Raw genomic sequence first — 207,721 nt, forward strand, 5'->3', positions numbered from 1 at the left:
GCGCCATGAAAAGTACGCTGACATGAGCCACTGCAGTTCATATCCTCGTGTATTTACAAAGTGAAATTTATTTTTTATTTTTACATTTTACTTTCATTTCTGCATGTCTGAATGTTCCCAGCCATTAAAACAGAAGTGCTATATTTATCAAGATTCATACGCGCACTGTTTACAATTGCATCGCGTTCATGAGGAAAAGGTTATCATTACAATGTGTAAAGATAGCAACTGCAATAACATTTGAAATCTAAATATAATGCAATATGTTGTTGGTGAAGAGGACATATTAGATCAATGAACCCTCACTGCTACGGCCGTAAGCGCTAAGCTTAGGTCTAAATCTGTGGTACTTCACCTACAACAACTGGTAACGGCCGTAAGCGCTAAGGCTAGGTCTAAATCTGTGGTACTACAACTGGTGGTGTCTCAGTATGAGTGAAAAATTCTCGACAGGACGCAGAACAAACAAACCAACAACGAATAAGAGAATGTATATTAGATCCAATACAACCTGTCATTAGATTGAATGCTTTCTAACGTGTTTCACACCGATTGTTAGGCTGTTTATTACACATTGATTTGACTACGGATTACTACGTTTACCCGATCAAGTTATAGAACTCAGAGCGTCGACAGGGGATGCTTACTCCTCCTGATCTCATCTCTGGTGTGCCCATGGGTCCGTGTTTGCCCTACTCTTAATTTCGTAGTTTTTGTGGTATTGATGAGATTAATCACTGTTAGTTATCTTCACTCTTAATTTCGTAGTTTTTGTGGTATTGATGAGATTAATCACTGTTAGTTATCTTCACTCTTAATTTCGTAGTTTTTGTGGTATTTATGAGATTAATCACTGTTAGTTATCTTCACTCTTAATTTCGTAGTTTTTGTGGTATTGATGAGATTAATCACTGTTAGTTATCTTCACTTCTTTCTTCTTCTTTTTCTATTTCTAAATTTATGCTAAGGAATGACTAAAACTTTTATTCTTTTTTTTCTTTTTCTTTTTGCTCTTTTTCATTAAGTTTCATAGGCTTGTTGATGATTTTTCATTCTATTCTTGTCATGCTTGTGTCTTGTTGTGTAGATTATACCCAATACTTACAAAACTGACCTATGTTGTAACGTATCGATCGTTTTAGTATTATGATCCTTTCTCCTCTTATAATGAAGCACAGATCGATCTCTAGCTGAAGAAACTTAATGTGCTTTGCGGTGAACGTAATACCCGGTTTTATAAAGCTATAACGAGCTGTCATGATTGTAGAATCTTTTAGAAGAAAATAAAGTTTTAATCAATATATACAAAAAATCTGAGCAGTTACCTGAAAAGATTCCTTCATAATAAGTCTGAGCTCGGAATAGCAATGATGTACCTCCACAAAACTGTATTACCCGGAGGTTTCGTTAGTAACGAACAGTGATCAATCTCATAACTCCCACAAGCAATACAAAGTAGATAGTTGCGCAAACACGGACCCCTGGACACACCAGAGGTGGGGTCAGGTGCCTAGGAGGAGTAAACATCCCCTGTCAACCGGTCATTTTATTTTAAGTTAGTTACACCCCTGTCAATGACTTCCTCATGCAGTTATCTAACTTGTAAATTTTGGTTGTTAATCGTCGTAAAAAAAAATTTTTTTAATTAAGTTTAAAACACTGAATTGCAAGTATGATTAACTATAACTACTGAATGTGAATTTGTCAGTGAAAGTGAAATATCCTACAAGTTTACATTTGTTGATTATTAAGCGCTGTTTTTCCTGTTCTTACCTGAGGTTTCTTTGTTTTTCCTGTTCTTACCTGTGGTTTCTTTGTTTTTCCTGTTCTTACCTGTAGTTTCTTTGTTTTTCCTGTTCTTACTGTGGTTTCTTTGTTTTTCCTGTTCTTACCTGTGGTTTCTTTGTTTTTCCTGTTCTTATTGTGGTTTCTTTGTTTTTCACAGCAGTATTGGTTAACCCAATCGTATCACGCGCTCGTCCTTTTCCGTAACCGTTTGCGGTTACGGAAATAGTCGAGTAGTTACGATTGTTGGTTAACCCTGCCTCCACAACATCCAGCAGAACAGTAGATGTATGACGTCATATGTCACGTGTAAACAAAAGAGTTCGTACGTTCGAAAACTTTTGAACACTCGACAGGGCCGTAAGTAGGGTTCTAAATCAGGGGAGGCAGGGGATTGGGGGCCGCCGATTGACTTTACGACTGAAAATGACACTTTTTAAATCCCAATTTATCATGTTTGTGTTTCATTTGTACTATGTAAAGAATCGTAATATGGTGTCAAAGACAAAGGTGCTTGTCTTCATTTTAAACATATATCCTATAATATAACATTTATATAATTTTATTTTCTTTTTTGCCAAAAAATCAGACGAGGCAGTTGCCTCGTCTGCCTCATCGGCAGTTACGGCCCTGCTCGACCCCCTGAGAGCTGGCTTCTGCGACAGAACTTAAGAAACAAGAGATGAAAGAGAATCAGTGCACGACGGCATTCGTTAGTACCAGGGGTATTGCATTATTGCTTGCAATTTCCATATTCTATTGTGCAAATATTTCGAGATTGTGCAGTCATTTCCAGAAATGTGGAGGATAACTGTCCATTTATATATGAAATGACTCTCTTTATCTATAACTCCCCTTTCTCTCTATCCCCTCTCTCACTTCTCTCTCTCATCGCTACCCCCTCTCTCTTCCATTTCTTTCTCTTCTCTCTCCCCCCTCTCTCTCTCTCTCTCTCTCTCTCTCTCTCTCTCTCTCTCTCTCTCTCTCTCTCTAAACATTATTGACAGGTGCCTGACAAGTAAAACTACAATTATAGCTGCAGCACTTTTCGTCACTTCCACATTCGCCATCATGTTTACAATCATCGGGACAGATCCCCGTCATGTTTGACGACAGATTTAAACAGGTGCTTGTTCCTCTGAGTGATCTGCCTGTAAAATGACATAGTGAGATAGGAATTTCATTTTGTCGGATATTGATTTTTAAGGCATTGGTCTAAGATTTCAGCCTATTATGTATGTATAATGAGGTCACGTTATCTTAATGCATAATGTGGTCTTAGTATTTTTTTCCTTACTGAAAAATAATTTTGGTTTCCAAATGTGTCTTTTTTTCTTTTCTTTTTCCCTGCTCCTACGTGCATTGTTGACGTAGAACGTGAATTTATTATTATTCATTATTAGTGTCGACCTTTACGGACTAAAACTAATTATATATTACTAAATTCACTGTGATACACATGGGGGGGGGGGCATAGCTTATATTATATGTACATACCTTGATACTTGATAGCTAGTGTAAGAGATCGATACATTGCATTGTTTATTTGGGTCAGTGACGGCACAATGCATTAGAACTGCAGTGTTGTAGATTTATAAAAGTATATATCTCAATGCCTTCATTTAAAGAGATTGATTTTCATTCATTTTCGCTTTAAAAGCTAGATATTGTTTTGAAAAAGAGAGTTGTCATTTTTCTATACTATAAAATATAGACGAGGAATTAGCTGTCAATTGAAAAATGTAAAAACTTTTTAATTCTGAACCGTGATTGACATCCTGGAATAGGTTTAATATGAAGAAAAGAAACCTGCAATCCAATTTTATGAACATTATGTAACAGTTAGATATAAACAGTATATACTTCAATACAATAATGTTTCGGTCACTGTTTCTATATAAACAAAAGAAATTTTAATGTCAAAAACTCAAAATCACAACAAAAAATAGCAAAATGTATTAGAATTTCAATATGTCCGTGTTTATTTTTTTAATGTACTGTATGTACTGTAAAGTTGTTTTAGTCATTTTGTTAACAATCGACATGACTGGCAGCTAATGCCCCGTTAAGAAATTATTCCTCAGCTATTCTATGAATTACTATACACATACCTCCACAGCGGGTCCAGAAGCCAGAGAAAGCTCGTCTCCATCAAATTCATAGTCTTCAAAATACTTTTGTATGAATTTTGTAGATATAGAAACACTACCGACATCGCGTCACGTGATACCTATCATATATATATATATATATATATATATATATATATATATATATATATATATATATATATTGAAAATCAGAATGACACATTCCATAAAAAACAATCATTTACTGCAGTAAATGATTGTTTTTTATGGAATGTGTCATTCTGATTTTCAATATTTATTTACAACTGTGCCGAATCAACTTCTAATATAAATATATATATTTATTATATAGTTAATAAATAGTCTAATATAAAATCTGCGTAAAATCTAGAGAATGTTAGCGTTCAATATCCTGAGAATTTATTGAACGCTAACATTGCATTGCGTAAATTGTATGCTCCCGAAACATTCCGAGTATGAGCGTTCAATATTGACGTTACCGTAACGACGTAAACAAGCCAAAATGGCAGACGACGGTCCTCCGAATCTGACAGAGCTGGTATTTGATATTTACTTAAAGCAAAACGTTTCACTGTACATAAATTATGTCCCCATTTACAAAATCAGTTTCCTTCATGCATTAATGACGGGTTAAATATTGAACAGTTAAGAAATGCATGCTGTTATTGCACACTGCCAATATTGATGAATTCTCGTCTATTTTGGAGTAGTTTGAGTGAAAAGGGATATAATTTAACAACTAAATACTTTAGCTATATAATAAAAGGGTTATTGAACTTATATAGGTGAATATTGGCACTCGTTGACTGTCAAAATGCACTCGCAAGGTCGTGCATTTTGACAGCCAACGAGTGCCAATATTCACCAATATAAGTTCAATAACCCTATAATATATATATATATATATATATATATATATATATATATATATGATACTCTGAGAGTCTAGTTTCCTTCCTCAGCATTGTATTCACGTAATTGTATATTGTGTAAAGTATATTGTGTTCGAATCTTGTTGCAGGTAAAAACTGCATTCTCGTACACATTATTATTGTATTTACTTATATTGACACTTGATGGAGAACGAGAAAATAGAGAGAGAAGAGATGATCATGAATGATGTACACACCATAAAATAGAATATAAATGTTTTTGTTGCATTTGGAATAAATTGGTCGAGTACTATTTTCTGGTTAAAAAGTTATAGTACTCTAATGGTATACGGGTCTTCTTTTTTATTCAGAGTTTGAATTAAAAAAAATTCATAGGAGACATTACATTACATGTACAGTAAAGGCGGTGTTTTAAGGTAGCTCCATCCTCATGTGACTTATCAATATTAATGGTTAAAAGTGAAAAAACTTTATTAATTTCCACTCAATATAGTTTAATTTAATTAATAACCAAAGAAAATGTATATGTTGCCATCTTTTTAAAGATGTCAGACATACTAAAACAGAAGTATACATCTACATCAGAAAATCACACATTTTCGTTAAACAGAATAATAAAAATAGATAAAAACTTGTTGAAATGACAAAATTTAAATATCAACAGTTTAAAAAAAACTGCTAATTCATAAATATGTATAGATTAATTGTGGATATTAGGGAAACCAATGTATAATAGACATCCAGTAGAGGAAATTCTAGCATAGGAGTTATTGCCCTTGTCAACATTTTTAAAATCATTAATAATTGATTATCTATGGAAAATATAAACTTTTTCAGTATCAATAGTTTACCAGATTTTTTATTATATCCAGTGAATAAAATTCTGCTATATTGACGTTGAAGGCAATGTTTTACGTTGATCTGCTATAATGACGTTGAAGGTGGTGTTTTACAGTGATCCGCTATATTGACGTTGAAGATGGTGTTTTACAGTGATCCGCTATATTGACGTTGAAGGTGGTGTTTTACATTGATCTGCTATATTGACGTTGAAGGCGGTGTTTAACGTTGATCTGCTTAACTAAGTCCCATTCCAGAAATGGCCAGCTTCGGGTGACCACGAATTTTTACCGATGTGTGGCGCTCACAGTCGTAGCAGTGAGGATTCTTTATCTTACCAATGCCTACTGTGACACGGAACCTCTGTTTTTAAGGTCATAAATGAAAGACCCGTGACGTTGTATGCCCCCCCCCCCACCCCCACCCCCACCCCGTGTTCCTGCCGCGTGTTAGTCCGTACTACTGCAGTGTCGCTATCTACAGCTGAGTCGTGTCGTTGCCATTTTAGTAGTAATTGGTTTTAGTCGTAAAAGACCTATTACTGCGGAGAATTACACTTAAACATTTGCTAGTTAATGGAAGCCTTGTTATTCATGTCCCCGACTGATTATTCCTTATACTGTGTTCGTAAGACTGCTGCATTTAAAGAGACGTCATCCAACTGAAAATCATAAAGTCATAACAGGGAGTGTTTTTGAACTTTTAGACTTTACCAGGCTGAGTTAATGAATTGTTTTTTATTTGCATACTCTGAAAATAGTGTAAATGATAAGAATGATAATATCTCCCCATGGCGTGATTAAATAAAATCAACGAAAGAAGAAGAAAGCACGCGGACATGCAGTAGGATGTTGGCTGACTAACAGAGTGGGGTTTGTTTGTATAGCCTGGTTTGTTTGTATATTGTTTTACGCTAGTTACAGAACTGTAGCTCTCTGAAAAAAATATTGTGACGGAACAGAGAGCTACAGATCCACCCCTTATAAAAACGGTCAACAAACGAAATCATTTGAAGCTGTGAGTTTTCGGGTTGTATGGGGCTTTAATGAATATTTCAAAGTATGTTTGGATACAAGTATAGTAGGAAAATATGTTAAAGAATTTTTTTATATCAAATTTAGGAGACAACAGCACAAGAAAACAACGATATCAGGCCTCAACCGTGCGCAGCTTTTTTGTGCGCCGTAAATCGAAGGTTTTTATAAGGGGTGGATCTGTAGCTCTCTGTGTCGTAAATCGAAGGTTTTTATAAGGGGTGGATCTGTAGCTCTCTGTTCCGTCACAATATTTTTTCAGAGAGCTACAGTTCTGCAGCTAGTTTTACGCCAAAGCGTTATACATGTATTAGCGCTTTGTGAAAAGTATGCCGACGTGAGGTGTTAATGTTCATCCCCTCGTGTATTTACAAACTCTATTTCTTATATTTACATTCTATTTTCATTTCTATCGAAGAATTCCCAGTCGAACTATATTTATCAAGATTCATACGCAATGTTAAACCTGTAGGTCTGTATGTAAGGGGAGTGGCATCAAGTGGACATCGTGTACAGATAGCTCTGTCTTTAATCTCTTTAAGAGAGACCTAACCTCTCTCCCTTTTTTTTTTTTTTTTTTTTTTTTTTTTTTTTGACTTACCACACACACAGGTCCGACAGAATTAAAGACGATATTGCACATTACTGAAGTGAAGTCATGTTTCGAAGCTTGATACATGAGAAATCAAGTTTCATGATCATTCAACGAACTGGTGAATTTTTTTTAGAAGAAGCTGAAATTGTTTTCAAATAAAATAAAGAAAGCACGCTCCTCCACGTTAGTTTCTCTTCAGAGGATGATTGGTCGTTACGATTTCATTTTCTCTTCAGAGGATGATTGGTCGTTACGATTTCATTACCAGAATTCCATACTTTTTAAGAGTCCAATCTTGTACATGAAACTTCAACCACCTTTAATTTCCAAAGTATTCCGATGCATTGTGGCGGAGTGGTTAGAGCATCGCGCTCAAAATCACACGGCCTCTCACCTCTGCCGCGCCGGTTTGAATCCCGCTCGCGCCGGAAAGTGAGAAAGTTTCCCAGTTTACTTTCCGAAGGTCGGTGGAGAGTCTCTTCCCAGGTAAATTGAATCTGGTTTCAATAAAAACTGAACGCCACCAAATACATGTAACTGAAAAATTGTTGAGTGTGGCGGAAAACATCAATCAATCCAAAGTATTCCTGGTGTCCAATCTAAATTGAACATAAATCTTCAAGGAGGATTATTAATTCGTAAATGAATTAAATGTATCTCCGATTATTGTGATAAAAAAGAATAAAATAGAAACACATACTAAAATTTCATATTCACTTTAAGACATGAGAAGAACTTAAATTGATTTATTGATAACACAATAATGTTGTAAACACTGGGTTATTAATCAAAGTACCACAACCACTAATGATAATTACAGTCATTAACAGTTCAAGGTCATCCGAGTTCAATACCTAGTGTCCCCCATAATGATAATTATAATCACTAGCAGTCATGTTTCATTTTAAACTGTATTTATTTCAAAAACAAGAACATGATTAAATACATATCATTGGAATTGTTGAAATTGGGAAACAAGTGCTTGTATCAATCCCTCTCTCATTATACGTTAACAAAATTACATCATGTGATGATTTCTGCTGTCGTGTTTTACGCCTATATTTATCTAGCTATGTGTACCTTTAAAAATATAATGAATAGCATGTGATATTATTACATTTTTTTCCCTCATATTCAATTCTTTTGAAACTTTAACATCTTATTCTAAGGAACAAAGCCTCTTTTAGCCTCACAGTGTAGAGAAATCTATCTTATCTTCTTTTGTTGGTCCATATCCTAACATTGAGGAAGTAAAGTGAATTACCTTTAATGATCATGTTAATCATTGATTTTTGCCCTTGAAGATCACGTTATTAAATATTCCTAAGTATACATCTACTTGTTATAGTATGGTTAATCTCTCTCTCTCTCTCTCTCTCTCTCTCTAAATATAAAGCCGTGATAAATTATATATAGAAATATCTCAGTAACCCTCTCTCTCTCTCTCTCTCTCTCTCTCTCTCTCTCTCTCTCTCTCTCTGTACAATACCTTTATTCAATGATGTTTACTGCATGTATGTTGATTGAACCGTTGAAAAAAGAATAAAAATTTAAATACCCCACACTGTATTTGCACAAGAGTTGTTAAAACCATTGATGGGAACTTTCTCTAGTCGTAAAATGAATACATAATTTAATTCATGAAAATATAAACCCAAGTGAACAACAATGTAAAGCAAACTGATTTAAAAAATATAAATACTGTAATAAGATATAATTTGATCTCCGGTTTTGAAAGTGAGTAATTGTAGGTATGTTATCACGTTCTGGACGTGAACACCTTTCCACTGTTCCTGGTGTACCTAACGGAAGTGTAAGGTGGCGCTGAAGCCGCATGTTCGTACGCTGGCGGTGGTGACATCGTTCGGTTTTCCAGATCCTGAACTACAATTGATTAAACCCAGTATTAATGTATTTTTATATTGTTCATAAGACGTATAATTTCAAATAAATGACTGAATTGTGTACATAATAATATATTTCAAGCACATACTCCAAAGTATATATATATTATAGGATTAAACATTCTTTTTGAAGAATTTATCGATGTGTAAACTCCGGACATTTTACTCACAAACTGAATAAAAGTGCGAAGCACTTTTATGTTAAGTTTGTGAGTAAAATGGCCGGAGTTTACATTTGATTCTTATAATTCCAATTCATTCACTTCATTAACAATTGCAAAAATTTGAATAGTTCCCCCGCACTATGTTGTTTGTTTTCAGGCGTGTATGAATACATCGCATTTTCGGATTTATTGATGTGTAAACTCTTGTTCAGCTTTATTTTTGTCCAATCAAAACACTTGTAATAAATAACATTGGAATTATATATATATATATATATATATATATATATATATTACATTTGACATGATTCATTGATGATTAGTTCATTGTTTGGTGGGTTTCTTTCTATCATTTCATCATTACTGAATACATTTTGATGATTTTTGTTGTCCTATCACAGACGGCGTTTGCGTGGATAGCGTTCAAGAAAGGGTACCAAGTTTACGCCATTTCCCGATCCAAATCAGTAGGTTGTGTGTCCACCCTTGGCTTCAGTCGCTGCTCTCACTCTCCTTAACATTGACCCCATAAAGGTATGTATTGTCCTTTAAGGGATATTATTCCACTTCTGAATAAGGGCCTGTGTGAGTTCAGCAACGATATTTGGGACGTTGACGCGCTACCTAACCCTCCTGCCCAGCTCGTCCCACAAATGCTCGATTTGGGACAAATCTGGACTGTATGGTGGCCAATGAAGAATTGGGACGTTGTTTTGAGCCAGAGAGTCACGACAAACCCTGGCAACATGGGGCCTTGTATTGTCCTACTGCAGTGTAATATTACGTTGATGGATAAGAGTAAGGACTTGTGGTCTCAAGACCTGATCCCGATATGTCACTGCTGTAAGACTGCCATGGATAACCACGAGATGTGTTTTCACGCCTTGAGATATCCCTGTCCAAACCATAACAGCCCCCTCCCCCCGAATCTGTCGATTTCCGTTACGCAAGCGTCAGAATATAGCTCACCACGGTCCATCTGACCTGTAAAGCGTGAAGCGAGACTCCTCAGTGAACAACACGCTTCTATAGGCCAAACGGAACCGATATTAAAGGTGCGTGTGCAAGGAGCCACTGCATTCGACATTTACGTCGCCTCTGAGTAAGTGGCGGATCAACATAGCGACGTCGTAGCCTTAAATGAAACTCTCACAATAGATTCCTAACCGTTCTTGGACACACTGTCCGACCATGAGTGCCGAAAACTTGGCGCGTCGTCTCTGTCACCGTCTGAAATCGGTTACGGAGGTGCGCGAGACGCATGCCTCTATCTTGACGTAACGCACGGGCATCCTCTACTGGGACGGTCACCCAATCTCCCTGTGGCTCCGAGACGCCAACTAAACGTAATATTGTTGTCTGTACACGATATTGCTGGGCTACATGACAGTGCGATGGTCCCTGCATTATCAGAGCAATGGCTCTACCCCAATCGACTTCATTCAATCGCGGCATTTCGCTCTACAATCGACTTCATTCAATCGCGGTAATCGACTTCATTCAATCGCGGTATTTCGCTCTACAATCGACTTCATTCACTCGCGGTATTTCGCTCTACAATCGACTTCATTCGATCGCGGTATTTCGCTCTACAATCGCTTCGAAAAGAAACGTAGTGTAGCTGATCTATACTGTTCCAATGTTCGATTTGTAATGAATCAACAGAATATATGCACATTTTCTTGAAAAATCTGCTTAAGGCTTGCGGCGTTGAGTGACCTAGAGTGGGGTCATAGTCGGCTGAATTTTAATTCTGATTTTAACTAAAGAACATTTTCACAATGCGCGGACGTTACTCAGTGTCAAATTTAATGAAATTTCGTCCACGTGTCTACTAAAAGTTATATTTCAAAAACCGAACTTGCGTTTCTTTTCCCACTAGTAGAGAGAGAGAGAGAGAGAAAGAGAGAGAGAGATGGGAGGGAGAGAGATATATCATGAACTGTATGCAAGAGACAAAAGTCAGTGGCGGATCCAGAAAATTTTCCAAAGGGGGGAGGGTGCTTCCCAAGTAAAACATGTCAGAAAATGACTTGTTTTCAAGAAGATGGGAGGAGGTTACAACCCCGGTAACACCGCACCCAGCCTCTTTTAGATCTGCCACTGGAGCTCAAGTTTCTTAATGTGTGGGCGGACAAAATACACTACAAGCTTTCAAAGGTAACAAACTAAGTCCATTCACACAAAGGTTTAGTACCTGTTAAAACACGGGGTCGGGGTACATCCACCCGGCTTGGATCCGCTCCTACTGTGACGTTCTTCTTATTGTACTTACTGAGGACGCAGCACGTGATGGAGATAATACACACGATCGCCACAATGGTCCCAGATATCACTCCGAGGTACAAACTCACACTAAAATTGGAATTGAGGAATTTGTTTTCTACCTGGCGTTGATTTCCCATTTACTATAACATTGTAGCATTTAATCCGAGATTCCTCTGACTCTTACCCCCGCTTTTATATTTGACATGTCCCCCGCACATGTCAAATATAAAAGCGGGGGTAAGAGTCAGAGGAATCTCGGATTATGTAGCATTAAGTGTCTGTGATATCACTTGTAGAATTTTAAAAGTAATTATCAATATTACCTATTCGTGTACGTGATACGACTTAATTAAGGTGATATCACTTTAACAATTAAGCTATCTGTGGGGATCCGGGTTAGAGTAGGTCCTCAGTACCCCTTGCTTGTCGTAGAAGGCGACTAAATGGGTCGGTTCGTCGGATGAGACCGCAAAAACCGAGGTCCCGTGTCGCAATAGGTGTGGCACAATAAAGATCCCTCCCTGCTCAAAGGCCATAAGCGCCGAGCATAGGCTAAAATTTTGCAGCCCTTCACCGGCAGTGGTGACGTCTCCATATGAGTGAAATATTCTCGAGAGGGACGTTAAACAATATTTAATCAATCAATCAACAATTAAGCAGGGTGGATCCAGGAATGGTTGAAGGGGGGGGGGGGGGGGGGTCCACCCTCAAAATGCGCTATTTTGACTTTTTAAAGCAAAATTTTCTAACCAAAAAAAGGGGGCGACCCCTGGAACCCCCTGGATCCGCTACTGTTCAGTGATATCACTTAATGTCACTTAAAACGCTGAAACGCTCGGCAGAATAGGTGATGCCACCCCATCGTATAAGTCACAGGCACTTACATCATGTGGAGGCCTATCATTACTGTATAAGAGACGTAGGCCTGTGGATTAAGTAGCACTAGTATTAAACAACTGCTGACTTTTGTTGAGGCTGACCTATAAAATTGCTGACTTTCGTTGAGGATCGGTGACATATAGAATTGCTGACTTTTGTTGAGGATGACATATAGAATTATCAATTCAAGAAATTAACACGATATTGACCAAGATGAAGTAAATTATCCAGTTATAACTACAATATTTTATTTTCCAATCAAGGGCCCTCAAGGGGCAGCATGAAAATACATACAAATACTGTACATATACATATGCAAGTAAAGAAAGAAGTGATTACGTAACACATAACGTATTCATTCATTTTACAACATGAAATATCTAATTATTCCTGTAATACATGTATGTCCTAGTTACGGTAGTGACATTCCGTATCAAGAGAACTCCGCGAGCGAGGTTTCATGAGTTTTCCGACCATATATAACTCTGAGAGCTTGACCTTTCGACCTCAAACATTAGAGATCATCTTTTTATTTATGTGAAGTTTCAGTGCTCCCCCTCTCCTCCCTCTCCCCTAAATAGTGATAAATTGCAATTTTCATTTGGGTACTGAAGCGCATTGCATGCCAGTTTACTGCCCATATGGACTGCAACAGTTATCAGGCTTACACGATATTGCAAATGTATTCTTTATTTTCTGTATTTGTAAATTGTTTCTTCTGTCTGTTAAAACACAAAGGGAACGGCATCGAATACGTATATCCGGTGCGATCAGTTTGATGCAGATTATTGGTGAAAAAGGAAAAACGAAAGGAATTTTAAAAAGAAGTATAAGAACTTCCCCCGCTAAACCTCCCCCTCCTCCCCCTCACCCTGTCCGCCCCCTCATTCCAGGCTTCGTACGAGAACGATCGACTCGCACTGACGGGTAAACAGGGATTTTTTAGGGTCTGTAAGGGGCTGAAATAAGGCCCCATTCCCAATGCCAAAAAACAGGTATTTTCCCCAATTTTTTGCTTTGAAATTCCCAAACAATGAAAACAAATCAAGCAGGGTAGCCAAATCATTCATAAATCTTTTTCACAGGCCCACAAATTACAATGTTTGCTTCATGATTTTGAAGTAAACCTAATTTTTTTGCCTCAGCTTATTTGAATGAGGTAAGCTTTGACCAAATTGACAGTCAGAGGAGCCTGATTATACCGTACATCACTCTGAATTGGGTTTTTCGCTATTTCTTTGTATGAAGCATTTTCTCCCAATTTCAAGCAAATGTCGCTATCTTTCCCAATTGGAAAGGCCCTGGCCCTTGAAATCAAGACCTTAAAAAAATCTAAATCTATATTCTAATACACAGGCACTCGACGTTTTAAATATATTATATGATTTAAAAATAATAATAATAAACTTCCTGTTTACTGTACTAGATTCTAAATACTCTGTAGCCAGTAATAGCTGGTGCCCGGCCCTTACTTGTCATTGTAGGTAGGCTTCTCCGTGGTAGTTACATGTAAAGGGGGCGTACAACAGTAGTCTCCCCTGGACCCACAGCAGCCGTGCTCACAATGGATATAGGTCCTCACTTTGTAAATAAATCCGTAGTTACTTTGTTTGTAGGTCACCCGGGGGCACTCGTATCCGCCATCAGCAGCTAGCGAGGAAGAACAGAATAGACCTTATTTCTAAATCTCAGGACCCCAATGGAAATGTAATTTGCATGATATTCAAAATTCGTTGGCAGTCGAATAAAAAAAATAATAAATCTACATTTTACGCCAGTTTTTTCTTCCTCTATAATTACGTGAGGGGAGGCGATGAAAAATAAACAAAACACAAGACTCGTGTGTATCCAACACACAAACCAGCACGATCCCACAGGAAATTTACACTAATTATATTTCTGTACAATTACACGAAAATCAAATTTACTATATGTCTGGGGTTTGTTTTCTTCAATAAATCTATGCACGCTGTTGACACAAAACACAGCATAACTTTTCATCCGCTCATGGTACATATAAACAGACTAAGCACACACGTACAACGGAAATGTAGAATACAAACACAATGGAAATATGAGTATACACCTGTATCTTTTTCTACCACAACAAATTCTGTACTTTAAAAACACCTGTTAAATTATGCATTTAAACCAGCTTCACAGTTATTGATTGATCTGGATAATTCCGATAGATATTAAAGTTACGGATGGAAATATAGAACCTCGTTTGTCTTGGTTATTAACTAAGCTGAAATTGTAAGGCTTCAGATTTAATTAACACAACTGCTTTTATTTTAAGAAGTCGTGATGTAATCCGGTTGTATTTTGAATTGTCCATTTCATTTTAGATTGAAACGAAAATGTATAAAATAATTTAGCATTGGGCTTTGTAACTTAAAAAAAAAAAATTAAATAATAATGATTGTCCACATTCAAAATTGTCATATACAGGAACAAACTTCGAGCGTGCTTTGTCGTCAATGTATAAAAAAAAAAAACAATACAAAAATGTTGCTAAGTTATCTTACCTGTGTCCAAAGCTAGGGTCAGCAACATCCATACAAAGGTCAAACTCTCCATAGTTTCACAAACCCGCTAGTGTTTATCTGACGTGTCCGTGTCTCATTTGTTTCATCATTTTACGCCATTGCTGTGGACGGATGTCGCCAGCAATGTGCATTATTGATCGCTTGATGGTGGCAGCAACCACTCGGCGTGAAATGACGCTGATTTTGGAAAAGTTTCAAGTTTTAAAGCAATAAAATCCATGGATTTTAAATGATAAAAATCTAACTTTCAAGCATCATTGGGATGTATAAACCAAAAATTCTAAAAGGAAATCAACTACACAAAACCTCGTACTTACAAAACACACTGTGAAAATAATCCCAAACTGAACAGTCTTACCCTGTTTAATTAAATGCCCAATCTTGTTCATTTCATCATTGTAGTTTATGTAACAAAAGTGTGGTGTTTGTTGCAGTAAGGGATTCTAATCGTCGGTGGAAGAAGAAAAAATATATTGATATCTGTTTTGAAGGAGATATCTCGATCTTTTCGTGTTAGAGGTTTCTCATGCGATGCATCTTCCAAACAATTAAATATATATATATATTTTTAAAAAAATTGTGGTAAGCGATCTCTCCTGAGGTTTTCTGAAATCGGATATTATCAAAATGAAGACATTTCTCTGTGGGTTTTCTGAAGCAGAATATCATAAACATGAAGTGATTTCTCTGTGGGTTTTCTGAAGCAGAATATCAAAATGAAGACATTTTTGGTGGGTTTTCTGAAGAAGAATATTATCAAACTGAAGAGATTTCTCTGTGGGTTTTCTGAAGCAGAATATTATTAAAATGAAGAGATTTCCCTGTGGGTTTTCTGAAGCAGAATATTATTAAAATGAAAAGATTTCTCTGTGGGTTTTCTGAAGCAGAATATTATTAAAATGAAGAGATTTCTCTGTGGGTTTTCTGAAGCAGAATATTATTAAACTGAAAAGATTTCTCTGTGGGGTTTTTTTAAAAGCAGAATATTATTAAAATGAAGAGATTTCTCTGTGGGTTTTCTGAAGCAGAATATTATTAAAATGAAAAGATTTCTCTGTGGGTTTTCTGAAGCAGAATATTATTAAAATGAAGAGATTTCTCTGTGGGTTTTCTGAAGCAGAATATTATTAAAATGAAGAGATTTCTCTGTGGGTTTTCTGAAGCAGAATATTATTAAAATGAAGAGATTTCTCTGTGTGTTTTATTGTTATCTCATCTGAAGCTCATTCTCTTCTCATATTGGTGAAAAATCACGTTATCTATATATATATATTTTACGAGAAAAGCTCCTTCTCCTACCAGTTTTGAAAGCAATCAAAACCGATCCCTGATTTTGTAAAGATGGACAGTGATCAAAAGCTTATATGGCTGATGACCAATGAAGATGAAAATATCCTCATCCAAATTAGTAAGATGATTTTAAACAGTGGGATATAATACTACAAATGTTACATTTCATTGCATTATGCACATTTTCTTTCTTCATCATATTCTACACCTGTAGGCTGTCTTGGCTACTGGGAGTACAAGACCAACAGTCTGGTACAACAATTTACTACCAGATTGTTAACAGGCACTGTCCCTTGGTACTCCCTGTAGTCAGGTCAACATATTGTGTTTTTATTCTCTCATATAACGCTATTCTCTTTTATATAAGTATTCTAACCTTCCTGCTTTAGACATAAAACATTCAGAACAACTGGATCCTGCGTGTAAATGTGTAATATACTAGCATGCTGTATTCAGTAAGATGATTTTGAACAGTGTAATGTGATACTGCAAATACATGTCTTTGCATTCTACACATTTCCTTTACTTTACAATTGTAAGCTGTCTTGGTTACTGGGAGTACAAGATCAACGGTCTGGTACAATAAATTTATTACCAGACTGTTAACAGGCACTGTCCCTTGGTACTCCCTGTAATCAGGTCAACATATTGTGGGTTTTTTTTGGTTTTTTTTATATATATATATATATATTCTTTCATATAATGCTATTATTCTCTTTTATATAAGTATTCACACGACACTATCATTATCTGCTATCCCAGAAACTGATGTGTGAGGCAGTTGGGTTATTTTATTTATCATGTTGTTAATTTAAATCTTGTCTGTAATCAGTATTTCATATATAATTATATAGATATGTGCAGTGCAGAAGTGTGAACTCTGTCAGTATTACCGGTAGTACTTCTAAATGATTGTTATTTATTTTCATTGTTATAATTAATTGCCTGTTAACATGTACATACCCCCCGAGGGCCCTTGATTGGTGAATAAACTATATACGTGACACAACGATAAGATTCCGACCAATCCCATCCTGTACAAGATTTCATCCAATCCCGTCCTGTACAAGATTTCATCCAATCAATCACGTCCTGTACAAGATTTCCTCCAATCACGTCCTGTACAAAATCTCATCCAATCACGTCCTGTACAAAATCTCATCCAATCACGTCCTGTACAAAATCTCATCCATTCACGTCCGGTACAAAATCTCATCCAATCACGTCCTGTACAAAATTTATCTTTTATACAGCAGTATATCTTCTTTTCGTCACTAAAACTCGGACATGCTCATCCTTATTTGATGCTGCAGAAATAACACACTAAATCCGGACGAGTTGAACGAACTCTCTTCATAATTAGAACATCTTTGAAAGTAAAGGAAAGAAGTCAATCCAAGAACACACACACAAAAGTGTCATTCATCAAATTTACGTCACAATGCAAAATATGCGACATTTTCCATGTCTCTATTTTCACAGGCACCCCTACATCCTTCCATAAGATAGTTTTACTCATCAGATTTCCAATACAATTTCTATAACATTCGAAGTCTTACATTCCCATAATCAATGAAGTTGTTACTAGTATGAAATTTAGAAACGCTGAATGTTACATGGAGATTATTGGGATATTCCATCAAAGTAAAATCACAGTGGTAGCAGGTACACATATTGTAACAGGAAATGTTATTATGGCTGGACCGCTAATCGAACCCGGGACCCCTGCAATAGTAGTCCAGTGCTCTAACCACCAAGCTATCCATATAGCCCAAACCACTACATCCCTCCCTCTTGATACTGCCTTCACCTTGGATGGCACACAACTCAGATTCTTTTAATGCCATTGGCGGTCAACGGCACAAAATGCAAAAGGAAAGGAGAAAATTAATTGCTGGACTGTCACCCTGCGTTATTAGTAAGATGTTCTAACCATCACAGACATAGGCGTAGCTTGGGTTCGAATATTACCGAGGCAGGGGGTCTGGGGGGCTGCGTCTTCCAGAAGCTATCGACATTTTAACAACATAGCAGCTGCCTCGGTTGCCTCAATGGAAGCTACGCCACTGACAGATGAACCCTGCATTACTAGTCAGATGTTCTAACCATTACAGATGAACCCTGCATTACTAGTCAGATGTTCTAACCATCACAGATGAACCCTGCATTACTAGTCAGATGTTCTAACCATTACAGATGATCCCTGCATTACTAGTCAGATGTTCTAACCATTACAGATGAACCCTGCATTACTAGTCAGATGTTCTAACCATTACAGATGAACCCTGCATTACTAGTCAGATGTTCTAACCATCACAGATGATCCCTGCATTACTAGTCAGATGTTCTAACCATTACAGATGAACTCTGCATTACTAGTCAGGTGTTCTAACCATTACAGATGAACCCTGTATTACCAGTCAGATATTCTAACCATTACAGGTGAACCCTGCATTACTAGTCAGGTGTTCTAACCATTACAGATGAACCCTGCATTACTAGTCAGATGTTCTAACCATTACAGATGAACCCTGCATTACTAGTCAGATGTTCTAACCATTACAGATGAACCCTGCATTACTAGTCAGGTGTTCTAACCATTACAGATGAACCCTGCATTACTAGTCAGATGTTCTAACCATCACAGATGAACCCTGCATTACTAGTCAGGTGTTCTAACCATTACAGATGAACCCTGCATTACTAGTCAGATGTTTTAACCATTACAGGTTACTAGTCAGATGTTCTAACCATCACAAATGAACCCTGCATTACTAGTCAGATGTTCTAACCATTACAGATGAACCCTGCATTACTAGTCAGATGTTCTAACCATTACAGATGAACCCTGCATTACTAGTCAGATGTTCTAACCATCACAGATGATCCCTGCATTACTAGTCAGATGTTCTAACCATTACAGATGAACTCTGCATTACTAGTCAGGTGTTCTAACCATTACAGATGAACCCTGTATTACTAGTCAGATATTCAAACCATTACAGATGAACCCTGCATTACTAGTCAGGTGCTCTAACCATTACAGATGAACCCTGCATTACTAGTCAGATGTTCTAACCATTAAAGGTGGACCGTGCATTACTAGTCAGGTGTTTTAACCATTACAGATGAACCCTGTATTACTAGTCAGATGTTCTAACCATCACAGATGAACCCTGCATTACTAGTCAGATGTTCTAACCATTACAGATGAACCCCGCATTACTAGTCAGATGTTCTAACCATTACAGATGAACCCTGCATTACTAGTCAGATGTTCTAACCATTACAGATGAACCCTGCATTACTAGTCAGATGTTCTAACCATTACAGATGATCCCTGTATTCCTAGTCAGGTGTTTTAACCATTACAGATGAACCCTGCATTACTAGTCAGGTGTTCTAACCATCACAGATGATCCCTGCATTACTAGTCAGATGTTCTAACCATTAAAGATGAACCCTGCATTACTAGTCAGGTGTTTTAACCATTACAGATGAACCCTGTATTCCTAGTCAGGTGTTCTAACCATCACAGATGAACCCTGCATTACTAGTCAGATGTTCTAACCATTACAGATGAACCCTGCATTACTAGTCAGATGTTCTAACCGTCACAGATGAACCCTGCATTACTAGTCAGATGTTCTAACCATTACAGATGAACCCTGCATTACTAGTCAGGTGTTCTAACCATTACAGATGAACCCTGCATTACTAGTCAGATGTTCTAACCATTAAAGGTGAACCGTGCATTACTAGTCAGGTGTTTTAACCATTACAGATGAACCCTGTATTACTTGTCAGATGTTCTAACCATTACAGATGAACTCTTCATTACTAATCAAATGTTCTAACCATCACAGATGAACCCTGCATTACTAGTCAGATATTCTAACCATTACAGATGAACCCTGCATTACTAGTCAGGTGTTCTAACCATTACAGATGAACCCTGCATTACTAGTCAGATGTTCTAACCATTACAGATTAACCCTGCATTACTAGTCAGGTGTTCTAACCATTACAGATGAACCCTTCATTACTAATCAAATGTTCTAACCATCACAGATGAACCCTGCATTACTAGTCAGATGTTCTAACCATTACAGATGAACCCTGCATTACTAGTCAGGTGTTCTAACCATTACAGATGAACCCTGCATTACTAGTCAGATGTTCTAACCATTACAGATGAACCCTGCATTACTAGTCAGATGTTTTAACCATTACAGGTTACTAGTCAGATGTTCTAACCATCACAAATGAACCCTGCATTACTAGTCAGATGTTCTAACCATCACAGATGAACCCTGCATTACTAGTCAGGTGTTCTAACCATTACAGATGAACCCTGCATTACTAGTCAGATGTTCTAACCATTACAGATGAACCCTGCATTACTAGTCAGATGTTTTAACCATTACAGGTTACTAGTCAGATGTTCTAACCATCACAAATGAATCCTGCATTACTAGTCAGATGTTCTAACCATTACAGATGAACCCTGCATTACTAGTCAGATGTTCTAACCATCACAGATGATCCCTGCATTACTAGTCAGATGTTCTAACCATTACATATGAACTCTGCATTACTAGTCAGGTGTTCTAACCATTACAGATGAACCCTGTATTACTAGTCAGATATTCAAACCATTACAGATGAACCCTGCATTACTAGTCAGGTGTTCTAACCATTACAGATGAACCCTTCATTACTAATCAAATGTTCTAACCATCACAGATGAACCCTGCATTACTAGTCAGATGTTCTAACCATTACAGATGAACCCTGCATTACTAGTCAGGTGTTCTAACCATTACAGATGAACCCTGCATTACTAGTCAGATGTTCTAACCATTACAGATGAACCCTGCATTACTAGTCAGGTGTTCTAACCATTACAGATGAACCCTGCATTACTAGTCAGATGTTCTAACCATTACAGATTAACCCTGCATTACTAGTCAGGTGTTCTAACCATTACAGATGAACCCTGTATTACTTGTCAGATGTTCTAACCATTACAGATGAACTCTTCATTACTAATCAAATGTTCTAACCATCACAGATGAACCCTGCATTACTAGTCAGATATTCTAACCATTACAGATGAACCCTGCATTACTAGTCAGGTGTTCTAACCATTACAGATGAACCCTGCATTACTAGTCAGATGTTCTAACCATTACAGATTAACCCTGCATTACTAGTCAGGTGTTCTAACCATTACAGATGAACCCTTCATTACTAATCAAATGTTCTAACCATCACAGATGAACCCTGCATTACTAGTCAGATGTTCTAACCATTACAGATGAACCCTGCATTACTAGTCAGGTGTTCTAACCATTACAGATGAACCCTGCATTACTAGTCAGATGTTCTAACCATTACAGATGAACCCTGCATTACTAGTCAGATGTTTTAACCATTACAGGTTACTAGTCAGATGTTCTAACCATCACAAATGAACCCTGCATTACTAGTCAGATGTTCTAACCATCACAGATGAACCCTGCATTACTAGTCAGGTGTTCTAACCATTACAGATGAACCCTGCATTACTAGTCAGATGTTCTAACCATTACAGATGAACCCTGCATTACTAGTCAGATGTTTTAACCATTACAGGTTACTAGTCAGATGTTCTAACCATCACAAATGAATCCTGCATTACTAGTCAGATGTTCTAACCATTACAGATGAACCCTGCATTACTAGTCAGATGTTCTAACCATCACAGATGATCCCTGCATTACTAGTCAGATGTTCTAACCATTACATATGAACTCTGCATTACTAGTCAGGTGTTCTAACCATTACAGATGAACCCTGTATTACTAGTCAGATATTCAAACCATTACAGATGAACCCTGCATTACTAGTCAGGTGTTCTAACCATTACAGATGAACCCTTCATTACTAATCAAATGTTCTAACCATCACAGATGAACCCTGCATTACTAGTCAGATGTTCTAACCATTACAGATGAACCCTGCATTACTAGTCAGGTGTTCTAACCATTACAGATGAACCCTGCATTACTAGTCAGATGTTCTAACCATTACAGATGAACCCTGCATTACTAGTCAGATGTTTTAACCATTACAGGTTACTAGTCAGATGTTCTAACCATCACAAATGAACCCTGCATTACTAGTCAGATGTTCTAACCATCACAGATGAACCCTGCATTACTAGTCAGATGTTCTAACCATTACAGATGAACCCTGCATTACTAGTCAGGTGTTCTAACCATTACAGATGAACCCTGCATTACTAGTCAGATGTTCTAACCATTACAGATGAACCCTGCATTACTAGTCAGATGTTTTAACCATTACAGGTTACTAGTCAGATGTTCTAACCATCACAAATGAATCCTGCATTACTAGTCAGATGTTCTAACCATTACAGATGAACCCTGCATTACTAGTCAGATGTTCTAACCATCACAGATGATCCCTGCATTACTAGTCAGATGTTCTAACCATTACATATGAACTCTGCATTACTAGTCAGGTGTTCTAACCATTACAGATGAACCCTGTATTACTAGTCAGATATTCAAACCATTACAGATGAACCCTGCATTACTAGTCAGGTGCTCTAACCATTACAGATGAACCCTGCATTACTAGTCAGATGTTCTAACCATTAAAGGTGGACCGTGCATTACTAGTCAGGTGTTTTAACCATTACAGATGAACCCTGTATTACTAGTAAGATGTTCTAACCATCACAGATGAACCCTGCATTACTAGTCAGATATTCTAACCATTACAGATGAACCCTGCATTACTAGTCAGGTGTTCTAACCATCACAGATGAACCCTGCATTACTAGTCAGATGTTCTAACCATTACAGATGAACCCTGCATTACTAGTCAGATGTTCTAACCATTACAGATGAACCCTGCATTACTAGTCAGGTGTTCTAACCATTACAGATGAACCCTGCATTACTAGTCAGATGTTCTAACCATTAAAGGTGAACCGTGCATTACTAGTCAGGTGTTTTAACCATTACAGATGAACCCTGTATTACTAGTCAGATGTTCTAACCATTACAGATGAACTCTTTATTACTAATCAAATGTTCTAACCATCACAGATGAACCCTGCATTACTAGTCAGATATTCTAACCATTACAGATGAACCCTGCATTACTAGTCAGGTGTTCTAACCATTACAGATGAACCCTGCATTACCAGTCAGATGTTCTAACCATTACAGATTAACCCTGCATTACTAGTCAGGTGTTCTAACCATTACAGATGAACCCTTCATTACTAATCAAATGTTCTAACCATCACAGATGAACCCTGCATTACTAGTCAGATGTTCTAACCATTACAGATGATCCCTGCAGTACTAGTCAGATGTTCTAACCATTACAGATGAACCCTGCATTACTAGTCAGATGTTTTAACCATTACAGGTTACTAGTCAGATGTTCTAACCATCACAAATGAACCCTGCATTACTAGTCAGATGTTCTAACCATCACAGATGAACCCTGCATTACTAGTCAGATGTTCTAACCATTACAGATGAACCCTGCATTACTAGTCAGATGTTCTAACCATTAAAGGTGAACCGTGCATTACTAGTCAGGTGTTTTAACCATTACAGATGAACCCTGTATTACTAGTCAGATGTTCTAACCATCACAGATGAACCCTGCATTACTAGTCAGATATTCTAACCATTACAGATGAACCCTGCATTACTAGTCAGGTGTTCTAACCATCACAGATGAACCCTGCATTACTAGTCAGATGTTCTAACCATTACAGATGAACCCTGCATTACTAGTCAGATGTTCTAACCATTACAGATGAAACCTACATTACTAGTCAGGTGTTCTAACCATTACAGATGAACCCTGCATTACTAGTCAGATGTTCTAACCATTACAGATTAACCCTGCATTACTAGTCAGATGTTTTAACCATTACAGGTTACTAGTCAGATGTTCTAACCATCACAAATGAACCCTGCATTACTAGTCAGATGTTCTAACCATCACAGATGAACCCTGCATTACTAGTCAGATGTTCTAACCATTACAGATTAACCCTGCATTACTAGTCAGATGTTCTAACCATTACAGATGAACTCTGCATTACTAGTCAGGTGTTCTAACCATTACAGATGAACCCTGTATTACTAGTCAGATATTCAAACCATTACAGATGAACCCTGCATTACTAGTCAGGTGCTCTAACCATTACAGATGAACCCTGCATTACTAGTCAGATGTTCTAACCATTAAAGGTGGACCGTGCATTACTATTCAGATGTTTTAACCATTACAGATGAACCCTGTATTACTAGTAAGATGTTCTAACCATCACAGATGAACCCTGCATTACTAGTCAGATATTCTAACCATTACAGATGAACCCTGCATTACTAGTCAGGTGTTCTAACCATCACAGATGAACCCTGCATTACTAGTCAGATGTTCTAACCATTACAGATGAACCCTGCATTACTAGTCAGATGTTCTAACCATTACAGATGAACCCTGCATTACTAGTCAGGTGTTCTAACCATTACAGATGAACCCTGCATTACTAGTCAGATGTTCTAACCATTAAAGGTGAACCGTGCATTACTAGTCAGGTGTTTTAACCATTACAGATGAACCCTGTATTACTAGTCAGATGTTCTAACCATTACAGATGAACTCTTCATTACTAATCAAATGTTCTAACCATCACAGATGAACCCTGCATTACTAGTCAGATATTCTAACCATTACAGATGAACCCTGCATTACTAGTCAGGTGTTCTAACCATTACAGATGAACCCTGCATTACTAGTCAGATGTTCTAACCATTACAGATTAACCCTGCATTACTAGTCAGGTGTTCTAACCATTACAGATGAACCCTTCATTACTAATCAAATGTTCTAACCATCACAGATGAACCCTGCATTACTAGTCAGATGTTCTAACCATTACAGATGAACCCTGCATTACTAGTCAGGTGTTCTAACCATTACAGATGAACCCTGCATTACTAGTCAGATGTTCTAACCATTACAGATGAACCCTGCATTACTAGTCAGATGTTCTAACCATTACAGATGAACCCTGCATTACTAGTCAGATGTTCTAACCATTACAGATGAACCCTGCATTACTAGTCAGATGTTCTAACCATTACAGACGTTTCACGAAGTATGCTACCGTGAAGCGTTGCAGTTCACACCCTCGTGTGTTTTCAAAATCGAAATTATTTCTTTTAAAAAAAGAAGAATTATAGATATGGCATTTACTGTACACAATCACAGCCGTTGGCTCTTGTAGATCAATTAACTACATGGATGGATGACAGTTACCTCCCATTAGGACACAACAATTGACAAATTCCTAATGATGGACTGCTCAATAAATTAAACAAATAATGCAGTCTAACCACAAATCTGGAACACTTTATAACATTTCATGTAATATATAGAATACATGTGTCTTATAATCCCAAAGTAAACAGAACCAGAAATGTTTAATCTGGTTCCCTCTACTCAGAAATAATCCTGAAGTAAACAGAACCAGTACACAGAAATCTGGTTCCCTCTACTCAGAAATAATCCCAAAGTAAACAGAACCAGTACACAGAAATCTGGTTCCCTATACTCAGAAATAATCCCAAAGTAAACAGAACAGAACCAGTACACAGACATGTTTAATCTGGTTCCCTCTACTCACAAATAATCCCAAAGTAAACAGAACCAGAACACATAAATGTTTAATCTGGTTCCCTATACTCAGAAATAATCACAAAGTAAACAAAACCAGTACACAGAGATATTTAATCTGGTTCCCTCAGAACTACAGTGTTATTAACCCAACACTATGTAAATATTTTTTTTAATTCTTTAATTGCATTTCTATGGAATATTTGAACAAAAATTGCACTGGCATACACCAAAGAAACCTGCATGAATATGCAGAACAAAGGCAAATTGTCAAACTCTGAAACATTGCTTCTGCACAATGAAGAACTACACACTTTAAAAGGATTCTAATAGTATTAAGCCACAAAACATTGTATACAAATTAAAACAAGAAATCTCCATCACTGAAAATGTATTCATTTGTCTGATAGTGTTGCAATATACAGCTTAATTTTAGTCAACAGAAATAATTTACCAGATCAATTATAAACATGATGAGTACATACACATAATCTTACCATTTGACTTGCTACATTCAAAATCCCATCTCTTCATCAGATTCATTCTACTTGAACATGTATCCCATAGATGATGTAATGTCACTTTTTTGAAAATAATAAATTAAGTACAAGTATACACAAGCATGAAAAGCCCAACAACATCCAATTTTTCACATGCCATACAATTTTATAATTGTCCAACGTATTCCACCATATTTCCACATTAAACAAAAAGAATGTGGCATCCGTGCAAATTCACAAGCAAAATAAATCTGTGATTTGTGAAGAAAGAAATACAATCCGATTTAACGCATTTACGGTCCTATCATGTAAATTTCAAATTTTAAGGTGTTTGGAAAAACTTGTCACAACAAAAAAAAAATTCTAAATCATGTTAATCACAAGTCTGAGGAGGAAACTTAAAACCAACATAGGCTTGTTCTTCATCTGAGTTTAGCTATCAACACATCATAGATCATACATGTGCACTGTACTAAAACTAAACAAGTTAAAAATAAACATGGAATTCTTGTGACCTTGACCTCTCCAGTCATTCATTGAATGCCAATACAGACAGACTCGTGTCCACAGAAATTCTAAGGCATCCCCTAGCTTACAACAGCTTTAAAATCTTACAACAACATTGAAAAATTCACTATTCTAAATTACAAATGTTAAGTCAACAAATTTTTTGGATGCGTTCTATTTAAAAAGAAATGAGCACTTTGAGCCTAGTCGGAAAAATTTATGCTAACTTGAATTAACCTTGCAACAAAACAAAGAAAATGTATAATTTGAGCAGTTCCTTGCAAAATTACAAAGACGAAATAGTAAGTAAAAATGCAATGAATCAGATATCCCTTAGGTCAATAAATAAATATTCAGGATATCTTCTTAAATTCTTTAAGGTTACATGGAATGTTCATTAAAATTCAAGTATAATACAAGTATAATACAAGTATAACACAAGTATAACACAAGTATAACACAAGTATAATACAAGTATAATACAAGTGGAACATTGTAAAAATAATTGTAAATATACATCATAAAATAGTTGCGGAAATGCCACTAAATTAAAATACCACAACAGTAATAAAATCATACACATGTTCAGTTTGTAAACTGGACGGCAATTTAAGTTCCAAATTAAAAGACTAACAGGAATGTATAATAAAATAAAAATTGTAAATAAACTGAAAGGAATGGATTTCTGTTGCACTGGACGGCTGTTTGAAAACATCTGTATATCATATCATTTTATATCACAATTCAACACCAATTCTTAACATTGCTGTCTTATCATTTTCTTTATGAAGAAAGTGCCAAACAAATACTTGTGTTAAATCTTGGCAAAAAGGAGTTTTTGAAGGCTGTTAAATTCCCCGACCACAACATCCTTAAAATGAAGAAACTCTTGGAGTTCTGAAGTGAAGGTAACATAGCGTGGAATGTTTAATGCTTTTACATCCTTTCACTGGGGACACATACATATATCGAGGCATTAAACATTGGCACCATAATACTGTCAGTTATAAATAAATGAACAACTGTCGTAGACTCTTCTCATCTCCATATTCTGCAAGTATTATCTTTGCTACCTGGAAAAGAATATTTCTTTACATTGTAAAATTTGCGGACAAAAATAATACCAGTATACGCTTCCCAGAAGTGTCTCATGTAAAATCACTTTCTCCTGGGGGTATATTTAAAAAAAACTACAGTATGCTTTGAGTGGTGGGGATGGGGTCATCTGTCATGGTTGGGGAATCATCATGTCATGGTTGGAGAATCATCATGTCATGGTTGGGGAATCATCATGTCATGGTTGGAGAATCATCATGTCATGGTTGGAGAATCATCATGTCATGGTTGGGGAATCGTCATGTCATGGTTGGGGAATCGTCATGTCATGGTTGGGGAATCATCATGTCATGGTTGGAGAATTGTCATGTCATGGTTGGGGAATCATCATGTCATGTTTGGGGAATCGTCATGTCATGGTTGGAGAATCGTCATGTCATGGTTGGAGAATCGTCATGTCATGGTTGGGGAATCATCATGTCATGTTTGGGGAATCATCATGTCATGGTTGGAGAATCGTCATGTCATGGTTGGGGAATCATCATGTCATGTTTGGGGAATCATCATGTCATGGTTGGAGAATCGTCATGTCATGGTTGGGGAATCATCATGTCATGTTTGGGGAATCATCATGTCATGTTTGGGGAATCATGTCATGATTAGGGGCGATCACTTCATGGTTGGAGAGTTCACTTCTTGTGAAAGATTTGGATTTGCTTGTACATCAAATACCATGAATACATCACATTACTTAGATTCCAGCTAAACAATCTAACACATTTACCAGACAACATTTATTTTCTAAACTAACAAGATGTGTTTGTGAAACACAAATGCCCCCGATAATGGTCAATTCCAAAGATGGCCAAGGTCAGAAGGAAAAATATCTTGGTACCAGTAGAAAGATCTTGTCACAAGAAATGCTCATGTGAAATATGAAAGCTCTAATATTTACCATTTAGAAGTTATGACCAATGTCAATTTTTTAAAAGTAGGTCAAACGTCAAGGTCAAAAGCTTTAGTACCCATGGAAAGGTCTTGTCACAAGGAATGCTCATGTGAAATATCAAAGCTCTAGCACTTACTGTTCAAAAGTTATTAGCAAGGTTAAAATTTCAGACAGGATGACAGAATTACAGGACAAAAACAATATGCCCCCCGATCTTTGATCTCGGGGGGCATAAAAAGTGATGTTCTACTGTTAAGCTGATGTTATCTAAGTGCATGACATTAGACAATTAAGAGATGTGACCCAGTGTATGACTGAACAATTACAATAAATGTTGAACTTCCCATCTGCTTGTATCTTAGCAGGTGAAGTATTTCTAATTAAAGAAGCTAACGACTTTACCAGTAATGATGGTGTTGCCTTCATAATTAAACGCGCAGCTGAAGATTTCGTCTGTGTGGCCCTCCAAGATCTGCTTGCATCGCCCCGTTTCTGGATCCCAAAGACGAGCTGTCTTGTCAGAACTGGCCGTTAGTACTGAGGTTCCTTGTGGGTTAAAGGTTATCTGAAATAAGATAATAAAATTGGTGTAAAACTTGTTCAGATAAAAGTACAATACAATTAAACGTGGTTATAGTGAACCTCCAGAACCAGCGAAAAACAGTTCATTATAACCAAACTTCATTATACAGTAAAACATGGTTATAGGGAACCTCCAGGACCAGCGAAAAACAGTTCATTATAACCAAACTTCATTATACAGTAAAACACAGTTATAGCGAACCCCCAAGACCAGTTCATTATAACCAAACTTCATTATACAGTAAAACATGGTTATAGTGAACCCCCAGGACCAGCAAAGAACAGTTCATTATAACCAAACTTTATTATACAGTAAAACATGGTTAGAGCGAACCCCCTGGACCAGCGAAAAACAGTTAATTAAAATCAAGCTTTGCTATATCCGATAAAATTTTCATCCTTTTCCTCTCATAGAGGAATAAATATTTTCTTTGTGAAGAAGTGATATTTTTTTATATAACAATTATTAGTCAATCTCCATTTGAAATCACTTTATATTACAGCCATATTTCCATTAATGGTTTGGATTATAAGATATTCAGTACTCTTTTGGAGGACTTAAAAATCAGCAGAAATCCTTTGTTTATAAACATGACGTGAAACAAAGTACACCATTTCACTGTTGACAGCAATTAGCAGTTCATTTAAAAAAGCATAATGCTGGTACCACCTTACGTTCAAAATTTTCAATAACCACCTTCACATTAGTTGAATATAACAAAGTGTACACATTTTGATATTTTTTTCTAAATAATTTTATAGCAGTCTTCACGAAAACTCAGTGGTCCGAAGACTGAGGCCAGTGAATTTAAGGGTCGGGTCAGTGAAATTAAAAAATCAGGAAGTCCGATGGGCTTGTAGACTTTTTGTAAGTCACATTAAATATTATGTTAGATTTAGATATTCTAAACGTGTTATTTACTTAAATTACCATCAAAATAAAAATAAATCAATGGCGCATAAAATAAGTGTTTTGACATCGTGGTTTGTTTATTTCTTTATAATAAAGAACGATAACTATGTCTATACTTGTAATTGTCAAGATAACTTGTATGTTGATCATGTGAATATTCAACGAACAACTTACTGAAACAACAAAAATGGCCGCGTCCTGTATCGCACTGCACACCAGTAACTGCTGCTTTATTGCATTGTCAAATTAAAATGAACTTTGACAATTTCAGTTATCTCTGATTTTATGCAATTTCTACAGTTTATAGAATAAATCAATCGTTTACATTTGATGTTGGTAGAGAAGGGTACTTCCTAAGGTGCACTCAGGCTGTTTTCAGGTTTGTGAAAAATATGTGAATTTGTAGTCTTGTTGTTTGCAGGCAAAGAGAAAGAGCAAATACCATGTACGGTGTTGTTTTTCTGGTATCGACAGAAAGGATGTCTTAGGGTGGATATGAATATTATTAATAATCATAGTTTCAGTAAATTAATTGTACAGTTTTACAATGCATTCCATAATGTATGTGATAAACATGTACTATGAAAATTTTGGGGGCCAGTAAATTTCACTGTGGGCCAGTAAATTCAGACAGTTCACTGGTCCGACTGGCCAGCAAGTTTTAAATGTTTTTGTGAAGACTGCTATAGTGACTACCCAGGCCTTAAAAACCACACTGTAAATCCCATGGGACTACTTTTAATTAAAACATCACATTTGACAACAAAACTTGACGACTGTGACATCACATCAGTTCAGGATTTAAATGTTTCATCTATCGAAAATGTGAACAATTCATTGTAGGTTTGTAAAATTAGAACTACATAAAATTTTGAAATATATGTAATGAAAAGATTATGGATTGAATCATCCAACTCACCTTAGAAATCTCCCCTTCATGTCCCTCAAACTTGGAGAGGAGATTATGAGAGACAGCATTGTAGCACCGGGCTGTTCCATCAGCTGAGGCAGTCAGTAACATCTGTCCTGTGTAGTCAAATGCCACGTCTAGTACCTCATCATCATGTCCCCTCAGAGTACCGATACAGCGCCCTGTACAGAAAGTTCAGGATACATTAAAGTGTGTGTGTGTTAGGGAGGGGAGGGGAGGGGAGGGGAGGGGGGGGGGATTTACATCTTGGCTTTCCAAAAACTTTAATCATCCTTTCGTACAGTTTGTTTTGTAAATACATTGTATTTGAAGGTAAAACTATGATCAGATTTGAATCTCATTCTGCACTCAGCAGTTTTTTTTTTACACAAAACAAACAAAAAAAACTGTTCACCTGAGGGTGGGTCCCAGATTTTACAGGTTTTGTCCATAGAGCCAGTTGCTATCAGTGAACAGTCCCAGTTAAACTGAGCACTGCTGATCTCCGCCTTGTGTCCAATTAGTGAATGTATCCGCCTAAAAACATAGTCATACATATCATGTGACCTTTCAATTCACAAATCATGAAGGCTCTATTTTGTCTATGCTAATTCAAGGTTGATGTCGCAGATATACATCCTGATGGACAAAAAATATATAATATAATGTCTCTAATCTTTGATCTCGGAAGGGGGGGGGGGGAGAGAGAGAGAGAGATAGAGAGAGAGAGAGAGAGAGAGAGAGAGAGAGAGAGAGAGAGAGAGAGGGGGGGGAAGTTGACCGTGGATAAATTCCCTGAGGGTGAATATGTACTGGGAAAATAACCTGGGGTTAATTCCTGTATTCCACAACCTGTCAATTTCCTTCTTACACCACGACCCGTGGTATACTCCCATATACCCCTTATGAGACGCAGATGATGAATTCATTTCTACATATCCTACATACAATTCTGCTTCCCATATGTAACACATTTCCCTGATGTAATGTAACATTTGTGTAGGGAAATTTTTAGTCTTTTGTGAAATCAAAATTCAAATATTTGCATATGGTAAAACCATTATGACAACACACATCATTTTTATGTCCTGATTAATGGGGGGGGGGTTCCTTATGATTATATGGGAAATGAAATGACTTACTTTCCTGAATTGATGTCCCAGACTGACACAGTATGGTCAAAGGATCCAGTGATCAGCTGTGTTCCAGTCGAGTTAAAAGAAAGGGAGATAATCTCAGCAGAATGACCCTGTAATGAAATGAGATACACCTAAGACTAATTACTCGTATGTCTACTTTCTAACAACAAGATACACCATAGACTAATTACTCACATATCTACTTACTATCAAGAAGACAATTTAAAATTTTAAATGAATATTGCTTTTTTTTAAAAATAAAATAAAGTACTAGTACACGTGTGAAGTAAAACTCAGTAAATCTGTGGGTACCAGCTTTCAAATCTGTAGGTACCAGCTTTCATAGTCAAATATTGTTTTTAAATGGATGAGCATTTTGCAGATTGGTACTTCAGATGTGAGGTGTTAATTAAACACACGAAAGTGAAGACACAAAGCTGATCAAATTTAGATTTTCAACTCTCTGAATTCTAATCTGTGACAAATTCGAGATTAATCTGTGTCACACAATTTTACCAACCTTAGGCTAAAATCAAAAGATATGAAAATATGAAACTTTAGATATACTAGTCTCACTAATGAAACTTAATGTTCTTCCATTATCGTACTCGGAGATTACAATGCGTGTTGTTTACCGATAAGGAGACTAGTTCCTGTCCCGTTTGGACGTCCCATAATTTGGCCGAAGTGTCCATACTCCCGGTTGCCACGACAGAACTCTGAGGATTAAAGCTCAGGCAAACCTACAAAACAAATATTGCAAAGAAACAAATTTCATTGATTAACAAAACATAAATACAGAAGTAGATTCTCAATTAGAAATTTATCAATGTCATATTTGCCGATTGGCTGAAAATCATACCCTGGATAAAGCTTGGAGTTTTTAATACCAATATAGCGGATTTTTTCTGCGGGTCTAAAATTTGGCTCAAAAGTTTGCTAATAATTATAGCGGAATAAATTTTGGCAGACAAGGAAGAGTTATCACTCTTGCAAATATTGAAGTCACAATTGGGTGCATATTTGGCGAGAGAAATTTGGTGGAAACCTATCTAACCGCTAAAATAAGCTAATTTTAAAATCTCGTGAAAAAAAAAAACCACCTGGTATATGGTAATAAAAATCTTATAAAGTTGATTATTTTCAAATAATGTGATTAATATCTGCAAGTATTGTTGATGAACTTACAATTTCAGCAGAATGCCCTCTAAAAGTATGGTAGCATTTTCCAGTTTCTGAATTCCACAGTTTGCAAGTTTTGTCAAAGGAACCAGTAGCAATCTTGTCTCTAAAATCAAAATTGAATTTGAAGTATAGAATATCTATCAAACACAACAATCTTGGGTACTTTATGTCTCCTATTAAACTGAAAAAGAGGAAAGTCATCACTCTCTCTGTTTCTATGTCTGTCTGCAACTTTAACCTTGGTCATAACTTTTAAAATTACATGTATATAAGACAGACATTCTATTTTGGATAAAGAGAAACCTCAAGATCAAATTTATGTGACTGATAAAGTTCAATGTCATTTGTCAAGGTCAAATTTACCAAGGTCAAACATGGCCATTATCTGGGACATAGCGTTTCACAATCACATCCTACTCTTTTTGAAAATCGTCATTTCCTGATGTGATTGTATGCTTCACAGAACTCAGACACTGTTTGAGCTGCTCCCTGACCACTTACCCATAAGGATTGTTGAATGCAATGGCGTAAACAACATTGCGGTGTCCCTCTAAGGTGTGTAGCTCCTCCCCTGATGCGGTGTCCCACACCTTACAGGTCCTGTCATAGCTCCCCGTGATAAAACTGCAAGAGAAAGCCATACCGACCGTCAAAATCAATGTGACTCAACAAAAGCAGTGCAAAGGGGAACAAGAGCTCTGCAACGCAGGGCATGTTCCCTCGCAATGAATGTCTACAAAGTCTTCCTTTGAAGTTTCCCAGTCACCTTGACTTTTGATCCCCAAATTTAACAGGGTTCTTCCTCTCTTGATAACAAAGCTACTTGTGAAATATCAAATCAATCGAGCAAAAAATGTGGCCTGTAGAGTGACTACAAACTTTTTCAATGACGTCTCACAGTGACCTTGACCTTTGGACCCCAAAATCAATAGGTTTCTTCCTCTTGATAACAAAGCTACATGTGAAATATCAAATCAATCAAGCAAAAAAAGGTGGCCTGTAGAGTGACTACAACTCAGTGTTACACAAAAAAACATTGACACACTCACCCATACAAACAGTCCAATTTAATACTATATCCACCCTCACAATGATTTTAACACGGTGAGCTATGATTTCATCACTGTGTGCTCTGATTTCATCACTGAGCTTAAATTTATCACGATGAGCTAAGACATTATTAAGATGAGCTATAGCTTTTATCAAAGTAAGCTATACCTTTGTTAAGGTAATCTACGACTTCATCACTGTGACCTATGACTTCATTACTGTGACCTATGACTTTACATTGTGACCTATGACTTTACATTGTGACCTATGACTTTACATTGTGACCTATGACATCACATTGTGATCATAAGAATTTGATTGCTACTTTTCCTACCTGGATCCTGACTTGTTAAATGCAACATTTGTTAACGGTAAGATATGGGCTCTTAGCACCTACAACAGAGGGAAAATATTTCAAAATGCAATACAGTTAATCTCATTGAAAAAGTATGTCTCATGTATAAAATCACCATAGTTAGAATAATGATTCAGGCTGTTTACCTTGAATAAGTAAAAGTGATGATCATAATATCAAAATGCAATACAGTTAATCTCATTGACAAAGTATGTCTCATGTATAAAATTACCATAGTTAGAATAATGATTCAGGCTGTTTACCTTGAATAAGTAAAAGTGATGATCATAATATCAAAATGCAATACAGTTAATCTCATTGACAAAGTATGTCTCATGTATAAAATCACCCTAGTTAGAATAATGATTCAGGCTGTTTACCTTGAATAAGTAAAAGTGATGATCATCTTTCTGGGCTAGTTTTTCTTGTAATCCTGTAATACCAAACAATTAAACATCAAATGGGTAGTAACATCTAAAAGCTGGATAAAACCCAGGCTTACCAAGAGTCTTATTCCCATCAAATAAGAGATACTCATGAAATGTTAAAGACAGGTCACAGGGAGGTGGTACCTAAACTTTTCTACAAAACTCTGGTCGGAAAGGACAAACTTGTGAGTAGTTTCACAGTTAATTCTGTAAGATTACAGCTTGTTTAAAACACATTATCCAGATCAAGCGTGGAGCTACAGCAGAGGTGATGTCTCAAGTTTGGAAGAGGATTCATTTTTTACTTCTTCAAATACATTTCCATAGAGACCGAGTGTATCTGAATGACATAAACACCCTGCCCCCTTCTCTCCCCCCCCCCAAATAAAATTACCCATTACTATGTTTGGCCTAAGTTTCACTTAATCCCTGACTAACAATGCATTTTCAGTTTAGAATACAAAACATCCCAAAAACAAAGCCTTCTCAAAATAGAGTTTGGAAATCAAATTTCTATTTTCAATACTAGTGGCCCCCATCAACTCCCAGACCCATACAAAAATCCCAAGTAAGCTCTTCATCGTGTACCAACCCATGGTGCATTATATAAACATCATACCACGAAGTGTTTTCAAGAAAGGTCGGAAACTAACCCAGACAGCCAAAAGGATGACACACTCAGTTATACTCCCCCCCCCCCCCCACACACACACACTGGTCGGAAACTAACCCAGACAGCTAAAAGGGTGACATACTCAGTTATATATCCCCCCCCCCCCCCCCCCCCCCCCCCCGATCGGAAACTAACCCAGACAGCCAAAAGGGTGACATACTCATTTATACCTTACCTCCATCCTCCCCAATTTCAATAATGGGACCATAAAAATCTTTACAAAACTATCTCTCAAAGAAACAGCTACAATAATTTTATTGGACACCTTAATACAAGTTGTAATTACAGTAGAAATTTGTTCAAAAGAATGGGCATTGGTTTATTGCATGGTAAGTGAGTAAAGTTTTCTGACTTCTCAATAAGACAGTATGTACATGGGTCACTGACAGATACACATACTTTGTACAAGTTTTCCGACTTCTCAATAAGACAGTATGTACATGGGTTACTGACAGATACACATACTTTGTACAAGTTTTCGGACTTGTTCTGCTTTGGATGCCGTAATCAATGGTTCCTTTCGAGATATCTCGTCCACAACAGCATCAACATCAGTTCTGTTAAAAAAAAACAACAACATAAAAGTCAACAGATAAATTTTAACAAGATTACTAAGCATAGCCATGTCCCCTACCACCGCAAACAACTCGATCCTGTAAAATTTGTAGAATCAAAATTGCAGTGGAATATGATCAACTATATATTGTGACTAACAATCCTACAAAATTTTAATGAAATCTGTTGAGCGGTTCAGAGGAGTTGCACCCAGTGTTCCTATAGTGCGGCAAGCACAAATTCAATGAAGTCCCATGACTCCTGTGAAATTGGTCAAATCAAATTGGCTGCACAATATGATCAACTGTATATATGGTGGTCAGAGGCAGATGTACAAGCTCGCATTTCTAAAGTCACAGGAGCGTATGCTGCTCTGTGGAACATCTGGAGGTCAATAAAGTTTAGCACCAACACCAAAATTAAGATCTTCAAGAGCAACGTGCTTGGGGTCCTACTATATGGTGCTGAATCTTGGAAAGTAACCAAGTCTATTTCCAACAAGCTGGATGTATTTCAGACCCGATGTCTCCACAGAATATTGCGCATCTTCTGGCCTAATACCATCTCAAATGACGAACTGTACAAAAGGACAAACACCACTCCTCTATCCCAGATGATCAGAAAGAAAAATGGCTGTGGATAGGACATGTATGCAGAATGTACCCAAATTCCATCCCAAGGGTTGCTTTGAAATGGTCACCAACTGGCAAGAGAAAGAGAGGAAGACCAAGAGAGACCTGGAGAAGATCGGTGGAGAAAGAAATGAAAAATAACAACTGGAGTTGGGGACAGGTCCAGAAATGGGCGAAACAGACCAACATGGAAGTCTCTGGTGACGGCCTTATGTGCTGACAAGCACGAAGAGGACTAAGTAAGTAAGTAAGTATATATGGTGACTAACAATCCTACAAAATTTGAACAAAATCCAACGAGCAGTTTCAGAGGTGAAGTGGGAAGGACACCGGTATTTCTATGTCCCCTACCCCGTTGCAGTGAGGAACAAAAATACATTTGATTTTTATCCTGCTTCTGACATAGCTCAAACTGGTGAAACCCACATCAGAAACATCTTGAACAAATCCCTTCTATCAGGTGCTCAATTTTCAATTCCATGTCATGCATAACTTCATAGTAAAAAATTCTCCTAAAAAAAATCAGTGATTCCACAAAATGTTCACTTTATATAGTAAACCTTTCATTTTGATAGATAGATGAATGTAAATACCACTTACTCTACTTTTAAGTCTAGGAGATCTATTGATTTGGTTTTCAGGTTTCCTCCTTGCTCATACTCCAATATGATCCCTTAAATAAAAAGAAAACAAAACTCAATCATTTGTGAAAGGAAAGGCTTATAATTCTAACAGGGCTTAATTTACCCCTTTTTGGTATAGGGTCCAGTACCTTTTCAATTGGGAATTTTACATCGAAAAACTGTTATTTTGGGAAAAGTACTTAATAGACTAAAAATAATGCATTATTGGTAGAATTTTTTTTCCTGTCATTTATATATTGTGATTAAAGGTACACAGGCTCCATTTTTTATGTTGGATATAAATACTACGATATTCTGTAAATAAAATGAAGCAAAAACTATCATCAAGTGTTTGTTGCGTGCGTATATTTCATTTAAATAAGCGAACTTTACACATCTTATTAGACAACTCATTCCCAAGATATAATAGATTTTATGCAACAACACACAGATCCCATTTTTTACTATGCCCGCGAGCTGATAATTTAGAATTTTCTGTCAGAATTTGGAAAAAAGTCAATTTTAAATTGGGAACAGCTCCTTTTTTTTTCTTCTTTTTTTTTTACAGGACTCGCATGTAAGGACATTAAGCCCCGTTTTACCTATAGTGTACAATTCACTAGAAGTTGATTTTTATATATATACTGAGCGAGGCTCGGACGGGCCTTCAGCCCGTCCGCGAAGCAAGGCTCTAAAGGTAACACGTATGTAAAAGAAAAAAGTCAAAATCAGCAAAAGAAAAAGAGATAATCTCTATATACGTTCACAGAAATTTTTGTGATCCATATGGGCGCCGCCTTTTATTTTTTCATTACTTGCTTCAACAGTTATTCGTGTTTTATTTTGAATGTCAATAATAGAAGACTCTGACGTGCAATTCGTAATTTAAACACTCAGTTTGTTTAAAGTGAATAGTATAATTATCATTATAACAGGTTTGAGCAAATAATTACATATAAAACCGTAATACGACTAAATAGATGAACGAGTTCATGAGTTTCTTTGAATGAGAATATACGATAAAATTACGGTTACTTTTTTACCATTTTGAATTTATTGGTTAATTTTGTTTAGTTTTATAACGGCCTTTTTCATTGCATACGGAATGTATTATTGTTGTTTATAATTGTTTGCTTTGAAAAAGAGAAAAAAAGTCGACGCTAAATATGACGTCACAATGCACAGTTGACGTCGCCTTGCGTTTTATTTCCCGTGTTCAATGAATAGGCGGATCCTGTAAAACTGTTCTCCCCATATAAACCCCTTGAATATTGAGATCTTACTGGGTTTTAGCGCAAGGAAAATTTCATTAAAAATATATATTTTTAAATGAATCATAATCTACCGTACTTAATGGAATTATGATTACCACTTGGGACACTCTAATAACCATTACATGATTCGCTCGGTCCAACGGTCACACCGTATACATATTAATTATATCTGCATTTCCATTAAAAGCCGAAGAAGGGATTTAAGGTGCTCAACACTCCAAATAGTTTCTTTACGAAAATTTAATTTTTTTATGAATTCTCTGAACATAATAAATCTTCAAAATAGATTGATTGATTAATGTTTTCTGCCACACTCAACAATTTTTCAGTTATCTGGTGTCACCCAGTTTTTTATTGGTGGAAGAGAGAACCCAGATACAATGTACCTGGGAAGAGACCACCACACTTCCGCAAGTAAACTGGGAAACTCTCATTTACCGGCGCGAGCAGGATTCGAACCCGTGCCGACCAGAGGTGAGAGGCCGTGTGATTTTGATTTTCATTAAAGAGGGATGTTTTAGTGAGATCTCACTGGGCTATATGGAAAGTGTTCCCAACCTATTTATAGTTGGACCCATCATTTTAAAACTGAATGAGTTCCAATTCTCTGTTTATGTCTTGATTTTTATTTTATTTTATTTTTGTCATTTCAGTAATTGTAGTACCACAAGGATAATCTGTTTAGATATTATATACTGATTGATATGTTGGGAATTTAGGACCAAAGGCAAATAGTCGGTAGTAGGATCAGAGTCGAAAATACGTTGTTAATATATACACGATTTTACAGCGAGTCCTAAAAATTCAGCAATCTAAGACTGAAAACTATCTGAAGGAACCGACAATGTGCTCTTGCAGCCATGATGAATCAACATACTTAGCGATGGTAGCGTTCATCGCGACCAAAATTTACTTTGTTTCTTTGGGAAGATCCAAGAAATTTTTACTCTGAATACATCGAATTTTAAATTATTGCAGCTTTATTCTTGCATTCTACTCACCAGGAGGGTAATACCGTAGCAAAAAGCGCTTTAACTTCATATTCAAGGTGCTTGGTTTCTAACAGCTAAAAATATCTTAATTTTTGTTGCATGTTGGGATATGAATTCAAAGGGAGTGTACTCTTCAAAAAAAAAAAAAAGTAAGAGAGAGTTGTACGATGAATGTTTCGTGTTCCGATTGATTTTGCAAGACTTTCCCAATATTCCTGCTAAAATTCGGTACCATCATTAAGGACATATGCTACATCGGAGAAATTTGATATGAATGAAAAGTAGAGGACATGTACAACAATATTTTGAAACTGAAAACTTTCAAAACTTTATTTAGTCAAAAAATGCAGTTTTAGTAGAAACCAATTTGATAAAAATTTAAAACCCGCGATATACAGTTCAGCAGTCGACGTGCTAACCTACTGAGCTACTCAGCTAGGCGATAAATTTAGAAATGAATAGACAAATATTGCTGATATCTATATTTTCATCCATGTTTTAAAAGGAAGTCAGCCATTATGACGATGTAGAGTAACTCCTTAATTTGCAAATATTTCATAATGCCACTTGAAACCACAGGATGATTTAAAAGATAACAGAATATTCAGCTTAAAGCCATTTTGCCTCATATACATGTACCTCTAAATTTGAATTAATATCAACAATTGAACTCATCTCTAGTGAAATAAATCATTTTATTTGCTAAGAATCATTAACATTAAAATTGGAAATATATAAAGTAATTAGTAAAACAGACATAATGAATTCTTGTGTGGAAATATATAATATGAAATGTCAAAATATTCTATTGCACCTTTTAATATATACTTTTAATATTGTAAAAAAAAATAAAGACAATAAATCAACCCCACAAAAGTTCGATTCAAGCATTCATCATTTTGTAGATCATAACACAATTCAATTCAAAAAATTCAGTTTGTCATTATTTCTTGAAAATAATACTTCTTCATTTTCTTCTTCTTATTTTTTTGTTGTTGGCTTCTTCCTCTTTCTTCTTTGGTATGTTCTATAAACACTCTTATATAGAGTTTTCAAAGTAAATTTCATGCTATGTACATGAATCATAATTAATATGCAGCAATCATATACATTGTATCACACACAAAGACTTTCCTAGAACCTGTCTCACTGGAGGGTGGTTTATTGTGAATTGGGAGTCGACTCAGACAGACAGACAAAGTTATTGTGAATTGGGAGTCCACTCAGACAGACAGACTAAGCATCGACTCCATCGGGAGACAGCAAAAAACAGTTACAACACCACGATCCTTCACAGAAGAGAAAATGCCGAATTCCTCAAGTGGTTAGTATAAATGCTAATAGGAAAACTAACAATGGAAGATCCTAAATATAAAAAAATTCTGAAAATAATGCAAAACTATACTATATAAAATATTGTAATACATGTAACCAAGTTTCTTTTTTATATCATCTGTAAATACAAAGGAATTCTCATAAAAAATATGTGAATAACAATATTTATAGGCAAATAGATTCTAAATAGCACAATTCTTTGATATATTTATAAGACGACTGCATGTGACCGACATCTGTATTTGTTGTGTATAAAGCTCCTCTTAATAAACTAAATAACACTGTATTTTAAAATTGCTCTATACATGTGAATATATTCATAACTGTTCATCTTTCAAACAATCAATTAGTATAATCACAAAAAAGAAAAAAAAAGAAGAAAAACCAAGGTGTAACAAGCCTGGATAGAAATGATGAGCTTGGTCCAACATCACATTCCCATAGGAAGTACAATTAATTCTCGATAAACCGCCGCCTTTCGTAAATTGGAAAATGTAGCAGTATAACGAATGAGAGTAGTATAATGAGAGCATATCAATAGGTTAACCCTCCCGTGTACTTGTCCATTTTTAATATTTGTTTGCCATTCATTTATTGAACACCTCAACATACATTTGATATGCTTAATTATCATATTACGTAAAATATTTTATTTTACAAAATACATCCACACTACTGAATAAAAAACATCACCTTTGTGATTTATGTAGACCCTTATTTTGATTATTTCATTTTTTCTTTCAATGGTCTTTAAAATGATAAAATTTCAGACTTGTAAATAAAAGTCTCATTACTTCGTGAACCCCTCATTATTTCTAACGTTCAGAGCAGTCAATGCAATTTCCAAACCTATTTGGCACAATCCAAAGGATATACCCCCATTTAACTGTTTTGTCTGAAATTCAAATGATCCATTTTTGTGAGGATGCGTAACTGAAATTGAGAATTTCTTATGAACAGAAAACAAATTAATCCTTATCAAATAACTCTCTTCTATTTAAGTCTTTAGAATAGCCTGGGTGCTGTATGGCATTTCACCGCTATCTATTTAACTGCTTCTCCCATTAGACACCTTTGGTAGAATATCAATTTATCACCCTACCATGGACGCTTAGGAAATATGTTCCTGATAAAAATGTGGCAGTACAGTGAAAATGGCAATGATCTGAGTATAGCGATAACTTCAGAATTAACTATACAAATACTCATAAAAATGGCTTCTATAACTCATCATGGTGTAAAAATAATCAAAACAAGGATAGCAACATGCTACAGGAGATCAATCCTGTGATATTTATGCTGTGACAGGGAGCAAAGGCAACAGACCAGACCAGGATTCGAACCCAGGCCCCATGAATCTCCAGTCAGGTGCTCTACCAACTGAGCTATCTGGTGGCCAGCGATCGAACCCGGCTGACTACCACATTTCTCCTTCCTTAAATATTTTCACACTTGAAGACACCAACCCAGGATCTTTATCCCCTGACAGGTATTTTCACCTGTCAGTTCCAGGGGCTGGTCTACGGCACCAAATGTAACAGGATGGGAGAAAAAGCAATAGACCAGACTTGGATTCGAACCCAGGCCCCCTGAATCTTCAGTCAGGTGCTCTACCAACGGAAAACAACAATTGAACCACCATGTTGCAAAGGTTGAACACCAGTCAATGTCAAATAAACTAATTTTACATATATTGAAAATCTCAGTTTTTAAGTACTTGTGTATCACAATAAAAAATAGATATGTGCACGTGGTATTGGTCAAATGGCAAACAAGCAGAATAAATATATATAGTGGTATTGAGTGCTCAAGCAATCCAATGTATATACATATAAATATATCTACATATAAATAAAAGTCAGTATCTAGGAAAAAGTGAAAAACTTGTGGTACAGAGAAATCGCTCAAGCAATCCTGTGTGTGTATATATATATATATATATATAAATATATCTACATATAAATAAAAGTTAATATCTAGGACAAAGTGAAAAAAAGTGTGGAATTCTGGGGCAGCAGTTCGACAGATGATTTTGTAGTAACCAACTGAGGTAGATGAGAATTTTAAACAATAAACAAAGTTAAATAACTTTCACTGAATCAACAACCAAACAAAACATTATTTTTTCTATGAAAAATACCATGAAAATTCCTTAAAATTTATAAAGTGCTGTGTAGTTATATTTGAATACCAATAAGTTTTTGATCTGTACAATAACCGGGTGTTAGAGAAAAAAATATTACTTCTTTAAAAAAAAAACAACTAATACAACAATTTATAAAATTTAATGCCTTTAGGCTACTTCTGAGTCACCGCTGAAGCGCGACCTCTACTTGGCATTGGACGACTCCGTCTCGGTGTTCTCGGGGCTGTCGTCGTCCAAAATCTGCGTGAACTGGCGAGGTGTTGGGGCATACAAATTTGGAATGATGCTGTGAGTTCTCTCCAGGCGCTTTCGGCGATCCTCTTGGGAATCCTCGCTCATTTCTCGAGTTCGCGGTGCCAAACCAACAGCTTCGGTCTCCAGTATATCTTCATGGTCCACTGTAGACTCATGGGGCATCTAGATAAAGGTTTGATAAGGTTTTAAATCTTAATACTGATCAAGAAACAAATACAAAATCATAGGTACTCTAAAACCTTTCATTTTTGGGGGGTGGGGAGTAATTTCTATAGTTTTTGTGGTATGGCTTGATTGATTGTGTATTGTTTAACATCTAACTCGAGAATCGTTCACTCATAGGGAGACGTCACCATTGCCGGTGAAGGGCTGCAAAATTCAGGCCTATGTTCGACGCTTACGGCCTTTGAGCAGGGAGAGATCTTTATCTCGCCACACCTGCTGTGACACGGGGCCTCAGTTTTGCAGTCTCATCTGAAGGACACCCCCCCCCCCACCCCATTTAGTTGCCTCTTACGACAAGCAAGGGGTACTGAGGACCTATTCTAACCCAAAATTTCACGGGAATTGAAATTCTCTAGAGACACTAGAAATCGACAAAAATAAAAAATAAGAACTCTTCAAACATGAAATCATTTCCTACAAATCATGAAACCAAGACCCCACGGACATGCTTATTTTGTCCAAACCGTGATAGATTTGTCTCCAAAAAATCCCCCCCAAAACATAAGACTTTACAAAGTACACATTTCAACAAGTATGAATCAGGAATGTATTCCAATTTAAAGGGAGAATGAACTGTAGTCATGTTTGAATTTAAAGACAGAGTAAATCATAAATATGTTCTATTTACAATACCATATGTTTTAATTTAAAGACAGAATAAATCATAAATATGTTCTATTTACAATTACATATATTTTAATTTAAAGACAGAATAAATCATAAATATATGTTATATTTACAATACCAAACCTGTAACGTTTTAATTTAAAGACAGAATAAATCATAAATATGTTCTATTTACAATACCATACGTTTTATTTCAAAGACAGAATAAATCATAAATGTGTTCTATTTACAATACCATATGTTTTAATTTAAAGACAGAATAAATCATTACCCTTTTCTAATCTACCGACCAAATATATCATAGATGTGTTCTATTTCATAGACAAAAGGAATCAATTACTATGATTGTATTGATTGATTGTATATTGTTTAACGTTACTCTCGAGAATATTGCACTCAGATGGAGACGTCAATTACACGTACTATGATCTTTCAGTACATTTTTTAAAATAAAAAAACCCAACATAATTTTGTACCAGCATATTCGGTGCCCTGAAGACGTAGTAAAACGGATAATGAAGGAGATTATCCACGGAGGCAGCGTACAAATCGGCAAACCTCAGGATCTGGCTGGCAAAGAAGGTGTGTCTGGAACCTTACAACAAACATTAAATCAGTACAAAAATACACACTGCTTCTGATGATTCAGAAAAAGATCATTTTCTCGAGAATGTGGTGATTAATTCCATGTGACCAAATTATAAAACAAAAAAGTTCATTGTATCACTGAAACCTGAAGATGACTACAATCACAAAGATACGATGTAATATTTTACACAGCTAATTATACCTAATGTAAAAAAATAAACGAACTTTAACATGAAATCAACGTTAGGCATGATTAGTGGTGCGATGTTCTAGATATTGCAGAAACAATTGATAACAGTTGATCTGGATCAGTACTTCTAATGAGATAGAACTTCTCACCACTCCGGAAGACGCTTCCCAAGATTCCGTATGCCATGTCCATCTCATGTGTTGTTTCCTGTCAAAAATGTAGGAATATAATTCAAGAGGCTCAAGGGCAACATTACTCACCTGAACAGTTGCATACAAAAACTTCATCCCCAACCCCCAACAGTAGCCCCACCATTGCCCTAACGCTAGTCTACACATCATACAGCTAAGCGGATACTTGCATCAAACTGACAAATTTTCAGTTTACAGTTCTTGAGAAAGAAATTTTAACGACTTTTACATTACAAATTAGGGAAGTCTTTAAACCCCTATTTTGGCCCTGATTGGTCATGTTTTGAACAAATCACAAAGGCATGCTTGTATATTAATCTGACAAGTTTATTGTGTGGTAATTATAGTTCCACTAAAGTGAAACTAGTCTGGTTTCTTTCATGTGTTATAAGTCCAGTTTCCAATTTTTTCTATATATTCTAGCCCACTTCCAACCTTCTTCTGCAAACATTTCCAGGAAATTGATTTTTTGAAATGCTTAAAATATCAATGAAATGTGTCCTCGGGTTGTTTACTTTTTCTACATGAAGAGATATAAATGCTTATTGAAGGAATAATATGATACCATAATACAATATGACTGGTTTTCTTTTCTGTGAGGGAATTTTCTTGAAATTTGTATCCAAAATAATTTCAATTCTCCTCCCATTTCTGGGGGTGCATGAAGCTCTTCATTTCAGGGAGTGTAGCCCTTCATTTCAGGGGGTGTTAAAAAAAGAACTTTTTGTGGCAAGCTTCGTTGAAATTGGGTCTGTGGTTCTACAAATGCTGACAAAAGGACCAGTCTTGATCAGAAAACCACACTGTAACAATATAGCTAAAGTGAATGGCTAATACGAAATAAATGAGTTCTAAAGTTTTAAAATGGAAAATGTTGTGGTAATATCAATTTACCTTAATCAATCTGTTGATGTTGCCTATATTTGGTTTATTGTCACATCCACTATCAAGATGCCTGCAAGAAAATCTCACAATATATTTCAAATTCACCACTTTAAACCCCATCATTTAAAATACATATGTCCATATTTGTATAAAGAAACCTATCAACTTCATTACTGATATACTATGTAGCAATAGAATAAAGTTAATTTGTTTTTTAATACATGTACACTTTATGAGTCAAACAAACAAATCAGAGAATTTATTACTGAAATCAGGAAAGTCTTTAACTCATCACCAACCCCAGTATCACCAGAACAACCTCCTCCGTTTACCTATAAAGTTCACCAATCTGCACATCTAGGTCTTCCAGCTTTTCGAACAGGGTCTTTTTCTTGGTCCAGACCAGAAGTTCCTGAGCCAGCTCGGGCACCACTAGGAACGTACGCCAACCTCGCACTTTTTTGGTCTTCAAGATGTCCCCGAAGATGTGGTCTCCCACATATAGCACTTCCTGGTCGTAAATCTTCATCAGTTCGTGGAACACGCTAATGGAACCTGAAAGTCATCTTCCTGTTTAAAACTTACACGATTTACATTTCATGTTTTTTTTAAACTTACGTGTCTATTCCTAGATTATGCAATATTTAGTACGTAAGTCATAAACTACAATATTTGGCTCATCCTTAAATACTGTAAAAGTTTATGCGCTTATTACATGACCATGTAATTTAGTGTAAATTTCCCTATGCATAAATAACCAATTTTACAGTAATCTGTTATTGATACTGAATAATATTTAGAATTTGGCATTGTTAATGTGAGTGTAAGAAGCTAATGCAATTACAGTGCTCCCTAAATATATCCCCCCCCCCCCCCCCCCCCCCCCCCACGTTATAATGCCTTCCCCATTTATTACCTGAAAATCATCATCCCATGTTAACACCTGTTATAATGACAACCTCGCATAATGCCATATGCCACTGATTTTCACAAATAAACGATCAAATTTTATAGAGTTTACCCTCAATATTAATGCCAATTACCCATCAATAATCACACCAGTACTTTGAGAGCAGTGTGGTGAAGTGTGACAGCTGGAAAAGGTATTCAGGTGGTGAGTTTAATTACAAATAATTCCTGAATTAAACTCAAGATTATCTAAAAAAAAAAAATTATACAGAATGGAGCCCAAATGAATTTACAGAATTGAATTTCTTTTGACTGCTCAGTGAATTGTCAGTATTAGTACATTCGTTATATTGCCACCTCCACTTTATCATCTAAATTGGTCTTGAACAAAAGCTGGCAATATATTGTGGGAGTACTGTACATCCGAATCTGATAAATATAAACGGTATATGTATCCACAAAGCAAGACATCCTCCCAGGCATTTTTTAATTTCCCCTCCAGGACCTTGAATTTTTACATTCAACCTTGAAAATAAGATGTACCTAGACCTTTATCTGAGCTCTGTAAGATTTCAAAATTCCTGTAAGAAATGTGGCTTCAATCTTATAGACTAACCTAAAGATGAAAAGTACAAATTTCCAGTTCACTGACCGAGTTCTTTTATATATAACCTTGAAAATTTATAAGAATTAAGAAAGGTAGCAATCCTATATGTATAATAAAAAATGTTAATTCATGATATGTTTTAAAATTACAGGAATGGTGAAAATCATTTTGTGTGAATTCATTATACATGTGTTTTACTGTAAGTGTAAATTCATTATAAGTGTGTTCACTATAACCATGTTTTACTGTATGTGTGAATTCATTACAAGTGTGTTCACTGTAACTGTGTTTTACTGTAAGTGTGAATTCATTATAAGTGTGTTCACTGTAACTGTGTTTTACTGTAAGCATGAATTCATTACAAGTGTGTTCACTGTAACTGTGTTTTACTGTAAGTGTGAATTCATTACAAGTGTGTTCACTGTAACTGTGTTTTACTGTAAGTGTGAATTCATTATAAGTGTGTTCACTGTAACTGTGTTTTACTGTAAGTGTGAATTCATTATAAGTGTGTTCACTGTAACACTTATAATGAATTCACATTATCATGTAATTTTGTGGAAAGCATCACTTGTGAAATAAAACTACACTAACCACCATGAATAAGTATACATTCACCAAAATAAGTTACTTGTGCATATAGCATACGGGTTACATCACTGATATAGATTTTTCGATGCAAAATACATAGCTCTTACATATAAATAGATGATGTTAGGCTTTTAACTTTTTATATCCTTATTTTTTATTAAAATACTTCATTTTCTGAATTTCTGAATTTTCTAAAAAGAGCTATTATGCAAATTTTCAACTTGAAACCATTTCAAATTAATTACTAATACATATTATTGTGTATTTGATGTGTACTTTTACAAGACCCAGCGATTTTTTTCCTTATATAACTGGTACCGATAAACGGTACCATTCTCAATGCCAAAAACCATTGATTTTTCCCAATTTTGAGACTAAAAATTCCCAATTACTTGCCGAAAAATGGACCGCTGACATCGTAACTTACTTAGTCTGAAACATTGTACAAGTTAACTAAAATGTTCACTTCCAGTATTAACTCGAAAGTACAGATCATGGCAGTGCGTGTGTTTTTTAGAGGTACAACGATTCTAAAATGAGGCTACGATGATTCCTTATGTACCACAACAGCAAATATTAGCGTAGAAAAGTTTTTAAAGGGATGACTACTTCTTGTTTTGTTCTCTTTTTTTCTTTTCTTTTAGTTGAAATCATTTGCCGATACATTGGTAGAAAATTCCCAATTTGTTTGATTTTGGCACTATTTTTCCCAATTGAATGGGTACCAGTACCAGTGGGTAGAAAAAAATCGCTGAGACCCTTTGATTTTTCACAGTAAATAAACCAATATCACAGTTTAACAGACTTCACCAAAAAACATTGAATGTCCATTATCATTTCACATAATACATGTATTGAAGTTGTACCCTTAACTGATTACTGAGATAAATAGAAAGTTGTACACTGTAAATTCAGCTCTCTTTCATTATATTGAATATATTTCATGCTAAAATGTGTGAAAAGCTTATGTGTATACTTATTTATGGTGGGTAGTGTATTCACTTTTATTTTTCTGTTGTTAAAATATATGTAAGAACTCTTGATCAACAAACCACATGCAAATTCATGCTCACTCGAATCAATTCATATTAAGTACTCGCGTAAAATAAGGAACCTACAGTATTTCATGATTAAATTTCAAGCTGTCCAGGGTCGACTATTGTATTCTGTTACCTCCAGAGTAGATCTGTCCTGATTGAATCGGTCCAGTGTGTGCCCCCAGCTTTAAGGCCCCCGTCTCCTACAGAAAAGGGGTGTAAAAAATAATCTTTCCATATTTTAAAAGCTGATGAACACAAATTAATGCACATTTTAATAAATGGAAAACCGCTAATATCACAAACCTTGTCGACTTGTCGTAAAATTGTTCCTTCTTCGAAGAATAAAGGCTTTTTGGCATCCACAACAATGTAGTCAAAATAGGATGTCCAGTCTCGCTGGAATATGCAAGCAAAAGTTCGGTAAGTAAATTAGAACAAGATTTCAAAGGCTACTCTGTGCAGTGTTATTTTTGTTCTTATTCTAGATTCTCCTCGGTTGTAATGCATTGTATAAGAAATCTGTGCACATAAAGCTTGTTTCTTCTACTCTTATAAGCTGGATTTATAAAGTTCTTATAAGCTGGATTTATAAAGTTCCCGTATTCAGAATAATTCATATACCTGGTCATCATTCAACATGTAGGACATCACTCTCTGAAAAAAAAAAATAAATAAAAAAGATTACTATACATTCAACACAGCATACATATACCATACAGAAAGAAATGCGATTTTTTTTTCATGTAAAACCATTTTGAGTAAATTCCAATTTAGTGTCTTTTATCTTCTTGAGTATCACATTTCGTGGATAGAAATCCTATTTCTGTTTACCGAGGTCGGAGACTTCCATTCGTGTACTGATAGTCACTGTTTGTTTACAGAGGTCGGAGGTCAGAGGTCGGAGACTTACATTCGTGTACTGATAGCCACTGTTTGTTTACAGAGGTCGGAGGCTTACATTCGTGTACTGATAGCCACTGTTTGTTTACAGAGGTCAGAGGTCAAGACTTACATTCGTGTACTGATAGCCATCGTTTGTTTACAGAGGTCAGAGACTTACATTCGTGTACTGATAGCCACTGTTTGTCGCCAGAAAAACTTTAGATCCATGTGCTCTCATTCTAAAATTATAAAATCATAATATGTATTAAAATTCATATATTTTAATATTTACAATTAATATTTGATCAGTAAATAAACTTAGGAAGATTGTTTAAATTTCTCATTATAAATTGTAACATGCAAACGACCTTTCACCTAACAAAAACCTATAAGAAAATAAACAATTTAAATCCAAAATTCATTTACACACAGAATAAATTTGTAAGTTGCTTGTATAATTGGGGGGATATAAAAATATAATTATAAAAATTACTCCACACCACAACATACATTAAAGTTCCCTTAATCATGTCTTATCCGGTGTAAACTTGATGCTTGTTTACCTGTCCAGGAGGATAGGCAGCCTCTCATCTTTTATGACATATTTCTCCAGGCTCTTCACAGTTTCACCTTTTAATGGCCCCTATAAACAGTCAATAAAACTGTTTGAACAAGACATAATAAATCCAACACAAAACTTTATCACAGCTTAGTTATCAAATCATTTACATTGAAGTACTACAATATTCTTCAGCAAGAGTTATCTTTCTTTTCTCTGTAGAACACCTACATTTTTATCATGGACAATGCCAACAGCTGACATAACGTCCTGGTAGATGGAGTGCCATGTCATCGTAATGTCTCCACTTCTTACTCCGTTGTCCATACTACAAAATCAGGAAGCAAATTGAAATCAGGCTCTCTCTCTCTTTCATCTCTCTACCTTTCTTTCATCTCTCCCTCTCTCTCGTCTCTCCCTCCCTCTCTTTCATCTCTCTCTCTCTCTCTCATCTCTCCCCCTCTCTCTCTCTATCTTTCATCTCTCTCTTTCTCTCTCTCATCTCTCCCTCTCTCTCTCTGCTTCAAGTTATACAGTTTCTAAATCAATAGAACTACTTTGTTAAGTTATATAAAAGACTTCCTCTTTAAATTAGAAATCCCAGCACACATCACAGCTTTAGATTTACTGTTATTTCAACAGTTTCTTGTCTAAGAATAAACCAATTTTCACACAATTTTTATGTCAATTCTAAAATAGTTCTATTCACTGCAGTTTAATTTCATTATGTTTCCCTCCAGTGAAAATAGGAAAAATTAGAATGAAGCAAAAATAAGGCTGTGTATAGAATTCAACTTCAGTCATGTTAGCATCTCATTTTTCTTTTAACCCAAATCTTTACAATATAATTTTCTGTATAATTCATATAATTTTCACCAAATGATATTAAAAATACTGCATAAATAATTTTACATGCATAAATTTTATGCAGGTACCTATTGAACATAGACAAAGCTAAGCTTTATAGGAAAATGGGTTCAGTCCAATTATACATGTACTTGTAGAAGAAATTATTCTTACAAAATTTAATTTAAAATCTGCAATATACCGTACATCACATTCAATGTTACTTTGGTTATATAAAGCAAGCATGTTTGCTAAACAAACGAAGCCTTTCATTTCACAGATTTTATGCTTCTCTACACAAATTTCTAATTTTTCAAGTTTTAACTTCAATTTTGACATTTCAGTCCAATTATCTTCTTCGGTTAGGCAATAAACAATTTATCAACTTAATGCCACCAAGGAAAGGTGACCTTCAAAGTTGCAAACATTTATTATGACACAATGCAAAAGGAATGAGCATAAACAATGCATTATAAGGACAATGTCCTATCTCAGAATAACAAGCCACGGAGTTACTAATTACCCAGAAAGAGCAAACTATAAAACCCAGCCTGGCCACAAAGTTGGCCTAGCCTCAAAGTTGCCCTGGCCCCAATTTTGGCCTTAAATTTGGTTCCATCCCTTATTTTGGCCTGGCTTCAAAAATTGGCCTGGCCTCAAATTTTAAGGCCTAAAAAAAATTGGTCTCTTTCAAAAAATTGAAATTGTGAATGAGTGGAAAAATTGAAGCCACATTATATCTCTGTGTGTGCTGCTTTTAAATTCAGAGTCAGTATGATTATGACAGATTTATTTAAATGTGTAATACTTTTATCATTATTTATCTGGATGTGTAATATCACTTTTATCATTATTCATTTGTTATTTCTTTGAGTGTGTAATACTTTTATCATTATTTATCTGGATGTGTAATATCACTTTTATCATTATTCATTTGTTATTTATTTGAGTGTGTAATACTTTTATCATTTCTGGATTGAGATATCAGTGTAATTGATAAACTTGTGCAAAAACATAAAACAGTGATAAAACAATCATTTATTTCATCAGTACTGTAGTATACCACTTAGGAAGCTATATAGTATATAATTTAGGAAGGGAAAATAAATAAAATTTGATTAATAAACTGATCAATAGATAATCCATAAAATCAGCCAGATTGGTGGTAGTACATAATTTCAATGTGTACATTTACAAACCAACAAAAACATAACAAAATAAATCTTGTATAATTTAGAAAAATTAGAACTTGAATGCTAAAGCAATGAATCACAATTCTAAAAAAAAAAAAAAAATTGTATTTGGTTAATGTTAAAAAATTTTTTAGAGGCCAAAAAGGCCAGGCTAAATTTGGGTTGGAGCCAAATTCAAGACCAAAATTGAGGCCAGGCCAGGCCAGGTCAATGGGGCCAGGCCAGGTTTTATAGTATGCTCATTTCATAGTCACAATCACATTCCACAATTTTTCAGGTGTTTGTTTTAAAATTAATTACTGACCTTGATTGTGCATTGCATACTCTGAAAATGGCAAAATTTCATACACACTTTGTTAAATCACAACTAGGTTACATTTTGGTTTATAAACGAATACACTAAAGCAAATCCTGAATCGATATCAAGGATAACAGAATAGTTTATAGAGCTATCGATATTTCAGTGTACTAGTATTGCTAATTATGAAAAATATTGTATTGCAATATTGGTATATTCACTTTCAAACATTAGCTCATTTTCAGACAAATAAATGATAAAAAATACAAGAATATATATTCATTGTGTTCTTTACATTATAGAGGACTTACAAACAACATTGTATGTACCACGCATAGTGGAAATTTCATCTTTGTTCTCTAATGTTAAAGAGCAGGAAGACTTTCTTATTTTTAAGGTTACTTTGTCATTGTAATTTGTAAATACTGATATATTTTCAGTTATTTTGTCATTGCAATTTGTAATACTGATATATTTTCAGTTATTTTGTCATTGTAATTTGTAAATACTGATATATTTTCAGTTATTTTGTCATTGTAATTTGTAAATACTGATATATTTTCAGTTATTTTGTCATTGTGATTTGTAAATACTGATATATTTTCAGTTATTTTGTCCTTGTAATTTGTAAATACTGATATTAATTTTCAGTTATTTTTGTCATTGTGATTTGCAAATACTGATATATTTTCAGTTATTTTGTCATTGTAATTTGTAAATACTGATATATTTTCAGTTATTTTTTCATTGTAATTTGTAAATACTGATATATTTTCAGTTATTTTGTCATTGTAATTTGTAAATACTGATATATTTTCAGTTATTTTGTCATTGTAATTTGTAAATACTGATATACTTTCAGTTATTTTGTCATTGTAATTTGTAAATACTGATATACTTTCAGTTATTTTGTCATTGTAATTTGTAAATACTGATATATTTTCAAACACTGCAGTGAATCACAGTATTTGGGGGGGGGGGGGGGGGGGGGGGGGGGGGGGGGAATTGATGGCAATAGACAACCCTAATAATTTTTTTACATGAACTGTGGAAATGCTCCAGTCAAACTGCTCCCATGGTTGTGCGTTAGGTTGACCTCTTTTAAGTTTATAAATGTTATATAAAATAGAGCAGTCTTAAAATTGCTTAAATTTAAATAAATAAAAGTGGTGGGTTTTTTTTCAAGATATAAATTGCTAATCTTTGTCCAAAATTACTGCTTATCTTTATTCTGAATAAGCTAGTACTTCTTATATTTGTCAAAAATAACTGGTTATCTTTCATATCCTAAATAACTGCTTATTTTTGTCCTAAATAACTTCTTATATTTGTCAAAAATAATTTCTTAATTCTTAATTCTAAATATTTTTATCTTAAATAACTGCTTATTTTTGTTATGGTTATCTGCTTAAAATTCAAATTTTCCATACAACTGTTGATTGTCCCCAGGTTACAATAATAGTTTTGTTTTCATTCTGGAATCTAGGTCAATGGTCATCTCCAACTAAAGGTCAATTGTCAGTCAGGTCTCTTGAATGCTTGTTATTTTAAATCTTCAACAATAGTGGATTTAATGAACATTTTGTAGACAACTATTGTTCTTCCTGCAAACTCAGACAGATCTAAATAACAAAGCCAAACACTGAGAGAGATTTTCTGGCATTTCTGATATTCAGGAAGCACAAGAGTAGAATCACCAGTTTGCTTTCTTGTCCCCCATAAATTCTCCCAATCAATCCATCAAGATGGTTTATTAGGTGTAATCCAAAAACGAGAAAGAAATCAGCTCCATCTATGATGGCCTTTTTATCAGCACCGAGTCCCTATCAGTGTTGTATCACTATGCAGGTATCGTAAAAGGTGCTACTCCTTCTGATTTTGTTCCTCTGTAGTCTTGATAAACCCAAGTCTCAATGATTCAATCTATCATACCAACACAACTTTATCTTCATTTATTGTGAACTCTGTTGGACATTATCTTATCGAATGCATAGGTTTAGTTGTCACTGAAGTTATGTATCCCGAGAGAAAAGAATTCTCACTTAAGATTCTTTTATCCAAAAAAAAAAAATTTCTGGGTGGTTTTGAAAATTGCACCAGGAGGATTTTAATTTAATTTGTTGAAAGCGAGATTGTTATTCTAATCTAGTTTATTTTGGGAAAGTATTTAAATTTTAATTTGTTTATTATCATTCCACTATGAATTTTTACAAACGACTTCATGGTACATTTATTTCATTTTGTTATTGCAAAGTGAATAACTGTGGGAATTTAAGTATCTGTATTATAATTATCTCCTGTTGTATTTCACATTCTCCAAGGTACAATGAACTAAAATCATGTTTGAATTAAGTCCTATTATGCATTAAACCATCAACCTTCTGATTCTGTTGTTTAACAATCTTTAATTAAATGTGTGTTCAACTGAATTTAATCAAGTCCAGACAAAACAAAAGTGATCTAAAGTTTCAATTTCAAGCATTTCTCTTTTTATCTTCTATTTTGGCAAAATAAACACACACGAAAACAGAAATTAAAAGAACAACAAGCAACATCCCAATTACTACTGCCGAATAAATAAGTCACTGAAGACGTCTCGAGAAGGGTGAATCAAAGAGAAACTGTGCATGATCTGTTTTAATCAGTTCCGCTTGACTGACTTCACAAGACACAGGGTGATGATTTTTTAATCATAAAGACACCCCAACAATCTTAATATAATCCCCCTGTGCACATTATAGGCACAGATTGCAGAAAAGCCAAATCATCTCCTACAAAACTCATCATCAGATGGCCAAAGAAATCCTTGTGCTGTCAAGTCTAGAGGGTCGTTGACTTTGGAAACTAGATGTAGGGAAAAAAAATAAATTGCTAAATTGACCACAGTCTCAGCAGTTTTATCCCTCTCTCATGCACACATTATAACTTGATAATCTCTGGATTTTACATCATTGGAATGGAGGCAGCGGGTCTGAACCCAAGATTTTCACATATGTGTTTGTGGAAGATCAGAATAATTATTGTTATATGGTCTACGGATAAAACAGACACCTTCCCGCTAATCAAACATAGCCCCAGTCATAAAGCCGAGAAGAGATTTTAATAGAATTTTCATTTTTTTGAACCCAATCAACTTGAATTGAGCTATATTAGATGTCATGAACGGCATGCAAACATGTCAAGAAAACAAATAAATTTTAAAAAATATGACAGTCCTTAGCATTAATATGTTTCTGAGCATCAGCCTCTTGTGTAAGTAAGAATAATGTTTACTTGGGTTTTACGTTGAGTTATAATTTGAGTTGGGTTTTTTTTGCACATAAAAATTGTCTGTAATTTGCCACATCGACTGCAAAGTGTGAAGCTTAACCATTTGCATGGAATGGTGGAAATTTTGATACTAAAACAATTTTTTTTCCATTTAGAAGGCATCCAGTCTTATACGTAAATATAAAACTTGAGCTGACAAGGGACGTCTGCAAAATAGAAGTTGTCATCCTCAAGGAACTCTTGCAACTTAATTGAAAGTATTCTATACCAGTACACAGTGTACTGGATTCCTAGACTGTCGATTTCCAGTAATTAATCAAATGCAGAAATGTTCATATGCATTCAGAAAGGCTCAATGGTAAAATATGTGACTCAATGGTAAAATGTTTGGCTCCTGGTAAAATATGTGACTCAATTATGGTATATTATCTATTTTGTATTGTTTATAGGAGTTATGAGATTGATCACTGTTCGTTATCTTCACCTTGCATGTGGCTCCTGAGTTGAGGCATGATCCCCTAACTTTGAATTACATAAAAGACATGGTCACAGAAGCAGTGATTTTTCTACATTTTTAACAAGGGTCCTGTGGCTTTCGAATTGGGAAAAATTGTCGACATTTCAGTCAAATTGGGAAAAATCAATTTTATCGTAAATAAGTTTTAAAATAATATCAAACATTATATTATTTTTATTTTACACATCTAATTTTCTTTAACCTTCTAAAATTTTCATCTATTCTATCCAGATCATCATTCCCATAACTCTTTGTTAAGTCTTATGTATATAATTCACATCGAATGTTTATTTTTTTCAAATACGTTTTCCTTTTATAATTCTATTATTGGGGAAAATGCAAGCTAAATTGGGAAAAAAATTGGCAATTTTTAGGAGGGGAAAGGGCCGAAATTCGGACCCAAAATGAGCCTTCAAAAATCAATGAGAACCCAACATTTTTTTAAAAAAAACACCAAAAAACGAAAACGGTTTACTCCACCATCATTTTATTCCAGGCGCCTTAGAAAATATTTTCTGTTTGTACATGCATGGCTGAAAGTGAATTCATCATTTAATTTGAAAATAGCTTGTGGCCATATCTTAGTTCATATCTTAGTTCTTCAATCGTTTGTCAAAATTGATCAGAGTTGATGGAATGCTAGCTCTTAATCTGCAGTCTCTAATGTGGAAGGCTGAGAGCAACATCTTGTAGTCTAGTTTACAGGAACAATCAAGTGGACAAAACGCTTATTCCAGAAATTAGAAGGGTTCCAACCAAGTATGCCCTCTTGATACCACTCACAGCACAAAGGATCAAGCAAGTCCTAAATTTTATTATGTTTTTGTGCAAAAACCATGCACTGCAGATGGATGGATGGATGGACATCGGAAACACTATATGCCTCCGATTTTTAATAAGGTCAAATATAAAAGATCAGGAAGGAGGGTCTCTAAATTAACCAGTAAGTGCACTCGTCATTCCTCAGACTCCATCATGAAAATTGTTGAAGGAAAAAGTCTAAAGCTGTACAACTTCAACTGTGCTTTTCAAAACACCACAGGCTATAGCGAACCATTGACTGTGCTTCAAATTAAATGATAAACATCATATTCAAGTTTGCAAGCCCAAAATTTGAATTGGTTTTGTAACCTGGCATTCAGGGTCATCACTGTTATGGACATGATGTTATCCATGCAAACACATAGAAGACCCTTGATGAACAAGACTGCCATTAACTAACAGGCCCTGACCATTACATAAAAGGCCCTCAGGGCACAACACTCCCATGATCTCTTTAGTACTTGCAAAAGAAAATGAATTTCATACAATTTGGACCCCATAAGTCATGATTTAAACAACCCTTCACATTATTTTTGGCAGTAATGGTTCAAAATCTAGGTATTTTTTGGTTACTCCATCCCATTTTTACTTTACTTTCTTCCCTCCGGAAAGAGGTGTGGCCCTTCATTTGAAAAATACTTATTCTCCCTATAAAATCATGTGAAGCAGGACACAGTTTGATTGCCATAACATTCATCTAAATTCAAATAAAAAAAAAAAATATCATGAATCATTTTCGGAGTACATTTCAATGTATAATGTAGCATTAACTAAGAAGCATATGATAAAATGTAAGGACTACATGAAGATATGTAATTTCTTTTTATAACAAATGTACAAATTGTATGATAAAGATAAATGCTGAATGACATACATGGAAAGCAATTTCATGTAATACAAGCATATTCTAAAATACTTGATTACTTTCAAGGAGGTATGTACTACATCATCTTAATGGCTGACTTCCTTTTAAAACATGAATGAAAATATAAATATCAGCAATAGATCTGTCTATTCCTTTTGGATGTAATTGACGAGCTGATTAGCTCAGTATGTTAACATGTTGACTGCAAATCTGTAGGTTGCGAGTTCGAGTCCAGCAGCTAGGAGTTTAAAAAATTTCCCTCCCCCAGATTACTTTCTCTTAAAACTGCATTTTTTGACTTTAATAAAGCAAGTCTGAAATTTTTTAATTTCTAAAAAGTGTTGTACATATCCTCCACTTTTCATCCATATCAAATTGCCCTGGAGTAGTATACCTCCTTAATGAAAGTGTGTAATCTTTTATTGTTTGTAGTGGCAATCTCATAAATGTAATATACGTAAACTGAGTATTTATTGTGAATATATGCTTAACACCCTATCTAATCGGGGAAGACTGCAATAAGTACTAAACTATACTAATTACAAAGAGGACATACTTCATTCATTGGGCTTCAATTTTGTAAACATGCTATCAGAATGTTTATGTGTGACCAGTTAATTAAATAAGAATTAATGATGATTTTTGGCTCTTTGATTCTGATTATCTATTCTATTTTTTATATTCGATTGTCGCCTGTACACTAATTAATATCTAATCCGAGATTCATCTGACTGTTAATCCCGCTTTTATATTGAGACATGTGCGGGGGAGAGACAGAGTGGACTCCACATTGAAAAGTGGGAATTCAGTGACACCAGCTAGTGTGTATGCTGCACATATCCATAAAACTAAATAGAAATAACCCCAAAAATAATAAACATTTATTAACTACATGTAAATAACGATTATATCGATCATTGATTGATACAGTTCTTCTGATTATGACCGATTATGAAATTTTTCTGATTTTTCAACACTAATAAGAATACCTATCATGTATAATGAAGAAATATGTGTTTAGATTGGTTTATTGTTTGTAATCAAGATGCATGTTTTCAGAATGTTATGTTGTGTGATAAATATGAAATAATCTTTTATAACTGCAATAAGTAGATGTAATCAGAAAATTCACCCTGTGTAATCAGAATGCATGAATATAATCGTCAAAATACTTACCTTATAAAATAATGATAATCATGTAATTAAAATACTTAAATACGAATACTTACCATAAAATAATCATGATAATTATGCGTGTAATCAGTATATAATACTACTCACTGTGTGTAATCAGTATGTAACAGTACTCACTGTATGTAATCAGTATGTAACAGTACTCACTGTGTAATCAGTATGTAATAGTACTCACTGTGTGTAATCAGTATGTAACAGTACTCACTTTGTGTAATCAGTATGTAACAGTACTCACTGTGTGTAATCAGTATGTAACAGTACTCACTGTGTGTAATCAGTGTATGACAGTACTCACTGTGTGTAATCAGTATGTAACAGTACTCACTGTGTGTAATCAGTATATAACAGTACTCACTGTGTGTAATCAGTATGTAACAGTACTCACTGTGTGTAATCAGTATGTAACAGTACTCACTGTGTGTAATCAGTGTGTAACAGTACTCACTGTGTGTAATCAGTATGTAATACTACTCACTGTGTGTAATCAGTATATAACAGTACTCACTGTGTGTAATCAGTATGTAATACTACTCACTGTGTGTAATCAGTATGTAACAGTACTCACTGTGTGTAATCAGTATGTAACAGTACTCACTGTGTGTAATCAGTATGTAACAGTACTCACTGTGTGTAATCAGTATGTAACAGTACTCACTGTGTGTAATCAGTATGTAACAGTACTCACTGTGTGTAATCAGTGTGTAACAGTACTCACTGTGTGTAATCAGTATGTAATACTACTCACTGTGTGTAATCAGTATGTAACAGTACTCACTGTGTGTAATCAGTATATAATAGTACTCACTGTGTGTAATCAGTATGTAACAGTACTCACTGTGTGTAATCAGTATGTAACAGTACTCACTGTGTGTAATCAGTATATAACAGTACTCACTGTGTGTAATCAGTATATAACAGTACTCACTGTGTGTAATCAGTATGTAACAGTACTCACTGTGTGTAATCAGTATGTAATACTACTCACTGTGTGTAATCAGTATGTAACAGTACTCACTGTGTGTAATCAGTATGTAACAGTACTCACTGTGTGTAATCAGTATGTAACAGTACTCACTGTATGTAATCAGTATGTAACAGTACTCACTGTGTGTAATCAGTGTGTAACAGTACTCACTGTGTGTAATCAGTATGTAACAGTACTCACTGTGTGTAATCAGTGTGTAATAGTACTCACTGTGTGTAATCAGTATGTAACAGTACTCACTGTGTGTAATCAGTATGTAACAGTACTCACTGTGTGTAATCAGTATATAATACTACTCACTGTGTGTAATCAGTATGTAATACTATTCACTGTGTGTAATCAGTATATAACAGTACTCACTGTGTGTAATCAGTATGTAACAGTACTCACTGTGTATAATCAGTATGTAACAGTACTCACTGTGTGTAATCAATATGTGTAATCAGTATGTAACAGTACTCACTGTGTAATCAGTATGTAACAGTACTCACTGTGTGTAATCAGTATATAATAGTACTCACTGTGTGTAATCAGTATGTAACAGTACTCACTGTGTGTAATCAGTATGTAACAGTACTCACTGTGTGTAATCAGTGTGTAACAGTACTCACTGTGTGTAATCAGTATGTAACAGTACTCACTGTGTATAATCAGTATGTAACAGTACTCACTGTGTGTAATCAATATGTGTAATCAGTATGTAACAGTACTCACTGTGTAATCAGTATGTAACAGTACTCACTGTGTGTAATCAGTATATAATAGTACTCACTGTGTGTAATCAGTATGTAACAGTACTCACTGTGTGTAATCAGTATGTAACAGTACTCACTGTGTGTAATCAGTATGTAACAGTACTCACTGTGTGTAATCAGTATATAATAGTACTCACTGTGTGTAATCAGTATGTAACAGTACTCACTGTGTGTAATCAGTATATAATAGTACTCACTGTGTGTAATCAGTATATAACAGTACTCACTGTGTGTAATCAGTATGTAATACTACTCACTGTGTGTAATCAGTATGTAACAGTACTCACTGTGTGTAATCAGTGTGTAACAGTACTCACTGTGTGTAATCAGTGTGTAACAGTACTCACTGTGTGTAATCAGTATGTAACAGTACTCACTGTGTGTAATCAGTGTATGACAGTACTCACTGTGTGTAATCAGTATGTAACAGTACTCACTGTGTGTAATAAGTATATAACAGTACTCACTGTGTGTAATCAGTATGTAACAGTACTCACTGTGTGTAATCAGTATGTAACAGTACTCACTGTGTGTAATCAGTGTGTAACACTACTCACTGTGTGTAATCAGTATATAATAGTACTCACTGTGTGTAATCAGTATGTAACAGTACTCACTGTGTGTAATCAGTATGTAACAGTACTCACTGTGTGTAATCAGTATATAATAGTACTCACTGTGTGTAATCAGTATGTAACAGTACTCACTGTGTGTAATCAGTATGTAACAGTATACAGTTATCGACTGGCTTCGAGGACAACAGCTGTTTTGTTTGACCCGAGAACGGGTCTGTTGCCCGAAGCCGTAGGCTAAGGGCAACAGATCCGTTCGAGGGTCAAACAAAACAGCTGTTGTCCGAGGACACAGTCTATAACTGTTTTGTTATACACTTTCAATTTTTAGGGTGTTTTACTAGATGCACATGCCATGTGACATGGTTTGTTGACTTCGAACTTTTAACATGACAGAGGAATTGTATACATTTATCAGCAGTTCCACTAGTTTAAAAGAAAACCTACGTAATATCCTAATTAGAAATCAATAATTACATTTTTCGTGTTTCTGTGCTGCGTTTCATCTACTAAATTCTATATCTTCATCAGTCAAATCAGTGAACCTTGCCATTCCTACATAAACAAAGCAGCAGACCGAGAACCACGTGACTTACATAGCCAATAGAAATAAAGTAGACTATTGCCCGGTCAACAGTTCGTAAACTGTTGACCGGTCAATAGACCACGAGTGTGAGAATTGGTTTAACAGTAAAAATGTTACTTCTAAATCGTATTAGCTTTATATAAGAAATCTTTTAAGGTGTATAACAATACTCACTGTGTGTAATCAGTATGTAATACTACTCACTGTGTGTAATCAGTATGTAATACTACTCACTGTGTGTAATCAGTATGTAATACTACTCACTGTGTGTAATCAGTATATAATACTACTCACTGTGTGTAATCAGTGTGTAATACTACTCACTGTGTGTAATCAGTGAGTAACAGTACTCACTGTGTGTAATCAGTATGTAATACTACTCACTGTGTGTAATCAGTATGTAACAGTACTCACTGTGTGTAATCAGTATGTAACAGTACTCACTGTGTGTAATCAGTATGTAATACTACTCACTGTGTGTAATCAGTGTGTAACAGTACTCACTGTGTGTAATCAGTATCTAACAGTACTCACTGTGTGTAATCAGTATGTAACAGTACTCACTGTGTGTAATCAGTATATAATAGTACTCACTGTGTGTAATCAGTATATAACAGTACTCACTGTGTGTAATCAGTATGTAACAGTACTCACTGTGTGTAATCAGTGTGCAACAGTACTCACTGTGTGTAATCAGTGTGTAATAGTACTCACTGTGTGTAATCAGTATGTAACAGTACTCACTGTGTATAATCAGTATGTAACAGTACTCACTGTGTGTAATCAGTATATAATAGTACTCACTGTGTGTAATCAGTATGTAACAGCACTCACTGTGTGTAATCAGTATGTAACAGTACTCACTGTGTGTAATCAGTACGTAATACTACTCACTGTGTGTAATCAGTATGTAATACTACTCACTGTGTGTAATCAGTATGTAACAGTACTCACTGTGTGTAATCAGTATGTAACAGTACTCACTGTGTGTAATCAGTATGTAATACTACTCACTGTGTGTAATCAGTGTGTAACAGTACTCACTGTGTGTAATCAGTATGTAACAGTACTCACTGTGTGTAATCAGTACGTAATACTACTCACTGTGTGTAATCAGTATATAATAGTACTCACTGTGTGTAATCAGTATGTAACAGTACTCACTGTGTGTAATCAGTGTGTAACAGTACTCACTGTGTGTAATCAGTATGTAATACTACTCACTGTGTGTAATCAGTATGTAACAGTACTCACTGTGTGTAATCAGTATGTAACAGTACTCACTGTGTGTAATCAGTATGTAACAGTACTCACTGTGTGTAATCAGTATATAATAGTACTCACTGTGTGTAATCAGTATATAACAGTACTCACTGTGTGTAATCAGTATGTAACAGTACTCACTATGTGTAATCAGTATATAACAGTACTCACTGTGTGTAATCAGTATGTAACAGTACTCACTGTGTGTAATCAGTATGTAACAATACTCACTGTGTGTAATCAGTGTGTAATAGTACTCACTGTGTGTAATCAGTATATAATAGTACTCACTGTGTGTAATCAGTATGTAACAGTACTCACTATGTGTAATCAGTATATAATAGTACTCACTGTGTGTAATCAGTATGTAACAGTACTCACTGTGTGTAATCAGTATGTAATACTACTCACTGTGTGTAATCAGTATGTAACAGTACTCACTGTGTGTAATCAGTATGTAACAGTACTCACTGTGTGTAATCAGTGTGTAACAGTACTCACTGTGTGTAATCAGTATGTAATACTACTCACTGTGTGTAATCAGTATATAACAGTACTCACTGTGTGTAATCAGTATGTAACAGTACTCACTGTGTGTAATCAGTATATAACAGTACTCACTGTGTGTAATCAGTATGTAACAGTACTCACTGTGTGTAATCAGTGTGTAACACTACTCACTGTGTGTAATCAGTATGTAACAGTACTCACTGTGTGTAATCAGTGTGTAATAGTACTCACTGTGTGTAATCAGTATGTAACAGTACTCACTGTGTGTAATCAGTATGTAACAGTACTCACTGTGTGTAATCAGTATATAATAGTACTCACTGTGTGTAATCAGTATGTAACAGCACTCACTGTGTGTAATCAGTATGTAACAGTACTCACTGTGTGTAATCAGTACGTAATACTACTCACTTTGTGTAATCAGTATGTAATACTACTCACTGTGTGTAATCAGTATGTAACAGTACTCACTGTGTGTAATCAGTATGTAACAGTACTCACTGTGTGTAATCAGTATGTAATACTACTCACTGTGTGTAATCAGTGTGTAACAGTACTCACTGTGTGTAATCAGTATCTAACAGTACTCACTGTGTGTAATCAGTATGTAACAGTACTCACTGTGTGTAATCAGTATATAATAGTACTCACTGTGTGTAATCAGTATATAACAGTACTCATTGTGTGTAATCAGTATGTAACAGTACTCACTATGTGTAATCAGTATATAACAGTACTCACTGTGTGTAATCAGTATGTAACAGTACTCACTGTGTGTAATCAGTATGTAACAGTACTCACTGTGTGTAATCAGTGTGTAATAGTACTCACTGTGTGTAATCAGTATATAATAGTACTCACTGTGTGTAATCAGTATGTAACAGTACTTACTTTCTGTAATCAGTATGTAAAGGTACTCATTTTGTGTAATCAGTATGTAACAGTACTCACTTTGTGTAGTCAGAGTGGTTGGTGAAGAAATCTACCAGACAAGCGAGAAGGTAAATGACTGCAAAAAAAAAAATGCCATGCAAATCAAAAGAAGTAAAAATTGATTGATTGCTGTTTTCCAACACATTCAACAATTTTTCAGTTATATGGTGGCGTCCAGTTTCTTTTGGTGGAAGAGAGAACCCAGATACAATGTACCTGGGAAGAGACCACCGACCTTTCTAAAGTAAACTGGGAAACTTTCTCACTTACCAACGCGAGCAGGATTCGAACCCGCACTGACAGAGTTGAGAGGCCGTGTGATTTTGAGCGCGATGCTCTAACCACTTGGCCACGGAGGCCCTAAAGAAGTAAAGAACAGTAAAAAAGATGTATAAACTTTCAATAACAAAATGCTTCTGCTAGATGTGTAATTTCCACTTGATAAGATATTTTGATTAAGGTCATTAATTACCTAAGATTTTGGACGCATTACATGAAGTAAAATTTTGATGTTTGCATGGGATTTTCTATTTGATCAAACAGCAGTGTATAAATCAGTCATGATTACATGAAATGCACTGATATAAAGATGATTTTTAAGGATTAAATTTTTGGGTAATGTTTCCCCATTAAATTTTCCAAAAAAGTTCCGTGAATAGTGTAAAAATAACGGTGGTTTCATAGAAATTTGTTGTGGTTTTAGCAGTATCAAAACATATACACATAGGTTTACAAAATTATATAACAATTCTTTTGGGGTATCCTATGTCCTTAACAGGTTAATACAATATTCCCTGCTCATATAAGGCCCACTGTGTTGATAAAGGCTCACTTTATTAACAGGTCAATATGTAACATCCTCAACCAAAGGCCCACTTTATTAACAGGTCAATATCTAACATCCTCAACCAAAGGCTCACTTTATTAACAGGTCAATATGTAACATCCTCAACCAAAGGCCCACTTTATTAACAGGTCAATATGTAACATCCTCAACCAAAGGCCCACTTTATTAACAGGTCAATATGTAACATCCTCAACCAAAGGCCCACTTTATTAACAGGTCAATATCTAACATCCTCAACCAAAGGCCCACTTTATTAACAGGTCAATATGTAACATCCTCAACCAAAGGCCCACTTTATTAACAGGTCAATATCTAACATCCTCAACCAAAGGCTCACTTTATTAACAGGTCAATATCTAACATCCTCAACCAAAGGCCCACTTCATTAACAGGTCAATATCTAACATCCTCAACCAAAGGCCCACTTTATTAACAGGTCAATATCTAACATCCTCAACCAAAGGCCCACTTTATTAACAGGTCAATATGTAACATCCTCAACCAAAGGCCCACTTTATTAACAGGTCAATATCTAACATCCTCAACCAAAGGCCCACTTTATTAACAGGTCAATATCTAACATCCTCAACCAAAGGCCCACTTTATTAACAGGTCAATATCTAACATCCTCAACCAAAGGCCCAATCAATGGGGCAATATTACAATTTGAACTAAAATTTAGTTACTAAGGTACTCTCATGACTACCAACTTTAAAAGTAAAACTTCAGTCTTCATAGGCTTTGAAGACGAAAACCTGCTAAAGTAAATGACCTTGAGAGAAAAAAATATGTGCAATTCAGTAATCACTCCCCGGCAGAAGAAAATACATATATACGTTACAATTCTAAATAATCAGAAACATCACACAAAACTCTGATTACAATTTCTACAATGGAAAGGTCAAAAACATATTAAAGAAACAGACAGCATCTGGAAAGAAGGGGGTCTATAGAGGCCTGTCAGACTGCCGGTGATTCAATGCAAATGTATAGGGTCGGAGAGAAAAATGTGTTAAATATAATTTCCTGTACGATCCCTTAGTGATGGTTGTGTACCTTTCCATCATACACTGAGAATATAGGTATATCCGGTGGCTAGGTTTCATGTTTTACTCTGTTTATATGAAGGTGGTTTTTCATTAACAATCTCCTTCCTGCCTGGTTAAAACTTTTTGGAAAATTTTCAAGGCAGGCTGACAGATGAACCCATCCCTCAGATGATCTTTGACTATGCTTATGAATAGGTAGATAGACTGTGGCAACACCTGAAGAGTTTTAAGTATTGTTTGAAAGAAAATTGTTAATGAAACATTTTATTGCAAAAATATCTCACTGCAGGAATTTGTAATTATAAAATCATAATACCGAAAATAAATTTCACTAAATATTCAATCAGTATATTACATATATACACCCCCTTCCCCTTTAACCTCAACAAATTATTTGTAGAAACTGTTAAGTTCCAGCTATGCATGCAGAATTTTTACAAATTGGTTTGATTGGTGTCATGCCAAGTTCCATTGTTTTCCAATAAGTAATTCAGAAACAATGATTAAACTAGGATCAATCCTAAACACCAATCCAAACAGATCTTTCACTTCACAACAATGGAGGTTGTCATGGATAACAAACTATCAATCTTTATGTAACTTCACAGAACAATATATTTAATATGTCTTAGTAAATTCATGATAAATATGCAAATAAAAAATTTTTTTTTGAAAAGAAAGCACCCACTTCCTCCTATTTTCCCCTTTGTACTGCACCGATCTCCCTCTATAACAACAACACTGGAAGCCATTGCCAAGATATTTTTACCATTAAAAAATTAAAAGTTCTATCACTTGCACACCTATGTACTTCAAACAAATAAAAACAAAAGAGTACTGCAATGGTGCAGGCTTTAATCACCTCTGCAGAACGATAATACATGAAGCTGTATTCGCATGAGTGGTTTTTGGGTGGTAGCTGTGTTGGACACCTCCAATGTTATCAGGTGATGGCTGACTCTCCCAGAGTTCATGTGGTGCAATCTTCACACCTCTTACATGACTGATAGTAACTATACCAGTCACACGTCAGCTTTCCTTATTTCTAAATTTGTAAAGTTCTCTAAAAGTACATCTCTCTCTCTCTCTCTCTCTCTCTCTCTCTCTCTCATTGATGTAAAATACAACTATGATTACTGTGCAAATGAGTGAATGACAGGCAAAAATAAATTGCTGATGCTGGTCTAGGAATGTAGAAACAATTTTTGATGATTAGTCAATGCAGACGACAGATTTGATGATTACTCAATACAGATGACAGATTTATTGTAAGAATCCAGGCAGATCTCTCATACTCCATAGTCCAAATATTTTTGGCATCAGAGGGAATTTTGTTTTTACTAGTTTACGCAAAGAACAAATCTGTGAATAATCATTGGTAGATTTGTTTATGAAAATCAAAACTGAAGTGTAGCAAGCTGCAGATAAAATATTTCAAAAACTTCCAATCCTTTCAGAAAGAGGAATAAAAAATAATATCCAAAGAACATGAACTGTACAGAGTCATGGAGTATAGAAGAGAAGTCAAGCCAGCCAAGGTCACACACGTTTTGGTTAAAAATTCATGCTTCCCCTCAATACTTTAAAGTTATATAGAATATCAAATACATTTACCATCCTGTCCAAATAATCAAATGAAATTTGTATTCAGCCATATAGTGAAAAATCAACAAAGGAAAATCTAATCAGATCCGTAATAAAAGGAACAAGAGGCCCACAGGCCTTATCGGTCACCTGAGTACTAGTTAAAGGCATCATTACTCCCACAGGTCTTTAAATATCGGTCACCTGAGTACTAGTTAAAGGCATCATTACTCCCACAGGTCTTATCGGTCACCTGAGTACTAGTTAAAGGCATCATTACTCCCACAGGCCTTATCGGTCACCTGAGTACTAGTTAAAGGCATCATTACTCCCACAGGCCTTATCGGTCACCTGAGTACTAGTTAAAGGCATCATTACTCCCACAGGTCTTTAAATATCGGTCACCTGAGTACTAGTTAAAGGCATCATTACTCCCACAGGCCTTATCGGTCACCTGAGTACTAGTTAAAGGCATCATTACTCCCACAGGTCTTTAAATATCGGTCACCTGAGTACTAGTTAAAGGCATCATTACTCCCACAGGCCTTATCGGTCACCTGAGTACTAGTTAAAGGCATCATTACTCCCACAGGTCTTATCGGTCACCTGAGTACTAGTTAAAGGCATCATTACTCCCACAGGCCTTATCGGTCACCTGAGTACTAGTTAAAGGTATCACTACTCCCAAGGGCTATGAAATCTAAAAAAAATAAATTCCTGTTCTGAATATCTAAGCTAAATTCTCACAGCCGCAGTGGTCCAGAGATAGAGCATTCGCCCTGCACACGGAAGATTGGGGTTCGAATCCCGACCACAACTGACCTAAGTTGTTAAAACAGGTAGTGACAGTTCCTTCACCAAACTCTCGGTATCAAGTGTGATTGTCATTTCCTTAAATTAAAAACGGATGTTCCGTATCACAGTAGATGTACGTGGCACGCTAAAGAACCTTCACTGCTCAATGGCCGTAAGCACCGAGCAAAGGCCTAAATTTGAAGCCCATTCACCGGTCTTGGTGACGTCTCTATATGCACGAGTGAAAAATTCTTAAGAGGGATGTTGAATTTAAATAAGATAAAATCTAGCTAAATTCTAATATTCAGCAAATGTATCAAACAAGAGGTGTTCTTAAAACTCAATGTCCTCAAAAGTGCATACACTAATGAAAGGCTTAAATTTACATAATATAATATGACTAATTTGGACCCATCCTAGAGTCAAAACCCTGGGTTGCAAAATTCATCATTTTTTGTACATCCTTTTCTGCTATTCCTATAAATATGCATTTAGATTTTATATGGTATCTGCAAATTTTAAGTCCTCCAAATCATTATGATAATTTTGACACCACCCTGAAACCATGCAAACCCTTACCCCCTAGGATCATGAAACTTACAATTTTGGTTTTAAAAAAAACAACCTACCTACTTCTTCTAAATATCCATTTAGTTTCAATTTAGTATCAATAGCATTAAAGCAGATATCATTTATATAAATATGTTTTGCACATATACACTATATATACCAAGTTTGGACCAGCACTGGGGTCAGAACCCCTACCCCGGGGATCATAAAATTTACAATTTTGGTATAGGCCTTCCTGCTCTACATCACTAGTATGCATTTAGTTTTTCTTACACATGGTTGGTTGGAAAGAAGATTTTTGAAAATTGGTCAATTTTTGACAGTTTTTACCCCACCCCTAGATTCCCAGGGATGAAGAGTCTTGAAATTTACGACTTATGTCCCCCTTGTCTCAAAAATGCTTCATACCAAACTTGAAAAGAATTGGAATGGTAGTTATCAAGAAGTTACAAATTTCTAGTGTTCAAACACTTCATAACTGATCATTTTGGCCCCACCCTAATACCAAAACCCCTACCCCTGGGATCACCAAATTTACAATTTTGGTAAAGGACTACCTGTTCTTTCTATAGTATGGTGTCTTTTAAGTATTGAAGTACAGAAGTTTATAGAATATCCATACATGACATAAACATTTGATATTTTTATACAACTATTTCTTTTTTATTATGAAGGATCATTAACTTCATCTAGAAATTTTTAAAACTTCCTTTTTCTTCTTCCAGTTTTCATGTTCTCTGATTTTAATTCCTGTGGGGATACGAGTTACAATACATCCTCAGTACCCCTTGCTTGTCGTAAGAGGCGACTAAACGGGGCAGTCCTTCAGATGAGACCACAAAAACCAAGGCCCCGTGTCACAGCAGGTGTGGCACGATAAAGATTCCTCCCTGCTCAAAGGCCATAAGCGCCGAGCATATAAGGCCTAAATTTTGTAACCCTTCACCGGCAATGGTGACATTTCCATATGAGTGAAAGATTCTCGAGAGGGACGTTAACCAATATAGAATCTTTTATAAACATATAATTATAGATATGGCATTTGGAGCTACAGTAATCCCCGAATTGTCTAAATTTATCCTGATAAAGCAAACTTCTGACCCAAATCAATCAGCTGGCACTCGATCCCCATTCAGAAATTGTCTACAACTCCGAGTCACAATGCAACATACTGTAAATGGGGAAATTACTGCAGTGGTTTTAATTTCGCTATGTTCACGGTTGGGGATTTTTCCGCGAAATTAAAACAACTGCAATCATTTTGCAAGTGTGACACAATACATTTTGAACAGTTACCAGAAATTAAATAAAATTTGAATTCTGCGAAAATAAAACCACCGAAATTAGACCAATATGAAAAACCATGAACTTTTAGCACTGTGAAATTAAAACCACTCACAGTACATCAGAGGAGTTTTATCCACTTAACACCTCTGTTTAAAACGGACCTATAATAAACTTCTTATAACAACATTTCGCTGGGAAATGCAAGTCATAATGAACATCCTAGGTAATACATAAACCTACTCCGTAAAAAATATTCCCCATTTAAAATTCCTAAACCTACTCTGTAAAAAAGATTCCCCAATAATTCCTAAACCTACTCTTAAAAAGGATTTCCCATTAATTCTTTTTTTTAAATCTTTTAAGTGAAAAAAAAAAAATTTAAAAAAAATGTGTGGTCAAGATCATATAGAATTAGGTCAAGGTTAAAATAACAAGTGGGCCTGGTGGAAATGGATAAGAAGTTTGATTAATTGGGCATCTTCAACAGGTTCCTCTAAGGTAAATACTGATAGACATCTGGCACGCTGTGTTTCACAAATGCTACAACTTATTATCTGTGCAATTCAGTTCTTTACTTCACTGGTACATGAGGTACACACACACGCACGCATGCATACATACGCACGCACATATATCAAGTTGAGAAATCAAGTAACATTAATTATACAATTAAAGGGAAAGTAAAGGTCATTTTGTTTAAATTTTTTGAAAGAATTAAAACAAGTCCAAATGACTCGTACAAGTAAAATTTTTATGTATTTCTCTGTATTTATTTCCAAATTTAAAACGATTATGCACCCTGAATTTATGCTTCCTGGACAAAAATTCAATCTGCTATACAAGTTGGCTTCTAGTGTAACTTTTGACAAATATGCAGTCATTTCAAAGTTGAAAAATATCCTTCATATATCGTTTTTAATTACACATATTAGAGAAGTCTTGATTTGGAGTGACAATTTTTTTTCATCAAAATGAGTTTTACGATCTTTAAAAGAGATAAAAATTGATATGCAAATGAACCACAACGAAAACAATTCTGCAGATTTAAATAACGAGATTACATATAGCAACATATAATAGAGATCATGCAGGTATAAAAAATGAGGCGGGTTTTTGATGTTGCTTTTTTAAAACTTTAACCACATACATTAAACACTTTTTGACATATCTATGATATTTTGAGAGACTTGGAAACCACACACATTTATAAAAGTATTCAAACACTAATATGAAGACAACACCAGAATTGGAAATTACAGTCCTGGCACCTGAAATCTCTATTTCTCAGGCGGGCGGGGATGAAATTTCATCCAACAGTCCGGCGGTCAGGCTAATATAAACAGCCACCGTACAACAAATGTCACAAATCAACACAAATTTGTTAAATAAATTCATGTGAAATAACAAAGATCACAAAACAAAAAATCAGGACTGGCAGATTTAGAACAGCGCTGGCCACTTTCGAGTGTATATATAGCTAGTCCTGTGATTGGCTCTTAGTTTCTTTTGAGTTTTCAACCCTGACAAAATAAAAAAAACTTATTCTACATGTTAAATAACGATTGCCTTCAAATGTTAAGAATAACTGTTGAGATGCCACAACAAATTGTACATATCATAATGTTAAATACCAGTATCTATTATACCTCCGAATGTTTTTGCTATATAAATGTTAGATGAATAAATCTGCTATTTGTTCTGGTTAACGCTAGCCGTGAAATAGTTTCGGAACTATCTGCCCTAGGAAAATAGTCTCGAAACTATTTACCGAATGCTACATTTTCCTGCGTTTTCTTTTCTGTGACGTCGAAGTCCGATAACGCTAATTAGTTTACTTCACTTTGGTATGTCTGACACAAGTAAAGTATACTTTGGTATAATATAATCAGATTGGGTATATAATGTACCCGCCCTCGACCTAAAGATAATCAGATTGGGTATATAATGTACCCGCCCTCGACCTAAAGATAATCAGATTGGGTATATAATGTACCCGCCCTCGACCTAAAGATAATCAGATTGGGTATATAATGTACCCGCCCTCGACCTAAAGATAATCAGATTGGGTATATAATGTACCCGCCCTCGACCTAAAGATAATCAGATTGGGTATATAATGTACCCGCCCTCGACCTAAAGATAATCAGATTGGGTATATAATGTACCCGCCCTCGACCTAAAGATAATCAGATTGGGTATATAATGTACCCGCCCTCGACCTAAAGATATTCAGATTGGGTATATAATGTACCCGCCCTCGACCTAAAGATAATCAGATTGGGTATATAATGTACCCGCCCTCGACCTAAAGATAATCAGATTGGGTATATAATGTACCCGCCCTCGACCTAAAGATAATCAGATTGGGTATATAATGTACCCGCCCTCGACCTAAAGATAATCAGATTGGGTATATAATGTACCCGCCCTCGACCTAAAGATAATCAGATTGGGTATATAATGTACCCGCCCTCGATCTAAAGATATTCAGAATCTGGGTATATATATTACGTCTTGATCTGTAGAATCCTGCTGTACAAGAGTTGTCTTTCTTGTTTGAGTAATACTTGTCTCTCATTCACTTCCCAGATTCAAATTTATAAATCACCCAGAGACAAAATATTAGTCCCCCCCCCCTCCCAAAAAAAAACACCCCATAACTATGGCATTGTGCCATTCAAATAAAATACCATATTTCTACAGGGTACATTCCGAAAATTATTAAACCCACATCTTTGATTTTGTGTACATTGTACTGTATTTTTTTGGTGAGAGAAACTCCTAGCTGCTACAGAATAAACTTCAAATAAAAATCTGTAATCCTCAGCTCACCACTTCTTCAAACTATACAAAGAATTTATGAATGTAAGTAACCAGAGATGACATCCAAAACAAATGCTACAGCGCGAATCTAAACAGAGATTGAACAGAGAGTGGAGAGGTAGTATTGGCCTCTCCATCAGATGAGAATGAACAATACCAGGCTAGAAATAACAATGACAGTTAACCCCCTGTTAGTGCCAGTGCTGTCTGCCGGGGGATCTGCTGGATAGGGGAGATGAGATTTAGAACTGTTAATACCAGAATCATCAATCCTCTGCTTGGCACCAGGCAGGAACATCGTAATGAACATGACTTTCTGTCAAAGCTGACCACTTATCATCGTTCACTAACACTCAAATTTACATGGATTCAGCTACATCAAAAAAAGTTTCTGATATAGATTTTATAAACTGACCACTTAACACTCAAATTAACATCAGATTAACTACATCAAAAAAAAAAGTTTCCAATAGATTTTATAAACTGACCACTTATCATCATTCACTAACACTCAAATTAACACCAGATTCAACTACATCCAAAAAAAAAGTTTCAGATAGATTTTATAAACTCACTGTAGAAAGTGATACAGTATTTCCCTCCAAAGAAGTGACCCCACTGTAGATCGAAGGATTTTTTTTTTTTTTTTTGTTGTGAATTTGTCATGAATGTTACTTTGACATTGGAAGTTAACAGTCAGAGGTTGTCATTGAGTAACCTAGTACTCCTGTCCGAGTGAATCTCAGTTATAAAAATCATCTGCAAAATTGGGTCAATTTTTTTCTTCAAGCAAATGAAGTCTTCAGTTTTTATTTATGATATATATGATAACATGTGATACAGGCAGTAATACTTATAATGAGGTCTGAAAAGCAATATGGAAACTATAAAAATCTCATACTTGGAAGGTCGTAGAGAGTGTTGAAGATTCGAAACCGCTGCTCATCCCTCTGAACAAATCGATTTGGATAGATCTTATGTAGGTCATGCCTGAAAAAAAAAACCCACCATGTGTCAATTAATTTAAGAGAGTTCAGCATGGACAAAAATGAAAATAGCATTGTCTGATTTAACGAGTCCCTTACTTGGACTCTGGAGCATGTCAACCTGACAGAAAATTTGTTTATTCATATCATAAACCTATAACTCTTGATAGAATTAGGCTCTCCCCTCCTCTGCAGCCACTGAGGCCAATAAATCTGGCACACATCTATATTAGTAGCTATAGTTAATAGGACAGATTGTGACCCACATCTTCACGGGGAGAGGAGCCGATTGTTTGTGTGACATAGTTTAAACAAAACATTTTGTACTGCATTTCACCAGCTGATAATTACCCACAATTCTCTCTGCGGGTGTTTGTTTTCTTATTTACTTTTTTTATGTTCTCTTCCTTATTATTCTTTTTTTTTTTTGGCTAAAAGTGGTTACACACCTAGATTTAATCCATTGTCTGGATCCTCGCCCAATGTGTCAAGATTTTAAAAGCGTAGATTGTTGTAACCAGTATCTTGTATTTATAACAAAACCAATGTTTTTCAAATAATGCTTTTCGTACTCCAATTCAGTATTCAACACTGTCAAAAACTCTAAAGTAACAAATTATAAAAAAAAAAATTGTTATCATCTCTGTTTCACACTCCCTACAGATCCACGATCCACCCCTAACTGAATTTCTGACAACTGGTGGACAGATCTATGACAAATCAGTGGATGTCAATATCTATAACTATAATAATTATTATTTACAAGATTTCATCAATGCATACTGCAAATCACACAAACTGACCCAGAAGCAAATCACACAAACTGACCCAGAAGCAAATCACACATTGACTGACCCAGAAGCAAATCACACAAACTGACCCACAAGCAAATCACACAAACTGACCCACAAGCAAATCACGCAAACTGACCCACAAGCAAATCACACAAACTGACCCACAAGCAAATCACACAAACTGACACAAACACATCAAAATGATTACACAGCGATGATCAGTTTATCATGCTGTACATATCCATGTATAAAATAATTAATTGCCCATTGAGAAATGCCTGTCTAACTGAGGTCCAGTATAAACGATGGCCGAGTATTGCAGTTTCTTTCTGCCTTTAACATCAATATGAAACAGATCAGCTGGATTAACAAAACAAGCATGGCATTTGGTGGACTTCATGACATCAGTAATTACCCATCTCTCTACTAAAATTGCATGTTTCATTCACTTCTAATTACCATGTCAGATTATCTTTATTAAGGAACAATAACAAATGATGCAACGAAAAATTTGTTCTTTATTTTCTACTCAACACATTACAACTCCTTAGAACTGATTAAGTGCTGTTGTACTGGGTTTCCGATATATTCTTCTTTTTTTTTTATATATTTTTGGTTTTTATTGCAGACAAAAGAGGGAGAGTGTGATCAGATAAATCAGAAATCACTTCCTTTAATTTGTCAATGTTTCGAACCCTCCAGAAGCTTATGGCGATATAAATTACATCTCTAGCCCCTATATACCAGAGGTTTGTGAAGAATCTCATTAGAAGCACTTCATGTAGAAACCATATGAATTTCATATCCAAACAACAACTGAAAATTGCTTCCACCGTTAATCATAAAAGGGAAGACACCCAAGCCTGGTTTTTTCAGGATATAGGTATACTCTATAACATTTCACGAGGTCAGATAAAAACATTTCAAAGATTTTAATTAAAAGAGCAACTCCTTTCACATGAGAAACCCCTCACAGGTGCATAATAGAAAAGCGGAATGAGAAAAGTAATTCATAATATTTCTCACCTTCACCAAAGATGCATTTTTTACTTAAAATTTTATCTATGTTTCGGGAACAAAGGGGTCGGCAGAAACAAAAGCAGTCTGTGAAACATCAGTTCCGGGCCTCTGGGAATCATTCTGCCTCTATTGCATAAAAGCTTCACTTCTTAATGAGATCATTTAGGAGATTTATACTCATGGTGTCATATTTGACAAATTGTGATTGAATACATGCATGTGCTGCGGCCGGTATCTTCCGCCTCAAGAAAAAACAGTTCTTGCATAAGTAAACTATATTCTGTTTCTATGGCAACTGATATTTTAAATACTCACATAGGCCATCTTGAGAGGATTTAATTTGTAAGAGGCACCTGTGTTTTGTTTCTAAGATTATTTAATATCTTAAGTGTGTAGGATGGACAAATGTACAGAAGGTGACCTTCATCAATAATAGGAGAAACAGTTGGGTTTTTTCCTTTGTATTCTGAAAATTACGTCATTTCAAATTTGAGATCAAATCCTTTTTTTAAAAAGGAAAAATTTCACATAATACAAAAATTTCAATATTTTATGTTTGCCTTCACCCAACCTTCTGTGATTAATCATTCTGACATGGAAATTTTAAAAATTACCCAGAATTCTGTAGGTGCATCGTCTGATCCGTAGTTATATAACATTCACTAAACAAGTCGTCTTCACTAATCTAAATACAGATCATTTGGAATGCAAAATGTACTTTCTTGAAGAAAGAAAAATTTGCCTTACCATCAACCAAAAATTTTCTTAAAGAATGGTCTGGAGAGGGCATTAACAATGATTTTTAAGTGAAGTCAAATTCCGAAACATAAAAGATTAACATTAATCAGACGTACTACTACCAATTCCACATCACTCAATAATCACTGCTGTGTATAGATATATATATATCTAGGACTCCGCGAATTCATGATTGCCATTGTAATAATATTTTTGCTACTCATATGCAAACTGGCAAATGGTAAAGACGAGGTGATTTCTGAAGTCATTTGCACTGGTAATCTGCACAAGTATTACCTGAGTGATGTAAGCAGAGGCTGTTCCTGCATGTACAAACAGTTGGCAGAAGTACAACCAATGACGTTCTGTGGTACATATTTCTTAATACTCATGGCATTTTCACCAACTGTTGTTTTCCATCAAAGAGATTGTAATGCATTAGTAATGGTAAATTTTCTACGCATCATTTTGAAGAGAGAAATAAAAGAGAATGAGGGAAATTCTCTGCCCCTGAAGCTGAGCAAATAAAAACACCTCATGGAAAAGGCATCAGAGAATGAGAAATGCAAACAAACAAAAAAATAATGTTAGTTTTCAATTATCACTAAAACCAACAGTCTTCATTCAGAACTAGCTCCTGGAAGTGTCGTCTGCATTACTGAGATGCTATTGAATTGGTTTTTTATCTGCCAGAATTAGTTTGAAGAAAGTTTGTAATTTGGCCCTAATTTCGGGTATAATTTTAAACTATATCAATAACGGAAGCGTTTGCATAAATACAAATCCATCTGTAATTTCATTGTTGATTCAGAATGATGAATTAATACTATTCGTAACATCGCAAAAATGTGCATCCCCCCATTTCTGTAAGCTGTTTAGGGCTTCAAAAAGTATTAGGGCACCATGCATGAACCACAATCAAATATTGAGATATGTTGAATTATATTTGAATGTTGCAAATATTTGGTCCACAAATACTTATTTTTATACGTAAAACTGCTGGTCATTTTAGACACAGTTTAAGATTGGGTAATATCCTACTTTGTGACGTCATATTCCAACATAAGAATTCAGAGAATTAGGGGGAAAATCTTTATTTTTTATTCTATTTTGATTAATTGCAGTACCTGCATTATTCAGTGCCTGGGATGACTTTTCATGACCCATATCGTTGGACTTTCCATTTTCTACAGTCTGAATTAATTAATGTCAAGCCTGGTGTACTGACCGTTGCATTAAGCTTGTCTTCAGCATTAGTTTATTATGGTAACCCCATTCTCTATTTTAAAAAAATAATTCTTCAGACTAAAACAAAGGCTGCCATAGAGCATTAAAACCCCCAACACAGTATATTATAGTGCAATCTGGCAAACAGGCAATGTCAAACCCAGATTTTCTCACTGTCAAACAGGCACTATCAAAACACACCTTGGGTAATTAGGAACACCTTAAAAAAAGGCAAAATATCTTCCATATTCTCATCAACTTCACTAGTTAAAGTTCAACTCAATTAAATCTTTACTCTCTTTCCCATAAGATACTGCATTTTTTTCCTAAAAATTATTGGTCATAACTTAATTTTCATATCATACATAAATCATGCAGGAAATGTGACCAGACACTTTTGGTAAATAACTTAATGGACCAGCCTAATTGTAAGGAATCCTGAAGTGAATGTCAGGTAACTCCTGTCAGTGAGAGGGCCAGTGTGCTTCTTGCCTCTAGCCATCTGCTCACATTCGGAAAAAACACATGTTTTATGAAATACAAAAACTACTGAAAGGCGCGTGACTGACTTATTATACATAGGTCTGAGTTCCAACTACGAAAAAAATTCTGATAATTTTCACCTGTTTCTGTGTAATTAATGTCAATTTTTAAGTCTTAGTGCTCGGCCTCTCTTTTGCATGAGAGATACCGCAAGCTGTCAATATGTTTAATGGAAGTATTACTGTACTGCACCACATACAGTACATCTCAAACTGTAACGTTAGTACTATCAAACAGCACTTTTAAAAGTACGAGCATACATTTATAACAGATATAGTTTGCTTTCGCGAATTGTTTGGGAACTTTAAATACTTAAGGGGAGTGGGGAAATATATATATATATATATATACAGCTTTAAATTGTTTCCCCCTCATTGACAAGGTTATCAGGGCTTTCGTTAATTTTACAAGTCAATTAAGATAGGTGGTGTTCTCCCTGTCTGATGACTGGGATATTCTCACACACATTACGGCAATAGCTTGTAAAGTTTTTGGCACCATTTAATATAATAATATGGGAACCAATTGCAGGAGAGGAAACACGGATGATGATCATCTGAAACATACAATGGAGTCTCTGAGTACCAGGGCCTTACCCAACTTGGGGGCGTAGGATTAAGTTACAAAGAGCATTTTTCATTCATAATTTCTGAAGAAATATGAAACTCAGCTTTGTAATATTTCTACGGAAATGTTGTAATGATATGCAGAAGATGAAAGATTTGACAAATTTAGATACATTGTATATGCCTTCATAACATATACTAAGGAAATTTTCAAAGCATTAACAAAAATTATCCCATAGGTGAAAATTACAACTCTTATTTCTCCTAAATTTCAATTTTTTTCGCCGATATATAGTATCTGATACAAGAAAATATCACTAAGGACAACAAACACCAAAAGTGTAGAGAAATCAGCCAACTAGTATTGTCCTCAGAACAAAAGAACCTTGGGATGATTGACAGCTCGTGATAAGGACGGGTCATATCACTGAAGCCGGGCCTCGGAGCAGATCCTCAGGAGATACTGCCAATCATTGCCTTGACTTCGGAGACTCCTGCCTCAGTGACCAATAGGCTTGATAGCCTCCTTACAATACAACCTCATTATAGACTGGCTATCCAGTATCCTGAACTGCTGACATTTGTACATTGTCTGTCGCAAATAGGTAACTCAAGTCTAGAAGTATCCAGTTTCCTTTCTTTTCTGTCACGTAACAAATCTTACACTGATGCTTTTGACAAACATGAATTGTAATCTTTTGATTTTGGATACTTTTGTACAGGTTTCCAGTCATCCTTGACAGCAGATTTTCTGTTTCTACACACACTCATTCAACCTGAATACGTCAACATGTTAGCATTCAACTCGTATTTGAAAACAAACCAAATAAGCCACAAAAACCATATTATTAATGGTCCTGCATTCAATACAAGGTGTTTCTCGTTAGATTTTTTCTCCATTGTTCCCCTGACACCTGCTTGTGTTCAGAAGTATCATTTCCTTTCCTTATATAGTCTTTTTTTCTTTGCTTATACAGACTTGACACATCCATGTATCCAATTCTTGAACTCAAAACTCTTAAGTACAAATCTCTGATAAGATCAACTTTTAACTTTCAAACTGTTACCGATCTGTAAATACGCTCTGTTATGAACAAAAACAGAATTAGAGATTAATTACTTCATGATATGGCTTTTCTTTCTTCCCTCCCTTCTAGATCAGAAAAACACCCACGGAACAATGAAACTGAGCCTTACAGGGACTTACAGCGAGGTTTTCTCCCAACATGGTATCTGTTTGGTGGAGTTTGTGTTTTACAATAGAACTCATGCACCTGTCCCCTTTTAGAATTCCCACACTTCTACATCACAATATATTCAGCAGCTGAATGAAAAGATGTAGGGAGTTCAATTCATAGCAATCATTAATTCCCAAGCGGATCTTTTTTTATGTTGATTTGCTAAACAATCGATCTCCATTATTTTCAATTGCTGGGAAATTCATCAGATTTGAAACTTAATACCTACTATAGAGAAATAAAGAATATACATGTTCATAATAAAATGACTGGTTTGGCATAAGAAAATTTCAGCTCCCCCAAATCAAGATTGCCATTCATTGCTGCAGCAAATATCAAGAATCTCAATTTGTCATTTTCTTTAAATGCTTCTCAACCCACATCTTTGCAGCGGCAAAAAAAAATTCATTGATAGATTATCAAAAGTTATGGTATTTCAATGGCGGAAAGATAATCAAAGGAAGTTGATTAGAACTCTGTTTGGCAATCAATTATGTTTAAAAGAGGTCTTCACAACTCATAATAAATGTAGGGGAGTGATAAGATAAAGACAAGATCCACGAGAGAAGCCGCTGAGAGGAACATGGTTTGCCTCTTCCCTCTTCCATTGAGATATCATAGGAACCCCTGTTGATCCAATCACATCATTTATCACAGAACAATAATTCAGAACATTAAGTAGCAACTTACACCATCAATTTTTACAAGAAGCAAAAGAAGATGAATGGGATGATTGACATTGCATTTTCATATAAGGATTTCACTTCAACCCCATTACATTACTGAGGAGGCCTTTTACACTAACAGAGAGTATTTGTTGGCTGGAAACCTACATCTGATGTGTGTCATAATATTACAGTACAACCCAGATAGAATTAGGGTATCCAAAATAATTTTAAACTTTATTTCTAAAAATACAATGTACATACAGAGTTAGCGCTAAAGAGGTGTCAATGGAATTCCTACACACTATAGGGAGGTTACCAAACAGCAGTGTCCTGTGGGGGATCCGGGTTAAGAGTAGGTCCTCAGTAACCTCCTCCCCCCTCCCCCCGGGGATCCGGGTAATAATAGGTCCTCAGTACCCCTTGCTTGTAGTAAGAAGCGACTAAATGGGGTGGTCCTTCGAATGAGGCTGCAAAAATCTAGTCCCCGTGTCACAGTAGGTGTGGCACGAAAAAGATCCCTCCCTGCTCATGCAAAAGTCATAAGCCCCTAAATTCTGCACCCCTTCACCAGCAACGGTGACATCTCCATATGAGTGAAAGATTCTCAAGTGGGACTTTATAAATAATATACACCCAACCAACCAACACTATGTTTACTTGACCATGAAGTAACAAGTTCTATGCCTGTAAATGATCAACATAATTACCATTCTTAAAACAGGGGCATATCACTCTACATGCAAAAATGAGGTTTTCAGTATGTCAGGACTTTTCACGTAAATGGATTTGTCCCCCCCCCCCCCCCTTATTTATATCTATACATTTCCAATGTTTTTGGCTTTGATATCTTTACAAATTGTAATGATAGCCATTTCCTCACGAACATGATGCAGTTGTAAATAATAAGCGTAAAAATACAGACGCATATTATAGTATGTCTATTTTGAGGACATACACAATTTTTCTGACATTTTCTCTCAAATTAATTATTTTTGATCTCCTCGATGTGGAAAGTATTTTATTCGAAATACATATAAATTTGATTTTGTAGTAATATTACCATACTTTCTATATTGGCTCAGTGGTTAGATCACTTAACTAGTAATGCAAGGGTCCCAGGTTCGATACCCAATTCTTCTATCCTTCCCTTACACATATCAGAATAGTTAAGTATAATATGCTAGAGAATGATATAGATATCTGTGTGGTATGAACACAGTTTGACAATTTTTGCTGCACCTTCCCCGACTGCTCGGTCCGTCTGCTCGGTCCGTAAGCCACTGAGCCCATCTGGTACAAGCCTGTTCTGAAGAACCTCACTTCAGCTTACATTTCCTAAACAATCCACATCTTGTGTTTGACATGATAATGGCTGGTGTCTGATGCCACAGTGTTTAAACAATTCCCTTCCACGGAGTGTAAATCGCTTAGAAGAGGATTAACAAGCTTACCAAAAAATCAACCAAGAATCATTAAGTTTGAAAAAAAATACAACTTCAGAATATTGGTCTGATCATTGCCACTTACAAAACCATTGTTCTGACATAACCAGGCAGTCATCACATTCTGCAGGCAGACCATATTCCTACATCCACAGAAATCGCATGCCAGGAGCAAATTCATTGATGATACTAGCCTTTCTTGTGATCAGTCAATATACAAATGCAATATACCAGGATACCTCAAAAAGTGTTTATTCAAAAAACCAAACACATCTCACATTTAAAGGTCTTGAACAAAACCATTAGCTTTATAGTACTTGAACCTTATTACTGGAGATACTGCATCAAAAATGTGAATGTCATCAAGTGGATTTGAAGCTCTTTAGTCTTTAATGTGGATGGGGAACCTTGATATAAACTCCCACCGACTGTTACGACAGTTGTATTGAAACCCCACCAACCCACTCCTGCCCTAGATCACCTTTCCCTAAGAGTTCAATTACAATGTCTCCACTTGAACCCATCCACCTGAGTTAACCTGCAATAGATTTTCAGACATCAACCTCAGGAGTGAATTTGAAATTCAATTTTCACTTTGATATGGAAGTTGCCTGTCCCAATAAATCTCTGACAGGGTTAGTCTGGGCATGTCTATAAATATGCTTACAGGAGCCAGCTAGCTTATTTTATTCAACAGCACTGCTTTGCAGCTAAAATTAATTAGCTTTCATTGCAACTGACTGAAAATAAAGTTAGGTAACTGTCACATTTCAGTATCAAAACTTCCTGTTATTTTCAGGGATTATTGCTTTAATGCCCCCACGTACCTCTTGATTTGAATTTCATCATGTTATTTACAGAGTAAATGAAGTATAATACCGCTCACACAATATTTACACATTTGTTAGGGCATCTTAAAATTGTTTACACCATATCTTGCCTAAACCTAACTGTAGGGTTTGAAATACTTTCAACAAATAGAAAAATAACACAACTTTAGTGAAAGTAGGTTAAGATAAAAATAATTGTTCCTTTGATGGTGTTGCATTTCATTAAGAAAACACTGCAACAATATCTAATCTCCTGTGTGTGAACTATCCATACAAACTCGCCAGCCGGGTAAGAAAACAATTTATTGTGAAGTAGGATTAAGAAAACTGAAAATCTTCTCCACATCAGCCATGAGGAATACCTGTGCTGCTCTCCATATTGTACATCTTATTCTGTGCCAAAGAATTTATATTCACAAAGAAATCAAGACGGACCATAAGCTGATGATTTCAATAAACTGTAGAAAATGTATAAAGTGCAACATTCACGTTCAGCAGACAGGCATTTGATGAAAAAATTTATCTTTCTGGAGAACATGCAGTAAATCATTCTACAAATGAGAACATGCAGTTATGAGAGTGAGTAGACTGTAAATCATCATAGACACGACATAGAACAGATCTCCAGAATGATGGCCGGGATGGCTTTACCAGAATCACTGACCATCTACTAAGATCAGGCTGACCCTCATTTATATCCTGAACCAGCACACAGCAGACGGTCATCAACCGCTCAGCTGAGATTGAGTTTAATACCACCCCACAGGGTAGCCTTGACTCTGAGAGAAATCGGTACAAGGTCACCTAGACTCTAGACAAATTGGTACATGAAAGCCTTGACTTCTACAGAAAATAATGCTAAAAAACAGTCAAAGGCTGCTGGTTGATTGGATATTTTTGTATGGTGTCCATATTTTCTTTAATCAAACCCAGACTTTTCTGTAGACTATTTGGTCATGAAGCTGTTGTGTATAGCAGACATCTGATCACCTTATATCATTTTGTCCAACATGGCTCTCAAAGATGTTTTCATCACAAGCCCTGTATAGATAGTGAAAAAGTGAGTCTAAGATGTATACCTGTATAGATAGTGAAAAAGTGAGTCTAAGATGTATACCTGTATAGATAGTGAAAAAGTGAGTCTAAGATGTATACCTGTATAGATAGTGAAAAAGTGAGTTTAAGATGTATACCTGTATAGATAGTGAAAAAGTAAGTCTGAGATGTATACCTGTATAGATAGTGAAAAAGTAAGTCTGAGATGTATACCTGTATAGATAGTGAAAAAGTAAGTCTGAGATGTATACCTGTATAGATAGTGAAAAAGTAAGTCTGAGATGTATACCTGTATAGATAGTGAAAAAGTAAGTCTGAGATGTATACCTGTATAGATAGTGAAAAAGTAAGTCTGAGATGTATACTGAGATGTATACCTGTATAGATAGTGAAAAAGTGAGTCTGAGATGGAAAGCGGTGCAAGTTTTATGGCCTCGGACTGTGGGCTGCATTCAACATCCTTAAGCTAAAGGACGAGATCAAAAGTCGAATAAACATCTAAATTCAAGTAGTTGTGGGGAGGGGGTGTAAAAACCTCTCATATAAAGTTCCTGTCGTCCGACATAAATTTTATGATTGTTTTTTCAAATGAATCAAACTTTTGTAATGTACATTTAAAATGATGTTTTACAGACTACTACATGTACACTTTCATTTGTGAGTACATATTAGTACAAAAGGTATAGAATTTTATTAGTACTTGACTAGATTTGCATAAATATTCATCAAATTTAGTTTTACCAGCAATTTGGGGGTTGGGGGTCTTGATTACACTAACTGAATTCATTTTTTTAAGACACTGAACTTTTGACCTTGCCCCTAAGGATAATGCTTAAAAGTCTTAAATATCAAGTACTATTGAACAGTACACACAAGTAGCCACTATGTGTCAGTATTTACAAACAAATATTTACATTTCCAATGTGTTTGCCTTCGATATCTTCATCACTTGTAATGATGGCCATTTCCTCATGAATGTGAAGCAGTTATGAATAATGTGCATACAAGTCTTGTTAAATATGGTATGTCTATTTTTAACGGCTGGGAATTCCAACAGAAATGAAAGTAGAATGTAATCACACACAAAATTATTTTTGTAAATCCGCGTACATGAGGGTATGAACTTCAACGCTTCATGCTGGCTAATGTGCTTCATGAAGTATGCCAGCGTGAAACATCACAGTTCATAACCTCGTGTATTTTCAAAAATGAAATTTCATGAAATATCTCCCCGATGAGTAATTATTATTTATTGAGACAAGTTCCTGTAAATTCATGCGGAAAATGTACTTAAAAATTATTCAATACATTGCAACAGATGAAGAAAATAACATTGATTATAAGTAAATATCAAGAACAAGGCAGAGTAATAACTATGATCTCCATCTCGTGTTTTACAGCTAGCATCAATATACTGGTCAAATCCTACACTAAAACATTTAATTCATTGTGAGTAATATAGAATGGAGTCTGAATGTGAAAAGAAAGTTTCCATGACTTATAGTAGTCAGAGAGGCAAAGGGGGACAACTCAAGGGCGGCAACTGAACACCTAAACATGCACTGAAATAGTTCTCTAAAAACTCTTGTCATATGTCAAAAGTGTCTCACACATGAAATTTGCATTTGATGCTCCTTTCAAATTCACGAAATTCGTCTTGAAATTCACGTGAGGCACGTTTGCCTTTGGGCTTTTACAGCCATTCACATGTAACATACTCTATCAGCTGCAGATTTTTTTTTTCTAGATCTTTCTTTGATGAAGATGAAAGTAATATAATAAATTTTGATCTAATGATCATGATAAATGGCCCCGCAAGTCTATACACTCCTCCCTGCCATAATAGATATCATTTGTACTGCATGTACTTTGGCAGTTCTAGGAAATACTCAATAGCAGATATCATTAATTCAATTACCGGGGTTCGTTACTTGGTCAGGGGCTCTTGTGGATGACTGTAGAAAATGTATTTGTTTGCTGTTACAATAACATACCCCATTGCATACATTCCAATGAGTGGCCAAAGTACACAAGTTTTATGTTAACACATACATCTGTGTCACGGAGGAATATCAACAATCTGACATGAATGCGAGAAGACTCCAAAGAAAGCATTGTGGGACAATATCATTACATGAGATGTGCAATCATTCCCCCCTTTTAACACCGAATTATAAATATTTGTTCCGAGATCTGGCACCTGAACAGTACTGGTGTCCTAAATGCGATATATGTAATTAACGCCCTGCAACAAACACCGTTTTTGTAAGTACGATAAGTTCGCATTTATTGGGATGAAAGAACGATATCACTACACAAGCTGTCACTTGCCAAGATAACACAGTTACAATAAAAGCTAATAATTTGTATGTAAAATATTAAAATTCAAGTCGACCTTGTCAACAATTTCCTTTCTTTAGTGTGAGAAGATTAATGACACACGACCCAGATAATATTTAACACCATACAGAGTTATTTGTACATTTATTTAAATACAGGTGCACCGGACACAATTCCCTGTCACAAGAGAGTGATCTATATCTGAAAACATCAAAAGATATTTCAGCTTGTCACACACTTCAAGCTTCACTGTCAGCTCAAATGGTAAACCTACCAGTGCCCCCCCCCCCTCCCGAAAATTAAAAAGTAGAGTTAAACGCCCCATTAATTTCTTCATCCGAATGTCATATTTTAAATTGCTAACTTTAACTGTCATGCATCATATTTTTTATTCAAATGTTCATAAACAGGAAGTGTAGAGTTCACATTTGAATAACTTACTTTCGACTCTATATCCTGTATTTAAACTAGGTGTCATAATGCACCCCGAAGATAAAGCACATTACTATACACCTGCCATTCTCATTCATGAAATTTGAAGTTTTGACCTATTTTGGAGAAAATCAGGGCAGAAATGGGGCAGAAATCTCCACAAGCTTTTCCTTCAATGCAAGGCTTAAGTTTCTTTTCTGATATCATAAAGAGTAAAAGAAACTTTATTGCCCTCTGACAGCAGAGAAAAAATATAGCATTTTCAAATACCCTGTAACTCATTTTAAACTGAAATTTAACTCATTTTTGAAAAGTTTTTCCAGCATATCACTGCCGTGTGATTTATGGATGTGTTTTTATTAAAGAAATTTTAATCTGTTCAGGTTTAACTATCAAAATTTGAGTCGTCCATGTCGATATAATTCAATATAGTATGTGTGTACGAATAACAGGATCTCATTCAAACCAATTTAATTTTACACTCCAGTAACTGACAGAAATTGACTGTTACAGATTTAAACAGATTTTACTACCAAAATCTGATATATATTTTTCTCCATTTCAGCAAGTGGGCTTTTTTTCCTTTCTGTTTTGCTTTTATTTACTTTATTTTTGTTTATGTCAGATTTATTTTTGTTTATGTCAGGTTGCATTACATTTCATCCCCATGCAATTGTTCCATTCTACAAAACTACAATAAGACTAGCAAAGCTAAACTACATAATTTTTTCTAATTACCGCACCCACTCAACAGTTCCCAATATCCTGTATTTCAAACCCAGATGAAGTACTTAATCTTATCTCTCCACACCATCAGACACATCACGCTAAGCAAACAGACTCAGAGTTACCACCCTTGGTCCAAAATAAAAGGGGGCTCTGTACTTGCGAACCCACGAACAACTGGTCACAAAAGCCCGAAGCCTCGTCTAGTCTGCACTGAACACAGAGCAAACTACTGATAGACATCATGATCAAAACTTCTGGAGCCATTTACATCCCTTCCCACACCCTTTATTTCTAACTTGCTGAAAAAGTGATGAAATCAGAGGAGGCTAAAAGCAATTGTTAATAAATTTTAAAGAACAGAAAAAAGATGTTTGGCTTTTGTTTGATGTGCTTGTTGATACACATCAGACATTTCTAAAGAAAAAAAGGTGGAGAGATGCATCATCAACTGAGGAAACAGAAGAAATGATAACAACCCGAGAAAATATTACATGTTCTAGTGTCTTTGGAAAAAACTTCTGAAAGAACTTTGAAGTATCACCACATGGATAACACTAAAGTGAAAATGGCCTTTAAAGTGCAACCATCCTAATGTCAGCTGCTCTCAGCACTTCTAAAGAAACCAACTCACAATAGCACACCCATGCCTCTGTGATCATTTCCCACAAAGCCCAGTTTTCTATTCTGAACACAAGTCCTCACACAACACAACACACTCGATCCATTCAGGATACATATTCTTTCTCATTTTTTAGGTTTTTCATGTAATCTTTTTTTCTGCCTCGTTATCATCTGAAAAGTTGTTCAAATAATCAAAGTGATTTCAATGACCCAATGACACCGTGGCAAGTTATAGAATTGAAAATGAAAATGTTTTTTCCAGACATCTAATTTGCTATACGAAATTCCTCTTTTCCTTTAATTTTTATACTCGGGGAAAACTTTCTTCCGTGAAACCTGTTGGCACTGCCTACTTTGTGTTTTTTTTAAATTTCTTTTTTAAATAAAAGAACAAATTTTGAAGATGCAGTGATGCATTTGTGCAAACATCTGCAGAAGAAGCAAATACAAAAACGATATCCTTTTATTCATCAACTTTCATACCACTGAAAACCCCAGCATCTGGGCTTTGCATCATTATTTTATTTCACGTAAACCATAACTCGCAATAGATTTTCCAAGTATGTGACTCTGATACATTTAAAGAGATATTTTTAAAAAAAAAACATCTTTATCAGCTCTAAATAGACACTTACCACCTTAATTTGTGTTAAACATTTACATGTAGCAGATTTCTATCATCTTTACTTTCTGTGGCCTTTAATTCGGGTTTAAGTTGTCAAGCAGTTTATCTATTTAAAGGTTTCTGATGACCTTTAATGAAGTTAAGTACAACCTGCAACAAACTGAAATTTTTAGGCATTACTTTGGCAACGATTTAGTCAGACATGACCTAAAAAGATGAATGATTAGTACCCAGTACTAAGTGATTATTACATTGAAGCACAATAATTATGATAAGTCAACATGTTTTGCAGAAATCACCACATGCTTCAATCGATTACTCCCCATATATACCCTACAAACTAGCAGTTACTACTTGCAAATTACATTTTAACTAATTAATTTCTCTAATTGTTATGAAAATATAATATAAAATATTTAATTACTATGCATTTCTTTTTTATTCATAGTACGTGCCACTTTTCATATATGCCCCGCCTACTCTGTCATGCAGATTCTACATTCAGCAAGTCTTCGCTATACACTAGGTGGCAGGACTTCTGTCATGCTCGGGATCGCGGCCGGGAAACGTGACTTTTTACTAAATCTTCACTATACACTACGTGGCAGGACTTCTGTCGTGCTCAGATTGCGGCCGGGAAACATGCGACTTTTTACTAAATCTTCACTATACACTACGTGGCAGGACTTCTGTCGTGCTCGCGACCAGAAAACTCATAACAATTTGCTAAGTAAAACATGCCATATTGCCAGTATATTGGAAAATCACTGCAAAATTCTTAAACTGTAGGGTATTATTAGACAAAAAACAAAAGGATTAAAATATTATGATTCAATTCACCCACGGACTGAACAGTCATTTTCAATTGTATCACAACTTTGTATACATTAAAAAATTCTTTCGTATGTATTTTTTGTTATCAAGGAATGATTAAAACGATTTCTTTGGTTCTTAACAAAATTGGATACCCACTTTGCCTCATTTATCAATGTCAAACCTCCAGCAAGACATGAACTAAGCAGCCATTCCTGCGTTTATCACGCTGCAATATTCAAGCTGCCGTTCCACCATTCTCTTTAGAGAAGTGGAAAAGCATAGCCTAGATGCCTGTCCACTTCTCTAAAGAAATCATTCTACAAATAACTAGAGGAAATAAAGCATAACTAAAGTACTTCATTAGAAGACAAATGAGTTTTACTGTAGAATAATAGTAAGGCAAACTTTTAAAACCAGAAATTAATGCCCTGCATGTCATCAAAATAAGGCATGGCTAATGAGTTTGAACTGATTAATGCATCTTTATGAATGGGATATTAGATCTATCTAACATTTATTAAACAAGATGTGTTTGTGAAACATGGATGCCTCCGTATGTTAACAAGGTAATTCTGGTACCAAAAGAAAGGTCTTGTCACAAGGAATACACATATGAAATATGAAGGCCTTAGCACTAAGCATTTAAACATTATAGCCAAGGTTAAAGATTTTCAAAAGTAGGTTAAACTCCAAGGTCATGAGGTCAAACTAAATGAAAATCATAAAATGAGGTTAAAATGAGGTTAAGGTCAAATTAAAATGGTTAAATCAAATTTTATCCTGGTGAATGTGACTATGTCGTGGTGTGTCATTGTACATGGACAGATATAATACCAACAGCCTTGACATTCCCTAAATATAGACCAATATAACACCAACAGCCTTGACATTCCCTAAATATAGACAGATATAATACCAACAGCCTTGACATTTGAATATTCCCTAAATATAGACAGATATAATACCAACAGCCTTGACATTTGAATATTCCCTAAATATAGACAGATATAATACCAACAGCCTTGACATTCCCTAAATATAGCCAAATATAATAACAACAGCCTTGACATTCCCTAAATATAGCCAAATATAATACCAACAGCCTTGACATTCCCTAAATATAGACAGATATAATACCAACAGCTTTGACATTCCCTAAATATAGACAGATATAATACCAACAGCCTTGACATTCCCTAAATATAGCCAAATATAATAACAACAGCCTTGACATTCCCTAAATATAGCCAAATATAATAACAACAGCCTTGACATTCCCTAAATATAGACAGATATAATACCAACAGCCTTGACATTTGAATATTCCCTAAATATAGACAGATATAATACCAACAGCCTTGACATTTGAATATTCCCTAAATATAGACAGATATAATACCAACAGCCTTGACATTCCCTAATTATATAGAGGATAAGCAATGCTTCATAGTTGGATATGAAATTCATTTCAGGAGCATTAGGGCAGGATGATTTTATATATATATATATATATATATATATATATATATATATATATGTGTGTGTGTGTGTGTGTGTGTGTGTGTGTGTGTGTGTGTGTGTGTGTGTGTGTGTATTTTCACTCCTGCTTCAATAAATCACCCATATTCAACTACAAAGCATTGGATTTTCTGTTTATTACATATTCTTTGGTTTCAGAACATGTTTATTTCAAATCGTAAAGGATGTATAGTAATGCACAACATAACGCCACTATCCGTTAACATGACGTCACAATCAGGTCTTATTTTCAATGCAGTCAAAATATCGTCTTTATTTAATGGATGAATTATAGTATGTATCCCTGTTGAAAATGTAATACAACAAGATATAAATATCTTATCCTCGTGCCTCTTTCTAGCACCAGGAATAGGATTTGTATGACACAATAAGGTGGCATAGCATGGTTTATAAATGTGAACAATATGCAGTCACATTTCCAATACAGACATACTGTACAATCAGCAGCCTAGTCATACTGTACCTTTTTTTAACTTACATTTTCAGAAACTTGAAGCCGTGGACACATACTAGGATGTTGCCGTACGGATCTGCTTTTATTATGTTTCCATATTCCATATCAAACCACAGTCCTCTGAAACAAAAAAAAAAGTCCTTGTATGTTAAGTGCTAATGAACTTTGCTTAGTGTTACATACTATTTATAAACTGTAATACCAGCAGGTGTGATCTAACCTGGAATATAATCCCAGCAGGGGGGGGGGGGGGGTTAACCTAGAATGTAATCTCAGTGAGGGGGAGGGGGTAACCTAGAATGTAATCTCAGTGAGGGGGGAGGGGGTAACCTGGAATGTAATCCCAGTGAGGGGGGAGGGGGTAACCTGGAATGTAATCTCAGTGAGGGGGTAACCTGGAATGTAATCTCAGTGAGGGGGGAGGGGGTAACCTAGAATGTAATCTCAGTGAGGGGGGAGGGGGTAACCTGGCCATCATTCTAAGATGTATTTGTGAAACACTACTACATGCCTATATCTATGAAAATATTCTCAAGTAATCTCAAGTTAAAATGTGCCATATAAAGTGCTATCATCGTATTAGTATTAACAATATCATAGTCCCATAACAAAGCCAATAAATCGAAAGGGGTCATCCTCTGCTTAATCAAAGTACTATATTTAGAATTTATGAAAATATGTCCAAGGAAACTTAAGTCATCATGTACCATAGAAAGTACTGGCAGAGTGATCACTATAGGACACCCACCATATAGTAGGGCTCAGACTACCGACAAAACACTCAACCACCATATAGTAGGCCTCAGACTACCAACAAAACACTCAACCAAAAAAAACTTATCTTTGATCTCTGGGGTATGAAAATTTAATTAAATTAGAAACTAGCTGGAATACTGGATAATATTCCGAGTTTAGTGCCACCTTGTAGGTGTGGATAGCTGGAATACTGGATAATATTCCAAGTTTAGTGCCACCTTGTAGGTGTAGAATACATAGAGCACAATGTGGAAGAGAACATAATATTTTTGTATTGAACATCATCAGTTAGACAAGTTTTAATTGTGCTGATGATAAAATATCAAACTTCTTTTGTTGACAAACAAGATCCCAGCATGCAATTCTCTTTGTATAAATCTTCACTCAGAATCTGATCACACTCTATCACATTTGTACCACTTCAAACTCCCTTAAATTTCATGAAAGTTATAAATTTTCTTTGTTTGAGGTAGTTTTCAAATTTTTTAGGGGAGGGAGGAGGAACCATTAATGTTGAATAAGCATTTCTTGAATGAAATATTCTTTCACTTTTCGCAAAAAAAAAAAAAAAGAAAACTCAACATTATTACTCAACTTGTATGTCAATTCCTTATCGCATCATAAAACAGGAAGTTAATTTTCTACAAGAGAAGGTGATTGGGGGGAAGTCCTTAGTGGGACGTGACTGATAAACCGTATCCTGCAATGCACATCAAGTGTTACCAAAAAACCTCAACACCCGATAGCATCATATGTTGATATATACGACTCTTGCCGGAAGCGTGCTCACAAAAAGAAAAACATATTGAAATCTTATGTATTTTCAAGAAGTGACGCCACTGGTTTACATTAAATGCAGGTTTTTAAAAAATCTTGTGTCAAACTTAATTGAAAAAAAACCCCAAAAAGCAGCATCTCCGGGATGCAGACTATGCATCATCACTTCAATAGTTAAACCCTACTAGTCTTGTGTAGAGTGGGTTTATTATCTCCCCTGATCTTAATGAAATATATTGCTTTCTCTGATCAGATCGCATAATTTAAATGTAAAAAAGGTTTGTTTTTAAATAGTCAGCAGATTTTAATTAAGAAAATCGTAACATTAACAGCTTTCAAGAGAGAAACTGCACATGTGGAAATTCAATTTTTACTTCCCGACTAAATTGGAGTTACGAAGTCGTAGCGTGAAATTAATATGCGATTCCTATCTCTTTTTCTATAACTGGGGGTCCTTCACTTTATTTTTATTTCCAGAACCTTAAAAAAATATATACAAGTGTCTAGCATCTGCGATGAATAAAAATCCACAGCAAATATTTCATAACGTATGAATAATTGGGCTTCCAGTACTCAAATGCCGGCTCGAAGACGTACCATATGCCAATCCCCGAAAAAATCCCTCCCAATCATGGATTAATTGTTTTTAATTTGCATTACTTCCATTAACCAGGGAAAGTTCTGCAAAGAATTAACATGGCATCCCATAGGTTATAGATACATAAATCAAAAGAAAAGTGGAATCAAAGGATTGTAAACATCCATGGCCGACTTCTGTTTCCCAGTCTACAAATTATTGAATTATTCCGCATTACAGCTAGACACCAACACTGTTATAGAGTGTTAGATGCCTTTTATGTTTCTACTTGGTCAATATTGAATTAGAGACTAAGTTCTCACCGTTTAGAAACATTTAACAGATTCAATCCTTCACGTTACACTATACATCACCACAAATTTTCTAATTTAATATATGAATGAATCTTTGTCAAGTGTTTTGGCATTTATACATTGGCTACAGAAATAATTTCTGAAAAAAAGCATCAGACTGAATAATTATTTCTTTCTTTAGCTTACGTTAATTGTTAATTTACATTTATAGCTTTCAAAAATTGAAAATAAACATCTAGGTAAGAAAACATCTCTGTAGAAGACAGTCATATTTTTCAAACAATCATAATTTTTTGTCTTCTGTCAGTTATTTTCAAAACTTCTTGCACTGTTTCATTTTGGGATACATCTTAAACAAATCTGGAGACTGCCAAGTGAAAAACAAGATTTAACTTCTTCCTTTTTTTTCTAAGTGAAACAGCTGTTACAATCTTGTATATCCACATTGCCAAGATTACATTTGCCCCAATATTAATTTTAAGTCTTAGTAATGGGAGAATATAATTGGTTGCATGACTGAAATACAGAGAATTATGACAATACAAAACAGCCAATCGACTACTAACTAATTTGATGACATATAGTACACAAGTTCCCGCAAAAACAGTCAACTCACTACCATCTGATATGATATGACATAGTACACAAGTTCATGTGCAAACATGTCACATGTGATGACATAGTACACGCATTGTCAAATTCATATACAAACAGCCCACCCACTACCAACTAATGTGATGACATTGTACACAAGCACACTTTCCTAATAACAGACTGCCAACAAAACAGAGGGAAGAGAACCAATTTAAAGTACTCTGGGTAATAAAATCTGATAGATATAATACTTATATGATTTCCTGACCTAATAGGAAAGGTAGGATCATATTTGAATTCTTTAATGGCATCTGGATATCCTATGGTGACGATGGCATCCCGGATGAGATCAAATCCAAGGGTTTCATACTCCGGAGATTTGTACACTGCAAATACACAGAAAAGTTTTATTATGTCAATCTTGCAATCAAATATTATTTTAACCTGAATGATATAAAAACAAGTAATCACAATCTATATTTATGGGAAGACTTCTCAACATGGTGTCATTACGAAGATGGTGTCATATTGCAGAAACAGCAGACAAGACTGCAGGGATATTAAATTTCATCCATTTGGTGAAAAGTTAAAACTGTAACAATTAAAACTTGAGCTTCAATGTAAGAGAATTAAGTTTTAGTATGAATTTTTTTTTTTTTTTAATTCCTGCAAATTAATTCACTTTTTGGATACAAACCCAAACATTTTAACCAAAAATGTCTACAATATAGCAGTCCAGGGGTTTTACCACTGAATCTAAATAAGAGCAGTCTAATTAGATAATATATACAGGGCGGAAGCGAGTTCTTGTGGTGTCGCAGCCATAAAAAATAATGCCACACAAAAAATTATGTAGTTTTCTACATAAGTGTATGGAAGTTACAATGCATATTTGCATTGCATGTGTAATGTTCAATGGACCTGGTAAATATCACCCAAAAAAATTATAAATTCAATCAAGCTAATTATTGTGTGATGAAATTCAGAACTTCCCTATCCTGGGAGTATTAACTCCACAGATATAATTTCCAAAAATTCTCGTTTCCATATCTACTCATGCACTAAAAAGTCCCCCCATTCAAAATTATTCATACATGTATCGCTTATGCTGACATAATTATCGGAAAACTTAGGAACAACTTCCCATCCCTTCAAAGTTATGAAGAATATTATATGCATCTCTTTAATGTCAAGAATATACATCAGTGGGCAGACAATTGCTAGGTTAATTGATATACCAAACCGAACTTTAAAAAAAAATATTTAAAAAGAGAAAACAATAAATTATACCACAGAGTTATTCAGTTTAATTGCAAAATACATTATTTACAAATATTTTAGGGAGTGTGGCCATAAGATTTGGTATTTTCATCTTAAGAGCTGACAGTTGTTCATGTCTGTTAAGTACACGTCTTTCTTTCAAACAAAAACTATGCAAAGCATAACAGCAATCTAGGCTTTTGTATTTTTTCTTGTTAAGCAGTGGTTTAAAGATAGTAAAAAATACATAGATCTAGTCATATTCTTCAGCACATTCTCTGATACACGCAATTTATTATCAAATGTTTCCGAAGAAATGGTTGAATAAACAGATTTAGCTTTGAAAGCTTGTATATACATCAGATGAGAAAACCCTCACCCCAGGTACGAAGGTATGATACCATCACAATACCACTATACTGTACCAAGGCATTCCAGGACCCGCAATATTTGTGGGTTTTTTATCTTATCTTTTGTAAGAAAATACATCATGATTTAAATGAAATCCTTTATTCAGATCAAGATTGATAGAAGTGGTGGAAATAGTTGTAATTTTTGCAAAATCAATATTCTGTCCTTAGATATTGTTAATTCATACACGTTAGAAAGATCGTCCACAATCATCTTTAACATTAACACATGCACTTCAGATTCCATTTTTCCTGTAAATATTAAATTTCTATTTTGTTGATTTAACAATTTATGTTACATTTGACAGTTTGACAATACTAAGTAGTACTGTATAATGTACAATTAATCTACTTCTCGACAATGTTTGACAGTTTGACAATACTAAGTACTGTATCATGTACAACTAAATCTACTTCTCCACAATGTTTTAATGTACTAAGAACCACACAGTACGGTCTATGGATGTTCCACTTTATGATGTGTTTCTGATAGCTCACTAAGGGTCACCAATCAGGGGAGGTAATTTGTCCTGACCATAGTGTATTCTGACCTTATAAATCACACAGCTTGTGGCAGGGCATCTGCTTCTGAGCACCAGTTAAAGGTTAAGGTCACATAAAACACCCACCTTAAGATCAGACAATGGTGCGAAATCTACATACATATACTAACTCTCAACATGTACTAATTCTATACATGTACTATGTAATCTTTGCATTTATGCATCCCCCACCCCCACCCCCCCAAAAAAAACCCACTCTTTTTGTGTAGACACTATGATACAGACTGTCACCTTTTGGTGTTTCTTTTCCTTCAATACTTTTTTTTTTCATTTTTTTTTTATCAAAATAACTGTATTAAACATTTCATATAACTGCATATTAATATAATGGTATGTCTAAGAGATATGGCTATACTGTAATGCATATCGAATTCTGTAACAATTCTTTACATGTACATAAATGCCAAAACAATTAAGACTTTTTTCTTGTACTTCTGAGCCTTTAATCACTGTCACATACACTACAGGCACAGGCACCTGTTGACAAGTATGTAAACCAAATATAAATGACTTCTGTTTGCATGAAAACACATGTCTTTTTGACAAAAAGTCTGAATTTAGATTGCAATTATTTCCACGTGGGCTAGATTTGCAGGTCACCAAGCACGAAACCACAGGAAAAGTACTTTTTTTCTGTATTTTGTAAAGTGTGCAAAGACTAGTAGATGTAAGTTTCAATGCTAATTTATTGACAGAGATATGTGAGATTGTGTGTCCTTAATTAGCACATAAACTGCCAGTGTTGACTTGTGCACCCATATGATAATTCTTTGATACCCATTCTAAATCAATGTTATGTCATATTCCCCGTCAGTCATTTCCTGGGAGTTCTCATTAAAATCTTTTACACCATCTTCCCTACCCTGCCTCCAGCTAGACAACAAAGTATGGAGAAGCTCATAAAGTCCCCATCCTGTCAGTAAGGATGGACCATAGAGAATGGTCACTTCCTGGACAGCCTTTATCTCCTACAGATTTACACCACTCAAAACCATCAAGGCATTGACTTAACTGAGCTGTGACCACTTCACATGTGCTTTTATAGGTCAAGTCCACCTAGATAAGCAATTATTTGTCATTCACAATGTGGTTTTTCCAAATTTTATCATGAATGAAATTCAAGACGGCTATTGCTCTGCTGTCTTTGTAGATCAGTGGATGGGCCTATCTTTTCAGAACATTTGGATTGCAATCATAATGTATTTCATTGTTGTGTTTTAGTAGGGCATACCTATTCCCCTAATGGCACCAAACTTTTCTCCACTCTTAACTGCAAATATTTGCTCTTGAATTTCAAATCATATGTACTACAATTTGGTCTTTCCTCTCTTATCAATTTATTTCCTTTTGAATTCATTGCTATGGATATTGGCCTTGCATAAAGGGAGAAATTAAATTACCTGCCACCTTTTTATCCCATGATGATTGCAAGGAGACACCTGAATTTAACCTGATTTTTACAATAATCTTCAGCAAGTTGTCTTCAAGGATCACATCATAAATCAGAGAACCACATACCTAATATAAATAAGACTTAATATGCAGATTCATTTTGGAAATGAAGGGTCTATTTCAATAAAAGACACTGAAACCCGTTCTATAATATCAGCAATTATCAAACTGTGAAAATGAAATGTATGCTGAAAATTAACACCTTATATGTCCACGACATCGAACACCAACACAAGAAAGTGAAATCACTCAGCAGAAATTTACATTCAATCTGATGGGGGTGGCGATATAGTATTAAATCTTTACGCGTTTTTTTATTGTTATTTCTTGAGTTACGTTTTATCTAAAACTTAATGCACAGTAATACGACACAACGGATGTAGTTTTGACCTTTGATGAAATAGAGTATCTCTTATTTACGATTTCGTCTCTTCTTCACTTGAATTTATAGCTAAATCTTTTGGTATAAATTCATTACAATTTCAGCGACTGAATAATTCATGTTCCGTAAATCTATATTCATAAAGGTGGGTCACTGTACAGCCTATAAATCAGAATATTGGTTTTTCCGTCTTCAGTAATTAAACTGTTTCATTGTGACAGCATTCAAACAAATGGCACCATCAGACAATGAACTTTTTCTTCCTAGTATGCAAAACAAAAACAGCAAAACATATCTTTGAAAAGTATATCATTTTGAAAGCATAAGAGTAAACACATTCTTTTTTTTTTTTTTTTTTTTTTTTACAAAAAAAGTCTATTTCAAAACAAATTAGCTGGTCCTGCAGAAGTATGCCAGTAGGTGAGATGGAGAACCAGGTAATGGCAGACGATGAAAGATGAGAAAAAAATGAATTATGGAGTGTTGTTCCTCAAGGATGGACATTATACAGATTAAACACTGGCGCCACCTGGGAACTTTCAGCACACAGTGGACTACACAATGTCGATACTCTCTAATGTGACCCTCACCTGGGCTATTTAAGTCCGCACCCATACCAGAAACCCGCCTGACTTTTGTTGAGAAAATCAACACAATTTACCCACAAATAAAGATAAATGGACATTATGGGAATTTTAACACCACCTTGATAAATCGAGAGATACAGCAAATTATTTAGTGAACTCCGGAATAATTAAGGTATTGAGTGCTATAATCTTATCTTTGATGATCTCAGAGATCAGAGAGCCGGACCAACAAAGGAAACACAAAAGATGACATGTCTCCTAGCACCAAGTATTAATTTGTTCCTTTTGGTGAAAATGTAAAAATGTTGTGAATACATTTACACAAGGAGACAGACTTTTTCATATTTCTTTGATATGAGCATGAGGCACAAAGGGCACTTATGTTACAGGGCTCCCAGATTAATGTCAAGAAAATCAGGCAAAAACATTTCCTCAGGCATTGTGTGTAGAAGGTTTCAATGAAGAATTCACAAGTGACTGCATTACCAGTAAAACTTCAACTCCCTTAAAGTTAAAAGTCTCGCTCGTTTTCATTTTTCCCCAATACTAAATTTACTTCTCACCAATTAAACAGCTTAAACTGGAAATAATCATCATGCTGATGTTCAAAACCGAGAGTTTCAGTGTTACTAGAACATTGGTTTGAATATATTAATTGTATATATGTGTTTAATATACAAAAGGATTGGAAACTAGTTCTTGCTGCTTATGAGTTCCTTCCCTGTTGTTGGTATCTAGTACAATTGTCATATAATTACACAATAGATGGTGTATATAGACAAGCGGTATAAGAATAAGAGTATCAAAATCTTAATTAAATCTTCCAGATTCAATGATAAATTTGTAAACTGCTGAAAAAATAAAGCAGTTAGTATAATAAGACAAAAGTGTTACTATTCCAAAGTAAGAAATGAATAAAAACATTGCAGTCCATGGGCTCATCACTGCCTCCAGCTGCAATAATGCTGCCCTCTCCAACTTTTTTTTTCTGAAAAGATCAAAATTTGAAAAAATCGGAAAGGACTACATTATTGCAGCTAGTCTCTACCTACAGCCGCAGTGTTAGAGGTCGGTAAATTTACAGATCACAGTCCAAATATGGTCATTCAGTCCAATGTCATCAATTTAACAAATTTTCCCAGCAAGCAAGACGAACAATTACACACTACACACGTCTCACAACTTATAGACAATTACTGCCCTCATATTCCCCAAGTAATGAAGCTTTCTCTCCTTCTACTGCATAAACAAAATCAATTACTTCAAGCCTGAACAGTAGGCTAATGCAGTTAACATGAAATGATATGAAGCACATTTAAATCACCTAAATCTTGATGAAACCTGTCCCCTTTCCAATCCTCCCTCCACTCTGAGGAAACCAATAATTGCATGGATTATTTATTACAGGGGGAAAAAAATGAAATTCCTTGCATATCCATGGATACTCAATGCTTTAGCAATAAGGTGGCCCTTATAAAAACTTTACAGAACGATTCTTTAAAAAAAAAATAGACCATGGAAAAACAAAAAGAGAATCTCAAAACAAAATGGAAGTGAAGAATTGATTTAAATATTACAAAAACAATTAGGATTGTAATTATCTCATTCAAATATAAAGAACAATTAAAACAACCAGAAAATAAAACTGGGAAGAATATTTTTTATATCAGACACATCTAAGGAGAGTATTAAAAGGCATGAATTTGATCAAATGTCTCTTGTTATGATTAAGGATATTTATCAGATCACAGAAAAATGTCATAGAAATGTACAATAAAAAAATGCAGTTTTAGTAGAAATTTCATGATCTGTGTATTAGCCATTAAATGTTCACCCCTTGGGCTAATCAGCCTGGCGATATAAGGATGAAAAGAATAAGAGATATGTTACTGATATATATTTTTCATTTATAATTCAACAGGAAGTCGGCCATTATAACAACATGTTATTTATCCTTAAGGAGCTGTAAATACTAAAGAAAAAAGAAATATCCACAAAAAAACGATCTAATATCATATGGTTTTCCAATAATGTAAATTAATCATGAGTACAGTGAATATAACACTTCAATAGAAATTTTACAGGAAAATTAATGAAGGTTTCCATTTTATCAAGTCATTTAGTATTGAATTTCAACATAATATAAAGATCAAGCTTCATAATATATTAATAGGTCAAACTGCAATACATTTTAGCAATAATAAAACCTGAAAAATTTAACTTCGTAGTTCTCAAATTCTTCAACATGCAGTCTTTGCATTTTGAATTTATAAGGAAAGCAGATTTTCTGCTCTATATACCATTATCAAATAACATGGCAACAACAACCAATATTAAATTACTGCTTCTAAAGAACTGATTTTAAATTTCCTATATTCCATTTTTACAAAACTATGGGGGAAAAGTGAATATAACAAGATATGCTTATAACTAAAACAAAATTACCACTCCTTTACAGAATAAGTTACTGGGGAAATTACCACTCCTCTCTACAAAATAAGTTATTGGGGAAATTACCACTCCTCTCTACAGAATAAGTTACTGGGGGAAATGACCACTCCTCTACAAAATAAGTTACTGGGGGAAATTACCACTCCTGTCTACAGAATAAGTTTGGGGGGGGGGGGGAGATTAGCACTCCTCTCTACAGAATAAGTTACTGGGGGGGGGGGGATTAGCACTCCTCTCTACAGAATAAGTTACTGGGGGGGGGGGGGGGGGATTAGCACTCCTGTCTACAGAATAAGTTACTGGGGGGGGGGGGGGGGGGATTAGCACTCCTCTCTACAGAATAAGTTACTGAGGGATATTACCACTCCTCTCTACAGAATAAGTTATTGGGGAAATTACCATGCCTCTCTACAGAATAAGTTACTGGGGAAATTACCACTCCTGTCTAAAGAATAAGTTACTGTGGAAATTATCACTCCTCTCTGTAGAATAAGTTACTGGGAGAAATTACCACTCCATTATGGAATAAGTCACTGGGGGAAATTACCATTCCTCTCTGCAGAATAAGTTACTGGGGGAAATTACCACTCCTTTACAGAATAAGTCACTGGGGGAAATTACCACTCCTCTCTACAGAATAAGTCACTGGGGGAAACAGTGGCAATGTAAACAAATACTTGTACATTATTTACGAGAGAATCTTGATTCGTAAATGCCCAGACAATGAAGTCGTCCACAGTTTAGCAAGTTTTAGAATCTTCAGAATTGACAGTGACAAATATTTCAATTCTAATGCTGATGTATGGGGGCTTTTATGAGAGACAGTAGAAGGGGATGAGTCTCGGAGCTTCAGTGTAGGTAAATAACCGTTTTTGCTTCACATGCCTGCACTCAGAATAAAACTGCCACATGCTACATTTGTAAGGAAAACAAATGGCAAATGTCAACCTTAATTCTGCAGAAGCAATATAAGGTCAGAAGTTACAACACCCTGACATTATCACAGGTTACATTAGGTTACCACTAACTACCCAAATAGGCCCAAGGATGTGGTATAGTACTCATAATCATATTTTTTACAGTAAAAAAAAATATTGAAATATAAAACTATAAAATAATCATAAAAGGTTAAAATATATGAATCAATTCATTTAAAAAAGAAATTTAAAACATAAAAAAAAAATAATTATAAAATGAATTTTGTAAGAAAATATAGATTCAATATTTACATGGAAAAATCATACGATACACTAGGACCCATAAATCACTTCAAAATCTGATGAGTAACTGCACACTGTTTCTTACAGAACAAAAGTTAATTCAAAAGAACCACTATTCTACATAGAAGAGTGTAAATCTAGTTACAAAAAGAACACAAAACAAATGGGTAAGGTTCCAAAATCGTAATCCCCGACAATCAGTAACGAGCACAGGCATCAAAAGGTTTCTTATCATTTCACAATTTTTGTTTAACGTGACAAAAAAAAACCTCTGAAAAATAAGGTTACAGTTGGTAACACTTGTACCTATTTAATAAAAAAAAAGATAATAAACTGTCTAGTTCATAAAGAATCTGTCAAAAGTGACATGATTCTTAAGAAAATTCATACCTGATCTAAATCAGAGCGATTTCTTAAAACAGAAAAAAAGGAGATTAGCAACAAAAAAAACCTCAATGTTTTAGTCTGTCATTCCCAAAAGTTTAAGGCAACAAAACAAAATATTTCAAAACCGGGAGAAACGGCCCACATTGAACATGATATGTGTTCCTGTGTCTGTTCAATTGACCTTTTGATTTAAGCAACTGGTGCGTGCTAATTGTCAGCTTAAATGAACAGGATGATCTCATCTTCAGTTACTGTTTACTTTGATACCTATCCTATCCTTGTTTTTCAGTCAGTTTGAGAAATCACCTGACCATCATCCTCTGTCGACCCTCACTATACACAGTGTACTTTAATGCTTGTTGGTTACCGTAGAAAAACCTGTTTTTGCTGGATCATGGAGCAGGCTGGTACAACGTCAATTAGGACACAGCAATGGTCCTGTTGCATGCGATGTAACATAATTATAACCATCATCCCCCCCCCCCCTACAAACATTATTTTTAACGCAGAGGATTATTTCATCTTACGTAAAATTAGTGTATTTTATAACCAAAAAAAATAATACATTAGAAAATGGGCAAAATAATGTTAATATCTATGAAATTAGATGTGCATATTATTATTATATTATATATTAGATGTGTATATTAATAAGAGAAATAAAAAACACACACACACACACACAAAGGTCAAAAAGACTTTCTGAAATTTGGTGTATAATGATATATCATAAAAAAAATAAAGAGAAAAGGTTTTTTATGCATATTATACTTTCCTATATAAAAAGTGCAAACAATTTTCTTTTTCTTTCTTGTCAGGAAATAATATTTAACAGTCACTGGGTATTTATTATTTTTAAATAAAAGCATTAACATTAAAATTTAAACTTTGTGTCTTGCTTTTTATTTTGTTTGATATTTCATATCTTATAATTTAATTGATCATTTGATAACATGCTTTTATCATATTTTTAATATGATGAATGTAAAACAAAAATGACAAGCATTAATGGCATCACAATACTATACAAGGCAAATTATGTTATTGAAAAATAAAGGATTAAATCTTTTATATTACAGTCAAATATCAACAGCTTGAATTCCAGGGGTATTTGACAAAACTTCAAGATATCCAGGTGTCCAAGATAACCAAATTTGTCTTCCGTTTTGTTTCAGCGGCTTCCCAGATGATTTTATACATGTTCATTTGATGTAACAATTCAGGTCCTCTTCTGTTAGGTATATTCTTCTGTTAGTATTAATTTACTTATCTATCTAAGTCGTTAAAACAGGTTGTGACAGTCCCATCACCAAAAGCTCAGCATCAGGTAGGTGTGGCATGCTAAAGAACCCTCACTGCTCAATGGCCTTAAGTGCCAAGCATCTGTCTAAATTTGAAGCCCTTCACCAGTATTGGTGATGTCTTCATATGAGAGAAAAATTCTCAAGAGGAACATTAAACAAGATACAATCAATCATCAATCATTATATATGAATAAGTAAAGTTTCATGTTTAAATTTCTAAGAGCTTGTTCAACATATGATCCTTTTTAAATTGAGGCAGGCTACTGACAAACAAGTTGGTGTTACAGGGGTTTCAACATTCTCATTTAAAGTCAGCATTTTGCAAATACTATGGTCATTATAACGATCTAGTTTGTCATTACAACACCTATCATTGGGTCAAATACTGTCTGACATGTTTCATAACGGCTGTTCAGCCATTCTTAGCACACTGATTTTGACTACAGATTACTCCGTTTACCTGATCAGGATATAGGGCTCATGGCGGGTGTGACCAATCGACAGAGGATGCTTACTCCTCCTAAGCACCTGATCCCACACCTCTGGTGTGTCCAGGGGTCTGTGTTTGCCCTATTCTTAATTTTGATTTCCTTATAGGAGTTATGAGTACTGTGTACTCATTAATTTGATTTCCCTTAAAATTGGTACACAGAGTTTTCTATACATTTTCAACAACTACATGTACTATGTTAAACCCATATTTTTGTCAATGCAGAAATGTTTACCTTGTTTGTTCTTGAAATAAATCATTATGCATGCATAGCAAAATCACGAATGAAGGAGTTCTGTTACAAAATGTATTCTGGAGTTGTTTACTTTAAATTTTGGGGGGAATATCTATGACATAAAAAATTAAAACTAACTTTTCTTATGCAAAAAACAAAACAAGTCTCTCCCTCCCAAGTCCACCATCTGTACACCCCCCCCCCCCCCCATCTCACCCCATCCCCCACCCCCCACCCCTCCCAAAAAAATGATATGGTAAAACCATTTTCTGCTGTTAAAAAAAATGTACAGTAGCAGAACCTGTGTTGACAAACACCCCTGTATATCAAAATGTAGCAGAATTAAGCTGTGTTGACAAACACCCCTGTATATCAAAATGTAGCAGAATTAAGCTGTGTTGATAAACACCCCTGTATATCAAAATGTAGCAGAATTAAGCTGTGTTGATAAACACCCCTGTATATTAAAATGTAGCAGAATTAAGCTGTGTTGACAAACACCCCTGTATATCAAAATGTAGCAGAATTAAGCTGTGTTGATAAACACCCCTGAATATTAAAATAATAAAGTCCAAATTACAGCAGAATTCATTTAGTTCTCTCTCATTTCATTCCAATCCAATTTCAACTGAAGCAGAAACTCCCTTCAAAAACATCACCATGTACACCAGAATGATTCCGTTCCATGTTATACTAAGGCACCAATCTCAATGATCGATTTTATCCTTAGAAAAGAGTGTTTTGCACAATTACACTTGGTATTGAACATCTCTGTGTAGTCTAATTCCAATCCAATTCAAACTGCAGCAAATACCATTTTCAAAAACATCCTCATATATCAAAATGACAAGAGTCCACTTTATTGCACAAAAAATCCAAAATTGATTTCAACAAAGAAAAAAAAACCAGCGCCTTGCATAATAACTGCACAGAAACTATGGTAATGAAGTCCTCTGACAGACAATGACAGGAATATTCCGGCAGCACCAGAGGGGGAGAGAGAGAGAGAGAGAGAGAGAGAGAGAGAGAGAGAGAGAGATACTAGTATTTTATTATAACAGAAGCATTTTGGTCTTTATTTCTGGGCATGAAACCCACTCTTACAAGTAATGACACATTAGAAACATAACTTGCAACCTCTACATTTGACATTTGTAAATATCTTCTATAAGTCACCTTACCGGACCTATCTCTCGGCTTGTTCACAAAAGTAACATTATCATCGAGTAGGACTGAGCACCCCTATCCCCACCCCCACCCCCACACAAAGAAACAACTTTACCCACATCCCGGTTACTTACTTGCGAGTGTGTAGTCCATGTCGAATCCGTAAAACTTAACTCTCTCCAGCATCAGACTTCTGTTGACAAACACCCTGCAATTACATAACAAAACGTGGGGCATGGTTTTCTTCTAATGTGTTGTAACCTTCCGATTCACATCAAAACATGGGGCATGATTCTAACATGAACAGCCTCAAAATTTAAATCAGTCTACTCTCCTAACACGTGTTGCATAGACTGCAAGGTTAAACAATGGCCGGGAGTGTCAATGTCCATGTCCTAAGACAAAAGGTGACATTGCCATGATATTCCTCTGTACAGACATAATCAATATAGACTGTCTGTTAATGAAGCATGAATTTTATTAAGAGGACTCTGACAGACATTGCTTTGATTATGTTGGGATGAAGAGCATTTAATTCCCCCCAAAACCGAGTGTCCGAAGCAGGGATTCTAAGTGTCTTCCAGATTTTTATTGTGTTGTCAGGATCTGCATCATATGAAGATCTAAATGTCCCACCATTTACATTACTGCAACAAGAGGAACCTAGAGAATCAAAACATGTCAATGCTTTACCTAATAACTAAAAAAGAGATTAACTTGTTTAGTACAAGGCAGTGCGAAATTCCAAAATCATTTTATCCATATTCCACACAAGTGGAATTTTTAGTGAGACACAAATTTAGCAATTATTCCATTAAATCTTAGTGACTTTATAATTCCAAGAGAGGTAGCGATAACCTCCGGTATGGAATGAATATTAGTGATATTCAATTTTAGAGATCTCATCAATCTCGATTTTTAATGCCAAAATTAATTCCTTGCTAAAAATTCTGCTTTTACAGTACATTTCAATGTTTGCCTTACTGAAAATTGTACATATACATAACTTAACTATATGTATTCTAAACCATTTGTTAGTCATAATTTACAATTTAACAAAGGTTCACAATAGCTAGCTAGCAGATTGTTCCCAAATTGTGCTTTTTTCTTTAGGTTTATGCATGTAACAAAAATACTAAAAAAGCGATGACACAATGGCAGCAGATCAGAAAGCAATACAGCTGGACAAAACACATCAGCTGTTTATGTAGAAAAAAAGGTTTCAATGTTTTAGAAATGATGCAATCTCCACAACATGTGCCTCTGTTCAGTTCACAGATCTCAGCTCCATACACCTGTACAGGAGAACTCGTCTTTGATAGAATTCTACTCACATTATAGCCGAGTAATTTTAAATGGCTCCACAAATTTTGAATTGATGTGTACGGTATGTAACATGCAGGCTACATCTATTCACCAGACAAATGCAGGCTACAGTGTGTGGAGGAACCTTCGAAATTGTATTTTTTCTTAATTCAATTACCTTTTACTGGGCTCCCTCTTGTAACCACGATAGGCAATGGTTGACATCCTTTTCAGGGGCCTGTGTTGGACTACAGCATCTTCCTCATCCATGGTTGGACCTACAACAATTCTTATAATGTCACAGCGATATATATATATATATATATATCAGTCGAGTACTTCAAATGCAGCTTAGAAGAGTACCATTCCAGATCTGAAAGACTTATCCAACAAAACTTCTGTGAAGAATAATCAATACTTAATTGCTACATTTGTAGGCGTCACCGGAGATTAGTTTGAAATTTGTGATCTGCAGGCAAAAGATCATGGGAATTCAAATAAAGTTTATGACAGTGCACAGCACATCTGATACTAAAAGAATTCAATTAAATCAATTCCTCCGTATGCTGGTCAGCACTAGTATAATATATTGATGAAATATTAATATACTGATGAAATAGATCTAAATATCACGATACTCGTATCGTACGCTTTAATAATATATTAAAGAAATAAATTTCATTTTTGAAAAACACACCAGGGCATGAACTATGACATTTTACGCCCGCACACTCCAAGAAGCATATTAGCACTTCATGAAAAGTATGCCAGCATGAAGCGTTGCAGTTGGTAAAGATATCAAAGGCAAAAACATTGGAATTGTACAGTGAAAATTAATTCAAGAACCTACTTATTTGCTTTTAAATATCAATACCAAATCTATTGCAAACCTCACTCATCATACATCATGCTGGTTCTCTATATCCTTTACCTGACCCACCCGCTATCATTATTCACAAGTTGTGAGCAGCATTGCATGAAATTTTTCAGGCACTATTCAAAACTAATGAAAAGGTAAAAATGAGTCTTGTTACAACAAGACGTACTGTGAGCAATGCTCACTAAGAATACCCCCAAATATGTGTGCCAAATATGGTATGCCTATGTCAAAGAACAAAGAAGTTGACCTGGACACGAATCTGCACAGACAGAGTGATTCCTATATACCCCCCCCCCCCGAACTTCGTTCCCCGGGGGGGGGGGGGGGGGGGGGGGGGGGGGGGTATAATAAAACAATTCTGCTGGTGATTGCAAGTGCAAAATCAAAAGAAGAGATGAAATATTAGAGTGTCGCTTTTAAACAATAAAATGTTGGTATGCTGCAAAGCAGGCACTAGTCAGCGGAGGGTAGCAAGACATTTTAATGTTCATCCCTGCACGGTCTCGTCAAACAGGACAGATAAATGATCGCCCGAGACCTGGTTGACTATATGTAACAACTCCGTTTGCGGGATAGGTTTATGGCATCTGTGACTACACAGAGTCATGCGAATAGACATCACGGTACCTCCATTGAATCTAAGACGAATGGACCATTTATCTTAGAACAGATTTAAACGGCGGTAGCGTTATGGTCTAGGGTGCAATTAACACAATCTTTCACTCACAGTTGGTCATTTTGAATGGAACCTTAACTTCTAGACAATAATGTAGATGAAATTCTGCAGCCTGTGTAAATTTAGTAAACGCAACAGCATAGGCAATGGATTCATTCTTCAACTGGTCCAGGACAATGTGTGTGCACAAGATGGACTCAAATTTCTTTTAAACAAATGGCATCAACGTTCTTCATTGGGCCGCTACTCTCTTGGACTTCAACCCAAATGAATATTTGTGAACTGGGATGCGCTGGGTTTAAACATATGCACAGCCACCAACCAAAGAAACTGTGAGAACTCGGAAGGGCATTGTTTGAAGAGTGAGAGAACATTCCCCAAAGGACCATGCAGAGTGTCTGTCATCTGTCAGTCAACGACACGTTGGCTACACACCAGTATTAGTACACTAATGGTGGCCATACCCGGTATCAGCGACCAGAACCACATTTCTGATGCACCCCTCCTGACTTCCATTTCACATGAAGCTTTTTAGGGAATAACAATGACGTTTAAAATCAATGAATATTAGACTTTAAAAAACACTATACCACAGATATTTGTCTATTGAATTCATAAATAACACTAAAAAAATATCCACTATTGCATTTTTGAAGCTCATCAGTATATATCAAATAATTCTGTTGAATAAAGAGATTTCTACAAAATGTATCAAATCATGGTCAGAATTATTGCACGATATAAAATGTGAACAAATTCTTTATGTGACTATATGAAAATGAAACACGATTTTGCAATCCATTTGACATCAATATGAGTGGCAGAAGTCACAAATCAGTTATTACAATGCCAGTCTGATTAAAATCAGACCCCATACTCATTATCATATCGATATAATAATGAGTATGGGGTCTGATTTTAATCAGACTGTTACAATGCATAAGGGGACACAGGGGCCATAATCCACTGACGATCCTAAGGTTTATCCCAGACCAAAAAAAATAGGAAAATGGTGAGATATACATCATTACAGGTATCAACCAGAGTCAACCATGGCAACCACCTCAAAAGATAATGAAACAACAATACACAAGGAGAAGCAATGAAAAGAAAAAAATCACTGTTCCTCACAAAGCATGATTCATTTGATGCTTGTTTTCGTTAAACTAATGTGAAATTAACTGTATGCTTCCACAGGACACAACTGGATAATGAAATATCTGGTATCTTGAATTTAGTCGTGAATAATGGGTAACAAATACACATACTTAAACTTTTTCCTGGTTCTCACATGACTGACATCAAGTTTAATAACAAGTGCATGTGGCTTTCATATCAGGCAGTGATTTCTAATTAAACACCTGAATATGTTGAACATTCCATGTCAGTTTACCTATTCATTGACTAATCATGTTTCAGAATGATGCACTCGACTTTTACACGGAAAGGCCGTTTTGTGGCATATGTACGCATGTAACATTTATTTATTGCACAAATATTATTCTATCAGTATTTCTTTTTGCAAGTCTGCATTGGACCGTGCACTGTTTAAACATAAAACATATACATGTCGAATTTCCTCTACATTCTCGTTTATAATCAATTATAAAAGCATTTATGTAACATAATACGCATCCGAAATATTTCAAAATCGTACACCCTTAGGAAGCACAATGTATCAGTAATGCTATAAATTAAATGCAGCGGATAAAAAAGTAGAAGAGAACTTGCAAAACAACTTACACTTAAAATAGTCAACGAGGAAACAATCGGATCGCTACCGATTACACCTCCTCGAACTGAAGAGTGTATGTTCCGGAAGCAACTGAATGTGGCGCCAAGATTTCGACCAAGAGAAAGACTTGACATCAAAGATTTGTCGATCATGTAATTCTTCATAGGTTTCATACATTCATCAACAAATACAATTTACTTGATGTACCAAGTAAATTGTGTATGCCTTGGAATGGCAAAAATGAAATATGTGTCATACCATGTAATTACGCATTTAAATAAAGAATCTGCCTGTAGATCTATTTATGAAATAAAAATTGTACTCGTAGTATAGGCTAGTATTAGTTATAAGAATAGAGAGATGCAATATAAATATTTCATTATGCGGGGCTGTACCGATTTATTTGTGTATATAGTGGAAGGGGTGATAATGATGTAAATCTAGTGAAGATTATGGCGTGCACGTGCGTAGTGAGTTTGGAAAAATTATAGGCCTATACTACCAATGTATGCGAAGTTGTATTCATAATTTTGTGAACAATAATACTGATAGCTTCATGTTTTCTTTGATTACACATGGTTTTGTTGCAAAGTCAGTTTGAGCCATTTCTCAAATACAGGGATGTATCCAGGAAATTGAAGTTAAGTTGCACCAACCAATCGGAACATCACTCGGCCTTCTTCGGAATAGGCCAAGTGATGTTCCGATTGAGGGTGCAACTTCATGAGGCAGGGGGCTGCCTGAAAGCCCCCCAGTGGGTCCAGGGCAGATCCCTGCTGGGGGGAGGGGCAGGGTGCAAAACTCCTGGATTTTATAGCACTTGAAAATAAAATAGTTCTCCTATGTAGTCATGTTAAATTAATTTAATTTTTTTGGTCATTTTTAATGAGGTGAAATTAATATAATGACACAAATTTTAAGAGGTTTTTTGAAGTAAGATATAAATTCTCCCAAGAAAAGTAACAAATCAAAAGAATTTGTCATTTATTTCTCTGGAGTATGTAAAACTAAATGGCATAAATATTTTATTTTTAGGAATAAGCATGCATATATATCCAAGAAAATATCAAAGAGGGAGAAAATATCACAGAGTGAATAAAAAGGGCAGATCTTTTGTGATATAAAAAGCGAAATAATTTCTTGTCCTTTTCAATTACGCAAATTGGACCCTCTCTAACTCTCTTTCCTGATGGCACTTCATTTTACCAATGGCAGCCATCTATGCAGTAGACAATCATGACAGAGCTGAGACTCTATCCAGCAATATGTACACACTCTCTATCTAACAGTTTACAGTTTTATTAAACCTACAAAGGAAAGCATTTCCTATTCCGTGAGATAAATAAAGTACCACACCTAGTACCCGGTCTCTTTATGTTGTCTACCTGTTATGATCTATTATAATGCTGTCCAACTGAATATGTTGAAATCTGCATGTATGAACTTGATATAGATAAAACTTTTAAAAGTATATACACATCTTTGGGTAGATCACTTGTCGACAGTTTTTGGACACTGTATATGAATTTTAGAATGGATGTGAAAAAGGAAAATCTTGCATCAATGGTTATTGAGATGTGTAGTATTTTTTCCTCAACCTTTCAGACTAGAGAGAGATTGAGTATTAATTCGGGAATAACATAGAGAGATATTCTGATGACACCATCACACCTGAGCCAGGTAAGTGTAGCTAAGAGCAGGTATTAAACCTAACTCGGAGAATTTTAAATGCTGGAACACCTGCCAGTAACTGTGCTATATTGCTTGTCTAGTAGGGTCTATTAGCATCTTTCTCTTACGTCTCAAAATCTGCATAGAAAATATACCAGGGCAGCCTGATTAAGTCATCAAAATAAGTATTTCAGATGTATAGAAAAAGATCATCAACATCACACATATTTGGATGAAATTTCGGGAATCTTTATTTCATCAGGTGGATCAAATGTTCATTTATAATTGGATCATAATTCATTCAATTTCATGGTTGACAAAAAATCATGAGTATGATACACAGTATATATATTTATATACGATACACAGTATATATATATATATTTATATATACATATATATGTCCTTAAATTGAAAGTAACGAAAATCGGACTCCTGGATAATGAGTGAATTTACAGTAGTAAACACTTGATAAGTATAATTTACATATATCAATATGTAAATTCAGGTGTTTTGAAAATTATATAAAACTAGATATAAATTTGATATTGTCATTTTTAGGGAATTTAGTATATAGTGACAGTCTAGCCTTTTGAACCATCATTGCCTACACGGAGAAGATCTCGTGAATGTGACTTTGTGATGTAAGGGTTTTGACTACAGACAAAGGGAGACAAAGTCTGGATTTCGGACTCCTTGCCGATTTCTCTGGTGACGCAGTTTGTATTACTGAAGTTGTTCTGAGAATTTATTCTTACTTAGCATAAAAAAGTATTGGTTTTATCAATGTAAATTATATTGCATGCAATGTTACAGGCAGTGGGGGATTTGTTGTCGGGGAGAAGATCGTAAAAGGTTGCACATATTGGTAGGAAGGTAAGACACTGAATGCGAAAATTTTGGATTTAGCTTGCCTGAGCTGAAGGGGAAATAAGTGAGGTATGACGTGCATTATGTAGGGGGTCAAATGAATTTTTTCTTCAGAACCATTTAAATACACAAACACGTATTACATTGTGACGATTCAAGAGCTTAAATCCCTGAATAAGGGAGGGTCATAAGAGACTGAATCGAAATTGTTTTAATCATATTTTATTTGTGAGAACATATTATTTACAAGTAATTTTGCAAGACCACTTGTTTGCAAAAGTTTAGATCTCGCAAATAAATTTTTAAGATATAGAAGACTTGGGGAATAAATAATGATTTACGAAAGTCATGTCTCGTGAAAAAAAAATACTTCATTGTATCCTTGCAAAATATAAGTGATCTACAGTACTTAAAAAATCTTGATCAATCTACCTCTTGTTCTAAAACTACTATTTATGAAATAGTAATATACAAGAATCTGTATATGACGCTGATAAAAGCCATGACATTCAGGCCAGAGAGAGGAGTATGCGTAGTAAAACTCATTTATATCATATCTCAAGAGACTGGAAAATGCTAAGTTACAAGTCGTGAATATATTATAGCTACTTTCAGGAAATATACTGGCCATGCTTTTTCTTACCAGCATGGCCACATCTTAATATTGAATTACAAACATTTTTAAAAATCACATTTTGTGAACTCTTGACTTTTGAGTCCAGAGTTGGGGAAATTAAAATATTGAATTATAATGAAAACATAAACTACCTGGTCTGTGGTTCAATTTGATTATTTTTCTCAACTTTTTGGTTGATTACTGAACATTGGTGAGATAGAGGGGTTCAGTGTACTTGAACATTGTCCTGTGAGTACAGGTTTGAGAGATGGTGGTGTACTTTATATAGTGAGAAGGGGTTCAGATATTTATAATTGGAGTTGAATGAACTAGTGCTTTAATTTATGACATGAATTTGCTTCTAGAATGTACATAAAAATATAACAAATTCTTTTTCTCCTCCGGTAGTTGGAAACAGTTGTTCCTAAAGCATTTTGAGAACAGCTCTTTTCCTCTGTGATTAAGACGTTCAAGTGATTTATAAACTGAAGTGTGTACAAGATTTTCACTTTTGTATTTTCTTTCTCTTCATTTTTGCAGACTTGCCACTCTTCATGGTCATTATTTCTGACAGATCCTTTAATACAATCTAAAGCCGACCCTCTTTCCTGATTACAAAGTCTCCTTCATTTCAGATTGTGCTTTGCCCTGGTGTCATTCTTCAGTCTTTATTCGATCTCCTTTTACAATGGATTTCGGTTTGTTCTTATCAGACTGAATTTCCTCTCTGGCATTTTTTGTCTATTTTGTTTGATAAACTTTATACTCGTGATTTCTCAAGTGACATATTTTTTAGCATTTCTATCCATTTTCATGAAACACAAGTGTTTTCAGCTGGGTTTGCCGACTTTAATGCACTGTTTGTATTCATCTCTGGTTCTGCTGATGTTTTGGAATATTGGGATCCGGAATTCTGAATGTTACGATCTGATGGCACATGTTTGTAATGGGACTGATACGGCTGATCCTGGATAGAATTTTATTCTGTTTATTTTATTCCCTCTTCTGCTCCATAGTCATTCCATTTTAAGATTTTCATTATTATGGTTACCATATGTTCATCTTGTGACCATTCTTATTAACCTACTTTTACACAGTATCTTGGCTCAAAGTTCACAGTCACAAGCTTGGGACTCAGTAATTGGAAATTTAAGGGGGAAATTTACAAATTGTCAAAGAGATTTTTCATTATGATTAAAAATGCCATAACATCTTTAAATATGTATAGTCTTTTCTATTGGTTGTGTGTGTGTTATTTGAAATTATGAAAATTTAGAATTACATTACACAGAATTTCCTTCTTATTGCAGTGTGTTGTTGAGTGTAAGGACAGGTGCTCTCAGATTAGGAGTGTTGGTGCTGTAGTGCTGGCAACCATTTCTGGCAGAACTTAAGAAATGCTGCAGGCAAGTGCCAAAAGCCTGGCCATACTGTAAACCTAGCAAACCCTAAAGTAAACTGTTTACTTTTTCATTTTCTTAGTTTTAAACTCTTTCTGTAGGAAATGTGCTTTGAACTTGGGAGAGTAGGACTTGGTTTATCTTATGGTTTTTCGTAGTATAAGCCATTCATTTCCTTCCACCCTCCCCTCTGGCATTCCCTCAAATTCTTTTTAACAAGTCATCAAAATATGATCATCACCAAGAGATGTGAAACTTCAGCAGAATTGGGTGACAATAGACTTGTACATTTCACTGATGTGTGTTGGTTCCAGCAGAAATCACATTTTAACAATATGGCTACAGTATTGTAGAAAAACATAACTAAAGGAAGGGATCGTCAAACACCCTAATCAAATTCATTGATTTGAAATATTTAATTATGATATATTCCATGTGTAGTTTTCCTTAGTCTGGTGTTTTCATTCTCCGTATTTCATTGTAAGGTGTTGTCGTATTTTATGAAATTTTTATCCCTAAGATTGATTTTTATTTCAGGTGATTTGACTGATGCACAGGACTTTGGCCCTTCTGATGGTAAATTGCTGAGGTCAGCATAAACTGGTAACTTTTGTACATATATAGATCAGGAACCAGTTGTGCGAGGGTTAGTTAACTTGAACAGACAGTAAACTTCCTGTTAACTCTTGCATGTATATAGCATTAACTGGACGTTAACTGTCAGTTAAACTTATCTCATCTTCGTGCTACTGGGTCCTAATGATAATCTTAATTACTTAATTAAAGGGGCATTAGATGTTGTTATGTCACCAAAAATTGAATTCAATGAAGATTGCTCTACATTTCAGTACTTACATCAGTATTCATTTATTTCAAACCCTTTTTAACCTCAAAGCAGGCACATGAATATGTAATTTTGGTGATCAAATAATTATTGTCTTGCAAGACAATAATTCTTCCTTAAATATAATTCTTTACACTAAAAGCGTATCTGACGTAATTTTATCATGTTTGTCTTGTTTTTGTACAAAATAAATGTTTTATCAGTCATTGATATACATTCCTATGCCACTGAGAGATTTTGACGAAAAAATGGTTGCCATCACTTTCACAGCTAATGCCCCTTTAAATTGTTTGAATATTTCTATTCTTCTTTTTCTGATAGTAAAGTAAAGATGGTATTCGAAATTGAATTTATGTCAAAATTTTGGTGTCTCAGTGTCTGCACTCATTATGTGTTTTGAGTTTCAGTGGTTTCTAAAGATTGTAAAGTGAGATAAGAATAAAATACACAAAAATGGAGGTTTTAAATCTATTGGCCAATATCTAAGCACCTGTTAGGTAACAGTTTAGAAATGGGATTCCTTGTGATGTTAGGCATTTGTAAACAGGGTCAAAAAAAAACCTTATGCAAACTGAATATGCAGATTTCTTTAGAAATGATTGGCCACAATCAGACTTGCATTTTTCAGGTGCAGTCTTTCTTATCTCCATGTAAGGCCCAAAGTTCAAAGTTTGTGTAGGACATGATCTCCATGTTAGAATTGACTTTTTGATTTATTTGGGGAGGGGAGTCCTTTTCATGAAACATTGTAAATTCTTTCAATGTGACACAAGAAGTAGAATTTTTTTTTTTTGGCATTTTCAGTTAGAAAAACATTATATGAGAGAGCCTGAGAGGGGGAAAAATGGAAAACTCATTTTTAATGCAGTTTATGAGAAATATTTATAAATGTTACAGTCCATTAAGCATGTATATCTGTAGACTAAAGGTAGCTCTTCCACACTCGGTCAGATATGAGCCAGCTAAACGGAGCAAACCAAGTCAAATATGAAATTGTGGTTGAAGAGGTATGCAGGTACAATTTGGGTATTGATCCTCTGATGAAAAACCCCAGGATTTGGAGGACAATCCCATTTTGGAGTTATCTGAATACCCATGTAAACAGAGTGGGCAAACAAAGCCTAAAACCCCAGTAGTGATTGTAGGTCAGATGACTAGTATAACTGATTTCCTCGCTTTTTTAACAAAGGCCCATTTCCCCCCAATTCGTACCTGTGCTCGACTGATTAAGGCCCCATTAAATTCTACATGGTAAAATGATTCTGTTGTCGGAGTTAAACCTAGGATGGTAATTACAGCAACGTAATATTCCTCTTATTTGGAATTTTTTGTTATGGTCTAAATTATCTGTTTGTTAGGGGGGCGATTTTCTTTGCCTGTTATACAATGGATGAGCTCTTTATCCTATTCAAACAGACAACTTTATTTTCACCAAAAAACAACTAACTCTCAATGAAACATTTGAAATTGTAATGAATGTGTAATGATGTACACAGTTCTGTTGGGTGCAGAAGATATTCAATTCTTCTTCCACAATATTCCCTCTACGGAGCCTTATTTAAATTATTCCAAGGCTTTTAAATCAGTTGCCAGGTACTTAATTCAAAAAGAAAATATCTTCCAGGTAGTGGAATGAATCTTATATTTCATTCTGTGCCGTTATAGGTGACGGGGGTTATACTTAGGCATTTGTTTGTCTGTCAGTACTCCAGACCCGGTGCACCCGCAATCAGATTAGGAAATGGGGTGGCCGCTATTTGCTTTTGTAATGCCATCAGGCTATTTATTTTTCACATTACCCAAACTATGAAATAGAAAGGGTGTCAATATTGTTTAATCAACAAGACATGTCAAAAGATTTGAATTATCTTAAAATTTTGTAAATGCAGAGACAGGATAAGGATATTGTAGCAGTTAACAATAGCGTGGAAGGGGGGGGGATGAATGAATTGCATTATTTGTTGTAGTTAGATATAGAATTGTGTGTTTGAATTCTGTTTCTTGTAGTACTCTAACTGAACATGCAATGCAATGACTCATGGAATCCCATCACTTGTACAGTGTCAACTAATTGTGTTATGTAATGCTCACAATTACAAAATTTTACATATTAGTTGCATTTTTGTGGGTGGTTATCTTTTGTGATCAGGATTAAGTTAACTTGGTGTAACCTCTGTGGAGCATTCTCTGTACAGTTTATCAGATAGGTGTCTTTTTTTGTCCTGCTGGTTCCTCTTTTATGTCTACTTTACATCTACACAGGGCTCCAAAGACCTCCCCCAGCTTACACTCCATGGGCAGAAATTACAGAAATGTGATCTAATTATCCTCCAACAGCAACCTGTGTTGTTTACAGGGAGGTTTGAATGCCTCCGAGTTCGGAATTCCAAATTTTTAGCTGGAGAAAAAAAATTTGATTTTAAAATTAATTGTTTGCACTTTTAGGCACTGCATAACAGTTTGGGAAAATCTAGAGGGATGTGCAGTCTCCTCATTGTTGATATGATACTGACTGTGAATGCAGAGAATGTAGTGGACAATGTCCAAACACATGGATCCACCCCACTGGACAACTGAACAAGTTCATCAAAAGGCAATGGTTTTTTTCTTTTCAGGGAGTCCATGTCCTTGGTGTTTGTGAAGAGGATAACATCAGTAATTGCATTGACATCCATACTGGCCACTCCAGTCACTGGCTGGAACTCATTATTTCTTACTCAAGATTAATTACAGATTACTTCCAGTGCTAATCCCTCTGACCCCCTTGATCTTTTACTGTTTGTTTTGATACAGAGCTGTAGAGAGATGTCTGCTGCTGATTATTGTATAATGTGTGGCTTTATGGACATGATCTTACTTCTGTTGTAATGAAATTAACCCCCCCCCCCCCCCCCCCCCCCCCCAATCCTTCCATCCACTATTGTAAAAAATATATATTTTCCATCCTTCAATTGATACCATTTAAATATATTTGCTTCATTTCCACCAATCATGCTGACAATTTTGGCGTCCTGTTAATTTAAAAATAACAAGTTACATCATAGTAATAATAGTTTGCTCAGTTGACCTTTCCGATTTGACAAGGAAAACAGTATCGTCCCTACGTAAAGTAGACTATCATTTCAAAACATTAGGAAATTGGATTTTCTCGCACAAGTTTTAAAATTTCCAAATTAAAGTTGAGGATTTTAAAATCTTTAGTATTACTTCACTGGGCATCCTAATAATATGGCAGCGTCTGCATTGTGTTGGGCATTTGTAAAAATAACCACAGGGTTAAAATCAAGTCTTTTTAGTATTTCCACTGATGCATTTCGATCTATTTTCCATAATACACAAGTATCGGCTTTTCTTTTGTATAAACGGACCAAAAGAATTACCGTGTCAGGAACACCGACATTTAGAAGGGGGGGAAAAGGATTTTTTGGGGGAGATATATCTTTTGCCTTTTAAAGAATAATGCCAAATATTGTTAATTTTCTGCTTCAATGTTTAGAAGCCGTTGTATATTTAGCATCAGGGTTTGATTGTGTTTCTGACCACGGGATCATTAGTTCTCCTCACCTGGTCAGGTGTGAAGAGCTGATACAGCTAGCATGACCCAAGGCCTAGATGTCATAGGGGGTGAGTGACATTGGCCTGCCAGTCATTTATCTTCATGTCTGCTGGAAATTCAAGTAATTAGCGACATAAGAAAGAGCACAGTCTAAGATTATGCGCATCTATCTCGGCGCATGCAGTCGTTGTTTCATGCGTATGTACTTTCAGCGCTTTATTTCAACGCTCGGCATTTAGAAGTGAGAATCACGGGATTCTCGGACATGACCTTGAAAACAGATCCCCGTGTCGCGACAGGCGTTGGGAATATTACTATTGGCCTGAGCGCTAAGCATAGGTCTAAATTTGTGGTACTTGCCATAGTTAGTGACGTCTCGATATGAGTGAAAAATTTCTCGACGGGACGTAAAACAAACCATATTCATGGTATTTAATAATATGCAAGCAATACATAAATGTGACACACACACACACACACACCCTTTCTATTCTTTTTTGGTCATGAAAACTTTGGTAAAGAAAGCAATATATAATATGATATGAAGCGAGGCTCTGGGGATCATGGCTAACTCAATTTTGATCTAAGTTTTTCTTTATAATAAGGAATTTATAGTGGAAAAAGTGTGACTTGGCTCTTAAGTGATACGGACTGAGTTTTGCTGCTCCAGGGCTCGAGGTATATGTTATACATCTGTTTCCTTGGCTTTTGTTGGGCCTGATTTTCAGTGGAGAGGGGGGCATGACATGCCCTGGAGGGAGGAAGGATGTTTGCTCTCTGAGGAAGTTCCAGAAAATCGACGCGTCTCTCTCGGGATGGTTGAAGAACACCTTGTTTTCTATTTACACACAGGAAAGGTTCTCCTGCCAGAGGGTTTCAGATCCTTAAATTTACATAAAGTATTGAGACAAATCAGGAAGTACAGACACTTAGAATGGGAGAGGACCCCGAGCCCCCTGTTATTATTGTCAACGCGTCTTTACACAGAAAAGAGTTGAGGATTAATCACAAAGTCGGGAAGACTGCAGGATGGGAATTCAATTTCAAAAGGGAACCAAGCAAATTCTTCAAAATAGGTTAAGGAGAAATTGGTTAGACTAGCCAGACTTGTTGTTTTAAGATCCGTTTTTCTTACTGCGCAGGTGTACTGTATCTGTTTTCATATTTTTAATTGCAGATGTTTACAAGTGTTCGATGCCCACCCACCGATCATTTGTTTTTTTCTGATTTCACTAATGACAGACAAATTTCAGATTCTCTTTCAATACAAAAATCAAGTCAGTTTTATTTAAAACGAGAGATTTCCTTTTTTCTTTTTTTTTTTCTTTTTTTTTTTTTTTTTCTTTTTCTTTTTTTTTTTTTTTACTTTTAAAGAAATTCAAGCATGAATCATGGCCTAGAAATCGTTTCTCACAGTTTTATCCTAGTGGTTGGAGCGTTCGCTTCGCAAGGTCCTGGGTTCGATTCCCGATCCGGCGCCACGTCCAGCCCAAGACGTTTAACAGGCGGTGACTGTTCCTTTGCCAAACGTCCGGCTTTGAGGGTGAAAAATCAAGAAGTATTTCGGCTGATGGCGGAGGTCCCGTGTCTCGGTCAATTGTCAGCTCGTGATGAAGTAGCTCCATAGAGTGAACAAGTGTTGAAGGGGGGGGGGGGGGGTACAAGTTCACTGATCGCAGTTGAATTGTCGTTTAGCAAACAGTCAGCCCCCATCTCGGAATGCAGACAATTGTTCTTCAGTCATTTATAAATTTGTTTTTCTATGCATATATATTGATTAATTTTTATGATTATAAAATTGAATGATCAGTAATCGACTTGTTTTATTAGCAAAACACGAATTGTAAGTGAGATGTGTATCAATTACGTACAAAAGAATATCGCAGAATAATGACCGCGGTATTCCTTTGATCTTTGCAGTAACTGCGGTAGAAATATATATAAAACGTAGTTCTTCCATTATTTTGTCTTCACAGGGACTGTAGCTGTGTATATGATATTTGTTTTAACCTTTTGACAGAAAATGACTTTGACATTTTACCATAATAAGCAAATCGACAGCGTTCTGGAAATTGACAATATATATATGGTCAAGGTAATTCAACAAGTGTGTAAAATGTTTGTGCATTTGATAATGCAAAGCATCAAATGCGCAGAGTTTTATACAAAGTACGACTGCAAACTAAAATGACTAATAGTGAGTACAATACTGAAAGTAACCAAGGGGAGAAAGGACACGACACAAATCAATAAACAACAATAAAAAACAACAACGAGAGGAGGATAACCGTAGAGATGTAGCAGAACTTGTAACATGTGGCGGTTATCATTGTGTAATGAAGCAGCAAAGTGCAGAAGGTCAAGAGAAATGTGGAAAGCTGGACACGGTAGTAACGAGCAACAAATATTGGTATGGATCGTCAATGTGTAGGTACCCCAGTACGAGAGGGAGTGGGAAACTTCGACTGCATGGAGAGAATATCAAAAACAACTGGACGACCAGGGAGATGGAACAGAAAGCAAAAAATTTAAAGACTTTACGATTATTTTTTCTCGGTCATGTGAACTGATTTCTTACTACATTAATGTATCTCTATGTCAATAATGTATATTTAATCAGTCTTTGGTGATGCACGCCATGTCCACAAATTTGCGACATTTACATAAACTTTTGACAAAATATTAATAATATGACATGTTTTGAGTCAGTAAAGATAGTAATTGCAGTGCCTTGACATTGAATTCGTGATTTACATGTGAAAGGTCGCCCATCGTAAACGATGTACCTGTTGTCTTAAAACATAGTACCGCTAGAGCGGTGTGTGTTAGTACTGTTGATTTTATAGGTATACTTAAGCACTTACCAAAGAAAAAAAAAATCTCGTTCAATAGAGTTATGTGAATTTTTCTTCTCGTTTTTTATTGCACACGCGACTAACCATCTCCAATTTTTTGAATGGGGTCACGTGACACGCCTGAACAGCAGACTAGGATCAGCGTGCTTACAATCTCACAAGAGTTTATGTTGATGTTCGAGACGGACCGACAGCTTTTGGATTTTGTTATGAATTTTTTTTCAATTGTGGGAATTACTCTGCTTCAATCTTAATCAACAGTCTGTTTATATTCATACGGATTAAAAGTGATGGTTTCTAACTGGATTTTTTAAATAAAAAAAATTTAAAAAGTTTTTAAGAAGTCGCCAATTTTGAAGGTAAGCTGTATAAAGAGATGGTATACATGTAGAAACCATGTATCTCCGTTCTATGAATTTGCAATAATTGATTCATTTAAGTTTTGATCGTTGATAAGTTTTAAAACTTTTAAATCACAACTTGTGGGCCCAGCTGTGCACGCTGCTTTCGATTAACTATGCGTTTGTGAGGAATTCAGGAAAAAGTCTTGATGAAAGTTAGTAAAAATGAGGTGGTTGGCGGTTTTTTTTTTTTTAAACGTTTGGCAGGAAGTACATGTCACCAGAATACTTTGATTGATGCCCACTTATCGCTGCGGACAATGTAGATAATTACATAACGGTTACAGGCTATGCCATTCTATGAGTGTGAAGTTTTTCTCCGAAGTAGCCACCGGGTATCGCGTCACCTGCAATTAAAGGTGACGACGAATTCGTTTGGAAAAAAATATATAAGGGAACTGGTCAGGTAGGAAGAGACAATTTTTTTGTGGTTTCCTTGAGTTTAAAGAGTAGCGACCAGTGATTCTGTAGACGACCTGTCTGTGGAGTAAAAGAAAGAAAGATTAGATGATCAACAATTTTAATCGGGTAATCGGGCGTTAATCTTCAAAAGAAACGCGGAGATCTGCGGTGTGCTTTTATTTTATTTCACACATTGTACGACTCTTGTGAAAATCTAAGTGTAAGCTGTTGTATTTCATTTCTAAATAATAATAAATCGGGATGATTAACTGAAGCTCGTAGTAAATTCTTTTCGTCGTATCACCCGCTGTTAACCCGGGATCTGAAGTTCAACAGGTCAGTTTGAGAGAGCTTAGAGCTGCTTCTAAAAGCGCAAGTCCAGGGACCCTGAAATTCAACAGGAAAATGTAAGGATAATTAATTCGTCATTTTGATCAACATTGCGAACTAAATTGTATTATAAATGAAAATTCATCGGCGGCCGTTGGTGGTGGCAAGTTTTTGCTATGCGGGATATAAATCAATGTCATGCGAAATAATTAGCTAAATTATTAGGGGGCTCTAATATATATATATAAGTACTCTTAAAGGATCCTGATATACTAATGTTAAATTTCACACCTTGGTGTAAACTACCGTGCAGGAGCAGTTCAAAGGTAGATAACCGATACAGCCAGCACGGCAGAAATTGACCATTTCAAAACGGCCACATTCAGGAGAACTACATGTAGGTCTGCATTAACATGCAATATAAAGGGAAATCGTAATAGGTTAAGTAGTGTAACATAGAGTGGTCAACGTCCTGTGTTAAGGTCATGCTTTGTGTACTGTAATGAATTTTTATAACAATGGCTTTTAATTTTTAAAAAGAAATAATTTCTGAATGGTATTTAATAAGGTTTTTTCTTCTTTATTTCAGATTACCACTTGGAGAGAGTGATGTAGGGACAGTTTCCCTTCAAGAAATGGGCCTTATTCGGACAGTGACTCTCGTATTTATTATTGCTCTGAATTATGGTTTCACATTGGCCTCGACAACTACACCAACTACAGGCAGTAAGTGGTTTTATTCATTTTTTCCTTTAATTATTCTTCATGAAGAAAATAAACCCTTCATTTATTAGAGGTGTTGCTGCTGGAAAATTGAATCATTATACTGAATTAGAAATTGTCCCATTTCTCACAGAAATGTAATGAAAAAAAGCAGATTAGATAATTAATGAAATATGTGGCAAATTATAGACTGTAGTAAATTTCTACAGCCCTTGAATCTAATAGGCTTGATATATATCAGATCTCCTTGTCGATAATGCTGGTGCAACTCACAAAGGAAGATAGCAATCAAACTGAGATTGTTAGCAAGTTCTCTTTCATAGCTGGTAACTGATCACTTCCCTATAATTTCCTATGAGCGTAGTTAAAGACTGTTCGCAGAAATTAGATGCTGAAAATAGTGCAAAGAATAGGTGCACGCAGTAATGTCTAGATGTCGTTTGCAGTGGAAATGATCCCATTACCACCCGCATACAGATTTATAACTGATGTAATCCCTAATCTTTCTCCCTTTTTTTTTTTCTTGGCTTTGTTAATTCAAATGATACTTGGTTGTTTTTTGGGGTTTTTTTATTATTGATTTAACTGAGATTTTTGTCCTTACTTAAAAGCAGATTTGAGGTTATATCTAAGGTGTCTCTGTGGTAGATTTTTCCCAGCCTATGGTCAGCGTTTTCCACGCCTATTTATTGTCCTTAATGGCCCTATAGCGTGGGATACTCTCAAAATTAAACCCCCTCCTTATCTTTTATAAACTAGCTTCTTTTTCCCCTACATTACTAACTCAATCCAATGTTTTATTGCTTTCATCTTCATTAAGCCATTGCAGACATTCTCATGGAGGAATCTAAATGTCTTCAATTTCAAATCAGTTTCTTTTTTGATTAAAGTTATTTAAAGCCTTGTTTCCTGTCAAGATGGGGAAATTTCCTAACTCAAATTACATAACAGTGGAGATAATTGGGGATGACTACCCCCTGTATTTACGGGACTGTCCGGTAGACAGAAGGGTGCATTACCTGAAATTTGACAGAGGTTTCGGGTGACCCCAGGAATGTGCATTTCTTTGGTACACTCTGTCTTGACACTGATGGAATGCGCTTTTTCCATTGAGTGATAAGAATTGATCAGGATGACAAAGAGGTTTGAGGTTGATCGCTTTGTAATGGCTCAATCCTCCCATGGCGAGTGGAGCTGTGGATTTTAGCGGGGTGCAGGTCCTCAGGGCAGGCATCCCCAATATGCCTCTTTTATTAGTCTGGAATGCACGGCATGGAAAATACAGTTTAAAACCTCATCAACTTCATCTGTTGTACCGCTGCAGAGCTAAAGACCACATTTTTGAGGTGGCTTACTAAGAAAGAACAAATCTGTAGTAAAACAAAAAAAGAAAAAAAAACGGATCTGTGTAAAATTGCAGAGAACCAGGTGCATCTTCATTTAAATCTCAAGAACGCAGATTTAATTACAAAGACCGAAATTTAGATTAGATTTTTAGAGTACAGCGTAAAACCTAAAAGTTTTAAAAGTGTGAAGCTGTGGCTGATATTTTAGTTAGTCGTACTATGTACACGCAATATCCATAAAATAGCTGACTGGTAATGTGTGCCGTGAATAATTAATGTAATTACCAGAGAGACTAGCGACAGAACGTGGTCTTGCTTTTTTACTTCTTTTTTTTTTTCTTTGGTAAACTTATCGGGGGTTTAGTTTATATGATATAACTTTTCTCACAACTTTTTCCTGTTGAAATTGTTGGAATGTGAAAGAAAGTTCACCTTGTGGTACAGATGTGCAATTTAGAGAGAGATCAAATGTGTGTACATCAAACTGCCGAAATAAAAAAGAGAACATGTTTAAACTGCTAAAATACAGAGATTCTGTACTTAGATGAATTTGAATTGAATTTTTTTTAAATTTTGAAATACTATTAATTCTGATTTCTAATGTTTGTCTTGCAGAAGCCCCTCTATTGAAACCAGAGGATGACCTACCGTTGGAGTCCATCAAAGTGAACGAGGGCTCTAAGTTAAGACTGCGATGTAAAGTTTCCGGTGATCCTCGACCATTCACTACCTGGTACAAGGATGGAGAAAAGATCAAACCACGAAATGATAAAAGGTTAATATCAAAAACACGCAACAAATATAAAGATTGAATTCCTCTAGTCTAAAGCGTCATACACAGTTTAGAGAGTGTCACCTCTGATTGGTCATAAGCTATTATCTAAAACTTCTCCAGCTTTTCTGACAATTGCAGAAAAACACCTTAAATGTATTATTATATTCAATGGACATATAAAGAATGGATATATTCACCCCATATAAGAAAAAAATAGATGTTTCCAACCACCTTTAAATCACTGATAAGAAGTTATTAACTTGTGTGTGAACTTGCTATAGGAAGATCTCATTGTTTCTAGCACATATTTATTCATTTGGGAAGGGACATAGTATTTCTATGTAATAAATAAAGGAGGTTTTCATAACTCGGGGGGGGGGGGGGGGGGGGGGGGACTTGAGAAGATGTGATTGTTTCATACAAAATGAGAGAGACAATTTTTCTCTTAGAAAAAAAACCCATTACCATTTGAATACAAATATATTTATGGCAGTGATGAGCAAAGCTCATTAGGTAGACCTCGAACTCATCTTAAATGAACAAACACACAGATCTAGATTTTATTCATTTCTTCACACTTCGTATCAAGGTTTCTATTGATAAACTAGTGGTTGGTGGTTTGTTGTTCAAGGGGGGGGGGTCCCTTGCTCAATTTTTGTTGATAGAATTTTAGCAACTACAAGTGACATTATCCTTGATGTGTACATAGTACCAGGCTTTGTCCAGGTTAGCTGACTTCTTGATGTGTACATAGTACCAGGCTTTGTCCAGGTTAGCTGACTTCTTGATGTGTATATAGTACCAGGCTTTGTCCAGGTTAGCTGACTTCTTGTTGTTTATAGTACCAGGCTTTGTCCAGGTTAGCTGACTTCTTGATGTGTATAGTACCAGGCTTTGTCCAGGTTAGCTGACTTCTTGATGTGTATAGTACCAGGCTTGGGGGGTGGGGGTGGGTTAGCAGACATATTGGGACATTTTAAAATCCCTGGCTCATATATTTCCTGTTTGTCTATGTTGGACTACATCACAATCCCTGTTTAGGGAATTCCGGTAATACATATTTATGTAGATGTCTTGTTCCTGTGAATATTGAGGTGTCTTATACTGATTTTTTTCTGATATTTTTTTTTTTGCAGACTGAGAATAAACCGTAATTCCCTGCTGATAGTTCAACCTCGAGAACAGGACAGCGGGCTGTATTCCTGTCACAAACAGAACCAGTATGGGGAGGTGTGGAAAAACTACTCACTCACTGTCAAAAATGGTATGTACTTATAATCTCCAGTTCAGGGGTTTATCAGGGAAATTATTCCCAGTGGTGATTATTCAAATGACTAATAATGGAAAGAAGTTGTTCAAGGAGAGTGGTTACTGATCGACTAGTTGTTAATTTTCCACTCCATTAGATAGAGCAATCAACTGTGATCACTTCAGATGGATGCTATGAAAATCACACCTGTAATCGGTGGTAATTGTGCGTGATTTTCTTAGTATCATTACAGGCTACTATTATAAATATAGTATTTTTTTGTATCCAAGATGTATTCACAATATTGATAAGTTGACAAGGAAGAATTGCCTAATATGTCCTGTTTAGTTAATAGAGCACTGTTTACGAAACAGTAAGACAACACTGATGTTAATAAGTGCATGTTTTGTTCTGTTTTACAGAAAAGAAAAGTTTGGAATCTAACAGTGTTGATTGCAAGACCACTGGTAAGAAAACACTTTATTAGACACACACACCCCCCCCCCCTTTTTTTTTTTTGATAGGGCAACTAGAGCCACCCTTTTAGAGGAGGTATTTAATTCATTTAAATCTAAACTAGCCATCATACCGTTATTAAAAGTAATGACATTTTGCGTCTAACATTGATATCTAATATATCTTCTTTTTTTTCTTCCTCTTTCCCACTTTTGAATTTTTATTTTGGACACATTAAGTTAATGTACATACCCATCAGATTTGATGAGAATTTGGTGTGGGAGATTGATATGGGCAGAATTGGCCTGGTGAATAAAGTGGCTCAGGATTCTGAATAGTCTCAAAGGTTGAAGAAAAGTTCAAGTGTTGACACTAAATGGCAGTAAAACTTGACAACAATAGTCTCGGTAGTGGGTGAAGCTAGTTTTCGTCTCAGGGAGGACAGTATTGTTCTCAGCTTCACAGGATCAAAATGGTTTGCATCGTATTGCTTCGAAATTTTGACTTCTTTTAATTTAGTGAATACTTAAATTTATTAAATCTTGTTTTGGGTTTGGGGTTTTTTTCTTCCAAGATTTGTACAAGTTGAGAATGAGGTTTTTTTTTTCTTCTTCAAACTCTCGGAACTTAGAAATGTGCTTGATCTTTTCAAGATGTTGCACAAACTTAATTTCAGATGAAATCATAAAATGTCAAAACGTTATAAATGTGAATCAGGTGGACAGTTATATACGTTTTTTGTGTAGTTACGTTAAATGATGAGGCTGGGTGTGCGAGCTCCGCTTCCTGTGTGCTGACACTTTATAGTTAAGGATTGGTTGTAAACTATGCTGTACTTCTTAGTTCAAATTGATTTCCGAGTCTTAAAGAGGAAAATCATGACATGTGGTTTTCATTTTTGTCAAATCTCAAAAAATTTGCAAGTCTTTGGAAACCTTACCTAAATTTGCTACATACTTGCAATAGTTCCCTCGTTGAGTGATTGTTATAAGGAAGGAATGCTTTTGTTTTTCTAAATTACTGGCTCTTTTTCTTTGCACACAAAAGTAAACTTTTTTCTGACTTGGACAACACCTAGATGTAGTGTGCCACTCGTTCGGTTTAAGCACACCCCCATAGTGTGAAACGCTGGCTTGCTGTGTCCTGCCAAAAGAAAAAACCTCAATATTGTAATTCATTGTTTGTTCACGTGTCATAAGCTATAAGAAAATTGCATCCTTTGAAGAAAAAACAAACCAGTTAAATCAAAGAAAAAATATTACTCTATTCAATATTTTTAAAAGCTTTGTAAAGCTTCTATTAATCTTCGAAAAGTTGTGAAAGTAGTAATAGTATCTTTAAAAATTCATATCCTCTTTTCACAAGCATATACTCTGACAACTTTCTCCCGGATTACACCCCATATGTTGACAGAAAGAATTGTGTCAAGGTAATATGGCTCTTATCACCAATGGACACACTAACAAAGCCCCTCACTGGAGGATAATAAACCTGAGATTTCAAAAGGCGGGAAAAGTAGTGGTGTTATTTCTGATCCCGGTCAGTGAAGGGGACTGGGATGTGCATTATCGGGGCAGTAACACGGCCATTCTGAGTATGAGTAGGGCAGTAACACGGCCATTCTGAGTATGAGTATCCAGAACAAAAGAACAGCTCCATTACAAGAGTGCTGGACTTGTGGTATTGTCATCTATCCTCTAAACAGTGGTGTACAGTCAGGCTGTTAAAAGCTTTGAGGGTTGCTCAATAACATGGAGAGGAAGACTTCTTGAAAGCATGGCCACCTGAGGGGGGTAGATCATCAGAGGAGAGTTGTGGAGGCTGACTCTCATGGTCCACTGCTAATGGTTCTGCCACACTAGCACAAAACGGTCAGGTTTACTTCTGTCAGCTCGTTATTGAGCTCTCTGTCCTAATAATGTCCAGACCCAAGTCTAACACAGTAAGCTCCCGATCAAAAACAGCTGTTGGGAATCGCTTTCTTTTAACCTCCACCAAAAAAATCCTTGTGTGATGGGTTTTAATTCATGTCTTGACCCTGACCGGTATGAAAATGAGCACCATTTTCTTCAAGTTTTTATTAAAAAGGGGACTGTTTTTTATATCAAGTCTCGTAAGCTGCCAACCCATCAAATTTGAAATGACAGTGAGAGAGGAAGCTCCTCGTTTTATATAGAGCATATGCTAAAAACTTTTAAGAGGTCTTTTCAAGAGAATGGGAAACAGGACTAAGCTTTTAAATTTTATGTTTGCTTAGCTTTCACAAAATGGATAATCTTGTTTTTCTTAATTTTCATATGCATTCTTCAGTTTTTATAGCTGAGAAGAAGAATAAAAACCTTAAAATGATCAGATATTTTTGTATGCATTATATTTTCACACTGAATGGAAAAATAATTTGTTCAGATGTATTCCCGCTAAATGCACTCAATATGACATGATGTATGTCTGTTACCTGTTTATTTAAATATACCATGTTTATATGCTTTACATTATTTTCCTCATCTTGCATTCTGTAAGCGTTTTCAGATGACAATAGATATAGACTATTTCTTCTCATGAACACATTGATGCACCTCATTGTTTGTGCGTTGAACTTCATACCTTGTCCCTACCGCTACATTGACTTTGCACAGCAATTATTGCAATGGATATTTACAGAAGTAATTCTCCGAAACAATAAAGGGTTTTTTCTGTGCGTGTTGTATAATTATACATCTTAAAGTGACATCACAAAACCATTAAATTTATGTATTTGTCATTTTCGTCAAATTGTATTCAGTTTGATGCTTCTAATTAATTTTTCATATTAGCATTAATTCTATAGCTCATTACCACTTCAAAGATAAAATTGTCATATACCACCATTGCATGTGAAGGAAAACTTGTTTGGAAATTCAGTGTCAGAATTTTAAACATTTTATTCCACATAAAAGACAATCATATTACTTTGGAACTTTTTTCATGCTTATATTTTTATTTTATTTTTTTACATAATTTCAGGCCCACCACAATTCAAGGACAAAAGTGATCTAAATGAATGGATAGCCAGGCCTTCTCAAGCACCTGTTGACTTTAAATGCAATGTCTGTGGCAATCCGGAGCCCAATGTCACATGGTACGTCAGTGGACGACGTATCGACGCGAGCGTCATCGGTGCTAAGGTAAGTGTAATCTTTGTGGTACCCTTGTCCAACTGATATGATAATTTTAAGACAATAATTTCATTTGTGATGTCATCCCCCTCCCTAACACCAAAAAAAATTTACAGAAATATTTAAACTTCCTTCCATCTTTTTTTTTTTTTTTTTTTTTTGAGATGGCGAAACTATACAGGAATAGACCAGGCAGGGATTAATGAAGAATGTGATAGAATTAAGAAAATGTCCCAAGTCAATGATAAATTTACAGCCTCTTATGTTGGGGACCAACATGGCCTACTAAACAATTGTGTAATGCCCATTATGCCTGTCATTAGCAATGAAAATAGAAGTGGTGGCACCTGGTTTACATCACAATTTGTAATCTCTTTCAGACGGGAGGGGATTATCCCCATCATGGGGTGCACTTGTTACCTCATAATTAATCTATTTTGTTTCTTCTTAACACTGCTGGGTCAAAGATTTCAAGAAAATAACTTGTAAAAAACAAAAAATCTGTGGATGTTTCCGGCTTTGCTCATTGGTCTGATTTATCTTTCGCTCCAGAACTCGGGATGAGGTTTAGTGAAGGATATGAAATTGGCTAATTTTATGAAATTGAACGATTTCAGTGATGTGAATCGAATCAAGTCCAAAAGGCTTGCTGATATGAAAAATCTGTCAAAATTAAGGGCTGTTGTTGTGAGGAGCGTTCTTTGTAATCACGGGAATCTGGTGCTAGAAAGTACCAGATGAGCCGCATTTTATTATATTTTGATTTTTTATAGGGGGAAAAAACCCACTCAAATTACATGTGTATATGTACTTAGTCACTGTTAAGGTGCAAGAAAGAAATCGAAATCGTAAGGTGCAAGAAAGAAATTGAAATCACAAGAAATTCAGACCGTTAGAAAAGTCCAACAAAAAACAAACTTCATGCAAATGAACTGGCTTTTAGAGTATTAACAGATACCATGGAAAATAAAAAATAAATAATGCCCCTTTAGATTGGCTCTTGGCTGGAAAATCTAGTATTTATGTATATTTACACTTGAGAAGCCTAGGCATACTCTGGTTGAAGATAAAAGATTTCACATTTGTGGTCACACATTCCCACTCCTCAGATTGAAAAGGTCAAAAACTTGTTTGCACTTTGAGGGTAGGATGTCATGCACAATTCATACCCCATCAACAGTTACTGTTAAAATACCTGTAACAAGATATTTCTGTGTTTGAACCATGGCTGTTTTTATTCTGGAGGTTTTTTTCTCCAGCACTATTTAAAGGAAATGAAGTGTATATTTTCATGAATATTTAACCATTTTATCAACTTTTTTTTTCAGTATAAAGTAAAAAAGAAGACATCCTTGACCGTGGAATCTCTGACGAAGAAAGATGCTGGAAATTACACCTGTGTGGCTCAGAATGAGCACGGGTCTATCAACCACACATACGAACTCAAAGTTATTGGTAGGCAGAAATAATATAAATACACCTGCTGAAACTTTTGGGGAAATCGGGCATCTGAAATTTCATTTTGCACTGAAATAATAGGAAGTTGGTGATATTTGGATTTCTGATTCACTCTTTTATTACAGTCATAATCTAAGCAATATGCTCTTCTCAAATGATGACGAGTGATTCATCACAGTCTGCATCAGCCCTATAAACAATTACAAAAAAGATATTTTTAGGCTGAACAATACGAAAACATTTGGAAGATCAATGTTTCCGAAATGCTTAACAAAACGAATTAGTGAGGAGATTTTGAAAAAATATTAGTGTGTGGTAAAAGAGGCTAATAGTGATGTCAAAATATCTAATAAAACTCACAGAGGAAATAAGATAAGAATTAAATAAACATGTATTCAATAGACAGCCCCTATCTTCTAAGATAACTTCCAGTGAAGAATCCTAGAGATTATCATTGGTGCTCCTTGCTGATACTTCAGGCTGTTAAATACTGCAGAGTGTGATGGTTAACAAACACTGCTGCAGAATGCTACGTCTGTTATCAACAGCCCCCATGCTTGACAGCTTTCAATTTCTTGTTTGCTAAAATGTCTAATAATTGTCATCAACACAACAGATGAAAGAGAAAATGCTGTAATTTTATGAATGGTGCCAATGGATGCAGACTTTGTTTACTTTTCACAAAGAATTATTATCAGGACTGTATTTGTTTAGGGGGGGTGGGGGACCTGATGTCTCTTTCTTCTTTTATTTTATTTTTCGTGTGTGTTACAAAAATTTAAATTGTTGACTATTAAACATTTTAGATCGGGTGTTAACAAAGCCTGTGATCCAAGGACCAGTGAACCAGACCGTGACTTACAGGGACGATGTAAAGTTTGAATGTATAGTGGTCATGAGTGACCTTCAACCCCACATCCAGTGGCTGAAACATTACCAGGTCAATGGCTCCTTCACCAATGAGGATGAAGAGCCTTACGTCCACATCATACAGGTAAGTCTAATTACCGGTGCCCTGAGAATTTTTATATTTTTCAGCACTATACTCTTTTTTTTTTCTCTTTACTGCACAATCCACGCTGTGTCTTTTTATGGCAATTAAATGTGACTCACTCTTTATCTATTTAAAGACTTGACTACACTTAATAGATTGAGAATTTTCAACTCCTTGTATTACAATTTGTAAACTTTGTTGTTCATGTTTATCCTTCAAGAATTTACAGCAAGGCAGTAAGGTAACGTATGAGATGTGTTGCATCTCCTGGTCATGCCCTGTGTTGCATCTCTTGGTCGTGCCCCGTTAGAGTAACGGCAATGTTATGTTGATGTGTTTATCAAAAATGTCCTTTCTCGGTGTACAATAATAAGAAACTTCAGATTACATTCAGCATGATTTGATGTGTCCTCAGAATCTTAAAGCATGGAATCCACCCATTTAATTTTTTTTTTTAATTAAATTTTTAAAAAGATTTACAAACTTGAGAGTGCTTTCCTTGTTCACTTTATTAATTGTCAATTCTTGGCGTGTATACATAACGAATGCATTCTAACAGAGGGGTTTTCCCCACTACAAGAGACTATGATGCAGGGGAAACTTCAGTTGGCTGAGAGCATGATATTAGATTTTAGAACCTCTTAACAGCGAAGATGCGTGACTAAAACTAAAGAAGTGGTTAGATATATCTTTAAAATGAAAGGCATGTCCCATACAGCGAAAACTCGGCTGTAAAAATTGCTGAGGACTGTGCATGATTTTGTTGTCGTTGTATGCTATATATTTGATGTTCAGTGTCACAGTATCTCGTGAAGTAGATAGGTCCGTGTCCGGTATGTCTCTTGGAGCAGCAGCAAAAACAAATTTGAATAAATTCTTCATGACAAAGCAACTTGATCATCTTCATTCTAAAGAACAAAGTAAAAATAAATAAATAACTACATTGGCAAATGAATGGATGAGGATTTGAGAATTGTGTTTTCTGTCTTTGTAGCAATCCTCCTTCAACTTGACCAGGCCTGAGATTTTGTACATCAGAAACGTGACTTACGAGGATGCTGGCTGGTACACCTGTTTAGTGACCAACTCCATGGGGCGAGCCTACCAGAGTGCCTGGCTGACCGTTGAAGGTGAATATCTTCTGTTTGACCATGATAGAACAGACAACATAGAAAGGATAAAAAATGAGGGGGGGGGGATGTAAAGTTCACAGATATCCAGATATGTTGTCTGTTTTGATTTATCTGGCTTTCACTATTTTTTCCTGCATGATTGTTGTTTAATTAACAATTGATAACATCACCTATATTTTTCACCTTGATTTTTTTTTCTCTCTCTCTCTCTCTGTATGTTGGCGCCCTTTCATTTTCCAATATCTTTATTAAATGTGGCTCACGGTTGCTACATTTGATTTCCCCTAAAAACTAAAACTTTACCCAAAAAAAAAAAATCAGTATTTAGTAACCACCACATTTTCCTGCATGTCTTATTTTGAAGATTCAAAATGTGATAACTGCACAAATTCCACAGCTGACTCTCTGCTGGGTAAGTGTTTAGTCAAATTTCACCCAAGTAACCAACACTAATGAAATGTTGCATGAGTGACTACCAAGATTGTATTTAACCCAAGACAGTTAAACCGGAATCATTGTGTGTAGCATCGTAAACTTCACTGCCATAACAAGAAACATGCTTTATAAAAACCCAGACATGTATCATTTACATTCAGAAATTTATCATCTTTTTTCATTTGCATGAGGGGAGGGTATGAACAAAATGCACAGTTATGTAAAAAGAGAATTTCTTTCCAGATGCACCCTTCTGTAATACTCCCCTTTGTAAATTAGTATGTGAAATAATGGTAAGCTATTCTGAAATAGGTATCTGCCTTGCCTAATTTCACTCCCCCCTTATCAGATAAAACCTCAGACCCATCGTTTGACAGTTAAAGTCAAGTAAGCATGATTTCCTTTTTTTTTTTTTTTTTTTCTTTTTTTTACATTTATGACATTAATTAAACTGTATTGGTGATGGTAGACTTGCATGATCCACACAGTAGCCACTTACATCTATACTGTCAATAATTTTCATGACAAAGATGGGAAGTGTTTCCTTCAATGCTGATTTTATATATTCAAGTTTAAATAATGGTAGATAGATAGAGCACATTAATTAAATTGCAGTAGAAAATGCACACTGTTGAATTGTGGGTATTTTGAGGGAGGAAAAGACACTTTTGTGCAAGACTGCCATTCCAATAGTTTCACAAGTTGACAAGTGCTCAAAGCAGGTATTGTTGTTACAGAACCAGTTCCAGAATCAGCCAAAGTCATTCAGCAATTCCCACCCCCCAGGAACAATATGACCCTGGTCATTATCATTACTGTGGTCTGTTCTTCTGTCCTACTTGTTGTCCTGGTTATCTTCGCTGTGTGCTGGAGGAGGTGGAAGCTGAGGGGCAAGAAATTCACCAATGTCAAGAGGGTCATAGTCATGAGACCAGTAAGTAACCTAGGAACTATCATTGTAACCTAGCAACTGTCATAGTAACACAGCAACCGACATAGTAATTTAGCAACTGTCACTGTAAATTAACAACTGTCTTAGTAAGTTAGCAACTGTCACTGTAAATTAACAACTGTTTTAGTAAGTTAGCAACTGTCATAGTAGATTAGCAACTGTCTCATAGTAATTTAGCAACTGTCATATTAAATTAGCTACTGTCATAATAACATAGCAACTGGCATAGTAACTGAGCAACTGTCATAACTTAACAGTTGGCATAGTAACCTAGCAACGATCATATTAACATAGCAACTGTCATAGTAACTACAACTGTCATAATAACTTAACAGCTGGCATAGTAACCTAGCAACTATCATATAACATAGCAACTGTCATAGTAACATAGCAACTGTCATAGTAACTACAACTGTCATAAAAACTTTACAACTGTCATAATAACTTAGCAACTGTCATAGTAACTTAGCAACTGTCATAGTAACATATCAACTGTCATAGTAACTTAGCAACTGTCATAGTAACTTAGCAACTGTAATATTTCTTTGAACTTCATTTTTAGCCTAGAATTAAGTCATACGTTCGGAAATCAGCATTTTGTAAGTCTGTGAATTTATACAAAATCTGGATGAAGATTTTTTTCTTTATTAAACAGAATGAGATTTATTACCCCAACAAGATTGGACAGGAAGGTCAAGCTCTGATTGTCCCCCAAGTTCGAATTGAGCAAACAAATCAGCGTCGTCGTCTGTCATCTGACCTAACCGTGATGTCAGAGTACGACCTTCCGCTTGATAAAAACTGGGAGTTCTCGAGAGAAAGGTATGCAATGAACATCCTGTGTTTTGAAATATGCAGTATGCAAGACTAACATATTAGAATTTTTTTTGATTGATTGGTTAGCATCCTTCTTAAGAATTTTTCACTTGTATGGAGATAATGAATGATGAAATATTTGTTTCAGACTTGTCATGGGTAAGACTTTGGGTGAAGGAGCCTTTGGTGTCGTGATAAAAGGAGATGCACATGGCATATCAGGCAAAAATGGAGTCACAACAGTGGCAGTCAAAATGTTGAAAGGTAGGAGGCATGTTAATTAATTTCACTCAATGATTATTGTAGATACATAGATATTTGATTTCTTCAGTAAACATTGACATTTGACTTTTTATAAACAGAGGATGCCACAGATCGTGAGCTTACCGACCTAATTCAGGAGATGGAGGTTATGAAACTTATCGGTAGTCACAAGAACATCATCAATCTACTGGGCTGTTGCACTCAGAATGGTTTGTACAGTCCGACTTTGTAATAAAAATATTTTTTGAAGGTTACTATGAAATAAAATTTCAAATTATGATACGTGATTTATTGAAAGTACAAGTTTGATATTATGAATGTTTCTCGTTACAGGGCCGTTGTATGTAATTGTGGAATTCGCTCCGAACGGAAACTTGCGTGATTTTCTTCGCAGCAGGAGGCCGCCCAATAGTGGGTACGAGAAACCTGTGGGCGAAGACAACACTTCAAAAGAGACTCTCTCCGAGAAAGATTTGATTTCATTTTCATATCAGATAGCCAGGGGCATGGACTACTTATCCTCTCGTCAGTGCATCCACAGAGATTTAGCGGCCAGAAATGTGCTAGTGGCGGAGGACTATGTGCTAAAAATAGCTGATTTCGGTTTAACAAGAAATGTGACGAACATCGATTACTACAGGAAAACAGGAGATGTAAGGCGAAAATTATTATTAATTTATTCACACTGAAAACAAAATATCGTAAATACTGAGAGGTAATTGTGTTATGTATTCTTTATTTAATTATGGTTCAAGTACGCATTTCCTGGAACATGAAAAATGGTTAGAGAAAACATCTCTCAAGTGCCCAAGAATTTAAGGCAGCAGCTTTCATCTTTAACTGATGCCCATTGTAGTAATGTCAATCTACACGGCAATAATTATTCACATGTGGCATCAAGTACCCAGGAATACAAAGTCTGTTGTGTTCTCATGCAAGAGGAATGTTTTTCTTGCTCCGTGATTCAAGTACTCCTCATTGAAACAATCTTCATTTCTTTTTTGACAGGGTCGTCTTCCAGTGAAATGGATGGCTCCTGAAGCCTTATTCGATAGAAAATATACCTCAAAAAGTGATGTGTAAGTTTTACAACCCAGCACAATATTTTCTTATGTCCTCCTGCAGAGAATAATCTAGGTATTTGATTGGATGACAAGCTGAGAATACGAGGCCATGTACCCTGCTAAGATTAGATGGGATACAGAATGACTTTGATAGATCTATATACTTAGTGAAAACCACTTTGTAAAATAAGCATTATTTATTTCTACATTGATCGCTCTGCAGTAGGACATATTTGTTATATGGATCTTGGTAGGGCCTGACGGCTCAGAAGAATGTGAACTTTGACAGGGAATGTGAGTCCATATACCCTGCAAAGAATCCTTATAACTAATAATATATTAACAGAAAAAATTCTGTAACAAAATCTTCTAATTATTGTGTATTTATTGTATAAAATGGTGTCTTGCAATAACAATACTCCAAAATCTTTGAATTTATTTTTTTATATATTTGAAATTTTTGAATTTATTTGGAATCTCCATTCACACTGTATACAGATGGTCATACGGAGTGCTTCTTTGGGAAATCTTCACTCTGGGAGGAAACCCCTACCCCTCGGTGCCTGTGGAGCGACTGTTTGAGTTGTTACGAAGTGGTCATCGGATGGAGAGACCTCCCTATGCCTCGAAGGAAATGTACAACCTGATGAGTAACTGTTGGTCCGATGCCCCAGCTCGTCGTCCTACATTCCTCTCCTTGGTCAAAGACCTTGATAAAATGTTAACATGTCGAGGGGAGGTGAGTGACGACCGAATGAAGAACGCCGGGAAGTGCTTGGCTCGGATTATACATGTATGTAGTGTGTTCCCTAAATCAACCTGCACGCTGAACAATATAATTGTTCTCCCTCTAATTTTCTTCCCAAAATATCCCTCATTTTATTTTGCATACATGTACATCTGAAGGGCCAAGCAAAATTGACTTCCATATTACTGTAATCTATTCTTAAGAATTACAGACAAGTAAAGTGCGTCTACTTTCTTTTTATAGGAGTATTTGGATTTGGAGCCGGGAGTGATGCCTCTCCTTGAAACGCACATCAGCACGTCAGATAGCCAATATTCCTCAATGTCTCGGAGTTGTAGCAGTGTGTCGGATGAAGTGATCAGCCACACAAACAGTAGTAGTGATTCCGATAAGGAGGAGGTGTCATAGTGGAGGGAGAGAACTGTCTCAAAACTTTTTGGATTGGCAGCTTTATTTCACTGTATACACAAGCAGAGGGTGAACCAGCACAAAGTTAATGTTGAAAGCATGGACGCCCAGGAGTGTGGACCGCTCTCCAATGTTAAAAAGAAACCCTCGGTGACTTTGAGTTGTAGCGTTGCAATCGGAGAAAATCTATGCAAACTGACACAAGCAAGCAACAGTGCATGCTAAAAAGACCTCTTGGTTTACAGTGGAGGCACACGTTATACTGAATGTTGTGTAGTGTTCCGTTAACATAGGGCATATTATTGCTTTTAATAACACTCGGTAAGTATTGTGACATCATAATCATTTGATAGTCCCATGATGCATTGCGCAGAATGTCAGACAGACCTTGGTTCATACGCACCGCTACTGTGTTCATGGTTGTGCAGAGGCCAGTGTTTAAACATGTTCACATTACAAAGATTCACGGCATGATCACCTAGACGTTTTAACCAAGGGAAACTTGGCTAGATTTGGAGTGGACTCCCAGTCTGAACATTCGTCGATGATCAAACAAGTGCTTTATATACTACTTACCAAAGTTCAAAGGAACAAACGTTTTATTGATCATGTAGATTAGCATACTTCTAAGTGAAGAATTCCACATTCAGTGTATGTAACAAAAAGCAGGAATCGTTTCTGTTAATTTTGTTTTGAATGCGATAGTTACACCAATGAAAGACTTAGAAATAGATACAACGAATTATCCATATTTTGTTGAAATGCATTGTAAAGAAATCCATCCATATTTGTAACCTGTTACGTTTTCTGTTGTAATGGGATACCTGCAAGCTGTCGGACTCTGGACTACGTATGGTGCCTTCTGGGATGGCAAAGAACATTAGAAGACTCATTACCTACAAATTTAGATGTATAGTTGCCTTAGTTGGGGGGGGGGGGGGGGGGTATTAAAGTAAAACTAAATCCAATTCAAATTTTATATTTTTTAGAATAAAAATGGAAATAAACTACTAGAAGAAATGAAAGAGATCGCCAACACATCATAAAAATGTTCTTGTTTGGGTTTTTATTTTATTTTTTGTTTATTATTGTTCAAAACATTTCAATTGATTATTTTGGACGAAATTTTGCTTAGCTAGATGACTTTGAATGTAATTGCTAGTAATTAACATTGTATGTAATGGGTCCCCATTGCCATGTTTATATGGGTAATGAAAGAGTTTATTGTTTGTTGATCATGTGACTTATTGTTATAGTTTACTGTGTTCATTAACTTCATGCATTTTGGTTAAGATTAAGATTGGGGTTAATGTTGGGGTATAGGGGGTTTTACGAGATGAAGAACAATCTTGTCAATGTCACTTTCAGTGTCACATGGTTTTCGTAAGCGTGGTAATCACGTTTAAAATATGCTTTAAAGATTGAAATATATTTGAAGACCTATTGATCAATTCTTTGTGTTTAACTCCTACTTTTTATGTGTCCAAAGCTTTCTGACAAAATTTGATATTAATGCTGAATATCTTTGTTGAAGTGAATGATTCAGTGACAGAATTTTTTATTTATCTTGTGACCATACCCAATGTTGTCTGATATTTATGAAGAAATCACTAAATGCCAGCAACATTTATATTATTTTTTTACATTGATACTTTGTTTAATTCAAAACTATTTTTTAAAAGGGGGGGGGGGGGGTATGTGAGGGTGACATCTCTTTATTTTATTCACTGCCAAGAAGTTGAATAATTTTTATGTATCCCAGCATATTATTAACCAATTTTGTGTTCATTTTACAACAGATATTTTAGTATGAACTTGTTTTTTGTAATTTTACATCAGAAACACTTTTATTACATTGATATAGGCTGGCCCAGGGGAAGACCTCTTTGTGCACTCCTAAATTACTTACTAGGTTGTATGTTTGCAGAGACAAACTTTATTTTATTTCAAAGGTTGTTGAACAATATACATTTTTTTTTGTCAGTTTGAATTGTATTATAAAATGTTCATGTATTATTAATATTAAAAGGTTGTCCAACTTTCCTCACCAGACAAAACTGCTACCTTAAAAAAAAATGTCCCTAAGAAAACTCATTATCAAATTATTTTGATTGGAAACTAGAAAGCTGCAATACCCTAAGTAAATCTCTTCCAATGGGGCCCCCACATCTCACACAGCGAGTATACTCTCTTGAAGTTGTCAATTACAGTCAGCATTTCCCTCTACACGGTAGTAGTTTTGTGTATATAGTATTTTTTTTTTTTTTGGACTTTTTGTTTCTTTGATTTCTGTCATGCTGTTGATCATGAAATTGTTGAAATGTTGAGCAGAAAGGTATGATGTTTATATTTGTAATGAATTGTTGAAACTTTTTCTTGGAGTATTACATTGTGACCTAAGGAATAGGAGAAATAAATGACCTTACAGCTTCCACTGTTTGTTTTTGTGTTAATTGTGTTTTCCACGTCAAGTGTTAGGGGAACGTCAGGAATGTCTCGTGACTTTTAATGTCCCCAGTCTTGACACCGGCCATGTGATAAAATGTAACTGATAGCTAGAAGTCGCTACGTGAGCTTGGGGATTTTTTTTTTTAAACTAAACTCTCGGAGGGATTTTAGGAACATTATTTTCTTGAAGAATGATTTTAAGTACATGTAGAAAATATTGGATTTTTATGAGGTGACCTGGATAAAACTGATAAATGTTGCTATTAATTGTTATGGACAATGAAAACAAAAAGGTTTCTGGACATCAGCTTCGTCAAGGTAGACAAACAGGAGCTTGCATACAACTGATTGCTGAAATAATTGTAGGGATCAGCCACTGTGGAGTTATTTGGTTGTAATTTTAAATATGTTACGAAAAAGCTAGTATTCATTATTGCGAAGATCCCTTGGATTTGCGCCTCACCCCTTTTTTTAAAAAAAAATTATCCTAATGATTAGTCCAGCATGCTCTCCATCTGACCACGGACTATCATTTCTATTTTCATTTATAATGCAAGGAGAGTTAGAAATCTACCAGTGGTGGATCCAGAACATTTTCAGGGGGGGGGGGGGGGGACCTCTTCCGCCCAAGAAAGGAAGACGTCAAAACAAGACTTCCTTTAATATAAAAATATTCAGAAGGGGGGTGTAAGAGCCCTTTAGATCCGCCACTGCCTACCATCCTACAGTGATGATCAAATCTGGTGAAATATTCTGATACAAAAATGAAAGAACAAGTCGAAGCACTCGGACTCCAATGTTTGACGCATCCCACACAGGAAGAGGAATCTAACGAAGCGATTACCCGTGTCTATTTTACATCAGTGGACACTGACCTGGAACATGCTCAATTTTGTCTACTAAACAGGACCGAAGTTTAGTCCAATTATATCACATATCGGGCACTTTCTCAGCACTGCTTGTAAAATTATGACATGAAAATGAACTAGGGTAAATTGTAATTGCCCACTTACCTCGTGTATTAATTATGTAGTTAGGGATAAGTGGGTATAACGGGCACCTGGTCATATACTATCTGTACAGTTTGTCAATTTTAACTCGACCTTGTATCTTTGTGATGTAGCCAGAAAGAAAATGAAGTGTACGCAAAGTATGGCAAGGGGTCTGGGTGCCGCCTTGAGGCCCCCAGTGGGTCCAGGGCAAAATCCTGGTGGGGGCAGGGGCGAAGCTCCTGGGTTTTATCAATGAAATCACCCACTTAGTTTCTGTGCATAGAAACAGGGTTTCTTGTCAATTTCCAAACCCAAAAGAATTCACAAAATTATTCTGTATAGCGCTTTAGTATGCGAACTCGCTGTGTGTACTTGAGCTGACTTTACATTCGTTTTACGAATTTTTCTCTCGTTGTTTTCGACTGGTACATGTATGATAAATGTTACTGATTACAAAGAATATCCTAATCCGTCTACTTCATATACTAACATGCATGTAATTATGATGTACATTCAAGTGATATTCGACATGATGTTGATGATTTGAAATTCAAAAAGGACTTTAAATTCGAATGAATGGACATTATGATGCTGAATGAATTATAAACCGTGACTGTATAATGCAGTTATTTCTAGGCACAAATATTTTAACGGAAATCTCTCTCTCTCTCTCTCTCTCTCTCTCTCTCTCTCTCTCTCTCTCTCTCTCTTAAATGTTGTGTACGCAGTCGTGTATTTGCGTATTGGCAGCTACGGACCTGCACGCCATGTAATGTAGTAATCAGCCTTGACCTTTCCATATGACCTTAACCTTTCTGTTTAACATCATAAAATGTCTGTATTTACTGAGAACAGTCTATTCAATAGATACATTCAAAGAAAACTATGTATATATAGGTATATATTTTTCTCGCTACGCTCCCCATTCCTAAAACTTTTATATAGGTAATGTACAGTGATCCCCCGTTATAATGCCACCCCCGCATATCGCCAAAAGAGTTCTAAGTCCCGTTTTCCTCGCTATGTAAAACCCCGTTATAACGCCATCTCCCGCATACCGCCATCCGCCAACCTATTTACAGGTACGATTTGGTCAATTACCGTTCTAATCACCCCCGCTAATTATCGCCAATCAACGGCAGAAAAATTTCAGTGAGCAGACTTAACCAATTATCCGCCGTTAGTCCTCCAGGTATCAAAGTTTGGAGCAGATAATAAGTTACGTAAACGATAATCATATGCATCTGCGTTCAAATATGCAGGGTTTTTTTTTAATCTGAGTATAGCAGACACACCGAAATCTAATAGCACATTGATGTAGGAGATAAAATTTGTTTAATTTCTTATGACAGCTGTACACACACACACCCTCACCCGATATAATGCCACCCCCGTTATAATGCCAAAATTGCCGAGGTACAAATGTTGGCGTTATAACGGGGGATCACTGTACATGCAACTAGAACAGAATCTGTTTATTATGTACAGTTAGTATGACATGTACTTGAACAATATATTCACATTATTTTTGTCTAATTTAGTGATCACACACAGATATATAGAACATTCATAAAAACATCTTTTAAACATACATTATTACAAGATCATCTAGATGGATTAATTATGTGTGTGATACGAACTTTCAACCTTCCAGAACTTTGGGGTGGGTGGGTAGTGGCCAGCTCACGGAATGGAATGTTTTCAACGAAAATTACGCGCATGCAAAATAGCGTAATTTTTTCGTAATTGTGATGTCAGAATTACTGTATGTGAATTGTGATACCAGAATCACTTTGTGTGAATTGTGATGTCAGAATTACTGTGTTTGATTTGTGATGTCAGAATTACTATGTGAATATTGTAATGTCAGAATTACTCTGTGATTATTGTGATATCCTGAATTACTGTGTTTAAATTGTGACGTTAGAATTACTGTGTGTGAATTGTGATGTCATAATTACTGTGTGTGAATTGTGATGTCAGAATTACTGTGTGTGAATTGTGATGTCATAATTACTGTGTTTGAATTGTGATGTCAGAATTACTGTGTTTGAATTGTGATGTCAGAATTACTGTGTGAATTGTGATGTCAGAATTACTGCATGTGAATTGTGATGTCAGAATTACTGTGAGTGAATTGTGATGTCAGAATTACTCTATGCGAATTGTGATGTCAGAATTACTGTGTGTGAATTGTGATGTCAAAATTACTGCATGTGAATTGTGACGTCAGAATTACTGTGTGCTAATTATGATATCAGAATTACTGTGTGCGAATTGTGATGTCAGAATTACTGGATGTGAATTGTGATGTCAGAATTACTATGTGAATATTGTAGTGTCAGAATTCCTATGTGAATATTGTAGTGTCAGAATTCCTATGTGAATATTGTAATGTCAGAATTACTATGTGAATATTGTGATGTCCTGGATTACTGCATGTGAATTATGATGTCAGAATGACTGCATGTGAATTGTGATGTCAGAATTACTGCATGTGAATTATGATGTCAAAAATACTTTGTGCGAATTATGATGTCAGAATTACTGTGTGTGAATTGTGATGTCAGAATTACTGTATGTGAATTGTGAGGTTAGAATTACTGCATGTGAATTATGATGTCAGAATGATTGCATGTGAATTGTGATGTCAGAATTACTGTGTTTGAATTGTAATTCAGAATTACTGTATGTGAATTGTGAGGTTAGAATTACTGCATGTGAATTATGATGTCAGAATGACTGCATGTGAATTGTGATGTCAGAATTACTGTATGTGAATTGTGAGGTTAGAATTAATGCATGTGAATTGTGATGTCAGAATTACTGTGTTTAAATTGTGACGTTAGAATAACTGTGTTTGAATTGTGATGTTAGAATTACTGTGTTTGAATTGTGATGTTAGAATTACTGTGTGTGAATTGTGATGTCAGAATTACTGTGTGTGAACTATAATGTCAGAATTACTCTATGCGAATTGTGATGTCAGAATTACTGTGTGTGAATTGTGATGTCATAATTACCCTGTGAATTCTGATGACAGAATTACCTTGTGCGAGTTATGGTGCCTATAACACTGGTTTGGGCGCACAAACAATGAGTACTGGGCGAATTTGTTTTAATTCATAACGTATTCGAAACTTGACATGATATACTGAGTGAAGAGAGATAACTCGGAAATATGCTGATGTTTGTTCATTTTTTAACATACATACACGCCAGCACGCGCGCGCGTGTGAGATAGAGTTACCAAGTATAGGCGACTTCTGACCCCGTAATTACGGCTGAAGATGTGCTATTTTTATAGTTTTGTATAACTTTAAACATAGTCATTGATAAAATTAAGATTAACTATAAGATTTTATCAAAATAAAGATTTCGGTTCTATTGAATATATACATGTAGCATAAAGATATCAAATTTTAGTACGGGAAGACAATGATGTAATTTTGCTTCATTTAGAGCCTCTGGATAGGTTTACTCAGGCGCGGATCCAGAAATTTTTTCCAGGGGGTCAAACCTTTTCACAAAATCGAACCCGTGATATAATGTTCAACCCTTTATTTTCCAACTCTCGAAGGAAACGCTCTATATAACCACTGCACCACGCGGGCGACCTTTTTGTCGTGTATTGATGTTTTCTGGTAGGAAGTGTTATTTAGCTAAAGAGGTTTGACTGAAATAATCTTCGTTTTCCTTGCCTGATAAATGATTGTACAATTTCCTTTTGGTCAATTTCTAATGAATGGTGAAGATGCAATTAGTGCAAGCCCAGTCAATCTGTCCTCTTGCATAGTACTGCGCATGTAATAACTCTTGATTTAATCCAGAAAAGGATCTTTCGGCCTTACATGTTGTGATAGGTAAAACACATCCAATGTGAAGAAGAATTTTCACGTTCGGAAAAACGTCCCCATCTACAAAATTGAAAAGATTGAGCAGATTGCAGAGTTTGTCTGAAGTTTCTTTGCTCATGTTAACACAGTAACGTCTCCAATCTCTTAGTTCTTTCTCCAAGCCCTTTACAGAAAGACAAGGCAGGTCGCTCCCCCAAAATATTAGTTCTGGGGGAAGTTTGGACAATTCCTCGTGTGAAATATTTGTCACATTGACAGGCAACAAAGAGCATATCGAATATGCCGCCAGATCTTCTTTCTGAAACCTCGTATTTAATTCACTGAGGAAAATGTCCAGAAATGGAATGGCCACGACAGATCTATAATAATCTTTTGGATTACTTGTGGAGACATTTTCTCTGTGTTACTGCCTGGAGCAAACCCTTGGGGTTTTAATCACTACATATGTATATCAAGGTCTTCTGCAATTTGTTTTGCATCTTCAAAGCAATACTCCAATTCGGTATCTACCGCTCTACGAATTTCTTTGATCCTATCCACGTGTTCCTCAATTAACTTACTTGCAGTGAGAATGTCAATATCTCTTTTCTGAAGTTTGGGAGTCAAAGGCTTTATTGTATCTAGGACATACCCTACAAACACAAATGTTATCAACACAGAGAAGGACGTCATCGAAGCCAAAAGCCCCTGTGCGGTCACTTTAGTTTGTCTATCCTAAGACCAGTCTTCACTGGTACTTTTATCAAGGTTTTGATTGAGAATGTGCTGCAGACATTTGATGACGAACTTGTACATAGCGTAGAACACATCAAAACAGATATGAAGCTCAACCCACCTAGTCTTACAGAGTCCAACTAGTTTAATTCTGGAAAAATCTACAGACCCATCATTTTCTATAATAGTCCCAAGAAACCCTTGTCGTTTAGGGGAACTGTCAAAGAAAATAAACACTGAATTAAGGACATCTATCATATTCCTCACAAGGGGTACTTTGCAGGCTGAAGCGGTGCTCAGATTCAATACATGACCCAGACAGTGTGTGTACAAAGCTAATTGGTTTAGAGACTTGACTCGTCCCTGACACCCCCGTTTTTTCGATGCCATTACTACTGCACCATCGCATGTTCTCAATCGGAATTGCAAGCAAGCGGAGGATTTCAATAAGTTTATCAGCAATTGCTTCCCCAGTAGTTCTGCCTATATTTGCAAAGTCAAGAAATTCCTCCTTAATGATGGCAGGGTGTTCTCTAGTATCTAGAAATCTGAGACACAAGACTAAAACTTCTTTGTTAGCGTACTTGTCAGTTACCTCATCGGCTATGATGGAATAAAAAACCCTCCCTTGTAAACCCTTCAAAATTTTACCTGTGATGTGATTTCCAATGAGTTGGATAACCTCATTCTGAATGGTTTTGCTGGTATATATGGCATTCTTTTTTGCTTTCTGTAGATGAGACCAGAGCTGTTCATCATGCTTTGCCAACAACTGTAATATTGCCAGGAAATTACCTTTATTTGAGGAATCACTTGTGGTATCATCTCTGTGTTCTCGGAGAGGAATATTTTGTTTCCCCACAAAGAATGATCGCATCTACTATTTTCTCAAGCAACTTTATGTTGTACTGATACTGTGCCTGATTTTGCTGATTGAGTTTATACGGAAGAGACGAAGATGGTACTTCGGATGTCATCTTGGTTGTGTGATAAACAGATTTGGCACTCTTGTGGTGTTCTGAATTTTGATGCTTTAAAAGGGCAGATGTTTTTCCAAGGGTTTTCTTGTACGCAGTAAAAGGTTGCGTAACAGATGTATTTTGATGTTGGACATCTGACTGAGGGAACATGACACAAAACTTACACAGACCGCCATTTAACAGTTTGCTGAAGGTCAACCATGAAAACTGATTCATCCAAGAAGATTGAAATGATAAAGTCTTTTTGAGTTCACCCGTATTCGTTGTTTGAGCACGACCTGTTTTTAACTTGGCGACATCGTCTGGCAAGGGTTGATTCTGAATATAACTCATCTTTTCAGCTGAGGACATTGTGTTCAACTTTTTTGCACCTGTTACAATTTTACCAAGATCAGAAAAATCCGAATCGTCAAAAGATGTTTTATCTTTATCATGTTCTGTTGTCGTAATAAATTCATTATCATCAGATTTAATATCCGTCTTTTCATTTTGTGAGTCCATGGTGATTTCCGGGGTATCATCTGAATCAATACAAAGTTTTGACTTTTTATGGGCAGGCTCCTTCATTTCATTGGATTCAGTAGGTAAAACTGGGAAACAAACCACAACATGATTTGGTGACCAATTGTTTGGGTTGCTATTTTCAGTGTGTGACCACATGATGTAGATGGGGGAACCCTGACGTACCTTTTCATCCGAAAATGCTTTATTTCTTCATGAAGAAAATATCTGTTTACAGCAACATTTTGTATTGTTGGATAAATGCTATCTATTGGATGATTCAGGGCATTTGCCGCTGCGAAAAAATGAATAAAAGAACAATATTCCCCTGATTTGATTGAAATTAGAGTTTCATTCTGGATCGACTTGAGAAAATTCCCCGATACAAGTGATCTGTCCGATACTGACGTCTCCACAACATATTGTACACTTGTGGGATGAGAACACATTTTGTCGTAAGTTGCCTGTGACGCATACTTTCTCGAATTGTTTACAAGTTCTAATACGGCCATGACACGAAGTTCGATATGTCTCTCTTCATGACCAAAATGGCTTCAGAGAGGGCCCTATACAAGCAATTGCCACCCCCGTACACTTTCACAGGACAAATATCTAATGGGCCATCTTCTGGATAAAGCGCCTCGGCAATTTTGTCCAGATTACCATCTCTGGACAATATATCGGACCTCATTACACTCGGATCATAGGTGTAGTCTTTCTTGCAACTTGCGTATCTTAAAGATACATTGAGCTACAAGGCTTGCCCGCCTTTTGCTGCTGCTTTCAGTAAAGAGGCATGTAAAAGATCAAAATCCCTTTCACCCATGATATCTTTTGCATCTATTACTAAGCAAGTGTTAAAATTGGAAGGAAATGATAATCGGATTACTGTGAGAGAATTCTATTATAATATTTACTTAGGTGGCAGGGGACAGTTTCTTTGGTTTTGAAACATGTGGATAGGGGGTATACACCAAAGTCAGATTATGACAGACTAATGAAAAATCATATTTCCCTTTTATGTCCATACTTGTATTTCATATTAGTGTAGTTAATAAATTATGACCCTAAATTACATGTCATCTATAAATACTGGTGCTGGTGCACAAAACATGCTCTGAGCAGGTTCCCCTTTTTTGCTTTGATTTTCCCTCATTTGGGCTAATCCGCACCACCCCCACACCATCACAGTACCAAACATGGGGATTTAGACACTGTGCACAATCAAGAACCCTATCTGCCCTTCTCAAAAATCTACCTCTCATATGGGGCCATCCACCTTCCCTCACAGCTACAGACCTTTTGCTAGACCCTGCATGTTTTCACCGGAATTTCTTCAGCAACTGACCACGTGTCTTAGTTTCGTATTTGCACCCATCTATATGCTAGGAATCATGGTGACACCTACATGTTGTATATCAACATTTTTACTAAGCACTCAGCTACATTTGACATGCATCCTAAAATTATTGTATACATTTTTACACATGTAATATCACTTCAAATACGGGGTAATTCCATTTTTTGAAAAAGTTGACCGGGCCTATAGTGCGAAACTGTCCCCTGCTACCTTAGAATGATAAACGAATACTAGTCTGTCACATTGAGTCTGAAGCAGATGCATCACTGTCATGATCGTGTGCAGAATTGGACAAAACAAGATGGCAGACGGCATTTCCAAACAATGGTAGGCTCTTAAAACTAATCATTTTACCGACTTATTAGACGACGAATTTATGAATTTAAAACACTGCCCGGCCAGGGAGGCATCATTAAGTTGATTGGTTGTTGGAATTCTTACTCATGTACACGTACAACTCTAAATTCATTGATCGATGTTGACGATGTTGCCTCGAAGCAGGCGAAGATGTTTCTAATCATGAAAGATAATTTCGGTTAACTTCTTCGCAGTTCTTTTTTGACCAAGCAAAGAGCTTTCAATAAATACCATGTTCCAACTGTTTTGTCAAATTTTTTTTTTCAATTTTTTTTACTTTGTTAAGTAAGACAATTTTGTTTTGGACACATGAGACAGAAACTTTATGCACAAGTAATATCCTCAAAACAGCCCTTAGAAGCACATGGTTTTACAAGAATGGTTATTTCTCAAAATTGCAATGTTCCTTAGAAGTTTTTTCCAGATCATGCTTATTGATGCCAAACATCAAAAATACACCCATGAACGCTTCAGTCTTTTATATTTACTAAAAGTTACAGATTCAAAGAGTAGGGGTTTTGACAATACCAGCTAGTACAGAGCAAGAATTAATTTAGCATTGTCCTGACCTTCATTCCCTTTGTCTCCAAAGGAAAACTGAATACTTTTGAGACCATTGAATTTAAAGCTTTTGTAAATTCTCCAAACTTTGATGGAGAGCATGTTCATTGGAATTTTTATACCGTGCATAGACATATAACCAAGAGGCAGTAGTAACTCTTGCTTTTCATAAAAGCTTGTATGATACTTAATGATTTACTATGAACTTTTCACCAATTCTAATTTTTATCAAGGTCAAGGTCTTAGAATTGGATTACAGTCATATTTTGGATTAAAAACTTTTACAATGACAGAAAACACCAAGCTTATACTTGGTTTGCTTATGATATTGCACCTTGGTCTTTATCAAGATTATAAAACTTTCTCAAGAGATATTCCTGAAACTGTGACAATATGCTTGATACAAAGTACGTTTATGTTCTAAATTGTGCGTTTGATATTGCTGATTGTGTAATAATGCTATTATATGATGAATGGACATTGCTGTTTTTGTTTAATATAGAAATTTAAAAAAGGGATAGAAATGGAAATGTATCAAGGACATAACAACTCCACCGGTGAGGAAAAACACAACCGATGTTTGTTTTTTTTTTGTTTTTTTATCAATTATAAAACTTACCTTCAATGCAATAATGTTAAATGTTTTTGTTGGTCCATGTGGGATAACCCAAAAATCGTCCATAGTGTTTGTATCGCTTTTCGAAAGTGACGTTCTGTGTGTTTAGCAAAAGTTTTTCTAGCGGAAAGCAAACATTCTGTACGGATTTCATGAGCCCCGCGAAAATCCTCATGAATATTCAAACAATGACACAAAACATTTACAGTATGATTTAGGATTTGTAACTGTTTTACAAGACAGGGGCGTGGACATTTCTCCTGATTCACAACAAAACCATTCTTGATACACTTCAAGTGTAAAAGTTTATATCCATGTAACTGACCTGAGTTGTCAACTTGTTCCGTTATAAACATAGCTTCATCAAGAATATTCGAATAACCTTTGCGGCGAAACAAACCCATTTTTGCCAAAAGACGTCTCAAGCTTCTAATATTAACAACGATCCCATTATAAAAAGCTCGCGACTGCAAAATTTCTTTGTGGTTAAATCCTAAATTGAAATAAAACTTCACAAGCACATCAACTGTTTTTACGCCGTCCATACTTGTTGTATGGTGAAATTATGTCATTCATACGGCTTAATTATGTCGTAATAACGACTTAGTATCTCGTTATTACGACTTAGTATCTCGTTCCTACGACTTAGTATCTCGTTCCTACGACTTATTATCTCGTACGTACGACTTGGTATCTCGTTATAACGACTTAGTATCTCGTTATTACGACTTAGTATCTCGTTATAAAGACTTAGTATCTCGTTATTACGACTTATTACCTCGTTATTACGACTTAAATTAGTATCTCGTTCGTACGACTTATTATCTCGTTATTACGACTTAGTATCTCGTTCCTATGACTTATTATCTCGTTATTACGACTTAGTATCTCGTTATAACGACTTATTATGTCGTACGTACGACTTAGTGTATGTCGTTTATATGACTTATTATCTCGTAATTACGACTTAGTATGTCGTTCGTATGACTTAGTATCTCGTACGTACGACATAACAAAAAATTATATCAATTGGCAGCAATACGCTTCTGTAATATCGCGTCAAGCTGGGCTAGGACAACAATGTCATTTGCCGTCTATCGTTATCAAAGAGTGTGACCTGCGAAAGCAAGATATTTCAGTCAACACGTGCTTGTGTGTGTGTGTTTACGATAAGTTTCTCCGCTTCCTAGTTATTCACGGCCAATGGGTCATAGTGATAAAACCTTACGTAAAAACGTATTAGGTGAGCCCATCGCAGTCAACGTATATTTTATGGGGGGCAAATTGGGTTTTAAAAAATTATAATTACTGATACACAAGGAACAAGGTATACGTGCTGAAATGAACAGGTTCATTTCAAAATGAACGGTCACCATTGCCAAATTTTTGGCACAACACAATACGAAGCAGGTGTTCTCCAAATTAACAATATACTCCTCCTAGGCACGTGATCCCACCTCTGGTATATCCAGGGGTCCGTGTTTGCCCAACTCTATTTTGTAATGCTTATAGGAGTTATGAGATTGATCATTGTTCGTTATCTTCACCTTTATAGGAGTTATGAGATTGATCACTGTTCGTTATCTTCACCTTTATAGGAGTTATGAGATTGATCACTGTTCGTTATCTTCACCTTTCACGTATAGGTCATTCACTTAGTCATCCACACAATTTGGCCCAGGTTAAGCGACAATTTTACCCAGACAACTCTGTCCAAAATCTTCGGCGATTTGAAATGAGTAGATCTTTGATGCTCATGCAATGTACAAATGTATCACTCTAACAAGATTTCAACTTTTCATTAAACCCCTGTTCTCTATTTCACCCGTGTTACGTATCGTGATTAATTAAGACCATCAATATCTTTTAATTTTTCTTTTTAAATGATCATCGAAAATCAAACGAGGACAAAGATGTTCAGTGTCTTATGTATTGAAATCTCACGCACGTTGATATACATGTACATACATACTATGTGCAATAATCTATTTCGTAAGAGTCGTGTTGGCACATTCAATTTCTGGTCGCAAAATTACCCCTTTCACTTGTTTGAATATTTAGATGAATAATAAATTCATGAATGGATAAGGGTTTTGAAATTCAAAGTAGTTTCTTAAAGCTATACGCCGTAATCTTTGGATACTCCCGTAGGAATAAAAGGCATGTGTTTTATATCAAGCTATATAAGTTCTATATGGTTACACTTTATGCGCAATTTAACTGAGTCGGATTAAAAAGTAATCAAGCTAATTTCCTATTTCATTATGTATTCTCTGAGTCGGATGAAACAATAATCCGTGGTTTGCGACGATGAGCCGGATAGTGCACGCCCAATTTCGAAATATTCATGATCACGTGACGTTGCATGTCAAAATGAAAGCGTGGACAGCATGCAGGTTGTTTTGCGGGATACATTCAGAAGACAGCCAGACGGAAACAGGGCAGAGAGAACCACATTGAGCAATGGAGGGGGAGTTAAATTTCATGTTTAACATAAAATCATTATTCTGTACAATACTTTAAACGAGACCCTCATCGTCCATGATGCGTCTAATATTTTTAAATATTTTCTCGCGCGCATCATAAACGTCATCCCTTCAAAAATATGCATCGTGTTCTCCTTTCATTCAGTAGACCAACACTCCTTTAATACCCGTATGTAATTTGTCGAAATTGTCAAATTGTATTACATATATTTTTCATAACTGACAAAATTTTTAACATCGAACAAAATATGGTCTCGGGTGAACTGTTTCTAAAAGTGACTCTCGTGTTTTCTATGTAACCATTAGAGAAAATGACTGATAAACTGATAAATGATAAGTAAAAATGTTTGATTGAAAATGATAATCATAGTTGTTTGAGCGCATTCATTTAATGGATGAATTACTCTTACAAGTTACAAGCCACCTAGCGTTAATTCGGAAAATATCTGTGTCGCTTTGCATTGCTGATCGTTTGTATATTTTGTTCGAGACGTATTTTTTTCACCCTTTTCGCCATCCATAATATTGTCATCGAAACGGCAGTACCGGTAGTTTACCGTGAATGGCCATGTATGACGCGGTGGTGATAGGGGCCGGGATCGAAGGGTCAGCAACTGCCTACACCCTCGCCAAAAATGGACAAAGAACCTTGCTACTTGAACAGGTAAGTGAAAAGGAAGTTACCACAATATACAGCGTAGAGGAGAGTATGGAAGTCTGTTCGGGACTTGTCATGTTCTGTGTAGAGGAGAGTATGGAAGTCTGTTCGGGACTTGTCGTGTTCTGTGTAGCGGAGAGTATGGAAGTCTGTTCGGGACTTGTCGTGTTCAGTATAGCGGAGAGTATGGAAGTCTGTTCGGGACTTGTCGTGTTCAGTGTAGCGGAGAGTATGGAAGTCTGTTCGGGACTTGTCGTGTTCAGTGTAGCGGAGAGTATGGAAGTCTGTTCGGGACTCGTGTTCTGTGTAGAGGAGAGTATGGAAGTCTGTTCCGGACTTGTCATGTTCTGTGTAGAGGAGAGTATGGAAGTCTGTTCGGGACTTGTCGTGTTCAGTGTAGCGGAGAGTATGGAAGTCTGTTCGGGACTTGTCATGTTCTGTGTAGCGGAGAGTATGGAAGTCTGTTCCGGACTTGTCATGTTCAGATTAGAGGAGAGTATGGAAGTCTGTTCGGGACTCGTGTTCTGTGTAGAGGAGAGTATGGAAGTCTGTTCCGGACTTGTCGTGTTCTGTGGAATACGCTGAGTACATTGCACTGGTACCTGCATTTGAAAAGGGACCGATACCTTTACGGTCTTTGTGACTTAAATATCGTGAGTTTCGCGGAGGAATAATGTTTATCAGTAAATGGTGTTCGGCTTCAACAGCTCATCAGACTCTGGCAACTGATCGACAAATGTTGATTTTCATGATCTTCTCAACTGTTTATAAATCCTACTTGTATTCTAGTAATAGAGATATATGGGAAGGTGAAGACATCATTTGAAACGTCTAGGTAGTTGAGTGTTGTAATACCATGTACTATATATGTACTTTTGTTTTATTTAGTAGTTGAGTGTTGTAATACCATGTACATATGTACTATATATGTACAGTTGTTTTATATAGTTTCCACTTCCACACTCACGAGGCAGTTCACATGGACAAAGCCGCATCACGCGAATTGCCTACGCCAGTGACGATCATTACGCTGTTATGATGAAAGAAGCCCACGTGCTTTGGCGAGATCTAGAACGAGAGTCCTGCATTAATATATTTGAGTAAGTAGTAAAGAGGCCACATACATTTTTTAAAAGGCAAACGTCGTGGACCTTATCTGAAATCTAGCTGTATCTATTAATCTTCAGATGTTTTAGTTAATTACGTTATAGCTGCATTAACGCTTGGCCATTTTATCAGGTGAGTACTTAGAGAGGTGGTTGGTATATACAGACACTATATGAATACACTACGATATTACGATATGTTCAGATCGGCACTTTAATCTCTGTTCCTGACAATGAACTGGTCTCTGTCGATGATGAGTGATTTTGACATAGATGTCACTATAGCCATATACTAAAATCTATTGCAGTAAGATGTCATGTGACAGGTCTAGACGAGTTATTACTTGACAATAAGCATGTCCTAGTGGAGAGGATAACTGCATTGTTTATAAAATCGTTGCATTCCTAGGAACTGTGGCTACTTATCTGTTGGGACTCCCGAAGACCCTTTCATCAAGGATACGCTGACATCACTAAGAAAGCACGGAGTTAAATATGACATAATTAGTCATAATGACATAAAATCGAGGTACCCCATGATAAATGTTCCAGCGTCCACTATAGGTGTCCTTGACCACAGCGGGGGGATACTGAGGGCGGACAAAGCCCTGAGTGCCTTTCAGGTAGCTGTACACTGTATGCACTTCCTGTCAAACATAGCTTTATATTTACACGAACTGATTCGTAATTATTTCAGCAATCTTTTAGATATATATGGTCACCTTTGAAAGAAGAATGTTCGAATGGTCTATGAATCAGAGCTGAGATTACTTACGCCTATGAATTCGTATTGTATGGGGTTTGAAACGATTAAACTTGACATCGCTTCTAATGTCTCCTTAAGTATGTAGCGTAGAGCCATAAATGAGTAAACTTGTATTTTTTCTTATTATATAATTCATTGAAACAATCGCTGTTCTAAATTATTTCATAGAATTATCTGGGTTCAATTTAGAGTATTTTTTGCATCATTAACAATACAGATATCCACCGCTTCTGGTCTCGGTGTCGTGGTTCTGTTCCTGCCCAGCCATACATAGTATATGACTGTAAGAACATCACACGTACTCTAGGGTTTCGTTCCACTCTTATAAAGTTTTAGGTGTCATATTTCTGCAATTGTTTTAATAAAACCATGAACAGCCATGTCCAGATATTTTGTAATAAATGCCTTAGATTTTACAGTAATTAGAGAGAGAGAGAGAGAGAGAGAGAGAGAGAGTGTGTGTGTGTGTAGCTCGATTTTTCAAACAAAAGATATTTTTCAATGAAATATATAACAGCAAGGTTTTCTCTCAGTTTTTACACTGCATTGTTACAGAGAGAAACCCGTTGGGTTCTGACGATAGTATAACAGTTTACTCGCGTAGGAAAATAGCGTGAAGTCTCTCCGTCGATATTCATTTCAACCTTGCTATGTTTGGAAAACACATTCGGTATTCCCTTAGTTCGATTTTTTTTCTTAATTTCGCAGGAATGTTTTAAAAGACACGGAGGAACAATTAATGACGGTGAACCGGTACTTCAAGTTATTCCCGGAGACGTGGTCACTGTGAAGACGTCTAAGTCCACGTACCAGACGTCTCACGTGGTCATCACAGTGGGTCCGTGGACAACAAAGTTCCTGCCATCTCTAGGTCTTCATCTTCCAATGAAGGTCTACATTTTCTTAATACCAGATTTAAGATGAAGATGATTTGTTGAAAGCTTAAGTTTATACATGCTATTTTGTATTCTGGTAGCCGATACGGATCTCTGTCCATTACTGGAAAGAGAAGTGGCGAGGTCAATATTCGATACAGAAGTTCCCGACTTTCATGTATGGTAGCGTGTATGTGATGCCGTGTTTTGAATACCCTGGCCACGTCAAGGTACGAAATACTGAAGTGAAATGGAGATGTATATATATAATCATAATTACCAAACACTAATGATGTAACGTTTATATACTATATGATATGAATTTGACAGGCCTGTCTTCACGATGGACCGGAAATAGACCCCGATGACAGGGATGCAGTAAATACGAATTACGTCACGGAAACAGTACAGAAATACGTGTCCGAACACCTTCCGGGGTTGGAAACAGTCCCCTCCGTCACAGAAACCTGTATCTATACGGTCAGTAGGGGTGTCAAGGATTCTTTTAAAATATATATAGAAATGTGGCAAGAGCCGAGAAGACGAATTGGTCTTCCGCTATGTAATGTGTATGTGAATTATGAATACTGATCTATTCACACAACACTACATAATCTAAGGATCTCATTCACCAATACAACCTATCATTGGGTCAAATGCTGTCTAACGTGTTTCATATCAATTGTTAGACCGTTTTTGACTACGGATTACTCCGTTTACCTGATCAAGACATATGGTTTGACCGGTCGACAGGGGATGTTTACTCCTCCTAGGCACCTGTTCCCAGCTCTGGTATATCCAGGAGTCAGTGTTTGCCCAACTCTCAATTTTGTATTCCCTATAGGAGTTAGCAGATTGTTCGTTATCTTCACCTTTTTATTCACCTCAAGGACATGAAGCGGTGACTATTACTTTTATTGCTCTTAGTCTCAGCCAATCGGAGAACTCCGGATTATTCAATGATATACTGATCTATGATTGATATCGTAATTACCACTGACAGATATATGAGTTTTCCTGAATATTTTCGATATTTTTTCACTTTGTGTTGGTTCGTCCATCTCTTTACAGATGACGCCTGACAAACAGTTTATTCTAGACAACCATCCGAGGTGGAAAAACATAATCATTGGAGCAGGGTTCTCTGGTAATTATTTTAAACATTTTTCCATATAATATAAATATATTCAGAAAACAAACTTCAAACATCAAAGCGTGAGCTCAGCATTAGCCTGGTTCCCAAGGCCTTCCGATGTTCTCAGAGTTCTTTTGACATCGGAAGGCCACGGGAACCAGGTTAGCTCAGCATATATAGGGTGGATGTCCCAAGTGTCAAATGGGGTACGTGGAATTTAAATAGAAAACGTTTCTGATCCTATATTTCGCAAAAATTAATTGGTGCCTTGCTTATCAGATTCTTATTAGAAATTGTAACAATATTGGAAAATGGACAACAATCATGATCAGAGAAATACGAGCCTATTTTGCTTAACTCTCCAGCTTTAAGCGTGTCGCTTACCATCTTCTCTTCTGCAAACATTATCAAACAAATAAATAAATACTTCCCAGGCGTGTTGTGAGACAATGCATTTTTTCGATAGATTTTTAATATTTATAGAGAAAGACACTCGTCATTTACGTCCATATTTCAAACATTTTTAGCCGTTTGTACTTTCAGTTTCCATCATCTGTGGATCGACATTTAATTATCATCTTGATATAAATGATCTGTTTAATTAGCATCTTAAGATCTGTTTAATTATCATCTTGATATAAATGATCAGTTTAATTAGCATCTTAAGATCTGTTTAATTATCATCTTGATATAAATGATCTGTTTTTTAAATTATTACCTTGATATAAATGAACTGTTGACACTTTTTTTTACTTGAATACAGGGCATGGTTTCAAGCTAGCGCCTGTAGTGGGAAAACTACTATCGGAACTAGTCCTGAGGAGGCAGCTGTCCTACGATCTGACAAAATGTCGAATAGACAGATTTCTTCCCCCCAAACATCAGCTCTGAACTATTACATGCATATTCCGCACTTTAATTATTGAAGGTCTCCCGGACTTTAAACTGAGCTGACCTCTAAATCAAACGACACCGAGGATTTTCAAAACTGCCATATATTATTTGCGAAATTTTCTGCATTGACTGCGGAAAATAGGCAACCTGTATTAAGAGACCACCTGTCATATGTGACCATTTTTCCATTCTCCGTTGGACGGTCTCTTAATACAGGTTTGACTGTATGTCATAAAGTGTCAGGGACCCCCCCCCCCCCCTCCCGAGTCTGTCTATCCTGGGTGCACTCCGAACCCTTGTATTGTAAGGAGGGGGTCTTCAACTGGTCGTGTGTTATTCTATGTAACCAGAGACTCTACTACAGTAAAACGTGCCTATAGCGAAGTGCCGGGGACCAACCGTTTTCGTTCATTATAAATGTAATTCGTTATATCCAATGGGTTCGTAATACATGTATGTTTAAAATTTACAGGGAATGAAAATCACTTCGCTATAATCGTGTTTTACTGAAATCATGTATGAAATATATAATGTATATTACTTGTCAATCAACGGACAACATCTTGAAGATCTACATTTCTGATAGTTACTAGTATGCGTTAAGCGAAAGGGGAGGGGAGGGGTATCAAATGCTGTCGATATCGACTGGACATATCTAAACAGATTTCTAATATTAATAGTTACAGTATATTATGCAGAATCAAATGCATTGATTATGTTTGTAGGGGATGTCGATAATTGACATTCACTGTAGACATCTGTATTCATTGTACACGGGTTAAAATATTGTGGATGTTACTGTTGTTGTTCATCGACGAGAATTAAATGCTATCGAAATGTACTATATGCTATTTACTAGTATACATTCTGTGTCAATTGCTCACCAAGGGTGATTAAATTCTGCTGAATCGACATTTTTCTGATACCAACATCCACTAAAACGCACACACACACATTCAAGGCTTTCATACTTTGTATAACATTCGTTCACCCGAGGGCCAGTGTGCTTGTACTAATCCCTTCTCGTATTTCTACCCTAGCAATAACTTTCATAGTGGGGGGTCTTTATCCTAGTCTTGTATTACTGAACATTTGTTGTAAAAGTATCCGTGTTCTTAAAGCTGTATGGTCCGAATTACAATATTTTTTTCCATCTCGTAAAAACGCTATTAAATCATCGCACGTATGTAGTTATGAGACTGTACGACATATCATAAATTATTTCACCTGTTTTAACCCAAATAATTTGATTTTAAATCGATGTTTACAAATAACCGCGTCACTCTGCCATTTCGAGTGACAGTCACGTGACCAGTTCAAACTTTAAGATCATCGATGGTATTATCTGTGTGAAGTTGTGTATTTTGTTATAACAGTACCGTACCATAAGTTTAATAAAAATAAAAATATCAAATACCTCTTGGTAATTCGTTGTTTTACGTTCTTTCAGCCTTAAAACTAGTCAGTTGTGTATGAGTTAATACATCATGTTGGGATTCCCCTGACGCGCGTGGGTCTATTTATAGACGTCTATTATGGGATGATTTATATATGTAGCCACTATATTTACTTTCTAAATAATATTCGCACTGTTTTCTTTTACATGCAGATGTTTTCAAGTATGTAATTAAGGGAAAGTTAATAACTTTATAAAGTACTTAATCTGCTTTAAAGTAATTATGTACACAAAAAAAATACATGGACATCGGGTCATACAGCTTTAACCTATACCCGTGATCATAACCTCTTCATTCTTGCGTTATGACATGTATTGTATATCCTTAACAAACTCGACATAACACAGTATAGGCGTCAAAAGAAAGAAATCTCAATAGAATATAACAAAAAGAAAGGTGAAAACATTACACCCAATTAAATGCAATAAAAAAGAAAAAAAAAAAAAAAAAACGCCCATTGGCCACATCACTCGAGTTACCTTGGCCCTGCCATTGTTCATTTGTGATTTTTCGAAGATTTTTTTATCAATCATTATTCCCATGTTCAAAAGTTCACACCACAGCTGGTGACAAACAACAGACAAATTTCGATTACCGGTAGAAAATCTCACTTAACCTTTAGTTCAGGTGAGCTAAAAAAAAAAAAAAAGTGCACATTTCTTGTCGGAGAGGCGCCTGCGCCGTGACCTTTAAAACTGATCCCAATGCTCATTTATGGAATATTAAACTACTTTTTTATGAAGAGTGTGTATAGATACAGTGAATTTTAATGGTGGTTTTAACACTCCACCCCTTAGAGGAACATTCTTCTAAATCTCCGGCCGTCAAATGGATACCGTCAATATCGAAGTCTCTACCTTGGACAATTATGAATTTACTAATTATAAAGAAATCTCGTAAACTCGGTCTAATGTAACATTAATTGAATTTGACCTTTCACAAATACCACTTAAATATCTACTCCAACTCAAATCCCACAAGTTTACAGATCAATCAACTCTGACACAAATGCCACTCACAGAATGATTCATAAGCTCCAACACAAACACCACTCACAGATCTACTCCAACACAAATGCCACACACATATCTACTCCAACACAAATACCACTCACACAGATCTACTCCAACACAAACACCACTCACAGATCTACTCCAACACAAATACCACTCACAGATCTACTCCAACACAAATACCACTCACAGATCTACTCCAACACAAATACCACTCACAGATCTACTCCAACACAAATACCACTCACAGATCTACTCCAACACAAATACCACTCACAGATCTACTGCAACACAAATACCACTCACATATCTACTCCAACACAAATACCACTCACAGATCTACTCCAACACAAATACCACTCACAGATCTACTCCAACACAAATACCACTCACAGATCTACTCCAACACAAATACCACTCACAGATCTACTGCAACACAAATACCACTCACAGATCTACTCCAACACAAATACCACTCACAGATCTACTCCAACACAAATACCACTCACAGATCTACTCCAACACAAACACCACTCACACAGATCTACTCCAACACAAATATCACACTCACAGATCTACTCCAACACAAACACCACTCACACAGATCTACTCCAACACAAATACCACTCGCAGATCTACTCCAACACGAATACCACTCACAGATCTACTCCAACACAAATATCACACTCACAGATCTACTCCAACACAAACACCACTCACACAGATCTACTCCAACACAAATACCACTCACAGATCTACTCCAACACGAATACCACTCACAGATCTACTCCAACACAAACACCACTCACAGATCTACTCCAACACAAATATCACACTCACAGATCTACTCCAACACAAATACCACTCACAGATCTACTCCAACACAAATACCACTCACAGATCTACTCCAACACAAATACCACTCACAGATCTACTCCAACACAAACACCACTCACACAGATCTACTCCAACACAAACACCACTCACACAGATCTACTCCAACACAAATACCACTCACAGATCTACTGCAACACAAATATCACACTCACAGATCTACTCCAACACAAACACCACTCACAGATCTACTCCAACACAAATACCACTCACAGATCTACTACAACACAAACACCACTCACACAGATCTACTCCAACACGAATACAGCTCACAGATCTACTCCAACACAAACACCACTCACATATCTACTCCAACACAAATACCACTCACATATCTACTACAGCACAACACACAGATCTACTCCAACACAAACACCACTCACAGATCTACTCCAACACAAATACCACTCACAGATCTACTCCAACACAAATACCACTCACAGATCTACTCCAACACAAACACCACTCACAGATCTACTCCAACACAAATACCACTCACAGATCTACTCCAACACAAATATCACACTCACAGATCTACTCCAACACAAACACCACTCACACAGATCTACTCCAACACAAATACCACTCACAGATCTACTCCAACACGAATACCACTCACAGATCTACTCCAACACAAACACCACTCACAGATCTACTCCAACACAAATATCACACTCACAGATCTACTCCAACACAAATACCACTCACAGATCTACTCCAACACAAATACCACTCACAGATCTACTCCAACACAAATACCACTCACAGATCTACTCCAACACAAACACCACTCACACAGATCTACTCCAACACAAACACCACTCACACAGATCTACTCCAACACAAATACCACTCACAGATCTACTGCAACACAAATATCACACTCACAGATCTACTCCAACACAAACACCACTCACAGATCTACTCCAACACAAATACCACTCACAGATCTACTACAACACAAACACCACTCACACAGATCTACTCCAACACGAATACAGCTCACAGATCTACTCCAACACAAACACCACTCACATATCTACTCCAACACAAATACCACTCACATATCTACTACAGCACAACACACAGATCTACTCCAACACAAACACCACTCACAGATCTACTCCAACACAAATACCACTCACAGATCTACTCCAACACAAATACCACTCACAGATCTACTCCAACACAAATACAGCTCACAGATCTACTCCAACACAAATACAGCTCACAGATTTACTCCAACAAATACCACTCACAGATTTACTCCAACAAATACCACTCACAGATCTACTCCAACAAACACCACTTACATACTCATCTACTACAAATACTCGATTACCAATATTGGATCTAACCAAACACTCCATAACACTGAATCTAACCAAACACTCCATAACACTGAATTTAAACCAAAAGCTTATTACTGACACTGAATCTAATCAAAAGCTTATTACTAACACTGAATCTAACCAAAAGCTTATTACTAACACTGAATCTAACCAAAAGCTTATTACTGATACTGAATCTAACCAAAAAAACCTATTACTTATACTGAATCTAACCAAAAGCTTATTACTGATTCTGAATCTAACCAAAAGCTTATTACTAACACTGAATCTAACCAAAAGCTTATTACTGATACTGAATCTAACTAAAAGCTTATTACTAACACTGAATCTAACCAAAACCTTATTACTGATACTGAATCTAACCAAAAAAGCCTATTACTTATACTGAATCTAACCAAAAGCTTATTACTGATACTGAATCTAACCAAAAGCTTATTACTGATACTGAATCTAACCAAAAGCTTATTACTGATTCTGAATCTAACCAAAAGCTTATTACTAACACTGAATCTAACTAAAAGCTTATTACTGATACTGAATCTAACCAAAAGCTTATTACTGAATCTAACCAAAAGTTTATTACTGAATCTAACCAAAAGCTTATTACTGAATCTAACCAAAAGCTTATTACTGACACTGAATCTAACAAAAAGCTTATTACTGATACTGAATTTAACCAAAAGCTTATTACTGACACTGAATCTAACCAAAAGCTTATTACTGAATCTAACCAAAAGCTTATTACTAACACTTAATCTAACCAAAAGCTTACCTACTAAATCACCCCATATAAAATATCAATCTGCTACTGAGAGTACCAATAATTGCTCAGTGGTCTTAGAAGATTCCAATGAAGTATTGTGTATAGACACAATATGCTAAATGAAGCTACTGTGGACTCTTTAACAGTTGTCCTTCAGCAGCATAACTCATCAAACTACCGACTCTTAGCCTAGTTTCCAATTATCCTGCACGTAACTTTTCAAAATGTTACAATTCAAGGGAAACTTATTACGTTTAAAGAAAAGAAAAAAAGAGCAATCTGTTTGACAGGCATAACAACCATGTTTATTCTGTATAGAGCAGAAAAGCTGTGTACCACATACCCAAGTGTGGCCTTCCAAACAAATTAGCCACTATTCTTGGTTTCAGAAAGCATTTACAGCAGAGATGTAACATACGTCATCATATCGAATTCCTGACACTGCCCTCGGCAGATGAAATCATGGTCTCCCATTGTAATATTCTGGTCAGTACTTTTAAAATACAAGCTTGAGGTAGTCATACAAACTACACATGTAATGAACCAAAGTTCAGTAGCATAGTACACTGTACACAAGTAGGATAAATCAGATAATCATTGAAATTGTTTTAATCTAAAGTCAATATAATGCCATCAGTAATCTATGAAATGTCACATTCTTCTTCATTTATACATACATGTGTAACATGCATGTTCAACACAGGACTCAATTGTACATTTTTGAAATTACCCAACTGTGTGAAATGCAAAATGTCTGACAAGATCATAATTCCTGTATCAAAAGGATCTTGAACAATGCTCTCCTTGCTCTCACCATCCTATTCCTGTGGGCCCACGTAAGCCATGGCCAAAATTTTAAAAGTTTGAGAATCTACACTTGAAAAATTGTACACAGTTAATTCAATGCATGAAATTTAAATCTATATCCTCTAAAATCTTTTTTCAACTAAGGAACACTTTCACAAGTTCAATCTTTCCAAGAAAAAGTTTACAACTTTAAAGAACAATAATTCTTACACCATCCAATTTCCCCCTCAAATCTTCCACATGAGATTTGAAACTGTAAATGGGTATTTTACCATTTTGACAAACTTTAGCTATATTCCTCAAGAAAGTTTACTTACTAGAGCATCAAGTCTGATAAAAAATGGTAAAATTTTCTGGGTTCAAAATTTGATCAGATATACAAGCAAACCATTAATAAAGCTCACAGGCATCATCAGAGGTAAGGAACTCCAAGTTATCAGTTGAACAGTTTCATACTCTAAAAGATGATATTAAAATGAGTGTGGAATCGATAAAATCTTAAGACTTTTTAATGCTGGGCCATTAAAACGGTAACCAATCACAACTCATTACCTAGTAACTATGTGCATTTGACAATTTGCATTAATTAACAACTTTGAACAACGCACTTGCAGATAACGGTAGAATGTATCATTAAATAATTTACAAAGACGTTATCAAGAGAGGTAATAAAAATTAGCGTTACTAGAACTCCATACCAATAACATACACACACTCTCACAAAGCGCCACGTTGTCATAATCTATTTTATTACGAACACGAGTCCATCACATGGAATGAAACACACGTCATGACAGTAATTCTACATTCATTCGATCAACATGAAATTCAGATCAGGAACATAAAAATTACGCTTCAACAAGACCCAACTGGTATTTTGAATGTTTACAAAACAAATTCTTGGAAAAACAATAGAAAAAGAGAAGAGATTTTAGATATTTCTCTCTCATATATTCAGAAACAACAATGTCATTCAGATATATTTCATGTAGTAACAACATATGGGGATTTAATTTGAAAGTTGTAGGCGTTTTGAACAATACAAAATACTTTAGTAAAATACAACACAATAAATTTTATATTCAGTATAGATCACAATTTTCATGTAATACAGCATTTAAAGAAATACTCAGAAGACAAAAATTAGTCTTCAAAAGCAGTGTATTTAAAATCAACAAATTGCACATCCATTCATTTTCACAGCCCTCATAAAATGCATCTCTGACATTAAATTGAGGACAACTTTACTAAACAAAAATCTATTGAGCATTCTTTTTGATGTTCTTCTAAAGCATTTTTTACAAAGCCTAATCTTTATTACCAGTTATTGTACAATACATAAATATTTTCAAAATTTACATTCTTTACATTCATATCTGATATACATCTTCAAATGTCAGTAAAACAAACTAAACTTAACTACTGGTTGATGAAAATTGCCTTTACAATAGTAAAAATGTACAGTTTCTTAACAATAGGTTTTATAACAAAAAAAGACCTGAAATAAATATTTTTAAAATTTAAGCTGGGAAATCGCAAACAATTTTCATTAGCAAGAGGCAGTGTCACAAAATGACATCCCAGAGAGGCCAGTAATGTTACGTTCACTGAGCCCCAACCAATATCCCATCATGCACCAGTCAAGTGCAAGTTCTGTCGGTTGTGTTTTTTTTTTGTTTTGGTTCCTTGGTAATGTATGAAAATTCAATAGTCATCTAAATCAAAATCATCCTCCAAATCGTCGAACACTTGCCCTGATAACACTTGAAAGTCTATCTGATATCGAAGTATTCCTGTAATTATATAGAATCACAAGTAGTAATTAAAATGTTTGCACCACAATAGCTATGCCTAATGTACATAAAAATCAATCGCCCACAAGGGTCCTGGAATTCTTACCTCCTATTCCACCGAAGCCGCGAACAAACTGCGCTCCTTCTTGTGACTTATCTGTGATAATTTCTAGGGTGGCACCTGTAATGGGAACACAAAATACAAACTTCATTCATCAGAAATATATTCCAGCTGATTCCATTTCGGACTTAAGAGATCTCCTATTGCTGCAAATGCAATCAGCATGTAATTCTACAAGTGTTTCTTTTCTGACAACAGGTTGTTTTCAAGAGTTAGATGCGAAATCGACTAGCCCTCAAGGTATCATGCCATTAGACTGCAATATTTTTTTCAAACATAAAAACTCACCAAAATTTTTGTAGTTATTTGCAAACCACTCTAATAAAGGCATCTGCTCTGACAACTCCAACTCCACCCCCGTCTGTGAACAGAAACAACCATCTATATCACAAATGAATTTCACTTTTTGAAAATACATGAGGTAATGGAGCTTCAGCGCTTTACGCAAGCATACTTCATGGAGCGTGTTAGCGCTTAGCAAAGGTGTGCTGGCATGAAGCGTGCTCGTTTATGTATTATAAATTCATTCCTGTCGGAATATACCCAGCCGTTAAAATAGTTGTACTATAATTTATCAAGATCCATCCGCATATCATTCACATGCGTGAAGAAATGGTTATCATTTTAATTGGTAAAGATATCGAAGGTAGAAACATAGTAAAAATGTGTGTGTGTAGAAGGGGGGGGGGGTATTGTTAACCTAAATCCCAACAACCCTACTTGAATTTTTTGTTTTGGTTTTTTTTGGGGGGGGGGGGGGAGTATCCAGTATTTTTTGGGAGAGAGAGAGTCCATCCCTTTTATATTTGCAGATGTTCATGTCCACCTTATGGAATGGTGTCACAATTTCCTTTTTTCTCAGCTTGGTCAGATAATCTCAGGCATGAACATACAATATTCACATGATATACATGTACACAGATCCCATAAAAGTCTTTTTTTAACAGAATAATAAAATGTATAAGCATCTTACATCACATACAATATTCACATGTACATAGATCCTTAAAGTGCCCCCCCCCCCCCCCCCCCCCCCCCCCCCCCCCCCCCCCGCTTTTTTTTGTAAATGTACTTTATAAATGTCTGTGTTACACCCAGATGTAGTTTGCAGTCCATGTAACCTGTAGTTAACGTTGTAAACTCTTTCTTTTTTTAAAATTTCCTTCCTTATAAGCTGTCTTGCTGTTATGCCCTCTGGGGCCCAAAATTGGAATAAACTTATTTTATCTATAAGCAGCTTACATCACATACAACACTCACAAGATATACATGTACATAGATCATATTTTTTTTTTTTTTTTACAGAATAATAAAATGTATAAGCAGCTTACATCTTTATCAACAAAGTAGGTCTTGTCTTTCTCCTGCTCTGGTCGGAGGTACAGAATATTCTCAACTGAAAAATAAATGTGTATATATACTCTCTTTGGTGCTTTGCAATTGTTGTGTTGTTGTTTTTAAATTCTCATGCAGATTCTTTAAAAATAATTCTGATCTGTCAATAACATAAAAAAATTTCACACAATCCGGACAGTTATGTCTCTGAAAACAATAATTTCAAGCAATCTGGACATTACTTTCATTCTGTAGGCTTACCGTCTGTGGCGTGGTTCTTCAGGACGTATTGGACATTTAATACATTCTGTAGGCTTACCATCTGTGGTGTGATTCTTCAGGACGTATTGGACATTTAATACATTCTGTAGGCTTACCATCTGTGGCGTGGTTCTTCAGGACATATTGGACATTTAATACATTCTGTAGGCTTACCATCTGTGGCGTGGTTCTTCAGGACGTATTGGACATTTAATACATTCTGTAGGCTTACCGTCTGTGTCGTGATTCTTCAGGACGTATTTGACATTTAATACATTCTGTAGGCTTACCGTCTGTGGCGTGATTCTTCAGGACGTATTTGACATTTAATACATTCTGTAGGCTTACCGTCTGTGGCGTGGTTCTTCAGGACATATCTTGTGACGTCCAGATTTTCCCACACAATGAGAATGTCCACGGCTCCCATTTCTAATGCTTTTAACGTATCGTCCACACCAAAGCAGTATTTCCCTGTATCTTGTGAGATTTCATCAAAATAACGACCTAAGAAAAACCAACACATGATAAAGTGCACTTGATCAGCAGCCCCTTTTGTTCATGGTGAAATGATGCATATTCATGTTTGCATGCTTACACTCACAAGCTGTGACAATTGCAATTCCAAAGCGAGGCCATAGTGAGTCGCAACTCCCCCCCCCCCCCCCCCCTCCCTCCAACTGACCAAGTTAGATAGTCCTAGGCCTCACAGTACTCAAGATAAAATTTGGATACAATATAAAACCATAAAAATTCAATATGACATCACAGTGATAAATTTCTTGCTTCACAATACCCCACCCCCCTTAACATGTATAAACTAGCCAGGTCTGATAGTCCTAGGCCCAACAGTGTGCAACGTATGACCAGGACATGATTTTAGTAAGCGTAACCATGAAATTTAAGGAGGAGGACATAATATCTATATTTAGATCATGACACACATGATTTTTGGATCATGACAACCACTCCCCACAAGATGCATTAATTGACTGAGTCTGATAGTCCTAGGCCTCACAATGTGAAAGATATGACCCAGACATTAAATAGCCAACAGACAGACCGGAAAACCTATTCCACAATTCCGCCCATCAAAAGACAGGCATATCCAAATCAATGGTAGATATCGCTACAATTACTATTTACAATATTGGAAGCACCGATGTTCAGATTTTACTAGAAGTCTGGGTTAACCTACATGATGTAATTTGACATTACCTATGAGTTTCTTTTCCTGGATGAATTTGACATTGGCAAGTCCATCAGCAGCCAGCTCAATTGCCTGATTGAAACCATTTTCCCCTCCATAAGACACATCAACAATCTTTATAATTTTGGCTTGTAATCTCTGCACAAAAGAAAATGAAATTGTTTCACAACCTTACACCAAAATAAATTGTGTATTTCTGGAACTATGAGTGACCAAAATTTATCAGACCAAATTCCAGACCCCCCCCCTTCCGATCTGAATTTTCATTTTTAAACATCTCAGTCATTAAAGCGTTTGAAAATAGATGTCTAACATGTTGGCACAGGCTAGTACCCTGCTTGCCGTTAATATCGATAAATGCAGTCACCAGCAGGAAAAAAAAATGTTATGATGTGCCAAAAACACGTTGCCCTTCATACATTTTTTGGAAATGCATCACGAGGGCCCGTTTCAATGGCTAAAGGATCGCAAAGTGTGTATATTGTGTAAAACATAAGCACATAAACAAAAGCTTGCAAAATAAAATGTTTCAATAAAATGTTTTCCCTACCTACTGATCCTATTCTAAATTTTGAAGGTCCATGAAACACACAATTCATTTTGGCCTTATCATTCTCAGTTTTGGCACCATTCAACATATTGAATTTCATTTTCGAAAATATGACGTTCACGGATGACAATCCACATGCAGCGTGTGGCAACTAAATTTTGGTAAGGAACAACACTATCATCTAACACTACTGTTCATCTGTGCTAATAACCAAAACATCCATAGAAAATCAGTATATGCACCCAGGGGTGCATGAGCCGAGTTGCATGGGATACATTGTAAAGCCAGGAATGACGTGGTATATTTATAATTGTGAAGAACTAATTTCAGTTTTAAACTTTTCGAGTTACTGTCCAGAAACCATATTTGTCTGAAGTTTTCAATCTATATTCGGTCACTGTGACCTTGACGTTTGTTCTCCAAAATCAATAGGGGCCTTGCTTTGCTGGTATCCAACAATATATCCAAGTTTCATTTGATTCAAATTAAAAAATTTCGAGTTATCCTCCGGAAACCAAAATCCTTTTGGAATTTTAAATCTATTTTCAGTCACTGTGACCTTGACCTTTGACCTATTTTCTCCAAAGTCAATAGGGGTTTTCCTTACCTGGTACATAACAATATCTTCAAGTATCATTTGATTCGGATTTAAACTTTCTGAGTTATCATCCGGAAACCAAATATTTCTGAAATTTTCATTTTATATTCGGTCACTGTGACCTTGACCTTTTTTCTCCAAAATCAATAGGGGTCTTCCTTACCTGGTACCCAACAATATATCAAAGTTTCATTTGATTTGGATTTAAACTTTCAGAGTTATCATCCGGAAACCAAATTTTCCTGAAATTTTCATTCTATTTTCGGTCACTGTGACCTTGACCTTTGATCATTTTTCTCCAAAATCAATAGGGGTCTTCCTTACCTGGTACCCAACAATATATCAAAGTTTCATTTGATTAGATTGTAAACTTTTCGAGTTATCATCCGGAAACCAATTGTTGACGCCCAACCGCCCGCCCGCCAACCCGCATCACCAAACCAATAGCCGAGTTCAACTTCGTTGCAACTCGGCTAAAAAGAGACAGAATTCTAACACAAACAAGAATATACTCTTAATCACCAAATAGGGCCTACAGAATACCCAATTCATCAACCAATGAAAATCGACCACAATTTATACCTACAATGTTGGATCCATTCTATCTATTTCTTCTTAACCATATCAAACATGTCTGGCTGACTGCATTCTTACCAGATCAAACATGTCTGACTGCATTCTTACCAGAACAAACATGTCTGACTTGAGTTCTTACCAGATCAAACATGTCTGACCGAGTTCTTACCAGATCAAACATGTCTAAGTTCTTACCAGATCAAACATTTCTGACTAAGTTCTTACCAGATCAAACATGTCTGACTAAGTTCTTACCAGATCAAACATGTCTGGCTGCATTCTTACCAGAAGGAACATGTCTTGACTGACCTGGTTCTTACCATATGAAACATATTTAATTAAGTTCTTACCAGATCAAACATGTCTGATTGACTGAGTTCTGTTTTGAAGTCAGCTGACCCTGCCAACACAAGCCCAGCAATGTTCGGTTTGTCGTTGGAAATGAATAGTTGTACTGCAACTTCAGCAACTTTCCTAACATAGTTGTGTCTTTTCTCCATACGTAAACGGGCAAAACGCAGGGCTGACTGACCTCCTCTTCCTAGAAAAAAACCCAAACATTTAGAGCACTGACTAAAACTATTAAAATATGTGACAAAAGTTTCTCTATCCTTATTTTATCAAACAACCTGTTTCTCAATCAATCACATGCACATTCTTTATTTTATTTCTACACATTCTCTGACATGTACGACATTGGCCGATCCTGTATATTGCACGTCATGTACAATTTCATCATTACCGTGCTTTTTGGGTAAATCGACAGTGAACTTGTGTAGGACTTCTCTAGTGTTTCCCGACAGTGTACCGAACAACGCCCCATTACCATCCATCACAATAAATCCAAATTTATTGTCATCTGCTAACAGCGCTGTCAGAGCCTACAAAAGGAAAGCGGTATAAGACATCTTACATTTGATTTCTCACTAGTCAGGGAAGTGGTAAAAGACGTGCTACATTTGATTTCTCACTAATCAGGGAAGTGGTAAAAGACAAGTTACATTTGATTTCTCACTAGTCAGGGAAGTGGTTAAAGACAAGTTACATTTGATTTCTCACTAGTCAGGGAAGTGGTTAAAGACAAGTTACATTTGATTTCTCACTAGTCAGGGAAGTGGTTAAAGACAAATTACATTTGATTTCTCACTAGTCAGGGAAGTGGTAAAAGACATCTTACATTTGATTTCTCACTAGTCAGGGAAGTGGTAAAAAACATGTTACATTTGATTTCTCACTAGTCAGGGAAGTGGTTAAAGACAAGTTACATTTGATTTCTCACTAGTCAGGGATTTTACTTCTCATCATTACCATTATTCTATATGACAAAAACATTAGATACATGTCTGAATTGTATTTTGTGAAACAAATGTGCAATATCTATAAAAACATTATCATCTGGTGAAAATCGATGATAAAACAACTACGTATTGGATAAGACTCTTTGCAAATCAACAAAAGAGGACTACCAGCAGTAGCAGCACTCGTCCTTACCTCCGTGTGGAATTTATTATCACATAAATACAGGGACGTGTTAATGGGTCGGAAAGGTTCGAAATCTATGTTCACTTTCTTCTCCTTGCCTTCATCTGTCACAATAGTACCACAGTATATCACTAATCCATTCGGTGGAACTGAAAAGTAATATTGGACCGTTAAACAACCACTAATTCAAACCAACAGTAGCATTGGACCGTTAAACAACCACTAATTCAAACCACTAATTACAGAAGCACTGGACCGTTAAACAACCACTAATTAAGACCAACAGTAGCATTGGACCATTAAACTACCACTAATTCAAACCAATAACTTATTTTGCCCCCCCCCCCCCCCCCACTCCCCCTAAATTTTTCATACTAATACATGAATATAATGCCTGAGACATTATATGTTATAATACGCCCTGCATACTAGAATTGTCCTTCTTGGATTAACAGCTCTATGGACTGTCTTGGATTAACAGCTCTGTGGACTGTCTTGGATTAACAGCTCTATGGACTGACCAGTACTAGAATTGTCCTTGGATTAACAGCTCTATGGGCTGACCAGATTAACAGCTCTATGGACTGACCAGATTCTGATAACAATTTCTCCCTCTAACCTTGGTCAAATGTCTTTAATTCAGAATAAAAACACACACAATCTGTTTCTAAGCAACCTTTGTGTCATAAGGGATCTCCATTATTAACTTATTGTCAAAACAAAATATTTCAGCTAGTTTTTATTCATTACCTTAAAACCTCGGACAAATGTACGTAAACGGAAATACATTTTTGGTCACTTTTTGTGCAAACTGGGGAAAATAATTCTTTATTACACAGTTACAGCAAGGTTCACCATTATCTTTCAGATCTAATCCCATATAAGGAAATGAAATCTACATCTGTCCTTGACCTTCATTTGGTCCCTTATCTCAATGACAATCAATTTTATATGGGACGGAGCTTAAATCACAGCATTTGTCACACAGGTTTTAAGGAGAGATAACATCCCAGAGAAATCTGATATGGATGGAGAGAGGAGGATATGTACTATGATATTTTGAAATTGAAAAGCTTGTACTGAATGGAAATGTGTATTTTTTTTTTTAAACAGAATCAAATAAATTGAAAATGCTGAATGGTGATTAAAAAGCACCACAATTTATCATTTCATCCCGAGTAACTATATTTTTTTTACAACTTTTACATATAATACTTCAAATTATGTGTATATGTGACATTATACAGGGTTTAAAAAATGCTTGGTTATTAGTAAATGAAATTTCATGATGAAAACATTTTGTCTTTTGACACAATAGTAGGTTGTACATATAATATTCATTACATACCACAAATTTCTTTAAATAAAAACTGAAATAAGATTTCAATCACTTATTCTTGAAAATTTTGATGCCATTTTGGAAATTTTTCATGATTTTATTGTGGAGAAACCTATTTTGGTAGTAATTCTTATGTATGAAAAACACTTAATCATGGCTTCATATCCCACCTCATCACATCCCAAAGTGATTTTTAATGATGACATTACAATTACATACAATGTATTATATGACATGATTTTATTTACCAAATTATGGACTCACAAGGGGCTATAACATATGAAATAACGTTAATCATTAGAGACATATTATGTAATCACTTCTTTCTTTACTTGTATATGTATATGTACATTATTTGTATGTATTTTCATGCTGCCCCTTGAGGGCCCTTGATTGGAAATAAATATAGTTCATATATACAAAGGACATACATGTGTAACAGCTTTGTTCTCACAGTATACAATTCAGATAGATTGTAAGAGAAGGGAAAGCAACAATAACATTCTGTTACCTTTGTTATATAGTTTTAACCTCTGCTGTACTGAAGTAATGGCTCCCAGAACTGACAGTCGGTTCACGCGACTTTTGATATTTGATGCTGTACCAAACTCATCCGCCAACATCTTGGCGATTCTGGATATCTGATCTTTTGGTGGAATAATTAACGATATCATACTCGTACCATTTCTGTAAAATCAATCACCAATTATATGTTTTTGTATCACATACTTCTTCCTCCAATAATCTGCATTCCACTTCTGGTGTATTGTCGCAGATGACTTTAGTATGAACAATAAACACGATAATGGGTACGTTATTAGGGAAATGGAAAATTGACCTATACCTGAACATATTAATCACTCTATATTTATATATTCACATTAAATATCTTTTCTTTTTAATAATCATACTAACTGAACCCAAAGGTTAAATAATATTTCATTAAACTTTTCATGTAAGCTAGCATATGGAAAATCTTTCAGTTTTTAAAAGCATACGAGATGATGCTCTTTGCACTGACATACATTCAGGGAGCACTAAAAGACATTTATTAAAACATTTACACAAAATGTGAACCTTTTCATTTGTGGACTTGCCATATCTATGCATGCACAAAGTTCATTGTATCTTAAAATATCATTATCATAAACCAGTGGTTATTTGAGTCCTATTAAATGTAAGATCGCTGAACTACAAAATGAGTGAAAGTTTTAAAACAGATTTGATTTGTACTAAGCATAGATCTCCAGACTAGACTCTAGTGGATACACGTGACAGCTGCTTACTTCGTAATTTATACCTAAACGAGGAAAATTTATACATTACCCTCTCGCAGCTTCTAAACTCTTGATGAGTTTCTTGATCTTCCATATTTCTACATTTCTGTCTGCACTGCTCTCGCCATCAACTCCATTCGATGCCATGTTGTTTGTGACACTCGACAAACAGATTAGCGATTGACCGTATGGTGGGGATACCACACAACCCACCAGATTAAAGAGTTATCAATGAATACAAAATTATTTCAATTACTCCCTAATTAATGATTTTTCTCTCGGTAGGGTCTCAGTGATTAAATTTTACGCTTTCTTTTGTTTCCTTAGGTGGTGAAATGCCAACAACCACACTTCGCCATTGACCATGTGAGGTGAATGTGACGTCATCACTTAAACGCTAAAAAATCATCGAGATTCTATTGGATAAATTGTAATCGACATTCAAGAAAATATTTTTCTGTGGGTTTGTCTAACTGCTGAAACAAAAATATAAAGTATATATTGACAAAATAGTTTGAGTTTACGTTTCTATCGACTCGTGTCTATCATTCAGTGCAGATCAGGGTCAAAGGTCGTAATGTCTGCGCCCATGAAAAAGTAAACGCTGACGTATGCATGTCAAACACAATGATAAAGTATGTATGGCGCCCATAATGTGAACGTAAACCAGTTTTTCGTGGTTTAGAGATGGTGAAGATCTTTTGTTTTCCCTGGCCTTTCTCAACCTACTCACTACCTCAGTCTACTGTTATATCCAGATCTACTCTCGTTAGAATAATCTGTGTGAGGTGTGAAACCGGGTCCGTAGGACATTATCACTTTAACGATATAACATTCTTTCAAATCTATCTTGTCAACAGCAAGTCAAATCAAATGCATTTTATTTAGAGTCAAAATATTTACATGAAACATGTTATGAGCGAGGCTTATATATAGCTCTTGAAACCGACTCTAACATATCTTTACATAACATACATGATTAATCAATACAAGTACATAAATAAGACATATGTATGTAGGCCTCCTATCAAACACCAGAGTCACTACACTGCTACCATTTTGTAATGTGCAGCGATCTGAACATGCTCATCTTATTTTGTCTTGCGTGATCAAGAGATCAAGAGACTGTACCACATCACGAGAAAAGCTAGCTCACTAGCAAATCAGTAGAAGTTCTCTGTATACTGTCTGCTGCACAGGGCAGTAAAAGTTCTCTATATACTGTCTGCTACATAGAGCACAGTAGAAGTTCTCTATATACTGTCTGCTACACAGAGCACAGTAGAAGTTCTCTATACACTGTCTGCTACACAGGGCAGTGTAGAAGTTCTTTATGTACTGTCTGCTACACAGGACAGTAGAAGTTCTCTATACACTGTCTGCTACACAGAGCACAGTAGAAGTTCTCTATATACTGTGCTACACAGAGCACAGTAGAAGTTCTCTATACACTGTCTGCTACACAGAGCACAGTAGAAGTTCTCTATATACTGCCTGCTAGACAGGGCAGTAGAAGTTCTCTATAATTATACTAACTGCTACACAGGGCAGTAGAAGTTCTCTATATACTGTCTGCTACACAGGACACTGTAGAAGTTCTCTATATACTGTCTGCTACACAGGGCAGTAGAAGTTCTCTATATACTATCTGCTACACAGGGCACTGTAGAAGTTCTCTATATACTGTGCTATACAGGGCACTGTAGAAGTTCTCTATATACTAACTGCTACACAGGGCAGTAGAAGTTCTCTAATACTGTCTGCTACACATGCATACAATTGGATTGAAACACATGGACACAAAACTCATTTTAAACATGCAATTGCATGTATAAGGTAAAGCATATAAAATTGATAAAAGAAGCATAGATATGGTGCAATCTAATTAAAATCATATCTAATCGTTATATATCACCTTCTCTTACTGCAAATGCTGGACAACTCGCCCTCAAGACAAGTCGCCCCCTCTCAGGACACCTCGCCCTCCCTCAGGACACCTCGCCCTCCCTCAGGACACCTCGCCCCCTCTCAGGACACCTCGCCCTCCCTCAGGACACCTCACCCTCCCTCAGGACAAGTCACCCCCTCTCAGGACACCTCGCCCTCCCTCAGGACAATTTAGTCAGGGCGAGGACAAGTCTCTTGAGACAACTCGCCCCCAATATTATATATAAATATATTATCACATTTTATTCACATTTCATTTTTATTTATTTTGTGTGTGTGTGTAATTGTACAAAAATTTACACTTTTTTATAATTCAATTCGCAAGGAAAATTATATTTACTGATCTTCAGGTAATTGATTAAATGTCTCCCAATACTAAGAACATTTTGGGTTTTTTTTGGGGAGGTGTGTGTGTTTTATCGATAAAATATACATAAGTGTAAATGTGAAACATGAATATTCTGATACATGTAATTATCTTTTAATGCATTTCTCAACTAATTCCCATTGAAAAATCATAAAATTCCCATTTTTGAGATTTTATAACGGCTTTGCTTTACTGATTCTTTTTATGCGGTGATTTCAAAGTGAAGAGTACTCAGATGATGAGTACCTTAACGTTTGAAGTAAATTTATAACAGCTTGGGGGAAATCAGATAATTAGATTTAACAACAGACGCAGATCATTGATAATTATACTATGTCAGCTGTAGACCAAGCTAATACTCTCCCTACCAAACGCTAACTTGTTTCCACTGAAATTATATATTTTACATGTACATAAGTGATGATGAATTTACTGAACCCAAACACTGGATTTTCACTAAAATCTTTCGTTTTACATAAAAAGACACGAAGTTCGGTGTTTATGTGAACATGTCTTTTTGTCTGTGATGTATAACTGTATGTATAAGAAATTTATTAATTTTTTCTAATACAGCTCTTGGATTTAGACCAAGAATAATAATTGTAAACATGTATGATATGAAGGGGTGAGTTAATTATCTCAAGAGAGGGGGCGAGTTGTCCTAAAGAGGGGGCGAGTTGTCCCAAAGAAGGGGCGAGTTGTCTTGAGGGTGAGTAGTCTTGAGGGCGAGTTGTCTTGGGGGCGAGTTGTCCTGATACCCTTACTGTTACAGGAGAAGTGTAACGGTTAGAGAAGATCCGATTTTGATTAGATTGAAATGTGGTGTATGAACACTGGAAAACAGCAGACACAATTCATACTCGTGTATACAGAACAGTGAAGCGTTAGACATGTGGGGAAGAGGTTCTAAAACATTTAGAAGCCAATTCAAAGGGCATGGATACGATGTTGGTACAAAAAATTATTTAATTAGATGATGATAATATGGTAGTACATGTATATTGTATTTTATCCATGCAAAACATAGCATTTGAACGAGCGCAGCTACATACATATTTTGTATTCATGCTTTGATCAGCAATTTATACAATATCTATTTATCAAATACTCAACCCGGATACTGGATGTACAGGCAGTTCAGAGGTAGTGCTCTTGCTTCTCACCTCTGCGACCCAAGTTTGATCCCCGTGATCTGCAGTGGTTGTAAGTGCGAGGGTATGGCGGTCGTTCGCTCGGACATGTGGGTTTCCTCAGGGTACTCCGGACATGTTGTTCACTCAATATCTTGAGAACCATTCATTTTATCGCAATGATATTTCATATGTGGGTTGGTGATGAGAAGAAGAGGATCCCTATGGTTTTTCAGGTCAAAAGCTCAAGGGTCAATTTACTCTGGACGTAGGAAGACACTGTTCGCTCAATATCTTAAGAACATTTCTTTGCTTATGAGAGACATCAAATTTTGTACACTCTGGTACATCCCAAGGAGCAGATGACCCCTCTTGATTTTGAGGTCACATGGTCAAAGATCAAGGGTCAGACTGGACATAATAATGTATTGTCTCCTATATTTTAAGAATTATTTGCTTGATTGACACCAAACTTTATACACTTGTACAGCATAAGGAGTAGATGACCCGTATTGATTTTTAGGTCACTTGGTCAATTCACTCCTGACATAGGAAGACATTGTCTGCTGAATATTTTGAATTCTACTATTAATTAAATGATGCATGTGTATAACCCTTTTCAATTTTGCACCATGGGGGCATATATATGTTTTACAAACATCTCTTGTTCAAATTATTATTGTATATTTATTGTTTTTGATTTCTAGAAATGCTGGATGTCTGCGTCGTTGTTTTATGTGGTGTTCCAGGAAGCGGAAAGTCAACGTTCGCAAACTATCTGATTAAAAACCAAAAGGGGGACAACTGTGATGGACAGGGTGTCCAGAAACGAAGGGACGATGCAAGCTCCATTCATTGGCTGTTGGTCTCCTATGATGATATCATACCTTCGGATGTAGAAAGAAACATTATAGAAAGAGAAGTATGAGAAATTGGGTAACAGTTTGTTGTCAGATGGTCATTATTGTACTAGTTTTACGTTAGCTCACTACATCAAGAATTATTCGTTTTACGACGCTACGTCACAAGATGGCGATTCAAATGTTAGGTGAAATTACTGGTATCCATTGATTGTATATCTTAAGTAGCTCAGTGGATAAGGTTTCGGGTAACTGACCCGCAGATCATATCTTAAGTAGCTCAGTGGATAAGGTTTCGAGTAACTGACCCGCAGATCATATCTTAAGTAGCTCAGTGGATAAGGTTTCAGGTTACTGACCCGCAGATCATATCTTCAGTAGCTCAGTGGATAAGGTTTCGGGTAACTGACCCGCAGATCATATCTTAAGTAACTCAATGGATAAGGTTTCGGGTAACTGACCCGCAGATCACGAGTTCAAATCCACCAGTGTCTTTTGTTTATATCAATGGAAATAAATTTTTGAAAATGTTGTTGTTTTTTCTCCTAAATTGCATATATTTTGACATATGTACTTCTTACATATCATATCTTTCATAATTAAATAATTTTTTGCTGATTTGAAAAACTCTTTCAAGGTGTAGTGAGCCACCTTAAATCATGAGATTTCTTGGAAGTTTGTCTTTATTCGGTTGATAATTATCGTGCTAGTGTCAGACATGAGATTTCCTCGATTTACAGATGCCAAATGCCTGGAAGTTTGTCTTTATTCAGTTGATAATTATCGTGCTAGTGTTAAATCATGAGATTTCCTTACAGGTGCCGAATGCCTGGAAGTCACACAGAGAAAAAGTTCAAAATGCAGTAGAGAGTCTTATTCAGACATTGAAGCCCAGTTCTGAGATGACGGAACCAATCACAAATGATAATTCAGACTGCCATTCTAAAAGTTTTGGAGAATTTCTTTGGGAGATGCGTGGCAGAGAGGATGGATCTGTTGTGATAGTCATTGATGATAACATGTACTATACCAGCATGAGATATAAGTTCTATCAGCTCACCAGAAAATGTAAGTTATGTACCTACTCAAATACCACTAAATATACAAATATACAGTCAAACCTCGCTATCTCGGAACTCGATGGGACCGAGAAATATCTTATAGATATCAGAGGATTCGAGATAATCAAGGGTAAAATACTTAAAGAATAAGTAGTTGGGACTTCCGAATCATGTCAACATATCCATGGTATTTGAGATATCAGTGTTCGGGATACTGGAGTTCAACTGTAAAGTTAATATGATTTAATTTCGTTTTTATCTTTCAATTTGATAGACTGAGCAACATACTTTATTCTTCAATATTGCTTTGTACATAATTGCAAGATCATAATAGCTATCAATGTTTTTGTTCAAAATGCAAATATAAAAGCTTACATATATACCTCAGGCTGGTATACTGCTGTAACTGGATATCTTAAATGAATTCAGTAGCAAAGTATATCATTTGGACAACTTAAATTTGTGCATATTAAAAAATAAGCTGTGTTATTTTACTTCCCATCTGTAAAATTTTTCACTCAATGTTGAATTGAGACAGTGCCAGATTAGAGTGAAGTGCCACAAATTGTCAATGCATAACACTCAAGGCCTTAGCAATGAGTGTTCTTTATCATGCCAATGTCTACCATGTCACGTGACCTCTGTTTTTATACGCCCATCAAAGGCGGGACATGTTATGGTGTTGTCCATCTGTCCGGACCTGGTAGGCCAAATACAAAATGAATTGCAAGCTCCATGATCTTACAACTTGGTACATTTGATCACCATGATGAGAGGAAGATGCCTATTGTGTTTAAAGGTCAGAGGTCAAAAGTCAAGACTACTATGACTGTAGTGGTAAAAACTGCTTTAAGAATGAATCTGATAGCCAAGCTTGTTATTGGGTTACCACATGATTATGTCTTTCAATTGCGAACATTGAGAAATGCATTTATGCAACTTTATGATACAATATGAATGTCACCTGAAAAGTAAAGCAAACAAACTGTTATTTTTCTATGCCTAAATTTATTTTTCAATACATCTATCCATGAATTGTATGCATTTGAATCAATTTGAGTTACAGGGAGACTTTTTTTGTAGACCGTGTTGGCTATTGTCAAGTGCACACCGAATGTGATACCGACGTGTCGTTGGTAAGAAACAGACAGCGCACTTCCAGACAAGTGCCTGATGACATCATTCTCAATATGGCTGCCAGATTTGAAGCCCCAAATCCAGAACATAACAGCTGGGAAAAATATTCAATTACAGTGAACACAACTGTTAGTCCAGAAGTGTTAGAGGAGTGAGTGGGTTATTTCTAAACATACTGCACCTGTACAATTCACTCTGTGTGTGCATGTGTGTATAGTGAATATGTGGGGGATGGTAGCTGCAGAACTGTAGCTTTGGGGGGGGGGGGGGGGGATACCAAAGAGCTACAGGTCCTACCCTGTATAAAAACATTGATTTGCAGGCACATTTTCTGTGCATGTTTGAGGTCGTTTATCACTGTATTCTTTTATCTTAATACATGTATCAAATAACATATCTTCCCACTACACCTACATCCAAATATACTTTTAAACATTCATTACCCCCCCCCCCCCCCCCCCCTCCTTGCAAAATGAAAACTCACATCCAAGAAAATAAATTTTGATTGATGTAGCCTGTAGCCAAGTTAGGTTGTGGCGGGGATCTAGATTGATTTTCCTCATGAATGCTGATTTTACATAAAGGTTGAATATACAAGCTCAAGGTCAGTGTTACAAGCTCAAGGTCAGTGGAGAGGACATATTCCCAAGTTATTATTTATTATATACAAGATTTTGAATTAGATGAATAATGCTATTTAAATATTAACATACACATACACCTGTTTTCTGAGGGGCCGGTTTGGAGAAGTTTCACTGTATTTTCTGTAAATCTGTCACAGTTCAGTGAATGGAGATTCTCTATATTTACACATCACTGGTTACTTTATATATTTACTGTAAATCTGTCACAGTTCAGTGAATGCAGATTCTCTATATTTACACATCACTGGTTACTTTATATATTTACTGTAAATCTGTCACAGTTCAGTGAATGCAGATTCTCCATATTTACACATCACTGGTTACTTTATATATTTAATGTAAATCTGTCACAGCTCAGTAAATGTAGATTCTCTATATTTACACATCACTGGTTACTTTATATATTTACTGTAAATCTGTCACAGCTCAGTGAATGCAGATTCTCTATATTTACACATCACTGGTTACTTTATATTTACTGTAAATCTGTCACAGTTCAGTGAATGCAGATTCTCTATATTTACACATCACTGGTTACTTTATATATTTACTGTAAATCTGTCACAGTTTAGTGAATGCAGATTCTCTATATTTACACATCACTGGTTACTTTAGATATTTACTGTAAATTTGTTACAGTTCTGTGATGCAGACTATGGAAGTAATATCAAGGGCTTTGTCGGATCCGTCTAAACCAATAACAGATGACGTGGATCAAACTTCTAGAGAGGTGGACAGAAAAATCTGCAGTGAGAATATCATCCATCAGGCCGACATACTGATGAGAAAACTAATTGCTGAATACATGAGTCAAGCCAGCAGTAAGTCTGTGAACAAAATTCATTATTTATAGAAAAAAAATATGGGAAGGGGGGGTATTAAAATATTTTGAGAGTGAATGCAATTCTAATTAATATATCCGTTTGGTAAGCTATACAACTTTAACAATTTAGACTTAGAATGATATCAGTTTAACCGTCATGTTTCAGAACAAAGCACAGATAAAAGCCACATGAAAGCCCTGTCAGCTAGTTTAGGGCTCTGTAAATCAGACATTTTACAGAACATGAAGAAAGGAGAACTGTATTTTGGCTCTCCTGAAGAGTTAGCCAGCAAACTAAGGGATGTTTTCCAGGAAAAGATGGCAGAGGGGAGTTATGGATGAAATTCAACTGTTCCTAATTGTTTATACGGTATATTCTGACAATGGAGTGGTATATTTTGTCTAGCAACACAGCAGATTCCTATACAGTTATTCATGAACATGATCTCCACCGTTCATTCACAGCAGTACGTGTTGTGTTAGTTGACAGTCCTATACTCTGATAGTCGACAGTCCTATATTCCAACAAGGCCTCAGTGAATGTCATGCTTCATCAATAAGCTCCATACACACATGTATATAGCTTGAATGAAACAGTGCTCTAGCAAGCTGACAGTCAGAAGTGTCTGGCCTTGAACCTCCAAGTGTCTGGCCTTGAACCTCCAAGTGTCTGGCCTTGAACCTCTAGCAGACTGACACAGTGTATGGCTGGATTATATTTACAGTTCTCTATTCACAAGCCTTACAAATACATGTGAATTGCAAATGAATTTTATTGTGCAGGAAAGCAAATAACATCAGTACACTGAAAACAATTTGACAGTTTTTGTTTATATTCCAACTTTTGTTGATCAGGATAAATGCCCATCACAAGATTACTGGGCGTAATCTACAAAAAATAAAAGAAAAAAATCTGAACACTTGTTATTTCTACTAAGTTAATCTACGGGCAAAGATTGAGAATTGATTATCTATCGGTTCATGGGATGGATTTCTTACAAAGATTGAGAATTGATTATCTATCGGTACATGGGATGGATTTCTTACAAAGATTGAGAATTGATTATCTATCGGTACATGGGATGGATTTCTTACATTGGATTAATGTTTTTATTTCATCAGTGGGACATGACATCTCTTTAATAGTCGTCTAAATCCAGATCGTCTAAGTCAAGGTCAGAAAGGTCATCATGGGTTTGGAATTCCATTCTGTACCTCAGCATTCCTACAAATAAAGGGACATAATTATTATCTTAGAGCATCCCTACAAATAAAGGGACATCATTATCATAAAGAATCCCTACAAATAAAGGGACATCATTATCATAAAGCATCCCTACAAATAAAGGGACATAATTATCATAAAGGCATCCCTATAAATAAAGGGGTATAATTATTATCATAAAGCATCCCTTCAAATAAAGGGGCATAATTATTATCATAAAGCATCCCTACAAATAAAGGGACAAAACTATCATAAAGGCATCCCTATAGATAAAGGGGCATAATTATTATCATAAAGCATCCCTAAAAATAAAGGGACATTATTATTATAAAGCATCCCTACAAATAAAGGGACATCATTATCATAAAGGCATCCCTATAAATAAAGGGGCATAATTATTATAAAGCATCCCTTCAAATAAAGGGGCATAATTATTATCATAAAGCATCCCTACAAATAAAGGGACAAAACTATCATAATAAAGAGTGTGATGCTAACATTTAAACTGACAAAATTATGACAAATTTGTAATGAGTAGCAGTAATGTTAGTTACGCAATGCCCCAAGTATTACCTCCGATTCCACCAAAACCTCGCACAAACTGGGCACCCTCTGAAGTTTGGTCCGTCACAATCTCAAGACGAGAACCTGCAGTGAAAAAATGTTTACCAGTTCATGATTATATATATGTATAGTATGTATGATTATATATATGTATAGTATGTATGATTATATATATGTATAGTATGTATGATTATATATAGGTATAGTATGTATGAGAAAGCACTCTTTATATAGTATGTAAGAGAAGGCACTCTTTATGATATATGCAGCGAATTCAGGGAACCTGATAGTCTGCCTTAATTCCTGAGGAATTACTTTTACATATATAATATTCATAAGAACACTTTCATACCAAACGACTTGTAGTTGTTGACAAGCCATTCCACTAAAGATATCTCATCTACTTTTTCCATCTCTACCCCAGTCTACAAAACACAAGTTGTTTAGCTTTAAGTATCGACTACATCATGAAAGTATTGGGTAATTAGACAACTCCCTCCAAGTCCATTTATGTACACACATTGTCTGGAAAAGTCTTTGGAGAAAAATTTGTATCAGCAAAGGAAATTTAATTCATATAAGATCAAGGTAGTGTATCGTAACATTATAAAAGAAAAATGGTGTTGAATTTTTACCTCTTTATCAATGAAGAAGGTCCTATCCCGCTGTTGATCAGGTCTTAAGAAAATGGTGGTGTTACCTGCAAGATTAAGGTTAACTTACAGTCCATTTGAATCTCTGGCTATGATGAGCTAAAATTTTCACAGAGGAGAATCCATTTATTCGATGATTACAACTACTACGTGTACGTACTGTTGTCTTGGTGATTTAACATGGTGTATCGAGTGATGTCCAGATTTTCCCAGACAATCAACACATCGACAGCTCCCGATTCCAGAGCTGCCAGCGTATCCTCCACACCGAAACAGTATCTGCCCGTGTTCTGGGAAATTTCCTCAAAATACTGGCCTGGAGTACCAAAAAGAACAGCAGCTCATCACACATGTATATCTTTGTTCAACGTAAGACCATCAACAGAAAATGCCTTCATGTGCATCATTAATGTAACTGAGCCTTAAAGTTACCCTAGCAGTGCAAACACATGTACATCTCTCTTAGCTGCAATAATGTAGCCCTCTCCAAAGTTTTTATTCTGACGTTTTCTCCTCCCCCCCCCCCCCCCCCCCCCCCCAATAAGTCAGAGAGGGCTACTTCTTTATTGCAGCAGCTAACATATCTCTGTTTGTGGTAACAGTGTCAACAGATATTGTCTACATCAACCATCTTTACTGCGACTGAGCAGAGCTTTATCTGATATAATGAGAACAAGCCTTTAATTGTACTTAATACAAACCTAACAGGTTTTTCTCTCGGATGAACTTAATGTTGCCGAGCACATCCGCGGACAGACTGACGGCCTCATTAAATCCACTCTCCCCCCCGTAACTGATATCCACAATCTTGATGATGGATTTCTGTAGTCTCTGAAGAGAAATAAACAGATCTATGATCATTCTGTAATACTTGTAAAAGACAAGAATAACAAAATAAGGAAGAAAATTTGAGTCTGTTTTTAGCTAGACTGGAGTAGATGATCCCGATAAGAATGCTGCATCTAATACTGTGGAGTCATTTGTGGGGACCGATTTTCATGGACTGTCGATGATATTTGTCATTTTGGGGATATGCTTTCTGTACGTTGAAACATCATATGCATTTTGTGTTTTATTGTGATTTGAAATTCGTGAGATAGAAGTCCCCACAAATTCACAGAAACTGCAAGCCCCCATTAAATATGATAATTCAACACTAAAGAAAAACTAAATTCGTAATTGTTTTAAGCCCTATTTTACATCATGCATTGTAAGATAAGCTTGTAACTGAATTTTTGCTCTATAAATAGTAACATAATGAAATTACTGGATCCAGAAGATTTGTTTGGCCAAGTTCGACCTTGAACTGAGCCGCCCCTGCCAGAATAAGACCACTGATGTTGGGCTTGTCATTAGTTATGAACAGTTTGACAGCCATCTCTGTCACTTTCCTCAGGAAATTATGTCTCTTCTCCATTCTTATTCTCCCCATCCTTGCAGCGGACTGACCTCCTCTTCCTAAAAATGAACATGCACATTAATTATTCTGGAAATTGAAGTAAAAATTGCTGCTGACATTGTGATAAACAAAAAAAAACAGATGGTTTATACATTGTTTGAATCTACAGCTAGTGTCAGTCATAATTTTCTTACCATGTTTAGGTGGAAGTTCCACAGAAATTTTGTGTAAGACATCTTTATGATCACCACAGAGGGTAGCGAACAAGGCTCCTTTTCCATCCATGATGATGAAGCCATATTTACTGTCATCAGATAGTCACGCCCTTAACAGCTGCAAAAGTTTTCATGTAAGTAAAACTTTAATGAACATCAAAATAATTCTGGAAGCAGATAGAAAACTTGAGATCCATTCAACGGATAACAAAACATTACTGAGTGAATGTGCGTACATCAAGTCATTCTTCTAACTGGGCAACAAAAAAATCATTTAAAACTGTTACTACAGAAACTATGATTTTTTTCTGTTCTGTGAGTAATTGTCATTAATTGATAGTTATTTGTTTAGAATTACCCCTACATTCTAATTTCCAATGGATATGGAGTATTTTATAGCATGTAACTGGAAAGGAGAAAATGCAACGGACCAGATCAGGATTTGAACCCAGGCCCCCTGAATCTCCGGTAAGATGCAACTGCTTTACCATTTGAGCTATCTAACCACTGGCGATCGAACCTGGCTGACCACTACATTCCTCCCTCCTTAAATGTCTTCACATTTGAAGACACAACCAGATTCTTTTTGCCCCTGCAAATCCAGATGTGGTTTATGGCACCAAATGTAAAAGGAAGGGATAAAATGCAACGGACCAGACCGCAGGATTCGAACCCGGGCCCCCCGATTCTCCAGTCAGGTGCTCTACCAACTAAGCTATCTGGCCACTGGCTATCGAACCCATCTGACTGCTACACATGTATACTAAGTTAGATACTAAATATCCATGAAACAAATAAAGAAATTATTGATAACATTATTTCTTTTATCTAAATTGTAAAGCAGAACATATATTACATACCTCAGTATGAAATTTGTTGTCACAGAGATAGAGGGAACGATTGATTGGACGATACGCCTCAAAATCAAAATTCACCAATTTTTCTTTTCCTTCATCTGTTATAATTGTCCCACAAAAAATCACAAGTCCATTCTTTGGAACTATAAAATAACGTACCACATGTGTTTTTACAGTCGGCAATTTCTCAAAAAGTTTGGCATCGAAATGTAATGCGCATTTATTAACACCTTGAAAGATAATGTCATAAAATATCAACTACACTGTTATAACTTTAATTACCTGCTTTATAGAGTTTCAGCCTTTGCTGTACAGATAATGTAATAAAATATCAGCTACCCTGTTATAACTTTAATTACCTGCTCTATAGAGTTTCAGCCTTTGCTGTACAGAGGATATGGCACTCTGGACGGATTGTCGATTCACTCGACTTTTAATTCGTGCAGCTGTTCCCTTTTCCTCTGTTAACATTTTGTTAACTATTGTGAGTTGTCCATTCTGAGGTATGATCAAGGATATCATACTTGTTCCATTCCTACAGAACGACACCACTTCATCAAAAGATATACATCACTTCAACATTTGTACGTATATATTAGGTAGATCTAAATTAATCTGCTAAGTCACATGAAAGAACAACTGTTATTTTCCAATCAATGGCAGGCGTCAGAAGAAAAACACCGGGTGACTACTCTTACCCCGCAAAGTCCTCGCGTACTTACCCTCGCGCACTGTCCAAACTCTTGATCAGGTTCTTCATTTTCCACAGCTCTATATCCATGTCAGAGTTTGTAAACTCAATCCCATTACTTGCCTCTGCCATTTTGACAACTAGCAGTCAGTGTTTCAATTGACTCACTCTGTTGTTAGATAGCCTAATATATCGATAACTGCATTGTTGTCGTATTTAACACCATCTAAATTGCACGAAGTTGTGCAATGTTTCGAGTGTTGCGCAATCTGGCAACTGTAAACAACCGGAAGTTCCGTGAACTCAAGTACATAGAAACTAAAACTGATTCTTTATTTCCGTGAGCCACAGGCTCACATCAAAAAAAAAAAAAAAAAAAAAAAATGGCATTGAGGAGAGTGTGTAGGCAACAATGTTACAACGATGTACAATTTAGATTAAACAAATGCTAACACACCATATGAGAGTTTCTTCGAAATGTGTGGATTTCCTGTCTAGCTCGCCCTAATATCGATTTATGAACAATCGTTTCACTTTTTTGTAAGCTTTAGAGATTTACAAAGTGTACCTTCCACTGGTATAATAAAATAACAATCTTTAAAGCTTACAAAAAGAGTGAAACGATTACATAGATAGAAATTAGGATGCGATAGACAGGGAATCCACAAATTTCGGAAAATTGTCGCCGCAAAAAAATCAAGGGGGGGGGGGGGATTCGTATCCTTACTTCAGGTGCCTATACAAATAAACCAAAACGAGTAACACTGGCAAAAACAAAACAAAACAAAAAGAAAAAAGAAAAAGAGGAGTTTAGAAACACTACCTAAATGCGTTACTCCAAAACTGTTTGACAGGAAATTAAGGGCTTGCTTAATACTGCGTGTCGATGCTGTCCTTAGCTTTAGATAAAATACATGTAGTATTAACAAAGTTTACGGTACCAAAATCTTTATTATGTTGAGCTTATTAGGATGTATCATATCTCTAAAAATAACAAGGTTTAGTTTCTTCGATGTTATGGAGAACACTGTTTAGAAAGTACATTTCATCAACTTGAATGAATGGATGGGGGGGGGGGGGGGGGGGGTCAAGTCGTGTCTAATGTTTAATTCTGTCAAAGTTATGATACAATTACATGTAATACCAATAATTTCAGGGATACCAAGAAATAAAGCAAGATGAAAGCATGTGATAAATGTTTTCAGGCACATAAGATGTTTTGTTTTTTTCAAAAAAGAGGGGGGGGGGATGGAGAAGTTGACCTCACAATTGTCTGAAAATTATTGAAAAGCAAAAACGAAACAAATATAACAAAACCCAGTTTAAATCCTAAATCGCCGGGGGGGGGGGGGGGGGGGGGGCAAGAGATTGATTGGTTCCTTAAATTTTACAATTCAAATATTATTTTGATAAATGGAGGTAGTTTATAGATAAATTTGTTCGTAAAATTCACCAACTATGCATGTACAGAAGGAAAAAAAACTTTGGCACCCCCTTCTATTGCTACGAGTTTGATAATTATTTATGTGTACCATTGAGTAAGTTGATTTGTAAAACACTAACATTGATTTTCAAAAGAATGAATTACACGTGAGTAAACATATTTCAACAAAAAGATTGCATTAGAGATGCGTGTTCGATATAATTAACATATGTTCCGGTCATTGACTATGGAGCACCAAATTAACATAAACTCAATTATTTGAAGATGTCATCAATTTATTTGATGCGCGCAACAATTTAATTAAAGATCTCTTCAAATAATTAATGATATCTTCAATTCTAAATTATTGCGCGCATTAATTGAATTGATGATAGCATGAATTAATGATATCAACAATTGAATTGATGTGCGCTACAATTCAATTGAAGAGAGCAACAATTGAATTGATGATATCTTCAAATAATTAAAGATATCTTCAATTATTTGAGTTTATGTTAATTTGGCGCTCCATAATTGACACCTGCTATTTTTGTCCACAGTGTGAAATGATTACAAGATAATGATTCCATGCTTTGTCTGCACACATAATTTCTGAAAAGTAATAATGAAGAATTGATGATGTTCTAAAGACATCGTTACCTTGATATAAAAATGTTGAGGACTGCGAAAATTCACACAATGGAATCATTTGTCAGTAATTACACTATTCCTTAAATATACCCCTCCCCCTAAATCCGCCATTGGATATACATGTATCAATGATAACAATATTTGGTCCATGTTATTATTGAATTCCAAGTCCTGTAGTGTATTGAAATGCCTGTCTAAATTTATTGAAGATGTGTCTACATAATTTATCATGAGAAAGTCCTATGAATATTACATGTATTATGACTTCATATACTATTCCTATATACCTATTATGGTCCCTTTATCCCATGTACACCTTATATGCCGTGTAATATATTTTAATATGATTTTGTCTGGTACCATATTCATTTTGTATTTTGAATTGTATTGTTTCTATGGTATAATCTAAAATATGTGACTTTGTCGTTGTATAATTTTGATTATAAATGTAAGAAATATATGTAATCAAAATGATGTTCTGTATTACTTGAACATGTGGCCAATAATCATCATAAAACGTTCAAAGTAATCGGAAAATGCTTGGGACGTTTCGCACCAAAAATGGGGCGAACCGTCTCAGTGCGAATCGTATTTTGGGGGGCGAATCGTCCCGTGGCGGATTAGAGGAGTTCGTGCGTAAAACTATTCGGAGTTAAACAGAATATTATATGTACAAAGTACTGATACTAGAGTTGCCAAAGAAGCCATCACTGTCAGTGACATCCAAGAATCGGTAAAGTTAATGACACCGACAGGTAAAACTTTTAATATTTTAGCAAAAAATGAATAGTTTCCTTGTTGGCAAAATAAAAGTTTCTTTGTTGACAAGCTTAGACAGATTGAAAAAATCACAAAGACAGCTAGTAGGCCTAGTAAGAAATTCACCGAGACTAAATTTATTAGTCCTTGCTTTTAGTTCTCAAGTTTATATGTAGTAAGTAACATGGGTAGGTTACACTTGATTTTCTATATATAGACGTATGAGTAGTCCTATGACGTAGTCCTAAATCAGACATGTGTGTCATGCCAAATCTCGCAACATTTTACTTTTGACAAAAGTTTTGTTTTTGAAATGGTAATGACGATCGAAGTCTACAAGTACTACTCTAGTAATAAATTCACAAAGCCATCACAGGCGCTTGGGTCTTAATGTACAAATAGTACAAATAGTACAAGTAGGTATAACTATATGTAAACACCTGTGCAAATCATACATGTAATTATACATTGTATCAAACGCATTGGTGACTATATAATGGAAAATCCTGACACACCTTGGATTTTGGAATAATAGACTCTCCCAAAAGTATATAAACAGAGGACTGCCTTAATACAGGTACTTTTAAATTAACTTTGCGGAGAAGGTGTAAGGTGATATATAGTTCAGGGTAAGTATGATGGGAAAACCCAAATAGACCCAGCACTGCATGACGACTGTCAATATTTTCTCTCTCTCGAAATAACAACAGATATAAATTTTTAAAAGCTCAGTAAAATTATATATAAATTGCTCTTGATGTACATTGAAATTTAAAAATATGCTTAGAAAATAGATTTATTTTCTAATCCAATGCCCAAACATGGCATAAGTAGGATTTATACATATTACATATTGATAAAAGGAAAGAATTAAGTCAGAAGACTTTTAGAGATTAAACACAGTGACAAATACGCACACACGAGTTTGGGAGAAAATTACATAGAACAATTGTATGTAACAGAAGGAAATAGCCAATTGATTATCATTTATTAATATAAATTCAGGTAATCAAATGGATCGAGCTCCTAAAGCTATTTAACATATTCTATACAAAACTTGAGGCAAATTGTTATGAGGGAATTTACCTTAATTAGTAATTCATAATTTCAAAATCTTTACAATTCAATAACAATTTAAATTTACATCTAGATAGTACTGAGAGAAAATGCAGGCAAAGACTTTACTGTTACATTTAAACAGTATGTCTTAAAGAAGGTGAATTGGGAAGTATATAAAACAATAATCCTCTCTTCAACTGGATTGAGGCAAATTCAACTTACAGGAATGTGGATCAAGGCAAACTCAACTTAAAAGACAGCACTGAAACATATTTTCTTTAGAGAAGTGGACGAGCATTATAGCCTATATCCACCTCTGTTAACCAACCCTTAATTTTTTATTCTGGAGAATGGGTAAATTCCAGAGCCATTGACAGTTTATGCCTCTACTCCATTATGCCTGGATTAGTGTATTTTACAGGCTATTTCCACAACATTAAATGCATGTATAATCTGTCATAAGAAAAACAGATCTTACTCGCTGATAATCCATTTTCATATGTTCTCTATCCCAGATTTAAATTACAAGTTAATCTCTAGTGGCTGCAGTAGAAAAAAATTGAAAATTTAGAATGATTAGAAACCACTGTTTCTTGGAAAGTTAAAATGATTGCTATTGATATTAACAGAAACATGTTTCCTCAGAAAAATTGATTGTCAGATAGTCTAAAGAGAATACACTGTAATACTGCATGACTTGAGTCAGTATGTTATTATTTCTTTAATTCCATGTAGCTGCTCTCCTTCATATCTGTTTATAATGTCATTTTGTTCTTCTGTCTGTGGGTATGATGGAATTTGATGTCCATCTGTCTGTGACTGTGTGACTTGATATTCATGGGACATTTTGTAAGAGACTAGTGCATGAACTTTCCTGACAATCTGTACACTGTTTATTACACAATGATAATTGATGTAGTCACTGGAGTGTCCTGTAACTATGGTAACTGATGTGGTAACTGGAGTGTCCTGTAACTATGGTAACTGATGTAGTCACTGGAGTGTCCTGTAACTATGGTAACTGATGTGGTAACTGGAGTGTCCTGTAACTATGGTAACTGATCTAGTCACTGGAGTGTCCTGTAACTATGGTAACTGATGTGGTAACTGGAGTGTCCTGTAACTATGGTAACTGATCTAGTCACTGGAGTGTCCTGTAACTATGGTAACTGATGTGGTAACTGGAGTGTCCTGTAACTATGGTAACTGATGTGGTCACTGGAGTGTCCTGTAACTATGGTAACTGATGTGGTCACTGGAGTGTCCTGTAACTAGTATTTGGGTGAAACATGAATAATGTTGAAAATGATGTCTTTGTGGTCTTCACATTTACAAATATTTCATATCATGTGACCAATAAGGATGAACCCTGTAGGGGTTAGTAACTGATTTAGTCTCATTAGGACAGTTCAAGTTGTATTTTCAATTGAATTTGAATTCAGAAGTTCTCTTTTTTCAATAGAATATGGCTGACAGTGCCTCTGGAGTGAGTGTAACAGATATTCCAGATCCGGGGGATACTGCAGAAAAGGACTTGCAGAGAATTCTGGAAGGTCAGCATGTTCCGGTCAATCACATTGCCGTGGGGCTGGACCGGATAGGTATTGTACAACTTCTACAAATTGACAATGTGTTGTACGTTTGAGGATCCAGCTTAGTACCATCTTTTGTGTGCATTCTACATTCAGGAATTTTTTTACCCCTTGAATGCAGGGACCAGCGCCTTCAAGTTTGGAAAAAATAACGATATTTGATTGAAATTGGGAAATTTGTTTCATACAATTAAATAAGAAAAACAAGTAAAAAGTTCACTATTTGATATTTCATTATCAATGTGGCTTAAACAAGCTTTATAATTTCCGGTCTTTGGCAGAGAAAAAACTGTCAAAAATGTTTTGCAACAGAGTGGCACCAAGGTTGGATGGCACCTCATGGCATATTCTCATCAAAGCATCCATCATTTGGGAATTTTAAGGCATCATTTTGGGAAAAACACCTGCTCTTTAGCATTGGGAATGGGGCCGAATTTCGGCCCTCTACAGACCCTAAAAAAATCCCTGACATTAAAGGGTGGATCCAGGAATTTTTTAAAGATGGGGGGGGTTGGGGGGTTCTACCATTACCCAGTAATTTTGATTTTCAAAAGGGGGGGTTCCACAAATGTGTTATGTTTTCGTTTTTTAAAAGAAAATTTTCTAATGAAAGGGGGGCACCCCCCCCCCCTTTCATTAGAAAATTTTCTAGAATAGAAACGCCCTCCCTCCTTCCTTCTGGATCTGCCACTGACATTCTATGCATGCATAAGAAAATATTAGAAATTGTCATCTTAGTCAGGTAATGCATTCCTTCTAGAGGTTTATGATGAAAGCCTGACATCTTAGTCATATTCTCTATGCCCCAGTAATCGGAGATTTGGGGACATATAGTTTTTGCTCTGTCTGCTTATCCACAAAAACTTTAACCTTGGCCATAACTTTTGAACTCTAGGTGCTACGAGTGCTTTCATATTCCACATGTGTATATTCCTCGTGACAAGACCTTTCTTTTGGTACTGACCTCATGAGGTACCCTGGAGTTTGACTTTCTTGTAGAGGGGTATGGGTTTAAGTTGACATTTATGTCTAATTTTTGGTACAGTTATAGTGAACCTCCAGGGCCAGCAAAAAACAGTTTGTGATAACCAGCCTTTGTTACATCCAATTCAATTTTTGCTATTTTTTCTCATAGAGGAGAATATACATCACTTCACAGTAAACATGAATTCATGTGTTCATTATAAGCTTGTTTGACGGTTTACATCATAACATTCACATGTATTTGGATACTCTCATGTATTTACCTGTCAGATTGCTAAATATGTTCACTTATTTCCAGGTAATTTCATACCTAAAACAAAGAAGACAGTGTATTATATTGTGGGAGCAGTCATTATCAATGATGCAGGCCAGGTTCTGATGATTCAGGAAGCCAAATACCTGTGTTATGGACAGTGGTACCTGCCCTGTGGGAGAGTGGAACGAGAAGAAAGCCTTGTGGTATGTAGATGTGGAGATGTTGTGGGAGAGTGGAACGAGAAGAAAGCCTTGTGGTATGTAGATGTAGAGATGTTGTGGGAGAGTGGAACGAGAAGAAAGCCTTGTGGTATGTAGATGTGGGAGAGTGGAACGAGAAGAAAGCCTTGTGGTATGTAGATGTGGAGATGTTGTGGGAGAGTGGAACAAGAAGAAAGCCTTGTGGCATGTAGATGTGGAAATGTTGTGGGAGAGTGGAATGAGAAGAAAGCCTTGTGGTATGTAGATGTGGAGATGGTGTGGGAGAGTGGAACGAGAAGAAAGCCTTGTGGTATGTAGATGTGGAGATGGTGTGGGAGAGTGGAACGAGAAGAAAGCCTTGTTGTATGTAGATGTGGGAGAGTGGAATGAGAAGAAAACCTTGTGGTATGTAGATGTGGGAAAGTGGAACGAGAAGAAAGCCTTGTGGTATGTAGATGTGGGAGAGTGGAACAAGAAGAAAGCCTTGTGGTATGTAGATGTGGAAATGTTGCCATGATGTCATAAACATTTGTATTCCATAGGACCCCACATGTAAATTTCTGACAAATACATGACATTTTAGCTGTCCATGTTTACAAGTATTTTGGCAAGTTATTTAAGAAATAAATGTCGTTTTTTGAAATACACGAGGTTATGAACGTTAATGCTACTTGATGAAGCACGTTTCAGGCGCGTCATGAACAGTCTGCTGGTGTGAAGTGCTGCAGTTCATACTCTCGTGTATTTTCAAAATTGAAATTCGTTTTTTTATTAACATTATTTACATTTTACTTTCATTTCTGTCTGAATTCCCAGCTGTTAAAATAGATGTACTATAATTATCAAAATTCAGATGTGCATTGTGTACAACTGCTCATTCATGAGGAAATGGTTATCAGTACATTTTGTATAGATATCAAAGGAAAAAACATTGGAAAGTTTTTTAAAAAGGTATTCATGGATGGCAGTACATCTCCCACTCCTGTCAAAATAGAGCAGTTCCTAAGTCAACCTGTAGACAGTGTGTTGTTCTAGAGAATCCTTTATTTGTAGTGTGTATAAGAATAAAATCTAAACTCTTTGACAGCTGAACGAGTTCTTTATTTGTAGTGTGTATAAGAATAAAATCTAAACTCTGTGGTAGCTGAACGAGTTCTTTATTTGTAGTGTGTATAAGAATAAAATCTAAACTCTCTGGTAGCTGAACGAGTTCTTTGAATACTGGTTAGTGATCTTGTGATTATTTCCTACAGGAGGCTTGTAAAAGAGAGGTGGAGGAAGAGGCGGGGCTGACCTTTGAACCCACAACTCTGCTTTGTGTGGAGTATGGCTCAGGATACTGGTATAGACTGACTTTTACTGGACGCATTACAGGTCAGGGGTTAAAAAAAATCGTGAGATGTCTACGTAATGAACATCTGCAATATAAAACTATATCTTACAAGAACAAAACTGTTAGTGATTGGTTAAAATTTATCTAATTTGAATTAAACAGGGGGCAAACTGAAGACACTGGATCAAAAAGACAAGGAGTCATTACAGGCAGAATGGATTGACCCTGTTCACATACAGAATAAAACACTTCCCATCAGGTACAGAGCCTCACAATAAAATACTTCCCATCAGGTACAGGGCCTCACAATAAAACACTATCAGGTACAGAGCCTCACAATAAAACACTTCCTATCAGGTACAGAGCCTCACAATAAAACACTTCCCATCAGATTCAGAGCATCACGTTTACATTCACAGAGCGTTAATGAGTTACATGATATCACTTTGATACTATATATAATATATATATATTTGGAAATTTGTAACTTTCTTTTTATTTCTATTTTTATCCTAAATGGGTGAATTTAAAACTGTGCAGATATACATTCATTCATTACTGTGATGTAGCAAATAATGACTTGAGAAAAATTTAATTGGAGTTAAATCATTTTCCAATGTGTATAAACAAAATATAGTGGGGGCAAAAATTTTCATGTAAATAGATTTTAATCCTTACTATGCATACACATTGTACTGAATACAAAGCTACTAAATATGTTTCACAGTTCTTGTGTTCAACCTTGTGACTAAATTATATCTTACATTATACAGGGCTAAAGATATTCTGTCCTTAATCCAGCTGGGCTACAAGCACTGGGAGAAAACTGCCTCACAGAGACACCAGCCCTGTCTCCCTCTGTCCCACAGACACAAGCACATCATCAACAGACCACTGATAGTGCAGAAAATGTCCGACAAGTAGGTCGTTCAGTGTTGCAATCATCAAAAGTAGGTCATTCAGTGTCACAATCATCAAAATAGGTCATTCAGTGTCACAATTATCAAAAGTAGGTTGTTCAGTGTCACAATCATCAAAATAGGTCATTCAGTGTCACAATCATCAAAAGTAGGTCATTCAGTGTTGCAATCATCAAAAGTAGGTCATTCAGTGTTGCAATCATCAAAAGTAGGTCGTTCAGTGTCACAATCATCAAAAGTAGGTCATTCAGTGTTGCAATCATCAAAAGTAGGTCATTCAGTGTTGCAATCATCAAAAGTAGGTCGTTCAGTGTCACAATCATCAAAAGTAGGTCGTTCAGTGACACAAGTATCAAACTGAGAATGTTTAAAATTCTAGGTTCACTGAACGCTATGACTGCTAGTGAGCAACGTAGTATTTTATCAAGTGTAGAAGTAAACCAGTGAAGGTAGTGCTTGTTTTAATGTTAGTTTTATGAGTTTGACTCCTTTTTCAGTGAGATCTATGTGTTGATGAGTTCAGAGGGTGGATCACACTTTCCCTGTGGTGTAGATTTCAGTAGAACACCATCTGCACTTTTGACAGCCTACTTCATTCTCAAGGTACCACCAAAGATCACATCAATATCTAACCCTCTACTGTCAATTCATGATGATGTTCTTTATATAACTCAATATTTTCAATATTTATTTCATAACAGAGTTTTTGAATTAATACATCTTCAATGACTTACAAAAGGTTTCATTGCAATGTTGTGTACCCTCCCAGGGCCAGATATGTAAGCATGATATCAGAAATAGTCTATAATACCATGACTCAAAACTTAGAAAGATACTATAGATATATTATAAGATTATTGAACTTATATTGGTGAATATTAGCACGAGTTGGCTGAAAATGCATGAGTTTGCGAGTGCATTTTGACAGCCAACGAGTGCCAATATTCACTAATATAAGTTCAATAACCCTTTTATTATATAGCTAAAGTATTTAGTTGTTAAATTATATTCCTTTTCACTCAAAATACTCCAAAATAGACGAGAATTCATCAATGTTGGCATCTAAGGTGAAAGTGTGCAATATCAGCATGCATTTCTTAACTGTTCAATATTCAGCATGCATTGGCTTGTTTACGTCGTTAAGGTAAGGTCAATATTGAACGCTCATACTCAGAATGTTTCGGGCACACACAATTTACGCAATGCAAAGTTAGCGTTTAATAAATTCTCAGGATATTAATGCTAACATTCTCTAGATTTTACGCAGATTTTATAATAGACTATTTAATGATGGAGAGAGAGAGAGAGAGAGAGAGAGAGAGAGAGAGAGAGAGAGAGAGAGGTTTTTTATAATAGACTATTTAATGAGAGAGAGAGAGAGAGAGAGGTTAAACAAGATACAATCAATCAATCATTACAACTTAAACTGTCAGGGGTGACATTTTGTTTTACAAATATGAAAGACATGACAAACACACACACACACATCTGCCCAGGGTCTGTCATTATAACCTTTTTATCTGCCCAGGGTCTGTCATTATAACCTTTTTATCAGCCCAGGGTCTGTCATTATAACCTTTTTATCAACCCAGGGTCTGTCATTATAACCTTTTTATCAGCCCAGAGTCTGTCATTATAACCTTTTTATCAACCCAGGGTTTGACATTAACCTTTTTATCAGCCCAGGGTCTGTCATTATAACCTTTTTATCAGCCCAGAGTCTGTCATTATAACCTTTTTATCAGCCCAGAGTTTGACATTAACTTTTCTATCAGCCCAGGGTTTGACATTAACCTTTTTATCAGCCCAGAGTCTGTCATTATAACCTTTTTATCAGCCCAGAGTTTGACATTAACTTTTCTATCAGCCCAGGGTTTGACATTAACCTTTTTATCAGCCCAGAGTCTGTCATTATAACCTTTTTATCAGCCCAGAGTTTGACATTAACTTTTCTATCAGCCCAGGGTTTGACATTAACCTTTTTATCAGCCCAGAGTCTGTCATTATAACCTTTTTATCAGCCCAGAGTTTGACATTAACTTTTCTATCAGCCCAGGGTTTGACATTAACCTTTTTATCAGCCCAGAGTCTGTCATTATAACCTTTTTATCAGCCCAGAGTTTGACATTAACTTTTCTATCAGCCCAGAGTTTGACATTAACCTTTTTATCTTCCCAGGGTCTGTCATTATAACCTTTTTATCTTCCCAGGGTCTGTCATTACAACCTTTTTATCTGCCCAGGGTCTGTCATTATAACCTTTTTATCAGCCCAGGGTCTGTCATTATAACCTTTTTATCAGCCCAGAGTCTGTCATTATAATCTTTTTATCTGCCCAGGGTCTGTCATTATAACCTTTTTATCTGCCCAGCTGGGTTTGACATTAGCCTTTTTAATCTGCCTAGGGTTTGACATTATAACATTTTTATCTGCCCAGCTGGGTTTGACATTAGCCTTTTCAATAAGGAAGCCGTTTGGGACAGTGACTGAAATTTTGTGCTTGCTGGGTTTTTGAATTATCTGCCTCAGCTTTCATTGGTAGTCTGGCAACATAGCAACAGAAAGAGGGAGGGGGGTTTCCCACTTCCTGCTGGGAGAGCTATTTTAAAATATTCAGTTGTCAAATTATGCTAGATGGCAATAAAAACTTCAAACAAAAAGATAGATCTTAGATTCTAAATTAAATTACTATCCCATCAGATTACTGGTTTAACAAGATTCACGAGCCCAATCAAATTATTACTAGTGCAAGGATTTGGCGTGAATTTACCACTTAAGATTTATTATATTTAAGAACATCATGCTGTATGAAATCCTTTTGTATTAAACTAGACACATTGTATTTTACCATGCTTTTTAGATTGATTTTTTTAGGTGTTCCACAGTGTAGCCTTGTTCTTGATGCTTTGATTTTGATACGTATTTTACTTTAGGAGGCCATGGGCAAGGTGAAACTACGACCCAGGATCTGTGGCCTGATGGGTATAGAACATGGAGGCGAGCCCGGGTGTAAGGAGGATGGGATTTGCTTCACCACCCTTGTGTCTCTGGACGCCCCAGATCTCCCCGTCATCCAAAATCCTGTATACAAATGGATGCAAGTCAAAGACCAAACTCTCATTCACAATATTTGTTTCCTGTTTGAAAAGGGAAAGATTGTGCCCTTTATTGATTTAAGTGTTAGGAAGACTTAGGTGTTTGTACTTGGACTTTTAGTTATGTACTGGAGATTAGTAATGGGATCTTATACACCAGGTTATCGTTTTGAAGTGAACAATTACAGGCTTTCAAGAAACTGTTATGAAAAATGTAGGTCCTGCAGGACATGTACCTGTTGTTATTTTTGTGATGATCTAGTTTGTTTTTGGGATACAGAAGATCAGAACTACAACAAATTACCATGTAGTGTTTTCCTCCTTTGATATACAGTGCTCGTTTGTAACTTGCAATAAAAAACAGTAATAGTGTATGTTACACAAAAATTATAGGCTGTTCTAAAATTTTGGAAAACTCCTTGGATTAAAGAGAGGATAAAATTTTTAGATATGAACATCAGGATACCAATCTATTTTTGATTTTTGTTATTGGTATCAAAATTTCATATTGCTTTTTTTTTTTTTGCGGGTGTAAAATTTGGCGGTCTTCTAGCTTATGGGTATGCAAAGAATATATTTTGGTAGACGTGCACGTTATCAAACTTGAAAATTGATCAACATTGTAATGTCAATAATTTATTGTCAGGCACAACTGACATAAAAACACTTTAGTTTATTTTAACACCCCCCCCCCTCCCTCCCACCTCAAGCTGAAGAGTACTACATGAATGTAAACAACTGCTATACAGAGTTATCTTTCTTGCAAAAATTTAGCTATTAGAAATGTAGCAGCATGATACGGAACTGCTAAAATAAAGCCTAATTTATCTTCCTGCTAAAATAAAGCCTAATTTATCTTCCTGCTAAAATAAAGCCTAATTTATCTTCCTGCTAAAATAAAGCCTAATTTATTTTCCTGCTAAAATAAAGCCAAATTTATCTTCCTGCTAAAAAAAAAAAAACGCAGTATGGTAGAGTGACCCAAAATATTAAAGAGAATCATTTTTTGGTCATTTCCCTTGCCTTTAAGTCTTCCTTCTGACAGTAAACCTAAATTTATATTGGGCTATATTTGAAATAAGATACATTCAAACTTCATTATCACTAACTCTGTGGGGCCAGATAAAAACTTTTAGATATCTTAGGGTTCATGGTATTGAAGTTGCAATACATAAAGAAAATATAGGTAGGATGTCCAACTCACTTTGACATAGCCATGGTATTTGAGATATTGAAGTTTGAAGTTCAACTGAACTCTAAATACAGTATGGGAATTTACTTGAACTTTGTTTGAATGAATTTCAAAGCTCTGATAAGGAACACTAGCTTTTTAAAGTACTGCAAGGGAGGTTTGAAGCCAGTCTTTTTTTCTTTTGTTATATGAAATACTTTTTGGGGATTTGTTGTTCTACAGAAAATTTTTTGAATTCATGGATCATATTTTTTTAATATGTTTTTTTGAAAACTCTGCTTGTCAATTTGAAACCCCCAAAAAAAATAATAATGTGCTGTGCCACTGTGTTAATGAGTGTATTTTTATAGAAAATATTTTATATGTTGTAATGAGATATGAAAGAATTCATGGAGTACTAATCATACAGCAGAATGTCTATGATGAGTTAACCTGCAATTTTATCTATGTATTCTTTTTCACCATGTTCAAAATCTTCAAAAGTTATTTTTTTATTTCATAAAACATATTTAGATGAAGATTTTTTATTGTGATGACATTGTGTTATGGTATAGGTTTTCCCCATCTGTCTGTCTGTCTGCATTAGCTTTTTCGTACCGAGGTTACATCTTTCACATGAGGACTACTTAACTTGGTCAGTTGATGTTTCTTCTAGGGGGGGAGGGGGTGGTATGTCATAACCCAAAATTTGCTCAGTGTAGCCTTCTCCTGGAATTTTATGGCTCTACCTCAGATTGTGTCCAAATCAAATCTTTCACACTGAATTCCATGGCCCATCAAATTCAGTCATCTGAATCATCTTGGGGGGAGGGGGGGTGTATGAAGGTGTTTCATGACGAAAAAGTAGGTCACGCTGGCCTCATTTTTGAATCGCAATTGACAGTGTCAGAGCTTGTGACTTCGAGCAATGCATCATGTACACCTGACTCCAGATGGGCATATCATGTACTATTGCTGTGCACATCAATTTAACTGCAGCATTTTTATAGCGATGATTTTTTTAAATCAGCATTTTTACAATCAAAATCAAAGGAAAAGAATTGAGTCTTCTTTTAGAAGGATATGAATATGAAATGTATTTTCTAATTTGAATCTCTACACAAAAAATTCACTAACCTGTTTCGTTTTAGTATCTTGTGTGCATATTTTCCAATTGACCTCTAGCTGCAAAGTCAGTAAAGGCGAATGTTGTACACCCAGTATTAAGGTCCTCCGAATGTCTGAGTATAGCCTTGATATCAGAGATACAAAGACATTCAGAGGGCCTTTGTCACAGCATAGCCAATCTAGGCATACAGCATAGCCAATGTGGGCATGCAGCATAGCCAGTGTGGACATGCAGCATAGCCACTGATGGCACACAGCATAGCCACTGTGGGCACACAGCATAGCCAATGTGGGCATGCAGCATAGCCACTGGGCATGCAGCATAGCCTATGGGCACACAGCATAGCTACTGTGGGCACACAGCATAGCCACTGTGGGCATGCAGCATAGC

At 35.8% G+C, this 207,721-nt stretch overlaps 8 protein-coding genes and 1 pseudogene across 28 annotated transcripts in view; 4 read left to right on the forward strand and 5 right to left on the reverse strand.

The window, feature by feature from the left end:
• Positions 1–8,155: 8,155 nt before the first annotated feature.
• LOC125659048 (uncharacterized) lies at positions 8,156–15,193 on the reverse strand. The gene is made up of 4 exons (XM_048890591.2): positions 15,002–15,193; positions 13,946–14,123; positions 11,524–11,681; positions 8,156–9,142 (listed from the first exon to the last, which is right to left on the reverse strand). The coding sequence occupies exons 1-4, from the start codon at positions 15,051–15,053 to the stop codon at positions 9,018–9,020; spliced, it is 513 nt and encodes a 170-aa protein (XP_048746548.2). The 5' UTR covers positions 15,054–15,193; the 3' UTR covers positions 8,156–9,017.
• Positions 15,194–26,194: 11,001 nt separating this feature from the next.
• On the reverse strand, positions 26,195–40,475 carry LOC125659034 (dynein assembly factor with WDR repeat domains 1-like). The gene is made up of 13 exons (XM_048890564.2): positions 40,365–40,475; positions 38,067–38,139; positions 36,745–36,836; positions 35,559–35,611; positions 35,158–35,216; positions 34,275–34,397; positions 33,777–33,876; positions 33,224–33,331; positions 32,592–32,698; positions 31,865–31,986; positions 31,459–31,631; positions 29,447–29,609; positions 26,195–28,112 (listed from the first exon to the last, which is right to left on the reverse strand). Exons 1-13 carry the CDS (start codon positions 40,402–40,404, stop codon positions 28,078–28,080), a joined length of 1,248 nt encoding a protein of 415 aa, XP_048746521.1. The 5' UTR covers positions 40,405–40,475; the 3' UTR covers positions 26,195–28,077.
• A 558-nt stretch (positions 40,476–41,033) lies between these two features.
• On the reverse strand, positions 41,034–113,237 carry LOC125660384 (cytosolic purine 5'-nucleotidase-like). Of its 2 annotated transcripts, XM_048892194.2 has the most exons (19): positions 113,144–113,237; positions 110,023–110,122; positions 108,674–108,747; positions 96,900–97,017; positions 93,638–93,733; positions 75,851–75,939; positions 66,013–66,070; positions 53,729–53,749; positions 51,617–51,713; positions 51,390–51,469; positions 51,005–51,065; positions 50,566–50,598; positions 50,248–50,340; positions 50,078–50,144; positions 47,130–47,352; positions 46,807–46,867; positions 45,871–45,928; positions 45,420–45,538; positions 41,034–44,253 (listed from the first exon to the last, which is right to left on the reverse strand). In XM_048892194.2, the coding sequence occupies exons 2-19, from the start codon at positions 110,112–110,114 to the stop codon at positions 44,020–44,022; spliced, it is 1,674 nt and encodes a 557-aa protein (XP_048748151.2). In that variant the 5' UTR covers positions 110,115–110,122; positions 113,144–113,237; the 3' UTR covers positions 41,034–44,019. The 2 variants fall into 2 exon arrangements, with proteins under 2 accessions (XP_048748151.2, XP_048748152.2); XM_048892195.2 differs by lacking the exon at positions 53,729–53,749.
• LOC125659022 (fibroblast growth factor receptor 4-like) lies at positions 113,208–144,490 on the forward strand. 12 transcript variants are annotated; one of them, XM_056150471.1, is made up of 24 exons: positions 113,208–113,287; positions 114,741–114,815; positions 115,368–115,517; positions 115,623–115,682; positions 117,603–117,745; positions 118,230–118,295; positions 126,670–126,806; positions 128,765–128,924; positions 130,061–130,188; positions 130,596–130,640; positions 133,633–133,793; positions 135,113–135,239; positions 136,049–136,236; positions 136,457–136,477; positions 137,231–137,366; positions 137,734–137,781; positions 138,542–138,738; positions 139,412–139,578; positions 139,721–139,836; positions 139,935–140,045; positions 140,170–140,489; positions 140,845–140,915; positions 141,399–141,693; positions 141,892–144,490. In XM_056150471.1, exons 7-24 carry the CDS (start codon positions 126,716–126,718, stop codon positions 142,054–142,056), a joined length of 2,547 nt encoding a protein of 848 aa, XP_056006446.1. In that variant the 5' UTR covers positions 113,208–113,287; positions 114,741–114,815; positions 115,368–115,517; positions 115,623–115,682; positions 117,603–117,745; positions 118,230–118,295; positions 126,670–126,715; the 3' UTR covers positions 142,057–144,490. The 12 variants fall into 12 exon arrangements, with proteins under 12 accessions (XP_056006446.1, XP_048746494.2, XP_048746492.2 ...); XM_048890537.2 differs by having other exon boundaries at positions 118,230–118,281; XM_048890535.2 differs by having other exon boundaries at positions 117,603–117,698.
• Positions 144,491–157,440: 12,950 nt separating this feature from the next.
• On the forward strand, positions 157,441–163,785 carry LOC125659745 (peroxisomal sarcosine oxidase-like). Its single transcript, XM_048891508.2, has 8 exons — positions 157,441–157,592; positions 158,535–158,686; positions 159,102–159,315; positions 160,167–160,349; positions 160,435–160,563; positions 160,664–160,813; positions 161,405–161,480; positions 162,232–163,785. The coding sequence occupies exons 1-8, from the start codon at positions 157,491–157,493 to the stop codon at positions 162,357–162,359; spliced, it is 1,134 nt and encodes a 377-aa protein (XP_048747465.2). The 5' UTR covers positions 157,441–157,490; the 3' UTR covers positions 162,360–163,785.
• A 4,334-nt stretch (positions 163,786–168,119) lies between these two features.
• LOC125658548 (eukaryotic peptide chain release factor subunit 1) lies at positions 168,120–179,581 on the reverse strand. The gene is made up of 11 exons (XM_048889829.2): positions 179,237–179,581; positions 178,422–178,597; positions 176,581–176,720; positions 175,832–175,970; positions 175,440–175,630; positions 173,374–173,503; positions 172,507–172,662; positions 171,894–171,958; positions 170,851–170,923; positions 170,548–170,622; positions 168,120–170,441 (listed from the first exon to the last, which is right to left on the reverse strand). Exons 1-11 carry the CDS (start codon positions 179,332–179,334, stop codon positions 170,353–170,355), a joined length of 1,332 nt encoding a protein of 443 aa, XP_048745786.1. The 5' UTR covers positions 179,335–179,581; the 3' UTR covers positions 168,120–170,352.
• Positions 179,582–179,741: 160 nt separating this feature from the next.
• On the forward strand, positions 179,742–188,074 carry LOC125658849 (L-seryl-tRNA(Sec) kinase-like). Of its 8 annotated transcripts, none has more exons than XM_056150475.1 (7): positions 179,742–179,822; positions 182,274–182,452; positions 183,339–183,553; positions 184,310–184,559; positions 185,636–185,840; positions 186,973–187,154; positions 187,323–188,074. In XM_056150475.1, exons 2-7 carry the CDS (start codon positions 182,392–182,394, stop codon positions 187,496–187,498), a joined length of 1,089 nt encoding a protein of 362 aa, XP_056006450.1. In that variant the 5' UTR covers positions 179,742–179,822; positions 182,274–182,391; the 3' UTR covers positions 187,499–188,074. The 8 variants fall into 8 exon arrangements, with proteins under 8 accessions (XP_056006450.1, XP_056006448.1, XP_056006451.1 ...); XM_056150474.1 differs by having other exon boundaries at positions 179,767–179,877; XM_056150473.1 differs by having other exon boundaries at positions 179,750–182,452.
• On the reverse strand, positions 187,912–193,672 carry LOC125658831 (eukaryotic peptide chain release factor subunit 1-like; annotated as a pseudogene).
• Positions 193,673–195,449: 1,777 nt separating this feature from the next.
• The window catches only part of LOC125657580 (8-oxo-dGDP phosphatase NUDT18-like), a 13,020-nt gene continuing 748 nt past the window's right edge, over positions 195,450–207,721 (forward strand). Inside the window, exons 1-8 of one of the 2 annotated variants that reach the window (XM_056150483.1) lie at positions 195,450–195,589; positions 198,115–198,253; positions 199,527–199,687; positions 200,938–201,058; positions 201,180–201,276; positions 201,791–201,937; positions 202,435–202,540; positions 204,870–207,721. The exon at positions 204,870–207,721 is cut by the window's right edge and continues 748 nt beyond it. In XM_056150483.1, coding sequence (XP_056006458.1) covers positions 198,118–198,253; positions 199,527–199,687; positions 200,938–201,058; positions 201,180–201,276; positions 201,791–201,937; positions 202,435–202,540; positions 204,870–205,130 — 1,029 coding nt within the window. In that variant the 5' untranslated portion in view covers positions 195,450–195,589; positions 198,115–198,117 and the 3' untranslated portion in view covers positions 205,131–207,721. Of the gene's footprint in view, positions 195,590–196,144; positions 196,223–198,114; positions 198,254–199,526; positions 199,688–200,937; positions 201,059–201,179; positions 201,277–201,790; positions 201,938–202,434; positions 202,541–204,869 lie in introns of those variants that run through there. The other variant, XM_056150484.1, reaches the window with a different exon arrangement.

This window comes from Ostrea edulis, chromosome 9 (assembly GCF_947568905.1).
Source record: "Ostrea edulis chromosome 9, xbOstEdul1.1, whole genome shotgun sequence".
Lineage (NCBI taxonomy): Eukaryota > Metazoa > Mollusca > Bivalvia > Ostreida > Ostreidae > Ostrea > Ostrea edulis.

Bases quoted from the DNA above. Each gene is read 5' to 3' on its own strand.
- LOC125659048 (XM_048890591.2), bottom strand. From the start codon at position 15,053: ATGGAGAGTTTGACCTTTGTATGGATGTTGCTGACCCTAGCTTTGGAC. The intron at 11,682-13,945 runs GTAAGGGCCGGG...TTCCAATTTTAG, and splicing joins AAGCCTACCTACAATGACAA to TGTGAGTTTGTACCTCGGAG. The intron at 9,143-11,523 runs GTACTAAACCTT...AATCAATTGTAG, and splicing joins CCGACCCCGTGTTTTAACAG to TTCAGGATCTGGAAAACCGA.
- LOC125659034 (XM_048890564.2), bottom strand. From the start codon at position 40,404: ATGAAGTTAAAGCGCTTTTTGCTACGGTATTACCCTCCTG. The intron at 33,877-34,274 runs GTAAGTGGTCAG...TTTTGATTTTAG, and splicing joins GCATTCAACAATCCTTATGG to AGACAAGATTGCTACTGGTT. The intron at 32,699-33,223 runs GTAAACAACACG...ATTTCATTACAG, and splicing joins AGGAACTAGTCTCCTTATCG to GGTCATTCTGCTGAGATTAT.
- LOC125660384 (XM_048892194.2), bottom strand. From the start codon at position 110,114: ATGGATGAGGAAGATGCTGTAGTCCAACACAGGCCCCTGAAAAGGATG. The intron at 75,940-93,637 runs GTAAGTTAAAAA...TTTTTTTTTCAG, and splicing joins GGCTTCAAGTTTCTGAAAAT to GCATGACCTACATAAGATCT. The intron at 50,145-50,247 runs GTTTGTGATATT...CCTTTTCTGTAG, and splicing joins TTTTACGACAAGTCGACAAG to GAGACGGGGGCCTTAAAGCT.
- LOC125659022 (XM_048890528.2), top strand. From the start codon at position 125,639: ATGCCATTCTATGAGTGTGAAGTTTTTCTCCGAAGTAGCCACCGGGTA. The intron at 128,925-130,060 runs GTTAATATCAAA...TTTTTTTTGCAG, and splicing joins AAACCACGAAATGATAAAAG to ACTGAGAATAAACCGTAATT. The intron at 136,478-137,230 runs GTAACGTATGAG...CTGTCTTTGTAG, and splicing joins ATTTACAGCAAGGCAGTAAG to CAATCCTCCTTCAACTTGAC.
- LOC125659745 (XM_048891508.2), top strand. From the start codon at position 157,491: ATGGCCATGTATGACGCGGTGGTGATAGGGGCCGGGATCGAAGGGTCA. The intron at 158,687-159,101 runs GTAAGTAGTAAA...TTGCATTCCTAG, and splicing joins TCCTGCATTAATATATTTGA to GAACTGTGGCTACTTATCTG. The intron at 159,316-160,166 runs GTAGCTGTACAC...TTAATTTCGCAG, and splicing joins AAGCCCTGAGTGCCTTTCAG to GAATGTTTTAAAAGACACGG.
- LOC125658548 (XM_048889829.2), bottom strand. From the start codon at position 179,334: ATGGCATCGAATGGAGTTGATGGCGAGAGCAGTGCAGACAGAAATGTA. The intron at 178,598-179,236 runs GTAATGTATAAA...TTGATTTTACAG, and splicing joins AGTTTAGAAGCTGCGAGAGG to AAATGGTACGAGTATGATAT. The intron at 171,959-172,506 runs GTAAGCCTACAG...TTTATTTTTCAG, and splicing joins GAAGAACCACGCCACAGACG to TTGAGAATATTCTGTACCTC.
- LOC125658849 (XM_056150475.1), top strand. From the start codon at position 182,392: ATGTGGGGAAGAGGTTCTAAAACATTTAGAAGCCAATTCAAAGGGCAT. The intron at 184,560-185,635 runs GTAAGTTATGTA...CTTTTTTTGTAG, and splicing joins CTATCAGCTCACCAGAAAAT to ACCGTGTTGGCTATTGTCAA. The intron at 187,155-187,322 runs GTAAGTCTGTGA...GTCATGTTTCAG, and splicing joins ATACATGAGTCAAGCCAGCA to AACAAAGCACAGATAAAAGC.